The sequence below is a fragment of the Emydura macquarii genome, unplaced genomic scaffold (assembly GCF_026122565.2).
Source record: "Emydura macquarii macquarii isolate MOO-44397 ecotype Brisbane River unplaced genomic scaffold, CSIRO-AGI_Emac_v2 contig_1253, whole genome shotgun sequence".
Taxonomy (NCBI): domain Eukaryota; kingdom Metazoa; phylum Chordata; order Testudines; family Chelidae; genus Emydura; species Emydura macquarii.
The window spans coordinates 3,241,631-3,529,988 of NW_027131390.1; the positions used below are offsets into that span (position 1 = coordinate 3,241,631).

Consider the following 288,358-nt stretch of genomic DNA (forward strand, 5'->3'; position numbering starts at 1 on the left):
CCTCATCTGAAGACATCAAGAGAGGGAGAACCCACCCAACCCCTTGGTAAATTGCTCCTGCAGTTCAATCCCCCTCGCTGTTAAAAAACCGTGCAGGAACCAGTAAAAGAACATTCATTATTTTATATCATCTACTTCCTCGGCAGCAGGCTGGAGCTGCTTGTTGCACTGACATAACGATGCAATAATGGGAGAAACGTTGTCCTTAGTTTGCAAATTTCCTGGCTGATCCAGTGATTTGATTTATCCGCAAGGACAAGCTGCGCCTGGGGCCACAGCAAGGTGTCGGGATGGGTCACCTTTTGCTGGCAATTTCAAAAGCTGAGTTCTGCTTTGTTTTTGATACACAAGGGACAGAGAGCCAGCCTGGTCCAGCCGACTTGTCAGAGGGCTGGAATCCAGGACCTGGCCAATGGACTTAGCAAAGGGCTGGAAACTTCTGAGCGCTAAGCCCGTCTCTGTCACTGACTCATTGGATGGCACTGGGCACGTTCCCTAATCAGCTCTCTGGGTGTTAGCTTCAGTGCCGGTAAAATGGAGTTAATCCTACTCACTCTCAGAACAGAGGAGGATTAGGAGGATTATTTAAGATCACAGAGCGTTTCAAATGTGCAAGAACTGTGTAAGTGCTGAGTATTATCCCAACTTGCGGCTAATCAGAGGGTCAAGTGTCTCAGCGCTGATTTATCCCTTCTCGAATACAGCCCATCATTTGCATATAATAAACACGGAAAGGCAGCAAAACAAGCAGAGGACACCAGACAACGCCGACTCTCCGCCTTGAAATGGGCAGCGGGGAGAGCAATTCAGACAAACACAGAGGGCCCCAGAGCAAGCCCTGCCTTCATGGGCCATCAAGAGCATTTTCAAATCGAGGTGATGTTTGACAGAGAGCCAGCGTGGCTCCCTCCAGACAGGAGGCGGCGTTCAGAAAGGGCTTTGCAGAGAGTTAACATTCTGCAGGCATCACTCTGCACGCAGGGAAGCCAATGCAGCATTTGCTCAACAAGGTCATAAAACAATGCCGTGCACTAGCGTAACCTAGAATCAGACGCAGCACGTCCTCCAGAGCATGAATCAGCAGCCGCCTGTCAGAGCACTGGCTGGGTTCTGGCCACGTTCCCACGAGGAAGTGCTAAGCACGGATCAACCCCCTCCCCCAAACAAGGTACATCCAAGCCCCACCACGGGCTCACGCACTGAACAGCAGGAAGAAATCAGAGCTGCAAAAGCAGAACGTACTGTGAGTGCGTTTGCAGCAAAGAAAGGACAGTCACCGACATTAATGACAATTTGTGCGCTCTCCAGGACTGAGCGTCAGTATCAGGCGAGATAACCGCACCGATATTAGGAAAGGATCCGTTCCATGCTTACAGCAACAAACTCTCCTTGCTGGTCATAGGGTAGTACTTAACTTCTACTAATCTGAAGTCACCGGGTTTACACAGAGACTGATTTAGCACAGAATGGGGCTCAAATATGACAGAAGTTACATGTTTTTCGTTACTATTTGTAAAGAATTCGGGCCGCAACTGAGGAAGGGCCAAAACCCATGGTTGGTGGAACTAGGTCTGTCATGGGAGTCGAAAGACTAGGTACCATCTCTCTAGCGGTGCCACGAAATTACTCTGTGACCTGGTCATTTCACCCCCTCCGTGCCCCTCTTCGCATAGCTGTAAAACAGGGGTCCTGATGCTCACTTTCCTTTGAGAAGTGCAGGGAGATCTCTAAATGAGAAGCGCAACCTTGCTGCAAAGTCTTAGGATTATTACTGAAATTCTGGACTGGCCAATAAGGCGGCTGGTGGGTCTCTTTTTACATCACAGCAAAGGCAGGCAGGCCTCCTGTCACCATTTTTAGTTTGCTATGGGGGAAAAGCAGGAGAGTTAACTATGTGACAGATCAACACAGGGACAGAGACAAGCACTGGCGTCGGTTTTTGAAGCAAATAAAAGGGTTGCAGATTTCAGACTGACAGCTGATCAGAGGAATCTTCGCTTCAGAACAAGGCTTGAACAGGGAAAAAGATAGAGGAATGTTAATCACCCATCCACCGTTTGTGAGAAAAGAAGGGAAACAAGCCAGTATTTCACGTGATCATCTCAGACCTGGAATGCCTTTGAGGATGATGATACCGTCACCTATCACTTGCCGAACTGAATCATTTGTCACTGTTTCAGCACGCAGTCACCTCAGAGAAACTCTCTTATCTGCTTAGAATCTCTCCGACAGTCCGATAAACGGTGCTGGCTGACTACTAAGCACTGGAGCTCAGCCCTTCATCCTCAAGATTCAGGCTCGTTCTGCCCCATCCCTGACAACAGAAGCTGCTTGTCTCTGTTCAAGTGACCTGGCAGGCCCTTGTCCAAGGCAATGTGCCTGGACTCGGTGGTGCAGGATTTACTTGGTCTGCCATGCTTTTAAAGTGAAGACTTTGTTCTCTTCCCTCCCCACTCCCCATCCTGAGTCTCATGCAAATAAGAATCTGTTTTCAGTTTTGTAAAAGTCCTGTTCAAAATATCAGCAAGGCTTCTGTGAAAATCTTCCTTTCGTATCATACTGTGCAGAAATTCAGCTTTTGATTTTGCTGGAGCACTATATAAAGACGAGGAGTCTTTAGTTAATAGCAATGTCTGACACATGTCAGCATGGTCAAGAACGGGTGGATGGTTTCTGCTAAAAAAAAAATGAACTCCTTAAAGGAATAATACCGTTAAGTCAAATTTGGCCTTAAATTCAGGCTATGTCAAACACCAGTAGAAAGCTTTCCGGGCCCTTTTCTCAAACTATTGCTAATGGGATACATTTTTATTTTTTAAAGACAAATAAACCTTCTCTTGGCATGTCTGCAGCTCAAAGACTGGGACACTAAAGTAGCCAGAGGCGTTGCTGGGGCTTTACGCCGCTTCCCCCCCGCCCGAGAGAGCATGATGAGGGCGCCACCAGAATTTTGCTAGGAGGGGCACCGTACCTGACCCACAATCCCCAACCTGAATGGTGGTGTGACCTGGAGCCTGGGAAGGGGCTCTGTCATTACGCCACCCGGCCTCCCGCCTCATTGTGCCCCGGGCGTGTGATCACCATTTATAACAGGTGCACAATACAGGTGCGGGGTTAGGGCAGCGACGGGGTGTCCACAGCCTGCTGCAAAATCCACTCAGGTCAATGGGAGGGTTTGCACTGACTCCAGTGGGCTGTAGCTCCGGCCCCACGGTAGCTATTATGGCCAGGAGCCCTCGTCTCACCTGCACCCAAAGAGTGGGCCCCCTTCTCTCTAGTACAGGGGCCGGTTATCGCCATGCGTCCCTTCGACTGTAGATTGCTGTAAGGGGGCTGCGTCCAGAGATCACCCCGAAACAAATGGCAGAGCCTGCTGACCCCACGGCGTTTCACACCACGAGCGCATTAAACACTGCATCTGCAGTTGCTGCCAGGTGGAATTCCTGGGCTGGTATTTGACCTGCACAGGGCTAAATGGCTTGGGAGCTGGTTACCTGGCAGATGCTCCGGTCCCCGTGCCGTACCTGACACACGCAGAGACACGGGCGCCCCCTCGGTACAAAAGGGACCTCGGCAGCTGCTTCCACTCTCCTCCTCCGGTGACCTTCCGAAAAGCCTGGCTGGGCTCCCAGCTTCGGGAGAGGGGCAGGCGGAGGAGCGTGGGGGATACTCCAGCATCTCCATCTCAGCCGGTGAATATTTATGGACATGCAAAGAGAAGCTGAACAGCCCCGCATCCTGAATCTCACCCTGGGTTATTGCTGAGGTTCCTGGAACAGGGGATGGGACCAATTAAGCCTTTTATATAGCTAAATAACAAAATGAAATCATCTTCCTCCTCTTCTCTCCCCTCAGCAGTACCCAGAATTACACGAGGGCTTCCTGGCATGAACACAGCCTGCTTTCATCTAGCGTCTAAGCCATGCTGGGCAAACAGCGCTCCTGTGGGGCGGCCATCTGATTTCCCCCTCGTTTACCTTAGGATTGAATCGAGTCCCACCAGCCTCTTAGCGTGACAGCGGAAGTGAATAGCCGGCTTCGAAGAGGATGAACCGTCCTTTATAACCGGTTACAATTTACTGATTGAATTTGAGAGCGTTCCCGCCGAGTCAAGGGCCTGCCGGAGATATCGCTGCCGATCCCACGTGACGGAACTCAGCCGTGGCCCGGGAATGTGAACAGAAGGGAAGCAAAAGAGATAACAGAGGTTTACATCTACAGCAGGGCAAGGGGGCGCGACTCCCTCCGCCGTCAGGGAGCATGGATTTGAGGGACGGGGTAAATCTGCCGATTCTCTCCCATACAATTTTTGCCTCAGGAATTGCCTTGGCCATCAGGAGCAAGGTCTGCGCCAGGGTTAACTGTTACCCTGGGACCCTGGGCACGCCGGGGACTTGCTTTGAATTCCCTGTTCCATTCGCCTGAAACCACCGCACGGCACTTTATAAACAGCTGTTCTGAGAGCGGGCATAGCCAGAGCATGGATTGTCCTCTTCCATACAATTCAAACGCAATCGTAATAAAGGTGTTTCTCTAAACACGAACAGGCTTTAAAAAGCTACCTGCCCTCTCCCCTCGCGGTCCAGGTTTGGTGCATTCTGCCCTCCGCGCCCAACTCTTCTTTCTTCGTCACAGCCTGTCCACGCACGGGGAAGGAGCACCTGAGCAGCATCTGAGTGCAGCCCCCACCTGAATATCCACCCCACAAATAACCAGCCCCCTAGCCCGACCCCTGCGAGCCTGCTGGCACGGGCCAGCTGTGGGTATGGCTGTGCAGTGTAGAAATACCCTCAAGGACTCAATTCGTCACTTTTCTGGCCCGCATAGCATCGGCCAGCCCAAAGCCCCAGACCCTGGCTCTGCTTTTTATCTCGGCCTGCCCCGCAGCTACGGTTCTGCCACCACTCTCAGATTACAAGAGCAGCTCCTTGCCAGGCAAACGACAGGCTGTAACTCTGCAAATGCTGCATGGACTTGAATCAGTTCCACCAACGAAGGTGTTTACAAAAGAATGCTCCGCGGAGAGCGGTGCTTACATTAGCCACTTACCTGCACTGCATCACCACTGGGTGACGAGAGAAAACCACGTACCAGCCTTCCACCTGGAATAATCCTCAGCCCTTGGCCTGACTCGGTGCCGAATGTGTGCTTATTGCTTTACACCCTGGTGCTATAGCTCCACCTAGAGCGAGCCAGGGTAGGACTTTATAAAGCGCTGGGCAGCTCCTGCACGGCTGAGGAGTGCAGAGGTCTGTCCCCGATGTTCTCAGGGGAGGATTAGGCCCAGCTTACACACTTGTATTGTATGGTCAAGCAGCGGCCTACAGGGCTTGGCCTTTTACACAGAGAGTAATGTTCCCTCAGAACAGAGGAAGGCACTTTCCTCTGAACGGCAAACTGCATCTATAATATATCATCACCAATGTTAGCTGAAGTCAGTGGGGTCCATGTAGGTACAGGGATCCAGGCGTGTGGTTCTTGGTGGCCCAATAGTACAAGGTTTCCACACAGTGACGTTGGACAGACTTTATTTTCTACATCAGCTGGCACTAAATCCTTGTAATCGGCCTTGTAAAGTGCCCATAGTTTCAAAGTGAAAAACCAGGACACTTCCGTGACTTTGTTTTAGTGCCGTGAAACACGTCTGCAAAATACTGAGTTAACCCATCTGCCAAAACCCACCACACCAATACACAAAATAAGCACAAATAAAAATAAAATCCTGTAACACCAACAAATCAACTAACCGAGAAACACAAACTGCCCCCAGCAGAGCTTTCCCCACCAAAGCGGAAGAGCTAGAGACTCCATGAAGTCCTCTCTTGCTGTTGACTTTAGGTGGAAGGTAGAACCTTTCCGGAGGTAGGAACCTCAGATAACACAGTCAGCACTTAACATGGGCTGAAAAAAGCATGCGTGTGTGCGGGGGGGTCTACGATAATTTGGGAACTGCAGCGTTGGTAAGACAGTGCTTAAAGTGCGACCCTCAACAGCCCAGCTTGATTTATCATTGTTATTTTCTGGGTCTGTGACCAACCCTCCCCCCAGCTGACATCTGCAGAGGGGTTGAGGGTTTTTGATGATTCAGTTTTCAGTGGAAAAAACTCCCGTTTTCCAACCAACTCTGGGGACCACTCAGCTCCCCACAGAGCACGGCATGGCAGCTGCGGTTCGGCAGGATCATGGCCGAGTGGGTGTATGTTAAAAAGGTTTCCAGACCAGCTGGAGGGGCGCTGAGAGGCTTAGGTTGCATGCTGATCTGGGGGAGGATGAGACAAGCCCCTCCACTTCAAAGAGGCTCCATCGGGGCAAGGATAGGCCCGTGGTTTGTGACAGGAAATTCCTATAATAAGGCACTTTTTACAAGAACTCAAGACCAGCCGTGAGTGAGGCAGTGCGACATTATCTCAGCAGCTGATCTACTACGGGGAGCAAGGAAAACACAGGTTGCTCGCTGTGGTAATGACAACGTGTGTGCCTCTTTCTGTCACATACCCCCGTCAAGGTAGATCACGTTGGAATTGCTGAGGCCAGCAAGGAATTCTGATGCAGCGAGTAGAATGTGCGTTTGCCACCCTCTCAGAGGACAGCTTTGCCTTGGGAAAGCCAGGTAATGAGTACAGCAGGTCTGATGTAATGCCCAGTGGGCAGCGTCTCCTCTGACTGGAAGCCGTCCAATAAATGCCACGCCTATTGTCTGGTGAGTACTGCAAGACAAACTCCCTTGGTGTGGCAAACTCTCCAGTCGGATGAGCCTGAGAGGCAGAGATCTAATCTCACTTGCTATCTGCAACCCAAACACTCCACGGACGCCGGCATTAAAAATACATCTGGCCTTTTACAGTGGAAGCTGGAGCCCGGGAGTTTCCACCCACTGAAATCAGCCCATCTCCTTCTCGGAGCTGAAGCTAGTTCTGCCAGCTTTGCATGGAAACAAGGGAAGAGCTGGTCTGTGAGTCATAAAGGAGCACCTGGTGTGAGGAAAATCGCTTCCCTCACACAGCTGATGGATTGGGTAACCTGTTGAGCAAACAAGCCGACTCTCAGGCAGAAGCTCTGGCCCGGGAAAGGACAGCTTTGAGGAAGAGTCACTTCAAGATGTGATGTTTCCAGGGACTCTGCGAGGCAGCAGGTGCCATGAAATGACCAGTCACCATGCTGCTGCGCTGCCTCCACCGGGGCTGGTTCTGCTTAGCGTGGGGCCTGCTACGCTGACTGTCGATGGCACGGGTGGCTGATGTCAATGTGTTTTTCAATGGTGTCCCCGGTAGGTCTGCGTTTTGCAGCACCTCCCATAACAAATGAAAGGCCTGCAGGTCCACGAGGACTGCAACGAAGCGGAGGGAAGTGTCAATGCAGGGCACCAAAGCGCACTACAGTCACTGGAACCTGTGGCTCCCAGGAAAACAATTGCCCTAAATAGGGGAAAAACCAATGACCGGGGCGGGAGGCTGCTACAGGAAGCCTGATCTTGAAGAGGGGCAGAGGGGAATAACCCAGAGGTACTTAGCACAGAAGTTAAGAGTGACTGTTACACGCTTTGAGGCGGAGCGTGGAGAGATAGCGTAACAACATGGACCGTCGACATGGGGGGCGGCACTAGGACACCCCGCAGACCGTGCTTTTTGGTTGGCAAGCCACTAAAACGTAATTGAGTGGGCTGAATGTTCAGTGTGGAAATGCTGATGGAGAAGCTGCCGCCCAGGCTAGACGGAGACCGACAGGATTGTGGGGAATAGGGAAACAACTCCCGGATCCTGGCACGGGGAGCCTGGCCCTATCCCCCTCATGCTGTGGGACTCGGGTCCGCAGAGCTGGGGACCAGACACAGCCGAGGGCAATGGATACGTGACCAACCTTGCCTGCACTCGGCAGCGCCCCGTCTCTGCATCGAACGGCCGCACTGCCACACGGTTACCCGAGTGCACCAGCACTGCCCTCCACGGTCCCGGTCTCAGGCCTGTGCCCCGCACTGGGCATGGGTGGAAGGAGCGGTTGCCTGCACTAAGGCAGCCCCACGCCAAGGTCTCTAGTGGTCTGTGCTTGGGGCATATCAACCTGGCCTGGGACCCAGCCCCTCCGCCCCTCCTGAAACGACGAGGCTGCGTGGGAGGCCAGTATTCCCCGAAGGAGCCGCCCGGTGCTAGTGCCTGGTCAAAGCCGTTACCAGAAGAGGTGCTTAGTAATGCGAGAGAGATGCTGACCACGCAAGCGGGGCAGGAAGCCAGGCCGTGAGAGAGTCATCACTGGACACGCAGAAGAGAGTTATGGCCAAAGGAGCGAGCGACGGCCCCGGGGGGATTTCCGAGCCCCACCAGCTGTGGCAGAACTCTCCTCAGAGCAGCTGGGCAACGAGCATTTCCCGGTCAGCACCACCCCCTTTTCTAACCCGGCTGGAGCAAGGAAAGCATCTCACGGCTCCGCTGCCCCCTCTAACCTGCCTCTGCGGGCAAGACGGGCTGGGTCCGATATAGTTACACTGGCCTTCTCTCTTGGCAACGCAGGAGGCGGTCTCCAGAAAAGACAATCCAACTGGCATTTGGGGATGGCCGCTCCTGCATCCGTGTGGGCCGTGGTAAGGACAATGGATGCCGGCAAGTCTGGCTTTCTCGCCAATAATGCTAACTGCCTAGCATAAGCACGAGCGCCCAGCCCCGAGGGGTCAGCCTGGGATTGCCTAGGGAGAGATGAACCAGGCCAGCCAAAATCATTGCTGCCACTCGTGAGACGGGTTGTCACAAAAAACCCAGCAGCCTCTGAAATCCGAGCTTGGAAAAGGAGTTTTCCCCCAGCCGAGTCAGAGCTACCGATTTACGGATGAATGGGGATGTTGTGGGGTCTTTTCTGGCACTGGCCTGTAGTAAATTAGACCAAGTCAATGGGGGTATTGTTGCTAAATCCAGGATCAGACCCTTGGTTTGCTGCTGCAGAACGCGCCTCGGCAAGAGAGGGTTAGGGGAACACCCTAGCCAGGAACGCAAGCTTCCTAAGCGTACGGGGAACGCCGTCCAGAACGGAAGTGCAAGACAGACTTGGCCTTAAAAACTGCTCATATATTGAAACGTGGCAGGAAAGGTGCAGGGAGGAAATCCCCCCCCCGCTCCGGGTCTGATTGAAATGGATTCTGCTTGTTTCAGCCACGTTTGGGCACGGGTGGATAATTAACAGAGAGGTTCTGCTGTTTTGGTCGTTCAGGCCAAGCACTTCTGATGGTGTACGAAGGAAAACGGCCAACCGAGACCCAGGGCAGAAAGGCTGTTCTCTGTGCAGCTCGCACGCACTTACTTCGGACACAGCTCGGTGTCTGGCGGATCTAGGAGGTGACTGGCAGGCGAGGGTGGTTTCAGCCACAAAAGGGTTTAAACCCAGCGTGCTATGAAGATCCCCATTAACCACACACAGAGCCGCGTGCCCAGCTGCCCCGCGCTCTGTGCTCAACCGAGACCAAAGGGCATGCCGGGCCTAGTGAGGCGACGTGACAATCAGAGCACGACGATATCTAAACAGAGCTTGGCACCCCGCGCGAGGGCGGTTTGAACCAACCTCAAAGGACCAGGGCTCAGCCAGGACCTGGGTCTGTTTGCATGGTGAGTGAGCGATGGCACCCTCTGGTGGCTTGGACACAGACATACTACGTGAGCGGCGGAGGGAGCGCGCCCTTAGCGTAAGCGGTTGAGGCTGGAAGCTGTTAGATCTAAAGGACCAGGGTTCGACCCCTCTGTAACGGAGCTCGCTGCCTGCAGAAAGTGATTCACTACAATGTCCATGTCCTGTAAGAGCCCGGGTTCCTGTCCTGTAAGAGCCTGGGTTCCCATCCACAGAGGATGCATTTTTCTATTGGACCCACAAATGCTTCTCTGGAAGAACTCCAAGGGTGATGTCGGGGTGCACCACCAGCATGCAAGAAAACTGCCTCCCCCCAACCCCAGTGACAGCCTCATAAACCAGTTAGCTCGTTTAACAGGCTCTGCTCCGTTTGAGGAGAAGGGCTGACCGGTCTGTGACGTGACCGGGCAGCCCCAGCCACCAGTCGTTATGGCTAATTAGCACCAGGGATGGCTCTAGGGAGAATGTAAAGCTCTAATTAATGACTGCCAATCTGATCGCTATTCCCAGGGCATCTGATCCTCTGCAAGCAGATCTGGAGTAACTGGAATCTGAAGTCAATGGGGCTACCCCGGTGTAAGAGAGAACAGAAGCTTGCCCATGGGGTTTCTAACACGTTTAATTCTAGGGGTACGTACAGCCAGGCTGCTGCTCACTAAAACCTTTTCCTGTCAGGGAGAAGAGCTTTTAACTTCCCCTATGCTGGGAAGAGCAGATGCTTTAACGTCTAACGTGGGAGCGGAAAGACCCTTATCTCAGCCCAGCTGAAGAGCGAGCAGCATATGAGAAATTGAAGCCTGGTTATCAGCACACCAGAGGGACGAGCAGTTTTTATTAGCTGATTGCTTCTGCCTGCTAACAGGAAACGCTCAGTATTGCCATGTAAGGGCATCCACCTCCTCTAACTTCCACACAGGACGTGATACACGTAGAGCAGAGAGGCAGCCCTGGCTGGGAAAGTGATGTGAGTTATCACATGGAAGGTTGCTTCAGGAGGGAGATAGTTACTTTTCTGCGTTATTTTCCTGGGATCATTTATTATGGTTTAAATTTAATGATCCAAGTGTGCCCTCAAGGGCACATCCCATAATACTACGGAAAAAATGGAGGGGCGGCTGCTGCAGGAAGGACCGTCCAGCAGTCCTAGCAGGGACGGAGCAGACTTGGGGTCTGTTCCCTGCTTTGCTATTGATTCCTTGTGTGACCTCGGGCAAGTCACATTGGGCCTCAGTTTCCCACCTCAGTATCCCCCAATGGGGATAAAAGTCCTGCCCTGCCTCCCAGGGGTGTAGCGAGAATAAATGCATGAAGGATTGTGAGGTACTCTGACTCTACAGATAAGACCAATCTGCCCCTTCCAAAATCCCAAACAAAAAAACCTTCTTCTCAGCAGAGAAAAGTCTTCTCGGCTGGTGGGAAAGACTTCACACGACCTTTGCTGGAAAAGTCGGGGCCAGGAGCCGGGTAAAATCGGAAGCATTGCAGAGGAAATGTAACAAACACAGAGTGGATACCCAACACTCAGTAATGAACGAGAACATCAGGATGCAGCACATTTCCTGAAGAGCCGCAAGGCCCCGTAGGCAGTTTGGGGAGATGCTGAGACAGGACACCAAGCTACTGGATCAGTTCCACAGAGCGAGGGTGCAAAAAATGGAGCTTCCCCCGCCTACAGAGCCGGGCTGGTCGGGTACTTTTTGATCTAGGAAAGGCCTACCTACATCCTCTGTTTTCAAGAGTAGAGCTTGGTCTTCCTGCTACTGCACAGTTCCTCTGAGCGCACCACACCTGCCATGGGCCACAGATTGGGAACCTCGGCAGGGATAAAAAGCACCGTCTCCCCCCACCCCCCAGCTAGCGTATGACAGAACAGCTCAGTCTAGGATACCATCCATCACCTCTTCCACGGGACGTGAGGTCTGCTCCAGAGCCCACGGACGTCACCGAGAGTCCTTCTGTTGACTTCAGTGGCCTTTGGAGCAGGCTCCCAGTGTGGGGGGTAGGTGGGGGAAGGAGGAAACGGGCTGTAGGGGCAGATGTGCTCTATTGTAACAACAGCCAGACCTTCCGGCTGCTTCTCCCTGGTCAGACGCGTGGCTGAGAGTCAAAGAACCCTGTCCAAGAGAACAGCAGAGAGTTTCTGGGAAAGGGCCGATAAGACACTGGAATATCAAACCACGAATGCAGATTTCTGGCATTTCATCCAACCTGTATCCATGTGCCTTGTGGTGACACACTAGGCCATTAGCACGCCAGATGTGTCATATACGAGGCAGATGCTGTGAGAGCGAAGCTTTCGTTTGTTACACTTGGCATGGCTGGCATCTAGCGGTGCTAACGTGCAATTACAGCATCTCTGGAAACCTTTATCCTGCTGCCATCTAAAATCCAACCGGCAGATTTCACTCTGTGTGCGCGTGCTTTAAGTATTCTTTCCTGGTCCGCTGTTCACGCTTGGATAATCAAGTGACAGGATTTAAAAACCCGAAACGGCGTAGCACCAGGATACGGCATGCGTCCTCCCCTCTCATGACCCGGCTCTGCCGCTTGCTTGTTTGAAAAGACCCTTGACTGTGGTGCTGCGTGGTTGCAGTTGTTTAGGATAGTGCTCTGACGAGCACAGCTGTCCGTGTGCAGCGTGGGTCCCTGATCGGAAGAGGATGTCAGCGTACGTGTCTATGAGGTTATAGTCAGTGCTTAATTTTGTAATGAAAGAGGTGCCGGGGCTCAAGCAATTTGGAGCCAGGGCACAAGCAATGTTTTTTACTTTCACAACCGACGTGGCAAGCCCAGGGGTGCCGGGGCGATGAACGGCCAAGCCCAGAGATGCCGGGGCTCAGCCCTGGCACAAATTAAGCACGGGGTGTATCTGACATTCCACATGTGATTCCAGCAGTGAAAACTGGGTGCGCACCTCGCTGCCCTGTGAGAATCTCCCCCGGCATGTCCAATCTAATGGTGACAGCTTCAGCAAGTGACGAGCCCTGGCCGGGGTGAGAAGGACGCAGGGCTGGATTTAGCTGGGGGAGGGCAGGGCTCACCATGGGGTGTAGAGTGAGTTGGTCCAACCGGAGAGCCAGGTGGATCGAGGGAGTGGAGCCGTCGGAGCTGGAGCGCGAGGCAGACCCGGGTGCAGGCTAGAAGCTGCAGCCCTGCTGCTCGCTGCGCCGTGTTGGGTCAAAGAGCAGGAACAAGATGAACAAGGTCAAAGATGAAGGAACAAATGGGACCGGGGAAGGGGGCACGGGGGGACGGGATACTTGCAGCCTCGCTGTTCAGCTGCACGGCGCTCGGAGCCGTGACGAGCGCATCTGTAGCCAAGTGGGACAAACAGAGGCGCATGTTACCAAGAGCCAGCGCAATTCTCTGCCAAGCCGTGGGGACATGGAGGGGTTGGGCCCCTCTGCAGAGCAGGCCCAAGGAGAAGATGAGTACAGGGAGCTGGCTGCGGTTGGTTGGCTGGTTTTCTAACCTGCCGCAAAAATCCCAACCAAATCCCCGGCTGCGGTGGGAACTGTACGGAACGGTCCCCAGGCCAGAGCCACTGGCTAAGAGCAATAACACTGCCAGCATGGCCCTGTCAGAGTTGGGAGGGGAGAGATGGCTGCTGAGAGATCTCAGGCTGGAGAGGGGCAATCACCCGACTTCCTCAGGGAACCATCGGAGCCTACTGAAGGGAAAAACCAACAGAGCGTGGCCGGCTGGCTTTGGTACTGCAATTAGGAAGGAACAATCCTGAGCCCCGGCCCTGAGCAGAGACAGCCAGCAGGCCGTGCAGAGGGAGCTGCCTGGAACACAGCTGTCAAGTTCAAGACCAGCGCTCCCCCCGACAGCCAGGCTCAGCTGTGTGGGAGAAGCACTTAGACCAGCGCTCTGCTAAGGGTCTCTCGCTTTGGGACACGTGTGCAGCGGGGGCCGGGGTGCTGGAACTAAGAGTGCTGGGGGTGTGTGTGTGTGGCAGCACCCCTCGCTTGAAGCAGTTTCCATCATATACAGAGTTGCCAGTTTTGTTCTGTGGCTTTCCGCACCCCCACTATAAAAATTTTCCAACCCCACTGGTTGGAGCCTGGAGATACAGTAGTTATGCTGGTGCAGTCTATACCGTGTGGCCTAACGAACCAGGCGCTACATCTACTCGGGGCAGCAAAGAAAACAACGAACACTTCTAATGCAATTTGCTCCACAACAACAAAGTTTGAAAATCTTGTGAACCAGCACTTGGAATCTCTGACACAGGCCCAGGGCTGGCGCGGCCTTGTCATTTGGTTGGGGTTCTGATCAGCGTGTCATTCATTTCATCCCCCGGCAGAGCAGAGAGTTGTAGGAGTGGCAAACTTTTTTTTTTTTTTTAACCGATACAAAGAAATCTATTGAAATCCACACATCACAAGCCAATAAAAATCCGCATGTTGCTGAGAGACCAGCCTTGCAGTGCAACCAGCGAAGGATTTCCCTTCTCCTTGCCAGGATGGGCGGCACCGAAAGAATTTAAAGAAAACATTCACTCACAGGATTCGGGTGTAACGTAGCCCAGTTCTGCAAGCTTTCCAGGGCCCGCGCTGTTTCCACAGGCTCTGCTCCCTCTAGTGGCTGTTCAAAGGCTGCTTTTGACTCCAGGGAGCACATCCTGAGTCATCTCTTGCCGTCTACATGGTTCTGCTGCAGTCTCTGTTGCAGTCACTGTCTGTCCTGACTGGTGAGGTGAGTGTGACGCACATTAGTCACATGGTGGTGTGTCTTCTCCCGGCCTGGCTGACTGAAACGTTTATAAACAAGATGAGGCCTTGAGTAAGTCTCTTGTTCACACATCCATTTGCAACACCACGAACACCCCTCAGAACACACACTGGCAGTAGTGTTTGTAGCACACCCTGTTCCAAACGAGCACTCACACCATGAACACTAGCCAACTGTGTTACGCTTTCAGGGCAACGGCAGCTGTCTCCCTCCCCCTCCGTGGGTCTCTCCAGCAGCGCCCAGTCAGGTCTCCAGCCGTCACCTGTCTCTGTGCAGGGGCCCTGGTCCCACTCCCTTCTGACCCTTCTTTAAGGCTGCACAGCCCCGTCTTACACTGTGATATCCCCAGCAAGCCATCCTGCCTAACGGCCAGGGTTGCTTTCTCTCCAACGGCGTCGAGGGAGTTACAAGTGCCAAAGCCACCCAGCCCTTTCTAAGCAAGCTCCTGTATTCTGAGGGTACAAGTATTCCAGAGAACACACACAACACCACCAAACGGATTGAAACACAAAACAAACATACCAGGAGTCACCCATCAGTCTTACGGGGCACTAGCAGGCCAGTCTTTCCAATCCTTCTGCAAGGGTCGGGGTCCCCGTTGGACAAGAAGGTCCTGTCCATTTGCCAGAGCAGAACGATGCCCTGACTCAGGTCAAGTTCATCCTTGTATACCAAAAGCCCTTTCTTTGACTCCAAGACTCTGGGAAACCCAGCTTGAACCAGTCAATGCAAACGACGCCTTGGGGTGGTACCTCTCTAGAGCTGTTTAGTCTCAATGACTTACCTTAATCACCGCTCACTGTTTTGAGTTCTTGGTAACCCCTTCCCACACGCGGAGTAGAACAAAATCATACATAAACCATTCATAGATTCAGTACAACAGGGTCCCCGAAGTTATTGCATGCGATTGCAGTATCTGTCACAAACTGAATTCACATTTGTTATGGAAATGAACATTCAGAGCTTGTTAGGAACCCTTTCCTGGCTTTGCATATTTTGCGTCCGCATTTTGTTTTTCCCCCCAATTACAAAGAGCTATATCATTAATGCCTTACCTGTCAGGCATAACATGTGCATGGCTTTCCAAACTTCACAGCCCAACTTCCGAGCGGAGACTGAGTAATCTGATGAATAGATTTCCTTGAAACCTAAAGCCAAATTATGTTTTGGGGCTCAAATTGGCCACTCAGTCTCTAGAGACAACAGAACAGGACAACATTAGCATCACAGTATTGCAGCTGATTCTGAAGACTATCAAGCCACAGACCAAATGAAATTAGTCTCCTCCATGAGGAGTCTGGAGGAACAGGAAGATTGCCTTAGGAAATCCTGATTGAATTTCATACTTAGGAATTCAGATGTTTTGCTTTTCAGTTATTAGGGATTTTAATTATTACTTATCTACCATGTGTTGGTATAAACGGATGGGCTAAACTGACCCCAGGTGTAACTCCACTTCGAGGGCGATAAACCTGTGCTTCACTCGAAAGTAGGTGAGCAGTAGTAGCGTTTTACTATAGAAGGAGAAACATTATCCCCTCCCCAGCCCGGGATTAGTGGCAGGTCATTCTTCACACCCAGCCTCTGGCGAGGCATGACGTGTCCCCGCGTTGTTACCTGAGCTTCCCAGCTCTGCTAATAAAAGAGTCTCATTTCTGTACCTGTGCGTTTATAACTGGAAGCTGCAGCTGGTGGTGAGGATCCCGAAACTGCACTACGAAAAGGAAAAGAAGAGACAACACAGAAGGAAAGTAAACCATAAAAGCAAACAAAAAGAAATCTGCACGAAGCTGGGCCACAATCTGCCTTCTGCCATCACTGCAGCAGACAAACCAAGCCAGCTCCCTCTGAGGAGAAAGACACAGCGTGGGGGAGGCCCCCCCACATCTCCCCGTTGTCTTATACAGCTAAAGTAGAGATGCAGGATGAGGGCCTGAAACTGCAGTGGCCATTTTTGTCAAGGGCAAAAGAAAAAAAAACGCAAACAAGAAACGTGTGGGCAGCCATCTTGTCTGTCAGCATCAATGTTCAGCCTTAATATACTGGAGGCACTTAAGTGGAGACCAGCCCATAAGATCTGTATTAGCAAGGGAGCACAGCACGCACAAAGAAAATGCACCAAGCAGCTCCAGAAAAGTTTGACAGAAAACCTGAAGTCACAACTTCTAATCTTGACCCCAAGTATCAGCCAGAAGCAGAAGAAGGGCTAGCCTGATGGTTCTCATTTGCAGATCAACTTAAAGCAATTCTGGCCTTTCGCTCTAAGTGAACCCTGACGTAATGCCACTGCCTGTTGTCTAGGCCTCGCCATCGGAGACGAACAACTCGGTCCCTTGCTCTCATCTCAGCGTTGGAAGAAGACAATCTAACTGTCCATTGCAAAACTCGCCTCGAGGCCGGGATCCTGTAAACGGTTATTCTGTGGGGCCGGATCCCTCTGCCTGCATGGAGGTCTCAGGTAAGCCCACCCACAAAGTCACGAGCAGGCTCGAGCCCTTAGCATCAGGCTGGCGCATAGAGGCTGTGCCCGCTGCGTCACGGGCACAGTATTTTAAGTCAGACTGGACAATTACTCAGTTTCAGAATGGAAAACAGGCGCCTGCTCTGAGAAGACTGCAGTCATTTGCGGAGCGAGCTGCCATGGCGCTGCTGAGGGCAATAGCAATACATAACATGGAGAGATTCCCAGAAAGAAATAAGCCTGGGGCAGAAGACCAGAACAATTGCAGGACAGCAGAGCAAGGGATGCGGGAAATGCTGGATTCCTGACCAGGGCCTTGGAAAAACTCAAGACAAGAATTCCTCTAGGGGCCCCAGCCCTGGTTTTTCATTCCGGGACAGGACTTGGCAGTTTACTCAGTGAAGACCTGGTCAGCAAAGGTCCTCCTCCGTGTGGATCTCTCCAGTGTGGCTCAGTGCTTTGACCTGAGGGGGGGTCACGGTCACGGTCACTGAGAAAAGCAGCACGTCCGCAAGAAAGGGGGATCAGTGCTCAACTTCTCGTTTTTAATGACGTTTCTCTGGGGGTTTTCACGTGTTCCTGGCCACCGTATCAGACTGCCGGGGTACGAGAGCGGCAGTGCAGACGGGAGGCCCTCAGCGAACGTGCAGCTCTGAGCTGAAGTTTAGAGGGGCTGTTTGCCATCTTGGAGACGAGACGCCAGGTGCGGGGCACCTGGGGTGATACAGCCCCCCCCCCCCACCACCACGCTCCGGTGAACCCGCACAGTGCTGCCTCTGGCCCCAGGTGGGTTGTTTTTTAACTCTGTGTGTGGAACAATCGATGGCTTCGGCTCCGTGAGCGCATCCTCCTCCCCCACGCCCAGGCGGCCTCTCTCCCCCCCCCCCATTTCACTTTTCCTCCGTTTGCTCGCCCACTCGTTCCCTCTCCGCTGAGCCGCTCTCACCGGCAGCCATGTTGGCATTTCGGGGCGTAGCCAGAGCCGAAGAGCAGGTGTGGTGGGTGCTGGGCTGGGGCGAGGGAGGAGCGTGAGAGGTGGGTGGGTGGGTGATGTGACAGATGGTGGACCCCCAGTGCCTCATCGCCTCCCGAGCGTCTAATGCCTCACACGTTCCGTCTGTAGCGCTCCAAGGGCTGTACAAAGGAGGATCCGGATCATTAGCCCCATCGTACAGGTGGGGAAACCGAGGCAAAGAGCGGTGACGTGTCACCCAGCAGGCCAGTGGCTGAGCTGGGAAGGGGGATCCAGGTCCCCCGAGTCCCAGTCTGGTGCTCTGCCCACTGGCACGAGACGCTAATGGAAGGAAGGGTGTGTGCGGCCCAGTTCTGTCCCCACCCCCCCCCATCAGCACCAGCGTGCAGCCTGGGAGGCCATGCCTACGGGTGGGGAGGGGCTGCTCTCATCTTAGCCAAGGAGACTCAGACTTCCAAGGAATGGCCGGGCCGCAGGGAATGCTCACGTACCAGGGCCAACGTGACTCCTCCTCCAAAGCAACTCTGCGCCGGCCTCCTGGGCTGCCTTCGTCGTTGCTGAGCAGGGAGCCCAACGGGCGTGTGACCACGCCCCACGCAGCCCCAGGCGAAGATGGAGCCAGAGCTAGCTTTAAACGAACGTGGGTCCAGAGGAAGGAGCAAGCAGAAGGCAGCTCACGTGGACGGATCCTGCCATCACAACGGAGGGCCCGAGCCTCCTCTCCCACCTGAGGGTAGATCAAGAGCGACTCCGCCGAAGCCCGCTGAGCTACACCGACGTGGGACGGTATGAAAAGCCACGTCAGCCCACTGAGGGGCTAGCCCCAACAGGCCTACCTCGGAGGGCTGATTTATAGACCGTCCCAGCTCCGTTTCGTCATCCTGGCACCAGGGGTATTTTTAAGCTGAACGATTTAATAATGTATAAACAGCTAGGCAGCCTGAGAAATACATTCCCTGTAGAAAGACGGCTCCCTACGGACCTGCTCTCCTTTGGGCTACCCTTCATCATACTTTGGTGCAAGCGCTCAACCTTAATCAACAGCTTGGGTCCATAATTCAGGCTTTATACGCCATCAGCTTGAAGGATTTCCTCAATTGGTTTGTGTGTCTACCAAAATCTAAAAGGAGGGGGATTTGTCAGTTTGTCTTCTCTTTGCCTTGCTAATGCGACTAATGGAAGCACTGATTGCATTGGCATTTATCAGCTCGTAGGCACATTTGTGATCAGTGATTTTTTGTATAGTATTTGAATTTTTAAGAAGTAATTACATGGGCAAGAAAATGGATTAGTTCATTATTATTTAATAATGGCACACAGGAATCAAATATGTATGATGCTGTATTAAAAAGTATCAGTGGAATAAATGGGCTGTGAAGCTCATTAACAGAAATCAATTGAGCAGTTAATCTTCAACAGCCCGTACACATATTAATAGTTTTAATACACACTTTGGTAAATATAAAATATTAGCTGAAAACACAGCACCTTGTAAAAGGCTGTTCAGGTTTTATGGTTCAGAAATTTTCAAACTTTTCTGAGTCTCACAAGATTGCAAACAAATCCTCATTTTTGTAACGAGACAATTTGATGCAACTCAAGCACAGTAAAGCTTGCAGCCAGATCTAGGAAGAAAGGAATTTGGGAGTTTTCCTATGAACTTTTCTTTGGGAAAATACAGTCCCATGAAATTGACTAGTTTCAATCAGACCTAGTTAACACTGTTGGGTACTGTTGAGCATCCAGTTTTCAATCTATTGATACATTACAATTTGGTTGTATACGTGGCAATCATGGTCAAGTGGTTCTGATCCACTTGGGCCTTCGGAAGTCCACACAGAAAATTTTGGGGCCAGATTTTCAAGATTGCACAGCTCCCATTTAGGCACTTAGGTGAAACTGCCAGGTTTTCAGCACAGATTCACACACAAATCCCATATAAATTTCAATCAATTTGCTTGTCAGCGTCACTCATTCTCTTTAACGTTACCCCTCTCAGTCTGAATTCTCAGATTTCTGCATTGACTGTTCCTTGGGCTGGTGTCCTGCCCTGTCATCTTCAGTTTTGCTTGTATCCAAATCTGGCTGAAATTCAAAACACCTCATTAGTTTTCAGAAGATTTCTCGTTACATCTTTCCACATGTCCATTCTTCTTTGAGACGTCAGATGATCTGGGTGTTACGTGCGTCAGAACTCTGGTTTCTAGACTGAAGTTCCTCTATCCACACACACCACACCCTTCTTCCTCCGAGGTATAAGATGGTTTGTTCAACTGTCAAAGTATTTCTCTCTCTCTTTTTTTTTTTTTTTTTTTAAATATATGCCTGCTTTGTTGTTGTTGGGTTGTTTTTTTAGTACAGCATGGAAGCATTTCTCACCCCATTAACAGGTCCACTGGGGCTATTCACCATCCTAATGGGCCTGTGCGTAAAGCCAAAGCAGTCACACATGGATCCATAGGCTACCGCCTGGTTTTTCTCCCTCCAGCATCAGTCTTGACACCAAGAACCCATTTGTTGCCTTCACGTTTAATTGGGAAGAAAGTGACTTTCCCCAAAGGGCCACATCCTGCTTTGATTTACACACCATGCTGGCTTCAAGGAGGTTGCACTGGGTATATACGTCAGAGCAGAATCGGACACCTAGGTGCACTTGGAGAGACCTGGGAGCAGTAGTTTCACCTGCTTTCACTAAAAGTGGCCAGCAGCTGGATTGTGGATTTCTCGGTTTCTGTAAGCACCCCAAGAGACTCTTTGAGAAGCACGTTTTAGGAACATGATAAAACCCCCAACCCAAATAGAAATAGTTTCTCGGGTCAAGCTTGGACCATGTTCCTACTTCCTTCTGCTTGTCACAGTCAGGATCTAGCAGGATTAGCCCCAAAGTAAAAACTGGATATCGTTAAAAAAAAAAAAAAGGGGTGGCCGCCACAGCTGTGTCGGAGTTCATAGAAGCTGCTGGTGACTCAGCTGCTTCTGAAAAGCAGGACAAAGATCTTCACCGTGGTTCAAAACCTCACTGAATATAGGAAGTATTGTGGGCTGGAGTTTGGACTACATTTCAAGGAGGCCATACCTGCCCAACTCCGAACAAGTGTTTCCAGATAAAGAAATAATGAACGAAAACCAAAGACTTAATTAAATTTTATTTATCGGTTCTATTGTTAAATTACACAATCAAAGTCAGTGGATCAGTTTGTAAATCTACACAATAAGACAGCGGTCTACAGTGGAAATCGGTAGAATTTCTATGTTTATGACAAAACGGTATCCGTATATTCATACAACTCCTATATACAATAAACAGTATACACAAAGAAAATTCAACTAGCCTCTGTAATCCATGCACACCACAGCATAAAAACCAAATGCACGTGCTGCAACGGGCCCTGCGACTGGCTCGGGGTTAAGTCCTGTTTGCGGCAGTGCCTTTCAGTTTTAAGAGTGGATTATTTTTCCCCATAAAAACCAAAATACAGCTGAGACACCATATTGGCGAATGGACTTCTCATTCAAAAGAATTCGCTGCACATGAAGTTATTTTCTTTTCCACATTGCTAAGGTAATTCAGTTTATGCCTTTCTAGTTTTCCCAGTCGGCAACACCACCAGAATGTCTGATGTAACAGAACCTTTAAACAACGTAGGCATGGAACCATAGATGTGAGTTTTAAAGCTTTCTAATTTTATGCCTCCTCTCTTACTTGTGCATTTAAGATTACAGATGAAAGGATATAATGAAAATGAGCATTGTAAGCATCATGGAACAAGGAAGGCCATGTTCAGATGGCTTCCATCACCCACCAGTAACAAGGAGTCAGTCGAATGAACACAAGGTATAACAAGCACATAATCTGAAATCTCCAGTTAGTACAATGCTTGAGAGCATGGTGGGCTACATATAACATTTCTGAACTTGCCTCATTTATAACTGGAATCTTTACAGTTGTTTTGCATAGAGATTTGTAGGATCAAATCACATTTCTTATGCTGGCCCCTCACGTTATCACCCTTTTGCTTTCAAGTTAAATTTAAGTGCTGTTGCTAGCAAAAGGCATCCTCTAGGCCTGATCCTGATAAGACTGGAAGACAGGAGTACTGTCAGAATAATCTCGAAATCCAGAGCTTCGGTAATACTCTTGTTCTTGGGTTAGGTACTCATCCCATTTTACCACACAACCGTCTTTTACTGTATGACTATGGCTATAGGCTCATATTTGTTGTAATCGCTTATAATTGTCTACAATCTGTCAGCACTAGAAAGGGCTCTAAAGCATTAGAAAAGAAGCCCGATTTTTACATTCTGCAGTAAAGATTTACCAAAAGCAAAGAACAATTCAAGTGTAAATCTACTTCACCTCCAATTGGTCATGAATAACCAAAGCAACTATTTTAAAAATGTTGTCAGGATTAGAGATGGGTTTTTTTTTGTTGTTTTTTTTTTGTTTTTTGTTTTTTTTAAGACAGACACTATACAAACATTCATAAGATAATTTCTTAGAAAGACTCTCCTGGCTTAAATCACCAAATATTCAGCATTTGGTAAATTCAACAACATGTATTCCAAGGTATAAGAAAGACTGTTAAAACTGGATACTATTACAGGAGTATAATTTTGAGAAGACTTTATGAAACGTGAAGATGTACCATAATTTTTCCAGAATGTTTAAAATTATACTGCCCTGAAAAATTCTGGAAATAGTGTTCTTAACATTGACTTTCAGTTCAGAAAAGTGTAGTGTTGCTTTTTTAACGTGAGATAGACCAAGCTTAAAACTCCTAGAAGTAGGTAGAAAAAGTTTAAAATATTAAATATTTACGTAACTAGACAAATTACTTCTGTTCTTTTTAAAAGCCAATATTATACACAAAACGAGTCAATTTTTTCCTCTAAACCTTTGTCTGTTTCACTGTCTTGTAATTTGGTAAATATTGCAAGGAGCTGGGGGCCTTAGGAATACATAATTCAAATAAAATCAAAGAGGAAAGGCTTTGCACATATGCTTTATTGAGTGTGTGTCTGTGTGTGTTAAATGCTCATGACTAGAAAACCAGTTTGCTTCTGAGGGGTTTTAACAGTGCATCATGTCCGATTTCCAACATCCCATTTCATACTCATAACTAATTTAAGGATTTTTTTTTTTTTTTTAATGTTCAAGCAACAATTTTCGGTGAACCTACCTGGCTTTTGTGTTTCATAAATAATCCAACAAACCCCAAAAGGATAATTTAATGACACAGTAAAGTTAAGTTTTCCACATACAGTACAACATTTAATGCAAAGGCAACTGCAAAGGCAACATTTTAACCTCTTTTGCTTCAAATATTTAAGAAGCATAATTTGTTTGGACTATTTGTTTGTCATCTATGATTGAATGGTTTTTGTTTGTGGTATTCAACTAGTCTAACTTAAAAGATTTCAGTCCCCATTATCGCCACCGCTCCACATTCCCTATGTAATCAGTAGTTGAATTATCATCATTCTGTTCTTTATTGTGAGCTTGTTTTGCCTTCAGGATCTTCCGTTGCTCCTGGCGCTTCCGTCTGGCTTCTTGGTGTTCTTTCTGTCTCATGTACTGATACCTTTGCAAAAAAAGGTCTTTTGCATAATCATACAACTCCATGTCTAAAAAATTGAGGGTCTCGATGTGTTTTTGTGTCTGCTCATCTATTTCCACACTAGAGGCCCTTGTGCTATTATACTGTGTGAATGGCGAGATGAAGTTCATGTTAAAAGTTTTTTCAAACAGATACTGAGTCTTCCTTTGAAACTCTGTAAGGCCGAAGAAAGCCATGCGTTTCAGGTTCTCTTTTGCACTGTCTAGAAGAACCTTGTTTCTTTGCTCCTCTGGCATGACAGACAAGTTGTAACATCCAACCAAGCTCAGGTCAGACAGCATGCGGACCTGCCGATTATTGGCTAGATTGTATGGACAATCCATAAATTCCTTAAGGGAGCAGCCGGACCAGTCGTCCCCTGTGTAACAACTGGGTAACTCTTCAGTAGTTGGAGATCGTCCATCACACACGTGTAAGGAAGCCTTCCATGTTGCCCCTCTTTGGACATGTCTCCATTCACTCAAGTATCGGGAGACCGGGTCACGCAGGATGGTAATGTAGTAGTAGTTTCTGGGAAACGGGGAAAAGAAAAGACAAAAAATGTGTTTAACCAGGTAGATCTCTGGCATATGTTGCTTCAGCATTCATGATCTATGGATGTTCAGATAGCTAGTTAACCAGCTTTGGAAATGCTAGTGAAATAGTGTTTTGCAACATTATCTACCTAAATTCCTGATGGGACTGTAATGGCTGTAGGGCAAATCTTCTCTGCACCTAAACTCCTTGCTTACTGTGAGGTTTGCATTTACAGGCAAAGTATAAACTGAAAATATAATTTATTTGGACTTGGATATAATTTATTTTCACAACGCTTGATAGCCCAGAAACTAAATTCGGTTTCATTATCCACTGAACACATACCAAATGTGCCTCTTCCCTGATCTGGAGGGACACTCTTTACTATGGCTATATCTACCTAGGGAATGTTACCTAAAAATTGCCACTGGTGCGATTGCTGGTGGGAGCCCTAGAGTAGACAAGATTCTGGTGACTCTTGTGTTTTCCACCATCATGTCAATTCAGCCTGCTCCAAGACTGCAGCTCCATGGGCTGTATTCCAGGACAGGGCCTAGCAGCAGATGTACTTCCCTTAGGCAGACCAGTCCCTAACACGGTTATATTGGTGAGTTTCAGAGGCACTGGCGAGCTGATAGGACAAAGTAAGAACTGGTCTGACCTTCAGCCCAAATCACCTTCGTACAATCCTTCCCTCTAAAAGGCTGGATGCTGTCTGTGCTGAACCCCTTCCTGGGGGATTCTATCATTTTCAATGGGGCTTGTGCTGCCTTTGGATCACCCATCCTCAGGTTGGGGCAGGGAAAGCAACGCATTCTGGGGCCTGGACATTGTGAAATTTGATGCCAGGAGCCAGCCAGAGCCTAACAGCACACTGGGAGGTGAATGGAAAAGGAAAGGGTGACTCCAGCATCAGTAGAAAAACAGCCAGAAATGCCTTGGGGCTTATCTGAGCCAATTGTCCAAACCTTCTGAGAGTCCATCACGGAAGATGATGGGTCAAACCCTCCACTGCCCGCTATAGAATCTCACTGATTAACAGGCAGAATCTGGCAGCGTGCATTTTACCAGTAAGATACAATATTTCATGCCTTACTCTGCAATGTTTGCACGAGTGAAAAAGTACTGGGGATCATACCGAAGAGGCAGCGTGGGGAGGATGTTAAATTAAGCTTTAGTTTTTAAGTAGTTTAGTTCTTTCTCTAACAATGAACCTTCACTCTCATTTGCTCCGGCTGAGAGCTGCCCACTCATTCATCTCATACAGTAGAACCTCAGCAGTACGACCACCAGCGTTACGAACTGACCGGTCAACCACACACCTCGTTTGGAACTGGAAGTGTGTAATCAGGCAGCAGCAAAGACACCCTCCTCCCCCCCCCCCCGCAAAAAAAGGCAAATACAGCACAGTCCTGTGTTAACGTAAACTACAAAAAAAAAAAAGAGGAAAGCAGCATTTTTCTTCTGCATAGTGAAGTTTCAAAGTCAATATCCAGTTGTAAACTTTGGACAGAACCCTCATACCGTTTTGTTCAGCGTTACGAACATTTCAGAGTCGCGAACAACCTCCATTCCCGAGGTGCTCATCATTCTGAGGTTCTACTGTAGATCAGTGACAGACTAACACACCGCACCGTTTCCATTCAAATCAACGTGTCGTAATGGTCCTTGTACATCCGAGGTGCAGTGATATCTTCTGCTACTAGACACTGCAGTGGTGCTGGGGTCAGTCCCGGGATATTAGAGAGACAAGGTGCGTGAGGTCATACCTTTCATTGCACTACTTCTGGTGGTGAGAGAGAGCAGCTTTCAGATCACACAGGATTAAAGAAGAGCTCTGTGTGGCTTGAAAGCTTCTCTCTCTCATCAACAGGAGTTGCTCCAATAAAAGGTATGACCGCACGTACCTTGTCTCTCTGATCTTCTGCTCCTGTAAGGGGTAGTCCACAAGATGCTGCCATGGACGACATTTCCCAACAAACCCCGAGAGCTCAGTAGTGTGAATCTTTCATTAAAAGTTCAGGCCTTTAATGAGCACCACCACCACGGCTCCTTTCCTTAGTCAAGACAAACAGGTGTGTTTTTCCCAGCCCTTAATCCAACTGAAGTGAAATGAGCCAACAAGCAGGGCTTCAACAGATGAGTCATTGCATGACCCCAGCTTTATTTTTTTTTTTTATCTGATACCAGGCACAAAAAGCAAACACACAGGAAATGAAAGGATGCATTATAATATTATTTTGTAGCAAAAGGATTTCCGTCTGGAGCACTGGTTTCTGTCCTGAGCAACGTAATAGCGAATATGCATAGGAAAAAAATTGTGCATAAGCACAAGCTCCTGCTTAAACATATATTTTGTTAAGTACTAAAAAGAATGGAATAAATAGCATGAAAGAGCAGTTTTATGTGCTGCGCTGTAACAACAGCAGCAACAAAAATGCTACAGGCTGAATTTACAGGACACTTTATCTACGGTGTGCTTTAAAACAGAGTGGGACTAGAGAGGCTTGTAGTTCACTCATGATGGATGTGTCGCTGCCCTCATGGAAGTGCAAAGAGCTGGATTTAAAATGTGCAGCTTCAGGGACAAGCAACGCACAGCATGAACATATGTATGGAGATGTCAACGGAGAGGAGGAACCAGCTGCGCTTTATCATAGAGACACACAGAGAAACAGCAGGGCTGGGGGCATAGTGACCTGTGTCCAGAGCCCTGCTAGCACTGAGACCAGACCTATTCAGAGAGGAGTGTGGTGTGTGCTGCATAGCACTCCTGACTCCCGTGGCAAGCTCTGATTCAGGACTAGTTTGATTCTAATCTGGGCTGCAGCAAAGGTAAACGTCTTCTTTGACTTAATGGACAGTTTCCTTCCCTTTGAACGTCTATTCTCTTTGCTTTTTATTTGGGCAAGCCAGAGAGACAACGGTGCAAAGGCAGGACACATCCAGGACCCTGGGACTAGGGGTCAAAGGAACGAGCAATTCCCGGGGCTGTTTAACTTGAGAGGTTTTTGGGCCGCAGCACTGCACACAGGAGCGCATCCAGAAGAGTTACTCAGGAGCAGGAATGCTTGTTGGAACATGGATCTTCAGTGGGCCTCAGTATAAAATGGGTAGTGGCAAATTCCTCAACGTTGGGTTCTAGTAGGAAACCAGAGAACCCCAAAGCGATAAAAATACTAATACTCTGTGTGTGTGTGTGTGTGTGTGTGTGTGTGTGTACATACACACACACGCACACACACCTATACTTTTTCCTTTATGCCGCTTTTCCTGGTGAGGGTTATGGCAGCAGCATGGAGCGTAGGGAGGACCAGGCCCCCTTTTCCTCTGCAACAGACTCCTCCTGGGGGATTCCCAGGCGTTCCCAGGCCAGCCGGAAGATATAATCCCTCCAGCGTGTCCTGGGTCGGACTCGGGGCCTCCTCCCAGTGGGACGTGCCAGGTGTAGTTCCAATGGAAGCCTGCCAGGGGGCATCCTTATCAGGTGCCCAAACCACCTCAGCTGACTCCTCTCGATCCGGAGGAGCAGCGGCTCTACGCCGAGGCTCTCCCGAAGAGCCGAGCCCCTCACCCTATCTCGGAGAGTCAGCCCAGACACACTGCGGACAAACCTCATTTCTGCCGCCTGCACCCGCGATTTCGTCCTGTCGGTCATTACCCAAAGATCATGACCATCGGTGAGGAAGGAGATGTAGACTAACCTGTAAACCGAGAGATTCGTCCGAAAACTCATCTCCCACTTCACCACCATGGATCGGTACAGCCCACATGACTGCCACCGCCACATTAATTCACCGGTCAATCTCATGCTCCCACTTACCATCACTCATGAACAAGACCCCTAGAGACTTAAACTCTTCCACTAAGGACAGCTGCTCCCCCTTCACCTGGAGAGAACACTCTACCTTCTTCCAGGAAAGAACCATGACCTTCGATTTGGAGGTGCTGAGTCTCATCACAGCCGCTTCACACTCATCAGCAAAGCGTCTGAGTGCGCATCGGAGTTCACAATCTGAAGCAGCAAGAAGGTCAACATCATCTGCAAACAGCAGAGATGCCAGCTACAAGTCCCCATACTGGATACACTTCCCAACTCAGCTGCGCCTTGATATTCTCTCCAGGAAGAACACAAACGGGAATGGGGACAGGACGCACCATTGGCAGAGTCCAGCGTCCACCTTGAACGAACTTGACTTAATGCCACATACACCTATACGTACATTACTATAAAACGTATTTACTGAAAAATGTTTATATATAAAGTACAATTTTATACATTTTATATATATATAAAATAGCTAAAAATGGGAAAGCTGCAGGAATAGACAATATAACTGCAAAGCTGCTAAAAGCCAGCAAGTATTAGAAAAAAATGCAAGAAGATATGAGGGCACGAGGAGGTACCAGATGACCAGCCCAAGACAATATCTGTACCAATCTTGAAGAAAGGAGATCCCGCTGATCTGAATAATTAGAGGTATAAGCTTCTCAGAAGTACCAGGAAAAATCATGATGAAAGTAATTGTCAACAAATTAAGGCCAGTTTTAGAGGAAGTAGTAAGTGACTTCAGATATAGCCAAAGTTGCATTGATCAGATATTTATGCTCTGATGCTTGAAGGAAAAAACATGAGAATGGGGGGATTAAAGATGTTTGCTGCTTTCATCAGCTTCACAAAGACATTTGATTTGGTTTGGAGGGAAGCATTATGGAAAGTAGCAAAATCATATGGAGTTCCAGATAAAATAACTGCAATTTATAAAAGCTATGTACAAAGACTCCTGCAGTACTGTAAGAATTGGTGGAAAATGAAGCAACTGGTTCAACTCAAAGTTTGGAGTAAGACAAGGGGGCATGGAATCACCACTGCTTTACATCATGTTTTTAAGATGGACATTAAGAATGTTAGATTAGTTGGAGGCCAGGACATTGGATGATCTAAATTTAAGCTCCTTAATTTATGCAGATGACATCATGCAACTGGCAGACACATTGAAATTAATAACAAGAGTTCTGTGGCACCTTAAAGACTAACGAATTTATTTGGGCATAAGCTTTCGTGGGCAGAAACCCACTTCGCCAGATGCAATTGAAATTAATGAAGATACTCTTGGCTACCTTGGAAAATTGGTGTAGTCAACTTGGACTTACAATAAACACCAAGATGAAGTGGTTACATCTTGGAAAAGGGATAATAAAATGTTAAAATGTAGCAGTGGTGAAGCCGTAGAAAAATTAGAAACTTATGTGTATCTAAGAAGCTTGATCAGTGCCAATAGTTCAATCAAGGACAAGTACAAAAGGAGATGTCCCTTAGCTACAAGTGCTTCACAGAAATTGATGAAATTATGATCTGATAAAAACCATTATGTTTAGTGCCAAAGTGAAAATTTATCACACCAGTCTATTAACAGTATTACACTCTGATCTGGAAGCAGCTGCATCAAATGAAACAGACATCAGAAGATTGGAGGCAGTAGAGAAGTCAGTTCTTTGAAAGACGGCAAGTGTAAAGTGGAACGATTTTAAGACAAATGAAAAAGTTTGGAGAATAGGTTGTGAAATCAGAGCTTGGGATTGACTACAGTTGAAAAGATTATGATAGTGAAGACACTGCATAGGACAAACAAATGAAAATAATGCAAGTACGACTGAGGTCAGTCCAACCTAGAAATCAACAACCGACTAGATGGGGAACAGCGTATGCAGGGACATGACTAGGCTGGGCTTAATGGAGGAACAAGCGTAGACATGAATGAATGGCAATGATGCACTGCTCCCCTTTGGTCTGGAAAGGTGCTCCGGGGTATGAAAGAGAGAGAGAGAGAGAGAGAGATTACCTTACCTCGCTAACAGTCTGGGACCTGCAGGCTATAACAACACTGCAAACAACATATTTTATAGTAAAAATATATGGGCATTTCAGCTTTTTTATGTATTGAATCCATATTCTAAATTCAAGTAACTGACAGTGTTAAGAGAACACTCTGGATTGCAAATTGAAATATACTGCACTCAATACTTTCAGCAGTTTATGCCCATAAACGCCCTCCGCCAAAGAAGTGTCGGCACCTTCTTTCAATAGTACTTGGTGGTCAGTAATGACCCCACCGGTACACTTTCAGGATAAGGGTGATCTGTTTAAGAAAATGAAGGCGTTATCTTAGTAAATAAGCTTTAATATCATGGAAATCTGTTCCTTAAGAGCTGGATAAACAGAGTTAATCACTCTGTAACTCTCCAATCCTTGCCTCAGTATCAATGTTCATTTTTTCTATCACCACACCAGTACTGTAATGTTGTCACCTTTCCTACAGTCATCCTTATTGCGATCAGTACGTGGGATATTAATTACTTGTTAGATTCTAACAGAGCCACCTGATAAATAGCAGCTAAGCCCTTATTCCTCGTTGTTTCCTTCCAAAGAAAAACCACTAGATGTCATTGTTTTACAAACAACTGTCTGTTGAGTCTAAGGCAGGCCAGCACATTAGAAGCCCAGAGAAAAAGCACAAGACATGATATCCCTCTTCTCATTTAAACACACATTTAAAAAGAGATGAAAAAATTAAATAAAAATTTACAGAAAAAAAAAAATCGACAAGTAAAGCAAAAGACTAGAGGGAGAACAAAACAGCATCTGATTTCTGGAGCGCAGTGGGAGGAAGATACTAACTATGCAGTTAGTACCAATATTCTTTGGCAGGTTTTCACCTGTTCAAAGGATAGTAAGTTCCGGAAGCCTCAGTCACAACGTCATCTCTGTGAAATAGTTCCCACTCCCAGGAGTTAACCAAAGTCCTCACAACGGCACAGAGGAAAACATTTTTGCTAATTTTTGGTGTCACTGAATACAGTCAGATACATTCAGGAGTTGCAGCAAGAATGAAGTTAGTCTTCAAATCACACACCCAACTTACAGCCAACCAATCACGTTGTCCTTTTCAATCCTGGGAAAACTTTTCTTTAGTAGCCACCTTACTGGCTAGTCGATCTATAGGCTGCTTTATAAGGCTGGTTACTTTGGAGAACTTCCTATTCTTCTCGTAGCTGGCAAAGAACTCTCCCATGTACCACCTCCCTGCCCTCGCCACCCCATCCAAACTGGCCATTTCCATGTGTCTGAGTGATAATTAGGCTTGGAAGAATTCTGTTACAATTTTGATGGATAATATCGATGTTTCATTTTAAGCACTTTTTCCAGTGTTTATCTATTGGAATTTTCACGGTTGCAGGAAGTAACGGACGAGTCAGCTGACAGTTGGAGGAGGTTAGACAATAATTATTTCGATGCTGAGTAGAGTCACAATTGGTGAGTAGAGACAGTAGATGTTGAGATTCAAAACACACATTGTCTGCATCACATGTCAAAATACACAAAGTAAATATCCTTACATCAAAATTGTAATAAGTTCTCAAGCAATGTTTTTCTTTCTTTGCTTATCTGAAAATTTCTATCATCACTGATGGAAATATTTGTTCATCTGTTTGCGTAGATATGGCAAAATTAATGTTTACTGGCACTGACTGATAAAAATCTAATCCTTTCAATCTTAGTCATGATGCATGGGCATGCTTATAAACCCGATAGGATTGGCAAAAAAAAAAAAAAAAAAAAAAAGGTTGAAAAATTTCAAAGTCTTGAAGTTATTTTCATTTTGTAGGCTTTGAAAATGGCTGTGATTCTATTTTATCAAAGCAATGGATAAGATTTACAATTTAAAATGTCACCGATGTTCTTTTGTGTAGTTTTTCTGCCAAATTAAGTCAACAGATTGTTGGTTTTTTTTGCTAACAGTACGCCTTGTTTGAGGAACAACACATGTATTTAAAGTTAACTAATATCATTAGTATGAGTCAAAAAGGCAAAATTAAAAAAACACAGTAAGCATTACATTCATTACGGGAAATATGTCCAAAAATAAGGATTGAAATGTGCAACCCTGAGATGTTCAGAGTTTTATTGAGCAAATGTAGAGTCAGGAAACGTGAGTGCTATCTGTCTACAGAAGGGAACTCCAAATGTTTGTTCAGATAGATTGGTATTTTTCACCTAAGCTGCACTATGCATCTCTCTCGCCAATTTCCTCCTTATCTCTACCTAGTTTTTCTCTTACACATGGTCCTGCTCTTTCCTAAGCCTGGATTTCCCAGAGGCATCATCCACTGAAGATGTGGGCATGGAAGGTCACTTTTTTAAACAGCAACTGGGTCCAATCTCAAATATTTTCCAGATTTTTTTGAAACCCTACTTTGCATATGAAAATTCTACCGCAAAAAGAACATCCATCTGTTACCGGGTTAGCCACAAGCCCTTTTGGTTGAAGTTAAACCTTTTTACTACATCTTCCAGTAATGGGATTATACCAGGGATAGATTTGACCTTGATGTCTTAGAATGAGCTTCTGTGTAGCTAGTAAGATGTTTCAGTGCTTTGTAATTATTTTTAATTCTGTACGCAGCAGCTTGATCCTTCTGCTAGGATCTCGACAGGAGCCCCAAGCCCTTTCCCAAACTTTGAACTGCAATGATGTACGTACTGCAGGCAAAGCACAGATCTGACTCATTATGACATGTCCCTCTAACTCAGGAAGGAAAGCTGTGCTCATTGTAACAATAGGTATTCAGAAGCTTTAGCCTGGATGTTCATGAAGTAAAGAACAAAAGAAGCTCACAGGCAGCCTAGGAAAAAGGCTGACCCTGAAGCCATCAAGTACCAAGAGATGGGTTTGAAATTTGCTCTTGATAACTCCCTGTGCGCAGTTTCTCCCTGGAGTAAAGTGAGGGGCTGAATGGTTTAATACTGTAGACAGAGTAAATTCAGCATCAACCGCTCTGCTTATCACATTATTTCAAGGTTAAGCCAGTTGACTTTCTTGTATCAGTGAATTGTTTACACACTACATCTCACCATAGATGGACCCACCAAAGGCTGGGAGGCTCAACAGTCTGAATGTTTATTCAGGCTGCTGGAGTCTGCAGAACTGGATTGGAAATCACACGATAAACTCTTGCGCAACGTTAGTTTTTGGGGACAGGGTCTGTCTTACTCTCCATTTGTGCAGCACCCATAACACAGCCCTGCTACTTGCCACCTTGTTTTCTTGACATGCTACCACCCTACAAAGAAATAAACAGCCATAATAGTTTAGTGCTGGCTGGAAATATGGCACAACCAACCTCTCTCGGGATGCGGATGCTTCCACTGACAGGCAGAGCCAGGACGCACAGCTAGCTTGTTAAGATGAACAGTAAAGTTGATGGAAAATTTTAGGAGCTCAGCTTTAGTTTTGGGTGAAAATTCAAAGCTGACTCTTATTTCCTCTCAACCTTCACCCTAATCTGTGTCCCCCGCATGCCACCCAGCAATGAGAAGCCAGGTCTCTCTTGCCCGGCAAGGGTCATTGGTGCAACCACTCAAAGATTTCTGAAGCAGGCTGATGAGATGCTAGCCACACCTCAAGCATCTTTGTATGCAGTTTGAGGGGAGGTAATGGACATACTGATCACAGCGGGTCCACTGATACCAGTGTCGAGCCGGAGATGCGCGGCTCTCTTTAAACAAAACAAGAGAAGCTTTACTGGAGTCCTGGGAAAAGATAAAGACAAACAAAGACCCGTTGACCGCATTGTGCACTCAGCTACGTGACTAGAGTCAGAGCCACCCCAGCCTAAGCGCTTGGGCCACATTATACAGCCACTCTCACTTTGCGTTTGTGGAGAAACATCCGGTTTGGTGACTTCATTGTTGGTACCAGCCCAGCGCTGTTCTAAGCCACGGGCCAGAATCCATCGGCACAAAGTGCAAGGGTTGAGAAGCCTTGGCTAGGATGAAGACGACTAGGGAGTTACTTTGGATTTACACCAGTGTGGCTGAGAAAAGAAATGTGGCTCCGAATCGCCGAAGGGCTAGGATCCACTTCGGTCTCCCGTCAGCACTTCAGGGCCTTAGTTTAGGCCAGGGCGTGACAAGGGAAAGCCTGGGAAACTCAACCCCCCTCAAAAGCTCTTAGAAAAAGGCAGCGCACGTGGCCTCAATGGGACCCACGTACCGAGCCAAGCGCCAGCCAGGATTCCCCGTCGATGTTCCGATCCTATTCCAGCACCAGCAATCGAAGCGCTCTCTCCTGGCAGGGAAATCCTGCTTACGATCCCCTCTCTCACTGCTGGGAGCAATCAGAGGCCGCACGAGAAGCCAAAAAGCAGACGTAATGTGTGTGTGTGTGTGTGTGGGGGGGGGTATCACTACCTGAGTTGGGGTGGGGTCACAGGCTGGTAGAGGGTGCGTGCGGTGTGCATTGCAGGAGCCCCGGTCATAGGACAGTCACTCAGACAAGGCAGGACGCGGCCATCGTCTTGTGCCACCCCTCCTGCCCCACGTAGCAGCAGCTACGTGTTTGCTCCCCCACGCGGCCGACGACAAGGCAATGGCGCAGACCCTCAGCTAGTGTAAACTGGTCCGGCTGCCTCGACGTCAATTGGAGTGACACTGATTCACCCCAGCTGGGATCTGGCCCATTCCCTGTAACAACCGGGGAAGGAGGAGTTCCAGATGCACCGCCAGCCGTGGGTGGGTGATTCACAGAGAGGCGCAGGCAGCTGCTCGCCCCGAAGGGAGGAGCAGCATTGCACCGCCACTGTGGTGAAGGAATGGTCTGGGGGCTGAAAAGTCGACCTGTCCCACCGTCACCTCATGAACTCTGGCCACTACTCACTGACTGCCACGGAGATCAAGTGAGAGAAACTCCAGGGAACGGAACTGCTTCCTCAGACACAGGACAAGGGGCCCATGCAGATTAACGGTGAGGATTTGTTTCAGGGGAAACCACCTCACGATTTTACACTGCAAGACCCGACCTCTCTCTCACGTCAAAGGGGCCTAGTCAAGTCAAGCTGCTGCAGTGAACGCTGGCTAAGCGCTATGAGGAAGCTGACTCTGCTACACAGAGGCTGTATCCATGTAGTGGATACACAGAGAACTGTTGATCCAGCCCGGGGTTTAAATGACAATGACTTTTGAAACTCAGGTTGGAGGCCAAAGCGAGGATGTCTGTACCCAGCGTCCAGTGACACGGTTAATGAAAAGGAGACATGGTGCGCAGTCCTCCCTCTCAGCTAGCACAGAATTCAACATCAGCGTTTCAGCCCCGTCACGCGCCGAGCCCCCGGCGCAGATTACTAATAATATTTGAATGAGTTGGACTGGGCTCAGCCATGCAGATCCTATTGCCTGAAAGCATGCAGTTCCCTTCTTGGACACACAGCCCCTGCCTGGTGTCAGTGTATTTGAACGAACGCAGGGCAAGGAGAGGACTCATGCCTTCACGTGAGGACAGGGCAAGCCACGAGCTGACTTCTTTGTCCTGGAAGGAGACAGACAGAAGAATGACAGAGCGCAGACAGTGTGGGCTGCCAGTCCAATGACTGACGGAGCTTCAGCAGTAAAAGAATTGCTGCTTGAATAATGATTATCTCATGGGAAAACTGGAAAAGCCTGACAATCTCCCCAGCACAAAGAGAAAAACTCAGAAGGACACATTTCTCGGAGAGATTTGTTGAGATGAAACCAATCTGCTGCATTTTGAAAGAAGATTCCACAGTCACAGATTCCATCTACATTCCCCTGCTCTGTCTCGCTCCAGAGAGATGGAATTGCAGGGCGAGGAGGGAAAGGGGGGGCAAAGGATGACTCAGATGCCTCTTCATTTACATTTTGAAAAAATGTCTATTTTTGCTAAACGTCAAATAAATACATAAATTAAAAGGAGGTGTGCAAATCTGAAAGACTGGGTGTGTGTTTGTGCGCACGCAATAAACCCTGACGTGATTGTGCCCCGAGCGACAACTAATGATGCAAAGCGGATGGACACAAACCCTGCACAGAAAATGACAAGCTACTACTCGCCATGATCTCCAGGGCCCTGATCCCGTGGTCCAGCCCTCTTCAGAGAAGCACGCTCTTAACTCCTGTTCACTGCAGTGGGATTTTGGCACGGGCTTATGGGCTTTGCTAAATAGAGACAGGCATAAGCATGTTCTGAAATGCTTTGCTGAATTGGGACCGAGCAACTGGTCTCTTTGCTTAAGGGAATCCACCTGAATTCCACAGACATAACACACTGCTCAGCTGTGCCGCTGTTGCTTGATTGTGTGACGTGTGAGTAATAACACCTGGATGCTGGTGAGGAAAGGGTTACAGTCCGACTCTCTGGCATAGCGTCAGGGCAGGGTTTAGTGCTCCTGACACACCAACATGCCAACAGCTTCTCTTCCACTGGAAGGACGAGATCTTACAAGGAGAGCTGGGCAAATTCAGCTCCAGGGTCAGCAGGAACAACTCTCATGGCTTTAACGGAGCAGCATCTGCTCACTTCAGGGTTGGATTTAGCCCTGTGTCTACAGGAGCTGCTCTAAACAAAGCCCCGTGCAGAAACCACTGGCTTGGCTCTGCTGTATGCACGGGTGCGGCTCCCCAGGATGACCCCAGAGCTGAATTCAGCTCTGTGCATTTAAGCCCCAACAGGTCAAAAGTCCTGCTGGTGGCAGCGCAGAAGAGTATTGATCCCTGACGAAGGAGAGAGGGCTGTTGTGTAGCTCAACAGCTCTGTGAGGTCAGAAAGACTAGAGGGGGGGGTAAGATCCTTTTTTAAAGTTCTTCAAAGCAGCCTGGAGGTTTATTTTTTAATACGGAAATGCTCCAGTAACACTTTCAGAAAATGCCCCATCAACCCCCACATTTAAGGCAAAACCTGGTTATCCATAAATTAGAGGCTGTCGTCATAATTTTAGCATTTAAATTAAATTCAGCTGCGGGATCTGTGTCATTCCTCAAATCAAAATGAGGCCGAGCCAGAGGTATGATTGTGGGGAAGTTATTGCAGGAGCAGCTCTTAAAAAGGTAGTCAAAGTCCATGTTTCTGCAGCTCATAATTAATACATTCCTGTATAACACCACTCTTTGTTATTATGCCTAGTGGGAATTCACAGGGTCAGAGCGTCGTTGCTCACCTTTCCTACGATTTGCACAGTCAAGCACAAAGATTCTAGGAAAAAGATGAAACATTGGTATTTATTGTAGCGTTCTGTAAAACCATGCAGTACAGGCACTATATTTCTTTACTTCCACTCCAAGCATGGCACAGGAGATTCACAGCCCAGGGGCAGTTTGGGATGAGGCTCCATTACGAAAGGAGAGAAGTAAATTTCAGAGCCGCAAATGAAAGCCTTCAGCAAACGTAAATTCAAATTCCCTCCACGTAAACATTATTTTTTTCTTCTGTTAGCGTCCAGTCAATCACACTGTTACTGGAGACCACAAATGCGAAGAGTGGGCGCGGCAAGCTACCATCTGACTGTGGCCTGTTTCATCGCTTGGGGAGGGGAGGGGGGGTTGGAATACGCGGGCAAATGTCATAAGAACCCATAAAAAAAAGGAGTGAGATATTTTTTGCCAAAGCAGCCATGACACTAGCTCATCATCTGCAGTCAAATGACTGGACAGGAAAGATTTGCTAACCCCGTGGTACAAGACAACCCAATTTCACTGCACATTTAGATCTTAGTGTCACACGCAATCAGACCAGAGAATTAAACCCCAAGCAATAAAGGAAGCAGGCAGATGAACCTATTCGAATATTGTGCTTCCTTCTTGACATACCAAGAACTGTACTTAGGGTGAGCAGATGTCCCAGTTTTATAGGGACAGTCCTGATATTCGAGGCTTTGCCTACTGCCCCCACCCTCTGTCCTGATTTTTACACTTGCTATCTGGCCACGCTACCTGTAGTGCTGATAATACAGGGTTTTTTTCTGAGTGAGGGACCAAGCCTTAGCTTTTGGAAATCTTTCTTCTGTAGAGAGGAAATTTTCCAGTTGAGAGTATCCCTAGGCAAAGAATGAAGGGCCAAATTGTGTACTTATTACACCTAAACAATCCTGAAGACACTAGTGGGCTGGTATGGGCACAAATGAGGGCAGAATACAGCTTTTGCCCTGCAAGATGCCAGTGATTATTTGTGTTCCTCCAGTGCTGTCAGGTGGACATACCCTCTGCTCCATTGTGCGAGGCACTGTACAAACATACAGTGAGAGAGCATTCCTGCCCCTTGGGCTCCGTGTCCAAGAACACCCTAAAATTCCATGGATTTCAATGGGAGCTGCGTGTGTGCAGCATCTCTCAGGATGAGTACCAAACTCTGGGTAATATCCATACTATACAAAACCCTCCCGTTTACAGATTTATTGAAAAGCACATTACTTCTCCTAAAGCAGAAAGGAAAAGAGCCAGGGAATGGGCACAGACCTGGCTATAAATCAGAGGATATTTACCCCCTCTAAACGCAGTTGCAGGAATTGTTTTCAACTCGTAATGGATAATTGTGCAGCGTACGAGAGGTAGGTTTCCAAAGCCTGCACTCCATAAACAGTGGTTTACAGTGATGGAATTGTGGCAGTTTTTCATCTCCCAGAATCCACTCACCCTTCCAAGAATCCTAATGCCTCATTGATTCATAATGCAGTACATAAAGATTTCATTTTTCCTGCACACAGTGATATATTAGGAAGGCAAGCTGGTTTGCCACTGAAAAGTTTGCTTAGTAGAAAAATTTGGAGTTTTGACATTCAGGAAATTACAGTAATCTGTAAAACACGACTGATATGCCAAGGCCAACATTTTCGTTGTACCTACGGAGCCAGAATAACTATGCTAAAATATATATTATACTCTACACATGGCAGATTCTTTTTGTAAAAAAAATATATATTAAGTTTAAAAAAAAATCTTCATTGTAGTCCTGGGTATTTTAGCTATGTCTAAAATGTGTCATGCAAAGTCTTTTATTATGTAGTGGTCAGAGGAAAATACACTAATAATTTCATATAATCAATGGTTCAACAAACTTGCTGGTTTGCTCCTTAGTTGAGAAGTAGAAGGCACGTGGTTGACTGTAACATCATGCTCAGTGCCATTAAACTGGGATAAAGCAATGTTAGATCGGGCCTTCCTTTCGGCACCTGCATATATTCATATCAAGCTTAAAGTTTTCCTTATGTTGATGAACAGTTAACTAGCTACGGAGATAGTACAGGGTGACTGCACTAGCATCATTTCTAACAAAGTGACTATTATAGCCACAGAATGTACAATATAAAGTTTCTAGGTTTTCTTCCAAGTTTTCTAGTGCATCATAAATTTTGTTAACAATCTGGACTAGAAGCAAGAATATGCAAAGCTCTCTGCTCTCAGTTTGCTACCCAAATCTCTCTTTTTAAAAGGATTGTATGAATATGAATTTATAAACTGTGTACTAACCCATTTCCCTTGCACTTGTAACCGCCTCATATCCATTTACGCAGCTATTTATCAAATATAAAATGGTATGGATATAAACATCCGAAAGATATGTAAAAACCCCGCAACCATTCTCGTAATACTGTAGCTAGATACAAATCATCTACGTTAACCTAAAAATTGTTACACATTGCACTACTGGGAATTTCGTCAAGGTAGATATTTATTAAATCCTTTGTTTCCATTCCAGAACTAAATCAATTCTCTTTAATAATATATGAAAGAAGAAAGTTTGGTTCGAGTTAGAAAGTGTAATATTGATATTAATTTCATTTCAAATCATCTGCATAGAGAACTCCATCTTCCCACACCAACTCACCCAGGAGGCAATAACATTCATCCTTTCTGCTGTCAAAAAATAGACACAAATTGATCTAATTGATTTAAAGAGTGTTTTCAAAAGCCAGATCAAGTATGTGTTGCTGCTGCAGAAAGAATAACAAACAGAGGTGATGTGTATTTTGCGTAACTTAGTTATTGAACGTATGGAAATCTGTAGGAATCGGTTTGCCAGATCTCTAAAATGTCACTGGAAAAAAAACAACTATTAAAAACGTCTTGGCATTAGTAATTACTGCATTAAAGCTACTATATTCTCAGCCTGATGCTGAAAAATGGACTGAGGTATGGACAAAATATTTACAGCAGCAGCCTGATGCAATTTTAATCTAATTCCACTGATTTCATTTAATACAGCAAGATTTTATAATGAAGTCTATCAATTCAAAGAGCCAAGTTCAGTCCTTCCCCATCGAGGCACTTTGGAAGGGTATTCTCATGTAATTGAACTGGAAATGGGACATATATTAGCTCAGTAAACTTAATCAGGGCAATGAAATTAAAATGGGGCACTTAGACAAACTATACGGATTGAGTCACTTGCAATCATTTTTGTAATCAGCACTGAGGGCTGTGGTGCTAGTGATTTAAACTCACTTCTCTCCTCCAGGGACCAAAGTCGAAATTTTAGCACAGAATATTAGAATATTTAAAATAGTTAAGGTAATTTGTAGTGTTCCTGCTGTCAACGCTATGGCCCTGATCCTCCAATGAGATGCTCACGCTGAATGCTTCAATGGGGCTTAGCACAGGAGGAGGGATCTGCCGCTCTTGCATGCATCTCCTTACAAAACACGATCTAAGCCCTAAAACTGTCCAAAACGTGTTTCACTTGCTGGTAATTCTGAAGAATGCACAGCTTTCTCCTTATAACCTCCATCTTTAATCTCGACTGGGTATTGCTATCGCACAGCTATGCACTGTGAAGCCGTGAGCTTTAAACACCTCCTGCTAAACCAGGATTTTAGAAATTTCACCCACCCTCCCACCCACAACGTAATTGGATTTGATTTGCATAGGAAGTTTTATTAGAAATACAGTTTGCCATTCTATATATATTTGCTGTGCAAAGCCTAACCTGTGTGAGCTTTTATTTCAAACAAGGAAACCAGCCTTTACAACCAATCCAAAAGCAAGGACACACCCAGATACCTTCTTTGCCGTGCTGTCACTCATTCATTTTGCAAAGGCATACCATTTTTTCTAGCTGAATTTGATCCATTTACTGTGACGCAGTAGAACTTACCAAAAGAAGAAAATAAAGCCTTTAACTTACACAAAAAGTAAGATTAAACACGGGAGGAGGGATCTGCTTAGAAGAAGGTTTTTTACTTTGCCAAAGTGCAGGAAAAGCTCCAGATCATGCATGTGAAGTACAGATTCGAAAGTAAACAGAATCTTAACCAAATGCTTCCCCGGTATTCTGGGAATGCTAGTAAAGGCACATGCAGCAGAGATACCACCTCTGACACTCTGAGGATTTCAGACTGCTCCTGTATTAGTGACTGATCCTAAGCGTTAAGGTTCAAATCATGATTCAGATCACAAGTGAAAATGAGTTCAGCTGTTGCATCCTTCAAATGCCACAAAACTAACACCAATTCAGCGCTCTCAAGAGTCTCTGCTGCAGGGGCCCATGGGTCAGGACTGGCAGAGGTGATGAGGTTCAGGAATACTAAGACCCCAGGTCATCCCTGCACCAGTTGTAGGGATGGTGACTTGCATCTCCCCTGTGGAGACAGAGGCAGCCCTGCTGTAAATAACTGAACCCACACGGTTTGCCCATGCTCTCCGCTTTCATTGGGATTGAGGTGCCTTGGTTAATATAAACTGCATTTCTAATTCAATTCAATGCCAGCCATTGCAGTGGGGCAGAATTGCCACTCCCCTGCCCACGCCGACACATCCCCTGCCCCCTCCCATAGCGAGGGGCAGAGGCTGAGAACTAGCACAGCTCAGTGCAGCTCCCACAGAGCCCCCATACGCTGGGATAGTCTCTAACTCTAATCCCCCTGTAAGGCTGCACTGCGCTTAGGCCCACCAAAACACCGACCCTTCTCACAAGTAAGGCAGCTCAGTCCACTCCCCACAGCCCCGTGACCCCAGGGGTCAAGACAGGCCCCAGCCCTGCCCTCAGACAGCTACATTCTCCATCCACAGTGCTGGCCTTCAAACAACTTCTTCGGACTGCAGTCGGCCCCTGCCCGGCCCAACTCTTGACCCCTCGTCTGGGATGCTGCCAGCCGGCCCCAGCACCCATGAGGTACAATGCACCCAGTTGGGAGCATCGCACTGTCCTCCAGGCAGGCGGCACGTACCACCCATGCCAGTCGAGCTGCGGTGCCACTGGTTCCAGCCGCGGCCTGGCCGCCTTCCCTCACACTGCCGCAAGCTGCCTGGAAGGGGCTGTTTCCCTTCCACCGCGCACCTTCCATGCCGTCGGCTGGGACGGTCACGCTGGCCCTGCACGGGCCGTGGGGGGTGGGGGTTGTGGGTCAATGAGCCAGCTGCTGGCCTTGGGTCTGATAAACTCACTAACGTTAATGAGGGGCTTTCCACCCACTTCCCTGGGTTTGGAGCAGGCCCCCTAAGCAGCTCTGCATCCATCCATCCAGGGGGTCCTCTCCCACCCTTTGTATAGAGGACCCAGATCTTGAGGATCCTGCTTTCACCCACCCCTGTTGGGCAAATGCACCTGGTTCTGCCGCCAGTCCGCCCCAGGCCCCATCCCCTCCCCTGCTCGGCCAGCTCACCGCCGCGTCCCTCCTCCCCCGCTCGGTCCCCCTCTTCTCTTCCACACCCCACAACTCTCTTCTTCGCCTCCCTGCTGCTGCGTCCCTCCTCCCGGCTCAGCCCCCCCACTATTGCTAGCCACTGGAGGAAGAGGGGTGTGAAAGACAAGAAGGGGACCGAGCAGGGGTGGGGAGGGACGCCGTGGGGAGCGGGAGATGGGCGGAGCTTGGAATGGAGCGGGGGCGGAGTGTGGGCGGGGCCGCAGGTGGAAGAGGTGGGACAGGGAGCTAGCCTCCCCGAGGGGAAGCTTCACCCGTCGACCATGGTCGTAAACCTTAGCCCTCCCTTTCTAGGGGGGCCATTGACTATTCTGCTCTGCTGTTGGTGGGCCTGGCTCCAGCTGGTGCTATTGGTCCCTTGGTGTCATGGGCACCAGGAGCATCTACAAACCACTCTATTATTTACAAAACATGAAGTGCAATGAAGTTAAGAATCCAAAGCTGCCACGGTCTTTAAATAGTCTGAACCACAAGGCCAATGTAGTGGTTTAACGTCTATGTATTCGCAACAGATAAGACCTGAGGTCATGCTAAATTTAAACAAATAATAATACTTTGCACTCGTACAGCACCTTCCGTCCGAGGACTCCTCACTCTTGTGGGGCAGATAGCACGCCTCCCATTTTACCGATGGGAAAACTGAGGCACAAGGGAGGTCATGTCCAAAACTCTCCAAAAACGCTCATCGATTCTCAGACACGGATGGTCTGATTTGCAGAGCTGCTGGCCTCCCACACCTCCAGCTGAAGTCTCTATTTGCGGACTTGCCTTTAAACTAAAGTCCTCTTCTGATCACCTGGGCCTTAAGTGACGAGCCCAGTTAGCCCAGCCAGAGTTAGGGAGTGAATCCAGCTCATCCCTAGGACACAGGACTTGCATTGGTTTCCAATGTGTGATGTTGCAATTCCAAATTCTGTCTTTAGTCTGTCAATAGACAGACTGTAAATAGCATGAAGGTAGGCATATTGTTTAACTGACGCTCTGTGGGCATATGGAAAACGACTGTCTGTTGTACGTGGTATCTGCTCACATAATTTAAACGTGTGTCATCCATGTTGCTCGTAAGAGGTGACCATACTCCTGCGGATTTACCTCCAGGACAACAAGCTCAGAGGTCCAAGTTTCTGTGGGTGCTGGATTAGCAGCACTCATTGAGTTTGAGGTCTCTGTCGGGAGGAGTTTCTATTTCAAAGGGGAACGGCTTTGTAGCGGGTACATGGACATCTTAAAAATGAGCTGATTGCAACTACAAATTTGAACCTAACCTACAACCGGTAAAAGAGAACCATGTGCCCGCAGGTCCCTGGGCAGCACACGCCAGCCTCCTGGCAATTCTAACCATCTGCAGAATTAAGGACACATGGACAAGAAACAAACTCAAAAAAGGCATCATTTCAGCTTTGGTGCTCTGTTAAATTCTGAGGGGTCTATTCTCTGCATGCTACATGCAAATACCTTCTACTGCTGCTAATGGAAAACAGACAGGCATATCTAATGAAGCATAGACCCCTTCTGTTAAAGGGCTTTCTTTACATTTCCTATAATGTCTGGAATGAACAGCAATTGCCTTACACCCAATGAACTGAAAAATGCGTGGGTTAGTGCAATGGAATTTACAGCATCTTCCAGAAGAATTCAGGGTTGCGATTTTTTTTTCCAATAGGAAAGAATCTGTAAATACTCTGCTTGCATGAAGCAGCAGGAAATGCTTCAAAACAACAATGCACTTATCTGTGACCATCTTTAAAATGATTTTAAAAGCCCCACTAAGCGAGACGTGTGCTCTCCTTGCATGGATTATTCTGGCTAAACACGTGTGTGACATTTTAATGATCAAGTACAAATGTTACCGCAAGCAAGCAGTGAAACAGATGGTGTCCTAAATTTTTACAGGGTAGACAGCATCTTCCAGATCAAATTTACAGTTTGCTCATCAGTGAGCTTTAAGTCCTGCCTTGTTCTGTATTCTTCTCAACCACGTTTCAACCACAGCAACCAAAGATCCTGGGACAGCAGCTTTGGAAGTGAAAATAAAATAAAATCCACTCAAGAGAAGGCATTGTGCATTTTGGTGATGAAATGAAACTCAGCCACGCTCTCCACGCTACAAAATCACAAGGAGTGGGAGAACCCAGCTTCCTAGGAAAAAGGATTAAAGCCATGAAAGGTGGCTAAGGAGGCTCTTATCTTACTTAGACAAGAGATGATGGGAAGATGTGATGTCATCTGATGCTTTCATCCCAGTGAAAGGCTTCATTAGTGAGTTTGTTTATTTCACCCTTTTCCTCCAAGGGTCGTCTGTGTACCACTTGCAACCCTTTATTTTCCCTTGCCATTATCCCTCTACTCCCTACCCTGGGAACCCCATGCTGGAGAGGGCTGGATGGGTCTTCTCTGGGGGCCCATCAGTGCAACTCCTCAGTTCACTGGGGGATCCCCATGTAACACTTTTCCACTCCCCCGGAGGCTGAAAGTTCTGCCATTCTGCCAGAAACAGTTCCAGCGGCAGGCAACCGACCTTTTTTACATTTCACCCTCTCCTTTGCCGTGGCAAAATAATTGAGAAACAAAAACGTAGGAGACAACAGAATTACAGGTATTGCACAATCCTCTTCAGCACACACTCTGGGGGCAGAGAGAAACACTGAGCGCCTTGTAATAACTTCTGTTCACATGAGAAAAGAGATTGTAAGACAGGATCTATTCTGAAGCCCTGTTGCTATAAAGCCACTGTTGAAAGTAAGGGAGAAACTCAGGGCTGGTATATTTCAGTCAGAAGAACCAGCAGATATTTGGGATAGACCTTCCTTTCCAATTGGTATATCCACCTCTCCACAGTCAGGAATTCCCCTGAGTAATTTTGTTAGAAAGACAGTAAAAACACGGGATTCTGCGACTGAAAGCCATCTCCCACAGCAACGACTATTGTTTAATATTAGGGTGGTGTAAGGAGAGCAGGAGTTCCCTATGCTTTTAGAAAGACATGAAAAATGCGGTTGCTGCCCTAAGGCACTTAAAAGATTAATTTAGATGGGTAAAAGAAAGCCAACAATAGGAAGGGGCTCAAACAACTACATGAAAGAAAGTCTACTTAGATCGTCTGAAGTGTTAAGAAAACTAAGTGGATGGCTTCCATGCTGTCACTCGAAGTTTCATCTAATGAGGCTATTTCCTATTCCCTTTCAGGCTAAGAAATAACCACTGCCCTAACGGAATGGGCTATTGGAAAATGCAATCTGTGTCAGCTTTCACGATACATTTCTTCATCCATCTTCACCACTGGAAGGGTACACGCAAAGCAGAAATGCTGCCTTGACTTGCGATGTCATTTCTGTAATTACTCCGGGGAACACGTCCCAGCGTATAATACACTGAACATTTTCTCTCACTGCTCTTAGTATAAAGTAGTAATACCTTCCCTCAACGTCAGCACGAGGCCTACATCCAGCTGCCTCTCCTGACAACTCGTACGTTTTTCCTTCGTGCCACGTGACATGCCCCATTTCCCACAATGCAGCCTGGACACCAATGGCTTAGAGTAGGGAATCAAGTTACATCTAACTGCTGAGCGAACTAACCTAGGGAAAGTCAGAACCACTCCATGCCTACAGTTTATCCAGTGAAAAAAAAATAACATGAATAAAAATACTTGATCTGCTCTAGAGTTCTCTATTCCTGACAAATGAGTAGTCACAGGACCACCTAAAACTCTCCAGAATCCAGGAGTAAACAGAATCCAGGAGTAAACTGTGGCTTTATTCTCTCCATCTAAACAATTGCTCTGAAACACTGGTTCTATCAATGAGATTCCTTGTCAAGAGAGTCACCTTCACTGTCCTACATGAAGCCACCGTTTCTGCTAACTAGCATCTTGGCAGTGGACATCTTCCTGCTGACGGGCCCTAGACTTGTAGGTTGGGGAAACCAGCGCTGAAACCCGATTACCATCTTCAGGGGTCACTGTAGGAGCCACGGGCTTACCCGAGCATTTGCTTAATCAGGGTGGCTGAGTAGTTCTTTTCTTTCCCGGTGGGTGGGAGAGAGACACCTTTGTGATGTAGGTTTCCATCACGTATTCGTCCTGGAAGACCTGTGCTAGTCAGTGCATTTGCGCGTAGATTGCGTGTCTAATCCTGAGGCTGTACCATGAGCACATATTTGTAAGTAAATAAATCACTGAGGCTGTTGTAAAGCAACTGCCCTCTGCCCTCTCTGCTGCTCCTTTCGACTGGCCTGTTCTGTGGAGGAGACTTTAATTCCAGGGCCAAGACGATTCTTCCCACTTAGAGTACACAGGCAGAGGGGATCCAGCGTGGGCACAGCTCCCCCGGCTCTCTCCACCCTGGGATTTCTACTGGGAAATAGGGGCAGGAGTTAGGCCTGTTTGATGGAGCAGTAACTCTTGCAGAACCCACCTCCCGCTGTTGCTGCAGTCAACATTGGCACAGCTTCTGTTGGAGCCATGCTCCCCCGGGCAGGGGGACTAGCAGAGCAGGATGCGAACGCTTTGCTGGATCAGGGTGTTCCTCCTCGCTGATTCGCTAAGGACCCGATCCAAAGCCCACTGAAAGCAATGGGAATCTACTGACCTCAACGGTCTTTGGATCAGGCCTGAATCTCCAGGATTAGCAGGCCTCAACCCATGCCTGCTCTGGCCCTTGAAACCACTCCCGCTAGGGGGCTGAATGTCTTGAAAAGTGTAAGGTGCCCTTTGGAGTTTCTGGTCCCCTCTGGCCTCCGCCTCCTGATTTCTTTGGGGCCGTAAGAGATTATTAGTCCTACTTTTTGGATTTAACTTTAAAACCAAAGCTTGGGAGGGATGCGCAGACGGTGCCGGTATCAATTCCATGAAATCACAGCTTGGAGAATACCGCAACAGAGACTGCTGAGTCCTCTTTGTTCTTCACACCTTACACACAATCCTGACTAGTACAAAGCAAAACTGCAAACGCACAGATCTCTGTATCACCGTGTTTCCTGGCACGGAAGTAGTCAGGCTAACAAAGCTATGAAAACGCCGACGTGTAATTAAAATGTATAATCATATCACAAAAAGGCTAGTGAATACAGTACTGACATTCACTATAGGTTTATTAATATACTTAGTAGGTATGTACGTAATTAAATGCAACTCCTGGACATACTCTTGGAGGACACGGTATGGTAAACCTGTATATACTTCAGAAAGTGTTGAGTGAGAATGTAACGTAGGGGGGTTTCACAATGCATATGAAAGAGAGCTGAGGTTCCCAAAAATCAAACGTCTCTTCTGAGTGTGGCTGCGTTTAGTAACGTCCATATCTTTACACAAGTTTCCCAATTTATCGTGCAACTTGCGTGCTTGCATGTACAGGACAGTATAGAAAAAAAAATCAATGCAGAGAACTGAAAAGATTAGCTTGCACTGCTGCCAAATAGCACATATTCCAGTTTGTTGTGGATCAATATTCCTTCATCCTAACACAACGTATGGGTGCTCCAAATGGTGACTGGCTCTGAACAGAACAGCTCAGATTTTACTCTCCGTTACACAGGGCTATGTATTGTTCACATCAATGAACAATGGCTTACCGTTTAGACACTGCATTCTCTTCCTGGGTTTCCATCCCTGGAGGGGCTAATCTACGGCCATCTAATTTCTTCCCAAATTGCATGAATTCCAGTAACCACTGGGTAACAGTGTCTTTTCCCATACAGCAGATTAAGAGGATGTGTTATACTGTATTAGCTAAACAACTAATTAGTGCAAAATTAATTAACACTGGGCTTTGTATATGAAGTTGAAATAGTGTACGGTGCACTGTCCTCTATTGTACAGCAAGAGGCTGGAGTAGTACAAAATCAAGTTAAACGTGCTAATTTCTTTCCTTAGTGCATATAGTCTTCTAACTAATGGCCCAGTCAGAGGATGCTGCAATGCGGTAATGGGCTAAGAAGCAGAAAATGGCTCTAGTACCGAAGAGCAGGAAAAAGCGACAATGTCCCCAACTACAGCTAAGTATGCCTCTTGTTAAGGCAGCAGCAACCAGTAGAACTCAGGTGTGAACATGCAGATACTCCACGTTGTTTTCAGCAATCCGCCTCCTGCCCAACCAGTTCCAGTTCTCCAGGTGCAGGCCAAGGATTCCAAGGAGGCTCTGTTCATGCCCAGAACCTCAGGACACCAGAGAGGGTGGAGACAAGGTCCTTGGCGGCGGAGTGACTGAGGGCAGGTCTATGATGTGGCTGGGAGTGAGCCTCCTGGCCCAGGTAGACAGACTCACGCCAGTTTGCTCAGGCGAGCTCTCCAGAAAGAGCTGTGTGGAAGTCGTGGCACGGGGGCAGCTCGGGCTAGCTGCCTGAGTCCAAGCCCGCCCCATGCCCCCCTGCTGGCTGAGAGCTCAGGTGGTTAGCCCAACCTGCCGCCCAAGCCACATGACTATTTTTAGCACAGCGGCCTGAGAGGAGCAAGAGCAAGACTACCCATCTGGGCTGGGCGAATGCTCTCAGCGGCAGTGTAGACAGACCAGCAGGAGTGTACGTGGACTACGTGGCTTTTAAAATTAAATCTGTGATCAGGGCAGCAGCGGCGCTCAGAGTGTCGCAGACCTACCCAGCCACCATGATCTGTCACTCCTCACAGCACACACACTCCTGGGCAAGAAACACGTCTGGATTGGCCTTTGTGCTGCCCGGCTTCCATCATCCGTGGTGGCTGCTCAGAGGAACGGGGATCTGATTTCCATGAGCAGCTAACCCTTCGAGCCGCTGCATGGCTCCCAGCGCACGGCCGACACGGAGTCCCTCCCCTGCTCCCTCCGGCAGGAGCACGAGGCTGGCATTTTCCTTAGTCCTGCCAACGCGTTGGCCTTGAGAACTTTTACGTCTGGTCTGCAATCTACAAGTGGTGCTGGCTTTGAATCCCTGCACTGTACTTCGCCTACTTCCACAAATCTGTCACCTCTTCCCTCTCGAATACGAGCAGCAGCCCACATTCAATTTCCATATTTTCCAAAAGTCTGAGTGGCAGCTAATGCCCCATTTATCCCAACTGATATCTAAGACACGGCGAAAACCTTCTCCTCATCCGTAACGTCGGATCCGTATCGCCGGCTTTGCCGGTGACTAGCATTACAGTCACAGTCTGGGTTAAAAAGGAGACTTCCCCGCAACAACGGACATTTCCTGTTCACAGAAATGTTAAATCTGTGAGTCAATGTTCAACAAAGATGCTATTTAGATCAATGCTTCCCAAACTGTGGCCCATGGGCCAAAAGTGGCTCATGGGGTCTTTCAAAGTGGCCCATTGCTTCCCTCCCGCCGGTTGCAGAAGGGAGTCGCTGCCTAAGGACCCAGGCGGAGCGCGTTGCTGCGGGGCTACCACCAAGGGGACGGGAGATCAGCGCTGCCCTCCCCCAGCTCCAATGCAGAGCAAAGCGCTCTGCCTGGGTCCCTAGGTGCTCGGGTCTCTGCTGGAGCCAGAGGCAGGGGAGCACGGATCTCCTATCCTCTGCCTACAGAAGAAAGCCACTGCCTTGGGACCCGGGTGGAGCGCACGGGGCTACAGGATGTGTGCAATTTCCCTGCCACAGCCAGGAAGATGGGAGCTCAGCGAGGAGGCAGCTGGCTGGACTCCTTCTGTCTGGCTGCAGTGGAAGGGGTGGGGGGGGGGGGTCCTGTTGGCAGAGACTGGTGGCTCTTCAGGGTTGTAAAAATGGTATCTGTGGCCCTCCAGCCAAAAGGGTTGGGAACCGCTGATTTAGATAGTTATTTAGCAATGGCACCTATCCCACTTCCTCGTAATTTGCAGAGTACAATTTTTATCATGCTTCGTAAAGATTAATAATTTAAAACAAGCTGCAACAGTGCTTGGATTTAGTCTTATGTTTTCAGGGGTGGCCAAACTTACCGACTCCCCGAGACACCCTCCCCCGCTGGGCAGAATCCTCTAGCCCCACCACCCTGCAGCAAGGGAGGAGATCCAAGCCCCCTACCCCAGTCTTGTAGACGGAGAATGGGGAGGGGCGTGTAAAAGGGGGCTCCGCGAGCTGCGCTTTCACTGTAAAAGAGCTGCATGCGGCTCACAAGTCACAGTTTGGCCACCCCGGTTATATTCTCATAAATATCCAACATTCCACTTTAGATGGGAACCTAAAATGGTATTCAGACAACCAAATATTTCTTTCATTTATGGAACTGAACACAAGATCATATTCAAAGTGCAGCATTTACTGTCTAACTTTGAATACATAAAATATAGTCCCATTACAAATTCCCCTTTCATTGCAAAGCTTTTGTTCTTGTAGCAACATAACTTATTGCCAGATTAGAGTCCGGAGTACAGCTAAACCATTTTTCATCTCCTCCATTCCCACAAACATGACCCAGCGAGACCGTTCATGCTCTCATCGTTGTGCTTACCAAACAGTAATATTGCAACACGTCCCATTATAGGTTATGTCTGCAGAGATTGTGAGCCCAGGCTGGCTGCAGGCACCTCCTAATGGAATTACATAATTGGAGGCATGTCATCTAAATCTGAACAAATTGGATTCCTTGGTCATGCACTACTGAATCAAAACGAAAAGAATATTCAATGCTGTTATCTATGGTAAACCAAAGACAGCAAATGCAGCATCACTAATATTTTGCTAATGCAATGTTTATAGAAAACGTTTCATGTAGTACAGACCAAAACCATGGTGCATAGGGAAGATTAGCTAATCACAATAGTATGCCAGGCTAACGGCTGAGGCACTAGCATCAGGAAATTCAAAGTTACAGTTTCACTCACCTTCCACACGCAGCATGTTGCATATTATATGGTGTTAACATTTACACATTATAACCATATTTAATAGTACTTAACAGCCAGAACTCTCAATAATTTGTCTCTTGCTACATAAATGTGCCATGTGTCACATTTACACATACAGTAACACAAGAGGAACCATCAATCGGAATTACTGAAGGAATTGTAACCTAGGAACCATAGCTTTGAGTTTCCTGCCTTCTGCACTTATGGCCCATCTAGACTTCTGATTTTCCATATGTGAAAGAGCGACGACATTAATTCCGCTGCCATTATCACAAATCAGTCTGTTCGATATTTATGGTCTATCGGGTCTGAATGAGGTTAACCCTGGGTGCAAAAGTGGAGGCTTTTTAAAAAAATATATCTGACCCCTAAGGCCTCATCCAAAATGTTTTATTCATGTATATGATTCAATTATCAATAAAAAAATACAAACAAAACACTGATGCCTTTAACACATTGCACTGCCTTTACTTCTAATACCTGCAGACACCACAACAAACAGCTGTCTATGGATGTGTCCCCTCGGGACATGAGAACTGCTACAGCGAAGAGTGCCTACCACTGCCAGAGTGGTACCTTAGCATGTCCATGAGTCCCTGCTCAAAGCACGGGAGAGGGGGTGTCACAGGATATTAGACTTTCAGATGAAGGCATGTGTGTTCGAGACATTCTTATCCCAGAACGAAAATCAAGAGGGCCTGATTCTCTTCTCACACCACTTTTACACTAGCATAGTTCTACCCAGCTCAGTGGGGTTACTCCCGATTTACACGCTGGTAGGTGAGAGGGAGAGACAAGGAGGTTGACCCAGGCTCAGGATGTTTATTGCACTGTGTTTGCACAGATGGGCCCGCACCTCCACCCCTCTGTGCATGGATAAACAGCAGTGAAAATCCCATCCTGCACTTTAAAAGAGGAAAAAGTCTCCATGTGGCTGTCAGGCACTTCACTTCACTTCACTTCACTTCAGTGTGCCCCACCTGCTAGGTTCTGCCACAGTACCAGATTTCTGCCTGAATACAGATAAAGCCACATTGAGGCTACATCCACAGCAAGGCTGACATTTTTAAAAGGAGCCATTTAATGGGCTGAATGCAAGGAGACTCCTTCCGTGTCGGCTCTCTCCTTGACCCCCCGACATCCAGCTTCCCTCCTCTCCACTCCACGGACCTTCCTCTCTCCAAGATCTTCGGTTCGCTTTTCCTTGCTAAGTACAGTGCACATCTTTCATGCTCCTTGACGGTTCCACTTCTTTCCACCTGATGTACCATCCCATCCTCCTGGCCTGTTGCTTGCTTCCTTCCCACACTCACTATTTATTATTTGTAATAGACTAGATCCTAGACACTCCCACTGAGGTACCCGTCCCATTGTGCCAGGCACTGTACACACACATTGCACAAGAAAGCCCGTGTCCTGAGAACTTCCAGGAAGCTGCTGAATAGCCGCTCTGAAAAGGGGGGGATTGTTTCTGAAGATGCTGTGCTAGGGACAGTAACTGGAAACCGGGCATTTAAAGAAAAGAAAGGGAAAGCAGCGCTACATAGGGGAGGAAATCTCCAGGGCCATTATTCAAGGTCATTACCTATGTCTGCAGGACATGTCAGAAAAGGAGCACTGACAGCTGAATGGTAAGGACAAGCTCTTGATATCATTTTATATCATCAGAGCAGGAAACAGAGATCTCTCCGATTCCTCAAGCGTGCAAATGATGGGAAAAACTAAGAACTGGGGGGGCAGAGAACATGGAGTTTAAACAAACCTTTATGGAACCAGTAGTTGCTAGTGAAAAAATACTCCCCAGGCACTAGAAACTGTGTAATAGGGAACAATCTTGCATTGGTAGGGAATTGAACTTAGCTGATCTAATCTCTTGATTCTAACAAAGGGAAACTTCCTAGGGGATATCACTTATACAATGCAGCAGCAGCTGTGTGTGTTCTTATCACAACATTTGAAAGAGCGAACACTTGCAGTACTTGCCTAGGGGACTATATATCTTTGGATGGCCCAAATTCTGCCTTGAGATATGAGAGAGAGACAAGGTGGGTGAGGGAATATCTTCTATTGGACCAACGTCTGTTGAGCTACGCGTGCACACGACTCCCAGCACAGCCAGCAGCTTGTTTGATCAACCCCTTGCTGAAAGTGGAAACCCAGTGTGTAACTCAGCCCCACAAGTACAACTGCACAAATCCAAAGGATCCAACTGTCCCAGGTGCTGGATAGGAACATGGTACATACATAAAGCACTGACCAAGGATCTTGCCTGGCCAAGGCAGCTCAACACACCATGCAATGGGAAAACTGCTTGTGAGAGAAAAGACATAGGGGGCGCTTCACCTTTTTCTTTAAGGAATGGATATTACTGGAAGAATGAAAACCGACTCTACCGTGCTAGCAGGATAGGAGAAAACTCCCTGGACAGTTCTTCCCTAACAGCTTTGTAGGTATTGTTTCAGTCAGAAAATAGAGAGAACACGAAGGGGGACAAATGTGCGTGTCTAACTTGTGCCAGGAAACTGATTGCACCTACTGCGTCTACAGACCGGCACAACTCAGCTAAATATGAGCAACAATGCTGCCGTGGTCATGCAGTTACTGAATGGGCATACACAACTCTGAGATCGGAGAAGACTTTATTGGCGGGTGAAACTTAGCTGCCTGTCTTTGAGTCCAGAGCCATCAGAAAGGGAGCCTGTGCAAGCTATGGCAGTCCCTGCCCAACTCCAAACTTGCTGTAAAGAGTCCAAAAGGCACCCTTTCCTGGGGCCGGGTTAATTAACGAAGGTCATTCTAAAGGATCACCCAATCCCTCAGGAAACTGCCCATTTTTACACCATAGCTTTCTCTCCCCAGAAAGCAACTTTGACCTGGCTGGGGTCCGAGCCACACTTCCCCTAGCACTTCAGCAGGAATGCTCCTCCATCAGCGTGTCAGATCCCAGTACCTGCTAGCAAAGTGGGGCAACAAGAGACTCCTCTTACAGTCCCATATGGAGGGCAAATCTCTGAAGCAGCACAGACCCTGCAAAGCAAGTACACAGCAGAGTTCAAAGTGCACAAACGTGAACCACCTGAACTGTGGGGGCCCACCCAGCCTGTGCGGCTTCAAGTGAGCAAAGGTTATACAGTTGGACCCAGAAAACTAAATTCTCCGCTGACATAACGAACCTGAGCGTCTATTGTAAGCCTGAAGATAGAGGACAACACAAAGACAGGTCAAGTGCGAAGCAGCAATATCGTAGCACAAAACCATGGCAGACATTGCAAGAAACATCTCAGTACAGCATTTCTCAAATGCAGGCCAGATCCTCACTCCCTGCATGTTTAGATCATGGGCAGACCTCTCTGCCTCCAGAGCCTCATTAAAAACAGTCTCTAGCAGTTATCATTGTGAAGAACCCTTCAAAATGTCACCTGAGTGTAAGAGATGCAAGGATGTCTGCCTGACTTTGCAGACAGCCTGAAACCGCCACTGAGATGTGAACTGCCGCATCCATTTCAACGCAGACACCAGTGACGATATGTTAAATGCCAACCATGCTAATTATATGAAAACACGTAGGAGAGGAGATGTGTCAGAATATGAAACGCTATGAAATAAAAGAGCACAGGTGCTGTCCCAGAGCTGGTAAAGTTCCCCCTGCTAGACTCTCAGTAGGCCGTGGTTCTGGGCTCACACAGTGGGCTCACGGGCTTTTAAACGTCCTGAGCCTCTGCTCTCCAGGCCCTTCCCTGCGGTACATGGCTTCTCCCCAGAACAGGGAGCGCCTGCTCACTCCTGCGGTCAGCCTTCTGCTTTTGCTCATTTCTCCCTTTCCCCCAAAATGTCTGGGGAGAGAGAGATTCTTTTTTTTAATAATCTCCAATCTCCTTTGTCAGGTGATCAGTCCCCCACCAGGTGATCTGATGCTTAATTGCCTCCACCCTGGAGTTCTGACTTGTAAAACTGCTCTGCCCTGTACGGTAGCCAACTCCTTGTCCAAGAGGGCTTCCATGTGAATAGAGGGCCACCAAGGGTTAGCGACCCTCTATTGTCAGCCCTCTGTCAACACCTCTCGGAATTTCACTCCAACATGGTGGTAAAAAGACAACAGGGAAGGCAGAAAAGCTCCCACATTCCCAATGGAGTTTGCAGTCTGTCCCAGATAAACAAATATCAAACAATTCAGAAGTCGCGCATGGACAGATTCCCCAAATCATCAGTCACTTTTCAAAATGCAGCTTAGCTTCACGTCATGACACATCTAACATACGGGTAGGCCTTTACCACTTGGCAGGATTTCAGGAGGGCTGGATGAAGAGAGGTGAGGGATGGTTTCGTTTTTCTGGAGTGGGAGTTCAGCTGCCGTAGGCCTGCTCTATACTCGTGGTGAAATTTGGTGGTGCTTGACGGGAGATACGCGAGCTATGTAGAGTAGCTTGCGTATTTTCCGTCGAATTCCTAAATTCTAATGAGCGTGGCGTCTCCATTATGCTGCGCTGGTGGGAAATGCCCTGCCATTGACGCAGCATTCATTTTTTTGCGGGGGTGAATTAACGCGGTCGACTTCTGGATCAATTAAGCGGATCAAGCTCAAGTGATCCCGAAGAGTCGATCCGGCGGCGTGAGTGAAGACATACCCTCAGTGTACCAGTTCAAAACACAGTGTATTGCCAGACCACGCACTAACAGAACACTGAAGTCAGATCTGAACTACTTCTACTGTCATTTGAATGCATATCTGAGGGAGAAAGGGGAAAAAAAAAAAAGAAAAAAAGACAACCCTACAATTTTAAGGAAGAATTATAAATCAAAGGTCTGACAGTAAACAAGTAATTTGTGAAGTCGTACTGTCTACTCAGTACAAACAAGAGATTCATCAAATAATAAAATGCTACTTTAGAAGAAGACAAGCACCATTATTTTATAATTACGACCGCTCTAGTCTTCGAGGGCAAGAAACCATCCTACCTCCATAGAATCATAATCAAGACTCATCGAAGTTCTGTAAAAGCAAATCAATATCTGCTCTTGGCAGGATGAGTTAATTAATACTGGAGAGCTCTGCTGTATGCCTCTGCAGCTGTCAGTCTACATATGTTAAGTATAGTTCTTTCGAAATGCTCAATAAAAGCATCTAGCATCACTGCAGTAAAAGTGAGTCGTAAGTGTTGCAGTGTTTTTACCTACATTGTACTAGGGGGGGTTGTGTGATGTTAAAACTCTGCTTTGTAACTGGAATGGAGTTCTGGGCATTTAAAACCAGGCGAGCGCAATCAAATCTACACGAATCTGGATTCTTATCTCTATCAAACAAAGTGCTTGAGGGAGAATAGCTCAGTGGATCAAGAAATGCTGGGCAGCTAATTTTCTGGTTTATATACCAACACATGTGGAGAGAACACAGAGATCTATTTTTCATTCTGTTGTAACATACCAGTAAGCTCCTGGTAACGTTTGGTGAGTTAACACGCCTAAGTCATCAACAACCGATATGGTTCATAAGGGCTTTTCTTTATAAAATAAAAAATTCAGACTATCTACACCTCCATACAGGCCAGGAGGTTGGCTTGATTCAATACCATCCTAAACTCTGTGGAGACAAGTTCAAATCCTAGCATTTATGATTTAAGGTTTCATTTTTCCAAGGTAGATCGATGGAGTTCCATGCAATTTCCTGGGTGTGTCTATCTTTTTCAACTGAGACCTTTTCTAACCATGTAGAGTAGACAGCACTTCCATTTTTAAAGATCCCATGGCACCTTGGTAAGAATAGGAGCTTGTCCATCAGGGAGGATTATGGCCAAGGACACTAGAGCCGTTAGATGTTTAGAGGTAGATGCTGTGTACAAGAGAGTGAGTTTACAAAGTGCTTTGGGACAAAAAACTCAGTACAAAAGGTAAATTCTTATTATACCTGTTTTTTCAAAATGAAGCGCACACACTGGAGGAAACAGATTCAACCCATTCTAGATGCTTTCCCCTTTCTCTTAAATTCTCTTTCCAGTTCCTAACTTGACTTGGAGCTCAGCGGAAACTTGCTCTGCATTCTAAATTTGGGCCCCACGGTAAAAATTGTTGACTTCTGAAATTGCAACAGAGTCACTTGTGCACACAGACAATGCATGATATTACCGTGAAGAGTGGGTAACAGCACTGTTCTTACAGGACAGGTCTGTAAAACAGTTTTGGCTTGTATGTTCCCATGTTTAATCTCACCAGGCAATTTCCCCTGGAATCTCTCTCCACCCCGCCCCCCAAAACTCTCACTCAATTTTTTTTTTTTTTTTTTTTTTTTTTTTTGGAGTCAACGCAATAATATGTGATCATAAATATTGGCGGATGCCACAGGGATAAAGCGTGAGAAGCACTGTTGCTCAGTGGAATCATAGCAATAATCACCGCTATTTATAGAATGCTGTAAGTGCACATGTTGTGTGCACAAGGATCACCCACAAAGTCCAGGTCCTTACCTAGAGAAGTTTACATTCCACCTCATATGACAACTATCTCAGAGCGTAACAGCAATAGGACTGGATTGACAGTTCTGAAGATCAACACAGGAGGATTTAAAAAGAAAAAAGAGTGGGTTTCATGAAGGAATTTGATGGGAAGGATGAGTAGCTGGGCACCTGGGAACATGATGATTGCTCCAAGCACAAGAGAAGGTAGGAAACCCCACAGAAGACAACTGAAATGAGGCAGGTTAGAAGAGGACACGGGCGCAAAAATACAAGTGTGTAGATGAGTACAAGGAGTCTGATCTCAAAAGCAAGGAAAGACACAGGCGGTGGATGGGGGAGAGAGGATTAATATTATAGCTGATAGATCCTTAGTTCTTCGGAAATTCAGGTGCTAGAATTTGGCTTTGGAAAGTAGCTTTTTCCTAGCGTAGTGAGTGTCTAGGCCTCAACTGTGCCACTATTTTATTACTTGGATGGAGACAGAATGCATGCTATTAACTTTCCAATGGGCTCGATGGTATTAAATTCTATGGCTGGAGTCATCGTAAGTGGCTCGGTGCACACACTGTGCAATTGATCGGTTCTGGTTCCATTAGCAGATTTTACAGTAACAGGAAAGTATCAGGATGATACTCGGGGAGTATTAGACAGATGCCATTGTTTACAAAGCCAGATCCCTGAACAGACTCTCATTACAATGCAATGTTATTTCCAGTGGGACATGTCTCAAAAGCACCCTGCATGTTCCCGGTCTGCAACGTGGTGAATTCATAAACATCCTATTCTGTACAATTTATGTTCAGGGAAGGGCTTCTTAGGAAGCTGCCTTGCCTTTTAAATGCAGCTGGCCCTTTTGTTCAAAGCAGTGAGCTCTTTAGGGAGCATGGAAAGTCAGACCCCGTACAGAGCGGGAGAGAGAGAGAGACAGACAGACTTCTTCCGATTCTGCTTTTTTCCCTGGCCTCCCTACATTTTTTATTCTACTCTTCTAGCCTGTAAATTACTTGTTAAGAAGGAAGTCTATGTAGCTGCGCTGACCCCTGAGAAAACAGGGCAGATACATGGGTCTGTTTTGTCCCCCCGTAAGCAGACTGATAATGTACAAGACAGAAGGGAACTTCCTGCTCCTTTCCGCTGAGAGATTAGAGATGTCACCACTATGCTTTTTAGCATCCTCTACAGGCCTTGTTTCAAACACGGCTTTCACAGCCCTGGGGTTGGAAGCTCCCATTATTTGACCAGCAGGAACCCCGGATGTGTGGAAAGGGCTTTAGATCAGCTATCAACACACCTGTTTCAGAGGCACAAACTGTGCTGCAAGGTAAGTCCCTGTGGAAACCGGCCGACGAGAGGGGCTACATTCAGTTAGAATGGTTATCTGCCTTATTAGGCAGGCACTAACTGCCAGGGCAGCCGAGAGCACCTGTCCATGCAGCAAGAATGAGGATGTCGTAAAACTCTCTCGCAGACCATTGGTTGCTGTTCTCTGGCCTGAATAAACATCTGCACACTCCACTGCACTCGGAGCAGTCTGGAATCCGAGCCACCTAGAGCGCGGGAGGAGATTCCCTCCTAGGAATTCTGCACAGAGTCCCATTAGCAGTCTCCTATTTACACGGGACAGATGGTGCTGCGAGGTTGTCGCTTGCGACTGATGGTAGAACAGACGGCTTTGTGCATGCCACAGCTTCTCAACCCCCAAAGAGCACAACGCAAGAGCAAAGTTGTCCATTAGGCATTACATGATCTTAAGTTAGGTTAGCTTTATGATCCAGAAACGCTCATACATACGTGCATCCAGGTATGCACTCACACAGGCCCATTCAGGGTTCACGAATAACATTTTCATAGGACTTGAGAACACAGGTGACTTTCCAACCTTCGAGAGAGACTGCGAAGCCCATCTTATTTGTCTCTTTTCTCTAGCTGCTAAGGAGGGAGTGGTCTGAGGGACTGTGAATGGCTATATTCATGGGTAGTCCTTTAGCATTTGTGTTACTCTGTGTATCTGTGAAAATGAGGTAGGATATGAGGCTAAAATAGGGGAAGAATGAGTTAAAAATTACTCAGACAAGTTAGATGTCTTCAAGTCACCAGGGCCTGATGAAATACATGCTAGAATACTCAAGGAGCTGCCTGAGGAGACATCTCAAGTCGTTAGTGATTATCTTTGAAAAGTCATGGAAGACGGGAGAGACTCCAGAGGACTGGAAAAGGGCAAATATAGTGCCAATCCATAAAAAGGGGAAATAAGGACAACCCAGGGAATTACAGACTCATCAGCTTAATTTCAGTACCCAGAAAGATAATGGAGCAAATACGTAAGCAATCAATTTGCAAACACCTAGAAGATAATAAGGTGATAAATAACGGCAGCATGGATTTGTCAAGAACAAATGATGTCAAACCAAACTGACTGTGTTCTTTGACAGGGCAGCAAGCCTTGTGGATGGGGGGGAAGTGGTAGATGTGGTATATCTTGACTTTAGTAAGACTTTTGATACTGTCTCACATGACCTTCTCATAAACAAACTAGGGAAATACAACCTAGATGGAGCTACTATAAGGTGGGTGCACAACTGGTTGGCAAACCGTTCCCAGAGAGTAGTTATCAGTGGTTCACAGTCAAGTTGGAAGGGCAGCTTGAGTGGTCCCGTAGGGATCAGTTCTGGGTCTTGTTCTGTTCAATATCTTCATCAATGATAAGAAAGAAGTCTATGTAGCCGCGCTGACCCCTGAGAAAACAGGGCAAACAGATACACGGGTCTGTTTTGTCCCCCTGTAAGCAGACTGATAATGTACAAGACAGAATACACTTAAAATGTTTGTGGAGGATACCAAGTTGGGAGAGGTTACAAGTGCTTTAGAAGATAGAATTAACATTCAAAATGATCTGGACAAACTGGAGAAATGGCATGAAGTAAACAGGAATTCAATAAGGATAAATAAATAAGGACAATATTTCTTCAATAAAGAAATTCAATAAGGACAAATACAAAGCACTCTGCTTAGGAAAAAACAAATCAGTTGCACACATACAAAATGGGAAATGACTGCCTAGGAAGGAGTACTGCAGAAAGGGATCTGTGGGTCATAGCGGATCACAAGTTAAATGAGTCAACAGTGTAACACTGTTGCAAAAAAAGCGAACATCATTCTGGGATGTATTAGCAGGAGCGTTTTAAGCAAGACACGAGAAGTAATTCTTCCGCTCTACTCCGCACTGATTAGGCCTCAACTGGAATATTGTGTCCAGTTCTGGGTGCCACATTTCAGGAAAGATGTGGACAAATTGGAGAAAGTCCAGAGAAGAGCAACAAAAATGATTAAAGGTCTAGAAAACATGACATATGAGGGAAGATTGAAAAAACTGAGTTTGTTTAGTCTGGAGAAGAGAAAACTGAGGGGGGACAGGCTAACAGTTTTCTAGTACATACAAGGTTGTTACTAGGAGGAGGGAGAAAAATTATTCTCCTTAACCTCTGAGGATAGGACAAGAAGCAATGGGCTTAAATTGCAGCAAGGGTGGTTTAGGTTGGACATTAGGAAAAACTTCCTAACTGTCAGGTTAGTTAAGCATTGGAATAAATTGCCTAGGGAAGTTGTGGAATCTCCATCATTGGAGATTTTTAAGAGCAGGTTAGACAAACGTGTCAGGGATGGTGTCGATAATTCTTGGTCCTGCCATAAGTGCAGGGGACTGGACTAGATGACCTCACAAGGTCCCTTCCAGTCCTACGATTCTATGATTTTAACCTGAGGAATAGGTGCCCCGAGCCTGGGATAGGCCCTTGTAGCTGTATTTTATAAATACACAGAAATAAAAATAAATAAAGGTTAACTTTCCCTAATGCACACTTGGTTTTGCTTCAACTATAGAGAATTCCAGCACTGAGTGTCATAAAAGCTGTAATTATATCTGGGAAGCTAGGCGAGGTTTGATTTCTTGGACCAAAAGAGAGGACTTAGGTTTTCCCTACTTTCCAGTAATTCATGCTTTGTGAAAATTAAGAATGCTAGCTGAAAGGAAAGCGCAGGAAGATGGGGAGGCTGGTGGGTTAGATTGGCTGAAGGATGATGGAAGACTGGGTGAGTCTCACTGATTTCAGCTGAGATAACTGTCAGGGCTTTGTACACAAACTATTTTCTGGTCCATAGTTTGCTTTAATCTTCCCAAAAACTTGTCTGGCAAATGACCCCTTTCCTGGTGCATTCCTCTCAGGAACTAAAATACTAAAACAGCCCATATGTATCGGTACAGTAGTTAGCCATGCTTTGTGAATGTGCACGCTGAACAGCACAGATACTACATGCAAGAGAATCCAAGTCTTCCAGCTCTGCTATTAGCAGGTGAGCCAAAAGATAGCCGGCTTCCAGCCAAGAGAGGAGGAGCGGTGTTCAACTGGATGTATAAGCTGGAAACCACTCTCTGTTATACAGGTTACATGAGGTGCAGCATGGAATGAAAGCAGCATGGTGGGTACAACCCAGCACCGCCTTTCCAACTAAAGATAAATGCTCACCTCACAGCTAGTGGAAAATCTCTGGGTAAGAACTGAGGCAGACAGGCAGGGCGCTTGCATTCTGTATGAGAGAACAGATTCTTTTATCGTATAAAAAAGGAGGTGCCTTCATCTTAGTTTGATCAAGTCCGTTCCTATCACGTCAGAGCGGTGGATCTTGTTACCACCAGGGGCGTCGCAGCTTGGAGAGCGCACACGTGTCAGTACTGACAGCATCTATAAAACCAGCGGGAGAACACAACTCTTAGCCGTGTAGGCACTCATCTCTGGTTATTATTATGGATTGCCACGGGTTGCTTTTCCGTCTTCTCTCATTCAGAGCTGGCTTGCACCTGGGCCGCGAGCGAAGGGGTGGAGGCGATAAGGAAATATGTTCCACCCTAGCTCACGGAACTGGCCAGATGCACCGGAAGCAGCACGCTGCACCATCCAAACAGGAAAGATGAAGGGCTGATGTAGGGTTTGTGCCCCTCTGCACACAAGGGAGCTTCTACTTAATTCTACAGGGGGTTGGGTGTGTTGGAGATAGAGTCTCTCCCCCCGTGGGTGATTTCACTTCCAGGGCCATGTGCAATTTGCAGGCTAGCACTCAGAACTTTGGCCCCTCCCTTAAAAATTGTCCCTTGAATGCAACGTAGAGCTAGCGACCCAATCACGCAGCAATACTTGCCTACAGCAAAGTGAAGGAGTGACTTGATCACGGCCTCTACGAGTACCTACATGGGGCAAAGATTTCTGACAGGGGTGGGTTCTTTAATTTAGCAGACAAAGGCATAACGAGGGCCAATGGATGGAAGCTGGCCAGGGAAATTCAAACAAGAAATAAGGTGCAAACTTTTAAAAGTGAGAGGAACCAATCGTCGGAACTCCACCCTCCAGGGGTGTGGCAGATTCGCCATCACTTTGAAGTCTTTAAATCAAGAGCGTGTGACTTTCTCGAAGATATGTGGCAGCTTGACCAGAAGTTACGGTCTTTGTGAGGGAATTGCTGGTGAGGTTTGATGGCTGTGTTACGCAGGAGTTAGACGTTATCATCACAATGGTCCTTCTGAGGACGAATCAACACGACCAAAATCAAAGGATACACAGAACGTACTGCTGGCTCCTGAAAAGGACCCACTCCATGGAGGCTTAAATGAACAAGCCGTTGAATTAAGTAGAAGGTTTCTGTGTATCCCCACCGTCACAAATGGTATTTTTCACGTGAGAAATCAGGGCTGGGGGGCGCTGTACAGGAGAGAGATGTAGCAGGGTGAAGCAACGCTTGCCTTGGGGTTATGGAGTGAGCTCTTGGGTCAGGACTTGTTTTAGGGATCTGGAAGGGGAGATAGGCTGTCTTTTTGAGGGGATCTCTCAGATGGGATGGCCAGAAGAGAGGTCTGGGCCCAATCCTCTTCTCACCCTGCCTACAATTAAAAGGGGTCTTAGTTTAGTCTTAGTGCCTTTATGCCTAACACTTGCAAACTTGCATTCCGATGAAGCAATCAAATTTAAGGCGCAGACTCTGGTTGTGAGCCCTGGAGCCAGGAATGGACAAAGCTACATCTACCGCATGGAGAAATTGTACTTTTGATTAAGATGCAAGTCCATGGGGCTGAGTGAAAACTGTCTTATTATGTAAAAGGAAGAAGCAATTTTTCATTATAATAACTTTAGAGAAAACATTTCTCAACGGATAGATGTTTCTCTCAGCATCTGACTTTCTGCTGGATTAAATGCCTCAATCGCTATGCCAAAAGACAGGATAAGAGAACAGGAAATGCTGCAGACATTCATCTCTTGCAAGTCTCATCTTTCCTATGAATGTCGCAATTACTGCAAACAACATGGGATGAGCTCAATGGCAGGTGAGTGAAAAATTGGATCTGACAGCACTAATTGAGCCCCACGTCCCATTTACTGAAAGCGATCTGGCATAATTAAAAATTCACAACTGGAGACTAGCTGTGGTGAACACTATACATTATGGGCTCTCAGAAATACTCTAGGAAACACATACTCGCTGAACTCTAGACCTGTAGCCAAAACAGCTAGTGCTGTATTGATGGAGTAATTCTGGAAGAACAAACGCAGATTTCAGCAAGGGAAGAAATGAACAAAAATCCAAAAATAATGAAGAATGAGAGTTGTTAATCACTAGAGACACTGGGCTTTTTAGAGGGGGTCAGACTGGTTCACAACTAGTCTAGGATCTTGCTTCTGGTAGTGTCCGTTATATCATGTTTCATAGGAAGACTAGTAAAACCATAATAGCCTGGTTTATGCAGGGCTGTACATATAAGAATGGCCATATTAGGTCAGACCAATGGTCCTTCTAACCCAGTATCCTGTCTTCCGACAGTAGCCAATGCCAGTTGCTTCAGAGGGAATGAACAGAACAGGCAATCATCAAGTGATCCATCCATGTTGTCCATTCCCAGCTTCTGACAAACAGAGGCTAGGGACACTTGAGAGCATGGTTTTACATCCCTGCCCATCCTGGCTAATAGCCATTGATGGACCTAGTTTCCATGAACTCCCTGTTATAGTCTTGGCCTTCACAACATCCTCTGGCAAGGAGTTCCACAGATTAACTGTATATTATGTGAAGAAATGCTTCCTTTTTAAACCTGCTGCCTATTAATTTCATTTGGTGACCCCTAATTCTTGTGTTATGAGAAGGAGTAAATAACGTTTCTTTATTTACTTTCTCCACACCCATCATGATTTTATAGCCCTCTGTCACATCCACTTTTAATCGTCTCTTTTACAAGCTGAAAAGTTCCAATCTTATTAATCTCTCCTCATATGGAAGCTGTTCTATACCCCTAATCATTTTTGTTGCCTTTTTCTGTACCTTTTCCAATTCCAATATATCTTTTTTTTAGCTAGGGGCAACCAGATCTGCAGACAGTATTATAAAGAGGCAATAGGATATTTTCTGTCTTATTATCTATGCCTTTGCTAATGATTCCCAACTTTCTGTTAGCTTTTTTGACTGCCGCTGCACATTGAGTAACCAAATCCTTTATGACACTGGTGATCAAGATCTGGTCCCACACTGAAGACAGAGGTTGGATTCCTTTTACCACAATTTTAATTTGCATAGCTACAATATTAAATGGCCACAAAATAATCCAGTCTGTTAAAAGACAAAATACCGTCCCTATTTTTAGTTTTGCGTCTTTCTGAACTCTTAGGGTGACCTCTTGGCTTTAGTGCGGTAGTTTCTCAAGCTGCTCCATAAAGTCTCCTTCAGAGACAACAGTCCACTGTTAAGGTCACACTCCAATACTTCCAGCGGAACAGGATTCTCTCTCCATCCTCCTTTACGGTAACTTTACCTTCTCCAGACCCTTTGTTTTACCCCAGAAGTGCCCCTTCACCCAAGGTAGCCAAGGTTCCTTTGAAGGCTTGTCTATACTGGTGCTTATGCCGGCAAAACTCATGTCACTCAGCGGGGTGGGTTTTTTTCATACCCCTGAGCAATAAAAGTGTGGCTGGCACAAGCGCCAGTGTAGACCAGCCCACAGCCAATATACAGTTTCATGTAGTATATATGTTGTTTGAAATTGAGGTTTCCATCTATTTGCTCTGCACGCTGTTTCAGCTGGCTTCAGTGTGCACTTCACTTCTCAGCATTTGCATTCCCTCCTGTTGACAAGAGCAGAATGGGGATTTCTACTTTCCACAGAAAGCTTTGGTTCCTGAATTCCTCGTTTCTTCTCCACTCTCCTGCTAGATTCTGTTTCAGCTGCTCAGAAACATGTACATCTTTGATACTTTAAATATGGGGGCAGATCCTCAGCTGGTGTGAAGTGCCACAACCCCTTGGAAATCAGTGGGGACACGCTGATTTACACCCACCAAGGATCTGACCCATGGTGGTTTTTCCCCCTTCCTGCTTCCTTTTTAACTACTTCCTCGTGGTGTCTAAATCTCTTACAAACATCATTGTTGGTGCTTTACTCTTAGAGAAAATGCTCTATTCTGACACAAAATCTCTTCATTCAGGGATCATGGTTACCCAGGGCAGTGCCCACACTCCTGTCCTAACTCCTTTGAATTATACCAAGACGATGTCAGGAGGCTATGCCTTTCTGATAGGCGCCATAAGAGCTGCTCAGAAATGTGACTGCTTCGAGTGCTCCCAACACGGCTGCTATTCAGTGGGTTCAACACTTATTCTCTTAACCAGCGATTTCTCTAGCACACAGCATGTATGTATAATCCGGGATACATTTTTTCCCCTCCTTATCTAAGGCAATTTAGGATCCAGTTTAGGAATTCATCTGTTTGCAAGGGTAATTTAACCCAAGTTAACTCAGCAGACAAGTTCACTGGCAAATGTTTTTGTTGCTGTTTTATTAGCCCCATCTTCAAGATTTTTTCATTAAAAGAAACATTTTAATAAATATGTGCTAATCTTTGATGGAGTAGGCTGTGGAAAGTTGTATGTGACTTCAGTTTGAGGCGTGCTCACTGGGGAATAAAAACCTCGATAAACAAAGGAAACAAAGCACATTTTGTTCCGTACACAAACATACTAATCACTGTTAAATTACCGGCCCCAGATCATTTATAGTAGCACACAACTTCCCATTTATAAGTGTTTTTAATAACAGTGCTCATCAAACAGGAGAGATTTAACTGAGCTGGAGACTGAAGGTATTAATCTAGCACTCCATCAAAGCACCTCACCCCTGACAGGTAGAACGCTTACAGGAGCAAAAGGATAATTATTTAATCATTAGCAGTTTTGAAGGCAAATATATCTCCTGTGGTAAGATTATTTTTTATCTCGATTGCTACACTGAACCCAGCCTCCTATTCCTCAAGACCGGAAAGGATGTGACATGCTGCTCAGTCATTAGTGCTATTCAATTTTGCTTCTTTATGTCCTCTGGTAACAGAAACCACTCACGCCACCAAACCCTGCTCGTCAATTATAAGAGGAGAGATGCATTTCAGCCATTTGCACCAGAGAAACAGCCAGGGTTGTCTTCTCAGCCACAGCATGGAAATCCTCGTAGATGCAATGGCTACATTTGCAAGAAGTGCCACCAGACCTGCCTTCTTATAACCCTCAAGACAGGAGAGCTAATGGCAGTAGCACACTCAACTATTTCCCACATGCAACGCAGAAGGATATAAAACCTATGGTGCACCTAGAGGTGACAGCAAAGGAAATGAGGGCCTGGCTGTTATCTAAGGGTTTGTCTACACTGTGGAGTGAAGGCGATTTATTTTAAATCGACTTTCACCCGTCGAATTTTAGAAGTCGCAGGAACGTGATCACAGCACGGTCATTACATTGGGAGATTGCATTCCCACTAGCCGCGCTTGGGTCGACACTCAAAGCAGTGCACTGTGGGTAGCTATCCCACAGTGCAACTAGCCACAGGTGCTTTTGCAGAACTTTCCTATGCGGAAGGCCACTTTCTTGGAACCCTGTACAGAGCTGTCCCCAGCCCCAAAATGCATGAACACTCACTTGAGACCAGCTCTGACAGTGGAGAAGCAGGTGGCCATTGCTCTGTGGAAGCTAGCAATGCCAGACTGCTACCGGTCAGTTGGAAATCAATTTGGAGTCAGTAAATCCACTGTGGGAACTGCTGTAATACAAGTTTGCCGGGCCAGTAACAGACTTCTGCTAAGAAGGGTAGCTACTTTGGGAAACATGCAGGACATAGTGGACGAGTTTGCCACAATGAGGTTCCTAAACTGTGTGCGTTGGGCGATAGATGGCATGCATATCCCTATCTTAGCACCAGACCACCAAGCCACAGAGTACATTAATCAAAAGGGATACTTCTAATTGGTGTTGCAGGCCCTTGTGGATCACAAGGGATGCTCCGCCAACATCAATGTGGGGTGGTCTAGAAAAGTGCATGATGCACACATCTTTAGGAACTCAGGTCTGTTCAAAAAGATGCAGGCGGGCACTTTCTTTCCTGACCAAAAAATAAATATTGGCGATGTTGAAATGCCAATAGTGATCCTTGGAGACCCTGCGTACCCCTTGCTCCCCTGGCTGATGAAGCTGTACACCGGGCACCGGGACAATGAGTAGAAGCGTTTCAATAATAGGTGCAGAATGGTCGTGGAATGTGCATTTGGACGTTTAAAGGCTCGCTGGCGCAATTTGCTCAGTAGGTTAGACCTCAGTGAAAAAAACATCCCAGCTGTTATTTCTGCCTGCTGTGTGCTCCATAATGTCTGTAAGACAAAAGGGGAGAAGTTCCCGTTGGGTTAGGTCGTGGAGGCAGATTGGCTAGCTGCCAATTTTGAGCAGCCAGACAGCAGTGAAATGCTGAGAGCCAATCACGGAGTGCTGCGCCTCAGGGAAAACTTGAAAAACCGGTTTTGCAGAGAGACCTAATGTTTCTGAAAAATCTGTGTTCTGTCTTCCCTTCCCATCCCCCACCCCGTTCCCAAGCACTACAGCACTGTGCTAGTCCCCACCCCCAAACACACACACACACACATACACACACCCCCATGGTCTCAATAAGGAAAGAGTAATGATCTTTAAAGCAGTAAATTTTTATCGTTGGTCGTTAACAGTGAAGGGAAAGGAAGTTATTTCAACACTTTGCATGCATTGTAATGGGGCTGTGAGGGGACACAGAGCAAAGTTTCAATGTGCAAACAGCAAACAACACTCCCATTTCTTAAAGAGGCTGGTGTCGCTTTCTGCTCCCCTCACCCGGCGTGGTGTTAAGCACGTACTGCACTTTGTTCAACCTCCTCCTAGATCACTTGGGGGTAGGAGCTAGGAAAGAGTGCGTGAGTTGAGAGTTTTGTGAGGGCTGCAGAGGGAGTCTATCCTGCCGCTGCTCTTCTTGAAGCTCAACCAAACACGTCAACATGTCCGATTGATCCCTCATTTTGCCCAGCATCTCATCCTGCGTTGCATGCTCACGTTCTTGGGCCGCCTTCCTGTTCTCCACGTCCATGTTCATTTTCTCCGACAATGAAATCCTCCAGGCTCTTAGCTTTGTGTCAGCAGCCGCAGAGACGTTCATTATCTCAGTAAACATGTCATCCCAAATTTATTTTCGCCTTCTAATCTGCAACAGATGGTCAGCGGGAGTAGTAGATGCTGAGCTGAAGGCTGCGCTGTCCACTGAAATGCAAGCGAAGCACAAGGTATCCATTGTTAGCTGGCCCCATGGACGAAAAGCAGTGTTACAATGTAAAAATAAGTCCCCTTTATATTCCCAAGGGAACGGCAGACCTACATATCAATCTCTACCTATTGCAGGGGTCGTAGTGCTGTTCCAGCCATTGTAAGTAAGGGGCTGGTGCATCCATTTCAGGGAAATCCCCGTAGTGCATGCTGCGTAAGTCCATAGTTCCCCAACCAGCAGGATTGTTGCGCCCCCCCTGACTCTCCCAAAAATTGGTTTTGGAAAAGGCAGTACAGAGGAGGTGTGTGTGGGGGGGTGAAATTACCCCAGGCAAAACCATACGTGGGTACCCGTCTCATGACCCTTAAGATCCATCCCAGTCACATGCTGTCTTGTAACTTGCAGTTTACGTACCCCAAAAAACCTCCCATGGCAGAGGAAAAAACCCCGATTGTATGGCGCGGGGACTGCAAATTTGTGCCATCTTCCCTAGGTGACCATGAGCGATATCAGTCTCCTGAGGGTAACAGACGTGGAAAGGGAGTATTTGCTGCAAGCATTTGGCTACAGGCTTGGCCCTTATATGCTGCTATGCTGTGTTCCGTGATGGTGCCTGCACAATTAATAAGAGAGTGGCGGGGGAAAGTGTCCTATCGTGTGGAAGAAATAATGCTGCTCTCCCCAGAAACCTTCTGCAAAGGATTACAGAGTACCCAAATGAAAGTTTCCTGGAGATATCCATGGAGGATTCTCGAAGCATCCCTGTGCACATAAACATTCTTTTCTGGGGAGAACCCCTTGCTTAGGTGAACTAACAACAAGGAAGCCCATCCCCACCGCCACACATTTATTTTTCTCGCTATGACAAGAAGCTGGACTGGGGAGATAACCACAGAAACGAGATTTGCGGTATGTACTCGCCAGATGTGCCTTCCCCGGCATCTCGGTTGCTCACGGTGTTCTGCGTCCTGCTGGGCTGTTCTGGGATTACAAACAGATCCTGGCTTTCAGGGAAAATGGATTCCCTAGTCACCTGGCCCCTGTTCTCTTCCTCATCCACAGAGTCCTCCTCGTTCATCCTGGATTCCCGGTCACCTGGCCCCTGTTCTCCTCCTCATCCACAGAGTCCTCCTCGTTCATCCTGGATTCCCCTGAGGTATCTATGCCATGTGGTGGCACAGTGATGGGATCACCGCCGAGAATCGCATGCAGCTCCTCATAAAAGCGGCATGTCTTTGGTGACAAGCCAGAATGACTGCTTGCCTCCCGAGTTTTCCGATACGCTTGCCTCAGCTCCTTGATTTAAACGTGGCACTGCTGCGCGTCCCTCCTGTGCCCCTTCTCCAACATGCCGCGCGATGTCTTTTTGTAAATATCTAAATTCCTTTTGCTGGCTCGGAGCTGAGCCAGAACAGACTCTTCACCTCACAGGCTGATGAGATCCAAGACATCAGATCGACTCCAGGCTGGAGTGCGTGTGGGGCGTGCAGTCACCACGATCCGTTCTGCTGGCAAGCGCTCTCCACACTGACAAAACAGGAAGCGGGAATTCAAAATTTCCCGGGGCTTGAGGGGAGGGGCTGTTTCCTGTGTACGTGTTTGCAGTGCAGCAGAGTGTGAACGTGCAGAGCGGTCACAGCAGAGCATTGTGGGATACCTCATGGAGGCCAATTACATCAAATTACGCTGCGCTCCGCCTACACTGCCGCTCATTTGACCCAAACGATTCGATTTCTGCGCTACGCCACTTGCGGAGGTGGTTTTATTACGTCGAATTTTCCCGCGATTTAAGTCAATGGAACTGACTAGCCAGTGACGACGCCCACATTACGTGGTCAACAGAAGCCGCATTCCATTTGCAGTTTAGACCAGGCCTAAGTGTGCAAACCCTAGGGACAGTTTGACAGGTCATCCACAGCTCCCTCTGTGATGCCCACCTTAGCCTCCAGGGGTGAGATGGACATGTAGACACCTAAATGCAGGCTGCTTATATCCCAGCAAGGCGCCGTGTCCGACAGCTGGGCTTGACATGCAAACTGCGCTCCAAACCAGGCCTCCTCCTGCACAGGTCTGTTTGCAGTGGTGATGGCGTGTGGCTACTGCTGATACACAAACTGGGTTTCGCGGGAGGAGGGCAGAGGACTAACTCCCGCGTCGTGCTCCACAAGTGCCAGCGGGCTGGGGTGGGCCTCAGGCCCTCAGGTGGATGGAAAGGAGGCCAGAGATCCCATTGCTGCTGAGGGCTTAAGCTGTGGCTCCCTCCCTGCTGTGGATGGCAGGCAGGGTACATTACGGGGATACGGCACCTTGTGTCTTTGTTGGGGGAGGAAGGAGGGTTCCTGCCTCAAAACCCAGCCCAGCCACTTGCCCCAGCAGCTGGGCTTGTGCCTTCTTTACCCAGAGAAAACGCCAACTGACTTCAGCTCACCTACCGCCACTGCTGGGCAGCTATCTACCCAGCTAGGCAGCACATGGTAAGCCACAGCTATCGCCCGCCATTCATCGCCCAGCCAGGTGGGCCCTGCTACCGCCCACTTTAAGTTCCTGCCGTCAAACAGGAGTCGATCGATGTGCACGGTGGCAGGGTCCCACAAGGTGTGGTGCGAGGGTCCACACAGCCAGTTTGTGTGCGTAGGCTAGCATGCTTGTCTGGCGCTAATTAGCCATGGAGACAACGCCTTAGGCAGTGGATTTCAACGCCGCAGGAGTGATCTGTTATTGAAAAGCTCTTTGTTCCCTGCAGACCGAACTCTGGAGGGGCCCCACGTGATCGTGAACATGACACACGTGCATGCACGCTTTATATTTCGTGTGCATTATTCTGTCCCAACGCAGCCACTAAACCCCACCCACAACTGCAGCAGAACAAAGACAACCACAGCACAAAGGAAGCCGTCGGGAATGCAAAGAAGGACAATCTCCAGAGCGACGGAAATCACTGCGAACACACACCAAACCAACAAAAGCACCTTCAGCCAGGTCCAGCAGGCCACGTTTATCCAGATAACAGGTAACTGCTTCTAGGGGAGAGTGAGCCCAAACTCTCGAAGCCTGAGTAAATATAAAAAGGCTGCCAAATCTCCCTGTATGTAAAGCCTAGTGGTATCATGGGTGCTGGACAGAACCGTAGGCAGCAGTGGCCCAAGCCAATAGTAGGGAAGTCAATGGAAGTTCAATAGCAGGACTGGGCCTTAACTTAGTGCTGACACCCTGATTTGGCAAAGCATTTTGGCACACTCTGAACTTCAAGCATGTACTTGAAGTTAAGCACGTGCGTTAGTGCTTTGCCAAATAGGGATGGACTTAAGCACGTGGCTAAGTGCTTTAAAGAACGAGGACCTGAACTGGGCAGCACGTGTCCCGTCTTCAGCAGCACATTGGGAATTTATCTGGATTCTTAGCATGTGTCCTCAAGCAACGACCCATGGAAGGGACATCAGCAAAGAGGCATCAAGAAGGGAGCCCAACAAGGCAGGAGCCCTAAACTTTCCAACCTTCGGGAGGCAAAAAACCTAAAAATACTCTCACTTTTCTAAATATCCTGGTTTGGTTAAATCTTCTTGTATGTCATTGCTCAGGAAGAATAATGTTCATGGCATTGGTGTAGACGCCGTTGCATGGCTTCTGCGGTTATCACAAACCTCCACTTCAGTTCTCAAAAATCCACAAGCAGTTCATTGTCTCATATCCTTTCCCCATGTACATTATCCCAACAACTCTATAAAGAAAGCAAAACACGCAGCCCTTTCCCGATGCTATCTAGACACTGTCCCATGAGTCTACAGTATAGTTAGCTGGATAATAATACAGCTAATTTTCTATATGCTATTACGGACCAGTTGCACAGTATTCTGGGTTCATTTTCTTGGGATGTCTGGTCTCCTGACCTGGATTGCTATTATTGCCCTTAGTTTAGTGCCCATTGTGTCAGTGGCTGCAGATAGTAGAAAATTCTCACAGGATCCCATACCACCTGTTCTCATAAGTTAATGGCAATACTGTTTCTAAGTTTGCCCAGAAAGCATCTTGCTTCAAACAAATCCATATTTATAAGCTCCAGATATATTTTGCAGCGCAGGCTTATTTATTACAACAAAGGCCGAAAATAAGAAAATATATTTCTTCACATACACTAGATGCAGTGAGTATAGCAGAATTTGCATAACCTTGAAGCATAATCTCCCAAACCAACAACTAATCTGCCAGTGATTACCCTTCTGTTTGCTTTTTGCACTGTATGCTAAAATGGGATGGACGCTATTGCTCTTCTACATTTTCTTAATTACAAAGCCATGTTCCAGCTAAAATAAGCGTAAGTGTAGTTAGCCACGTGTTTAGGGTAACCCTTTCTTTTTATTTAACCTAAAAGAGTTATTCTGACTCGTAAAAACCAGACCTCTCCCAAGTTGCTACTTCCTATACATTTTATAGCTTTGAAATGACACTTCTGAGATTGACTTTCTATTTAATAAACACTCAAAAGTGGTCCGGATCTGGCAAGCTGCCACTTCATGAGCCAATGGAAACACAAGTCAATTTTAAGCCACTTCAAGTTTACTAATTGGTGCACAGAGTTGGTGAAGTAAAGTGGAGAGGGCAAAACCAAAAAAAAAAATATATATATATAAAACTATATTTGCTCTGGATAATACAAGTAAAGACTTCACTAATAGATAGTGCAGATTCATTCTTAGAGAGAGTCTGGCATCATATTTCCATAGTTATGCATCTGAGCTCTTATTTTAACATTTCCATGGTTATGTGGAAAAGAAAATAATTTTTTTTTTTTAATTGAATACGGTGGAATTACCAGCAAGACAATCAGGTGACAGGTACATGACCCAGATGATCATGCATGGCATTGGAAGTTCAGAAGTGTAGAGTACCATCCCAGCTCTGACAGCGACTAGCTAGCTAAGTAACCACTGTGGGTCTAAATTCTCCCCTTCTATAAAATGGGGATGAAAATTATCGAATTACAACACAGGGATGTACTGAAGATTAGTTAACATTTGTACAGGGCTTTGAAAAAAGAGCTCTCCGACTGGTGCCAGTATCCCTTAAAGAATCTGAGGCATACAATGTCCGAGTTACTCAGAACATGACCTTGCTCTGCAAATCACTGGGCCACCTGTCTAAGTCTCTCTCTCCAGCCCCACCCCCACTGTATTGTAAAAAAACAATTGGGCAAATGCTTTTACCAAAGCAAAAATGTAAAGTGAATAAACTCATCAACATTTAATACTGCAAAACTTACACCAAAGGTTAATAGCTCAGATGCTTCCAACGAGGCTCATAGTTGGAACAGAGTTTGGAGGTTAATTGCCGTTTTTCTAATTGGGTTCATCTATTAGAAGGTCTTTAGGATAGCAGCATAGCTCCAGGGACTTCAGTGACATCAGTTAAAGTTCTATTGACACCATCCAAATTATATCAGCTGCCGTTCATTTATTTCCCCTCATATCTTGGCCTTTACAGCACACCATGCTGCCTTAAGGTATGGTAAAGTATCCATCCAGCCATGATTTTGTCATAGCCGAGCATTTTCGTAACATGGAAGCACACTTCTTTCACAATGGGCTAGGTATAAGAAGGACATCAATCTGGGCATGCATATCAGTGCTTTGAAAGACGTTTGCATGTGCTGGAATGACATAGGTACAAGGTAACCTATTTTGCTAATAGGATCTCAAGACCTCCCATTATCTGGGTTAACGTAGGGCTTTATTTTGTTTTTTAAATCTAAGTCGTTGCACAGATTGACTGAGTTAAGCCGCATGGTGAGTCAATGCAACAGTTAGAGGACTTTCTAAACTAGAGGAGTTTATATCGTAAGGAGCAAAGGAGGAAACTAATTGGCACGGTGAGCCTAAAATCCTGTGCTGCTCACACTGCACTCTTGATGGAAAGGAATAATTAGTTCTAATAACAACGGGAATTACTATTGAGATGCAGTGTGTCTATGGGAGACTATATTAAGAGTGAGGCTCATTATACTCCTTTAAAAGAGCATTTAAAGGCTCTTTGTACCTGAAATTTAACCACTAAGCTTCAGTGATCGTGACCCATATTCTTTATTTATAGCCTACCAGATGAAATTAAATTTCAGCCATTTATGTGACGATTTGGAAGTCTGACTTCCACTCAAACTCTGTACTAACTGCGCAAATTGTGGTAATGTCCCAAAGAAGTGCTTTTTGTTTGATGCTGCAGCTTTAGCAATGCATATTGCTTGGACCGGAGAGACAGAGGCATTTATTTGGAAAGATAACTCTACATAAGTGGAGAGTGTGTTTTGGAGAATAGTTTATGGAGTGGGGTCCATCTGTTATTTCGGGACGTATGAAATACTGCTGTTATCTCCGCCAGCATAGGAGCTGTTTACACATGGGAATCAAGTGAGTGCCCTAACAGGATAAACAATGGAAATGGGATGAACATCGAGCCATCATGAGGTCCATTTATTACTGACAGTTCATTGGGCAAAGGACAGCCAATGGATTGTGGTGTCTAATGAATCAATGCTTCTCTGAGTGCATTTCATCCAAAATGACACCGCCTTATGATAACAGGGTAATTGGAAGTCATTCAAGGTTTCCAAACCTAAAGACAGATTCTGCCTATAGAAAGATAATCCTAGTCATATTTAGGAGGTTAAAAGGTTGTAAATCAAAACCACCTGGCCATGGAAATGCACAACTAACATGATTATATAGGCAAGATTGTAGAATTTAAACTTTTTACCCAACAAGCAGCTGCGTGTCAACATTCCACAGCGCTTTTTTCCCTGAACCGAGTTGCCCACTTGCCCAGACAGGCTTAAACCTGCTGCCAAGCAATATAAAATGAGTGATTAAACAGCACGTTCCCAGAAACCTGCCCGCTGCCTCACGTGTAGCAGCTCATTTCTGAAGGGCAAATAATAAAAACAGTTCCCTAATTCCATTCAGAATGATATGCAAGTTTAGTCCCACAGTTCAACCCATTTTAAACATCTGAGCGGCTTATCTGTATCACAGGGACCCGTAAGGGCCCCAACAGAGATCAAAGCCCTACTGTGCTAGGCACCACGCAAACACATATCGGGTCAGCCCCTGCTCCAAAGAGCTTATAAGGCAAATAGGCTAGAGACCAAAGGTGAAGGGGAGCCAGAGGCACAGAGTGGTGAAGTGATTTGTTCCAGGGCACATCACAAGTCAGTGGTAGAGCCAGGAATAAGAACCCAACTCTCCTGCCTCCCCGTCCAGTCCTGTAGCCACGGGCCCATGCTGCATCTCCAACGTACAGCAGAATGTAAGGCCGTATCGTAAGTGATCTGCTCCAGATCTAAGATGCATTTTTATAATTTAGTCACTAAAAATAAACTTTCCTTTGCATAAAGAGTTTTTCTGTGGGCTCCACACCTACCTGAAAAGAAAGGGGAAGAGAAGAGAAAATTGGTTGATGCTAGCGCAAGGAACGTACTCTGTCATTTAACCGAGCATGTCACAACATGCAAAGAAGAGTGCTGTTCCACAATATAAAATCGGAGCAGGGATTCTAACATTACAAATGACAATTAGCAAGGGCAATGCCAAAGAATACTCACCTGGCATCAATAAATACTCACAATGAAACCAACTGTAGCACTGAGTGCAGAAGCTCAACTTTGAGGCCAGATGATCCCAGGAGGCCAATGGAGAATTCACGGCATTCCAGCACTAAAAGGCAGGCATTTTAAGATGTGCTAGAACGAGATATTTGTTTGACAGGCAGCTGCCATGCCGATTATAGACTGCTATTAATAATGGTAATAGTGGGTTTTAGTAAAACCACCCCATGTCAGCTATATTTGGGAAAGGAGCAGGAATGGTTGAAACACTGCCTTTCTGACCAGCAAGAATATTTCACACAGGCCGTCATTACGCCAAACCGACTCCTGCAGAGTTTGCAGCGGCTGCATTTGGAAGGCCTGCACACGGCAAGAGAAGCCATGCAAGTGCTGGAGCAGCAGTCTGGGAGCTCATCTGAACTACAAGCAGCTCAAGTGAAAACACCGGCAGCAGCAGAGCACTGCGAGGCATTCTATAAAGAGCAAGCAAACAAGCAAGGGATGAGGAACATGGGATCCCTAACTACCTCGCTCCAAGGAATCGTGTTAGGTACAAGGTGTAAAGGCCCTTGCAGTTTACATCGCTGTAGATTCTTTGGCAATGTATCTATCTTGGAAAGGAAGAGAGAGACTACATGACAATGTGCTTTGGTATGAAGACACACAAACAATTTGAACTCTACCCTGCAGTGATGCTAAGAGGAGAACAATGGAAGAAACACATCTGTCTTTAGAAATCCGTTTAATCCAATCTAGACTACAAACGCTAAAATATCATAATCATCATGAGTGTATGGTTATTCCGTGAGCTTACTAGAGTGCAGAGTTCAGGTTGCTGGGTGCCTGGACTGTTTTTTTCCATACCTTAAAACGTCTGTATTACTTTTCAGTTTAAAAGTAACATTGATTGTCCTTGGTTTGTAACACTCGGTTTTCGGATAAATATAACAGTCTTGTGATTATTTTCTTTTTTTAATAACTCTTAAACGTTACTTTTACGTGCGTTCAACTAAACTCCAGCTTAATGCAGTTTGGGACCTTCCTTTTATTAAAAAAAGAAGTAAATAATTATGCAAATTATCCTTCCTTGGAGGAAAGGCCTGTGTAAAGAGACAGGTCCTGTAGAGTGGCACAACTTGGGCACCTCAGAGGAGTTTTGAAAGGTGCTCACAGCTGACTTTGTATCTGTTGAAAGATTCAGTTTTAAAAAAAAGCATGCGGCGGGATGGTGGGAGGGGCGTACACAGGTAACGTCTTCATTTGTAAATGTTCTTGCCCAGTGTTTCTGCAAGACTCTGTTATTGAAACACAGGTCCTGACAATTAACTCCTCCTCGCCGCCCCAGATCTGGGGTTACTCGCCCTCTCCTGCCCCCGGGGCTACACAGATGCAAGCGGCTTTATTCAAAGCTACTTGTAACAGCGACCAGAGCAAGATGCACAAGCCTATTGCGGGTTTGTATGATCATCTGCGCTAGCAGGTCTGAATCAACTGTCGTACTCGGTCTGTGTCATAGGCGAGTGCCTTCTCTCCTCTCTACAGCCATCTCCTTCTCACTATGCTGAGCAGCAAATGCAGCCCTACAGATGAGCTCGCAAAGGTCTCCTGAGACACTTGCCTTGGTTCACAAATTCCACATGTAATTCCCACCACTCCAATGACAGCTCACACCAGTCAGTCTCCTGCGGTTACCTGAGTGAGACTGAATGAACTCTTTGGGGGTTACTTAGACACAGCTGAGCAAATGAAATGGATCAAGCCAGGCTCAGCAGTGGCCCAGACATAACGTATTTGAAGAGAGATCTCTAGGACGGCATGCAGAGCACAAGCTGCAAGGTGGGAAGGACGCGAGGACCGCCAGTCACAGGGAGCACCAAGTGTTTGCAACCAGACCCATAATAAACAGTGCACGACAAACGTATCTAGTATTACATCCTTCCCACCCCCAGATAAAAAACCTACATTAAAAGGAGTTTGCCATGTCAAGCAATCAAAAGTCAGCAAATGCAACGAAGGGTGCAACCGGAGATTTAATGGAGTAACTATACATTCATTTGTTTTGCACAAGTGGTACTCTGGGGCTGCCCACTGGAGTTTCTCTAAGTATAGACAAAATTCACCCACCGGCATATGGCTACTGACCATGCCATTACTTCAGATTTTCCTGGCCCTGACGCCAACTACTGTAACACACCAACCTCTGTTTGCCAGAGCAAAATGCACAGCCGCCTCCAAGACAGAAGCAGCAGTCCCTCGGCATTAGCCTAGCTGGCTTTCAGGAGCAACGAAATCACGAAAAAAGGCAGACTCGCTATCCAAGTGTTTCAGAAGCAAGTTTTCTCCTCCACCAAGCCAATCAGTCAATAACATCCCAAATGCCTCAAACAGCATTACATGAAAGTCACACTTAACCAAGGATTATGGAGCAAAATATGCCAGCAGTGAAATATCCAGGTACAGCATGGCTGAGAGGTGGCTACCACTTATCCATTAGACACCTGTGAGGTTTGAGTCACACTCCTCTCCCAGACCGGGTGGAAACCACCTCGAAAGGGCTTGTCAGAAGTTTTCTGCCAGCTGTTTTATTCCAAATTCTGGGGGTTTTTTCCTTTGTATTTTTAATTAAAATCAAAACCAGACGCTCTAAATTGCAATGTAATGAATGGTTTACAAACTGCTGCTCCCTGATGTCAATCTATGTTGTGACAAGCATCAAACAAGCATATTGCTTGGGTATTCCCATGATATCCCACCACAGTTGTAGACGACACAAAGTCATTAGAGCCTTAAATTATTATTTTAATAGGGTCTAAATGCACAGGTGTTAATTTAAAAACAATGAGCAAAGATGAGGCAGATGGGCTGCAGGTGTATTTGTTAAAATGGTTGGTTTCTAATTTCACCCTCCATTTCAGAAACTCTTTTCATCCGGCTCAAAAGGATAGAAATCAATAGACAATGTCTAGAAAGCTTTTAATTCCTCACTGCTGGAGTATATTTCTGCACCCTTTTCAAAACACACTCACAACTCCTCTTTACCACTGCAAATAAGCACGGGTTCTATGTTTGCATACTAATTTTTCTCTGCAAAGGATGCAGGTAATAATCACACACAATACACGTGTGTGAATAATTTCTTGGCATTTTGAAAATCCCTAATTATTTATGGCCATTTGAAATGTCAAGTGTTCGGGTCCTTCGATAGCATTCCTTGAGTTACCCCCCAAATCCTGCAAGCTCAAAGCATCACCTGACATCCGTGAGAGACAGGGCTCAAAGCTCACAGGATGCCTTTAGCATTTGTAGACTGATAAAAGGTTAAAGAATTAATGGATTTCGGGATGGGGGGAGGGAGCAATCCAGGGAGAGCCCTGCTGAGGTGAGACACACGCTTATGAGGCTCATTATGAACCGACTGCAGTAGTGACCTTCAGTGTGCAGTAAAGGAAAGCAGGATTTACTGTTCATGTCAACTGTGTAATGAAACAACTCAGGAGAAGGCCAACTTCATTCGCAACTTCCATCCTGTTAAAGAACTCACCAATGAGAGGGAGTAGCAGAGATGAATAAAAGAAAACTGTAGGCCTGTCTGTTCTGAACTCCCACATCACTTAAGAAGTCATAAATAAGGCAGCAAAACATTTTGTTGGATAAAAGTTGTCGCAGGAAATAATTCTCAGATTTTCGCATTCAGCTCTCTGGTGGTGTCTATGCATCTGAAAAACGTTCCCAGAAAGACAAACGCAGATAAAGTCCTTCTTTGAGGCATGGCTGGAAGAATACACTTTGAATTTGCCGGCTGATGAACTGCTAAACATGATCGAAAGGACCAAACCTCACACAAGTCCACAAGAACTCTCAGATGTTCAGAAGTATCACCCGCTGGCTGGCTTGGGTTTTGAAAATGAGGCAAGCAGCAGCTAATGGGGCGGTTCTTCTAGGCTGGAGTTGTCAACGTGACCGAAGGGATTTAGGCAGCCGTATGACATTGAAAGGCAGCAGGAGAGGAGTGTTTAAATAAGACAAGTGAAAATCCATTTAAAAAGTCCAAGATCAATCACCATGCTGGACCTGATTCTGTTCTCACACCAGGCTTTACTGCACCATGACTAATGACATTATGCTTGACTTTCCCTATGGTAAGGGCTCATCTTCTTGGAAATATACCAAAATAGTTATTCCAGAATAATTATTTTGGATAAACCCCCCAGGTGGACACTCTTATTTTGCGTTTTCTGATTCAGTTTATCCACTTTGGAAGTTAGATCTTTCTTCCAGCACTTTGATGTGACTGCTCCCTGTCTGTCTACTTGTGTGTTTAATGTACAGCTAGCGTACTGGAGAAGTTAGGGGGAAATCTTTCCATTTGGTCTGTCTTCCAAGAGCATGTGGGTAATGTCACTGAAGTGATAGATACACTATACTATTAACAAGGTTAAGATATTGATTAGATGCATCCTAAAGGTTAAATTCATGCACATGGGGGCTTTCTATTTAGGTTTAGGAAGGCTGACTAGAAGGAAAAGAAGGTGTGTGAGAGACATCTTATCTCATTCACCACAGATCTATGACCACATTTTCCCTTCCTTTCTCCTCCCACCCCCAGCTTTTTGGTTTATATATCTTAGAGAGAGAGATACTTACATAGTGACCATTTCCATAGTATCTGAGTACCTTGCAATTTTTCATTTATCTTCACAACATCCTTGTGAGATAGTACCCACAATTTACAGATGAAGAACGGAGACATTTGTGTAGTCACACAGGGACTCTGTGGCAAAGTAGGAAATTACCAGCTCTCCTGAGACCCAGATCAGCACCCCGACTACTGGACCACCTTCCTGGGACTAATTTACACAGATTGTCCCCTCTGTATGAAAGCAGAAGCATTACTTTCATCTCAAAGTTACAGAACGTATGTTATTGATTTCTCTGGATCTTTACAAACTACAGTAAAAAAAACCAAACAAACCCCTCCCATTCAAAGTACTGGGCAGCTCTAGCAATCTTCTAAAATTACACAAAACAAACAGGCCTGTTAATTCCCTCAGATCAAACCAAATAACCCAGTGACAACATAAACACAAATTAATTGGATCCCTCTTCTCCACAGTTCCCAGAATCCCACCCCACCAGCCCTACCCAGTCACATCTCCAAACCGGCAAGGGAACGAAGGTGGTCTTGAGGCATGCTCTGAAGACGGACACGCTCAGGCTGCTATAGACTTGGGGCGTGTGTATGTGGGAATAGAGACCTCATATAAACTTTATACATGTTAGTTTTAAATTGATCGAGAAGTTATTTAAAAACCTACCCAGATGAAGACTCCAGAAAATAAGCTGTTTGACTTACAGCCTAGTCCCAAAATAGAAAGGTTACTGTAAACTGCCTCCTTTGCGAGAAGAATGACACCACTGGTCGCACACTGTTCCCATTTATTTTTAATTTTGCTGATGGATGAATGTTGGGTGACCGGTGGTTGAAAAGAACCCTACCAATCAGCTATTTTATAGGATGTGTGTGTTGAACTTTCCCTAAACCGGTGACCCAATGTTCTCCGCAAGACTTTTCATCTTGATAAGAGCATGCCAGCTTCCTTTGGTCTGGTCTCATGTATCTGGAGCTTTGATTATTTTTTTTAATTTTCTTCTTTTGGGTGGCGGGGGAGGGAGAGGAAGTCCCAGACACCAGTTCTCTCTGGTACAGAAAACACCGAATATTTTTGCATTTCTGATTTAAGTGGGACTTTTCCAAGTTGATGCTTGGTGACCTAATTCAAATCCAACTGGACCAAGGTCAGCCTCACACCTGATGTTCACAAGCCATAAGGATCATAGAATGATAGAAAATTAGAGTTGGAAGGGACCTCAGGAGGTCATCTAGTCCAACCCCCTGCTCAAAGCAGGACTGACCTCAGCTAAATCATCCCAGCCAGGGCTTTGTCAAGCCGCAGCTTAAAAACCTCTAAGGATGGAGATTCCACCACCTCCCTAGGTAACCCATTCCAGTGCTTCACCACCCTCCTAGTGAAAAGCTTTTTCCTAATATCCAACCTAGACCTCCCCCACTGCAACTTGAGACCGTTGCTCCTCGTTCTATCATCTACCACCACTGAGAACAGCCTAGCTCCATCCTCCCTGGAACCCCCTTTCAGGTAGTTAAAGGCTGCTATCAAATCCCCCCTCACTCTTCTCTTTTGCAGACTAAACAAGCCTAGTTCTCTCAGCTTCTCCTCCTAAGTTTTGTGTTCCAGCACCCCAATCATTTTTGTTGCCCTCCACTGGACTTTTGACCAGACTCTGCCTCTGCCCGAAGGAGTCCCAGAGATGGGAGGTGCTCTGCCACCAGAATATCGTCTGCAGTTCCAGCTTTCACTCTATCAGAATACAGAAGAATGTGAGCACTGAAGATTTCACAAAGCCCTTGTTATTTTGAGTGTCTTATTTTTCTTTTTTCCCCATCTTTGTCTTTTGTTATTAGCTGTGAGACATCCCAGCCTATTTGGTCTTTTTATTGTTAGGGTGCGGACGTGAAAGTGTGTCTCTGTGTGTGAGAGCATCCATAAAGTTCACAAGTGGAGGCACAAGAAAGAACAATTCCTCAGGCTTTGAAAGCCCTAAATATTGTCCCATAAAATTAATCAGAGTGTGTTCTGTGTTCTAGCTTTAAAAGTCTGGAGAGATTTGAGATGGTCATCAATAATTTCCGCTAAATAAGTTGTCCAACTTCTGTTTATGAAGAAAAGTCCGCTAATGTCTGTATTAATAAATCGTTGTTCAGGGAGAGGGGAAAGAAAAGGGTTAACCACCATGTAAGAATAGAAATCAAAGCAGCAATCTCTAAAATTGGCTGAGATTGTGGTCCAGACATTAAATAATAATTTGGTTTCAGTATTAGGATATTTAACCAGCCCCAACATATAGCTTTGATTAACTTTGGTTAGAAATCCCACTTAAGGAATTTTACCAAATGGACAGCCTCTGTCTTAGAATGTGTACAAGAACTAATCATTTTTGGTACTAATCTGAAGAATTGACTCTAATCCAATATTGAGATTAACTTGTTGATTTAATAGTTGTATTTGCTTTATTTTTAGTTTAGTTTAACATTATGAACAATAACTTCGCTTTGGTGACGGGTTTTCTTGATTTTTTTTTTAATGTTTTAATAACATTTTTAACCAGATACTAGAGTCACTCTGAAAAAGATTTGGAGATTGTGGTGGATAATCAGTTGAACATGGCCACATGACGCTGTGACATACTACAATCCTGGAATGCATAAATAGGAGAATCTGTAGTAGGAGGAGAGAGGTTATTTTACCTCTGCATTTGCACTTGTGAAACCGCTGCTGGAATCCTGTGTCTAGTTTTGGTGCCCACAGTTCAAGAAGGATGTTGATACAGTGGAGAGGGTTCAGAGGAGAGCCATGAGAATGATTAAAGGAATAGAAAACATGCCTGGGAGTGATAGTCTAGAACTCAACCAATACCTTTAAATCAATGTGAAAACGAAGAGGTAGCCAGTGCAGGTCACAGAGCGCACGTGTAACATGCTCAGACAGACGGCACTTATACCGAACAGGACGTTTGCACCAGCTATAACTTCCACATAGCTTATGGATCTTATGAGAGGCGATTGACTTGAGTGAAGAGTCAAGTCACTAATAGTGGCAAAACCTTGCAGTTCAGAATTAAATACACCTCGAATCGGGATTTTGTCTGAGTAAGGTCTGAGGCAGGACTGCAGGAGCTGGTCCTCTTACCTGTTGGTTGCTAGGAATTCATCGGTGCAAAACAGTATGGCTGGGCTATCCCGGGTTCAGAGTCTATCAGAGGGATACTCACCAGGAGGATTGCCCTTGCCCCAGGGGAAGATAAGAGCTAACCACATCTCACACACAGACTTGGCTGTGTGGGTGGAAGAGGAAACGACGTGTAAGGATGCAAACATTGAGTTTCACTCAGTCTGAATGGGATGTTAATCTTGCATGGAGAGATGAGGTCTTCTATCACTTATGAGCAGGTGCATTTGCTATGTCCTATCGGGAGTAGGATGGTATTTCCAGATGGAGATTTCTGCCTGCTAGCGGCATGCATCTTGAGTTGGTGCAGCATGCATGATGAATGCTTGTTTATTTATATGAAGGTTCTGTCGGGTAAATAAAGCTGGGAGTATTTGTTTTTCCATGAGAGTACAGTTATGAGAAGAAGGGATGGCGGGAGGCTGGTGTGGCATGTGAGCGGGCCTTGGTCCCTTGGCCAAATTTAACAGACACAGAAGATCTTTGATTCCTTGCCAAAGCAACAGGGGTAAAGCTGCAAGAGTGACCGAAGCAGTGTTCTTTAATTATGTAAACACTGCGATCCCGCTCATAAGCAGTTTTAACACTTCTCCTGGCTATTTTCCCTTTTGCATAATGAGAATCTGCCACTGAAATGGCAAATAGTTCGTTACATAGAAAACTAATTGAGCTGTTCAGGATAATTATTCAAGCAAAAGGCTTTCTAGTCACCAAAGAAGGACACTAAACCTTGCAAGCAACGGAGACGTTTCTCTTCAATGCCGTTAGAAATAAAGGCTTACAGGTGATATAAACCAGTTTAAAAATATGCAGTGCATATTTCTGTCTACTTAGGCATTTATGTCTGTATATGCACATAAAATACTGTATTCAGAAACTATTAATGTTCTTTCTTAAATCTGATACACTAGCATGTTTGTGGGTATTCACAAATGGTCATGGTTGTAGTTTTGCCATTTCTACCAGACAACATTTTGTTTCCCAAGGTGACACACAGAAAAAAAAGACATCTGGAAAGAACTTTTTGCCTGGAAAAAGCCTTTATTTTTCTAACAGTGAATAAAACTGGAGGCAAAACATACTAAGTATTTCACTAAGCAATCCTCAAAAAACACACAACAAACCCCAACACCCCAGAGAGGCATTCAGTTTAAAGAGACCCAAACACTCTGGAGCTTCAACTATCGGTTATATTTGGGATTTCTACGTTATGGAAGGTTGCCTGCCAAAGACATGACTACTCACATTGTTGGCCAAATCCTGCCATTGATTTTTACCCACATTTCACCCATGTTTAGTGACTCCACTGTGAGATCTGTGAGTAGAACATCACTAGATATTGGTCCTTCGTCTCAGTATGGATGAAGGGTCAATACATGCCAAAGTTTAAGATTAAAATCAGACTAGCCACGCATAACATTGATCTCTCTGCTGTAACAATGCATGGAACCACACAAGAGCATGAGTATTCTACCGGCAGCTCTTGGTTGTAAGAGTTTACTGCATGTTCCACTGGCGAGAATTAAAGGCTTTCATAGAATCCTAGATGATTAGGGTTGGAAGGGACCTCAGGAGGTCATCTAGTCCCACCCCCTGCTCAAAGCAGGACTAACCCCAACTAAATCATCCAGCCAGGGCTTTGTCAAGCTGGGCCTTAAAAAGCTCTAAGGATGGAGATTCCACCACCTCCCTAGGTAACCCAGTCCAGTGCTTCACCACCCTCCCAGTGAAAAAGTTTTTCCTAATATCCAACCTAGACTTCCCCCACTGCAACTTGAGACCATTGCTCTTCGTTCTCTCATCTGCCACCACTGAGAACAGCCTAGCTCCATCCTCCCTGGAACCCCTTTCAGGTAGTTAAAGGCTGCTATCAAATCCCCCCTCATTCTTCTCTTCTGCAGACTAAACAAGCCTAGTTCCCTCAGCCTCTCCTCATAAGTCTTGTGCTCCAGCCTCCTAATCACTTTCGTTGCCCTCCGCTGGACTCTCTCCAATTCGTCCACATCCTTTTTGTAGTGGGGGGCCCAAAACTGGACACACTACTCGAAATGTGGCCTCACCAATGCTGAATAGAGGGGAATAATCACTTCCTTGGATCTGCTGACAATGCTCCTACTAATGCAGCCCAATATGCCGTAAGTCTTCTGGGCAATAAGGGCAAACTATTGACTCATATCCAGCTTCTTGTCCACTGTAAACCCCAGCTCCTTTTCTGCATAACTGCTGCCTAGCCACTCGGTCCCCAGTCTGTAGCTGTGCATGGGATTCTTCCTTCCTAAGTGCAGGACTTTGCACTTGTCCTTGTTGAACCTCATCAGATTTTTTTGGGCCCAATTCTCCAATTTGTCTAGGCCCCTCTGTCTCCTATCCCTATCCTCCAGCGTATCTAGCACTCCCCCTAGCTTAGTGTCATCTGCAAACTTGCCTGAGATCTTGCCAGGCCTGAGTCTCTGCTGTGGGAGGAAAGGTTACATTCACACATCTCTCTTGTTGTTGTTCTTTCCCATGTTCTACAGAAGTTCAGAGCGCTGGCTCCCCTATGACAAGCAGGCACAAAGCAAGGCTGCTCAGTGCTATTTTTGTCTGGCAAGGTGAACTGCTCTCAGATAGGGCCTGCCCTCTCTCCTTTTATTTAAACTCTTCTCTGAAGCTTCTACACACGGCCGTATCAGTAACCGGGTCAACGCACGGAAAGATTGCTGCCCTATGACAAAGAAACACAAGACTGACAAACATATCACCTGTCTGAAGCTAGATTTCTCCTCACCTTCCTATTCAATCGCTGCCCGCAGGCCTATACTTACCTTTTTGTTAGTTTTGTTGACCCATTCTTCACTGCTTTTCCCTTCTGGATAATCAGATCCCTCCAGGAGGGCATCTTTGCTAACTCTGCACTATACATCTGTAGAGGCAGCTGAACTCCAAGCCCTAGCTGCTCTTCCGTAACGGCTCCCTGGGTCGCTTCCCAGAAATGGCTAATGCACCTTTTATTGCCATATAAAAGACAGCAGGCATTTATTCCCTTCACCTCCGACATCACTATCACCCTGTGTGTGATGGCAGCCAGCGGACTCCACTGAGGCAGGTCCTTACACAGTGACATTGGGACAATTTTTATAGTGGGGGTGCTGAAAGCCATTGAACAAAACTGTAAACTCTGTATATGATGGAAACCACCTCAAGCCCACAGCACCGCTCGTTTCAGCACCTGTGTTCTTACATCAGCGCAATGGTTTAATACAACTCGAAAAACCTGGTGCTAACCTTCGCACACGTAAAATGTCGTGCATACTTTTTAGACAAATGTAGTGACATGGTTTATGTCCCACTTTTAGTCTGATAAATGTGCTCTAATCCAATTCCCAGAGGATCAAAAAAAATAAAAAAAAAATAAAAAAATCACCTGCTCCTAAACCTGCAGAGAAATCTCTGGATCTATATCCACTGGAAAAAGAAACGATTGTTGTAAATGCTCTTTAGGAGTCTACACCAATTGCAATAATGACCGGAAGATTAAATGGTACGTTACTGAATTTTGTGAATGACGCAATAAAAGGACATGGACACTGCATCATATTACTTACGTATATTAAGACACAGAACTAGCTGCACTGCTGCCTCAGTGCCTAAATCGTGGCTGTGAAATAAGGAGAGGCCGTCAGTGATTTTGTGAGTGTTACGGTAAGCGATCAGCTAACCATGAACTGGGCGAGGTTCCGCACGGAGTTGACAAAGCTTGAACAAAGTTTGTCCAGAATTCCCACAATTAAATTCTTCCAGTGCTCATTCTTCCCAAGTAAGTAAAACCAGGGGAGATGAATTCTTTGTCACGTTTGGTGAGCACATGCTCCAGTGCGGAAGTAAATACGGACTGAATTACTCTCATAGCTTCAGATGGGTCACGTCACACCCGAATTAGTGCAACACTGACCCAATTTTACCACAAGTTACATAATAAAGCAGCAAATAACATTGCAATCGCAGGAAAGTCATTTGATTGGATGTTGTTTGGGCAACACCACTAGTTCTTACTACAAGTTACATTATCAGTAGACACCTATCAATCAATAGGGAAAAAATAACAGCAATAGCAGAATTCTTGAATAATATTTGTCAAATACAGCAGCAATGTTATTTGCTCAGTGACTCACTTCAACCCAGTTAGAGGTCATTCAGTATTTCTGCTGAGGGACTGATTTCAGAATTGCTTTTTTTGATAAAATTCAGAAAGGGGAAGTGAAAATGTGTCCCAGGCTGGAGACGCCCCGCTGTGCAGTTATTTTGTGTGTATTGTGAAGACAATGAAGTACAATCACACATCTTCAAAACAGAGGAAAACTTACCAGCAGAACCACCAACCAGCCAGCCAAATAAAACTTGTCCGAGTCCAGCAGAGTTTTGTAAGACTGGACAAACAGCATGCATGTCACGTATGCCGTACTAGGCGGGGGCAGAAATTGGCCAGCAGATCCTCAGCTGCTGTCATTTTTCATGGCTCTACTGACTTCCAGGGCAGCAAAGTGAAGCGAAGGGCGCTAGAACAGTTTACACTGACTGAGGATGGGCCCCAGCTCCACCCACTTTTTTGTTTTTTAAACTGCGAATTCCGTGGTAAGTCGCCACTTCGACGTTACATTTACCCCTTAGCAGCTCAGGCAAAGGAAGACTTGGAAAATAAATACATGAAAAGATCGCTAGAACTTAAATATTCAGCAAGTGGCATGGCAAGTCCATTTTTATTTTTTGGCCAAAGAGCCAAGGTGTCCCTTTAAAGAAAAGAACTAAAGCCAAGTCACAAAGACGACAACGGTGTTACCATCATGCCAGCAAACACTCACCAGTGACATGTTCTATACTGGGAACTGTCCAATTGTTAGCCATGCTATCCACAGCACTATGTATATACTGTAAGTGACATCAGAAAGGTGAATAGCTTCTCCACATCAAGTGTAGCTAATTTGGTAGACACCATCTCTTAACTTTACAGCCAGATAAAAGTGCGAGCGCCTTCTCTTCAGCTTAAAGATTTTTAATCATGCAAATTTCCTTCTGTAATTGAGGCAGGCTGATTTTCTTCTGGCTCAAGTGCTAAATTACTCTCCTATAGATCAGCGTGATATCTACACAGAATGTAGGATTAAAAAAAAAATACATATTTGCAAGTAAATTGAAAAATACCGAAATAAAATTTTACAGATAAAGTTTAAATACATGGGTTCTTTAATTATTTCTATCTATATTTATGATTTCTCAGGCTTCAGATAACAAATTTCTTTAGAATTAAGTGAAATTGATTTAAATCTCATTCAACAGGAAATTGCCCAAGGAAATAGAATGGAAAATGTAAAAGCCAATAAAGTTATAACAGTGTTACTTGGGCTACAAACACAGATATAAGAAAATGTTATCTCTAATCTATCTATCTTATGATATACACACAAATTCCCACACACGGCCAAATTCTCATACATGACCAAATTCTTAGGGGTCTCTTTCACTGATTTGCATAACAAAACAGTATACAATTCTTTTGTACATGCATAACCCCGTTCCCCCCTCAAAGAGCAGAGCTATGCAAGATGCAACTTTATGGATCTTCAGTGAAAGCTGGCCTCCAGTCACGGTGCTTTGAAATCCTGTTTATATAAATATTACAGCACAAAAAGCACATAAAAAGAACGTATTTAGGTTGCAAAGTCAAGCACTCTAAAACCAGAAAATACCATATGTACAGCTGCTCATGCTACTTTAATTCTGCCCCCTCGCAGTCCCATGGATATTTCCTGTGCAATACATGAGGCAGAGGTTCTGTGGAGAAAAATAATATCTGATCATATCCTTAAAGACTGTACCATACATAATGCATGCACACAAGAGCACAGAATTCAGGTTGCACAGGCAAACACAAATGTGGCATTTCCTAACTTCTGAGGGCTTGACTTTACAACCAAAATTAAGCACTTCTAGCACAGTAGTTCTGTAAACAAATTCCCTAGGATTTTCTTTTTTAACAGAAAAAAGGTAAAACCAATTTCTATGATGTAGACCCATAACAACCCTCACCTTACATCTCATTAGTGACATTTGAACTCTAAACCTTCAGTAACGCCACACAGAAAGCTACTACCTGAGCGATAGCACGCCATTAGCCAGCAGCGAAAGAAGGCTGTTACACCAGAGGCAGGGGGGGGGTAGAAGTCGTGGAATGGGCTGCTGATGCTATACGTTAGATCTTAGGGGCTGGTCGTGGGGAGCCCATCCGGCCCGAGCTCTCATTCATTCCCCCCACCTGCTGGGACCATGGGGCCAGTTCCCAGGGTCTGTGGGTAGGGGGAGGAAGGCTCTCCTATCCCCCATCCCGGACACCCAAGCTGCTATGGCAGCTCCCGGCATCCTCAAGGCAGCACATGCTGCTGCGGCTGCTGCATGAGCCCGGCTCCTTAGAATGTTCATGTTCGGTTATTTCGACAGATTGTCAAAGTTTTCCAGGGGAACACGATCAAGAGGAGGAAAACTGTGGTTTTTAACAGGTTAGAGCTCTGCTAAAGCTGGGCAGATTTCATAGGGCAAACAAATACCATGTCTAAAGCCTCAGGATTTTTGCCTTGGCCAAATATCACAGGCCTCTCACAACAACAAAGACATTAGAGCACCTCTAAAAAGGTCACTATAATGGAAAGTTACCACCTCAATAAAGGGGATGGATGCTACCTTGCTGCTCCTAGAATCGAATACAGTCATATCACACAGATGTACACTCAGGTGCAAAATGGCACGATGTGCTTTAAATTACTCAGGCGCAGTGAAGCCACAAGTGAGTTACGCTGATCACCCCAAACGAGTGACAACAAACCATTCATGTGACGAAAGCCATCATGTGTTCTTTATATAGATCACATATTTTACAGGAGAAGCGTAAGAAATGCTCTACAGAGCTTTTAAAACTGCACAATGTGTAAGGAAGTCACAGTTTTAAGATCTGATATGCTGAGGTATTTGAGGGCTGGTGTGTCCTATCGCCAGGCAAGCCCTCTCCAATCTCTGATGATATAAAGCTTCCATTATCGGCCAGGGAATTTCACGATAGACTGAAAAGTAAACTTGCTCATGGTGCAGGATTCATTATTCATCATCCTGCACATTGCACCAGTCTATTCTCTGGGGGAGAAGGGAAGCAGAAGTAGAGCATGCGTATAGAAGAGAAATGTCACATTTTGGGAAGAACAAATATATTATTTCTCTGAAAGTTGCTTTAAAAAATGGGCAGCTATAGGAAAGCATTCTGGGGAGTGATCCCAGGTAGATGGATTAGTGATAATGTAAATAGGAAGGTTAGTGGTTTAGAAAGGTGTGGTTCTGTTTTGCTATTCCACTGTGCAGCTTCACAGTTGCATACATTTTTGGCTGTGTAAAATCTGTGTAGATGTTCAGACATTAATCTACTTTTAAAAATAATAATAAAAACATCCTAGTGAATTTAAACATCACATTCAAATTCCCATTAACGACATGCTGATAAACGTAGTTATTATGACACCTTTAACTTGTCAACATTCCAATCTGGCATACTTTGGATTACTAACTATGGACCGCAGATTCTCTCAGCCTTATTCATGTTGGGTAGCCCCTTTCGCCACAAGTAGTCCCAATGGATTGCAGAGCCTGGCCCTATGTTGTTTAATGCAGCCTAACTCACCATCAACCAATGATCTGCTCCTAACCATTCATTCACTGATGACTCCAATTGCCAGCGTGCCTGGCCGCATTTGAGGGCATTGTAATCGAGACCATATGTGCAATATTGGTGAAGTAAGATTAGGGGTGTCAAAATATTTCCATCAAACCTGTTTGATGGAAATTTGAGCTTTCAACTAAACAAACACATCACAAAAAGTGCCTGCTTACCATGGAAAATTTCAATTGTTCTTCAAAAAAAGCTGCAGTGCTTCAAAACTAAAAAGTGATCAGTGAAAAACATAAAAAACCCGTTGATTTGGAAATACTGCTGCAATATCTCATCGGAGCTGTGGTCCAGGTGACGCTTGGCCTTTCCCACCTCCATGAGCATTGCCCCCCAACTGGACTAAATCTTCCCAAATGCATTGCAGTGGCTCTATAGGAGGGGAGACTGTGGTGCATCATGGGAAACAGTCTATAGCTGGTGCATCATGGGAAACGTAGGGGTCCTGGCCCATGCTGAACAGGGACATGAGGCACTCAAACGACAACTCTCCTGAGGCAAATCAACTTTTAAAAAATTGCAGCCAAAGTATTTCAATTTTTGATTTTTCACCAAAAAGTCGAAATTTGCAGTGGAAAAAAAAAATGTCGTTTTCAGTCAGCTTTAGTTAAGATCAGTATGGGAACATCTGTTTGAACACTTCCTCATTTTGCGGTCATTAAAACTGTATCTCAACATTACAGTAAGCACCACTTACATTTCATTCTCTCTCATTATTAAACGACAGTCCATATATTCTCCCAACAAGCTTTTCCTCTGAAGGAGCCATACTTACAAGAATAATGATTCCAGACAGAGAGTAAAGGATTCCTACTACTAACAGTTATCAGAGGCCTAAGAACTTGCTGTGCAGCCCTTCGAGATATCCTGGATTTTGTCCACCTTGCCTCCAACAATTCCCATACCCTTTTCTTCATTTCTTTCTTTCCTGGCTTCTTTCACCCTTCCTCACATGAACATATGTTACCTGTCCTTCCCTTTTATGCTGAATGACTCAGTGGGGCATAGATGACGCAATGTGATCTGTGAAATGGAAGGGCTAAGCAGCTGCGCGCGTCTCGCTTCTTCCTTTCAGACGTGATCAAGCTAAAATTCTCATGATTTCTTTGTTAAAAGGACAACATCAACCTGTTTAGATCCCACATCTCTCCCATCAAGCTCACGCCTCCATGTTTGGATGCCTTGACATCTAGGCCTTTCTGAATGGTATTGCAGTTGGATGGAGTCAGAGCACTCACTGAGCGCTGAACAGCTGCTAGATAGGTTACTGGAGAGAACTACAGTAGCTCCATTAGGCCAGCTGCGAGAAGGACTCAAATCTTTGGGAGCAGATCTCGTGTCTCCATAAAGGCAGACAGGCCGCCCCCAACAAGCTACACTTTTAAAGCCCCTTCTATGTTAAGGTTCCATTAAAGATATCAGCGAGCGGCAACAATAATTGTTTAGCTTTTTCCTCCAACGGAAGGGGAAATATATTAAACACACACAAATACTACACCCTTTAGTCAAGAAACTGGCATTTGTTTTACATGGCTATTTTAACAAGGCCCAAAATCAGCAGTCCTTCCCCACACCGCAAGTGTGAAAACTGTGTAAGGATTCAGCGCTCTGGAGACTAACACACACAATGTAAATACAACAGTCTCCTCCTCCCCAGTGGTCATACTGGAGAAGAGAGTGGCACTGATGTGTCAGAACTGCCCATTAGCCAGCCACAATGAAAACCCTACTGATTAATTACCCCTAACACATTGCTGATTAAAGTGGCTGATTGGCATCAGAATAAGCTTCATCTTCCACAGTTCATTGTCAACTGAACCTATCTGAAGAAACAGATGATGGACCCATTTACATCGCTTCACACTTCATGCCTCTAGTAAGCTTTATTTATAGACCCCGCATTCACCCTGTAATAAAGGTGGATTGGATTAAAACCCCCTAAGAGTTCATATTTTATTAGCAGTGCAAGAGCAGAGTGGAAGCCACTCATAAAAATAAGTAAATTATGTAGGTGCAGCTCTGTGAGCTCACTCCTTTCAATAAGATTTTGTGTTCACTGAATATTAAAATCACCTGGCTCTTAATTTATGTGCGATTGGCTATTTCCGGCAAGTTCTCAAAGAGAGCCTTTTTCAATCATTCTTGTCCCATGCATTAGGACTCAGTGTAGGAAAGCACGTGAGCACAGGATTATGATGACAAATTCCCATGGCATGTGTTTAAATGCTGTCCTGAGCAGAGATGCTTTCCTCAGATAAGTACCATTGGGGTTCTTTGTGTAATTAACGGAACCAGGAAAACGTCAATGGCTTGCTAGAACAATACTGACACAAGGGGGACTCTAATCACTGGTCAATAGCTGTAAAAAGACCGAGAGATGCTAATCAAGGCAAATGTTTTGAAGGTTGGTCCTTGTCCGGAGCACAGTTATAGTCAGTGAACAGTATGTATGAGCCACATCGGTTCTCTTTGGGCCTGATTTATGGAAGCAGCCTCTGCTTTTTGTGTCAAAACTTTTCAACCCGCAAATAATTCCCAGTGCTCTAAATTTTCCCCCAACATCTAACCAGTGTGTGTTAATACCTGCTTACACGCAGAAACCAGAGGGACGTCTGAATGACAAAAAAGGCACCCACGATTATTTCTCTCTACAAAAACACAGCCAGAGAACTTGAATCACAGCTGAGCACTGTGTCTGAGTAAGCTTTTTTTTTTTTTTTTGACGAAAACAGCGAAGGTGACTGTAACTTCCTAGAAAATGAAATTTCTACTTGAAGGGCAAATGGTGAAAAACTGACTATGCTCAACATTTGTTTTCAGGCCATACAGCTACTTAACCCCTCCTTACACCCAACACCACCTGCAAAACTAAACACAGCTTTAACTAGGCTGTCCAGTGATGTTAACACAATCAATACAAGCAGGAAGTGGTTTATGAAAGGTATCAGGAAACACGACAGCTTGCCTGACCAGAACATCATTTTCCCGCATTTCAAATGTGGTTGTATGTAAGCCTCTAACAATTTATTAAGTATAGTTTTAAGCTCAAATAAAAAACAAAACAAAACATGGCTCGATGTTATGTGTTAAGAGATGCTTCCAGGAAACTACGATTCAGTTTCACCTTTAAAATTTCACCCTTCCAATTTAACAATATAGTTTTAAAAAATAATTTAAATACCTGGCTCAGTTGGAACAAATTTCAGTTTCCAAAATTCACGTCCAAGGCTTCTTGTGCAAAAGATCAGATAAACGTACTTTCCAGAATTAATGCTGACTGCAGAACAGAACTGACGTCCTAGCTGGCAAAGGTTAAAGCAACAAGTAATGTTCTAATTCATGTGACATTTTCAGCAACTGTAAAGCTGGCCTTTCCATCAAGATTTCAAGATAATCTACGCAGATGGGAACAATCACAATACATTTTTCTCCTTTTCCTTTTAATTCCACTTTGCAGTGTTAGGCAGCATGTTGCCGTTAAAAGGGAAAAAAAGATTATTTTTTTTTAATTGCAACTCCCAACAGCCTCTCTCAGCAGCCCACAGCAGATAAGATGTATTTGTTAATTAGGAGACACGACCTGGGTGTATTAAAACCACGCACACAATTAACAATATCACACAGGATGGACTTGTAACCGCATAAAAATTCCGCTCTTCTTAATGAGCACACCCCTCTGAGGGGAAATCCTGAGCGAAGCCAGGTGCCTTCCCCCATGCAAATCGATGACGCAGGCATCTCTCACTAACCATGCCACAATTCCACTCGCATTCGCTCCAGTGCCATGTCATCAGCTTCACTAGAGTTCCTCCTGATTTACACAGGTGTGGGATCAGACTCAGCTTCTGTCTCCACTCGCCCAGACATTCAAACCTAGAGGCTGATCAAAGCACGGCAGCTGAACTCAAGCATCAGGACAGTACAATGGGCAAGAATCACTAACGCAGTGATCCCCGAGTGGCTCTTTAACACGTCTTCTGCGGCTCTTTACAGCACAAGATATTAAAACCCTGGGTGATTTAATTATTAACCAGTCTAAGTTACTAACCAGTTAGGATGCTTGTACTGTTATTAACCAATTAGGTTATCAACTTGTACCAAGCTATTAACTTCTTTGCTGTGAGAATTATATATATATAAACTCAATACTTCCCGTCAGACTGTTTAAACACAAACAGTCCTACAGTAAATGAAACAATGACTTCATGTGACTGGCTCTCTTTGAATAAAGTCGATCGCTAATTTGGCTCCTGATCTGAGGTCTGAGTATCACGGCCCTAATGTATCCGTGTTCATATAAAACTTACGGATGAACACCGTGAATTGCACCCGGATTGGAACAGGAAACTAGTGCAGTCTATGGAAAAAATGTTGTACACATCCCCAACAGCTGACAACATTAAGCAGGCAACCTCCTTGTACACTGAAGCTTAAAAATTCCTCGTCCACACTGGAGAGAAATGGCTGTAATCATCTAGCCAGAAGCAGATGGAAAATTATGAACTACGACGACACCAGAAATTGGTGGGAAACCCCAGCAGCCCCAGAACGAAAACCAGGTGGGCACAGCATTTAACAAGAAGAACACCCTCTCTAGATGATTCCACCTGCTATTAGTACCACCTTTTGTCTATTCTAGACTCAACATCAGCGGGCTCATTGTCAACCAAGTTTCTTTTTCTGCCAGACATCAAGAAAGCGGAGGGACTCACAACAAGAGACACAGAGCTGTGTGACATCTGCTTACTAATGTCACCGTTCAAAGCGCGAACCTAAATGAACCCAAAGTTTAGTTTCTAGGGGCCTTCAAAAATTTCACACTTGGAACCGCAGCATACACTTAACAGAACCTGCAACTTCTTGAGAAAATGGGCAACTTCTTGGATATTTCCTGAGTTAATTGATATAAGCCACTAAAGAACAAATAAAAAAGGTTTTCAAACAAATTTTTTTCATTATCAACAGAAAGATGCTCTTGATCTCACACTCAATTCTTCTTTAGCTAGAAGTTCTTGTAGCTATGAAAACCATTACTGCAACTCCAGTGGTAAGAAAACTCTACATTCCTGGTCATTTCAATAAAAACACCTATTTCAAGCACAATACTTTAAGTGAAAAAACTCAAACAAGCAGTGTTTTCAGGGCCACATCCCGCCAAGTCACTAATAAAGATCCCTCAAATGATCATCTGGACCATGAGTTAGAGTTTTTCAACAAAAAATAGCAAAAAAAAAAAAAGTATGTTTTAAAAAAGTATGAGAACACTTCTGGACTGGATTTGCATTGGTTCACACTGCTTTACTCAAGGTATTTAATGAGTTGGCAAGCTTTCTGTCACCACATTTCTTGGATTTAAACACCTGTATTGATAGTTATTCCAGACTGGCTTAACAATTGCTCTTGTATTGGCTGACATTGTGTTGTATTGCCTTGCATACATGAATACCAATTGTGACAACATGGGTGTCCAGACCAATTCCTGTGTCCCTCCTAGACTATCAGATCTTGTATTTAACTAGCAGGAATTTGTGGCTTTGAAGGTGAAGATTCAGAATTTGAACCTACAGGGTCCACCGTGGGTGAAATCATCGAGGCAGTGGTCATGTTTGCATTACAGCTCATATCTGCACAGCCAGTGTGTCTGTGCAGTGTATGTACAGACATGAGCTGTTAAAACTGAGTAGACTCCATTTAAACAAACAGATATTATTCCATCTCTATGGGGCATTTTTGTTATTCTTCTGCAAGTGCATTGTGGTGTTCCAATCAAAGACCTTTTTTGGTTACCACATACATGACTATGACAGATTGTTGCCAGGGCTATGCTGATATTACATCACTCTTAAATCAGACATTCATGCAGCTGTGTCCACACTGGGAGTCCTTTCTACAGAACAGAAAAGTTTAGAGGCAGAGTAGCTTTCTCCAGATTGCTAAGTGAGCATTTCCCAGACCCAAAGTGAATACCACACAAATATCTGCATGTAACAGCGTTACCACTAGAGAGAGATCCTCATAGCAGCTGATTTACGTAGCAGTTTGCTATACTGTAGAGCTCACAAAGTCCTCATGATTCTCACAAAGTACATATAGACACACGCACGCATATATCTATATCCGCTGTGTCTCCACTTCACTTACTGATGAAGTGTGATTACTGTGACTTAATGTAAGTAAAATGACAAGTTCTCTCGCTGGCTTATTACTGCATGCATGTGGCCATTTTCATTGTGGCAAACAACAAATCTGATGCTAGTTAGTAACTAACTGACTAGCAGGCTAGATGGCCCATACAGTACTTCACAGTTATATATCCAATATTTTATCGGATCAGTGTTTGCGCAACGTACAGAATCATCAATATAAAAGTGTCTAGAGGCAAAATAATGAGGGTGCAAAGTTGGATTTACACTAATCAGAAAAAAACAACAACACGTCTTGGATTTTCAAAGAAACAATCTTATGTTTTAGGAAACATGAAATAAATGCTGCAATAGGTCTGCGTCTATATCACATTACATGCAAAAGCATTGTGAAGGTTAAGAAGTCAGACACTCAGAAGTTGGGAATCCCAAAAATTAAACGTTCTCACTACAACATTGTTAACTCTGCAATGTTGTAAATATCTCTAGAAGAGAAAATTCAACATACATGCAATATGGCTGGATTAATGTTGTGGTACAAATCTTAACTTGTCTCAGAACTGCTAAACTACTGTAGATCACTTCAATCCTGCTAAATGTTTTGAAGCCACTGCCTGGGTTAGCAACATAAACCCTTAACTGAACATGACATTAAGTGAGCCAGTCTGTAAGTGAAGTGGTCCTAGGACCGCTTAAACGTACCCCTATTTCAGGATGAATAAAACTAGGTCGACTTGAGCCAGGCAATCAGAAAATTCTCCATCAATTGCTCCAGTCTAGCACTTGCATACATCAGAAAAATAAAATGAACAGGAAACTAATGCACAGCTACACATTCACAAATTTATCTGATACCTAACCAGTTCTCTTCCAAGTTTGAATTAGTTTTGCATTCTCACCCAAGAGTATATAACTAAGTTGGAGGTTTGGAAATGGGGCTTGACAATGTAGGACATACATTTTCTAGCTTAGACAGAAACTTGGAAAAACTATCACAAGTGATACATAGCAAACAGAAGAAATATAATCTGCTTACAACTCTCTGCAGACCTTACAATACTGCTGGCTGTAGGGGAGAAAAAAAGGAGACAATCATTCAGAATTAATGTTCCTCCAGTCTATAGAGAAACAAATGAGTTTCTGGTGCTGAACAATTAGTATTGCTGTTAATTATGCGTGTGGGTTAGAAATAACACCAGGCATTTGGGACAGCTTCCATTTCAATTGTTTTCTTCCTGCTTTGGATAACAAAAATATATTCAGACAGCTAAATAAATCCTTCATAATGCTGATGGGACTTCTTGTTCATGGCAAACAGTTATGCAAATTGCTAATTACAAGGCAGAGATAATCATAATCTCGCACATTTATGCAACCGCATGTACAACAGGGATAGCTAAAGCAACAGTTACCTTATTGTTTTAGATGCATTTTTTAAAATCATGACGTCGTGATATTTCATTGCATGATAATGCAGCCTGACGCAGTGGACATCATAGCCCAGGAACAACCGTGTCAAGGGTTTTAGACATTCCAAATACAATACCCAAAGGTATTTAAAAGACTGAAAAGATCATAATTATAGGAATAAAATAGCCACTTCACGCACTCTCTTCCTTCTGAGGGAAAGAACTACACGTGCCAAAATAGTTCCACCATAGTTCCATTAAAAAAAAAAAAAAATACAACTAACCCCCTCCCCCAATTTCTGAAATAGCAAATGCTACTAGAACAGCTCTCGGATGAAGTAGTAGTCCAAGATCTGTATCATGGAGTGACAGCACTGGACTGCTCGTCTTCCCTTCCCGTTCATGTTACTGACTTGCCTAAAGAGATGTGGTCCAGCTGTCTGCTCACACGGCTGACTGACAGGAACTCCTGCGTTCTAGCTCTGTTCTGAGCTCCCTGTGTGACCTTGGACAAATCTCAACTTCCAGGTCTCAGTTCCCCCAACCATTATTTGGGGAGAACACCACTCGCCCCCGTGACTGGAGTGCTGTTAAAGATCACCAGCTCCAGCTTAGAGCAACATAGACGGAGTCAGAATGTACTCATTGGCTCCGAGCACCCAGCTGAAGGGGCTGAGTGACGTTTTAACACATGCAGCTGGGTTGGCCCAGATAAAGGGAACGGAGACTCCAGTCTCTGGCTCCTGAGGCTCAGTGAAAAGACAGAGTGACTTGTTCAGAGAAACTCTCTGTCATAAAATACACACAGACATGCATGAGCCCCAAAACCGTTCTTATCGCTCCACGTCGGGCCAGGCCTGGGCCCCAGCTTGCAGCTGAATGAGGAAAGTCAGTGCTCAGAGGGGAAGGCCACGTTTCACCTTTTGTCAGGTGTTGGCCGGGTGTGTGTTCTTCCAGCATGCTGCTCTCACCCTGCGTGATAGGGCACATAGCAAACCTTGATCCAGCTGCCCAATAAATCCACACCGACCCGGGTTCAGTAGCGAAGGCCCCTGGCCAGGTTTATTGCCACGAATCACGGTAATAACACCCAGCACTATCCCACTACAGGGATATTAAGACATGTATGCCCGTGTGTAACAAGGCGCTGCGGCCTTCCTCAGAGCCTGGGCCCAAGGAAGGGTTGCTCTTCCCCCGCGGGACAGAACCAGGCCCTGCAGGCCAAACCACCTGGAAGCAGGGGGGTGGAGCCACGGCCAGGGTAGGAAGTATAAAAGGCAGGCCCAGCAGCTCAGTCAGGGGGAAGCTGCTGCTGGAGGCAGACGTGTCTTTCCAGAGGCTGTGGCTTAGGCCTGACCCAGGCCATGCGGCTGTTTGGCACAGCCACCCTGCCGACCGGAGCCTCCAAAGCCTGCCTGAATTACCGGGCCCGAGTGACTGGAGGGGGCCGCCGAGCCCGAGTGACTATTCCCACGTCTCCCTATTCCCAGTCCAGTTCCCTACCCACTAAGCCTTGGACCCCTGAGTTAGAAGTTCATGGCTGGCTGGCATGTCTGTGACTAGGAAACATGGGAGCTGTTAAGACTGATAGGATGCAGTCCCAGAGTCCATTCTGCTTAGGATGACGATATTTCCCAGAACTGATAATGGGACACAGGGTAAGCGGCGACGCCAGAGCCTGGCCTCCCTGCTCGCCCAAACCAACTTCATGGACATCGCAACTTTTTTGGCAAAACTGGGCATTTGTCCTGTTTGCTCTTGCCCGAACATTCATTCCTCTGCGCCTCCCTAGTGCAAGAGCAAACGGGACAAATGCCCAGTTTTGCCAAAAGAATCAGGACGTCTGGGACAGAGCTTAAAAAGGGGACTGTCCCGACCAAACTGCAACGTATGGTCCTTCTAATTCTGCTTTCACTGGGGTGAAAAAGCTCTGAAATGCCCCCAGACAGGCACCTCCTGGTTCCTAAGGAAGGCGGGGATTTGGGACTGAGGAATTTAAGCTTGGAAATGCTGAGTCCAGGGGACGGTACCTCATAAAGAGCAGAGGAAGGAAAGGAAAAAACCAAATTTGTTTCCCCACTGGAGAGAATAATTACTGATATCTTGTCCATTTAAAACACATGAAATGAACTGGATTGTTCAGCCAAAACGACCCCAAATCCCCATTTCCTATGAATTTCCTCTCTGCATCAGCTGATAGGAGGCCATATTATCCAGTGTCCGCACTGACCCCGAGCAGAAACTGTCCACAGCATCAAAAGCAGATTCCATGGTTTTAACTCACATTTGTTTTGAGCGAGGGAGTCATCTCTGCTTTCTATGAAACACACACACAAAAAAAGGTCCCATCATCTTTTTAAATGCCTACATTCCTTAGCCGAGATGCGGGGCTTCCTTCATTAGCCCCAGACTAATACAGCTGTCAGGCTGGAGGTGTAATATAAGCTCTCACGCCACATACAAGTACAATTTTAGATCTCTCTTTCTAAGGACAGACGACACGGTGTCATTTCTGTGACTCAAAGCCAGAGCCATGTCCCACACCTTTGGCTCTAGGGGTGCTTTGGCCCGGTACTTGAATCACATTTCTTACCTCCTCTATTGTGCTGGCTTATATTTCATGCCTTGTCGTTTTAATAAAAAGCCCCAGTTTTAAAGACCTCACATAGCTTTTTTTATGGTGGCAGAGAGCAAGACAGTCAGCGCTAAGGTCAGAGCTACCCAAAGACAAAAAGAAAGCTGGGAAGATTTGTGCTTAGCCGCAACCTCAGTACAATTTTAGTTTGTTTCTTCTGAGCTGATGCACGCTTGCCTTGCTATTTTTGTCCTGTTTCCAAGGCCCATTATTACAGCTCAGTAAAAGTGGTGTTGCTTCTATCACTTCTATCCAGGGCTCTGAGTTCTGAAGCTTCCACCACCTACTAATGACACAGCCCCACACAAGGGATTTTTACCCTGGGCGCAGGGCCTAATTCCACCCTGAGGCTGGATATCCTAAAACCTGGCAAGGAAATCTCTCTGAGGAAGTCCTCCTCTCGTCCTAACTAGCTATCATTTCAGCATGCTACTGTGTGAGAGATGCAGTGGAAGGGACCCAAACGGGCACTGCGATTCTCTGTACCCACACTGACAGGAAAAGCTCTGAATGGGCTCCGAACTGGAAATGATGGATGCTGCTCACTCGCCCTGTAATTAAATCTCCTTTCACCAAGAACAACAGCAATCTGTGTTCTGACGAAGAAACCTGCCGCATCCTGGAAATAGAAAAGACCGATTGAATGGACTGGAATGGAGGAACTGCCAAGGAATTTTTCAGCCTGTCAGTGCGATATTAAAACACAGACAAAGAGAGAGAAATACAGTTGGCTGAGACCTGGCTGCCTCCGCTAGGCAAGTGACTGGAACTCAAAGCACACAGAAAGAACAAGGAAGAAACAGCCTGCACCAGACAAGATTGGTTGTGCCCTACTCTGTTGTTTGGGCTTTTAGGTAAAGAGAATCATATAATTGCTGCTCCTGTACACGAGTAAGATTTCTAAGCATCCTCCTATCTGCTAGCAATAAGCCTGGGACCATGATGCGTGTATAACATACCCCAGAGACAAGGAAGTCCTCCAAGCGCCAGCTACTGATCTGACAGCAGCTGGCTACTTTACTATGCTGCAAAACAAACAAAAACCAAAACCCGGCAGCAGCAAATCTGAGAGTCCAGGGCAATTCATTCAGGCGCGTGCCATGGGGCACGATGCTCCTGCTCAGGCTAGAGACCTGAACGTCCACACCACAATTAAACAGTCCCTTAGCACGAGTCTGAGTCAGCTGGCACGGGCCAGCTGCAGGTGTCTAATTGCAGTGGCCCCGATCCAACAAGGTACAGAAGCACGTGCCTATCTTTAAGCAATAGTCCTACTCCCGCCAACTGGATTCAAGTGGCTAAGTACACCGTGCTAAATCAAAATTGTTTTTCAGTGGAAAGCTCGGTTTGCAGCAACACAATTTTTCACTACATGCATTTGGTTTCCACCCTAAACTTAAATATTTCAATGTGGATGTTCTGCCAGAGTGCCTCATGGGAGTTGCAGTTCAGTTTCTTCATGTCCCTCCCTCTCTTCTTTAGGCTGGGTTGCCTGGAAGGACTGCATCTCCCATGAGGCACCACGGCCAGGGGCTCCAATGATGCAGCACCTCCCATCTCCATAAAGGAAGACCATGGTGCATTGTGGGAGATGTAGTGTGAAAGGGAGTCTGGCCGACAGAAGAGAAAGGGAGTATGAGGTACCCAAATGACAACTCCCGTGAGACACTGTGGAAACAGCTCCAAATGGAAGTTTTTACAGTTTGGGGCCAAAATCTTCCAGTTTCCAACCTTTCAGAGAAAAGAAATTTGAAACTTTATCAGAAAAAAACCCAACTTATTCTCTGTACCCGTATTTATAAAATGGGAACAATAATTCCTTCCTCCAAAACGCTAGTGATGATTCATCAGTTCACATCTGTGGAGTACAACCCTATCCAGTGCAAGCCTTCCTCAGAATGCACACTGAATCCAGTGCCCTCAGCACTGGCCAGCACATACAGACTCTCACATAAGCTGCCGGGCTCCACTTGTCCTGAAGTTGGAGGCTGGTGATGGCCTGAGGATCCCACTGCGATGCTGGTAGGCCAGGTGCAGTGCTTGCCAAGGCTGCAGGCAGGAGCTAAAATGTGACAACCTCCTAGCTGGAGACCCGACCACTTGTGCGTTAGTGTGGCTCAAAACAGCTAGTCGTCTCACAAGAACGGTTTTCGTGTTTAGACTCTATAGAATGTTTGCAGGTTGCTGCACGCATTCGTCTTCTTCGTAACGTCTGTGTGCCATGCTATGACGAAACGCTTTGTAACCTTGAAAATCTTGGCTCTAAACGCGTGAACTTGGAAGGGAAGGGTCTTTCCCTCCACCTGTCCAGAACTATCAAAATCAGATGCGCCATCCAAGAACACTGCAATACATCGGCCTGACAAATGGCCACATCACACCTTGGAATGCTACGTGCAAACAAGCGCGTCCTATGGACTTGCAGGCCAAATGAAGGAGATAAAACAAAGACATGAAAATTTTCCATCTCTTGGCTGTTTGAACTCTCACAGGGCCAGAGACACTAAACTGAAGCCAGAGACCCCCAGGGGTTACCCCGCCCTCTGCCTTGAAAGACATTTTTAATTGACAGATGACTGAAACGCTGCAACTCATTTGTGTGCGTACGTTTGCTTGCTTTAACCTATAAATAACTCTCATTCCTTTTTCCTAGATAATAAATCTTTTGATAGTTTATTACAGGACTGGCTACAGGCATGGTCTTTGGTATAAGATCTAGGCTACCAGTTGATCTGCCATAAGTAACCGGTCTCTTGGGATTGGAAGCAACCTGAATATTTTGTGATTTTTGGTATAAGTGACCATTTATCCAGCTTGCCCAAGTGGCAAATAAGTCTAAGGGGACTGTGATTCCACGGTAAGACTGTGACAGTGATCCAGGAGTTCATATCTGTCACTGGCTTGGGTGAAATCTAATTAAAGAACACACCACCAGCTTGGGGTGTCTACCCCGTGTTTGACAGTCTACCCCAAGGTTGGCACTCACGGTCACGAGCCACTTCCAACAGCGTGACACCTACCAACCCATTTCTCTTTAAATAAAACAAGTCTCCAGTTTAGGAAAGGGACTGTGCCTTGAAGAAACCCCTCATGACCCCAGGCATGCACATATAGTAGTGGGGTTGGGGCGGGCAGGAAAGGCAAGAATTGTGCCGCAGACCTACCCAAAAGGGCCAAGTCTGCCTAGTGTTAACAAGCTTCTGAAGTGAAATAACCCTTCTACCTAAAAATGCAACTGTGTACCTGCAGCAAAACAGCGATTCTCTCAAGCCCAAGCATTCAAAAATCACGCATCAGACCCTCCCCCTTTACCCCCCGTCATGGGATTTTATATGTTGGGTTAGTTTTATTTGATTTCTCGGGTTAGTGCGTTTAGGGTTCTGTTCTCAAGCGCTTCTCCTCAACTGGATGGTTAGCAACTTTTTTTTTTAAAATGAAGTCTGCATCCTCAGGTAATAACTAGATTAAGAAAAACTCCACATTTCTGAGCGTCACGATAAAATCTTGAGAGTTAGCAACACTTTCTAGGTTCTTAAACGTATCATGCCTAGAATTTAAGCTCTCAGCACCTGAAAGCTCTGAGGTTGGATTTTGAATCTGAACTAAGCTAAGCTATTTGTTTTAATTCTATGGCACTGGCCACTAAATCCAATCGAATACAACTCAATAGATCACGGATTGATCGACTCCAGCTTTCTCCAATGGGAGATTAATAAAGGAGTTCATAGAATAAGAAAAATGTGAGCTGGTCCAAAGATATAGGTCAAAGTACCACTGGCAATAATAGGCTTACCTTCAAGTTGATATTTCCAGAAGATCAGGAGATCATTGTGATAAAAAATGGAAGACACCAGAAGTCCAACAATTCAGGCATGGCCGGTCATCACAAGTGAGCAAGGAGTATAGGGAGAGAAACAAAGAAGATACTGATTGGCAAAATGAATACATTTTTGGAAGAATTTTAATACTCTTAGCTACATTACTCCCAGGGCTATTATTTTTCATTCTAACTTCTTAAATGTATATAGGTTTCACTTTAATATAAAGATATTGATTTATAAAATTTTTCATAAGACCAGGGCCCCATCTTGCAGTCATAACTCAGGTGAAATTACCATTCAAATCAACAGAAACGTGAACAAGTCAATGGGTGTTTTGGCTGCTAGATCAGATCCAATAGCTGAGAATATATTCCAAGAAAGAACCATTAAGATGACAACTGTAATTTATACCCTGTACCAAGCCTGGCTTCCAATTCTGAGTTTGCTTTGCTTTTAATAAGATTTCTGTCTGCAGCTAAAAGGTGCATTTCAAATTCATTCTTTTTCTTGTGGAAATCAAAACAAGGCCATAAGAACTTCATTTCAGCTCTGGTCTGTTTGTTGCCATATAACTTTATGTGCTCGAGCTTCGCATAACTGTAATGAAACAAAACTGTAATAAAAAAACCTCTGTAACGCATTGTTTTATAATACTTGAGTACACATTTTAACAGCCCAGGAGTTTCTCTAACCGAATGGATCACAGTGTTTTCCCATATATTCCTAGAGGCTGAAAATCAGAGACAGCTTTCATGGCCCCTTTGTGACACACATTTTCCCCAGAGGGGAGTTGGGAGCTCTCAGGGCAGTTGATATAAGCAATACCTAGCCAACAAACAAGGAGCAATTGCGCTTGGAGTAGTAAGAGGAATCTTCTTTTGCAATGAATCTAGGTAATTGGTCTTTTGGTTTTTCAAATATCTGCCTGGAATTTTGGGGTTTTTTTTAAATCCCTGATTTTCATTCCTATTTCTCTTTCAAACGCTAAATACACTGCAGTGAAATTAATTATAAATAGAAAAGAATATCACCACCATAAATACACATGCAGTTCCTTACAGCGTTGCCATCTCTCACCGTTTTATTGCAAGTCTCAAGGGATTTGGCATTTTTCTTAAAGCCGTTGCTCCTGAAATCACGTGAGTGAGTCAGACTCTGAGCTGTCACTGACAAAGAAGTACATTCTAGCACTCAGAATTACAAAGAAAAGCTTGTGACTCAAGCCTCAAAAACCAAAGGTAAATAAAAAGAACTCCACGTTTGGATCCAATTGAGCAAAGCACTTAAGCACACGCTTAACTTTAAGAAATCAGTGGAACTAACTAACTGTGATCTTAAGGCTCAGTACGTGCTTCAGCACTTTGCTGAATCAGGGCCTTTCCGAAGCCAATCTAATGATTTTGGGGTTTTGGTTTTTTTTCGAGGTGGGACTCATGATTTTTTAATGTGTGAGGCTGGCAAGATTGTGCTTGGCAAAGAGTATTTAGCTAGTGTGCTCTCTGGGGAGGGGACAGGGTCCTCCCAGGGCCTTTGTTAGAGCACCTGGCTCACCGTGAGTGCTATAAAAGAACACTGGAATACCTAACCACAGTACAGCCTTTGTTGTCACGCAGCGATTGTTGTAGCCAACTTCTGCAACTCGTAACCAGAAAAGTTCATGGTCATACACAGATTTCTAGATTTTCTTCCCCCTCCCCCAGCAATGGGGAAAAATATATAGGATTGAACAGAGAATCTTTCTTCACAAAATAATAAAGAACTGTAGCCTTGCCAGTGTAATCTATGGGATGCTTAAAAAAATAGGGTCATTACCTTTGGTAGCTTTAGACCTTTACAGAACACCTCACTGGTTTCTTGCCTAAAAGCTACACACCTTTCCCATAAGGGCTACTGTGGGTCACATTCGTTCGTGGTGTAATATCCAGGAAGTCAACAGAGTCACACTGTGGGTAAATTTGGTCCCACAAGTGGAAAGATAAGACTCCAAGAGTTGCACTGACACCTAGAGTCACCTCTTCCCCCCCAGGCAGGGCTATAGGAGCGTAACATGGCCCGTAAAACCAGTTACCCTCTGCGTGCCGTGTGAGCGGAACCCTACGAGCTCTGGCCCTCCGTATCTCTGCCAGCAGTACTCCCTTTTGGAGTTGGGAGACAAACGGCTCTGTCATCGATGCCATCCTTCCCCCCCATTTGTGTGCTACAGGTGGCACTCAAAACAGCACAGTGCTGGCTAAATTCCGTTCCCAGGGAAGTCAGCGGTGAAACTCCCACAGACTTTGGTGGGAGCAGAGGTGGGTGAATACTGAGCGCTTCTGAAAATCCCAACCACTTTGCTTATGTTGGTTCCAATCCTGTTCAGTGCTGAAGTCCCTCATCTCCCATTGAAATCCGAGTATGGATGGTGCTCAGCGCTTCGCAGAGTCAGACTCTTTTTGCACAGTCAGACGAGAGCATTTGGTTTCCGTTCCTGCTCAGGCTCCATTTGCTCGGTCTGTCTCCAGAGTAGGTGGATAGGAGTTTCCAACGCTGAGCAGGAAAGTTTAGATATACACCCCACTCCTTGCCAAAAGATGCTGCCACCTTTTTTTGTTTTTTTTTAATTGAAAATCATTTCTGATAACATCCGGCTTTTTAAAAGGCTGAAAAACTAGAAGAGAGCACTAATTTCATACCTGAACTACCTAACAGCAACGTGATTTTATATATGTATGCTTTTGTACTTAATTCCCAAACTATTAGAGCCTCTTACTGTAACCTTTAAAAGAACAATATTGGTAGCAGTCCCTAACATTGCCAAGGAAAATAATTAAAAGGATTTCACTTATAAAAAGACTCCAATGGTCTGCCACGCAGAACGGTAGCACAGGGCCGAGAAACTAAGTAATGAACACACCTAACCTCACTCGTTAGTAAGTATGCAAATAGCATGCAAACGCTTTGGGACCTCGCTAATAAACACAGCTTATTTCTTTGCACAGGTGTTGAACATTACATTCCTCAAACCTGACAGGCTTTTGATGACTGCTCACTGGTTTTTCATCTCCAGAGCGTCATTTCAAGTGGACTACTCACAAAAGAAAAATCAATGACATGCTCAATTTTTTTTTAGAGGACAGCAAGACAGGGAGAAACCTGTCTGATGAAAGCCAAGGGCTGTGGATCATGAGGATACTGCACAAATAAAGACGATCCCCTCCCCTCCCATCCTCAGACCCCACCCTGTTGGGAAAATTACTTTTAAAAAGAATTCAAAGACATGCAGTTCTTACTGGATCAAATGAAAGAGGCTATACTGTAACAAAAATAAAGACACTTATATCACACAGAACTAAAGGAGGGGAGGAAAAAGACTGAACCAAATTGTATCACGAAACCAACCTAAAAATAGGTCTGTGTCAATAACTGAAGTACACTGAACATCTGCTACGGTTTATATATATTTATCCTGGAAGTTGCAATCATAACTGGGACAGAACAGATACTTAAAGGTCCATTAACAAAACTAAAGCATTTAAAATGCTTACTTTTTAGTACCTGTTAAATTATAAACACACATTCTGCTAATGCTCATTTCTCGTGTGTTTTCCTGATGTTGTTTTTACTCTTGATTTCAGTGATCAACATCAGTGGTTTGATCTTCCTTCCATTTACTTTAGGAATGAATGTATATTCACCCAGAAATGTATTCACAAATGTCCCAATCACATTTTTTAAAAACTCAGTGGATTTTTTTTTATGAGAACTGCTGAATAGTATTAGGGAACTGTTGACCACGTCCCAGTGGTTGATGTACGAGTCTGAGAGAGCACTGTTCTCTCTGTATTTATAAATTTAGTTATTCTATTCCCGAGAGTGAATTAGCTCAAGAAAATCTGGCCATTTCAATATTATAATGGCGCCCTCTAGTGCCGTTCTAGTTATGGGCCTAGCAGCATTTGCATTACAGACCCTGATATTCATGGCGGTACGTATATGGGTTATAAAAAAAGCATTCTTATCTGAAGCTTTGAAAAGATTAGAAAGCCTCATCTTATGAGCTTTTTATTTACTTTTTTTTAAAGTAAGAATATCCATTTGGCCATTTCTGAGCTATAAAACTTTAGATAACCTGACATCTAAAGAAGAAATTTCATAACCGATGAATCTGTGATTTCCCCTATCATATTTGGTATTTAAAATACCCAAAGAAGAACTTGGACTTACGTTAGGCAGGGCGGCACTTTTCAAATAGATTTTATTATGCACTAGGTATTATGGCTATAGAAGTTTAATAAAGATTATACGGATAATCCACACACATAATGCACACTCTAATAATGTCCATGAAAGATAGATGTTGTAAGAATATTACATAGGGCTACATCTTCCCTTAATACTACCATGAACTTTCCAAAGTAAAACAAACAGCAAAAACAGAAATATTTGAATCCTGTAAGAACCAGGAAAGTTTAAAGGGACAGAATCAATTTAAACAAATCACATTTGTTTGAAACATTTTTTAAAAAACTCCTGCAATATCACCCGAGGTGACTATAAAGGAGAGAGGTGGGGTTTTTCCCTTCTCCCCGTATTTTTACAGTTTATTTGCACAGCACTCTGTATTCAGTAACTTTCTTCCCATTCCTCTGTGCTGTGGGTCTTTCAAACAACAAGAAAGGAGATAAAGAAAATCTGAAAGTAAACACCAGAAAAATTAGCAGGCAACGTGTGATAACCAAAACTACCTTTTAAAAACTGAACTGATTTCAAGGTAGGTTTCTCTGCAGGAGTTAGAGAAATGGGAGAAATCTCACACAAGGAAACAGTGGGATGAGTGAACAGAGAGGTGAGCCGTATCTTGGACTTGGATTTTGCAACATTCCAGGCAGCTTTTTTCATCAGGCCCATTAATGTTATTCTAGTGTACAATATTGTGTGTTAATAACTCCACATTGTTTCTGAAAGGAGGAAAAGATTCAGCCCCTACGTTCAGTTTGGCAAAGGGCTACCACCAGCTTGCATCTATAATTTTTTATGCTGACACTTTAGACAGCAGATGGCAAACTGCCCATGCCAGATACAACTGCTTCTCTGAAATGCTAACGTTTGGGAGTCGGGGAAGAGACAAAACATGTTTTTAAATGTAGGAGGAGAAAACAGTGTGGATGCTTTGGCCAGGCCTGCAAATAAGAATAAACTACTACTCTAATCCTACGCTTTCCCCCTTTTAAAAACCCATCTTTATTCAACTTGCCAGATCCAGGCTGAGATCATTTGCACAACTAAATCCCAGGTTAGAAGAATGTTAAAGGTTTGACCAAAAGCATTCCCAGTGAACACTCTGCTATCATCCCTTGGCAGATTGGAGAAGAGCCTGAGAGTTGCTAAAAGACGTACTCTGGGACACAGACACTGATCAACTCAGGTATGGTTTTTATCTTCTGTGTTAAAATATGCCAGACACACACGCTCCCTCCCCTGTCCCAAGGAAAAAATGGTATTCAGGTATTTTGGTCAGCGCTGACTTGAAGATAAGCACAAAGCTGATTCGGATGCATTTGTCTGATCTTAGCTTCAAAATGCCTATAGCTCTCAGGAAGGAAGTTTTCAGGGACATAGATTTAACAAGGGCATTATTAATTTGTACTTCTGAAGTGACACGCACATTCGTATGCATTATTGCTTCTAGTAGTCCCTTGGAAGCCAAAGACTCACATTTTAGCTTGTTGCGTCTGTAGCAGGACCCAACTAGAATATCGCTGCTCCTAACACGACTGATGCCCATTTAGTTCCCTGTTTGTGTGCATAAGCTAAGGTGAATTTTAAATCTTCCTCAAGTGAGGATTCAGGGGTGCTGCATTCACTTCAGGCGTAGGCCAAGCCCCACTGAAGTCAATGACCTCACCGAGCACTGAATCAGGACCAAGATGCATGCCCAGCCCTGCAATACTGAAGACATGCAAGCGACTGGTCCCAGGCAGTCCAGCACCGACTTGGCAAACTTACTTCATCTCCCCCCAGCGGCATTGAGGCCTAAGGGGAAGGAAGAACTAACTGCCTGGCTCCGACCTAACCCTCGCTCAGAGCTTGAAGCCAACTTCCCGAGCACCACAAATGCTATGGAGCATCAAATCTCAAGGACTTTGTGCAGAACAAGGATACGCAAATCTCCACTTTCATAGGTTTAAACTCGCAAATTTACTTCTGCGCACGAAGGAAAACCACCTACACAGAATAGCTTTCAAACTCTGGGAAGGCCTAAAATGCTTAGCACGCATGGTTTTAAGCACTGAGCCACCAGACCCATCACCTTCAGCCTTGCTCACAGCGTTCGATTTGCGGCAGGGGCTTTGCATGGAGAATGAGAGCAGACATCACCACTGGCTTTGTTCCCCAATCGCCAGCTCAAAAATTCAGGGGGGCAAAGGGGGATGGGGAAATAGAAACTTCATTCACCAGTCTGCAGTGATTTCAGAGCTGGCTTGAAATCCAAAAGAGAAACAGTTGTGGACAATACAGCAGTGACGGCTGGGGAACTAAGATACTATAAAAGCACTCAGTGCATTTACATCTGAAAGAGGTGCTTTAAAGAGGACTTGGAAGTTTCAGAAGAATAACACTGATTCCCTGCCTCTGAGGGCTAAATATCAAATTGCTCTAAAAGCGCCAGTCACCAAAAACCACCGACCAACGGGAGAAACCCAGAAACAGACGGATACGCTGATATGTGCCAAGTGCAACTCTTAAAGCGCTAGACTGCTGCTAGATAGGGAGAGAAACCAGCACCCAAGAGTGGGGCTACCAAAGCTGACAGATGACGTCTTCCGTCAGTGACGTTCCTAGACAGACAGACAGAAAGCACAGACGTGAGCCAGACACGGCTCACCTCTCCAGCAGGCAATGGGAGCTCAGTGGAGGTCCTCTGACCTCATGATACATCTGACCTTGAGACACCACATACAACACTTCGGATCCATTCAAGCAGTGGCTGCACCTTGGCCCTTGTGACGTCAGGCCTTCCCTTCTGCACTTGTGCACATGCGTAGCTTTGCGATGCACCGCCGTCAGCTGGCTCAGACTGATGTTAACGGGAAAGGGGGTAAGTGCAGAACAGAGATGGGGAACCTACATCAGCTATTCTTCTAATCAGAGGGGACGTAACGCACACCATCCTGAGGCCATCCTGCTCTGAATCAAAGCCACGAGGACCAAATTCTGACTTCTGAGGTTTGTTTGCCAGAACGGTTCCTGGGGCAGGAGCACAGGATAGAAGTTAGCCACGTGGAACAACTGCCTTTCAAAGCCGTAGCAACTGGGCCACGATGGGGCTTGAGTGCTGGGAAGAGAGCCTGGTTCAGCTGGGGCTGGCTAGAAAGAACTACTTAGCAGAAACAGAACATGCAAGTGGGCTGTAATGGCATGAGGGTATGTGCGTAGGGAAGGTCACAGGGTTTCATATTGCTTCTGCAATTCCAAACCCTGCCTGTGTTTGTTGAAAGGCTGCATCAGCCAGGATTTGGCCCTCTTTCACCCCCCAAAGGTAAAAGCATTTTTCTCTCTAGTAAAGACATTAGCAGAGACATGTTTGCACCAAGCATTACACACACACACACACACACACACACACACACCTTAACAGACCATTAATGGCACATGTCCTTATCTCAGTATGTCGTTAATAGAACACACACTTTTATTACCTGTTCTTCGGATGACAGCTTTGTTTCTATTTCTCCAGTGTCTATTCTATTGTTCTTTGGTTTTATGCTGTGTCCAATACCGTGGGGTCTAATGGTGATGTTAGTGGCTGGCCCTCCTCGCTCATGTCAATAAAGGATGCATCAGGTAATATACTTAAGTGAACCCATTGACACCCATTCTCTTTGCTACCGCAAGGGTTCTGGCAGCTCACATTAGTGAGTTAAAAGCCTGCATCCAGATAAGAGGAGGAACTCCCCCCCCCCCACCGAGAACCTGCTTAAGTTTCCCTCTTTGGGAAAAAGGCATCGTGGAAATGCCAATTGCAAACCTATTTTGTTCCCATTACAGTTCTCATGACAAAAACTAAGAATGTCTTGTAAATACTCAAAATTTAAACAAACAACATGTGAGCCAACCTAATCAATCAAAAAAGCAAAACAGTTTAACTTGGCAATCATTCCCCCCCCAAGCCCCTGGACAAAACAATGCAACTGCAAGATCAAACAGACAAGGGCCCTTTTTTTTGTTTTGTTTTGAAAGTGCAAGGAATCAATTAATTGAAACGGATTCCCTTGTAGTGCAAGAAAGTCCAGCAAGGGGAGCAGTGAAGTCAAGAGCAGTACCTCGGCAGCTTGCCATTTTGTAAATGCACATTCATAGACTTGATGTTTATCCCCCTTCTACTTTGTAAAGACTTCGACGAAAGGAGACAGGCTGGAAATACTGTCAGTTTAATCACTGCATGTGCATATCAAACTGCTCTGTAAGCAGCAGGGTACATGGTTCAAAGGAGGGAATAATTGCAGCTCCTGGTTCTTCCCACCCTAAGGGGCAAATCCCGCCAGGGCCATCTGAGTCACAGAACAGCAGCAGCCTCACACAGTATTTGTGCTTCCCATTTGAAAAGCCTGCTGGAAAGACACTGATCTGTATTTCCTGGTCCAGCTACCCGGCACAGGTCAGGGTTCCCAAGGGTTAATACCTTCCTATCACAAAGCAGGGGTCATATGGTCACCAATTTCAGAGGCTACTGTTGGCAGCATCTGTGAATATTTTTGTCATTTCTTTTCAAATCCAAAACTAATGTTGAAAACCCAATAAAGGAGTCTCCTGTTTTGCAAAGATCAGCTCTACCAAACACACAAGCAAAAACCACACCAAAGGGCCAGAGCTTTATTAGAATAAATTCCATCCACAGAAAGGACTTCGCTTTTAATTAAACTGTTTTAAGGTTACAAATTGTTTTCTGGCCCTTATACATAATTAAATATAGAAGTTCTCCAAGCTTAATGTCAGTTTAAATCCCAGTCCACAGAAAGTAATTTGTTTGCATGTTCAATGAACAAACCATTTCTTGTAGGTTTCAAAGAACCAGGCTCATGCATCATGTATAAAGGTTGATTTTATCAAAGCTTAAAAGGTCAAAGAAAGCAGACCCAAGTCTACAGTTCAGCTGGAAGAAAGACAGACAGAAACTTTTGATTTTCCTTCACTTAAAATACACAAGTCCCTGAGTTCCCAAAACGGTCGAATAAAGTTTGAGATATAACACTCCTGGCTTCATTTCTCTTAGTACACGCTGTGGAAAGTGACGTAACAAAGTAAACGCTTCATATGCACGTTTCATGGAGCAATTCATCTAAGGACTTGGAATTGCAATTCCAAGAGGTCATTTAAAGTGACATGGATTGTGATCCAGAGGTTCAGGAGAAACCACTACAACAGCTGCAAAAGAAACAGCCAATCTTTCTAACTTATTTGTGCCATAAATGATTTGCAAACTGCAGCTTATTAAAATCCCCAACTGGTAACTTGTGACCAATTCAGATTGGGGGACTGCACAGTGAGGAGTAATGCCTATCCCTCCCTTCTCTTTTACTCCTCCAACTCATCTAACCTCACCTTTCCCTGAGCAGCTCTCTCCTCTTAAGGCTTCTCCACCAGCAGATGGCACCAGGATCACACACATGATCATGTCTGACAATGGCATGTCTACGGAGTGGATGGCAGCTTGGCAGGACAGACAGACAAGGCTAGCTTGTTATTATGTGGCTACCCCAAGCAGAATCCTTTTGAGCAGTCAGAACCTTCTTTCCCAGTTTGTTTACTGAGAGCTCTCCAACTCTCCTCAGGGGATAACAAGACCATGTGGACATCAATTGGCAATTCCTGGCATGGGCCAGTGAAGTAGTCAGCAAAACATAAGCGCCAGCTTAAACCTCAATCCAAGACCACTCTCTCTTTTTTTTTAAGGTTAAAGAAAAGTGCTGATAATTCCTCCCTCAGAAACCTTAAAGCTCTCATTTATTTACGGGCATTCGATCATTCTGTGAGGCCATGAAGACTTGGCACCTAGGAGATTTGCATAGAAGAGTCAGGTAAGGCGAACAGTTAGTGTCAGACTCCATTGCAACATTCCCTCTCCTAATGGAATATCTCCTAACGTAGGACGACTCTTGGGGGTGGGGAATAGGAATGCAGGTGAACAGGGCTGGTGGAGGAAAAGGCCAGGATTTGGTTAGATTTGGGGAAGACACACCCCAGGAAGGTCACATAAGTGTATTTGAACTCCAAGCTTCTGGGTGATCATTCAGTAGTGACAGCTGCTTACTTCTGCATTAAAAGTACTGCTCTAGTCTTGAGAGTTACTCTGTGAAAAACAGCCTCAGGAGGGTTCTGCTTTATTGCCTGAAAGCGAGTCCCCAGGGAATTTGCTTGGTTGACAAGTAAAAGAGATTTTATTCATTTTAACCGGATGACTCTGCAAACATAGCCCGGACCGGCATTTGTTTATTTATTTAGCACCGTCGCTAATAATAAAAATTCTAGTTTAAATGCTGCATTGAGTTTCACTTGTGCAACTTGATCATACTCCAGATATTGTCCTCACTGGAGTTACAGAGGTCTGATTAAGGGCCTAAATTGAAGACACTGGGCGGGGGGGGAGGGGCCTGAAATTGGACCTTCATTAACAATTATGTTGTTTTGCAAGCCAGCAAAGAATCCATGTCACTCTGTGATTTTGAGGCTTCTGTATGGCTGGTGGTAATAAAAGCAGTAAAATCTTATTAATTTTTACTTAAGTAAACAAACGTGATTGTACACGGGGAACAGATCACCGGTGAAAGGTGCAGGTGTCATTTCTACATGGGCATTCTTCAGATTAGAGCCACATTTCGTGAACTGAACGCTTCGGATTAGTCACCTAACCCGTTCTAGACTAGCGAGCCTACCTAGACTGCCATCTTTGCATTCTCAAGAGGGTGCTCTTTCTACCCAAGCAGGGTGCATCTCTAAGTTCTTGGCTCTGCCAAGTCTCTCACTGTGCAGTTATTAACAGTTTGAGAAACTACTGTAAAACTAGTAGCACACACAAGCAATCTGAGGAATACTACACCACTTTGCATCCTGCCATGTAGTTAGTGCAACTGGGAAGGATCCCAATCTTTCCTTCTTTGATCCTGCAAAATTTTTAGCCACGTGTTAGACCCTGAAAAGTGAGTCTGATTGCCTGAGCAGCAGTGGACTATGCACGGCAAAAACAACCAAATGCTGCCGTACTCAACGTGCATCTTTGAATTTCACCGTTTGCATTTTGAAGCACTAAATGGAAATCCCATTGCTGAAGGTGAGTTAAGAGAGTCGTGGCAGTCGCTACGTTGCATCAACATCTCTTTTCTTGGGAAACGTGGAGAAAGACTGAGAAGAGACGAACTCTTCAGTTTGATTGCTGCAAACACTTTCTGGATCTACACGTATCTGTAGATTTTTCCTTTCGCTGCTTGCGAACAAATTCAGACCCATATATGCATTTCAGCCACAGAGGGGATCTCTCAGTTTGGGCCATGAACAGAGCTGGACATGGCTTTGCGAAAAGTGAACCTTTTACCCCTGCTGCACACTGCATTCAGAGACTTTAAGGCCCCAAGGAACAATTCGATCATCTAGTCTGATCTCCTGTATATCATAGGTCACTAAATTTCACCCAGTTACTGCTGTACTGAGCCCAGTAACTTAAGTTAAAGCATAACCCCCAGAAAGCCAGCCAGCCTGGATCTGAAGACATCAAGAGACGCAGAATCCACCATTCTCCTTGGTCGTGTGTTCTAATGGTTAGTCACCTTCACGGTGAAAAATGTGGGCCTTGCTTCTAATTTGACTTTGTCTGACTTAGGTGACAAAGCCGTTGGTTCACTTATTGTCTTTCTCTTTTAAATTAAAGAAGGCTTTAGTAGGGGGTATCTTCTCCCCGTGAAGGTGTTTATACACCCTAATCAAGTCCCTTCTCAATCTTCTTTTCGATAAGATAAACAGAGTAAGCTCTTTAAGCTCATGTTCTGTTTGTCCACTGTGACCCCTAAATCCTTTTCAGAGTCCCTGCTTTCCAGGATACAGCCTTTCACTCTGCAGGTCCGGCCTGCATGCCTTGCTCCTAGACGTGTAACTTTCCTTTGCATTTGGCAGTATTAAAATGCAGTTTGTTAGAGCAAGTCCAGGTTGCCAAGTGAGCCAGACCTCTCTGTAGGACTGGTCTGTCCTCACCACTATTCACTTTTCTAGCGATCTTTGCGTCACCCACAAGTGTTAGCAGCAGTGATATTGTATTATTATGCTAGAGGCTCACCAATCATGCCACCTCACTGAAGCTGTTGGGTGAGATAGTGGTCTTCCATTCAGGCAACGCAAGGGAACAGTTAAAATGCCCCTTTGTTTAGTGACAGCTGAAACAACGGAAAACCACCACTCGAGAAAACTAGAGCACATGCAAGCATGGGCAGCGGCTGGGCCACGCAGTCAGAGGGGCTTCCCAGGGGTACCAGTCATATTCCTAGATTTTTTCATTCATCAATTGACTCCTGGGTCAGCTTGGCCATTATTTTGCCCAGGATTGATGCACGGCTAACAGGCTACCGTTACCAAGACATCCCACTTGCCCTTTTTGAACACTGGCACATCAGCTCTCTTCTGGAACTGCCCTAGCAGTCCGAGATCCATTATAAATTATCAGAGGACCACGGATCTCCTCAGCCAACCCTCTTAGGGTTCTCGGGTGCAAGTTATCCAGGGCTGGTTTAAACTTTTTGTATCCCTCCGAGATGTTGTATAGCAAGGCATCCCTTGCACTGAAGCACAGAACTGCTCTCTATAGTACTTTTATGCCTGGCTGACAGACCAGTTCCTCTCAGAGAAAATGAGTCCAAATAGCTTATGTTAAATGTTTTTCATTTGCCTGTAAAGCTCCATAATGGTACAGAATGGTGTGGAAATGCATGAAAACAATATGGTAGGCTCAGCCAAATAAGGAAAGCGAACTAACAACACGACTGATTCCAGCAAATCAAACCAAGAGAAATTTGAAAATGTAAAATATGCCACAACATTTTTATATTCCAATGTCAAAAAAAACCCCAACAAAGTTGCGTGGTAAATTGTATCAAAAGCCTCCACATTCCCTGACACTGCTACAAATTTCATGAATGTTTTGCAAGCTTGAAAAAACAGGCACATTTTAATTCAAAAACTGCTTTGCTGCAAATATAGCTTCCAGATTTAATAAATAACTTGGTGATAAATACCTCTGCAAGAACAGAGGCCAGACTGGGTCCGACCAATGGTCTTTGTAATCCAGTATCTGTCTTCCAAAAGCGGCCAGGGACAGATGTTTCAGAGGTAATGAACAGAATAGGGTAATTATCAAGTTACCATCACCTGTCATCCAGCCCCAGTTTCTGGCAGTTGAAAGTTTAGAGACACTCAGAGAGGGGTTGCGTTCCTGACCATCTTGTCTAATAGCCATTGATGGACCTATCTTCTCTGAACTTATCTAACTCTTTTCTGAACCCAGTTATACTTTCCGCCTTCGCAACATCCCAGGAAAACAAGTCCCACAGGCTAACTATGTGAAGAATTACTCCGTCTTTTTAATCTCTCCTCATATGGAATTTGCTCCATATCTCTAATTATTTTGGTTGCTCTTCTCTGTACTTTTTCCAATTCCAATATATCTTTTTTGAGATGGGGCAACCAGAACTGCATGCAGCATTCCAGGTGTGGGCCTACCATAGATTTATATAGTGCCATTATGATATTTTCTAATGTATCTATCCCTTTCTGAATGGATCCTAACATTGTTAGCTTTTTTGACTGCTGCTACACATTGAGAGGATGTTTTCAGAGAACTATCCATGACAACACCAAGATCTTTTTCTTGAGTGGTAACAGCTAATTTAGACCCTGTCATTTTGTATGTAAAGCTGGGATTATGTTTTCCAATATGCATTATTTTCCACTTAACACTGAATTTCATCTGCCATTTTGTTGCCCCGTCATCCAGTTTTGTGAGATCCCTTTGTAACTCTTCGCAGTCAGCTTTGGACTTAAAAAATTACTCAGAATAGCTATCATCTGCAAACTTTGCCACTTCACTGATCACCTCCTTTTCCAGATCATTTATGAATAGGTGTATTTAAAGTAGAAGAGAGAAGAAGTGACTCAGTAATATATAATCCTGAGAGAACAACCACCAGAGTCTCTGGGAATGATATGGCTCACAAATTAACTCCTTCAAATTTGTGAAGTGACTTAAATTATTGCCTACAAACAGCACTGCTGACAACCTCCGTTAATTAATCCCAGTTCTGTGTAAATTACACTGCAGCACCCTATTACGCACATTTTAACATCGCATACAAGCAAATCAGCTTTACAGAATGAATGAGATGCTTTAGAAGAAGCTGTTTAAACCTTCGGTAATGGGGCTCCCCTCTTTTGGATGATTTTGTTACAAATTTATTTGGACAGTAAGTAGCAAATAGCCTCCAATGTATATATTTGTATTTACTACTGATTTTGTGTGTGAATAAGCACAATAGAGTCAAAGTGACAACGTTAGGTTACAAATAATAACAAGGTAACTATTTGATTATAGCTGGACCTAATGGGATGAAACGATTACAAATAAATTTTTAACGAACTTCTCTTTCTTGTTCTCCTGCCCTAGCACAATGCACTGAATGACCCTGGGCTTCCAACGCTGCAAGGGAATGCTAAAACCCAGCGTCGAGTCATGAAGCACATTTCTGTTAGCGGTAGCATCCCTTTGAAAATTCCGGGGTGGAACTAGCCTGAAAGCACGGGCCAAACGCTATACCTGGTCTGGCTCCAAGATCTGCAGAGGCTCTGGCTGAGCGGCAGTTCAGCTGACTGACACAGGGACACAATCTAGCCTGTGACGCAGGCAGACATCTCTCCCAGTCTGAGATCCCAAATGCCAACATGCTGCGGATCCAGCAAAGCTCTGTAAACTGCAGCTTCTGCAATTCTGGGACTCCAGCTGCTTTGTTGAGAATCACAATTAATACAAGGAAGGGCAGCTGTGAGCATTTTGGAGCTTAGCCTTGAAGAAGCTGAAATTCGAGGTGCAACTCCTGGGATGCGGGATGCTGTGTAACAGCACACCTTCACAGGTGGAAAAATCAAACTGACCCAAAGAGACTTCAGCCTTATTTACTCCTTTTCACAGTGAGCGTTTTCCCAATTGTCCGCACCATAAATTATCTGTCATGCTACTAATTATGCACTATTGACTTAATACACGGTAACTTATGTTGACAAGTGCAATATTTTTTGTGCTGAGGTGGTTATACGTGCTGACTAGTCACCAGGAAAACAGCCACCAACACAACAGGTCTGAACAAAATGCTTTCCACGCACGAAGACTTCCAGCTGTTTGCACATTAATTGCGAGGTGATCAGGGAATGAGCATGAAATGTTTGAGTCACATTTTTGTAAAGTTTCTCTTTACTGATGCATTTGAGAATCTATCTTCTCGTAGAGTGGCCTGATTTGCCACTGCCTCATCGTCTGGGGGCTGGGAAGTAAGAAAGAAACAAGGTAACTGACAGCCACATGGGAAATGCTATATTTCGATATCAATAGTTAATCTACTGTGTCACATTTCTTAGAGAGCTAAATGAAATGCAGTAAGTGCTATGAAATTGGAGCTAGGAGTAAAATGATTTTGCAGAGCAAATAACTATCTCATACTGGCTGTTTTATGCCCTATTGAACAACCAGCAGTTTATGAAAACAAAGTTTCATAAATATAGTTCCAGGCTTCCCAGTAGATGTTTTCATCATTTGCAATCACATAAAAATAAAATAAAAAAAATCATTGGGTTGACTAAACTTGTCTCGAATCCTTTTCAGAGGGGGTAACTCACACTATCTCCTGTTGTACTATAGCTATAGGAATGTGACTGAAAGAAATAAAGTTCCATGGCCATATCGAACTGAAGGGGATTCAGAGAGGAGCGACAAGAATGACCGAGGAGGTGAACCACACATTGTGGAATCAAGCCCTGAATGAGGTGTGACCAGGAAGTGCTCTGTAAAGTGCAGGTTGCTTTGCTCCCCTTCTTAGAGATAAGGTTGCGTATAACAATTTGGTTCCTGTGCTAAGCCTGGAAAATCAAATACAGAGGAGGGGCTGGGAATATCTTTTATTGGACAGACACCTAATTTCTGATTTAAAAAAAAAAAGTGAAAAAACCCTCCTTACAGCTGGTGGAGGCAGGATAGCTATAATTCGTAATTAACAAGCACAGACAGAAGTTTGCACTGGAGTTACATTTGATCCATAGCACTACACAGAAGGGTGGCTGTTTTCCAAGGAAGACTTCAAGGGAATCACACACACCTGAGAAAACAGAGATGGAAATGATGCACTGGGCCACCTATTCCATTCCCCTTGGGCCAGTTCAGGGTCGCTCCCTACAAAATACTACTAAATTGATTATCCACTTCAGTTTTCAAAGACAAGCAATGGAGCTGACATCGGTGCTTGTGGGAAAAACGGGGACTCCTTTCAGCCCCCATCTTGCAGTGAGCTCGGTGCAGGTGAATTCCTGTGCCCATGGGAAGGTCATTGCAAAGTGAAGGCCTAAGTCATCAGATGGGAAGGAATCCCTACGGCCTATTTATCTGCACCATGCATTGTTTTAATTCCGTTATGGACAGTTTTACCATTAAAACAAATCCGGTTTTGTTGTAAATAGAAGAAGAGTACTTGTGTTGTTGTCGGGGACTTTCACTCCTACTAGCAAGTACCAAGCTTTTATCCAGAGCTTTGACACTAGCCTCTTTCTTTGCACAAGCCTTTGCATTTCCTTGTTCTTAGGACTATGGCCATGGCACTCCAACCCGCACCAGGCACCTCTTTCAGGACCACAGACGTTGCTGCTTCTTGGGAAGCTGAATGCGACACCAAGTTGTAGCTATCTCACTCCTCTCGAACAGGACATTCATCTACCTCCATGACTCACCTAATCTAGGGTGTGGGAGTCACGATGCCAGGATTCTTGCCAGGCAGCACACAACTTCACTATTGGAAAGGCTATTTTTAACATCCCAATTTCTTTCTTGACATTCTATCACAGTGAATCTGAGTAAATTAGCTCCTGCTAGATCTGAGTCAGGGCCAAATGCTTAATCAAGCAAATATTCCCTCTACACCCCGCTTCCCATAACCACTTTACAGCTCAGCACAAAAACAAACAATACATCATTTAAACAGATATTCTAAGGCATTGCAGGGTATTAAAAAAACCTTTCAATTGGATCTCTATGAAAAAGTGGTTGAAGAAAAAGGTCAGAATTTAGTAAGCAATAATTATTCTGAACCAGTTTGCTCACATTTTAAATAACTTCCGATCAAAAAGGAAATTTGAGATCAACTATTGTAATGTATTAACATTCTGAATACTGTTTTATGGTGATGGAAAGCTTGATCTAAACACCATTGGGATCTGTAGTTATATATAGATTCCTGAGTGACCTTGGAGCTTAAAGAGAAAAATATTTAGGTTTATGAAAGACAACTCCTAGTAACAAAGGACTACCAAACATAAGACATCTAGGAAGAGGATGGATGGCCAGTTGGAAGAACTATGGCTTTTAGCATAGCTAACTAACCAAATTCTGTAGTTCTTTGAGCTACGTCAGAGAACTGAGGCAACTCTGACTGTAGTAATTAAGAAGAATATTGGTAATGCCTTAACTTTCATTTTCAGATATTTCTCTCCTTGCTGCTGTGGATCCCTACACTCATTGCTCTTAGCATCTTGCTTCTGCTCTTTGGGATACACGGGTCCCTCAATCTATCATTAGTGTCATGGAATCTGCCATAGTTTGGCTTGGGAACAAAGTTAGTGTATTAATGTTTGAGTCAGTGTCCATTGAGGTCAATGGAAGGACACTTAAAGGGCATCGAATCAGGTTCTTACAGCTGTTGTGAAGCATCATCTCTATAAAAATAGCCCTGTCCAGTTACATTTCCTTGAATTCCTTGATTTATTTAATCTGACTGGCCGCAGACACAGATGGGTTAAGAACATGAAGGTGACAGATCAAAGGTAGGAACGGTTTCCAAAAAGGAGGAAAAGAAACCCTCCCTTTGATAGAGGATTTTCACGCTTGTCTATCTTGGCAAAAAGTCTTCGTTCAAGATTTTCTCATCTATTTAACGTTTTTAAGGCATCAGCCCAAAGCAGGGATGGTTTTTGCCCTGCAAAGGCAACGTCAGCAGACGGAGTTAGCCGAATCATTTTTACATCTGAGTTAACAGAGCCAAACACTTAGAAGACAAAGGTGAGTTAATATCAAGCTTCATAAATTTCAGCTCTACTCAGAAATGTAGTATGGAATAGCTCTGGCAGATGGCCTGGGGGGGCTTACTCAGTTCTTACTCCCTTTCACACACACACCCTCCATATCCCCACTGACAACAACAGGTGTTGGTCTGAGTAAGGAAGGAGTAAAGTGGAATAACAACTGAGTATGGGCCTAAGGAATTTGGCCATAGGAGGAGATTATTTCAGATTGTGAGCTCTTTAGGTCAGGGAGTGGTGGTGGTACTTTCGTGTACAATTCCAAGTGCAATGGGGTCCTGATCCCTGTGTGGGCTCCTTGAGCACTAGCACACTACGGACAAGTAACTACCACTACCATCCCCAAGACACGAGTCAAGTCTAAATTAAAGGCCAGGCTTGACTTCTGGCTTACTTGTTCCCTTCCAGTTATCCTACCCAACTCAGAACACACACTTACAAGTCCCTAAAGACCTTTGCTTTCTCTTCATGGTAAGACAAGTGCATCTTTGTGCTATTGCAGAACTCTGAATTTCCTGTGACAGCGCAGTGACACAACCTAAATGAAGCTACTGATTAAGACAAATAGTGTTCAAGATGACTGGTGCAACAGCACTAGCCACCAGCCAACGGCACCTGATGAACAAACCCAGACTGTTTTGTTTTACATGTCAGGTTTTATGACAAGCCAGGCTCTGAGCACTTTACCCACAGGACACAACTTGCTTGTTTTTTGATGTAACAGAAGGCGAGGCGAAAATGGGGAGTTTGTCAGTAAATTGACTTTGTCGGCTGACCCTTTGATGTTATTGAGGCAATCTTTTAGGATGTGATAAAGATCTGCACTAAATTATGCAGCATCACTTGAAAAGTCCAGCCCCAACACTTTTTGAAAATTCAATTTTCAAGTTAAATTTGGGTTTGATTCTTTATCTCGGACAAGGCTTTAATGAACAAAGCCTTCTCCCAGAACACTGCCACATTCGCTTCTCCAGAATCATGCCGTGGGTATGTACTGGCATGGGTAGGACTGATGCCAGGATGACCTGTCCCCTCCTAGCCCTGTTTCATCACTGAAATGTCACTGTATTTTTTTCCATATCTATTGTCAGAGCTCAAGCTTAGTTGGGCTGGGCAGAATGCATGCTATGATGTCCTTTATTCTGGTACTTTGCACTGCAGAGAGAAAAAAACAAGGTTACTTACTAGTAACTGATGTTCTTCTAGATGTGTTGCTCATGTCCATTCCACTATAGGTCGCTGAGTGGGAAAGCCTTTCCGCAGGAGGCACACGGCTTAAATCCAGGCGACCGGAGCATGGTCCAGCCGCTCTAAGTCCCTCAGGGACTTCTTATCTAACTACACTTAACACCACTTAACACCTACTTAAAACTAACTAAACTACTTCGAATAACGAAGAGTTCAAAGAAGGGGAATAGTACTTTCAGAGAGCAAGGCTAGTTCCAGCAACCGTCAGGGGCGGAAAGAAGGGACTGAGGGGGCGAAGGGCGGGCAGTGCCTCATATACTGTGGCATGTGCACGGGACTCCAGGGGGCACCAGAGCCGGCCCTACGGGGTCTGCTAAGGGGAAAAAAGTTCCGGGAACCCGTGCACGGTGGCGTGCACACACCTATAGTGGAATGGACATGAGCAAGCATTCGAAGAACTGCATGCCTCTCTTTGAAGACATGCTTCCAATGGAACGAATGCTAATTTGCTTATCTTGTACTGCAGGAAGAAAGCAAGGAGAGGAAAAAGTTCATAAGCAAACAACATGAAGGCTCAGCAAGCTTCAACTATCTGGAGTGGAATCAGATCCATCTCCGTGCCATAAAAGCAATTGCAAAATGAAATAGCTACGTCTCTTCAGTAATGCACTTCTCTCTGCAATGTGCATGTACATTACTTATTAAGAAGCAAAATATCTGATTGCTAAACAGCTTTCATTGTGGAAAGAGAGAGTGCACCATCAATAGCAGCATTAAGAGGGAAAAATACCCATCAATGTCAGCTTATTAATACAAAGCCGCAATTGAAGGCTGCCAATCAAAGAAAAGCAACTCAGAATCCTATAAGCACTAAAAATGTATACCGCATTGCCTTTGAAGGGTTCTGATATTTCCTTTCCTTTCTTTTTTTTTTTTTTTGGTCCTTCTTTCAGTTTCACTGGTTTTTCAAGTTACTTGTAAGCATTTTCACCATGTCTGGAACTCAGCAAATTTCCATCTCACCTGAGCCTAGCATCAAAAGGACTGCAGACAAAGAAAACCAAAATGAAAATCTCAACCCTCCACCCCTCCACACTTCAATGCTACTCTGCGAACTGAAAAGAATTATGTACAGTCATCAAATTTTAAGCAGGAGTCAAAGACAATGGCATAATCCTTCCGATATTAACTAACAGAAACAGAATGGTTGTAATTGGTAAAGGGACAAGTGCTTCGACAAATGTATGGCCAGGACTTAAAATCTCTACTACTGTAGTGGTTCACATTCTGGCTTGCCCTTATTGTTCTCCTTCCTCATCCAATACCTTGGTAAAAACCAGATCAGTGTAAGTTTGACATCTCCCATAGTCAGCAGTGAAAAATGGAAATTTTAAGGGCAAATGCATTCTCCAATCTATGCATGCAAGCATCTATACGTGCAAAAAACATGCACATACAAACAACATGCACACACAAACTTGTACATGTAGACTGGGTAGAGGTGGAACTGCTCAATTTCCATTTGCGAGTGCATATTCTGATATTTGGACGTGCAAAACTGCAAGCATAAATGTGGCAGCTGGGGAGATGTGCTTTGTGAAATGTTGGGCCTAAAACAGATTAACGTGTTTCTAGTTTTACAGGGACTATCTTTTGCTAGCACCTGTTAGAGGGGACATTAAAACATCCATTAGATGCTACAGATACGTGTCAGGCAAGGGTAGCTGGGCTAGGAGATGCAAACAAAGGTGATTCATCATGCGATGGTTGTGCTAACTATTAATGAACATGTATTACAATGGCATTAGAGGCCACAATCAGGGCACCGTTGTGCTAGGTGCTGGACAAACAGAAGTAGTTAGTCTCCGCCCCAAATGAGGTACTTATATCAATGTGAACTCATTCATCCAATTTTGCACCCTCGTTAGTACTTGTTTTGCAGTAGCACTTAGAGGGCCCAGTCAGGGAACAGAGCCTCATTCTGCTAGCCACAGGACATGCACATACATTAATAGCTGGCCCATCCCAAAACCGAACAGTTTAAGTATCAATCTCCTAACAACAAAGAGACACGGGGCACACAGATAACAGCGAAAGCACCAGGATTTGCGCATTAAGCAATGACTCAGCACACCAGCTGCTTAACTCAATCGTTACCGTCTAAAGTTTGCCTAGAACATTATCAGGATCACCTTCCGTTCAGAGAGACCGAAAGAGGACACAGACTGACGGGAACGTGTTTGTGTATAAGTGGGAACACTTGACCCAATCTTAACCACCATACTGCAGAGCTAATGGGAACCACTGCAGCAGCGATCGAAGGCCGTTATGAAGAGCTAATCAGCTGCGTGCTGAGGCTCAGATCAGCCAGTTCCGTTCTGATTTCAGTTACTGCGCCTCACAACTACTGATGCAGCCAAAACAGATGATAAAATGTAATTCATAAAAACATTAGCGGGTAAGGCAAAAGGGCACAGGCCTGTCTATTGAGTATGTCTGAAGCTCCAATTACCAGAATAGGCAGCAAAGAAAACTGTGTCTTAGCCAGGTTTGTGTTCAAAATAAAAACCCAGGGGAAAAAAGAGTGAACAGCATCAAGCTTTACACGTACAGCTTTGGGATCACGGAGGACGCCTGGAGTAAGAATGGAAGAAACAGATCCTAAGAAATCTGAAAATAATTAAAGGGCAGGGGACGAGTGTAAAAGCATCCAAGAAACAACAAACCACAAATCAAGGAAACACTGATAACACAACCCACAGGGGCAACATACGGAATTGGGTTTTTTTGTTTGTTTGTTTGTTTGTTTTTTAAAGGCTCAAATCTTCAGAAGAGCTATACCAGTTTCTACCACTGAAGTCAGTGGAGCTAGGCTAAGAATCTGTCCCAAAACAAGGACAGATAGGCAAATATATTGGTGGCAAGAGAGCAAATTTATTGTCACCGCAATGGCCAAGTTCTCCTCTCCTGCTCTGAAATCAGTGGGGTTGCATTGGCTTGACTTTGGACTGAATTTGACCCACTAGCTATGAGCCACGTGGGAGAAATGCCAGAGCCACCCTCACTCCCTTTGTTGTCTGACCACTTGGGCTCTAGGCCACACATACATTTAACAAGGACAAACACCCTGAAACACCTTCACATTTACAAATGCAAGAATTACTGCATGTTGGGAAGAGTCGGTTGCTATTTTCCTGACACCACCACCACCCGCAGCAAGTTTATGCAGCACAAAAGTCAAGAAGAGCCTTTCCACCAAAATCAATGAGCGGCCCAAAACGCGTTCCACCATGCAAGAGGCCCAACGAGCTCAGCACTTCCCCGAACACCCCACACATTCGGTGGGCCTCTGTACTGGCAGCTGGCAACATTTTTGGGTGCATCGTTCGAGTGCCTGTTTGCAAATGCAATGCCTGTTTGGAATACATGGATGCTTCCTTCAGCCTGCAAAACAACATGGGGATATTTTCCAGGTGAAATTTCCCTTGGAACATTGAGAATTTTGATGCACACTCACTTATGGTCCATATTTCCACCCCAAAAAGTCTTCATTAGTTAAGGCCATTTCAGTGCAACCCTTTCCCACTCGCTTGAACGAGGACGTGTCTGGTTAAGGGATCTTTCTTGAACATTCCCTAGAAAAAGGAACTGGCAAGTTAGCATGCTTCTAGCTTCGCTGTATCCCCTGTGCTGCAAACTGGTGCAGTCCAGGGTTGCCACCTGGCCAGTTTTTAAATATAGTATATTTATACAGTACAGTATAAATAGCAGCATCAAGTACGTAGTGTGATCCAAGAACCTCTCAATTCCAGCCGGCAAGGAGGGTATGAGAATATCCTAATTCTGGTCCCTACATTCTGATTCACCAAAGAATGTCACACAAGGTATCAAAGGAAAGCCGGGATCACACTAGTTATGAATATCATCGAATGTACGGGTGCTATGTAAGGAGTTATGTTCCTGTATAATGGAAATGTGTTCCTACAGTTTGTATCGAGGTGTAAATCCTCAGCAGAAGTGACAAACTGGTTTCTGGCTGGACCAGAAATGTTTATCCATCTAGGTGTTGAAATGAAGGATTGTCTCATTGCCAATCACCAGTCTGTGCTAAGTGCAGATGAAGGACTGTGAGATTTAACAGGAAGAGAAGTACAGCAGGCAGGAAGCGCCTTCTCTGGGGATGCACTTCAAAGGTTGACTGGGCTGCAGCTGGGGGCTAAAGAAAACACCCTGTTCTCCAGCACCTAGGAATCAAATTGACATCCATGAAAACGGGATCACAACCAGTCTCGGAACCGCTGCAGAAGGCTTTGGGTGGGATGAAACTGCTCGATAGAGGAGGTTGGCCTATTGAATCTCTAGAAAGCACGTCTTGATTCTGGTTTCTATGGAACTTTTCTGTTTCCATTATCCTTGCTCATGAGCTCCTGAATCTTGGTGGTAATAAACTTACGGCTGGTTTCACTGTAAGCATATCTCAGGGCTGCAGTGCCGTCCGAGGAGCTGAGCCTGCGTGGAATCGTTCACGTTGGTGTGTACGCTGTTCCCTTTGGACCAGCAGCTCTGATATTACTGGGACTGTCCCGCAGGTAAAGGGCTGTGTGCTACGGGGGAATGCTACAAAGAGGCTCGGGGGCTGGGGTGCACCTATTTGTTAACCTGCAAGGCAAAGTAAGGGCTGACATAGCACAGTGGGTGGCTGACGGGCTGGAGGAGTCAGGGAGCTAGCACTAAGTTCAGCACATGAAAGTCTCCCTCCCGCTAGCGGCAGGGGGTTAAGGTGAGAGAGTCCTGGCTATCCCGAAAACCATCTCACCCCCCCTCCCCCGGCTCAGCTGTGCCTCCGCATGCTGTCCATGCTACCGCGGCTACACTGCTATTTATACCTGCACGAGCTCGCTGAGAGCTAGCCTGAGTATGCGTACGCGAGCCGGGAATCACATCACTACCTCGCAGTGTAGACGTAACCTCACTCTCCCACTTCAGGGTTTGGGGGCTTGGGATTTGGGGGGAGGTTTTTTTTTGCCCTACAGGTTCCAGCAGCACCACACAGAGGAGCAGGAGAGGATGTATAGTTTTGAGTAAACAGAGCAGAGTTTCAGTGAGGTGTTAGGGGATCCGGACGCACAGCTTTCATAGCTAATGTACGCCTCCCGGCGCAGTGTGTACTAGTGAAGCTGCAGGCTACAGGGATTAGAGGGTGTGGGGGAGAACAGGTAACTGATATTTCACTTTTTCAAACAGAAAAATTGATTCTGGATGCAGGATACCAAGAAGATGATCTTAAAAAAATACCAAGACACAAAGATTGATTCCTGAACGGCTCGTAAGCTCACTCATCCCAACAATCACAGGGAGAGAGACATCCAGAGAAGCATTTTCCATAAAATATCAGTTTATAAAAGCCACCTATTTTGAGTCCGTCTCCGTCAACACTCTCACAAGAATAATCATCTACGGTTTCATGGTTATTTTTCAATTTCCCATTCAGCACAGAGGAAGAACGACCACCGAGATCAAAACGTTACTGCAACCGATCTCAAAACTGATTCTTTTCCCTGTGTCCTGCTGACTTCTGAAGGGACCCACCGAGCCATTATTAGTGCTGGTTCCCATCAATGAGCCTTTCATGTGCTAAAGCCTGGTATTGAACACATTTATTTATAGCAATTGTGCTGCGCCATTAATTTAAACACATCAGCATTTGTGAATAAAAGATAAGGTGGACTTTGATGCGTCAGTTTCAGAACATACAAGCCAGAAAAGTGATACAAAGCTTGCTAAGTTAGTGTAATCAGTTATTGTCCCCTAGCCCCCTGGCACTTGACCTACATCCATAGAAAACCTTTAGAAACCCTCTTCTCTCAAACAATCCTATCAGCGGCAGAAACAAGTCCACTATTCCTTGGCTTCAACTCATTTCACCTTTAAAGGAAAAACAACTCGAAACTACTTTTAAATAGTTTTTTTAGCTGAGTAGATTTCAGGTATTCTCCCTGCCCTTGAATTCCCCTGCTAATTTACTGTCAAGTTTTCCCTTTACAAATAATAATAGTTCCTCTCTCTCTGCTGAAAATTCCACACACAAAAAAGGAGGACCGAATAAGTCACTATACAGAAAAAACACCAAACGCAAACAATAAACCAACAGAAAAATAGGGAGAGAAAATATTCTCTCGATTTTTTTTTCCCATGGCAGTAATCTTACATTATTGCAACAAGAGTAGGTTAAAAGAATCCAGACAGAACTGCCAGCAACATCCCATTCCCAGAATTAGAGCCCAAGATACAAAATTTGTATCTGCATCCGATCCGTGATCCGCAAACATGGTCCGCAAAGATAAAGCAGGTATCTGCAGATTTGCAGGGCTCTACCCATCATAAAACTGACGCTAACGCTGATCTTGAGCCTGTAGTCCTTTGAGTACACTTCTAACTCATCTGAAACCTTATGTGCAAATGTAAACCAACACTGATTTTTTACACTGGATGAAACAGACATAGAGGAAGTTCCATTTAACATACTCGGTGGTTGCTCCTGTATTGGAAAGCCCTATGTAGCAATAGTGTGAGATTAATAGGTATGCTCTCATCTTAAAGAAAAATGTTAATGTATAAGATTAGCAATAGTCTATTAAAACAGAACATACAAGGTAGTCCACTTTTAAACCACCTGCACGTATCTATAAACCAGTCAACCTGCATTTCAAATAGTTATCCATCCAAAATGCTCCAATTGTGATGCCATGCTGGTTTTCCATTTAGTTTAGATTAGTTTCCATTGATCTGGAGACAATTTGGATTAAAAAATTGTAAGGCAGAAGAGAATCAAGCCCCATCAGCATGGCTGACAACTCTAAGAAAAACATAAAATATCGCAAAAGTCCCAGTTCCTGGAATCACGTCAAAAGTTTTCTTTTTTTTTTTTTTTTTTTTTTTTAAATTTTCCAGCCCTCATGAGTGCAAAGAAAAGCTTGAAAACGTGACTCAAGTGCACCTTAAAGGTTCAAACACTAGGAGATGAAAGGAACCTTTTAAAAAAACAAAACAAAACCAAACCTCAATTTTTACACCAATCTCATGGCTCTGGGAGATCCGACTCATGATTGTTGAATGTTTGGGTGTGGCAATACCGTGTAAATTTACTATTCAGACCGTTACTGTTGCAATTTCATCCTGAATCCCAAATCATTATAACTAAACCTTCAGGATCTTCCCAGGAGTTCAGCTAAACCAAACCCAGTCTTTCAAATAAACAAAATTAAATGGGCTAAGCCATTAACATAAAATCAACATGACTAGTATAGAGGCATGAATCTGCAACCCTTCCTCACATAGAATAGCGCTTAAAATCATGGGATTTCAGTGGGAGTACTCTCCAGGGTAGATCGCGCTAAGAACAAGAACACGCATTGCAGATACTGTATTATACGGCACAAAAATATTCTGGGAGCATTTTTTTTTTTTTGGACAAATATTGGATCGCTACTACCTGAAGGGTAGAGACGTTCACTCCATAACAAGTCAGCTTACATCTTTCACCTCTGCCTTCTTGTTCGGTTTCCCGAGAGAGCTTGGGAATACAATCAGTGAAACAACAATCAATATGAAAAGCAATGGAGGTTTGATCTCTAGGGAGAATAGAGCCCTGGGCCTTACGCTCTCCCACCAGAAATCACAGGATCAGTACACGTTACATGCAAGGAACACTTGACTGGAATAAATCACTGAACGTAAAATCAGCATAAAGATAACATGCATAACCAGGGCTGTTGATCAAGTATGTCTCAGGTTTATTCTGCAGCCAACACTTCGGGCTGCCTGCTGTCTGCCTCGGTTACATGGACAGGCTGTGTGGGTCGGGAAGCAGGTGGTTCCTCCCCGCCCCCCATAACCTCTTCAGAGGATTCACTTTTCTTTCCAGACACTAATATTTAGTCATAGCCGGACAGCCTACCCCACTTAATAAAACCCCTGTATTTATCTGGTTACATTACAGGACAGGATAGGCTCATTTTGTGCAGCACACGGTAAGTGATAAATTGCTATGCCTCAAAACTGACAGCCCTCACTGGGAACAAATTTTTATCTGCAGCTTCTTTTTAGCCCTAGCTACTTTGTCTCCCCAGTGAGCAACTTTCCGCTGAGCTAAGCCAGGCTTTTCTCCACCTGCTCCCGAAATAAAGGCAGGCCTCTCCCACAGAGCCCCTTGCACACAGCCCATCGAGGAATGAACGAGACCACCTGCAGGCAATAATCTACTGTACTCAGAAATGCGCAGCCCATCTTTTTAAAAAATGCCACGTAGCATCCTTGGCTGACCACGGGCCTTCTTGGCAAAAGCATGGCCGCCCAGCCGCCCAAAAATCGATATTGCTTATCAGTGGGACAAAGATCCAAGCACGTGGAAGGCTTTTGAGTTTATTGTGATGAAGCGGTGCCCTGCTCGGATCTTGTTGGGACCCGCAATGGAAACACGGATGCGGTGGTTTGCTGTTCACAAATAATTCACAAAGAAAACGAGCGTTTGTCCCCATTGTGCGGATGATCCAGGCAAAAGCCAGTATCGCCACCGTCTTCTCAGCGGCGCTTTTGTTATTTGTGCTGCAGTCGCACCGAGAAGCCTCCAGCGAGGCCCGCATGGCGCTGAGCACTGTGCCGACACAGTGAGAGCGCCCTCGTCCTCCAGTGCGTACAGTCTGCAAACAAACAAGACAGGCAACGAGTGGGAGGGGAAACAAGGCCACTCGGAGCTGAAGTGACTTGCCCGAGGTCACCTGGCAGGGCAAGGGAGAAGCTGGGAGCAGAACTCAGGTCTCCTGATTCCCAGTCTAGTGCCGTATCCTGGCCCATGCGGCCACAGGTACTGTACTGGTGGTGCACCAGATTTGCCTCCCAGGTTGCGTGCCCCCAGTGACAAAGCCCACTGGCCTGGGGGGAGATAAGAGGGTGTGGGGCCGGGCTGGGCAGGGCGAGGTCCAGGCAGCCAGCTGCTCCTTCAGCAGGGCATCTCAGGAGCACAGAGTAGATTTTAAAGCAGTGTCCTAGGGGCAGCCTGCAGCCTCTTAGCGGGACAGTGGTGGTAATACCACCACCCCTTCCGCAGCAAATGCCAACGTGCCCGGTGGCAGAGCCTGGCCTGAGAGCCGCAGCCCAGAACCAAAGCACATACCAGGGAGCGGCTCTGCCAAACCACAGGGAGCAAGGGAAAAACCTCGGTGCAGCCTGCAGATCACACCGCCTGCGCCCTTTCTATCTGCCAGCCAGGCTCTGCAAAGCAGCCTGGAGAGGATCAGCTGGAAGGGCTTGTCTTGAGACGGGGAAGAGAGCTGGAGAAGAGGATGCGCGTGCGCGAGGGGAAACCGGTCCCTATTCACACCAAGACATTCTCACACGGCCTCAATCCGCAGCACTAGTTCTGCCTTTGGAGCATCACTGGAAAACAAAGACATGCCTACAGCATCCTCTGCACTCCGCAGCATTCCTCCTGCCACTTCCAGGAACACAAGCATCCCAGCTAGGGTGACGCCCATCCCATATTGGGGGGGACAGCCCTGAAATGTAGATTTCAAGCCCCCGGTCCAGGGCTGAATGACGCCAGCCCTCCACCTGCCCTGGGCAGCACACCCGGGGGACGGGAAGGGAGAGGACATGGGCTGGGCTCCCTGGGTGGCTCTTATCACAGCCCGGCTCCAGCTTCCGGCCGGGCTCGGGGGACGGGGCCTCCAGGGGAAGAGGTGGAGCGGGGGGACACAGAGGGGGCGGGGCTCCTGCCTGTGTCCCGTCTTTGCCGTCTGAAAAGGTGGTCTCCCTAGTCCTGACACCATTCGCCAGGAAGCGCTGGAGAGAAAGGCTACGGTTAAGGCCCTGGAGTGGGATTTAGGAGCCAGGTTCTACCCCAGATCCACCACCACCGCCCTGAGCCATCACGGGCAAGTCATTTATTATTGCTCTTGGGATAACACCCCTCTTCCTCACAGGGGGGTTTTGGGGGTTCAGGAGGCAGAGCTGGTGGTGGAGTCCCCACACAGCTAGAACCTGACTCCAGCTAACTTCTCCGAAGATTCTCCACTGCCTCCCAGCCACAGGCCCAAGTGCCAACCTTTGAAACCATCCTTGATTGTTCCGGGAAAAGGACAGGGCTGGGGAAATGAGACGCCGCTGGTGCAAGTTAAGCAGGGACATTTATTAGACAACACGATTGCTTGCGGAGACAGCCTTAGATCTTCAAAGACAGAAAAATCAAGGCTTAAAGTGGGCGGGTCCCAGAGAGTCAAAGAACTGGGCAGTGAAGTCAGTCCAGGCACATGGCCAGTCACGCAGCGCAGCAGAGCCCTTGGATTAAACAGGGGCCGAAACAGCCACGCGTCCCTGGGCTACCCTGGGATAGGACTGCTGTTTCTTCAAGACACATTATCTCGAGCACAAATGATCGCCGGTGCCCCCTCGAAAATGGCAAGGCTTTCTTTTACAGCTGACTCCTCTGGTCCTCGGCACGGACCTCACACCTGGGCATAAACAAGCTGGGAATGAAAACCACCAGCACTGGTGAGTGAGCTCAGCCCGTGCAGAGAGGCCAGTGCGTTATCTTAGGCATGGCCTATACATGCCAGGCAAAACGTTCAAAGGCACCGAAGGGAGAGTCTTCGCCGCAGCGTTAACTCGGGTGATCGGCACCGGGCTAGCCTAGCCCAGGCGTGAGTGGCCACACCGCGAAGCCCTGCCAGAGCGACCGTGTCCTCACGGGCGTTGCGCTCACCGTGCGGGTCACTAAGGCTGCCGGGGGCACATCCCGGGCGTCTCTGCACTGCAGGAAACTGGGCTGGTCTATAATTCTTGCCCAGTGAATTGTGGGAGACCTCGCCTGGCCTGGGTACAAAGGGGAATTGTGGGGAGGCACTGAAAGATTATCATCCCTCAGTGACACAGCCTGCGTCCTCCCTGGGTCAGCAGGCGGAGCGAACGTGGAACCTGGGATCCGGCCACTCCACCCACCCACCCTTTTCCGAGCCGGATAACTTGGAGCGGTTTGCGTGCGTGGCCGGGTTAGGGACAGGCCCCCAAGGAAGAGACGGAGCAAACGCTGCAGTGAAGACACGCGACTGTTTTTCTCTTCAGCGTTTCCATTTGCAGAGTCCGACATGCCTGGCCACTGACGCAGCGACTCCCCCCCCGGACACTGGGCTAGCAATCCCTCTGCCCCCAATGGGAACACTGCCTGGGGGCTCGCCCGCAGGAGGTGCTGAGAGACGGAAGTTGCCGGCAGCCAGTCTCCTGACATCGAAGCACATGACCTACATCAGCCGCTTTGAAGTTCCCAGCCTTTGGGCGAGAAGAAGCAAACCCATCAGGCTGAGGGAACCGCGGCCTATTAGCAGGCGAGCGAGGCCAGTCGAATTAGAGACACCTGGAAGCATGGCACTCAACTGCCATTGCTTGGCAGCTCATACTTCCCTTTGCTGGGATATCTGGCAGCTGCCTTTCCGTCAGGACGGGCACGTTTCTCCTACACACTTATTTTGAAACCAAGCCGGGGCCCCGCAGCCAGGATACAAATCTCCCATGCCCAGCCCGTTCTACAGCCCAAGGCTCCGTCTTCCCCTTTGTGAGGAAATGTGGAAAACCGTTTCTCTACTTCCACGCCAATTCCCATTTTGCACGGATGGCTTCTGCTCCCGCCCCTGGTTCGTCCCGGCGAGCCTGGAGATCTTGGATGGCGTTGCTATGTCATACAGCCTTATTCTTCCTCCCTGCATAATTCTGGAAGGTTGGGAACAGAACGTCTGTACTAATAGAAGGCACAGGTGGTGTCTGGAGCATGTTTACCTGGGGGGGCTTCATTCTGGGGGGAGGGGGGATCAAAGCTAAACCAGTTATGCTCTGAAGTCAATTTGCATAAATCTGCTACCCTTTGTCTTCCCTGGAGAACTTCTGCACTTCCCAGCCCTACCCACACGCTCTCATCTGCCAGTCAAAGCCAAGCGTTCTGCTCATTAAACAATCTATTTTCAACTTTCCCTGCTGCTGTGACACCTCACGCCCTCTCTCTCTCACTTCGGCTCTCGCTGAGCTAAGACAGCCCTATTACGGGACACAGCAGCCCGCCACAGCTAACAGCTTTGGGACTGGGACTGCAGCCCTGCGCCCCCCGCGTCCCCCTGTCTGGAGATTATGTTACACTGCCAGTTGTCATCCAGCAAAACCCCGAGCAGATCTCACCCGGTGGAGGAGAATCAACAGCACAGGATGCATTTTGCCCCCTGCGGGAGGCGTAATCAGGGTTCACGTCCTATTTGTGCAGGCTCTGCGGCAGCTAAGGACACCTGGATGTTCGCCAGACACTGCTTCCAAAAGACACCATTTCGCCTCCTGTGCTCGTAGGGCAAAAGTCATCCCCAGGCAAACAGCCTAGACTTAAGTAGGGCTTTGGCGGTGCCCACTGAAACACACTGGATGGTTGCCCTGTCCTGGTCAGCAGGAGGCGGGATCACACACCCAAGCAGGGACGGCAGGGAGGAAAAGCACTTCTGTACACCAAGTGTGTGCTAGTAAACTATCAATACACACTCTGCCGTGGCTAATTGCGGCATTAGACATCTGAGCAAACAATGCTAATCACCGCAATAAACAATTACAATGAATGCTGCGCTAACGAATAAAGCACCATATTATATGCGGCAACAGAGCATCTATCTACAGAGCGAGCGTGGTGCAATGGCCCCCAGGGTAGGTCATGAGCGGGGCTTGAACCTGTGACCTTCAGCACAGGACTCAGCCAATAGGAGCCGTAGCAGGTTTTTATCTACTAAAGGAACGGGAAGTGACATACACTGCCAGCACGTTACACTTCCACCGTGTTTCCCAGCATGCACAGCAAACACATGGGAGGAAATCGCTGCTGAGTGGTTTTTTACTTTTAGATTGTGCCTCTCAGAGCTCAGGTGAGAGGAAGGGGGACAGACTTTGGTCATCATTGTTTTCAGGTTCTGGGAAAGGCAAGCTGATGGCGAATAGGCAGTGACACAAACTCTTTCAGCTTGAGCCTGCCCCCTGCTAGGTGGCTGAGAACTTTCAGATGTCTGATGAGCTAGTTTTCCCACCAATGCAGGGCAGGAGCAGAACGCCACGTCTATTTCTGCCAGGCTGGAGGATGCTGCACTCTCAGTAGCTCTGGGCACGGAGTAACTCTGTCCGGTGAGTTCAGAGAGAGGCAGGCTGGTTGGAAAACCCGCAGCCCAGCAGTGAATTGTACCTTGTTTACTTATGAAACTTACTTATGGAGAAGGCGTGGAATTACTTCAAGTCAAAGTTGCAGGAACTATCTGAAACCTGCATCCCAAGGAAGGAGAAAAAATTCATAGGCAACAGATGTAGACCAAGTGGATGAGTAAACATCTCAGATGGGTGATTAAGAGAAAGCAGAAAGCCTACAAGGAGTGGAAGATGGGAGGGATCAGCAAGGAAAGCGACCTCTTGGAGGTCAGAACATGTAGAGATAAAGTGAGAAAGGCCAAAAGCCAAGCAGAGTTGGACCTTGCAAAAGGAATTAAAACCAAAAGTAAAAGGTTCTATAGCCATATAAAATAGGAAGAAAACAAAGCAAGAAGAAGTGGCACCACTAAGCACTGAGGATGGGGTGGAGGTTAAGGATAATCTAGGCATGGCTGAATATCTAAACAAATACTTCGCCTCCGTTTTCAATTAGGCTAATGATGATCTTGGGGATAGTGGTAGGGTGGCTAATGGGAATGAGGATATGTAGGTAGAAATGACCACATTGGAGGTAGAAGCCAAACTCAAACAGCTTAATGGAACTAAATCGAGGTGGGGGAGGGGGCGCAGTGGATAATTTCCATCCAAGAATATTAAAGGAACTAGCACATGAAATTGTTAGCCCATTAACAAGGATTTTTAATGAATCTGTAAACTCAGGGGCTGTACCGTACGACTGGAGAATTGCTAACATAGTTTCTATTTTTAAGAAAGGGAAAAAATTGATCCGTGCTTGTTCATTTGACCTCAGTAGTATGCAAGGTCTTGGAAAACATTTTGAAAGAGAAAGTAATTAAGGACATCGAGGTTAACGGTAATTGGGATAAAATACAACATGGTTTTAACAAAAGGTAGATCATGCCAGACCAACCTGATCGCCTTTTTTTGAGAAGATAACAGATTTTTTAGACAAAGGGAATGCAGTGGATTTAATTTACCTAGATTTCAGTAATCCATTTGATATGGTTCCACATAGGGAATTATTCGTTAAATTGGAAAAGATGGGGATTAATATCAGAATTGAAAGGTGGATAAAGAACTGGTTAAAGGAGAGACTACAACGGGTCATGCTGAAAGGTGGACTGTCAGGCTGGAGAGAGGTTACTAGTAGACTTCCTCAGGGATCGATCTTGGGACCAATCTTATTTAACCTTTTTATTACTGATCTTGCACAAAAAGTGGGACTGTGCTAATAAAGTTTGTGGATGACACAAAGTTGGGAGGTATTGCCAATACAGAGAAGGATCGAGATATCATACAGGAAGATCTGGATGACCTTGTAAACTGACGTGATAGAAATAGGATGAAATTTAATAGTAGAAAGTGCAAGGTCATGCACTTAAGGACTAACAGCAAGAATTTCTTCTATAAGCTGGAGTCGCATCAGTTGGAAGTGACAGAGGAGGAGAAGGACCTGGGAGTATTGGTTGATCACTGGATGATTACGAGCTGCCAGTGGGATGTGTCCGTGAAAAATGCTAATGAGGTCCTAGGATGCATCAGACAAGGTATTTCCAGTAGAGATAGGGAGCTGTTAGCACCGTTATACCAGGCGTTGGTGAGACCTCATCTGGAATACTGTCTGCAGTTCTGGTCCCCCATGTTTAAGAAAGATGAATTCAAACTGGAACAGGTGCAGAGAAGGGCTACTAGGATGATCCGCGGAATGGAAAACCTGCCTTATGACAGGAGACTCAAAAAGCTTGGCTTGTTTAGCCTAACCAAAGGCGGCTGTGGGGAGATATGATTGCTCTCTATAAATACAGCAGAGGGATAAATACCAGGGAGGGAAAGGAGTTATTAAAGTTCAGCGCCAATGTGGACACAAGAACTAATGGCCATAAACTGGCCATCAGGAAGTTTAGACTTGAAATTAGATGCAGGTTCCTGACCATCAGAGGAGTGAGGTTCTGGAATAACCTCCCAAGGGGAGCCTTGGGGACAAAAAACCTAACTGGCTTCAAAACTGAGCTTGATAAATTTATGGAGGGGATGGTATGATGGGACAGCCTAGTTTGGCAATTGACTGATCTTTGACTACTGCTGGTAGATATGCCAATGGCCTGTGAAGGGATGCGAGATGCGGTGGATTCTGAGTTGTTATAGAGAATTCTTTCCAGGCATCTGGCTGGTGAGTCTTGCCCACATGCTCAGGGTTTAACTGATAACCATATTTGGGGTCAGGAAGGAATTTTCCCCCAGGGCAGATTGGCAAAGGCTCTGGGGTTTTTTCGCCTTCTCTGTAGCATGGGGCACGGTTCTCTTGGTGGTGGATTCTCCGTACCTTAAAATCTTTAAGCCATGATTTGAGGACTTCAATAACTCAGTCATAGGTGAGAGGTTTATTACAGGAGTGGGTGGGGGAGGTTCTGTGGCCTGCGTTCTGACCTTAGAGTCTACGAGTCTATGAAAACAGCATTTTTATTACAAGGCCCGGTTAAAAGTGTAAATCAAACCTGTTATGTTGCATTGGATTTTCACACACAGGGAATCAATAGGATTTTGATTCAGTAATAATGAGAATGAGAGCGCTGCTCACTACCTGCCAGCCCAGGACAGTAATAAATCGTTGTCGTTTGCTCTCAGCTCTTACAAGACGACATTCTACATCGATAGTGGCCTGAAACCAGACTGAAATCTGCCATGAGCTGGGGAACAAATTCCAGGGGCACAAGTTGGTGTGGTCTAGTAGGCAGGACACAGAACCAGGAATCTGGACACCTGGTTTCTCTTCTCAACTCTGCCACTGACTTCCTGTGTGATCGTGGGCAAGTCTCTTAAACCCCTCCATGACTCCGTTTCCCCATCTGTGAAATGGCCATAACACGTGGCTTTATACATTGCTTGGAAGTGCTCGGCTGTCAAGCACCACCTACATGCAAAGTGTTCTGGGTACGCTGATCCGTTAGCAAGATCCTCGTCTGTCTGCAATCAGATGATGGGGTCAGGAGACCACGTCTCCTCCCACAGAACAGAGGACAGCGCTGCCAGGCTGCTCATGGGAAGACGGATTGGAGAGGACGGACTATACGCTCCACCCCCAGATGCAACCTCCCCATGACCCACCTCATTTCTGGCCACTCCCTCAGCCCACAAGGGTCTCCGTAGGGTGCAACAAGGACAATACGAGGGAAGAGGGCGACGGAGTGGAGCAACCTAAGCGTGGAGGGTCCCTTTGGTGAGGGAATCTAGAGCTGATCTGACCCACCATCGCCACCACAATTTGTCACTTCTCCCCTTCAGCACAGCTCCCGCGGGAGCCTGTTCTCCGGCTGACAGACAGACAGACAGACGTTCTCAAAGCATTTCTCACGCCAAGAGGCATTACAAACTAGATGTTACTGCCAGCGCAATGCAGCCAACCCTGAAGGGTGAGGCAGCTTACGGGTGGAGAAGGACGCCGCACAACACTCTGGGGGTGAGAAAGGGAGATTTTGGCCAAGGACACTAGGTAAACACGGTAAAATTGTCCTGGATTCTCAGCGTTCACACAAAGCAGGAAGGTCTAGACTGGAAGGGCACTGGATTCAATGCGACCTAAGCACAAGCCAGAGGCTGGTCGGTCGCACGCATGCACCTCTCTTACCAGCTGCTGGCATTTTACTTCTGCAACAAGAGGCGTAAAATTTAAGAAAAGCCGGTAACGAAACCGCAAAGTGATGGCTTCTGCACCGAGATACTCAGCTGGTTCTTGATGAAACCATGTTTGACAGCTTAATACAGGCTGATTGGGGCAAGACAACTCAATAAGGGAGCACCTGGAAGGCACTTCATCGTTAATTAAGCGAGAGCGAAGGTGCTGTAACTTGAACTGCGCTCCAGCCCTTGCCGACGTCATACAGAAGGTTTCTCAGGGAGCACAGGATGGATACAGAGTGTATCAAATCCTGGAAGAGAGTCACGAAGGTTTGGCTTCCAGCTGACTGATGTGAAGCCTTCTCTGTGGGATTGTCTCATTAACAGAGCAAAGAACAAGCCCTGTATGTTAACAAGTCATTCTCCCCTGCTCCTCTATTACCCAGCCGCTGAATCCCAGCTTCTAGCCAGTTCTGGTCACGAGAAGGGAAGAGAGGGATGCATTTATTTGTTAGTTTATTTGCTTATCCATGTGTTAACCTCTCCACATGCAAATCGGCACAATTACCTGGAGGGTCATGAAACCTCCCGGACAGAAAGGTGCTGTGATGGGGTGTACAAACCCCAAACAAGACAGGGAAGGGGAAATGAGCTGCTAGGGACCCAATCAGCCTTTCCCCTCCACCCCCCATGACAGATGAAGCAGGTGTCAGCCTTTGAGAGAGGAGCTAAAAAGGGAGCGCAGACCTTGAGCTCTCACTGCAGGAGAGATGGGCTGGACCAGTAACTGGGGCAAAAGGCTGCCTCTCAGAACCTCCCCGAGGGAAGAGTGTACTTTTCTTCACACTGATTTTGGACTTTGGGTACCCCAGAAGGGTGGAATTGTTCGGCAACCCTCACCAGAGGGCGACCCAGAAGGTGTTGGGGGCTGGGCAGGAGGGAAATTGAGACAGAGCCATTTCTGCACCGATTCACGCCACGAGGAGGTGCATGCCCACAGCTGCACTGGGCTTCGATTTAATTGCATTTCACAGGCAAGATAGACAGATATCCTCAAAACTTTCTTCACCCACTCGAGCCAAAGCAGCAACGATTCAGAAATAGAGCTCACTCCCCGATACCCACAGTGATTTCCAAGCCCAGCCTACTCACATATTCATCATCGGCCTCCCAGTTAATTACTTTCTAATGTTATTAATTTCCTGTCTTGCAGGCATTTTACATCAGGTGCACAATGTTTAATTTTACACACACACACACACACACACACACACACACACACACACACACACACAAAGCAGCGCAGAGCAGAGCAGATTTCCAATACATGAAGGATATTTAAAAAAAAAAAAAAAAAAGATGCATCTTTTGTTTTATGGCACAACACTCGCATTTCTTAGCTAGAAAAATCCCCCATCATATCGTATCACCCAGTGTTCAATTAGCAGCAATAAAAACAAGAATCTCAAGCTGGTGCTTAAGTCAGTCCCTGTGGCACAACGTGGGGGGTTTCTGAGAAAATTAATCTGTTGGGATTCTGATCTTGTTAATACGCTTCCACAAAACATCCTGTGCATATCCACAGTGCAACATCCTACAGGACCACAGGAGGACCCCACTGGACCTTCATGAGTGATATCTGGCTCCTTAATGTCTCTTCACTCTCATTTTACAGGCCCCAAATGGAGCTCTTTATGATTTATTTTGAAAGAGAGAAGGTTGCAGTTTTGGTAAATTCCACAAATGGCACTATTTTTTCTTGGACAGGTCCTGCCTGTTTGTGCTCCACGCTGATTGTGCTGCCAAGGATCGAATGGAGGGAAATAAAGGAAGAGGGTGAAAAATTGTGTTTTAACACTGCGAATGGAACAAGAAAAATTAAAAAACACTGCAGATGTCGAGGGATGAGTCCACAGGAGGAGATTTTATAGCCTTTTCCAGACACCCAGGGAGCTTCCCCAAACCGCTCCGTTCCGCGGGGTTGGATGATAGTGATATAAACGCTCTGTGCCAGAGCCTGTATCAGGGCTAATACATGGTAGCTATTTTCCGAGGGTAGATAAGGCCACAGAGTGGGGCCCTACGAAATTCATGGTCCATTCTAGTCAATTTCACGGCCATAGGATTTGAAAATGAGCCAATTACACAATTTCAGATGTATTCAGCTGAAATGTCACAGTGGAGGTCCGGACCCAAAAGAAGGTTGTGTGTGTGTGGAGGGGGTGGGGGTGGGGGGGCAGGATTGCTACCCTCACTCCCGGAGTCTGATCTACCCTGCTGCTGGGAATGCCCCAGCCCGGCTGGGACTGGCAGCGAGGGGGCCCCGGCTGGGGCACTCCCAGCAACACGGGGCAGATCCGATTTCATGGGGAGGGGCCAATTTCACGGCCATGAAGTTGGTAGGGCCCCTATCGCTGAGCTAAAAGAATCGCCATCGGGGGAGAAATCGGAAAGCTGGTCTTTAAAAAGGCAGCCACTCGGGGGCAACGTTGCTCTCACCTTTGAGAAGACCCCCTATATTCCATCCAGTCCATAGCATGTGGGCATGACATATCATACTAGAACACGTGACAATTATTCCCTGTGTTAATCAGGCTGGCATTACACCAGGGCTTCCAGGGAACTGCAAACCCTCTGGGAATACGCAGTACAAGATGCTCAAGACAGCTGTGTTTCAGTGTCAGCATGCAGGTAATCAGAGATGCTCAGGACAGCCAGACACACAAGTGGCAGCACCAGAAGTGATCCAGTATGATTGACACTGCATGTCACTAAGGTATTTATGTGCCTAATGATGCAGACAGATGCCTGGTGGGATTCTCAAAAGCACCTAAGCCGGTCAGGTGCCTAACTTCCATTGATTTCACACAGACTAAATGCATGACCGTGGCAGAAGTCACCTTTTTGTGAGCCACCTTTACACACCAACCTCACAGGGATGTTGTGAGCCTCAGTTAATTAATTAAGGTGTGTAAAGTGCTTTGAGATCCTCAGATGGAAGGCACAGAGAATAACCACACCGGCACACACTGAAAGAAAACAACAGAGGTGATCATAATGTAATCCTACAGTGGTCTGCGAAGCCCAGATCCTGGCATTCAAAACAATTTAGTCTTAAATCAACTGAGAACAAAAGGCTGAAATCCTTAACTCAAAAACAGCCGGGGAAGGCTCAGAGGCATAAATCATGCAAAGGAAAAAGCATGGATGAAAAATACACTCAAAGCTAACACCAATGTACGCAGCAAATGAAAAGACTGAGCACAGTCATCAGTTAGAAAACAAGCTTCATTAAGCGACAGAGTCAATATTATTGCTGCTTTGCAATACAAGATCTCTCTGCCATCTAGACATACCAGATGAACACCAGACGACACCAGCACCTCGTATTGCCACCACCGGAGACCCGGAGCCTTGGAATTCTCTGCGTGTTAAGGTTTCCTACCAAATCCCGGCTCACAAAGGAATGACCCGTATTGCACTGGCTCACAAAACCTTTAACTCAGCAATATCTAGGCAGCTCTGCATTGTGGGGGGAGACGGGGGCACTTCTGAAAACGTTACCCTACGTGAGAAGGATAACGATGATTTATTTTGTGCATTGCCGTTGAGCCTAGGCACCCTCGTCACGGAGTAGCACCCTGTGGTGCTAGGCGCTGCAGAAACACAGAACAAAAAGACAGTCCCTGCCATGGGGGCTTACCACATATTCTTTCATTGCTGCAGATCTCTGGCTTGAGCAATCCAGCCCTGTAGCTACGAGCTGTGGAGCAGGACAAATGAACTCCATGGCCTACTTCTCACTCCGTGGAAGGAGCCTGTAGCCCCTCTGTGGAGACAGGTAGCCATGTTCCCTAACCTTCCCCAGAGGAGGGGCGAGGAAGGAGCACGTACAACCCGCCAACTCCTCAAGGATTGCTCGGCGCACCCGAATCCCTAGTCGGTCCGACTGCCACCCCCCCATTCTCTCCCATCCGTCTTTTCCATCAGTCCCCTTTCTTTATTCCTCCCCCACCCCTAAGCCCTGGTAATGCCCCTGTTCTTCTGCCCCTGCCTAAAACATCTCCCTGCCCCCGGTGCCAGAGTGAATTAGGAACAGCTCTAACCCCAAAACACCACTCCTTGCACTCACACGCACTGATCTCCGCGTCCCCATCGGACAGCACGTTGTGATGGTAACTGGGTGGGTGGCTCCTTTTTCATTTTGTTTTTAGACAGTTTTTCAAAGAAGAAATGGTGACAGTGACTTGGACCATCCCCCAGACAAGAGATCTTTAACGTTTTCCTGTAACTGACCCAGAAGAATCCCGGATTCTCTGCCCAACCGTACTGATGCATCACACACAGATGGATAGATACAGAGCGGTCATTTCGCTAGGTTTCCAGAGCCCGTAGGCTTTTTGAGGCTAGGGTAGAGTGGGATGTAAATTTTCAGAGTGCAATTTGGGGTCTGAACTGTCTTCACAAACTCCCTGTGCTGTACAGGGGTCTAAAACCCTGGGCTTTGATTTAAAGATTAGCCTCTCAGGGCCAACCGGGCCTAAACAAGCAACCTGCTGATTCTATGATCTGCACTGGAGAGTGTGTGAAAGGACGACGAGCTGAAAATCATGCTAAGTGCAGGAGCACCAGCCTTTCTTCAGCTTGTGAAACCTCTGTTCTCACAACCAGCAACTGGCAAGGTTTAGGGAAAGCCAAGCCATTTGCAATTACCCAGCTCCTTCCCATCTCCCTAGCTGGCTCGCTTTTCCATGTGCTGCCTTTCTCCCACTTGGCAGAAGACAACAGGGATGTTCACCTGGATGAAGAGAGTAAAAAACATGCTACTCTGTATCTGCCCCCAGCAGCTTTCCCCTGAGCTCTGCTCCGCTTCGGGTCAGACAATTGAGGCCCTACTTCTTTAAGAATAAATCTGGGGAAACAGAATAAGCTTGAGTCATTGAGCTAGCTCTCTCAGGGACAGAATTTTAAAGCAGCCATTTGTCCTGGTCAGGACCTCTTCAAAAAGAGGGTGTCTCAGGACGAGCCCCTCCTGTCACAGAGGGGTATCTGGCTCCGGGCAGCCGACGAAGGGTGGCCGGTCTCTGGTGAGGTCTCCTGGGTTCTTGGCTCCTATCGTCCGGGGCTAAAGTGGCTCCTGGCTCAGAGCCTCCTGCACGCCTCCTCCCTCCTCGATGGTCAGCCTCGAATGAGCTGGGCTACTCCTTTTTATGCTAGGGCAGCAGTTGGAGCATGCCCAGCAGGGTCTGAGGGGCGGGACTTCCGCTACCCATAGAGTCAGTTTAACTCTTTCAGTGGGGGGTAAGTCTACCCCGTCACAGAGGGGATATGTTGTGAAACCATGCAATAATGAATGGTATGGAGAAGGTAGATCAGGACCTCCCGTTCTTCCTGTCTCAGAGCCCAAGGACAAGGATGAAATTCAATGAAATTAAAAGATAGGAAATTTAAATTCAATACATGGAAATATTTTTTCATGCAACATATGATTAGACTGTGGAACTCTCCGCCACATGTTGTTAAGGCAGAGAATTTAGCAAGATTCAAAAGGGGGACTGGACATTTATATGGAACAGGAGAATATCCAGAGTTACTATAGTTAATGGAAACAAGTTTTGGAAGCAAGATAAAACTTCGTGTTTCACGTCTTAAAACAATCTATGTGGGATTAGGGTGAGACCTTCACAGGGGCCAGATTATCGTACATTTGCCTATTCAGGGGCCATTTTGTTAATTCCCTAACACGGTGGCTGAAAATGGCACCTCACCGACAAAACTATAAAAACTCTCTTTATAGCATTATTTAAAATCGCCAGGGCTCGTAGTTTGCAACAAGACCCATGGTCAGATCAACATCATCTGTGTTTCCATCAGATAACCTAAACAGTATCAGCCAGGGTGATTCCAGTCAGAGAAGCTACTGTTCACTTCCCCTGTTGTGTTACACTGATGACACAGCAGTTGCCTCATTCCCTCCCACAGATGGTTCCACCGCAGTGGCTGAGGCTGCGTTAGAGTCAATTAACACGTACGTTCACACAAACACACCAATTCAATTGGTGCTGAAATATGACTGAAGTCAAATCCTAATCATGATGCTCCATTTTTTTTTTTTTTTTTAAAGTACAGCTGTGGAAGTGACCTTCACAGCAAGTGTATTCTGCCAACTGTTCTGCAAAAAGCGAGAAATTTACAGACTTTTAATCACGTTTCAATGTTTTTTTTAAAATTACGTGCGAAGGGAGCACTCGCCAAAAATTAAGGGAAATACAAAGCCCCGGGGATAAATTTCTAGAAATGAAGTGAAGCAAAGAACAAATGGAAAGACATTTGTTCATTTTTAGCCTGACTAACTGTGCTTACTTCGTTTTAGAGGTCATGGCCTTTTAGTTAAATCCTTGTAGTCAAGGATATTTTTGTTCCAAGATACTTTTTATACATACGGCAATTTTTTAAAAACAATTACAAACGCGCAAGTTTTTGAGCTATTAAAATAAACTTTATGTGGCCTTTTCCTTCTGAGTAAGCCCTGAAAGCAGAAAGTTTCTGGTTGTTCAATTAGAGCTTAGTTTCAATCTGTTGTAAGGGTCCCACTTTTGACCTGTGGCGTTGAGATGACAGAAGTGGGAAGAACTGCTGAAGCATGAAATTGGTTTAAAGTGGTGAAGGGAAGTTGCGTCTTTTTTTCCCCCCCAAATCAATTCACATCTGAAAATACTGACAGCAGGTTTGTAAAACTCCCTTGAAATCTGATCTGTGCCGTTGTTTCTCATTCTCTTCACTTCCTGTTCAGAAGCAGCCACTGTAGAACGGTATAACGCTACCTGCAAGCCTTTCGCTGGACCCAAAATGTCACTGGCCATCTTGGCAATCCTTGAAATGGAAGGGAAGATATCCGATTATCTCCCATTACATCTCCAGCACTGAAGAATGAAATGCAATGGTTTACGCTTCAGCGACAGTTTGCGACGCTATTGTACAGGGGAGCCCATTCAAAAGAGAGAGGGAAGAACCACCAGTGCGTATTTATGTTGGCACTGAACTTCTATCAGCAGCGATATCTAACTCACTGCAACCACATCTGAATAACTTCTGAGGTCTGAATGCGGTAACTGTGCGGAGGGAGAAACAATGGCAATAAGGGTCAACAATTCTGGGGAAAGCAACGGTAGGACCCACAGTGAGGAGAAAGATGCTCGGTAAACCCATTTCTGGACTGGGCTTTGCTGGGGCAGAACACCTGTGATTGTGGTTGGAGATGGAAGTTCCTTCTTGTCCCTCACTGTTGGCGCCAGAGTCAGATGCTGTGCTGAGGGAGACACTCAGAATACCAGCTGCTTGCACACAGTCGTGTATGTGATCACGATTAGGACAGGCCAGAGAATTTCCCCAAAATAGTTCCTAGAGCAGATCTTTTAGAAGAACATCTGAGCTTGATTGAAAAACGGTCAGTGATGGAGAAGCCAACACGACTCTTGATACATTGTTCCAACGGTTAATTACCCTCACAGTTAAAAATGTGGGTCTTCTTTCCAGCCTGAAATTGTCTAGCTTCAACTTCCAGCCATTGGAACGTGTTAGACCTTCCTCTGCTAGATGAAAAGTGATAGAGCCGGCTCAGCCAGATCACGGGAACTATCACAGTTGCTTTGTGCATTATTAACACACACACACACACAAACTCCTGAAAGCAGGACAGAAAAGTCTACACTGTCATCCAGGACTTTAAGCAGGTCTAACCTGTTTGCAGTGGTCTTCGTTTATAAATAGTTCAAACTCATGAATAACTTAAAGCCAGATGATGTTTCAATTACAGCTGCAGCATTTAATGTATTACCACTCCTTAGCTTGTCTCAACCAAGTTCTGTCTCGTAACTTGATAATATGCATTCCCGTGGGAATAGAAATCTTGCGCTCAACAAGAACAAACTGGGTTTTGCTTAAAATAGAAGAGTTTAATTTAAAAGCTTTGGTGTACATTCGCTCTCTCCATACAGAGTTACTGTGTGAATAAAAAATAACATGGATCTCAGCTCGACATGGTCAGAAAGAGATGCTCTGACCAAATTTCTGATGGGTGTGCTTTGTAGCCAACCCAAGAGGGTCTTTTCCACCCTTATCTGGATTGACACCATCCAATTCTCTGACCAATTGCTAAAACACAATATGTCTGGAATACTGTGAGCTTCTTCACAATATAGATAAACAAACTAGCAGCAAACAACACCTCCATCAAGTTATTTTTAATCACACCATTATGCAGTAATTAAGAGGACCCGTTCCAGTGAAGGTTTCTAATAGTTTAATTATCTTTGCCATATTTAATGCCAGACTAAATGCGCCACAAGAGAGGACATCACCAGGCGCCTATCTGCATCTTTAGGTACCTAAATCCCTTTGAAAATCTGGCTCCACGTCCTTCAAGTTTTTGTATTTAGTTGATCTCTCACCTGGATTTTATTCCTAGATTGAAAGAAGAGAGCTTTGAATGAACTAATCCAAATGAAGAAAATATTCTCTTTGAACCAGTTAGCTAAAGTGAAACCACAGATTATTTAAGTTCAAGAGAAAAGTTTTTGCCAACGACTGAAACTACTGATATTTGGAAAAATGTAAATAGCAGCATTTACTCCCCTGTAAAGATGGACAATCATATAGACACTTAATGCAGGACAGGACATCGTGACGTATTTATAAAGCTTGAGATGACCTCAAAAGTGGAAGATGTTTTCCTCCTCATCCTGTATCTAGTTAAAAAAAGCAGCCGCCTTTAATTCATTAATATTTGAGGAGGGCTCCCCGATGCACTTTTTAAAATTTAAATTAATTTAATAATTATAGTCGTTTAGGCCTTGATAGAGCTTATCCATTTCAAATTTTAAACCGGTTTATTTTTTAAAAGAAAAACGTTTTTAAATAAAAAATGTAATTTAAATAAAAATATCCAATATTTGATCATTATTTTTAAATAAATTTTTATCTACTCTGGATAGAAACAGCCTTTTGATTCTGAATCTTCTGGCTACTGTCACTTTAAACTAGGCCCTTGTTATTTTTAAACTCACAGGTGAATCAATGTTCATGTGCATATTTAAAGGTGAAATCTCAGAAAAGCTAGGTCAGGACAAAAAACTTTAAGGAACCTGTATTTGCAAATTCATCAAATTGTGCCTACCACACAAAGCAGCACCCTGATAAAAATTCCACTATTGTACTCTTCTGTTCATTTGGAGAGACAATGCTATTGTTAGAAAGAAGGAGCTAATTAGGATTTCTGTGCTAGTTGCAGAGTTCCTCTTCAAAACACCGCTTCCTAGCCAATGCTGGATCCATTGCTTTTATAGAACTAAAACGGGTTCTGCTTATGTATTTTTTTCCTCCAGTATACTCTGCCACTCAGGTTTTTTTTTTTTTTTTTTTTTGAATAAGGACTTAGTTTAAAATGAAAAAACTCTTGCCAAGGCTATGTTCCTGTAACATTACAATTTAACGGCATGTTTTAGTATTTCTCCTGCCACCCTTACTTGGAAGTTTATTTGCAAAGGATTTGCCATATTATATTTGCACATAAGGAAAATTATTGGTTTGCACGGATTCTTTGTCTGCAGGGCTTTAGCTACTGTAAGACAACCTGCATATTGAATGCATTTTACAAAACACTTCTATTCACTGCATTATCACCATGGAGGTTTGGACAGTATCCAACGATATCGTAAGTTTAGCTGCAAAACCGGCTCTCAAATTAATTTTCTCGTTATTTTAAAATAACTGATTGCATCATGCCTAAGATGTAGCCTCCAGCATACGCCTGTCATGTTAAGAACTCAGATTCGCATGGCAACTTGAGGTACATGGAGAGAAGCCATGCACTAACCTACAACAGAGGAAGAGGCATTGCACACCTGCCACATCCCTCCCTCCCCATCCTCCCACCCCATGGCGCTCAGGCTGGGACAGGACAGGAAGGGAGCTGCCCCTCTGTACAGCATGCTTAGCTATAGATTTCTAATTGGGGAAATCAGCAATAACTTTCTCTATATCCTATTGCCAAAGGAGGATTGCAAGGCAGGCTCTGGAGGGAACCAGGCTGCCGGGAGGAAGGAAGGGCCTGAAGTGCTGCCTGTTGGGATCCAGATGTCTGTGAGACCGTCCGGGCATGCCTGCAAACTTCAGCAGGAGGTAGGAGGGGCCAGGACTGTGCCTGGAAGCCATGATTCCAAGGAAGTTCTGCAAACAGAAACCCATGGAGTTTCCAAGCCCCTGGGTGGGAAGCACGTGGCCCTCTCTAGCTCTCTTCTCATTCGCTAATTAACTTACTAGCCCCGTCTCCATGGGAGCCTCCTCACTGGCAAGACACGAGGGGTAGAACGGCCAGCCCAGGCACTCTTGGCACCTGTTTACTCTTTGCAGACCTCAGGTCGCCCTTCTCCCCTGGCCGGAGCTCGAAGACCCCTTCTGCTTCTGCCCAGCAAGAGAGGATCGGAACGGTCCCGTCAGCGGGAACTGCCAGCGCTGGGCACGGGCGCTGGGTACAGCTGGATCGTGAGGCCTGGAAATCCTGGCTGTTGTGGGTTTCAGCTCTGAGGTCTCGGTTCTTGTGCTCCACGTAGCTACCCCGTGCAGTCTGTTAGTGTAACAATGGAGGCGACGACACATCAGAGACCGTTTATCCAAGTGTATGCACCTGGACCGTCAGCCGTCATGCTTACACCTCAAGTTTTCCAGGGTTTCCAACGGAGACACCTGCACTGTTCTCACTGGTGTTAATGGAAGCTGTGCCAAGCCTTCACGCACAATGAAACATTTACAGCCTAGTCCCACGAGGATGACTGTCATCTTCCTCAGGCAACTTTGCAACGCACTTCTGAAACTTGGACCAGAATATAAAAAGGAGGGGAAAACGCCACCAAAGTCTTTGTGGCAAATTTTGGAACAAACAGGGCTGGAATTGACCTGGAGAGAGCAACAGACCGTTTGCATCCTGGCACTTCCCTTTCGGGTCGGAAGGGTGGCAGAACATGTTCGATCCGTCGTGGAAGGAAAACCCAGCACACACACCACTCCTGCAGCTCCCGGTGCTCGATGAAATCGCTCGAGAGGGTCACACCGCTGCCTGCATGATTCTGACACAGATTTACTGCTGGCTTACCCCATCACATGACAAACTGGAAAGTAGCAAAAGCTTCCAGGAAAGCCCCTTCCTCTAGCGGTCAGAATACAATTCCCCCAATCATGCTGTCAGACTTCAGGGACACTATTCTCTTGCTGAGATATTTTCCATCCTACTATGTCAATTCAAATAGCCACCAGTTAGCACACAATGAGTTGTGATCAGGGTTTAGGCTTTATTAAGACCTCCCTTATTAAACAGCACTATAGAATTTAACAGGCATTAAACCAATGGGACGCTATAGAAGTTGTTCAATTGCATAGGTTTTACGAGTAACTTCTGTAGGCCCTGCAATGGGGTTGGCACCCCCTTCTGGCTGATACATGCCTGCAGATACCCCACTTTGTAACGGGGCAACCCCCTTCTTGTCGGACGGGAGCCTGCTTTTCTTTCTGTTCTTACAATGGGGTGGCACCCGCCTCTCGCGAGCACCTCCCACCGAGTCTCACACACTGTCCCCCCCCTTCCGGGGTATACAGTCTCTAGTTCTGTCTCACGGCCCTGGTATGGGGCCATAGCACCAAGGCTTCCTTCCAGGAGGCTCTGCCTTCTTTAACAGCCCAACAGAGGCCAATCTCGGTACCCTCAGTTACCGTCCTTTCAGCAGCCCTCTCTGGGCTCAGTCTTCAACCAGACCAGCAGGGCTCATCACGGTATCCTCACCTGGTCTGGCTAGGCTCTGGGCTCAGTCCCCTGGGCTCACCCTGCTCGCACTGACCTGTCCACCGTCTTGCTGCTTTTCCAGCCAGGCAAGCACCGGGTCTTCGGCAGCCTTCCCTAGGCTCCGTCCTGCCTGTAGTGAGCTGTCCCCGGTCCTGCTGCTCTTCCACTGGTCCTCACTCTTCGAGCTCCAGGCAGCAACTGGAGCTGCTTCCTTTTATATGGCCTTTCTGGCTCCTGATTGGCTGCTCCAGCAGCCCCTCTGATTAGCTACACCCCTGCAGCCACTCTAGGCTGCCAGGAGGACTTCTCCTCTGTCCTTTTCTTGGAGGGGGGATGAGGCAGGGCCACAAGGCCTCCAGCAGGGGGCCTCCGGACCTAGTTCATCCCACCACAGACCCCATTTAAAGAATATCTTTTTAAGGAAATTTTTAAAACCAATCTATAAAATTTAATAGAGAATCATTTCCCTGCTATTGAACTCTATAAGTTGGTAAAAAGATACTCCAGAGAGGTTATTATACTACATTAAATCTTATAGGATTTACCATAACAGGTTAATTGGATTGAAAATAAGGTGTATTTTCTAGGATTTATCTGCAGAAAGCATAGCTAAAGTACCGATCTCTGTATTAATTATGCAGTAAGTACTATTCTTATTAAAGATGCCTTATGATTCTTTAATGAAATCAAACTAGTTAAGAAGTGTCAAAGACATCTACTTCTACTGTACCTCGTGTATGCCCCTGTCAAAGGGTCTAGGTAATTCATATCAAGTTCTTCATCCTCTGTTTAGGATCTTCCTCATAGTCCAATTAAATAAAATATCTTGTGTTTATAAGATCCGGGCACTTTGGTACCACTCCACCGAAGCAATTTCTCTACTTTGAAGTAACAGAGCCTGGCTCTGGAAAATTGCATGCATTTCCTTGGACACAGCAAAACATGGCATACAAATGTTGCTTTCCTAGACACTAAACAGAAACATATTTTGTTTGACTGGATGATTTAGAACCACAGCTTATAATATATTTATTAATCTTTTACACAGATCATCCCCTGGAAGCCAAATTGAATCTTACAGCTTTGTAATTTGATTTTTGACCATAAATAGTCTCTCTCTTTATAATAATTATGAGAATGTATTCAATTTGCTACTTTCATCTTATAGCAATTACAACTGTTTACTAGTTACAAAGCACATTCTTTAGGAAGCCATGAGTCACATTTCATGCTAATCACCATTGTTTTGATATTCTCTTCTGGAAAAAAAAGGGATCAGTTCATAAACCCTTAAACAGAAATAAGAAGAAAAATCAAATGAGCTGGCACATCAGACGAAGATAAAAATGAAAATCTTCCACATGCTAAATGCTTTTACAAAGCACCAATTGTAAAAATCTATCCCTAGGACTAATGTCACACTGCTAATAAGAAATTTCAAGGCACTTCTTGAAAGCTACTTAAAAGAAATGAACTAGCCTGGTGGTATTTCAAGGATGGGCTGGTACACGAAAGATTGCATCTTTAAATAGCAATTCTGCATGATGTGGAGGGACGTGACTGTCGGGTTTCAGAGAATTAGGATTTGTTTTTGGCAGAGATCTAACTCTCAGAGAAGGCTTGTTCCTTAGTTTTAGGAGGGGGATAGGATTCTGAGTACATAAAGAAATGGGATTTCAACTAATGAATTCCTTATGAATCTACTCTGTCTCTCTCTAAGGCTACAAAAATAGATTGTCCTGTGTTTGTACAGCACCTAGCACAATGGGATCCTGGTCAAGACTGAGGCTCCTAGTGCTACTCCAGTACAAATAATAAATGATACACATTTCCTTTGTTTCTGACGCACCCTCCCCATTAAACAACTTATAATCTTGCTATGTGCTTGCCATCTGACCTGTCATTTCACCTTTCATCCTTGCTCACTCTTCCTTTATTAACATTTCTTGCATTTTACAAGCACCAAAAATTGACATGGTCCTTATTAAAGCAAGACACATTCATAATCTAAAGCGTTTATAGCCTAAGGCATAAAATATTAAATTCCCTAAGTCAGACAAGGCCCAGGACAAAGGCCTTTAGAGAGTATTGGGGATGAGAATGGAGAGGAAGAATTCCTGGAAGTTGTAAGTCCTGAAGAGATGTGTGGTTAGTCACATCTGACTGCCTGATATTTCTGGGTGCAAATAAGCATTTAAATATCCACTGGTATTTGCATCAATAGCGAACTCCAATTACAAGAACACGGGTACAGTTATATGCAGGTGCAAAATGAGCCCTGTGTATCTGTACTGCCCATCTTTAAAACTACTGGGAGTCAAATTCCAGCTTAATTCAATGTTTTGTGCAAACTTAAACTCAATATTCCTTTGATCAATGCTTGCTTGTTTCACAGTGGGGCTAGAGAACCTGTGGATTTATTTAACTGATCCATACATTTAAACTACCTGAAGCCCTTTGCAAAAAGCCTAGCAAAACCTTTGATAAAAGCCACATCTCTGAAGGCCGACCTGCTGTCATGCGTGCGCTGCCATCCATCTCTGCTAAATGTCCCATTCTTCCCTCTCCGGCCCCCTCTCCTGCGCGGTTCATAGCATGAAAAACAGGACAACTTCTCTCGTTACATAGAAGGTCTCAGGTGGGCTGCAGGCTGACTAATATTTTAACACAACAGATATGCAGCTCCCTTGGAAAGCGCAGTTCTACTCCGGACTCCATGCAATGCAACACACCAGGGTTGCAGAGGGTAAGTGAATATGCCAACACTAGTTCAATTACAATCCCGGAAAGGCCAGGTGGTAGCTTCCTCTCCTCTCAGCTTTCGGAGCTAGACCATGGCATTTATGCCACAGCCCTTCACACGGGTATCATGGAACTACCCTGCACCTACAAAGACCAACAGGGGGACTATGCCTCATGCTGATCTCACACAATCTCAGCTGTGGCCACTCTACCTGTGCACCCGGTACCGGCCACTGGTGTCCCCACCCCCCGGGTACTGGACCAGCTCTGCAGGCCAATTTGCTTCCTGGGGAGCGAGCATGCAGTCCCTAGCTCGCCAGAGCACAGGCGCTGCGGGAAACCCTGGCACGGTTGTGCAAGGCTTTTTGCTCACAGGCTGGGCCCTGGCACATATGTTCCCTCTGAGCCCGGGCACATGAAGCGTTGCTATTATCAGCACGCGAAGGTTTCCAATCTCTGTCTTGTAGGGGCGAAAGGTTGGCCACCTCCTACTTCCTCTGCCGAACGGGTCCTCACAGCATTTAGTCCGGTTTCACTAGGAATGGGTAAAGTGCCCCTGTCCCTTAAAGCAGGGGCTGTCAGTATTACACTGGCCCAGAAACTCTTCCAGAATCAGTCGCTGCCACGCGTGTAATATAGTAACCAATCTGCAGCCAGCGAGGGCTGCACGCCCCCGCCACTCAGCTCTGCAATGCAGGAAGAGTCCTCAAGGTTCTGAAGCATGAGCCAAAGACGACCCTTCATTACAATGCACGCATTACATTACAATGCACGCATTACAATGCACACATGAGGGTCATTACAAGACATTTCAGTACGTTTGCCACACTCATATCTTCTTGGAAGAACAGCGTTGGATAGAAGGGCTGATTCTCCTCTCCGACCTGCCCAGCAGATTCAATAGTTTGCTTTTTTCTGCAAGTATGGAATCCCATTGAGCTATCTGGAAGTGCTGCACATATAGGAGGGAGCAAAACGTCAGTGTAGACAACAAATATGGGGATCAGATACAGCCATGCGTATCCTAGCACGGACAGTTGGCAATCTACCCTCCACCCCAACCCCCAAAAAAGCTCTTCAGCTTAGTAGCAAGATGCATCTCATTTTGGAAATTAAAGACTAAAAGATCGTAAGTGAATTGTTTCCATTAGGGAAGCCACAATGGCTCAGGAGGGGAAACTGAACCAAGAAAAATAAAAATCGGAAAACGCAATAAATGTAACCCATGCACTTGAGTGATTATGTTAAGATAGATAAAACATCCACTGACTATGGTAGTTGCACATGCAGTGAGTGCAGCCAGATGTGCAAATGGGAAATCAAAGGTGAGGACAGCACGCCCACACATGGTGAGCTATACCATAGGGATGGAAGAAATATTGATGTTCAGCTATGTTACCATGGATAAATGAAGAGACTGCCAATCTGAAATCCCCAAAATAAGGATATAGCAATAAAAATGTAAAGCTTTAACATGGGTCCAAGTGCAGCTCACTAGAAGCAAGAATCCACATGGAAAACCATACTCCCATCACCAATTAGTGACCTTGATAACATCTCTCTGGACTTCTGCATCTGAGGCTGTTTATCATCCCAATGCCCTTGCAAGGGAAGGCAGTATTACCCCCGTGTTTCAGACGGGGGACAGCAGCACAGGGTGGACCGAGTGACTGAGGGATGGAATGCCAGCCATACGAGCAAAGGCTGAAGGAACTGGGTACGTTGAGTTTGGAAAAGAGGAGATGAAGGGGGGAGATGATAGCGGTCTTCAAATATTTGAGAGGCTGCCATAAAAAAAGATGGAGAAAAGTTGTTCTCTCTTGCCACAGAGGGCAGGACAAGAGGCAGCGGGCTCAAACTACAGCATAGCCCATTTAGATTAAATCTCAGGAAAAGCTTCCTAACTGTAAGAACAGTAGGAGAACGGAACCAGCGGTCTAAGGAAGTCGTGGAAGCGCCTACACTGTCGGTTTTCAAAAAGAGGCTGAATAGCCCTCTTTCTTGGCTGGTTTAGACACAACAAATCCTGCATCTTGGCAGGGGGTCAGACGAGATGCCCTTGTGGTCCCTCCTAACCCCATGGTTCTATGACTTGCCCAAGATCAGACAGGAAGTCTAGGGCTAAGGCAGGAATTGAACCCATGTCTCCCGACGCCCAGTCTTGTGCTCTAGCCACTAAACCTCCCTTTCCTGCAGGCAATATGTAGTGGAGAGACCAAGGAACGAGCAGGCAAGGAGACAACTATCCATCCACTCCTGCATAGCCGTCCTCCCTAAGCATGATGGAGGCCATTTAACACGGCAGAGGGAAAGCCTGGCATGCCCACAGCCAGTGTTGTGCTTGTTCTCCGGGTACAGAGAGCTCCTCATTCTCAGGGCTGTCAATATGGCAGCATTCACAAGCATCCTATTCACACGAGCATTCAAAAAAACCCAGCTCCCCCAAGCAACAAAAATAAACTCATTGATGGGGACATTTAACAGCGTTTTCCAGACAGAGCGGAAAGGACGGGGGGCGGGGAGGGGCACATCCTTTGAAAGCAGCATTATTCAACCCTCTCGATATCATTTGTTTGTTAGATGATGAAAAACGAGGGAGACAAAGATGTAGAACAGCCCTCCGGATCAAAGCACGAAATCCTTCAGAACACTTGCAACCGCAGGGCCAACACGAGAAGCATGTCTGAAGTGGCAACGCCGCTGTAAAAGAGCTGTACAGAAAGAGTATTTCCAAAAGGCCAACTCCAGACGTAAGTAGCGGCTCTCGTGCTTTGTAACTGGGATTCTCATGATCAAAGAGAACTCCCCGCATTGTTTCTTTTTGAGTCTGCTCCGCTTACATTTTTAAATAAGGAAGATCAGCCAAGCCAGTAGGCAGCTACTCTGCTTAAACGGCACTTACAAATATGGGAGTTTTGCCTGAGTAAGGGTGCCAAGATCAGGCCATTAACTCCCACCCTTCTACAAGCAGTAAAGTCCTAAAGCAATTAGTAAGGCAGCTATAGGGTTGCGTTTACTACACATACTGAAGAAGAGTCCTCAGATGTGTTAGGGAATAACACACAGGGTACCTCCTTTAATGCTACGTGAAATGGTGCAGAGGTTCAGGAGAAGGTGATGAAGTGAGCGAATGTGATCTCCTGCTGATGGATTCTGCCATAACTAGCTCCTTTGAGCCTAGGGATTTTTATTTGGGGAAAGATTCAACACTGCAGCACCCATTGTTTTATTACTTCTGCTGCGTGCTCCATAAAACACGTGCAGATTTTATTCCCATCATCATCGGCATTTTAAGAAAGACAAACAGTTCTGATAACCGGGAACACAAAACAGGCAACCAAAAACAGTCTGTAGTTATTAATCAAACATTAAAAAAACCCCACCTTTCTAACCATTAATAAAAGAAGCAAACAGACAGACTGTTGTGAGAGGCCTAACGGTCACAATGGGGTCTCATAAAATAACTGAGAAAGAGCGCTGGAGAGCTGGGCATCCATCCCTCTCAGAAAATGCTCTGCCCCAAAGACACTGAACCTGCTGTGTGGCCTGTTTTAAAGGGTTTGTACCTCTCCTCCATGTTCCTCAGGACAGAAATCAACTACTTGGGACATTCAAAATTCAAGTTTTTAAATCGCCAATTAAAAAAAACACTCTGCTTAATCCACGACAGATCAGTTACTATTTCTAAAAGTGAATGTGATTTTAAAAAAAAAAGTTTAAGTAAGTCTAAATAAATAAATTTAAAAAAAAAAAATTATACATCCGGAAGTCATGAAGTTCAAAGTAGATAACCTTGGATTTAGCTTCCTACACAGAGTAATGAAACTCCAGAGTATTGGAAATTCATGCTGCTGTAGAGAAAAATAAATTGGGCAGACAAAGTGAGAGCTCTCCCTTAGTACAAATGAACATAAACAAGATGCAAGAATGCAAAGCCAGCGTGTATGGCTGGCAATAATTTTCAGTGATTACAGACTAAAATGAAATGTAAAACAACATCCCAGAGTGTCAAATTAGTGAAAAAGTCATGAGTAACATAAAAAGCCCTCATAACTTCCAATAAAAAATGATTAAAACCAAACATAGATCCATCTCGTAATTTAAATAAGCATGTGGTTTTTGGACAGACACACACACTTAATTGGTCATAGATATAAGAAGTTTGATAAATGTTGGGATAATTGGGTCTACACATTTACCCCAATTGTGAGTTCAACTGTAAAAAGTCCATGTAAGTCTATAAAATGTCATAATAAGCTATAACATACATTGATGAAAAAATGCAAAAAGGAGACAGAAAGATGCAATTAGTCCAAACAAAAGAGGCCTACTGATATAATTCAAGGACAGTCTTAAAATCAGCCTGGTAAACAAGAAATCAATGAGCCAAAATTTGGTGTGTAGGAAATTAGGCCTAATTGGTGGACAAAAGAATTAGGCTATTGCTTCCTCCATTCCCTTCTTGGGTCCTTAAAGAAAGAGACTTCGGGGAGAAAAATTGGCTATTGGAGTGAACTTCACAATAATGGTTCCCCCTTGGGACCCTGGCCTTCGCATGCTGGTCCTGAGAGATGTCCTGAACAGGCCAGGCCTGAGAAAGGAACCCAGATGACACTGTCACCTCTATGACCACCAACTGAATCCCAACCACCCACTGGGGATGGGAGACTTTGTCACTCACATACCCATCAGTGTCCTTTTCCCTCCCAGTCTCACTTCTTCTCTTTCCTTCTGTCTAGGACATTGTCCAAGACTGTATATTTTCCAGCACTGCTATAAGCCTATGAGCAAAAAGAGGCAGATAAAAGTAGGGCCCTAACCCGGCCAAGGCTGACGTCTTGGAGTGGCTGATAATGCTGTGTGCCGGGCCTGTATTTTTCCAGCAGTGAAACATGGGTAGGTTTTCTTTTAAATTCCCCCCTTCAGAAGCAAGGAACAAGGAACATATTGCATGCTGGCAACGGCGAGGCACAGAAAAGAATTAAACTATGAAAGAGGAAACCTTGTTTATCTTCCCTTATCTTAGCCCTGTGATGCAGGCACAAAGACAGGACTTAAAAAGATGCTCAACAAAGCTTTGTGGAAGGAGAGGTCATGCTGCAGTTTCTTCTCCAGGTTGTTTACTATTAAGAATCTTATCTCTTCTGGGCCATAAAACCCACAAACCGTTGTGTGAGAGGAACCGGGTCCAAATCAGACACACAAAACGTCTCCAGGACAGAATGTGATATTGGATTTCCTATTGTTACCTAGGAGCTACTCCACCATTAAGCCTGGCTTGCTCTGACTGGGTGACATTCACTGAAAGGGAAAGGACTGCCCATCTCCCATCCTTGACACTCTTAGAACAGAGCTCAGGAGTAGGGCCTCTGTTTTCAGGGGAATTTCACTCCAAAATGAGGATACCATGGACGCAATCCTGCACCCTCTAAGCCAGGCAGAATTCACGCTGCTTTCGTGGCAGTTTTGCCCAAGGATAGAATGTAGGATTGGGCCCCATCAGTAAAAACCACATGCAATGCAAAACGATGCTGTACAGCTGAGCAAAACCCAGGTCATCAAATCCGGCCCCCTGCTCTGAGATAGAACCAAGTAAACTTAAACCATGCCTGATACGTGTGTGTCCAACCTGCTTTCAACATATCTACCCCTAACTGAAGTACTGATGATATTTTAAGGTTAGAAGTGAAAATAGTTCTGAAAATTAACAGGAGAGTAAGAAATTTACAAGGTAATTTATTTCCCCCCATTTATCCCCAAGAGGAGACTGGAGACAGATACTCCACTTGAATCAGCTCACATTACTCTGGACAACCTCCCAGTTTGTTTGCTTGCGGCTTACTGACTCATTTGTAAAGGGGGAAGAAGAAACGTGGATTATGATGTTATATATAAAAAAAAGTTTAGTAAATGTTTTCTGGTGGGCACATGAGAGTTTTCTAAAGAGGGTTTTACATGACGACTTGGGTTTTATCACGTCCCTCTCTATAGAAAGACTATCGCAAACTAGAGCCCATGTAATTGATAGACTGAGTTCTTCAGACCAAGGACTGCACAACACGCTGGTGTTTGCACATCACGTAGCACAATGGAGCTCTGATCTTAGTTGGGATGTCAAGGCACTACTGTAACAACACAGTCACAACACAATACCTAGTATCCATTATTTTCAAACACTTCACATAGAATCTACAGAAGGGTAAAATATCATCTCAAAGAAATCCTTATGTTGTTTAGTAATTCTAAACCCTTCACAATTTATTCTTATTTCCCTTGTCGCTCCAAGAGGAGGCTTGCCTCAGTCTCCATGAAATTCCCCATCCACAGCAATTACAAGAAAAATGCTTCATGGGCAGAAAGGTGGAATGCTACAAAAGCTTTTATATGTAGCTACTTGGCAAGTTCCAAGTTTTTTTTTTTTAAATAAGCTTTAACTTGACGCTAGAAACATTTATTTTAAGAACCAATTTCATGCATTCCTCTTCTCCAACAATTAGGCTCTGCTAATCTTTAGAAATGAGAAAAAAATAAAAAAGTATTTTGCATTGTAAAATACATTCACTGCTCTAGCAAGAAGCATCAATGAGTAGACAGTGAAATTCTCCAACTAATTAGACTGAAGTAACTGGTTTTTTTAGGACCAAAATCTACACTTGAGCTTCTATCATGTAACAACTCTCTGTACTCCGGTTCTTTCAAGCTGAAGTTTAAATATTTCTGATTAGAATAATAAAAATGGAAGTGACATTTTGAGCACAAAAATAAAGTGTCTGACTTTGGTGGGAGGGCAAGAAAGCAAGAGATGTGTATACACCAACTTTCTAAACTAATTGGGGTCCATCACCACAAGGCGCTATCACACAGCTAATGCAACATGCTAAAAGAAACGCAGGTGTGACCAATTAGCATTTCCCCGTTTCCTCAGAGTGTTGATAATGTTGCCACTTGTTCTGTAAGTCACACAGACAGTGAATGCACTGTCAATCCATCCACACCACACTGAATTGATAGGTCGCTTAATTAAACATGCCCCTGAATAGTGGAAAGAATTCTGTGGGATATTCTGACAGGCAAAAGAGAGAGCACAGTTTTCTGGGTTGCTAGTTCAGATTCACTTTCATTGCATTCTACACAAAAAGTGTCCCTGGTGACATCAATTTTTAAAAATATATATACAAAGAAGCTGCACAGGAAACAACCAAGGTCATAGAAAATAGGATTAAACTCAGGAAGAATTCCATCACCTAGATATCTACAAGAGACATGCAAACTGCCAGGTTATCTGTAATGAATACTTTTATGGGATGCAGGGCTTGAAAAGAGGTCTTGTAATTAAAAGTGAAGCTTGAGACTGCATTAAAGAGGAGCCAATGTATTCAAAGCAGCACGTTCCAGGCTGATTGAAGTGGGAGCAGAATTTTATTTAATTTACACATTCAGTGAGAGGCTCAATTCTTTTTAAACTTAGATCATTTGCTTGTTTAATTCATGGAATTGCATAGGGACCATAGGAACACTCATTCATCAGAACATTTATTTTGAAGTTCAAAATCATTTGAATCATGTATTTTTTCAAAGACACCGTTTTGCAACAAAATCCTTCAACGGAAAGCATTGTACGTTGCCCATGAAAATAACTGTTGACATCTATACATTTACAACACAGGCAGTGCCAGATGAAAGCAACTTAGCTGTCTTATGAAATCAATCATTCAGGCTTTCAAAAATAAAATAGAATAAAGCAGTGGCACATTTGAGAAGAGACACGTCTTGAACCCGATGGAATATAATGCGGGTGATATTTTATCCCATAGCCATTGCTGGCCAATGGAATAGGTATCTCCTCAGATGTAAATTCAATTGACATGTTCCATATCAGCTGCATTAGGAGTAAGGTACTTTAACTGGTGAACAATTCAAGGTACTCAACAGTTCTTCCCATCTCCTGTTGTGGATCTGCTGAGTCGCCAGTAGATGCTAGTTAATACAGGAATTTCAACAAAACATGGTGATGATCCCTATCCCGTAGCTTAGCAACTGTTTTTATTTCTTAAGGCTTTTCTGAGAAAGCGGGGGAGGGACCCAGCCCTGTGGAAGTGACTGTCATATTGTGTTTCTTTCCACTTCACGGACCAGAGGGGCTAATGACAACAATTATGACCAGTGAGTACACTCTACACAAGCACTGAAAAATCAGCAGGCAGCAACGCTTCTCCCGCCCCCATTCTCAAGTTGCTTTTCAAATTCCCTGTCCTTGAAGACACAAAAAAAATCTCTGTGACGCTGGCTGGATTAGGGGGGCCCTTGAGGTGTATTCAGGAGCTCTGATTACTCCTTTCTACACCAATCTCACGTTGGGGGTGTCTCACTGGCTGGACTGGGGGAGGGGGGCATTTATTATATTGTTTGACATCAGTATGTCAAAATCATAGTATTTCATGTGAGATATGCTGTGTCAGGTACTGTTAGAAAGCCTATAACGTGCTAAGTAAGATGATGATGTTCATGTTCATGTGTTACGTGTGTGATGGAAGTTATGGATATGGTTGATATATCTGTATTTCAAATTGTGCTGTGTCTGGGTAACGCCCCAGACAGGATGGCTACAGAACAATAGCCTGCTTAAAGGCCTATTAAGACATTCACAGGTACCAGGGGCCCAGGGGGAGGAGCCAGGGATATACCTGATGAGTCACCAGGAGTTTCTCATGCGACTCTGAACTCCATTTTGGTTCCTGTGAAATTCCACAAGCAGCCTGGCAAGGGCCAGAGGACATAAAAGGCGGGTGCCCGGGATCCATTTTGTCTTCAGTCAGGTTCAGCCTTCAGCCACCTACCTACCTCTGAATCAAGTCATCAGAAAATGAAGCTGTGAAACAAAGGACTGAGACCCATCCAGGTACTGGATGTATGCCAGAGGAACTATACAAGCCTGCAAACTCCACAATTCTTCTAGAAACCTGATATATATGGACTTTAAAATCAATTGTATGTATCTGATTGCTTTAATTCTTTAACACTTCTTTTATAGTTTGTTTCTTTCTTTTTATAATAAACCTTTAGTTTTATTTACTAAAGGATTGGCTGGCAGCGTGGTATTTTGGGTAAGATCCAAACTTACATTGATCTGGTACTGTGGCTGACCCTTTGGGGTCAGGAGAAACCTTTTGGGTGAAGAGCATAGAGTTTTAAATAACTGATCTCTTTACTGGACCTAGTGGCTGATTGGGAGCCGGAGACTGAAATGCACTAAAGAGGGCTGTGTGTATTTGTATATTGGCCTCTTGATAACCAGTGTGGGGAATCAGAAGCACTGTTTGCGGCTGGTTGGGAAGTCTGACTTCAATGTCACCCACCAGCGTTGGGAGAATCTGCTCTCCTTTTGCAGCCTGCCCTGACCTTGGCATTTTCAGGTGGCTATCCTGGGCATGGAAGGGTCACAATCTCACTATGACTTGAAGACATTCAAAGTAGACTGGATGCATTATTTATTACCAGAAGCTTAGAAAACAATGCTTGGAGATCGGTTTCTCCCTGTAGGTCTCCAATTCGTCCACATCAAAATTCTTCCTACTTAATCACTGTTGCCTTCTTCAGAAGGCAAGAGAAAAACCCTCCCACAAAAGCAAATAGCTTATCCAGACCACAGAAATCTTTACTTACGTGGGTGTGTTAGGAGGACAGACGTTCAGCAATGGGCTATACAGTGGGCTAAAAACACTCAATATCACTTCAAAGAAGCACATATTATTACCAGAATACTTCATCCGAACAGACTTAATAAAACATATTTGGATATTAACGAAGCTGTAAAATCCATTAAAAATCTGCTTTATATGAAATATTTACCTGTGAATCAGCAGTTGGGTTAATCCATTATTCAGTAGGCTTGTTATTTACAATGAATTACAACTTTGTGAATTTTTTATATGTGCTTGTCTCTGTTTGTGCAGGATTCTCCCTTAAGAGAAGAAAAATGTTTATCATCTCCCACATAGAGAGGTTGTTTCAGTCAAAGGTAGGATGTTAGAGCATCTGGTGTTATTCTCAAGCTTTCTTCCTTATCTATGTCCTGTTGTGTCTTAGCACTCCGATACCGATTCAAAAAACTACCTGCTATGACATAGCAATCTCACAAGAATCCAACCATGCATCGAAAAGGCTTCTGCTTGGAAACCACAGCCACATTTGACATTTCATGACAGTAACATCTTTTTCCACACACCTCGCACAAGTCTCCATTAGACAATACCAAGCAAGATATTAAAGAAAGGCCACTGCGACAGGAGAGACACATGTCCAGGGTTAGTAAAACCCGGGAGCCCAAGTCAAACCACCAGCTTTTGACAGCAGTATCTTCTTTCGCAGGTTCAGTTCAATGACTAGTTCAATGACTAGTAGTCTACTCACAGCTGAAAAGTCAGCTGGGAGTTGAAAAAGCAGGAAAGCTTGTTTTCCTCTCCCAATCTGCAAATAAAAACTAGATGTGTGAGTGAGAGCTTCAAGTTCATGCCCTTCAGAAACAATCACCTCAACTCACTCCCTCTGGATATTGCTTCCTTTGTTTAATCAATCTGTCAGTTTTACATGCAAAACATGTTTTGATAAACGTATTTTTCCTCTGCATCCAGCACATTTAAGGTACTTTTATTTAACTAATAAAAATATTGAAATGTTATTTTTGTGCATTTTTAACGGACTTCCAGCTTACATCCAAATAGAGCTTGGCACAAATCGAAGTAAAACACTAATCATCTGGTAAAGAAGAAATGCATCATTCACCATTTTCTAACAGAAACATAATAATTAAGAATCTGAATATAGGTACGTTAAGCTATAGAACCGCTGAAACGCATCTGGAGATAGTGTATCCTTCCGGCTAGCAAAAAGAAGTACCCGTCTCATGTAAAGACTCAATTTACTTGCAAATCAACATGTTTTAATGGTTACCAACCAATGAGAAACAACGTTTCTTTAGGAAAATGACTAAAAAGTGCAAATGCAAAATAAGATTAAAATCAATTATTTCAATCAAGATTTACTGCTCGCTGACTTAAACGATGATTAAAACTGATGATTTAAATCAGTCCACCCTCTTACGTGCCCACGTTTAGGTTCAACATTTCAGAGGTGGTAAAAGCAGAAGCCAGCTGGTCCAGGCAGCGGAGGTGCATGCTTACATTTGGTCTTGAGACACGACCACGCTGACAATCAAAACCCCACCTGATTTGGGGAGCTGCCCTAAAGCTTTCCGTTGTCGAGGCCCAATAAAATCCAGTCTCTGTCTGGAATTTAGCTGGGGACTTGAAGGCAGGGGCATTTTGCTGCAGCTCAGTAGAATGTTTGTAGCTGTACTTTGTACCTGTTCCCAGCAGAGCTCGAGGATCAGCAGCAGAGCCAAAGAGTCGTTAATAGTCTCTCTTCATTTATTTGAATTTTTTGCACCCATCTTACACCAAGCAAGATAAACAACAGCTCATGCAGAAACGTAACACTTGTAGCACGCTTAACGGCCTGACCATGGGAACGGCAAAACCTCTCCCCTCCTTTCATGCAGAGTATGGGGGTGGGGGGAGCTGCCACGTCGAGGAAATCCCCCGCAGAAGACAACCTGCCCATAGCCACCTCTCGTTTAAACCAGGACTCCTCCAGCAAAGCCCCTGCCATGATCTCAGCCGCTCTAGCATTGCCACCCCATGACCCTGGGAGTCACTCAGCCAAGTCCCACATTGCCTGGAGCAACACCAGCACCTGGAACACCAGAGGGTGCGGGTGCAGCGAGCTAGTTTTCACTTTTCACTGCAGAAGCAGGAACAAAGTTCTGCTAGTCTGAGGTGGAGCTGGCGTGGACTGGTGGCAGATTCACACACACACACACACCTCACATGCCTATTCATATCAGACGGAATATACCCCCAGGAGCGTGCTGCAAATAAAGGCCCTGTCTACACTTAAAAGTAGAGTCTCTTTCATGATGCCAGCATAGTTAAAGTGGCAACCCCTCTAGTATAGGTGTAGCTACACGGTTGTAAGAGTGCTTACACCACTATAGCTTACTCCTGTCCGGTGGAGCAAACAAACTATGCTGGCATAAAGCATCTTATAGCAGTATAAAGTGCATCTCCCCGAGGGCTTTTAAAATCCCACCTCTGACTGACCAGGTCTGAGATTACAAACAATGGCCAAAACCTGCTGGCACTTGTGCAGCATTTACTCAGCGGCTCACACAAGCCAAGCTACGTCACTGCTCAGGATTACTGCTGTATCTGAAAGGCAGCCCTACATTCTGCTAGAATCTGCTGAAAGCCTGTGTACGTTTCCCCAGCAGGCACAAGACAGTTGGCTGCAGTCTTCTCTTTCACACCTTTACCAGTGTCCAGAAACGCGGCTGCTTTCACTGCATTCCTGCAGAACGAAAATGAAAAGATGCTGGAACTGACGGGAGGTGTCAGACAAACCATTTCTTCCATCCTGCGAGAAATGGCAGCGAAGGATGCTAAAGCGGCTTGCCACGGTCATCCCAACAGGACTTGTATTCACACGTTTTCACAGGGCATATTAGGAACGCGCTCTTCACCGCTACAAGAAGCTTGCTCACCAGTGCCATATTATTTGGCCAGAAATCTCCAAGTAAGATGATAAGAGAGAGATTCACAGATAACATGGTCTAGACAGGAAACGTGCTCAGAAACCCAGGGCGCAAATTCTGCCATACTGCATGTGTATGCTCACTGCGAAACGCACACCTTTAAGGGTTCTGACGGCCAACTCTGCTCCTTCTCATGGCCCTGGAGACAGTTGGCTATTGGCTCTTTCCAGTGCGGGAGGACACGAGGAGGTCGAGTTAGTAATATCCCGACATTACTGATTTTCCAGCCCGGTGACGGCCCAGTCCCAGGTAGGAAATGGGGTGGAGAGACCCATGCCTGCTCTAGCAGAGTGAGTGTTCCAACACTCATGCAAACACCCCCAGACTCCATGCACTGATGCTCATCTCCCTTTCTCCCTGTACAGACAGCGTGGAGATTGCCGTAGCCCCAGGGAGCCTGTTAGCCCTAGGGGAAAGAAGGGGCAGGAACAGGATCTACTCTTCTTTGTTCACCCAGGTTAACGGAGAAGAACGTTTGCTTTGATAGGCCACCATCCCTTCCCTAGCCAACAGTCAGTCTATCAACTAAGACAGACCTTCGGGCCACTCGGTCCATTTTGTCTCTGCCTCTCCTGCTGGGTCATCAAGGAAACGACAGCATCTCTGACATCATCCTGGGTGCACCAGCTACTGTATATGGCAATCAAGGGGTGGAAATAGACTCCACCCACAGATGGGAGGTAAGTACTTGCGTTTTAGTGCGTATTTCCCGCATGCCGTCCAGGTACTGGTTTCAACCTAGATAGACCACACAGGTCCGGCCCGGCTTTGGACAAGGTATGCAGCAGGGCCAGGGTTTGACCCCAGATGCTTTGTAAATCATAGTCACAGCCCAGGAACACTGGAGTTTTACAAAATGGTTTAAGATTGGGGAGCAGTTAGACCACACGGGAAAGGAACAATCCTCACAAAAATAAAGGTTTTGCCCCCATTTCTAGTAGGAAACTGGAGACGTTGTAGCAAAGATGCAGTATGATACTACGTTCATTTTTCTAAGCACAGAGGTGAAGTGAAGCCTATGAAACTGATGTAGCTCTGCAATTCCGGCAGACTCGTTTTACGGGAATTCTCAAATTCTTGATCTAGCTTACCAAGCAATACAGCATGGGAAAGAAGAAGGGCTGACTAAACTTGAGCCCATTTCCACAGGTGTGGCATGATCAAGACTTTAATCAGGTCTCTCACATCTTGGAGCCTGCCATTTATGAAATTAGTTTAGGCAGATTCTTAATAAAATAGATTTGGGAGTGAAAGCAGGTGAAGACAAGGTCTCTTGGGCTGGTTTGTGGATTGCTTCAAAGGAGGTGGCAACTCATTCAGAGAAAACTCATTTAGTTGCTTCAGTTCAGAAACAACTTTCGGCAAGATTGTGTTGAAAGGCGAAGAGCACAGTTGGGGAACAAGAGAATAGAGATTTAAGTATAAGGAATTAAACTTTAATACTTTCCAAATATTGTGGCCAAAACCAATTCAGGATACTCAACCCGGGCAAAAATTATATATATTCAAAAATATTGCCAAGTGTCATAATTTACACAGTACGGAACAGGGGGCCCCGTTATTTTCCTTCTATTGGGTATATCCTGTGTGAAAGAGAGACAAAGCAGCTTACTCAGACTGCTCACTGTGGCCACTACAGAAAGCACAACCCATCATCAAGGGGCTGAGCCTCCCCGTGTACCAAAGCCATGCTTTGTGAAGTGTTTTGCAATCTCTAAAATGGGTGCTTATTGACCAAATTAAGGATTTGTTCAAACTGGCCTACTTAGTCAAATGGGTTTGTCAACACCAGAAAATGGAGAAGAGACCTAAAATTAGAGGAATCAACATCCTTCTGGGCTTTGCAATTGTCTAGCAGCCCAAGCAATAGGCAAAAATATTTATAACTTTATTCTAAAGTCATAAATTAGCATAGTGGATTTTATTGTACAATTATTCTCCTTGAGGGAGACTCCAACAAAAGAGCATCTATAGATAAATAGTTATGGTACTATTGATTATTAGTCAGCGTGAAGAATGGTACGTTTTGAACAGAACAGATTTTATTACACTCTTTTTTACTAATACACAAGAGCTCAGAAGATCGACGTCAATAAGCAAATCACCAAACTGTCTGTCTATAGTAATACCAACATCTATTGCCCTGGTAGATTATTCAGTAACCTTATTGCGCTAGATAGACCACTGATCTTTGTATAAGTCAAAGACTTCTCGGACATTCTGAAGACATATGGTAGATTCCTAGCCTAGGGAAGGGGCAAGGTTTTCTTGTTTGGTTTGTTAAATATCATTTAATCATGAACAGCATTTTTATCTTTTCCTACCGCACTGGACACACTGAAGAGCACTGAACTGCTAATGCTGCACCCAGGTTTACGACACCCGCTACACTCAAAACCAGCTTACGGCACATAGTATTCACCATGTCTCTGCAGAGCTCATCTCAGGTAGGCGTTTGCAATGCACTCACCAGTGTGGTGCTGTCTTCAAATTTTAGGTTAAAATTCACATCAAAGTTGCTTTATCCTGTAACTGCACGTATCAAACCAATTCACTGATTTATAAGAAGTTAGCTAACACACCGCATTGTGCGTATGGCTCTCCCACAGCTAAACAGTGCTCTCATGCAAAGTTAACATGACAATCGCTCAACTCTCACCCCGAAAACACTTACCAAATGTCACTCTGATCTAATAAGATGGGCCCACAACAATACATATTAATTGATCTAAGTCCTGCACAGAGGAATAATTTTCGGCTAACTTTTCAGTGTTCTAACAGGCAGCTGATACCCAAGGTAAGCAATAAAGTGATGCTTCTCTTCACAAGGAACGCTCCCTGCCTATCAACAGATGCTTAAAGCGACATGATGAATGTGAAAACAGCCGACTTGGGCATTAATGTGCAGCAAAGCAGACGCTGCTTGCCTTCCCACCTAAAAAACCACAGCAGTTTATGCCTATATGCATCTGATGGTGAATAAGCATGAACACCTTAAGTATACAAGCTTCCACAGAAATACATCCACTGTGCCACCTCAACGCTTCAGTGCTTTATTCTTCTCAATTAATGTAAATCCCAGTGCCATTTTGTATCATACAGATGAGATTATATTGCAATGTTTCAGGATGTAAAATTCATCCTTATCAGGAAGCATTATAACGTATGAATGTAGCTATAAAAATTATGAGAGTTTTAAATTTAGGAACAAGGATAAGTAATTCTTTATGGGCGGGTGCACATGGATCACACACAAACACACACAGAGCCCATATTTTATTGGTAGTTAGGTGTTTATGTGAGACTAACACCAGAACTTTTGGACATGCTAAGGGCTTTGAAATTTTTAATTCGTTTGAATGCACTCTCAGTTTAGCTCTTGATTATGGGATAGATCAACAGAAATCCAGAGCTCTGTCTGTCTGTCTGTCTTCACCAACAAGTTTCTTGATTTTACTGGTTCCCTACTTTTGAATGTTATCAAGAGAACTTTGAGCTGAATTTACTACTCGGGTTGTTTTTTCCATTTAAATTGTTTTCTTCTCTCATGAGTGAATTAAATAAAACAGATTTTGAACAAAAGAAATCCTATTGCTCAATTTCCACAGCTCCTTGTTAGTATGTTCCCCTTCTCCCCGCCCCCCACCCCCCAATACATTTAGAAAAGTAGATGGTTACAGCTTAAAACAAAATTAAGACAAACGAGTGCACACCCCCATTTTATATCTAATATTAAGATGAGCGTTTTAGTTCTTGGTTTGGAAGTGCTGGAAGCCATCCTGGATGCCCAAGCACACAGTATTCCCATGCTCAAGGGAAGGGACAGAACAAATGCCCTTCTGCTCCAATCCAGATCCCACCACTTGAGAAAAAGGAGCAGCAGCAGCATTAGGGATCATGAGGACACATTCTGGAGCAGGTCTAATCCCATGCACTGGAAGGAGATAGCATAAAACACACCAGGTTACAATACAGAGTCCAGGATCCACAAACCATCTGCGCAGTGCATTATTTACAATGGACAAAACTCCTCCATCAAAATAGCAGTTAACGTTTGGCGCCGGCTTGTGACCAGCGTACCAGTAGGACCGAAGCAGAGCGCAGCTTTTTCACATCAGTGTTGCCCAACAAGAATACTTTGTCTTTTACACTGAAGCAGAACAAAGGGGTGCAAGGGGAGGTTGGGAGCGAGAGAGAACGAAGACCAGGACTCCCATCTGGAACAACTAGCAGATATTTCTGCAACACAGGCAAATAGCTTGGTGCAGCATTAAGACAACACAGTTGGACCTCTTTGATGGTACCACTGTCACTTAACCAAGTGGTCAAATTCACATATATAGCCATTTTCCAAATGATCGCTGAATAGAAAAGGGACTAACGAAAAAAGTCAGGTCTCTTTCAGAAACGAAAAAACCCACTTATGAAGAAGGGGAACGCAGACCTTTTTTGAAACTTGGAAACAAGATCCCCGGTAACATTACATAAATGTTCGGCAGGCATTCGAAGAGACAACATGCAATCAGCGTATCGATTATTAGTTATTGGGTGTACGGGGGGGCGGGTGGAAAATTACTGCAGAAACAAGTTGAAAATAAGCAAGTTATGTTGACAGAGAAGTTATACGATCAGTAAGACGCATCTCAGCCATTCTGTGCAAGCAGCCTTCCTTACTTTAGATTCTCTGCCGCCATTCTGCCTCACTGTATCCTTGTCAGTCAGTGGCTAACCTTGTCAGGGGGAAGAAAAGGCTGGAAAGTGACAGGTTTGACAACCTGTCGGATGCCTGGTGCTCTCCTCTCCTCCTGATCTGATCGCTATCAAACACTAAACTGCTGTTCCTCCACAGAGGAGTGCAACTTGATGCTTACGAGCCTCAGCCAGGAAAGAGAGCAAATCGGTTTTAGTTGCCAAGATACTTGCTTTGTCCCTTCCATACATGTTCTAGATTTCCTTGTCAATGATCTGATATTTGAATCAGTGTTACATAGGGGGAAACGCCTCTAAAAGCTCCAAATTTATTATTTAAATGGGGATTATTTTTCAGGAAAGTGGAAATTGGAGATAGAACTGTCAGATGCAGAAGGGTGAGGGGGCAGAAGAATCCCTTGTTGACAGATAAGCCCTTCCTCAGTAGGGCTCCTGCTGCTTATTTACCAGGAAACTTCTTTTCTTAGTCAGACCACATAACATGGAAGTGCATCATTCCACAACTCAGAAATCCGGATGGACTGGGTTCGAAAATTCACTCAGTCTGGTCACAGGCCGGGGAGGGTCTATTTGGAAGCCCGTTGGAACAATATAAAGAACGGTTACTTACCTCAGAACTGTTGTTCTTCAAGATGCATTGCTCGTGTCCATTCCCAATTTAGGTGCGTGTGCGCTCCACATGCACCGGTGCCGAACAGATTTTTCCCTTAGTGGTACCCGGACAAGCCGACTCCGGTGCCCCCCTGCAGCGGCGCACACATGCACCCGCATGTAGACGCTGCCGCCTCCCCCTCCCTCTCAGTTCCTTCTTGCTGGAACTCCGACGGAGGGGAAGGAGGGTGGGTGTGGAATGCACATGAGATGACGAATGTCTCGGGTGCCTCTTGCAAGCCTTGTTTTTCCTCTTATAGGAGTCTCTGCGGGGGTGGTCCCCAGAGCGCTGTTCATGCTGGGGCTTAAAATGCCTCCTAGAGGAAGAAGGCGTATAGAGGCCTAGTGACCGTAAATGAGCCCTGGAGTCCTTCATGCCATGCAGTCGGGCACCTGTCTGCTCAGCAAAAAGGGCTGTGTCATCAAAGAGACAGTCCTGGATAGATTGCTGGACCTCTGACGGGAGACCCGAGGACTGGAGCCATGATGCCTGCCTCATCGATATAGCCAAGGCCGTGGTTCTGGCTGCAGAGTCCGCTGCATCAGAAGTCGCTTGCAGGGATGCCCTGGCCACCGCTCTCCCCTCTTCTAAGATGGCCTCAAACTCCTGTTTGGAGGAGGGGGACAATGAGTCTGTGAACCTGTCCAGCGACTGCCAGACATCTACCTAGCAGCACCTGCTGGTTGGCCACTCGTAGCTGCAGGCTGGCCGGAGAATAAATTTTTCGACCAAACAAGTCGAGTCTCTTTGCATCCTTATGTTTGGGGGGGTCGAGCTGACTTTCCCCTGACTGTCCCTTTCGTTGGTGGCCATGACAACCAGGGATCCCGGTGCAGGGTGGGTATAAAGGTATTCGAACCCCTTCACTAGCACACAGTATTTTCTTTCTGCCCTCTTGGATGTGGCGGGCAGGGAGGCCGGGATTTGCCACAGGGCCTTGGCTAGTTTAACAACCCCCTCATGGACTGGGAGGGCCACTCTACTAGGAGCTGCTAAAGCCAATATTCCAAACAGCTCGTCTGCCGGCTCATCCGTTCCTCAATCTTGGGGCCCAGGCTGGAGGCGACCCTTTTCAATAAATCTTGGCGCGCCTTAAAATCATCCAACGGCACCACAGAAGAGGGTCCTGCGACCGCCTGGTCCAGTGACGATGAGGAACAGGATGGCACCTGTGCTGGGGGAGGGGCCTCTGTTCTGGGTGGGGTGGAACCCGCGGGGCCTGAGGCGCGCGAACCTTCCTGGTCCACATCCGTGTCCAAGTGCGGTGCCGCGCTCTGAGGGATGGAAGACTGCAGCACCGAGGTTCCTCTCGTGGAGCCGGTTTGCGGGATCCCAGAGGGAAACCCCCACCCCGCTACCTTTGGTGGTACTGTGGGGAAACTGGGCACCGGAGCCAGACAACCTCATCGCAGTCCGAGGTGAGGTGCTGATAGCCAACGGCCGTGGCGGCACTGTCCAGATTTGTCGTTGAGGCACCTGCACCGGTGAGCAGCATGAGAAGCCCGAACGCTGGATGTGCTGGGACCGGGACTTGTCCTTGGGCTTCCTGTATGGGCTAGGCGAGCGGCTTATACGGGTACCACTAAAGGGAAAAAGTTGTCCAGCACCGGTGCATGTGGCGAGCACACACACCTAAACTGGGAATGGACATGAGCAAGCACTCGAAGAAGAATCTAGACAGAATTAGCTGCACTACGCAAGCAAGACAACGGTTACCTTTTGAACCTCCAGTAAGTTATTTCTCTCTCTTCCTTTTCAGGAGCTCTTGGATCTCGGTATGCAAGAGTGTAAAAGTAGGACACAGGCTTTAAATCCCTGCCCTTTAGGTCGTTCAATTCCATCACCCACTGCTAGAACCAAAAGCATGAAGAGTTGGGAGAAACACCCTCTTGTCATCAAGAGTTTAGCTACATGATGGTGAATGCAGAACTAAGGCATATTTGAAAAGGCAATTTGGCAAACAGATGTGAAGGACAGGCTACAAGTAGCCCTTGTAGGGCTCTTTCCCAAAGGATCTTGACTTTCCCATTTAGCAGGGCTTCTTTGTGTGAGCTTCCAAATTCCCTTTGCCCAGTGAATTTAAACCAGATTCTGCACTGCTTTAAAATGAAGAACTTCTCCACCGCCAGAGAAAATACCGTCAGCTGGAAAGTGAAGATGTTGCTTATAACAGGGTTGACGAGTTATTTAATTTCAGTTTTGATTTCTGAGAGACAAACCGGCTTCCCCAGGAGAAACATAAGGAGAAAACTCACTGGGACTAATGGAGTGTGCACTCCCCCCCCCCCCCTTTTCAGTCAAAGGAGAACCTCAAGCTTGCAGCAAGAAAAGAGTCTTGAGCTGAGCCCCAGGAACAAAGAGAAGCAGCCGTGTTTAGACTCTAGACCCCACCTCAGCACATGCTGAAAAGTTAAGCGTGATCTGCTGAAATCCCGCTGAAGTCAGCGTGGTTGAGTTCTTAAGTGTTTTGCTGAAGTGGGGCAACAGCAGGCTTGTTCCTGCTCTCCTGGTGCCCTCAAAACACCTCCCTGAACATCTACGTTGGAGCTGCAAGGAACGCACGCTCAGGCCCACAACATTTGTAGCATTTGTGTGGGAAGACACCACTGGGAAAACTCTGTTTTAGCAAACAAGCGGTGGAGGTGATTTTGAAATATTTGGGTTTGAACGGTGAAGGCTTCAACGCACTCAATCTACAAACACATTTTTAATATTTAGGATCTTCGGACCCAACACAACACTTATTAACAGGCATAGACAGTACTACCTCCGTAGGCCCATTTGCAACCGGACCATTATGATACGCAAGTACTTTGCAGGACCAGATTTTTAAAAGCTTTATTTTCACCAAAAGCTTGGCACGTCACTTTCAGTTCACAGTCCTAGCTGGAGATCACTGCAAAAAGCAGAATTTGGCTGGCTCTAAGTACAAAGAGAAGTGACTGTCTTTAAAACTAAAAAACGACAAATCTTAAGATTAGTGAAAAATTTAGGTAAGAAACCGCAAAGCAATGAACTTAACAACAACAAAAAAAAGATGGCTAGCTTACATCTCTGTTATCACCAAAAGGTTTTCGGTCTTTGGTTATCTTTTTGTAATTGGTTGTTTAGGTGAGTCCTTAATATGCTTTCAGTGGGATCATTTTCTCTTTTTAGGCTCCGAAGAGAGGGTTATTTTTAAGCAAATAAAAAGCCTTTTAAACTGATTTCTCTTTTCTGAACAGTGTGAAGAGATATTCCTTTTAGAATGCTCCACGCTTGAAAAGGTTACTGTGACCTTTCAAAATACCACACACGGTGCATTCTGTAGAACATTAATGACTTTGAGGATACACTGATACTTTCTAGTACGTCTTAACCTTTTAAAAATCGGGCTTCCTTGTTTTACCTTAATAAGCAGTTTGTTCACCTTATGTCATTTATGTCTTGCAAAGGCCAACCTGGTTGAAAACATATATTACATGTAAAAGTGCTTGTCCTGCAAGGTATAGTTTAGGAAACATAATTGTGTAGTAATTACATAAAATACAACGTGCTGACTGCGACCCAAACTCCACCCCGTCCGACCATTATGACAGACTTCTAAATAATAGTGGCTGAGTAGCACACTTACTCTCCAGCATATTTATCAAGGCTTCCTCCAAACTTATTTGTTAAAAAAAAAAAGTCCAACTCAAGCTTCGTTTTTATTCTCTGTACAGAAGTTCACCAGTCAGCACAAGCAGCAAACTGGTTCTTGGGGAAAAAAATCAATAGGAAATCAACTATGATTAATGCTGTTTGACAATTTCCTACATTAATCGTGTTTCCATGCTCTCAAGAATGTGAAGTGGAAGATCTATACTCATAAAAGTGTAATTGGGAACATTCTTCCTACTTACACCGAGACGCAGGGGCCCAGGCCTTACCGAAGGATCATTTCAAACCACCACATTTTTTTTTTAATTTTATTTATTTACTTAAGATATACAAAATAGCTCCTGTTTAGTCAAAGGAAACCTGGAAAGAAGAAAATGACTCCCGGGTGCCCTCCCACACGGTAAGCAATTCTTTGTTGTTCGATAAATGATCTCTCTGGCCTCTATAACAACGAGAGTCCTGGGGTACCTTAAAGACTAACAAATTTCTGTGGGCATAAGCTTTCCTGGGCTGCAACCCACTTCAGCAGATGGGTTGCAGCCCATGAAAGCTTATGCCCGCAGAAATTTGTTAGTCTTTAAGGTGCTACAGGACTCTGGTTGTTTTTGCTGTATCCAGACTAACAGGGCTACCCCTCTGGAACTTCTGGCCTCTCTGGTGATCTCCAAACTCTAGCATTTAGTGCCATTGTAACAAATTAATAAAAACACAATTCAAGTTAAAATATGACCACAGTAGAAAATAAATCGCTCTTCTCCAGGGATCACACAGGAAGCAAAGGTTTCTTCATTAGCTTTTACAGTAAATGTCCCTTGTGGAAACCAAGCCCTTCACCGTTTGAGAAAAACCACCTTTATGATCCACCATGGGCAATAAAAATGTCTTTACAAATTCATGAGACTAATGCTTCAGAGGCCCGGTTTCCTCCACAGCTAGTGAAAAATGGAGGATAACATTGTTCTATAAGGATGTATACCAAAACACAGAGAAAAGGATTTACTATAATAAAAACAGTTTTTCTTGACTTGACATTCTGTAAATGAACACCTAAGCCAAAAGTAGGTACTGGCACCAAGAAGTGTGCTAAGCACTTTCCATACAAGACGGAAGATGGCTTCTGTGCCCCAAAGAGCCTACCAATTAGAGAAGTGTCATAAAATCAAAGTGTCAAATTTTAATATAGGTGGCATTAAACACAGACGCATTCACCCATACCCTGGGATTTCAGAGTGAATTGATTCAAGTCATGACAACCATCTTCCCCCATTTCTCTCCCCATTAAAATTTATGACTCTCTAGACTATTCAAAGATGGTGGAAATAAAAAGCAACTGATACACATTTGAGTTAATTTAAGATCATCCTAACAGTGTAGGGTTTAAATTGGCCAGTACACACCATCTCCAGTAAATTTCTAACAAACCAGTTACCATGCACAAAAGAAATTGTATTTACGGGTCTAATCCTTACATGCCTTACCCAGGTAAAATTCACTGACTTACAGCAAAAACAACAAGAGTCCTGTAGCACTTTAAAGATTAACAAATTTAATTTCTGCAGGCATAAGCTTTCATGGGCTGCAACCCACTTCGTCCGAAATTAAATTTGTTAATCTTTAAAGTGCTACAGAACTCTCGTTGTTTTTGCTGTATACAGACTAACATGGCTACCCCTCTGGAACTTTTCACTGACTTACAAGTAAAGACTCCCATGGGACCACCACAACAAACAGGGAACAGAAATCTTGAGGTGCCCAGATATGTTCTTGTTAAAAAAAAAAAATCAAAGCAGCAAGCAACAAAATGAAAAAGAATTTCACAGTACAAGGGGAAAATAGTTTACTTGTTACTGCTTTAATTTGTTAAATCATTTAGCTTCATATATCAACACTAACTCTAAAATCCAACAACAAATTACCCCACATAACTCATCATTCTGCATGCTACAATCCTTACAGGGGATTCAGCTATTGTTTCTATATTAAGGACTGGAAACGGATGGCAGAAAAGCAAGTCCAAAAGAGCACAAATCTGAGACTTCCGTATGCCAGATTATCTCCAAAATTGAACAGAAACAAGAACTGCTCCAACTAGTCCCATTACAGAGGCTTCCAACTCAAAATATCGATTCAGTGGTACAGTCTGGAACTAAAACGCATTGGCAGCAATGGTCAGCTAATGTCAGAAGTCTCACCATCACATCACTATCAGTCAGTTCCAAGCAGTATTGCCAAGTCAATATTTTTTGAGTAGGGAACCTTTGTTACGGAACGAGTTGGAGCATTCGTTATAGCTCCTGTCCATTAGGGATTCTCGTGAATGGCTCCAGAAACCAGCATACTTCACCCTCAACAAGTGGCGTTTTGAATAAAGCCCAACTCCATCATGCCCTTTTGTGTCACACCTTTCTATGTAGTCATTACAGGGACACGCATCAAGAGACTTTTGGGGTCCCGGTATATCATGTTCACTGGGACCCACCGCCTCCCATTTCAATATTCGGGGGGCTGGGTCCCGATACCATTGTCCCTCCCTTCTCCTCACCAGCCCTGACCACATGAGACCACCTTTTGCTTGAATCTAAAACCTTGCTACATCTTTACATACACTCCCTTATACTCTGCATGCACAGATGAGCCTGCCCTGTTTTGTAAGATCTATTGCTTAATTAATAAATTCATTGTGGGCAATTAAGGTGCGTTTGAAAGGAGATAATATGGTTTTTTTTCACATGAAAGCACCAGTTTCTCTCTAGTAAAACTATATCTAGGCCATAATTAAGTGACTGTTTGGTATAACATGGTATATTCCTGCAGCAATTATGGGTTTTATTGAGGTAAATTGCTGCACTTCACACAAAAACTATTTTTGTGATCATAAATTCCTTTGCTACCAGACTCCTCTGTGCGCAATACGATAAACATCGGAATCTTCTGCATGCAAATATCTTATATTATTTGGAATAGAATAGCAACTATTTTGGAATACAGTAGGAAGTAAAGGCTCCAACCCGGACTGGGGCCCCTCTGCGCTGGTCACGCCACATACACAACAAATCCCTATCACTAACTGTGTGCACAACTCAAATAGACAAGGATGGGAGAAAAGAAAGTTTCTTATCCCCATTTTACAGGTGGGAAACAGAGACACAGAGAGATAAAGTGACTTGCCCATGGTCACACAGGATGTTTGTGGTGTCAGAGCTGGGGATTGAAACTCATATACCAGTCCAGTCACTTGAAAGCCAGGCTGCCCATATCCCCAAGGAAGAGAGGGGGAAAAGAGTGAGTAAAGTGTTTGTAGTAGGGGAATGCGTAGCCCTCCAGTCAGCATAGGTAGCGTCTTCACTGAAGCACCACAACGGAGCCCTAAACGCATCATTCGTTCTTGCTGAACATGGTGGAATTTCTCCTTCCTTCTGGTGTAATAACTGGGCCTACAAATTCACCCTACTTGAGAGCTCAGCCGTGAAAAGTGAGCGAAAGTGCATAAAATGTCACAATACCCTATCCCGACCAACGCTGATGGGAAAAGGTGCAAAAGGGAGAGAGTCCAAAGGACTCCAAACCAAGCGGCCTACTGACAGAATTCAAGGGCTGTGCTGAGATCGTGTCTGGTAAACATGAACGGCATGAGACCGGAAATCAATGAACCAAAATTGGTGTGTCTGAAACCAGTCCTCATTGGTGGACAAAATAATGAGGGGATGGGCTAAGTCCACCCATCCCTCCCTTTCAGAGTCCTTAAAATAAACAATTTGGAGAGGGAAGATTGCCTCCTTTCTGCCTAAAGTGGACAACTGCTGACTGAAAAAAGGACAAGGAGCAAGCTCCACCATCATGGCTGACACCCCCACCATCTCCTGGATCCCTAGGACTCCCCTATAACGCCACTAGGCCTTCTTCATCCTGATGCTGAGAGACACCCTGATCAGGTCAGGCCAAGAGAAGAACCCAGATGACGTCGCCACCTCCACTTGTGAAAAGTGTTCGTTCACCAGTGACAGGGTGTTTTTGTCCTTTCTCACTTCGTTACATGCGTTCATTTGACAGCGCAGTGATTGTCTGCTTTCACCCACACAGCAGTTGTTATTAGGGCATTTAGTACACTGGATGAGGTACCCCGTGTGTTGTGACAGGCCTGAGTAAGACTTATTGATCTTGAAAGATGTGTTGTGGGGGCGGAGGGGGGAGTATTGATCATTGTTGCAGTGGAGAAACATCTGCAGGTTTGGCATGGAATGAACTCACAGAAAAATAACAAAAGACAAAAACACCACATCACCTGTGGGCGAACACTTCACAAAATGATCACTCTGCATCTGACCTCTCAGTCCTTTTCCTCAAAATAAACCTGCAAAGTATGCTCAAAAGATGAGCCCAGGAGCTTAAATTCGTAACTTTGCTGGACACTAAAAATCATGGCCTTAATAGAGGCACTGGATTCATGACTTATTACAACAATCTGCAAACCACTAACCTCACCCCCTCCCCTTTTTTTTTGTCCTGTGACCAAGGACAAAAGTGTTAAAAGAGTCTTTCACTTTGCAAGGTCTCTTACACGGTGGGTGAACAACTTACACTAAACAATCTGTTCCAACTTGTATTGAGCTGTGACACTCTGAAGGTTGGTCTCCACTGGGAACTTACATTGGCGTAGCTGCGTCTCAGAGGTGCGAAAAACCCACACCCTGAGAGAGGAAGCTATACTGTCCTAACCCCTTGTGTAGACAACGCTAGGTCGATGGAAGAATTCTTCTGTCAGCCTAGCTACCAGCTCTCAGGGAGGTGGATTCCCTGCACCGATGGGAGAACCCCTGTACCACTGTAGCATTTGAAGTGTAGACATACTGAGTACCCTTCCCAGACCAGAAGAAGAGCCCTGTGTCGCTTAAAGCTTGTGTCTCTGACCAACAAAACGTGGTCCAGGTCAAGATATTACCTCACCCACCTTGTGTCTCTAACATCCTGGGACTGACACGGCTATCACAACGCTGCATACAACACAGAGCAGGCATTTCCCATGACAGGAAAAATATTTCATATTAAAAAAACATTCAGACACCAGAGGAATAAAGTTACATGGAATGGCAAGTGAAGCATAACTCGCTCTAGGGGTACAGAGGGAGAAAGACGCCGCGGCAGAGACATGACTCCTCTGCCCCCACAAACTGAGCCACTGTCCTGAGAGGAAACAGAACCACGTTGCGTATTTCCCCAGCTTATAGCCAGGGTCCTTCTGCCATTCACAGAACGGGGGGGGAAAGCTACATGATATCCTATGGGGCAAAAATGGTGGCTTCGCCTGTCAGTGGCAACCAGTTCCACATCTGTGGGCCCCCTCCTGAACACAACCCACCTTCCCCAGGAAGTGTGGAGACAGGGTCCCATCAGACATAGAGGGACAGATGAGATCAGGTCTGCTAGCCAGGCCTGAGTCCATTTAAGTCTTTAACACTAAGGACAGGACCTCGAAATGCACCCACTGCTGGGAAGGAAGCTGGCGTAGAACATGAAGTGTGGGTGTAATATGATCAGCTCCACTTAGCAGCCGGACCACTCTCTCTCACACTGGCTGAAGTTTCCAGATGGCCTTCAGGGTCAGCCCAAGGTAGAAGAGCGGCTCAGCCTCGAGTGACAAGAGTGCCGATGGCCGTGGTGAGGTGTGCATCCCAAAAGGGCCAGACACAGTCTCTTAGCAGCTGAGGACAAAAGGGAAGAAGTGTTCCTGGGCAGAGCTGCCGTCGGGGCATCCATCGGTACTGAATGGAGAGGCGTGCTGTCTTGACAAGGCTCGACGGAGGAAGAGGTCCTGGCTGCTGCTCGATTCTCATGTGGTTTCCTTTCTGCCTGTTGGCAGCCCAGGTTTCCCAAGTACCAATTCGCTGCCCTAACCACTAGGTCAACCTTCCTAAGAAGCCTGTCAGACCTAATCTGCCTGCCAACATGACATCAGAGCCACCCACCGCCACAGGGACCAGCTGTGCAGGGGTATTTATTTACGCATTCAATCCTTCACAGCCATTTTGAGTCGGCTCTTCTGACATCACTGACAGAAGTTCCTGCCCTCCGTCTGCCGAGAGAAAACAACCAACCGGTAACAGCAAGACAGCGCTTGGCTCAGATCTGAGCGGCTAAAATTATACCTCAGCTCCAAGGAACTACACACAAATTCACCTAGACAGAGCTCCCCCATAAGCTTTGGAGGAGGAGATAAGAGAAGGTTTAGGAGTCTCATGCCTTAGGCACAGCACCGGACAAATTCCCAGAGGGTATCTGGACCAGCTCCCTCTCTACAATCACCGAGTCCACCTAGGAGTACTGTCTCCTTTTTAATCTGAAGCTCTTAACCCTCTTTCCAAGCACCTGGCCATTTCGTTTGACCCACCTCCAAGACTCAGAAGTCACACTTCACAAAAGGGATTTACTGGGCAAAAAAAAAAAAAAAAGGCGATGTATTCGGTTTTCTAATCTATAAAATAAATACAAGAATGCTAAACTACTAATGCATGGCTGGTTTGTGATGTAAGCCGAGCAGCACACGCACCAGAAGCCCCAACATAAATTTCACAAAGAAATCAGAATCTCGTGTTTTAACTGTACTTTGTCCAACCCTTAATTTAACAGAAAAAACAAGAACATTTGGACTAAGCTAGCGCTTTCCACAGAAAGGTCTCAATGTGTTTTGTATTCGCTCTTTACAGATAAACACAAATGATGCATAGAGAGGTGACTAGACTTACCCGGGTCACACAGCAAGTCAGCGGCAGAGGCAAAAAATGATCTGTCTTATGGGAACCATGTGAGACCTCCACGGCTGCTGAATAAATTAGCTAGATTTATATTAAAAGATCTCCAGAGAACGTGTACTTTCATCTTATTATTCAGTGCTTAAAATATAAAACTAAAGATAACACGTATAATTCTTACCCTAGCTATAGTTAGAACAACTCCACGCTCTTATATCTTTAGGACATCCCATTAACTAGCATTCATTTGTATCAAACTGGGTAAAATGTTGCTCCTTATCAAGAAGACAGATGTAAATAATATCTCCCCTCTGATCCCCCAGTATGGTTTAACTTTCCTAAGAGGTTAGAAAGCTCATAAACATTAGCAAGTTAATATAATGAAGTACAGGATATTGTTGTCAGACACAATCATTACAGCAAACTGTACCAGAAGTGGAAATTAAGTTTAAACTTTTAAAAGTGCTGTTCTGACCTGCTGTCAAAGGCTGAGCTTTTCGTTCATGGGCCTAAAATAGAACTGTGAAATGATCTCTTGACATCTCTGATGATGAGTAATAAACCCATCATGTGATTGCCAAAGGAAATTATACCCTTTTATGATCTAAACCTTTGTAGTCTAGAATGAACAAAAGTGTTGAAGTGCTTGGAAGAGTAAATGAATGTTACGTACATTGCCACGGCCTTTTTACATCCAGTGCACACTGACGCCATGGACAGGATGACTTCTATTCAAATGCTTCTTTGTACTACATATTATGTGCAACTTAACTACACTTCAAACATTTCTTTAAAGTGCATTGGTCCCTAATTAACCAACAGTTTGAGCAACTGTCCTTAAAACGTTAACAGCTGAAATGACAACAACAACAAATGTGTTTACAGCTATAATGGCTTCTCACTACAGTTTCTAATTAAATATTTTCCAAAACTATCTGGGGAAAAACCCGCACGAGCACTCCTATTTATTTATTACCAATTGTAGAAGGAGAATGCCAAAGAAACAGCAAGGAAGTGGTGGCTTTTCCCACTTGAAGTATTTGCTATACTTAGCCATGCTCAGGGCCTCACGCATCTCCCTACGCAGCAGAATTTACCGTCATTAATCTATCCACTCAACAGGAAAAGACTCAGTGGGACTCAGACCTTGGTGAACATGCTCCCTTGTGAGTGTTCTACCACTGAATGAGAAAAGCTTAAACCTCTTAGACGTATTTAGCTGACAATTCTTTATACTGCCTCTCCATCGTGTCCCTCAAACTCCTCTGTAGGACAAAATAATGATTTCATATCCTCCCACAGCTAAGCTAGCAGTGACAAATATGCTCCTCTGAATATACACAGCATAAAATATGCAAAACAAGGGAAGGCGGACTTTTCTTTCATTTCCTTTATAATGAAAGCTTGTGCACACATGTAACGTCCACAAAGATATAGCAGGTGCTCTGTTAGCTTCCCCAGCCCTAACCTGTAACACGTTGGCTAATCCAGACCCAAGTCCCTTGACTATAGATTGCTAAACATACCAAATTTGCATGCTGGCGGTTCTTTTGCATGGTGTACAAATGGGGAGTATGCAGAGCCCATGTAAACTAACTCGATGTTACCTGTACAGATGTCATTGAGACCACTGGCTGGGAAAGACAGACATAGGCTGACACCCTACCAGGCACTGTCCATCACTGAACTATGTTTCTACAGATTATGACATTACACATTTGAATAACTGACATCTTGAAAACAGCCGAGTGTCCTATGTCAGGATGCTGACAATTCCCCCTTCTCAATAGGGGCAGAGCTCTTGTTTCTAACCCTGCCAGGCAAGAGGACATGGACTTGCTTTGCTATATCTGAATGTCACCCATCTCAGCTTCAGGCAGGTTTAGCTTATGTGTTTTGTAGGTTGGTGTTTTATTGCTGAACAAGAAGAGAGGAGGAAATATTTCTCTGGCAAGTCCACTTTAAAAAAAAAAAAAAGTGATAGTGGTCTGAAGCTATTGATGGGTTTAAAATGTTAATGGAAGTCTGACAGGAGATGGATTAATGGGCAGAATGCAGGTGAGGCAGTTAATGTTGTATGATCATTTAACCACATGGCTCTACGACTTAATGACCATTATCCATGTGTGTACAATAACCACACACACAGAGAGTAAACACAATTTGTAAATCAAGCTTATAATGAAGTTCACAGTGAATGTAATTTGATAATGTTCTTTTTACAAAGTAACACTTTTAGAATTGCAACAAACAAATTCGAATTTAGAAAGAAATACAAGAAAACAGAAGAATAAAATTCACAGACGTTCTAGTTGAAGCCATACTGCATAAGTCTGATTTGCTTATTTACATTTTTTCCTTTCTTCTTTTTAAAAAAAGGCAGTGAAACTGTAAATCCAGTGTTACCTGCACTAACTACAGTCAGTAGTTCTGGCACACTATGCCACTGGATGAGCAACACACAAACACTCTCTCTCATCATTTAGAACCAATCATGTTCTTTGTTATCCTGAGAGTGTTCGTTCTTGTCCACACGATGCAGTAACTGAAGTCCCTTCTTTATCATCTCCCAAAATTTATAAGTACTGACATGGTTAGAATGTCCAGAGTTCTCACTGCCTTAAAAAATACTGTTGGCCAGTAAAGCATGCAAAATGTAGCACAATCCCTAAAAAGAGATCTGACACCTTTGCAATCTGACCTGAGACCACTTAAGCTCTTTGGACCAAATTTGTATTTCGTGAAAAATGGGTGCACAACTCTGCTAGGTCAAGAAAACTGTGCTTACCTACACCAGGTCTGAATTTACCCCCTTCTGTTTACACTTCAGAACACTTAGGCCCTGATTCTCCTTTCATCACACCAACTTTACCCGAATGTAACTACAAGGAGTTCGGAATTACTCCTCATTTATACCCGCCCAAGGATCTTGAATAATCTAGATCATGACCTTTGAAAGTCACAGCTCCATTACTTTGGATTCAGGCTTCAAATTAAAGCTGTGCTTTAATACCCGCAAGGTGTCAGAACCTCAGGGTAGTCAGATTTCAAAGTGTTATTCACTCTGAGGATTAAAATGGCTGGCTAGGAACCAACATGAAATGGAGTTCAGCAGCTAAAAAAAGCCAAAGTAGGGGGTCTGCTGATACCAGGAAAGGCTCCGAAGGAAAAGTGCCCTCGCAGCTTCTAAAACTGACAAACATTCCTTACAATTGCCATCTTTCTAAAACACGCTCTGGCAGCAGCCGGCCTAGATAAAGAGTCAGATTTATTTACACTGAAATTCAATTGGATTTGTGATAGTTAATAGAGTCCTTGTGCTTATTGTGCCATACAGAGCAGCTTGCTGGATCAGGACCAAAGTCATTGCTCTAAACTGGGGGGGGGAGGAACTGTGTTAATAAATTGAGAGGTTATGCTTAAAACTCAGACCATCGTAGACAGTGTGTATCAATGAGCTTGCCATGCGAGGCATTGTCTGGTTGAGTTGATTTCTATTTCATACTTACACTGGGCCAGTCACTATCGTACATAGACGCAGAGATTTGAGAAGTAAACATTTCACCACCTTGCGGGTACCCGAACAGGAACTAGAATAGCTCAGACTTTGTCTATGTCCTTAACTATTCTAGGGAGAGGAGGCTGGTTGCCTGGGGCCAAAGCTCAGCACTGGGGTATCAAGACTCCTGGCTCTATTTCAAGCTCACAGAGGTTTCTGGTGTGACCTGTAGAATACTAATCTCTGTGACACAGATGAGAAAAGTAGAAGGGTTTTTTTTTACATTTGGGAAAGCAAAACTGTCACATTAACGCCAGCAGCTTGGAACGGACAGCACGGCACAATGTAATAATAAAGGAAGTCCTGCATCAAATAACTTAGCAAGGCATCAGTGTGGTCAACACTAGGTTGTTTCATCAGGTCTTATGGCCGGATATGACACTGGATGTGACTGTTTTCAGAGCAGAGGAACCTTCCACAATGAGTCAGGGGTAATGGGATCTCTAACCAGATACTTCCCCTCTGTCCAAAGAGAACAATTTGGTATTGCCCCTATTAATTAAGATCCTGCCTCTCAGAGCTACCAAATCCAGAACGTAGAAGCTAAGACAGCAAAAGGCTTCTATATTTCTTCAGCAACTTTTTTATTCTGTACGGATGAGTTTTGCGTAACCCTTTTCTGGGATGAGGCAAAAACAGAAGAAGGAGGCGAGATGTATTTATTGCTACTGCCTGCCAATCCAGTTGACGAGACTCATCAGTTCCAGATTGGTGGAGCAAGCCTGCAGTGTCCACCTTACATGGTTTACCCCAGTCAAACCTGCATTAGAACCACTGCCTACAACAAAAAAGCCTCCCCAAACCGACTCAACCATACACAGGATGCCCAAGGACAAAACACCTAAGAAACAAAGAGCTGTTGGGAAAGGAATTATGTAGAAGAGACGAAAGCCATTGCAACACCTATGAAGAAGCAATTAGCAACCAGACAGCATGAAGAATATTAGCACCTAGACGGTAGCTGATTGGTGTCCATCGACGTGCACAGGAGAACGATCACACCCTCAAATGCTTTCGTTAAACACTCAGCTATTCCAAATCTCCCCAGAGTTCTAGGAAGCGAATTTGAAAAAAAAAACCCGCACAAATAAATAATCAGGCATTGACATTTTTCTTTTCCCCGGCTTCGGTCTGCCAGACATCCTTCAGAACATCTCAGTTACCTAATCAGTTAGAATCCTCTCCATTTTTGGCACAGTATGTTGAATTAGTCTGTACTGCAAGATGTCACTGTGTTACACCATGTATCAGTGCAGTGACAGAAGACAAAGTGAAGTGACTATTTTTATTTATAAAACAAGACTGCATCATTTTTTAGTTAGATGTTGTCCTTTCATACACTGGCTAGGCAATTGAGACAGTAGCAGAGCAATTACATATACAATGCAAAACATATCTATAATACATAATGGAGTCATTTACACAAGCTTAGATCTTAATTTCTTTCCCCTATATTTTTTAATGATTTAGACATTAGCACTTTCGAAAGTGAGTCTGATAATTTATTAATTATCCTTTCTCTTTGCCCACCCAACTCTATTAGTACCATTTGGATTGCTACAATACCCGTAAGTGTTTCATTCCTTCATGTCAACTTGAATGGAGATGTTCTTTGGAAGGGTAAATGTTGGATACCAGCTTTATATTTGACCACCAGACAGTAAAAAGCTGCAAGAGGTTTCGAGGGGAAACAAACCACAAGATTCTCACTCAATGCAAACCCGAGAGCTTCCAGCTGTGATTATCTTTTTCCAGACTATTTCTTTGATGTACTGCAGACATTCAAGTGTCTGTCAAGTGCCTTTTTCATGGACATATGCCACAGGCTAGAGGAGAATGAAAGGGGATGGGTAAACTCCATCACTTCTAAAGTTCAGGTGCAGAATTCAAAATGGGTTATTCAGAGCCTCTAGTCACCGTGAAGAAGTCTCTTAGGTGGCTTTGTCAAAGAAACAGCAAAGGCAAAGAACACCAGGAGGCTTGCCTTAAAACAGCACCGAGCTAGATCTCATCTAGAAGCACCATCCTCTTTAAATAACCAGAGTTCAACCAAATCAGATAAAGTCAAAATGGTAGGAAGAGGATCCAGTTCTGATCTAGGGAACGCCATTCATTGTTGATTTTAAAAGGTGTTATTCGAGGATAAATATTGGGTTTTTTAATGGCTACCCCCCACCCTTGATGCAGCCAGAGCTAATGAAAGAAGAGATTGGTAACTGGATAGCAGTACAACAAATTGACTGTGTAGTCTTATTTTTCCACATTTACCAAGTGGGAAAAATCTCAAGTTTTTTCAGTTTTTATCAAGCTGAAAAAAACCTCAGCAAGTTAGTGGGGCGGAGGGGAGGCGGGAAAGAAAAAAAAAGGTTAAAAAATTGTTTCATCTCCATTGTTTAGTAGACACTTTTTTTTTCCAGTAATAAGTTTCTTGTAATGATTCTTGATTGCAAAAATGGTTTGTGTTTTTATTCCTTCAGGCAACACAGCACATGAATTCCCCAGTTCTCTCATTAGTAATGCAAATGCATTGAAGATCACACAGAATTCCAGTTCAACATCCTGAATGTTTTTTTAGCAGCAAAGCCAAGAGTTGTCCAGAGAAATATCACTCGGTCATAAAATACCGCTTGTATTTTACCAGGCAGTGCTGTGATGACGCTGATGGTGTAGATCACAATTGCTATTTGCAGCTCACAGATTTTGTAAGAATGTACATGCGCTGCAACATGAAAAAAAGAACTGAGGGGGGTGCCAGGACCCAAGGACATCCCGGGGTCCTGGTGACATCCCAAATCACTCAAGTTTTGCAGTTTCATTATGAAACCATCAGAATGCCTTCCTATTAATTCCTGATTACATTAATATAGTGCCTTCACCCCCATGGATCCCGGAGAGCTGTGCAAATTCACCAAACCATCTGTCTATTTCAACCCCTCTTCTCAAGAAGCCCCTCCACTATATTTGCCCCTGCCCGCTTTACTTCCAAATTTAAGATACAAGAAACAGGAAAAAGTTAAATGCTTTCTTTTAAAAAGAGAAAGCCCACACCCCTAATGTCTGACCCCTGAATGTCTAATGAGCCACCTGCTAGATCCTGAATGCCAATGCAAGTTCCTGTTGAAGCACCTACATACATTTGCATTTACCTTATTTGCCCTTATTGGCTTGCAAAATGTAACTACGTGGTAACATAGTATCACCCCGAGCCAGCAGGAGCACCAGATTACAGGCTCCTGGCAATGCAACATTTGAGTGCCTGGAAGCACTATTCTAACCTGTCTTTCTCTTTGCCCCTCTCCTCATACTAATGGGAGTTCTGTAACGCAGGCCTGCTTGGCACAGGTGCAAGAGCTGTGAGCACGCAGTTCACGGCCTGCACGTCAGTGGCCCAGCCACGCTGGCTGCACCTGAGCGTACCCAGCGTTTTGTTTTCCAAGGTCTGACTTCAAGCTCCCGGCTGCAGCTTCTTCTGCTGCCCCAGAGCCACACTCATGTAGCTCTTCAGTTCTGGGGCATGGGACCTCCTGGACCTCCACTGCTCTCCTTCCCGGGTGATCGACGTTGAAAAACAAAGTCACCGAGCAGCACGGCCCTTCCTGAGTCTGATTAGTTAACACGCACCGTCTCTGAACAACTTCACAGGAAACCATGCTCTTCCGAGCTCCCCGTCAGAGGAGTACATTCCAGACCTTCTAAGCTTCTTCTCAGGCTGGAGTCAGCAATCTTTCACTCTTCCCCAGAGGCTTACTCCAGCCTGCCTCTCAGCCTCCTTTGCCTGTCTCTCTCCCAACTGGGAGTCCCAGTCTCAGGCTACGTCTACACTGATGGCAGCAAATTCGCCGCCGTCAGACTGATTTATCCGGTTCCGCTCAATCGATCTGGAAGTCGATTTAGTAAAACCACCTTCGAAAAAAGAGTAACACTGAGTCGACGGGGACGCATTTCCCATCCGCGCAGCACAGCGGAGACGGTGCAGAGAACAGAATTTAGGAAGTCGACGTAAGTTACACAAACTCCTGTCGACTGCCGTTGAATTTGCTGGTAATTGCAGACCAGGCCTCAGTCTCAGCCCTTCACTGGAGAGGTGAAGGTGAAGTGCCCTCTCCAGGTCTTTCTTTACACAGCTTCCTTTCCCAGCACTGCCTGCCAGCCTGATTTAATAAGCAGTGCTACAGCCTGCTTCTCCCACGGCTGAGTCTCACTCATATTTCACAAGAGTGTTTGCACTGCAAAACTCACCGTGTTTAAACAGTTATTTTCTAGTGTATTATTTGAACCTTTGACAACTTTGCTTAGGTACAGCAGCAACTCACCCCTTGTTGTTATTACATTTCAGAATGGAAGTTCATTGTGTCTGGAAATCTGAACTTTACAAAGGTAAGTGTAACTGGGTTCCCATCCACGAAGAATGGCCAGTTAGTTTCCTGTATCAGACTACTAGTAAATTTTAGGAGGTTTTGTGTGTATGGCTTTCAGCTATCCATATTTGTTAAATCACTTACATAGTCTCTGTTCCAAAATGTTTAAAGAGATGGACATTTTCATTCCCTGACTGCATTTAAGTCCTTGGAAATTCATTATTTTTTTAATGCACTTGAAGCGCCCCTTAATTATATGTGGCTTGATAAAAACTTGTAGTTTTAACTTATTGATCTTAATGAGGGAAATACAGAATGCACAATAATTATCTCTGACCTTATGTGCAGTGAGATAAAAAAATGAGCAGGTTAACTGAAGATTGCCTGTGAGAGTGTGTCTTAACTCTAATTTGAATATAGTTTGATGGCACATGATTAAATCTCAGATTCTGTAATTAGGAAGGCTTTACTGGAACAAGATCATGTTAACTTTATAACAGCAGGAATTTTTATGAAATGTCTCTTGGAAAAATCAAGCTTAAAAAAGCACTCATTATGAAAACACTGTTTTGCTATCCTTCTTTATAATTTACTTTTGACTCAGTAACTCACTAAAATTAACAAGATGAAATTATTGTTTTGACAGGTTCCAACACTGATGAACAGATTTTCAAATCACGAATCCAGCCTCACCTCATTTTTCCCCCTACAGCTGACAGTTGAGAAGTGAATCATTCATTCCTTTTGGCTATATATGTTTTAGCAAATGTTACAGGGGACAACTATCTTCCATTTCCCTTAATAACATCATAAAATGCCAAACAATGTTCTTTTACACTTCACTAAAATTAAGTTCTGTAGAAAAGTAAACATCATCAAGCAAAATTCCACCAGTTTTGGCCATCCGTTATCTTCAGACCAACCTATCCATAACCAAAGAGAGCAGACCAACTGTACGTAATTCCATCACGGTGAATGCATACGAATGATAGCATTGGATTGGCACCTCACCGCGCCTTGTCAGGACACAAGGCTGTCTTCTGCAAAACCTCAATTACTATTATGGTTTGGTATTACCACATTGAAACCAGTGGGTTTAACTGCTACCCTTCACTTGGGATAAATGAAAGACACAGTTAAACTCCTTTATGGAATCAAGTAGCTGAAACAACAGCAACTCCATCCAAAACATTGGCACACATCACCATGCAAAACCAATGAACATGCAAGATGCTTGTGGGAAGAGGAGTGTCTCTGCGTACTGTTTTGTGAAGGTTTGTGTGTCTGTGAAAGACAAGCAGAAAGACCAGAGAGGCAGAAAAAGAAGGCAGTAAGGACGCACTAGATATAGCCACAGCAGAACCAGTACTGCGGCCCTAAGAAAAAGCTTAGAGGGTGCTTTTGAGCTGAGTGCTAGCTAGAAAGCAGTTGGAGCTGTGAGCAAAGAAACGGTCTCCAGCTCTTTGATTCCTGCTGTGTCCAGGAAACAGGACTGTGTACATTCTTTGTAACTACACAGGACTGCATCAAAGATACCTGGTTCCATCATCAATTTCTTCTCCTAACTGAAACCACCTTCAAGATCTCGAATTGTGGCCAACCACTTGTGTCACAAGGGGTAACAATACTATTTGCACAGAACCTTTTTTACACACAAGCCTCTGATTTCACCCACTGAGTGTTCTATGGGCTGGCCATGTTTGTTATGGCACAACAGAAATCTGGGGAAATGCAAAAACAGAGATAAATTCTGCTGGCAAATACAGTGCTGGAAGTCTAGTGTAACTCCACTGAAGTCAATGGAGTCTGTAGAAGAAAATATAGTATAATATAGTATTCTAAGTGTAAACACAAAACTAACTCCTTCCTAGGGTTCTCGTATTGTCAAACAGTCAGCATAAACCCTGGCCCTATTAATGTTAAAAAGAGTTTTGCCATTGACTCCAAAGGGAACACAATTTTATTTCAAACTTCAGTTCAGCTGATCCTAAACCATTCTTCAAGGTTAGGTGAGGAGAACCAGTGTGATGAAATAGCTACAGAGGGATTATTCTCCCCTCTGTACATGTATGTGTGTGTACACACACACACACTCTGTGGCTCTCAAACACATTAATACAAGTTGCTTGCAGACATGGGGCAGGGGAACAGACACCCATGTACAGCTCCAGGTGCATTATTTCTTCTAAAAATCTAAACAGCACAGTTTAGCTAGTTGCGTGATCTGAACTGTGAATCGGTGGAATTACATGATTGCCTGCAGTAAGACACTATTGTAACAAATAACTGTAAATAAATAATGAACTAGCTCAACAGGGACGGGGTAACCTGTCTAGACAATGGTGGAGTTGACATAATCTGCACTGGAACATCTGCCGGATTTTAAAAGTACCTTTCATCCAGATTTTTTTTTAAAGAGGTGCAACAGCGTTATGTAGAGTTTAGAAGCCAGTTTTGTGATGTTGCTTATACATAACTATCCACACTAGCTATTCACACCTACCTATGTAACAAAGTGGAAATCATTCACGAGGCTGGTACAGGAGAAAAAACAACTAGAAAAATAGACAGGAACACATTTAAAAAATCTAGGTTTAACAAATGGAGAATAAGACCGACTGGAGAAGAAATACCTTCGAGGATATTACAAATATAACGTGGAAAGTACTGCGGTTAGGTGAATCATTTAATCCCTCTAACTCAGTTTCTCCACCCATAACTAGCAGCTAACATTTAGCTCCCTCATGGGGATACTGGAAGGTGTAACTCGTTAAGTGAATGTAAGGAATTCTGCAACTTTGTTATCAGGATCTTTGGATAGCCACAGGCAGTAGGTGCTTAGAAGTGCGGGGTATTATATTTACTATTAACCTATAATAGGCTCTGCCTTTGTCAGCTGCATTTGGGAAAGGAGAAGCAAATAATTAAATTGTGAAGACGGAACTACAGATCCAGTCAGATCAGCATCAAGAATGCCAGCAGTCTAAGATGCAAGAAGCCCTTTGGAAAGGCAAGGAAACGAACACCTGGCTATAGCAGCCTCCAGCTGGAGAAAGAGAACCCAAGCCAATGGCACTGACATTCACACAAATGCCAGAGTCAGCTCTCCTGACCTCCTCTCCGTTAAAGTCAGAGGATGCGGGGGAAGAGTGACCAAATTTATTTTATGAGGAACTTGGGAAAGCATCTATTTATGAGACCTTTAAGGTGACTCCATCCCCACGGCATGCTTCACTGAACATTTAGCTGAAGGCAAAAGAGTCACGCTATGGCAGAGCCTGTAGTTAGGGCACATATGCAAAACCAATCAAAGATTTCCAGCCATGGAGGCACTCCAAAGCGATGCATAGCGCACTCCCCTGGGATGCCGGGCAACACAAAGTTATTTACAACCAAGGGCAGGTCTTCAATGAGTACAGGGGAAGCAGCCAAAAACGCACATCTTACATTGGTGAACTTGTTATTCACAGCAGATCTGGAGTGAAGGAACTAAAAGGCACTCTTCTGAGAAAGACAGGATTAGTCCCATGCCACAGCAAGCAGAAATCATCCGCCAAAGATGAGGTAGCTGCTCTGTAATGAAGCAAATCTCTGGTGCAGTCGGAAGCTAACGTGAGCCGGAAGAGCACTTTCATTACGTGTGTAAGTCTCCCAGAGACACACAACACCAACGGGCACTTGACAGGGGGTCAAGATCATCTTTGTCACCTTACATGCCATAGTTCTCTGCTCAGTGCGAAGGGCATAGTTCAGAGCATCTGTGTGTGTGTTAGAACCAGCGAGAGGAAATTGTATGGATTCTTTTTCAGAGTGTTCTACAGAATAGAGCAAAAACAGTATTTTCACCACACAGTTAAAAGCCCATCTGTCCTTTACGTAGGCAATCCGGAAAGTCTAATGCTATCGTTACAGGCCCAGGTGAAGGGGGCTCAAAGCTCACTTGTCCTTCTGGCCTAACATATGGCCACCAAGAAAAGCTCTCAGCAAAAAGGGGAAGCAACTGAGCTCATACCGAAAGCTCAGATGAGGTCAGAGTGAACTTTGCATTTGTGACATTCAGCTTCCATGCCAGAATGATTTGATGCTAGCCTGTGACAGCTTGGTAGCCTAAAGGAAGCCTTCGACGGCATGTCTGTTTCAGATCCCCAGTGGGACATCTGGGCCTCCTTGCGATTGTCCCGGTGACAGCCAGCTGATTGTTCAGCACGCTAACTTTTAAGCCGAAGGCACTATCAAGCTCTTCTCTCTCACACACACCCACATGCATGCACACGCCCTTCCCATCCATAACCGAAAGGCATCTGCTTTTTTCCTCTCAAGGCAGAATCCCGCTCCCACGTCTGCTTGCATATGGCTCACCGCAAAACCGAGCAGAAGCCCCACTTTGCAGTCTGACTGACACATCCATCCTCGTTTATAGCGCACGTCCCCGTCTTTAAGGGTGTGCTCTCGGAGGGCCCGATCCCACCCTCAGTGACACCCATTTCTCTCACGCTGAAGCCCACAGAATTGAAGCTGACCGGAGGGTTGGTTTTTTTGTTTTTTAAATCATCTCTCATGGAACGTGGGGATGACAATATTTTCAGTGGAAAATTTTCCATTTTGCAACCAAGGGAGAAAGGGGATTTTTGGTCCATTTTTTGACAACTGAAAAGTCTGTTGTGTTTACAAGTGTAAAGTCTGAGCCATATTAGGAGAGACAGCAGCCATAAGCTAAGTATGTGGTCACATCTTCACCTCCCCACCTAAATTACATCAAACAATGGAATATCGAGCTGGTCAGAAGCTGCTACGGTCCTAACAGTACCTGCTACCCCCACCAAACACAGAAACATCTTCAGATGTTTAAAGAAAACTGTGTGTGGTAGCATTCTGTCTGGCAAGAAATCACTTCTCAACAGTCATGGCTGGAAAATCTACACTTCTTATTGTTTTGTCTTATGATTCCCACTTCTCTTTTGTTTACCTGAATGATTTCTGTCTGGTTCTTCAATTGTTTCTCTCCGTTGCATAACTACTTGTGCAATGTTTAAATCGAGTGAGGTGGTGGGATAGGATTGGTTAAAGGATTGTTTCGTAATGGGCTAGGATTGGTGTTGTGGAGTACTTCCGTTTAAAATGACTGGTTAAGGTATAGTTAAGCAGGATCCAAGTTTTAACCATATAAACTCAGGTCCAAAAGGAAGTTCTTTGGCACCTAACTCCAGGACACAGCCCAAGATCAGAGCTCTCAGACCTCAACACCCGGCCAATTGTATTGACAAAAGCTGGAGTCTTCAGACCATCTAATCCTGATTGACCACCAGGAGACGTTTGTCGGCCTTACTGGGAGTGGTGAGCATGGCGCGCTTAGCATGTGTATTCTGTTTGGGTAATCGTTAATAAATAGAGAATAAGGATATTTCTGTGTACAGCTCCTTCACTGGCAAAAGAACCCGCAAGCCCACAGAAGACTATGTCTGGAGCCCTACGACTTGGGAAAGGATGTGTACTTAAAGTAACCAGGCTACGCCTGGAGCTCTGCGGACTGGGAATGGGTGACCCTGAACCCTAGAGTGTGAATTGGATGCGGGCAGGTGCCTTTCGCCCACAGCCCTGAGGATTGGCAAAGGGTGGGTGGCCTAGTGCATGTGAGTAACCGTAGAAACTTCCAGCCAAAAACCAAACACTTTGAAGGAACGCAGGCACCTTCCACGGCAGTTTTTGTTCGGTCAAAAAACCACAATTTTCAAACAAAATGCATTTTAACCCAGCTAAATGCAAGATCACATGGAGGAACACAGAGTGCAGAATAGAGTTACAGAATGTGGGGACTAGATCATAATGGACAAACACCTCCACATGAGTGCCTAGAGTGATGCAGGACCAAAAAGGGCTAATGTGATCCTTGGATGGATAAACAGGGGAGCAGTAAGTGGGAAGGTGATGCTGATCATGCCAGAGACAACATTACCTGTACCACAGTATCTACACTGACACTACCGCAGTATTACCGGGAGGGCAGTACTGAATATAAGAATTCACCCAGAATGTCAAAGGCCTCCCTGCTTTACATAATCATATACATTATAGTCCTATCAATTATAATTTACCCGGCAACAACGAAACAAGACCCTCTATAACCCAAATTCACATTTTCCCTTCCCAGAATTTGCACAGAATAAAGGGCCAGTAACACACTAGCTAGCCACACTCAGGCCATGAACAATGTGAGATGACGTGAAGAACTTCCACTGAGGATTGTGCACAGAGCGGATTCACTTCTCAACAGATTGCATGAGCCACAAGCCAGCGAATTTCTCAACCCCTGGCCTCTCCACATTCTATCCAATCCAGATCCCTCAGTGCCAGTGTCTTGCTTGTTGAGAAGATGCCAGGTCCCAAATAAACTGCAGCACTCCACCCCTCCCAGCGCCAGGTGCCTTTTCTGGGGTGCTTCATTTGGCACTACTTTTGTGCCACTTCAGATTGCAATCTTAGATCTCCTCAAATTATCTGCAAGTAAGTGTAACTTCCAGAACAGACGATACACACTGAAGCTGCGGCAACCTTCCTCCCCTCATAGAGTTTGGCTTTATTGTTGAAGAGCCATCAAACCAGAGAATTTATAGAGCAACGTTAATCCATTTTTAAAATTAAAAAACCCTTTTTAATTTAACTCAGTTTTTTTTTTTATTTAAATAATCGTACGTTTTCCTTTTAAACTAGACTGTTTACATTGAAATCTGAATTTAATACAAAATATACCAAGGCCTAAACCTATTATAATCACTTAAAATATTTAAATAAAAATAAACATGCTCAATCCATGAGCCTCTATAAAAGGCTGCTTTTCTATCTAAAGAAAGAACCAGGGGGAGGGGAGGACGACGACACACAGTGCATCTAACTTTTGAGGCCAAGCTTTGTAAACAGAGCACAGCAGATCATTAAGGGTTTGCTTTGTTTAATAAAAATAAATTATATATGCTGTTCTGTTCGTTTAATCAAATTCCAGTTACCATCTTAACACAGCTTAACACAAATCAAGAGCAAAACGTTCACTTTCTAACAAACAAACAACAGATCATTCACCATTTCCTAACCTACTAAAAATGTACAAGTAATAAGAATCTGAAAATATGAAGCTATAAAATTGCTTAAATAAATGTGTATAGTTACAGTGCATCCTCCTAGGTAGCAAAAAAGATGTGCCAAAATCTAGTATAAAGACTCTATTGAGTTGTAAATCACCATTTTGTAATAGGGCAACAGTGAGAATACACTTTTCTTCAGAAAATAGCTGAAGTACAAATGGAAAAGTTGATTAAAATTAATGTTTTAAATCAAGGTTTTCCACTTGGTGATTTAAATCAATCCACCTTGCATCAAACATAAAAACCACAGCCTAAACTTTCTTCTCAAACTTGGCTGTTCCCAAGACTTTCCCTCCATGACCTTTCTGCCCCAGGCCCTAGCTCCCTTTGCCAGGGAAATAATTCTTTTATTATGAGCCTTTATATCCTGTCTGGATTTAATGAGATCCACGTCCAGTCTGACCCTATCATTATTACATTGCACCATCATTCAGGGCTCAGCCACTTGACATCTTTATGACTCAGGGTGCTAGAATCTGGGCTCCTGTCACAATATTCATATGGTTAAATGCTTTTAGTGTGTTGCAGCATTGGGGAAAGGTTTGTTATAAAAGGAGGCAGGAAACCTAGCCCTGACCAAAGCTAAGTCAAGGCTCGGTTAAGTTAATCCTTTGTCCTTACTAACATCGTGAAAACCGCCTGCGAGACACGACGGCATCAGAAAAATCAGTATCACTGCACAGTTCCCGCAGGGTCTAACACTGACCTGGATGCATCTTTTTAAAAAATGAAATCCTTGTACTAAAGAGGAAGCATGGCAATGTCTAGAAGCTAGATGAAGGAAAAGGGAGTCAGAACTATGGCATAATATTGCCAGCTCTGCCCCTAGCTCATTGAAACGCCTTCGACAAACCAGTTTGTCTTTTACTGCCTCAGTTTACCCATCTGTGAAAACAGGGATCATAATAAATACCTCATCGGGATGCGGTAACAACTTATTGGCATTTATAACATATTCTGGAAAACTTGGAGAAGTGGCAATTTAAGTGCAACGTACAATAGACAAACAAGAACGTTAACGTTTTCCCGGTCATAGACGTGTAGCTCTTAGACCCTGATGGAATTCCAGGCCATGCTGTGGGCTGCCTCTTGCTGACACATGCCGTAGGATTACATGGTATTTTCACTTGCTTAATACCACAGCATTTCTGACAAACGCTTTACATACAATACACTTCATTGCTCAAAGCACACAGCAAATACCGGAACTCCCTATTTAACTATCCACTTCCTACAAAAGGGACTGCCTTCTACAGCAAGCGTGTTTCCCCACTGACGTTGCAACCTCATGCTCTTCTCTGAAGGATCCTCCCCCAGTTTGTATGTTTAAATGGATGACTGTGTTGATGCTACATAAAGGCTGGCTCTGTTGACAGTTGCTCGAGGATTAGGGCAGATGGTAAAGCGGTGGCCAAGGACTGGCTTTTATCTCCCTATAGTTATAAGCAGCTTATTAGCTGAACGCATTGAAAGGGAGCATGCAACTGTCCAGCTACAGCTTCCTCCATAGCTACAAATGTGCAGAAGGGAATGCACTGAGGGTTCAGAGATTATAGGAGTCAGTTGGACCAGGACACAGATAAAGAGAAGAGAAAAGAATGTATCAGCATGTAGCCAAATCTTTCCCTCTTCGACTTGATTCTCTTCCGTAATCGGGTTCTAGGAGAAAACCCCCCTGAAACAAAGCGAAGGTCAACGGGAGGGGATCCTCATAATGAGGACTGGCAGATGGTCACCTACCACCTATTGTAACAGCACCATCGTTTGTTTTGATTGCATCGGGAAATGTGCCCCTGGGAAGCTGGAGCGGTCTTCTCTCATCTCTGCGCCATGCCCTTTAAATCCAGGAGACCCATAACAAGTGATGGACGGTGAGAAATGAGAACATTCAAAATTGGAGAAACAAAGAGGCTTCCCCGCGCCCCACCGCCGAGCTGGCAGCGACAGAGAAGAGCACTGGGCTGTGCTGTTACAAATGACATACCACAGGGAACAGCCAAACACATGCCGCCTACGCTGTACGTGGATTCCCCCCCAGCCCCACACACACTTCAAAACAGACCTGCGCCTTAGCAAGCATTCAGTGATGAGACTTGATGGGGAGCACAAAAATCTCCCTTCAGCCTTACATCCACGTAAGGCCATCCTCTATCTAGACAGTAAGCGCTAAAACAAAGTCTGCGAGCGGATGGTTTGCTACAGTTTACTACAACACAAGCAAACGGAATAGACCCCATTCAACGCGGTACTTCAGCACATGCGTAATTTGAAGCCCGGGACGGCAGTGGGGCTACTCACACGTTTGGGCAATTTGTGAACCGATGCTTCGATCCTTACTGAAAATTTCATGGTACATCCTTGTGCAAAGAGGCTGACGACACAGCCATGGCCCCTCAGGGTATGCCCCCCCAGCAGCGAGGAGGGGGTAATTCTATCCACATGCCAGCTTTGGTGTAGGCCTACACTCCTTCATGGCAGGTTCTGGAAGTTCAATCACTGGCTTTCCCCCACACGCCCGGTTAGGGAGCTCTGCACCGCTAGCTATCTTGTAGTGCAATAGCAACGTTTCTGCTCCTTTTTCCAAGTAATGTGTTTGCTCCTCTAGCTAAAACGTTAAAACATGCCCAGACACTGTGCCTCCAGAGACGTTCCAGGAGGCTGATCTTTAAGATGACGTGGCTAATGTCCCCAGAGGACTGGAGCACTTCAATTAGACCGTCCTGCAGTTCGGACTTTAATTCTCCCTCTCCAAATGTTTTTTTCCCCCTCTCTTTTCAGTTCTGTAAAGACACACACAGGCCGTACACTGCATTTATAACGTGAATCACATTTTTCCAGGTAGAGGTGGAGTGTGTACATTCACCACAGTAAAATAACCATCAATCCATCGTGGCACAAAAATTCTTGCCTCTGATTAAGCTGAATGCTGAGACCTCTTGGTGTGCATTTCAAGGAGGTAAAATAGTAAATTAGATCACATTTTCCTATATACCATATAATATTTGTGCTTCTCCATGAGCTTAAAGTGACAATGACTAGGCAGATGGCCAGACGAGACTGTGCATTGTGCAGGAGCACACTTCCTTGAATGTTATTTCATCGTCCCAGACTCTTTCCACAGATCTCTCCTATTTATCCCTTTCTTCCTCCGACGACAAGCACCATTTGCATGGAGCCCAACAGACTTGCCCTGGGACCACCCCACAAGGCGTTCATTGCAGGGCAGGGGCTTTAGATCACAAACTCTCTGGGGCAGGAGCTGTCTGATTTGTTCATACAAATGAGACATTTCAACCTTTCAACAGTTTTGGAGTGAAGCGTTTCAAACTTTTTTCCTTTTGGAAAAAAAAAAGTTTGGTTTTGAAATTTCATTTTGTATTCTAATAAAAAGCTGAAACTGAAACAAAACATTCCAATTTAGTGAAAACAACACATGCAGATCCAAAACAATAATTTCTCCAAAGGAAAATTCTGAAAAATCTTCTAAATTTCAGGATTCATTCCAGTTTGAAACAAAGCCAGATTTCAAAATCCTTCGTAAAAAGGAAGAGCTGTGTCCAACTCCTTTGCTAAATCCTGACTTTCCATGGGTTTGTCACTTGGCCACAAAAACGTGCTACTGGGCATGGTTTGCACACACAACCTTTGATCAAGAGCGTGGGAGTCCCCCCCACTTTTTTTTTTAAATAATACTTTTAATTTCTCTAGCAGCTTCCATACAACGACCTCAGAGCAGATTACAAAAGGGCCTGTATGATCAGTGCACGATAGACACGGTCCTTGTTCCTTCCCCTCAAGAAAGAGGAGAAATGGCACATGGGGTGCAACTTCTTCCTCCAGTCCTGCCAGGGTCAGGCAGCACGTATGGCTGGAGATGTACACAGTGGACTACTATACCTAACAGAGGGAGTAGTCTGAAGCTACATCCTATCTCCCAGGGAGCCCCGGAGAATCCCGGGCGGTAGGCGGGAAGAGAGGCAGAGGATCTCCTTGCACATGGATCAGAAGTGAGCTGGGGCAACATGCAAGGTGTGGAGCTGAGTTCTGCAGCTCATTCCACAGGGAAAGGGCCACCGCCCCTATTGACTGAAGAAAGCCATGCAGGGATACTTGGAGATTGCTCTCCCCTGCTTGGAGTCGCAGGGATGGATCTAGACTAATGGGTTCAGACACACAGCTCCTCCAAACAAGGCAGATTTCAGTAGGAGAAGAGGGCACTCAGCAGATCTCGGAAGGCACGAAGCAGCTGCAGAAGTGCATCGTTCTTTGGGAGGCTCCAGTTCAAATTCTGCCCACAGTTCTCCCTGCAGAGTTCCTAGGGGTTGCAGAGGAATCACAGAGCTGGATGCAGCTGCAACACTGAGTCTTTATCAACCAAAATGAGAAACCACAGATGTAAAAAAGGCTGTTTAAATAATGAATTGCGAGAACACAAGATGCAACCCTGTAAAATGACATTAAAACCGAACCTGGTACCTCAGAAACCTGTAAGAAGTGTGTTTGTGTGACGGATGGGCCTAATCGGGCACATTTCCAAAGGCTGGAATGGTTTTTCTAAAAAAGCAGCCCGGCTCTAGAAAGTAATATGATTTTATTCTCTCTCATGCAGCTCCCTTACCCCACCGCAGCACAGAACGCTTCAGAGATCTCAAAGCAGCCTCCCAATGCGGAAACGAAAACCAGCAAATCACTAATGAGAACACCGAAAACGATACGTGGAAACCCAATTTTAAAGATGAAGAATGTCATAAAACGGACTTATTAAATATAGTTCAGTGAGGGCCCTCCTGACAGATTGCTCTGCAGAACCAGTGCAAACCGGGAATTATTAGTGACATGCGTTTAAGCAGGACGCAGCGATATTTAATTATAAGGTTGGACCACTTCGTACTCGTCACCCCAGCCTTTGACCTCTTGTCCCATCGCATAACTCTGATGAGTGTCGTGGTCTCACCTTTAACTGCATGGAGAGCAGCTGTCACTGTAGAACCACCAGCCCTTCCAAAACAGTGCGTATCATTAAAGCTAAACCCATCCCATTCTGTACTGAGCCAATCTGAGGCATAGCTTATTTCTTCCCCAGAAGGAGCTGTCCATGCTGGGACATGCTGTTTTTGTTTGTTTAAGCACTGTAGGACACGTTCTCTCATCCGTCACGGGGGTACAGGTACCAGGGAGAGTTCTGTCTGAGCAAAGCCTGCAGAATTTGGCTCTATCTTAATTTACAGGGGAGAGATTTTAGCCTCTGCAGCGGAGACAAAAAGGGGGTTTTGGTTTGGTTTTCAGTGCACTGGCCTCCCTCCTCCATCCATGTCCATTTCGTTACTCTTCATTGGTTCGAATTTGTTCACCGAACCCAGCCGATCCCACTTCATGCTGGCTTAGTTTAAACTGGGACTAAGCTTTCCAGAGGTGACCAGCGATCCTGAGTGAACAACTGGAGACCCCTTACACGGGCTTGATTCTCGGAGGGTAGGCACTCAGCGCTGCCCTTTAAAAGATGACCCGCTTGGGGCGCTGAACCTCAAGCCCCCCAAAATCATGACATCGCTTTCAAAATTCTCCTTTGCTCAAAAGCACTTTTAGTCTAACCAGGAAGGCATGACCCCCGCCCCGTGGAGCTCACCATCTACCAACGCTGGGATGTGATAAATGAGCAGCGGGCAGCGAAGAGGGAGGCGACAGGATGAGAAGGAAAGAGGGTAACCTGTGAAAATTCAGCCAGAGGCTCAGACAGCTGACCACCCTGGACTCTTTTTCGCCAAAGAGATACTGCGCCAATGGGCTACCTCATTTCCCTGAAGGGAACATGGGGAGGGGACAGGCATTAAAAACCCTTTGCCAGCCACCAAGCACTTGCCCTTCCACCCCTATGGCCAGCCTGAGCTGCACTATTCTCTGCCGACAGACACCCCTCCCATCTGTGGGGTGCTGGAGCTGCATGTCCAGAGCATAGCCTCTGAAACAGAAATGAAATATGGATCCTTTCATACAGCATTAGGGAGTTTTTAAAACTCCCTGGTGCTTTATAAAATATTTATGAGGCTTCCCTGGCCTGTCTCTTCGGTGCATTACAAAGCGCTTTTGTTCCCTGTTTGGGCAATTGTAAGAACCGCTCACCTGTGGTCTGCTGTACTTGAAATCAGACAGTGCTCATGGCAGGACTTCATTATGCACTGAAGAGACAGACAAAGGAGCCATTTAGAGAAGACAGAACCATACAGTGACACCTGGGGCTGTCCTAAGACTTCAAAGCTTGTCAACATCTGTAGTTGAAAGGCATGTAAATAGCATTCGTGATCCAAATACATCTATCTCCTAGAAAACGCAGTTAAAATTCTTACTGTGCCTCACAATATCAGAGGTCCCTCTAATCCAGGTTATTTTTATCATCTAAAAGTAGCGGCATATTTAGCCATCATGTATTATTACAAGAGACGACAAAGTAACTTTCTAAATTAAAAAAGAATGAAACATCAGATGACTTGAGTGTTGAACACAAGTTTTTACGTGGTTAATATTCCTACGTAGCTGGCTAGAAGAGGAAGAGATCTGACCTGAATTAAGCTAAAAATGCGTAGGGAATTTGCACCACTGGCTAGTAACTCAGGTATTGATCAGGGTGCAGATACTTTGAAGTTCGCACAGATCTAGAATCTCCTTCAGTATCATTCAATTCAGTATCTCCTTTTGGAATAGCAATCAAGTAGCCACCAACAAAGAAGTAAGTCTGAGCAACTCTAACAAATTATCTTTGAAAAAACAGGCTATTAAATTATTGCTATTACAATATTGGCAGTAAAGCATATCCAGGTACCTCGGTGTATCTCTAGCACCAATCACTGAAGTCTTTAAACCATGATTTGAGGACCACACTAACTCAGCCAGGGGTTAGGGGTCTATTACAGGAGTGGGTGATTGAGGTGCGGTGGCCTGCAATGTGCAGAACGTCAGACTAGATGATTACGATGGTCCCCTTAAGATCTATGAATCCATGAGACATAACAAACACACCTGAATGACACAGGAGATGGAGAAGCTTGTTGGCTGACTAACTGTGAGACTCACGTACCAATTCCGTACTTTAATCTAGGGTTGCTAAAAAACACAACTGTGATGGGCTCGGATGTATGCCTTTCATTTGACAGACCCTACTCTTCATCTGCACGTTTTCGAATATGCGCGTTGTTACTCCAGGCCATACTCCCTACGGCTAGAACAGAACGAGGGCGGCCCACTCGCTTTCCAAAGTGGGAAGACAAAGGTGAAGGGAACACGCATGCTCTGATGTCCAGAGCTCACACTCCCCACTACCATTTTGGTTAATGAATGAAAGATAGGTGGGCAGAGGTCACTTAATTCAACGACCCCGTGTACCCAATTCCATCCCAGCAGAGGTGAGGGGGAAGCAGGCATGGTAGTGGTCATTTAACCCAGCCAAGGGCAGCGGGGGGCCAAATGGTGCTGCAGCCCGGCCCATGGCAAGTCTGCTCCTGTATGGCAATGCACACGGGAGTTCACGGAGAACTTCGCTCCCAGAGGCACTGCTCATGCACTGAGTGAACAAGAGAGAGGAGAGATTGCCCATCCAAGGGCGTCCTAGGGTCCCTGCAGCTGGAGGGGAGACAGGGACAGGAATTCCCTCCTCAAAAAAAAAAATCTGAATTGACATCCCTACCAGCCACCACAAAGATGTGTTTCCCCGGAGACTGCCAACCCCGTCCAAAGAGCTTCTGTATCTTGTGGCCCGGATCACCGAACGGCAAGGATCGCGTCGTCTGTGAAAGGCTGGAGTGTCACTTGCAGGAAGGATGGCCAGGTTTCAGAGTCAGCGATTTTAAAGGCCGGTGTTAAATTTGACACTGTAGCTCCAAAGTAATTGTGAATAACCCATAAATCACCACATGTAATGGAGTCTTTCAGAACGTTTATAGCTATGCGTGCTAATACAATCTAATCTGGAAAACATCTAAATGATTCTTCCCAAAACTTAGGATGGCACTTAAGTGTCCTGATAAAAGCTAGATTTCTGCGATAGTCTCGTTAACCACAATGACTTTCTGGAGTAGAACGTCTAGTGCAATCACCATTTTGTTACAGCACTGTAATTTGCTATTTGACTTTTAAGACCATGCTTCAAGACATCAATCTGAGCAGCATCGCATGAGATCCACAGCTAAGGTGAAAGACACTCAGTAACGAACCTCCAAGAAGATACTGAAAACCACTTCAGAACTAGCAGCTGGCAAGGGCCAAAAGGTGTGGAACTAGCTTTGTAAGGGTTGCAGGACCACGCTATGGATGGAGGATTACCTTTCTGTGTTTTGCCTTCGTTGTTTCCCCCACCTTGGAATGGTCGGTCACTTAGACGTTGGCCTCATGCTGGATTTTGGATCTTTTCCTAAGCCCCCTTTGTGCCTGGTTCACAATTTGGCCCTTATTTCTGACAAAAGGGGTTGGGTAGTGGAGCGAAGCGAAATTTTAAACCTTCATTTAACCTCCTTCCTTTCTTAAACCCTTCGTTTCAAAATGCTGAATCTTTGGACGATGTACATCCAATACACAAGACAAAAATCAATGGTGTGGGGTTGGATTACAGCAGGCACAGTATGCCTCCCGACTTTTAAAAAGCAACGCTGCACTCTCTGGTCGGGAGAACGGTGTCGCTAGAGAAAGACGGGGAGGTCAGTATTTGGAAGGAGCAAAATGGAAAAACCCTTCGTAAAATTCAAAAGACAGAGCCAATGCTCCAAGCAAATTGTGCAAAAGGCAACACGGAGATTACAAGGAAGAGAAGCGGCCAATTCCATTTTCCTGGAAAATGTAAAGTGCAGTTATACTGAGGGCAAGCTGCACTCTTCCTTCAAAAAAAAAATTGCCTAAAGAATGCCAAGGCATTGCCCTACCATTGCGGTTTGTTTTCACGTACACCTGCAGCAGAGTTCTCCAACAAGCACTCTGTCACGCAGGAATGTCTATTGTTCACCGTTGTCCTTGCAAACCCAAGAGGAGGAGGAGTTTACAGGCAAAAAGTGAAATGAGGTATTCTGTCATGATACTTGGCAAAGGAAGCAGCAGCACGGGGTGTCCTGGTCCATGACGAAGGCTCCTGACAATGATACTTCGTGCACTCGCCGGAGGGGTGGCAGCTGGTTGGCACGGTATTAAACACCCCCTCGCGCACGTGCCATGTGCTTCCTCCAACCCTCTCCCCCTTGCCTGAGATTTCGATGAAGGCCAAACACCAGAAAGCTTGTCGGGAGGGGGCTGCAGGGAGACCCTTGCCATGTGGGGTGCTCGGGATGGACACCGTTCTCACTCCTTCTCAGCTCCACTGGCTGGTCCCATCACCTGCCATTCCCCTCCACTGGCAGAAATGATGGGGAACACTGGGGCTGCGCGGGGTGGGGGGGCACCGTCAGGTGTGGGAGAAGGAAACATCATGAAGTTCCCAACCCCCAGCCGTGTTCCAGCCATTGCGTCAGCACAAAGCAGCCCTGAAGACCGGGTAGATGGCGATGGGCGCATCACCGCAACAAAAGAAGATCCAGTCGGTGCCAAGCATACAAGGCCAAAGTGCAAATATTCCGCTCTCCCATATTCACAAACAGACTGCACCAACCCGCCCACGCCTGCAACGCCCCACATCACAACAGACTGCAGGGCCACCAACAGTAACGTAGGGTGGCTCCCTTTGAGAAGTGAGTGGGTTATTCCCTGCTGATCAATCCTAACTTGACCACACAGCCACAAGAAAGCGCACACACCTCTCAAGTCCTGCAACAGAGCACAGTATGTATTTCTCTGATGAAGAAAGGTGACAATTTCTACAACCACAAAACCTGCAGCTGCTGAGTAGGTATTACATCCCAGATGTCCAGTTTTCCTCTCCATAACTAATTAAGTCAGTCCTCCACTGTAACAAATATAATTAGCCCATTTTACAATAATCAATACTGTACAAACCTCACCAGGTGAGCCATTTGCAGAAGCTTGTGTGACCAATGGTTTCCACCCATCGTGTATTTGGAGGGACATCCCTTATTTGATGCCTAATGTGCCATAACCCACAGCAAATAAGGAGCTATTAAAAAGCACCTGATCACATAAAAAAGTCTGTTTTAAGCAATAATCATGCAAGAGATCATACGCTGTGATACGAATGCGTTGTTTTGTGCACCGAGTAAAATCTGGTGCGATGCAGGCTTAAAAGTGAGCTTTGACCTTTCATTTTTTCATACAAGCGTCCTCAGTTTCCTTGACCTTTAGGTTGGATCTTTACTGTCACCTATCACAACACAGTCACAACTTGTTACAATAATATACACTACTTCATGAGCAAACAGCCAGAACTGTATGCAACTCCAGCTTGCCTTGTTAGTCGTGTCAATGTCCTGCAAAAGGATCCCTTCTGAGGCCAGATTCTGATCTCAGTTATTCCACTGTCTTCAACAGTTACATCTGTGTAACGGAGACTACGACCTAGCCTAGGGTGATAGCATATTACCCAGGAATTAGGGCTGTCAAATGATTAACACCACACCAGCTACAACAGTGCCATGCAAATGCCTGGTCTCCCTTTCAGGTGACGTAAATAAGAAGAGGGCAGCATTATCTCCCATACATGTAAACAAAATTGTTTGTCTTAGCGACTGGCTGAACAAGAAATAGGACTGAGTGGACTTGTAGGCGCTAAAGTTTTACATTGTTTTGGTTTTGAGTGCAGTTATTTAAAAATAATAATAATTCTGCATTTGTAAGTTGCACTTTCATGATAAAGAGATTGCACTACAGTACTTGTATGAGGTGAATGGAAAAATACTATTCTTTTGTTTATCTTTTTTATAGTGCAAATATTTGTAATAAAAAAGGTAATATAAAGTGAGCACTGTACACTTTGTGTTCTGTATTGTAATTGGAATCAAAATATTTAAAAATGTAGAAAAAAATCCGAAAATATTTAAAATGGTATTCTATCATTGTTTAACAGTGCCATTAAAATGGCAATTAATCGTGACTATTTTTTAATCTAGTTAATTTGTTTTGTGTTAATTGCTTGCATTAACTGTGATTGACAGCCCTAATAAGAATACATCTATTCATTAAAGTACCAACCACAGTATTCCACTTACCGTCCCTCACAAATCTTGAGCAAACAGGCTTTTTGCAGGAAGTTTACTCATCCCAGGGGATTATGATTTGAGATGATAGATTAGGAAGAATAGCAGCAAATTGAGTTTAAAGATGCCATTTTCATGGAAATATCCTTAGCATCATAATAGAAGGAAGATGGAAAAAGCAGAGTAATTTATAGCTAATCTAGGAGGAAAACGGCCTCTAAATAGGATACTTTTGCCATGTACAGTTTTCCAATGTACAGTTAGTTAATTTCTAACATTTAATGCTTTAATTTTCAGCACCTCCAAGTCAGCACTAACGGATGAATTAAATGAGCCAGTCTAGAAGGCAGGAACACACCAGGAGGCTATCATGTCAAATCTCCCAGCCAGGCTGCTGGGCTATTAGAGTGGAAGAGTAGAATCTGCTTACATATTTCACAAATAACCGGATCCTTCCATAATCCTCAGTCTTAGAAATTTTATCTCCCTTGGAGCCGGGCTTTTCTCAGCCGCTTCTATTTCCTTTTCAGCCGCACAGAACATGCACTCGTTGACACAAGATTTGGAGTCAAATCCAAAGTTCCAATCACTGATGAGCTGAAGGGAAAGGACAGCTCCTGTGACCCACTGGTGAGCCTGTGTGATGGGACCCCCCTCCGTCCCCAGTGCCTGATCCCCCCAACTACAGAGGCTTTGCTCTTTAGCTGAAGCGACAGCAGCTCAACGCTTTTAGAAGGGAGATCTACAGATATAAGAGAGAGCATTTGGCTTCTCCTTGACTCAGCTCCTTAAGTGACCTCATTGTTACCTCACTGAGAGGGAAACTGAGGCAGGCCACTGCAGAGCCACACTCCACCCCAAGGGGGTGCTCAGGCAGTGACTATGCCCCTTATACACCACCAAATGTAAACTCAAAATGTGTTTCACTACAACATTGGCTGGGGTTTTGCAAGAGTGAAGGATTCATTTTTAGTGTATTTATCAGGAAAGTTACTGAAGAAACCGCTCTAAAGAAGCCCCACGTTTTCTCCCAGAAGAGGTGCCGAGAGGTAAGCTCCCTCCCAGGAGCATGCCAGAGAGAGGAAAGAGCCACTCTGGACCAGAGTTTAAACCTGGCATTTCACATTCAGTTCAGAATCCAAACTGAGCCCCAAGCTGTGAATCTCATCTCGTCTGGGAACAGCCCAGTGTCAGCAACAGGAGAGGCAAGGTCCACCGGAGACGTAGATTTTAAAGGGAGAAACCACCACGATCATCAACTCTGACCTCCTGCATGACATAGGAAAATCTCACTCAGCCATTCCTGTGTCAAACCCATAACTAGGGTGCGAGTTTTGGCATATCATTAGAAAGACATCCAGTCTTGATTTAAAGACTGCAAGAATCCACCTCTTGCAGTAAACAGCTTCTCTGACTTCAGAATGAGTTTCAGCAGCCTGGAGTGCCGATGCCTTCTGTAATCACAGACAAGCAGTTACACAGCAGGGATAAAGAGATCCCGGGACTGAAGGAGGGGTTGCGCGGCATGCAGCCAGGAACAGTCTACACACTGACCATCGCTTCTCGGGGAGACTGCACGTGTATCAGAATACCACAGGAAGTCCAAATGAACAGGGTGGGAGTGATTCTCCGAGGATATAAAGAATATCTGCTTTACAAAGAATTCATTGACAGGACATATTTGATGCTGGATTGTTTGACTGAGCTCCTACACTGTCATTTTCAACTTCCAATAAAGCATGAGTCACGTGAGGTTCAAAAATTATTTTTCCCGTACCAATTTTAGTTGGTTTCACTGCTAAAACTGCACTCTGCCAAAACTAGTTTGCTGACTCAAGTTACAGTATTAATCCTCCACCTCGCTTTAACAGATTCCATGAAATAAAGCCAATCGATTCAATTATTCAGTACTTCACTAAAGCAAATTAACGCAAAGTTTTACCTCCCTGAAAAAGCTCTCTCCTTCCATACAGCATGTAGACAGGCAAGGTGAGTGAGGTAATAGCTTTTATTGGACCTACTTCTGTTGATGAAGGAGACAAGCATTCGAGGTGCACAGAGCTCTTCTTCATGTAGGACAGTCATTAAAAGAGACACTAGGCCAGACCCTCAAATCAGTGCAAATGGGTGCAGCTCCATTGACTTTGACGGAGTCACGATCATTTACGGCCATAGAAGATCTGGTCCTTTAGTCTCTCGCGTTTGTTATCTATTATCCAAATTCATCCTCAGACCTACATGCATGGCAACCACAGAAGAGCATCTGAAGGGGGCTGCTTAACGACAGACGTTCAGGGTAATTTCTATAATTCCATTCCATTGCCAAGGGTTCAAAATTATACGTATCTTAACAAAAAAGCCAGACACTGTGGAAAGCCCTCCTGCAGCAAAAGTTATCGGAAAATGCTGCTGCCGGAGCCATGGCAGCGCCACAACAATGCCTATGTGTAATCAGAAGGAAATACACACAACTAAGTTAATTTCAGACCCCCAAAGAACACAAGGGAAGCAACAAAAACCAACCTCTGCAAAATGCAGCCTGCTTCTAAGAGAGTATTCATAACACACAGCGAAGGACTAACCAAACACAGCGAAACCCAACAGTGGGTGATGTGCTTTCAAATAAGGGACCTGACCCTCCAGTCCCTGTGCACTCAGTACTGCAGTCAGAGCAGGGGCAATCCTGCAGAGCATGGCAAATAGAATCCCAGTCCTGCAACTGACCTCAGGAGTGCTCAGCACCCATCGGCATCTTAGAAAATCAGGCTCACAGCCCCCGATTCAGCAGGCTCTCTCTACTCAGCAAAGCGCTTGAGCAGGTGCTCAGACTATTTAAATATTTTGCTGAAATTTGGGCCACTTTGCATACGCTTTCCAAGACACACAGACCGGGCATCTTAAACCAACCCAACAATCCTCACTCAGGTAAAAACACCCCCACCAGCTTCAGCTTGGACATTTTGCCTAAGAAAAGCCTGCGGAATCCAACCCTTAGTAGAGATGATGGAGAACCAGTGAGAACACAGCTTCTCTCAGCCCTCCCACAGGTAAGGAAACGAGCCAATGATCGGGAGGGTCTTTTTCATCAAGTTGACTCCCTGGTTTAAACATGATCCTAATTTGATTTCAAAGAAAGAAAATATTTCCCAAATAAATGCTTGTGGTGATATAGGTTTGAGCCTGTCTGTCTGTGTCTCTCTCACACACACGGCTTTTAACATAAGGAAACAGCTTTAGGAAAGAAGAGCTTTAAATAGCCTTGAAGACAATATACCAAACCACACCCTTGTAATACGATTGACTAAAGCGGGTGTAGACAGCCTCAGAGAACTACAACCTAGATCATGGTGAGCAATGGCTACTGAACAAATGGGCATGAATCCATCTGATGGAGTTTTTTAAAACGCGGTGCTTGCTGCAGACAGTATCCACAAATATATCCCTCTTCACATCTCCTCCTTTATGCTCCTGTCTCGTGTGAGCTACACCTACGTGGTGTGATAGTTCACACAATCCGTTCCTGTGCTGACCAGTGTTTAAGTGGTAAGTGTTGGGTTGGCAAGGCAAGCTTGCTGCTTAATTTCTTCCATTACCCTCAGGTCCGTCCCATAAGGAGCGCTGCCACAATCAGAGCACAGAGATCCAGAGGGGATGCTTACACCTGAATGATAATCGTCTTGCTGGCAATAATTCAGGCCCAGTTCGGTGTACATACAAATAAGCTGTCCAAACGGATAAAAAAAGATAGCTTAGCGCAGCTTTTAAAAGCTGTATCTGTACCAAAACACAGGTACAATACACTTAGCCAGGCTTGTAGACAGATGGTTACTCATGTACTTTTGTCCCAGCATGCAACAAAAAGCACACAAATCCTATCATTAAGCAATGTTCATGGGTCTCCAGAACACATTTTCTGGTGGCTGGATTTTTGCAAAAAATGTAATTTCTTCTTGCACATAGCAGCAGATTGAATATCTCACAAGCCAGTCGATGACAAGACTCTCTGCACAATTACATTCCCCAGTTAACATTCATCACTGGCTAAAGTCCTGTTCTTCAGATGACCTACATGACCACCAGCAAGCTGCAATCTCTTAAATCCAGCAGGTATTACACACCAGCTGAACTTCACTGCTACCCTATAAATCTAACTCAGCCACAAGTCTAGGCATTACTTGGACTGCTACTAATCCTATCCAGAACGTCTGGAAATACCTCTAAAATCTAAATACCTCTACAAATCTATTAACACAGGACGTTATGCAAGACCATCGAAATTTCATGGCAAGCAAACCTCTGAAGGGGGAAAAAAAATAACCAGAGCTGCCACTCTTTTGTTTGACGTACACCAAGGCTTTCTTCCACCACCCCTCTTTGCTCCCGCTTTGAAAAGGCATTTATAGTACTGAAGGCTGCAACAGAACAGAGGAATGTGGGTCAGATGTACTCAGAGGGTAACGAGTCATTTGTAACAGCTAACATACCTATTCCAGAACCAGCATCAGCTTTAAACTGCAGCCCTCAACCATGTTACAGATTCAGCTTTTCAGTCACTAAAAGGCATACAAGATAGGCCTGAGAAGTCAACCGTGATTGGAATGGGACAATGATGGGAGGCAGTACAGCCTAATGGACAGAGCATGGGACAGAAACACAGGAGACCTGGTTTCAGTTCCCAGGAGGCCAGTACCAGAGCTGGGTGACATCAGCCACATCACGTCCCGCTCTGTGCCTCAGTTTCCCCATCTGTAAAACAGGGCTAATGATACCAACCACCTTTGTAAAGCACTTTGATATTTCTGTCCAGGGAAAATTCTGGCAGAAGCTAGTTACCTCTGCTCTGCTCTGCTAGGTGCCTTTTCACAGATCAGTCCTCTCCACTTTGAACAGATGCAGCAATAAGTCACTCACCCTAAACAGATACAGTGCTAAAGGCACTGGGCAGCAATCTCAGGTTTCTATTTTGTGGCCATGACATCTGGTGACACCTGACCCCTGAAGTCTTCTTACTAGGATCAAACCAACAGACTCTCGGTTAGGGGCGTGAGCAGGTGCCAGTATTTATGGGGGTTTTTCCATTGGCTTCTCATGCCTCAGGAAGTCATTCACAACATCAGCTGTGTCTGGTCTTCTCTCAGTTCCAGGAAGGTGGAAACACCACGTGTTATGTTCCCAGTGTAAGTGGCTGTGAAGCAAAAAAGATCCCATAAGATACGTTATTTGTTACCGGATTCGTTTTTTTTATCCCCAGGTATCTCTGCTAAGAAACCTGCCAGCATAAAAACACTCACTCTAAATACTGGTACAGGATATCGGCATACCATATCCTATGCCAGCTCTGCACCCATCTACCAGTGCAGACTAGTGGGTCAGGAAGAAAAAAAGTGTTTTGTTTTTTTTTACTAAACCTGCTTTTAAGCTAAATCCTTACAAATATTTACACATGTTCTGCGCAGTAGAGTTACTGTTTATTGCAGGAGCATCTTGTAGGCCCTACAGAGATCGGCTCCTCGTTGTGCAAGGCACCGTGAAAACAAACACGAGAGACCTTTCCCGTCCCAACCAGCTTACAAAGTAAATGGGCCAGACGACAATCTGCACTGACCAGCCAGCCCATTGAGGTGAGGAGACACAGACTTACTCAAGGTTACGCAGCAGGTCACGGGCAGAGTTGAGAATAAAGCTCAGACCTGTCGACTCCCTCTGCGCTACACATCCCCCACTAGACCCCCCCGCCTGCCCTCGTTCAGATGCCAGCCTACCCCGTGGAGAGCAGAACAGCTGTACCCTTAATTCAGTCGTCCTTGAACAACCTGAAAAGAAAGAGTCTCTTTAGTTACATCATGGAGTCATTTATGCAATCGCTAAGAGCCTAACTTCCCATCAAATCCACCTTTGTGCTACACAACACTGTGTGGAGCAGACGCTGTGTTTGGATTTCTGTGGCCCGTTGAACAAAGCTGAAGAATCGCCCATAGTTTTCCACTCAAGAACCACTAGTGAAAGGAACAGCAGGAAATGGCTTCCTGTGTAACCAACGATTTATTTCAGGGTGTTAAAGCTGAAAGTGTTTAAATCGCATTCATTTTGCCAGTCGGGCTGCTCATTTTTTGGCTTCTCGCGCAGCCACTGTGGGATAGAAACGTACTGCTGAGTTTCACACTTGCTCGCAGGTACTTTCGCTGGCTGTGTCTGAACCACAGCTGGGAACGCGCTTCCCAGCTCAAGCAGACAGAACCACACTCGCTCGGCTTGAGCGTCCATGCTAAAACAACCACAGAGCCGGCAGGTAACGCAGGCCACAGCTCGGGCTAGCCACCTCCTTGGGCCCCTGGGTACATACTTTGGGCTGCTAGACGGAGCTGCCCCTGGCTACCCCACTGGTTTTAGCACACTAGCTCAAGCAGTTAGCAGGTCTGTCTACTCGTGCTGGAAAGCACGCTCCTGGCTATCGCGCAGACATGTCGTTCCCTTGTTCTCATACACCGTGCAGACTGGACCAGCATCACAGCAGGGAACACACAGCTTTCCTGGGAGCCTGCAAACCATGAAACCATCCCCTTCCCTTACCTTGCAACCGAGCTCACAACAAGTGAACGGTTGTCCTCAGCGTACCATCGCCATGGAGAGGTGGAAAGTTATTTCATGCTGATTTCCAATGAAGTACAAAAAAGCATTCTGAATAACGTATTTGTTCACCCCATACGAAGCGATCAACCCTGCAATGAGCCAAGATTACTTCAGGGAATAGCTTTTCCCAGAAGCCTTTGCAAATAGAGGACAAAAAAGGGAGGTATCAAGAATGCACATATTAAGCTTCTCCACCTAACACTCAGCTTTCGTTGCAGCATTTAAAACTCAAAAATAAACCCTGAGATTTTCTCCTACACCGTTAGTTAACTTCCCCCAGACTGCTGCCAGAATCATTTATTCATGTGCAATGCCACAACAAAAGAGGTGATGTCAAAAACAGATTTCTAACTTATTTGGCTCTGATCAGAAAAAAAACCCCACTTTTTTCAGTAGCATTGTATGCCAGTTATCTTTGTCCCTAACACAAGAGATAGTCTAGGAAGATGAAACAATGCTACAGTATTTCACTTCCAATCTTTAGACTACAGATTTTGTTCAACAAACAGCACTGTACCTGCTGTCTCTTAAAAGAGGAGTATGGTAGCTGTTTAATCTCTATGGGAAGCCTGACAATATTTTATTCACCTCCTACCAAACGGAAGAAAGGAAGGATTGCTCTTCAGGCTACTCAGACTCCCAAGGGCATCAAAACCTAACAATCCTTTTGATTATGGGAAATTAAGACCATTTGCTACCAAGATCTTCTGAAAGACATCTCTTACACAGCACTTCTATTGAGATGTGCAAGACTGTTTAATGCTGCAGTATTATCGGTTAGCTCCATATATTTAGTTCATATCACCTCAAAAGTAGGATGAGCTTCTAGAAATAAAAAAGTATGATTTGAGTCTCATCTTAACAAATCTTATGACATACAGATCTCTAAGCCCCTTGCTAATGACTTTTCAAGGCACTTTCAAATAAATTGAGATTTCACTCAAGGCTGTATACAAGCAAAACAGATCTTTTAAATGAATTCCTCTTTAAAAGCATAAATTCTATGAAGAGTCAAATTAGAAAAAACACTAGTTGTTTTTTAATGGGCATTAATAACTGAAGCAGCATTGTTTTGTGATCCATATGTTCTATACTGTCCAGAGACACAGGTACAAAGGGAGAGAGAGAGAGAAAGAGAGAGTGTGTGTGTGTGTGTGTGTGTGTAAGAAAACATTCTGAGTTAAGGTTTACCAATGATTTTCTGATCACTTCAGGAAACAGCAAACAAAAAATATGAAATGTTAAACAAAGGGAGGCTTTATTGGGGAAGACATGCTGAAGGAATCATGTATACAACACTTGCTCCAGCAATATAAACTTAAATACAAAAAAAAATACTGCTTTGGCTTCATAGTCACACGTTAGTGAGCGTAATTATCTTTCATTAATTTCACAGAGCGTTCATAGTGAAATTAAATCATTTCTTCATGTCTACTTAAGAAGAACTTTACTAGGTTAATCATTCATAAATACCAGAGTGTTACATATTACTCAACACAAATATGATTCATTTCAATAATGCCTGAATAATTGGGTGCTGCCCTATTACTCTCAGAACACACTGTACAATTGCCAGTATCAGCAAATCAATCACAAAAATAATCAGCGCTTAATGCCGGCTTCCTAAAGATTCTTCACCTACCATGGAGGGATCAGAACAAACAGCTCACTTCTTACATAAAGAGAAAGCATTGGGCCCCACATACCTCTCACACTACTTTATCTTTGCCATCCCTTTAAATCCCCGTATCCTACTGAAATAGTCGAAGTGTCTTTTGAAATCATGTGTGTTCTTGGCTTCGATAAGCAGCAGTTCACAATCACATTTTAGAATTACAGAACCAAATCCTTATTCAGGCAGGAATCCCATGGGAATTCCACCCCCCGAAGATTTGGCTTATAATGGAATCAGGCCCATCGTGGCTAAGGCAGTGTCCTAGAATAGTATATATTTTTTGTCTCGCACAGATATGGGAGTCTAATTCTTACTGCCACTTAATGATCATCTTGCTTTTAGTCCTTTCTAGTATTAAAAAACAGTGTTCAAGGATAATTCCAAACAAGGCAAAATAGCTTCAAGGACTAACAGTAATCTCTATTTTACTAAACAAAGCAAAGACGACAACATTTTTGTAGCTAAGTCATTTGATAAGAAACAAGATTTCTGCATTCTGTCTTCCAGTGGGTGTCAGAAAAGGTTCCAGCAGCAGAGTGCAGTAATTGCATGACAGATCAGACATTACAGAAATAAAGAAGTGCAACTGAGGCTTAAATCAGAATGTGTCTGCAGCTGAAAGGGTGTTCTCACACGGACTTTAGCAGCAGATTTTTGTACTGTTACTCAGTTATTTTAAGAAAGATTCCAATAACCTTAAGAGAAGTTAAACCAGATTATAAGAATTTTACTACAAAAGGCCAAAATCTTAGAGATTTTGATTTCTTTTTATTAAGCAATCTGAGCTCATTCAATGAAATTCTTTGACAATATCTGGGGGACGGGGGGAGAGGGGGGAAAGGAAACAACAAAAAAAATCTTCAAATAGAACCAAGGCCCAAATTAAACCCTCTCATTAAAAACTTTGCTAGCACAGACAATTTATAGGACACAACACAAGCCACAAGACACGTATGCATTTAATTATGCTGTATTACACTGGTTAGAACCAATTTAGCTGAATCCAAGGTGCTAAAAGAAAGGTTCCCTTCTTCAGCATAGCACTTTACTGAAAACAGGAAACCAAAACACAGATCTTTGGCAGTATTCAGTGGCCTTTTTAACCTGGCTCAAGGTGGCCTTGTTCTACACCATAAACCAAGTAATTTCAGAAAGATCCATTCCCCTATTTGATGTCCTGCAGTAGGTTATTATTCCACTTTCGCATAAAGCTGCAATGATCTATAGGAGTTCATTTGAGCTGGTACAGTACTGAAGTACTGTCTTTATTATTACAGTTGCTGAAGAAAGTAAATTAATGCAGGGGATTGCACACAGAGGTCTAATCCATTTGATGTAAATCAATGCACTGCGCATTTAAATTGCTCTGCTTTCCTTCAGAAAAGTACATTGAAGTGATTCATTAGGCGTTGAACTGTTCACGAGAAACAAACCAATTCTCTTGGCATCTCAGTAGCATCTCTGCTAGTCAAATTTAAAAAGCAATCAAATCTACTAAGAAGTCCTTTTTTCCAACATTTACATCAGTGGAGAACATGATTTTTGACAATTCAGATTAAATAAATGAGGGACAAATTAATATCAGTTAATATATGTTGGAACTGACGCGTGAGTTGTGATACTTAAAACTGCCCATCTTTTATCATAAAAATGTATCTGTCAGTGATGCTCTTGAGTTCAAAGTACATTTCCTCAACCTATAACACAGGTTGCCAAGTTCAGAACGATGGCAAATTATCAATAAGAATCTGACGCAGAGCCCGCATGTGTCTTGATCCTGTTTATACTATCACTTATAGCTGCATTTTAATATTTAACACCCTAGCAAAGAACAGAATGGTATCTAAAATAGAGAATAAAGCGTTTTAGTGCAACAGTAGTATGAAGCAGCATCTATGTGTTCTCTGTGATCTTGGCAGAAGACCGGCAGAAATAAAAAATGGGATAAAATAAAAGTGCAATTTATAATTTGTGACGTCCCATTTCTAACTCCACTACAAACACTCATGATATATTTCCCAATCAATACTGTTTTACCTGGATCCAGACACAAACAATTCTCAGAAGTTAAAATATCACATGGATGATCGATAATATATTCTGTTAAATCACTAAATTTGATCCACAGTAATTTTGGAGTAAAGTAGAAGCAAAAAAAGACCCAATATGCAAGTTTTTTTTTAAAACCCTTTAAGAAGCCCTTTTTTAAAGTGCACATTTAATCTGCAAAACCAGCAACATTATTTCTGATATTTGACTCATCCAAGAATCTGAAATTACAAAACAAAGTTAAAGTTTATAATCAAGACCACGGAGGTCAGCTCTAAGGATCCTATAATGGGATTAAGTTAACACTAATGAACAACCAAAGAATTTGTGTTTAAGACAAAAATTCCATCCTTAGAAGGCTATTTATGACAAGCCAAGCCAGCCTCATGGTTTCATAAACTCACCGAGGTCAGGCCTGGTCTGTAGTTGGATGGAGACCACCAAGAAAACCTAGATGTTGCAGGAAGTGGTATTAGCAGGTAGCATTCATTACCCCCCCAGCGGGAGCAGCTACTGTTAGAATGAGGCACCAAAACCCTCCTGGTCATGAAGAGATCCCGTGGCTAACTGAATCGGTACTCTTGTATGTCAGACCTTCGCCGCATCCCCTCAAATATTTTGCTGTATTAATTATAATGCAAATAAATACGAAGTAGGCTTCTGAGAGTTTCCCATGATGCTTGTCTCAAGGACAGGCATGTCATGCCTGATGGTCTGGCCAAATTCCAACTTACAGCAGGACACTACATTTGCTTGCTTAAAAATGACCCTGTCATTTCAACTGGAGACTATACTGTTAGTTTCCCTTCCTACAAACCATTTATCCTTGCTAAAAGAACAGCTGCCATGTTCCACCCCAGAAACAGCTGCACTTAGTAGTGACTGGGTGATGCCAATACACTAAGACTCTATCACTGTTGAGTCCTTCTGGTTTAAAGATGCTGTATAAAATAAACACGTTTACCTTAAAGCTGTCTGTGCACAGATGCACGTGTCTTTTCTGGTCTTCTCCATTTTTGCTTCCCTTCCATGTCCCAGTCCCCTTTTCTCTGTCTCCCCCATTCTTTCTCACTTCTGCCTATTGTTTTCTATAGCCAGAGTTCACATAAGATACAAAGGAAAGACAGCTACTAAATCACATTCAATCCAGGGTCCAAAAAACCAAACACCTATTGCCCAGCGGACTAACCCTACCAGCCAGAGGTAGATACAAGACAGAATGGTGAGCAGGCCCCAGAGCAACGCCCCTGTGAGAGAAACACAGTCCTTGGCATGCTAGTAAGCCAGGTGCTGGGATTCCTACTAGCGTTCTGTCGACTTTTCTGCAGTACAATTGGTTCCAAGCCTTCATTCTGGCACAGCTCTTTCATTCCAGCGACTGCCAACTGTCCAAGCTGCAGGGACTTGGGCATCACCACAGAGAAACCCCAAAACGTACCGAACTTCGGGCAGAGAGAGAGAGACTTTTTCCAGACATCATATGGGGGATCTGGTCATTATCGAAAACAATGATGATGCTACCCTAAAATATACACTTAACTTTGAGACAAGATTTTTCTGTTTCTAATGCAATTTCCTGTGTAGTAATGGGAAGTGCTTCCCCTTTGCCCTCCCCCCCCCAAAAAAATCTGGCTGGTTGTAAAGGCAACCAAAACGGAACATCAGAACCTCGGATGGCTTCTACCCAGTGTCATAGAGATAAGGTACCAGCATCGGAGACTTTCTGAAACCCAGCACCTGCTAACGCTGGCAAGTCTGTTTCCAGTCCAAGGAGTTTCCAATTGACAAACACTATAAAATTTCTTCCCATATAAAAATTCATGGGTCCAGGTAGACTATGACAAGCTTATTTCTCTCTCTCCTTTTATTAGCGGTGCTGGAACAGTGCTCTCAACCCGCGGTCTACAGCTGTGGCCCACGTGACATCCTCAGGGCCAGAAAGGTAGCATATACACGGTGTGGATGCAACGCAGAGAGAGCTGCATATGCAGCCCAAAATGGTGAATAGGTTGAGAACTTCGGTTCTGAAAACTAAAGCGACTCGTTTCTCAGTCCCTGCCTCTCTGCTACTGTACGTGATATTGGCTATATCAGAAGCAATGCCTTACACGCCAGCAGCCGTTCTGACGGGAGATAAAACCACATCGCCATCTAACTTTGCAGGGATCGGTGGCTCAAAAGCCCTGTTACATTCCTCAGTCTAAACACAAGCGCTCTGTTTTTAACAACTGTGCCACTGGATTTATTACCACAGACAAGCTGGGTAGATACTTTCCATATTAATTAGCCGGGGCTGCAAAGAATCTCCATTCTGTGACTCTCCCAGTTACTTTGGCCCCTGCTCCAGTTCTCTGTGCCAAAGGCTTTGAGACTTCCCCGATCAATCAAGTGACCTAAGCCTGTCAGTCACGACCAGGAAAAGGTACATTTATTTCTCCCTTTTCCCCGCGGATGCCAGGCAGCTCAGACAATCCACCCGACGAAAGATTGCACCACTCACACCCTGGGATCTCTGACCCTTCGGAGTCTCCGCGTGACTTCCACGCCACCGCCGCTCCGCACCAGGGATGCCACTTGCACCCCTGCCTCTCCCAGCCACAGGCAACTCTAGGGCGAAGGAACAGCAGCCCCCGCTCCCCCCTGCACTGCTGCACCTGCTTCAGCAGCAACTCCACCCCACCGAAGCAGCTACGGGGGAAGCTGTCAGAGGCAGGAGCTTCAGACCCTAGCTCCCCGAGCTGGCGCCACAATCTCGGGGAGACGAGAAAGAGAATTGCTTGGAAAGAAGGGCTCTTGGCCTTCCAGTCACTGAGGCCAGCTGGAGGGGAAAAAGCTAGGGTGGCCAGATGTCCTGATTCTCTAGGGACAGTCCTGATATTTGGGGCTGTGTCTTATATAGGTGCCAACTACCCCCCACTCCCGGTCCTGATTTTTCACACTTGCTGTCTGGTCACCCGAAAGCTACAGAAGATTCCTCACCCTGCTCCAGGAGCTGTAAGATTCCCAAGATAAGGGGGCCATAAGCACAGGTCAGAGGAAGGAAGAAGCACCAGCTAATACAGGGAGGGCAGTCAAGCAGGGAAGGGAGCACAGGAAATCCGGTGCAGAGCACCAGGGACAGAGGGGAGCAAAGAATACAGAAAAGAAAGAACTCCCAGGATGAGAGACAAGCCATCCCTGTCTCACCCCTTCTCTCCCCGCTCCCCCACCCGCCCCCCACACCCACACCAGGAAGCAGAGGGGGAGAGAAAAGGAAAAAAGCCAGACTGCTTTATTTTCAGCTGGGGAGTGTCGCCAAGTTTTTTTTCCTCCCAGTCAGCACCTTGGGAGCCAAAAGTAACTCGCTGCCTCCATTATTCAAACTCCCCCCAGCCCCGCCGCCCTTTCAGCCAACGGCCTCTTAGCTCAGGGCTTCCAGTGCCACGAAGAAGGCTGCCTCTTCCAAGAATGGGCCAGGCCAACGCATCCCTGCTCTGGGCCTTGAAGTCCTCAGAGGCAGGCAAGGCATTTCCCCTTCCGCCCAACTTCACCAGTGCAGCTGGGAAGACAATACCCCCTGCCGGTCCCAGTTAGCCCTCACGGAGAGGGGTGGAGAAGAGGGGAAGCCCCACGGTGTTAAAAAAGGCTTATGCTGCCCACCCCCTCCCCACGCTGCGGTGTTTCTGTGGCAAGACACAAATGCTCGGGGCAACTACTTTAGAATAGCGCTGTTCTTATCTGCGCCAGCGGGGATGTGGGGGGGTCAGCGAGAGCAGGAGGCCAGCCCGGGGTGGGCGGCAGCAGCAACGTGCAAGCCGGGAGGCAGTCTGGTATAGTGACCAGCGGGCAGTGCTAGCGGGGCAGAGGGCTGGTCGGGGAAAGGCACCGCCGAGGAGCCATGGTTTGCAAGGTGGGAGGGTGGAGGGACAATCAGGTGGAATGGAAGCAGGAAGGTCAGAGGCCAGAAGAGAAGGGCCATGAGCTGAGCTGCCGGGAAGAGCCGGGATGGGCCCAGCAGATGAAGGAGAGAGAGGGGTTTCCGGTGGGAGAGTCAGGCCGGGCTGGAGATGCCGCTGGGAGACTCGGCCGCAAGCGGGGGGGTGGGTAACCGAAACTCGCCGGCGCGGGCCCAGAGGTCGAGCAAATGCAACCCCCCCACACTACGGCCGCAGGGCGAAGGCGACCTTTGCTTGACACTGAATTGCTGCCATGGAGCTGCCGGGCTCCAGCCCTCAAACCCTTTCACGCTGCGTGTCTGTGGTGACGCCGGCTGCTAAATGCTCTGCAGTTTCCCTCCCCCCGCTTCTGACTACAGGCAGAGACGCAGCCTTGTGTTTCTCCTTCAGGACTAATTCCCTTATCAAGGAAATAATTTCCTAGATGATCCACATAATCTCTAAAGCGCTCTTCAGTCTCATTCAAATGAAAGTTCTCAGGTACACCACAGCCGGTTTAGTAGAACTTACGGGTTTCTTTCTTAGGGATCTCATTAACTAGGATTCTTCCAGGGACTAATCAAACATCTTGTAGCTGATTTAACTGGATCATACCTTTGTGGCTAAGTACTCGCTGCCGTGTCTTAGATAATCACAGAGCACCCATTTGGATTTTCGATCTGAACAAAATGCTCAACTTTTGAACAAGGGAAAAGATTCCAAAGAGTGACAAACCAGGACAGCAATTTAACCATCTGAGAAGCAAGCACACATTGAGAAGTGTCTCAGCACAGAACCCTCTTCTGACTAACCGAATACAGATGCAGACTAGAATATTAGTTGAAACAATGAGCAGTCATATGGCCCTTCCCAGGCATTTCTCAGAAATAAGAATACAGCCAGATGCACTGGGCAAATTCAGACCAGATGTACACATGTGCAGTACCATTCAAGTCAGAATCTCAGACCTTCTGTAAGTGTATATGTGTCTTGTTAGCCATATTACACTCATCACTATGGTATCTGTGCACTGATCTGGACGGCCAATTCCAGTTTAGCCCATGTGTTTACACTGAGATTATTAACCATTACTACTGCAGTGCATTGAACAAAGCACACACCTAATTATTATTAATACTTTTCTAGCTCCTCTCAAAATAGACCTAGTTAAATTCTGTCCAGCAAGTTTTTATATTCATGTCTGATGCTGGTGCTCAGAATCTTGGCAGAGGTTGGCTAATCACTGATCAGCTGGTCACTGCTATAGCACCAAATAAATGAATACAAGATAATAAAATGGAGGATTTAAAGGGACTATTGCTTATTTAAAAGATTTCTCATGTTCCAGTATTTTTAACCTTTCGAAGTCACACTCCCATGAACTGCTTGTCATTCTCCGACGTTATCTGCGAGAATAACGGGCACTATTAAGCAGGCTGTGTAATGAGGGTTTTTCAATCATACAGCAACATCATTTTAGAGCGCAGGCCTCTGTTAAAGGTAGTAGTATCGGAGCTTTTGGAGGATTTTGCCCCTCTCCCCCAACCACCTCAGCTTTGGCCTACTGGCTTGTGATCAATCGCCTCTCAGAAGTCAGAGGTGACGCTGATGTACTGCACAGTTCTGCTGGACAGAGACTCCATTGTTCTGTTTTGAACTATCTAGTTGTATACACATTCACAAGCCAGCTTGTGTTTCTGTTTTGAGTTGCAGGGTGTTCAGTAATTCAGCAGGAAAGAGACAGGTGAGCCCAACCAAAACCCCATATGTAAACACCCGCCCTATGCTTTATGGAGAGATGGGGGATTAATGTCCAGACTCATATCCAGATTATTAGTTTACAGCTGAGCCCTAGCTCCACAAAGGGCAGGGCCAAAACCCTGTATGTCTCTGTCTCTGGCGGTAGGGGTGAGTCAAGGGCAAGGAATCCATGTCTCAATTAGAATTTTGCAGATTGGACCCATCTCCAGGGGACAATTAAAAGCTATTCAACAAACTGGAGCGCCTCGTTGTTGTGTATTTCCATGTCCATTTCCTCCAATAAGCAACACATATTTTACAAAACAGGTAAACCAAATTCCATAAACAGAGGACCTGGAAGGTTCAGGATCCTACAACTTTGCAGCTAACACAGTGGTAGATCCACAAGGGGAAGGAATTAATTCCTAATGTTAATGAGATAGAATGAAATTTAAAAGCAATAGGGAAAACAAAGAATAAGAATCCTAACAGCTAAGAGTCATAAAAAGCCTCATACAGAAAGATAATGATGCTAACCATTTTTCTACTAGATGGCAGTGTAGTGTCACCCTATATACAAAAGAAATTCTAAAACGAAATTGCATTCTGTTTCAAATGAATTTGTTCTTAGACTTAACTGTTCAGATAATGTGAAATATAACTGTACCCCCTCATTGCAAAGGTACCAGACTTTATTCCAACAGTGACATAAGACACTGATACCTTGGCTTCTAATTTCTCGGGGAATTAAAGAAGAAAGACCATACTTACCATGTGCGTGTTCCACGCTACAAATGTACACGCTCTTTAATAACACAACTGACTACATGTGTTATAATCAGACAGAGTATTTGAAACTGGTCATCGTTGTTCGGAATGAGAACAATTCACCTGATCTCTTTAAAAGGCAATCACTGCATTTAAATATCAACACTGCAATAGCTCAAGTTAGCAACTTCAGTGCAAGGTACATGAATAAAGAACATGTTAGAATTCACCAATATTCGGAATGTAAACCCAAATCCAAAACAAACACAGTTACAGCTGAAGGACAACCCAAATAATAGCAAGGAAAACGTTCAGCAATAGAAGTAGCCTGGCTTTGCATGGCGCAACGTTTATTTATGCTGAACTCAGGGCATATAAAAACCCTGCAGCTGAAAAACATGCCCAAAATAGCATTATTTATGGTCTAGTCAGAGGCAGTGGCACCTTTATAAGACAACAGCTCAGTACACTAGATCAATCTGTAGCAATAAGATCATGGGACAGATTTTAGACAGCCACGGTCCACTTAAAGTCAATGGCAGCAGAGGGACTCAGAGCTTGAAGGGAAGGGAATCGGGTCCCATTTGTGCATTAACAACAGCACGATTCTAATGAGACGAATCAGTAGCTCTGAGACTTCCCATCAGCTATTCAGAGAGATCTTTAGAACTGCCACAGCAAAATCTGCCTGTGGAAGATCGTGTAAAAGATCTAACTCACAGCAGAGCGAGCCGGCAGGTTTTATTCGAGTCAGCAATTCAAGCCAAGCTCAACTTGCTGCAAAATCCCCCCATCAAGTCAGTTTTAAACCGGCCTGCCTCTACCTTAAACACTAGGCTTTATCCCACCCACGCTTTCTCTGCAGTTATTGGGGTGGCCCAGATTCCCACACCGTTTTGTCCTGTTGTGTTTGGTTGTGACTTAGCGCTTGCCTCTTCACAGCCCATCTGTGTACTTTATTTATATCTCGGTGCATGAACACAACACAAAGCAAGACAGGGATGACTCCCGCGGTATCTTGCTGTAGCGATAACACAGGACTGCCCGGTCCTAACTGTAGCGCCCTGCAACGATGACAAATCTTTAATACCCACAACTGTGCTTGGGCTCCAACCAGCAGTGATTTCCAGGGTCGCCCAAAACACCTCGCCCAGATAAATCAAATGAGGTTTAGGGAAAACAAAAACAAAAAAATGGGATGACTCAGAAGCACTTTATTTCTATGGCTCCCTCCCATGTGGGTCAGGCTGCACTAATCATAGCATTTAAACAGCCCAGACAAGCAGCCCTCGCTCCTGTGTGCTAAGCAGCTGCCTGACTGCAGTATCACACCGTGACAAACCCCCAGCACCAGGCCTGGGCGAGAAAAGGCGGGGGGGGGGGGGGGGGGAAATCCCTTTAAACTCCAGAGAGGGAATGAGATGGGGTCTCCTGCTGCACCCAGAGAGCCAGGCAAGGCGGAAGAGAAGACTGGAAGGGCCCAAGCCCAGATAGCGAGGTGCTAAGGGTGCAAGCCCTGGAGTCTCATTTTTAGGGTGGGGGTGGAAATCATTTCAGGTGCCCAGCTGGGAAACAAAAGAGGCCAGGCAGCACGTTTTCCAGGGGTAAGGGGGGTGGGCGACGGGAAGGATTTTCATCCTGGGGGCGCACCAGCAGGGAGCAGCCTGCCCCCCCCCCACACACACACAGGAGGACAAGCGGCCAGGTGAAGAGGCGGGGGAGGCGGGGAGCTCACCTGGCCGGTCTCCGCGCGGCCTCCCGCGTGCTGTCCAGCAGGGCCGGCACGCAGTTGGTCAGCTCGGTCCAGTCGGCGTGCAAGCCGCAGCTCCAGCCGGTGGAGAAGCGGGAGAAGAGCCAGGTCTCGCGCTTGCCCGGCCGGTGGCAGGTGCATTTCTTCTGGCCGGGCCGGCACTCGCAGGGCCGCTCCAGCTGGATGTTGCGCACCAGGTGGCGGCCGAAGGTGGTGCCGCCCGTCTTCTGGATGTGCAGGAAGACGATCAGGTCGTCGCCCCTGATGTCGAAGTCCAGGCGGCGCAGCAGCTCGCGGCCGGAGAAGTTGAAGCGGGCCACGAAGCGGGCCGGGCTCTCGTCCTCCGCCCGGTACGGGTCGGCCCGGCCGGGGCCCCGGCGCAGCGGGCGGCAGGCGGGGCCCGGGCAGACGTACTGCAGCGCGATCAGGCCGAAGAGCAGCAGCAGCAGCAGCGCCAGCAGCAGCTTGTGCGGGGCGCGCTCCTCCATGGCGGCGGCGGGGACCGGGACCCGGACCCGGACCGGGGCATGCCGAGCTCACGGGCCGCCGCGCGGCGGGGACGGGCAGGCAGCCGGGCCCCGCGGCGCCCCGCGACCGGCCCCGGCCGCCGCTTCCATCCGCCCCGGAACCCCGGATCCCTCCGCCTCCTTCTCCTGCACCGGGGACCGACCGCTGCTGCCGCCGCCGCGCCCGGGGCGATGGGGAGCCGGGGAGCCCTGCCTGCCTGCCGCCGCCCGCCCCCGCTCCTGGCTGCCACCGGCCTGGCCCGGCCCTGCCTGCTGCAGTCTCCTCCCCCCGCCGGCTCCGGGCCCCTCCCCGGCTCCGCCCGCCGCCGCCGCTGCTCCTCCCCGCTCCCAGACCGGCTCCGCTCCGGAGTGGCTCCGGATTCCAGGGCCGAGGGGGCGCTGGGCGGCGCGCCGCGGGCGGGTCTGGGCTGATGATTCCCCAGCCCCGCCAGCCGCTCAGCTGCAGGGAGACCCGAGCCAAGCGGCGGGGCCGGGAGCGGGGCCAGCCCCGGGCAGCATGTGGGTGGGGTGGGGGGCTCTTGGCGAGCCGGGGCAGGGCTCCCCCGCAGTGCGAGCTGGAGGAGGGGGCGACGGGGCTGCTAAACGCCCCCGAGACGAGCAGAGACCCGGCCTCACCCCGCAGGGACCCGAGCAGGGCAGGGGGGCAGCAGTGACTTTTGTAACCACCGCCCTGGCTGTAAGTCGACCTACTTGGTTCTTCCCGTGTAGACAAGGCCTGTTCCTGTCTCTTACCCCCTCCTGCCCTGTCTCGGCTGCGCCACCAAAATCACCCCCACCCCCACGACGGCTGCTTCTGGACCTCCCCAGCCCCAGCTCACTTCTGCCACCGCAGAGACCCCCGCACCAGTGCTCCGGGGCAGCCGAAGCAGAGCCGTCCCTCTCGAGGATCCAGCCCAGGTTTGGAGCAGACCTCGGTGCATGCTGCAATGCTGGGATCCGGAACGAAGCGCCCACCTGTGTACGTCTCCATGGTGCCTCAGTGCTCTAAATCAGCCGGGAGCCTTCCCTCCTTCCAAGTCGGATGTACTGTCAGCATACCATCCACTACTTCATAGACCTCCCTCAGGTCCCCCTTTCTCCAAACCGGACAGTCTCCATCGATGTAGTCTTTACCTGCCCCTAATCCTTACTGGCACCCATGTATTCTCACCTCTTTTGCTGCATTAGCCTTTTTGCGCTAGGATGCCCAGGCCTGAACGCTCTATTCAAGGTGGGGGGATCACCCCACCAATTCAAAGTAGGGTGCATCTGGTGCCGTTGTTTTATATAAGGGCATTAGCCACAAAACTCTTGTTCTTTTTGCTGTATACAGACTAACACGGCTACCCCTCTGGAACGGTCCATTCTGTTCATCCCGTGTGCTACCATTTTGCTTCCTTTTCTGAACCCTGCTCGGCCCGGAGCAGAGGTTTTCACTGAATTGTGCACAGTAGAATCCAGTTCTCCCTCCCCCAGTGGTTCCAGTTAATTTAGAACCCAGTAATGTGTATTTTGTCTTTCCGCCTGTTTTGAAAGCACTGTGCACAATTAAAGTGTTCTATAAATAAAAATAATAATAATAGCGACTCTGTGGATTTATCGCTGATTAAAATCTTTTGTATATTTATATGCAAATTATCTTCAGCCCTCAGGCTCCTGGCGCGGTGCCACCGAGGCTTACAGGATGGTATAGTTGTGTTCCACTGCTCAGCGGGCATACGGTTGTGACAAGTAAAAACAAATCATTTACTACGCTATCTTCAGAACCATCTACACTAAGAATAGGAAGTAGCAGGATAAAGGCAAATGCCTTGGCACAGCAAATGCTGCTTTCTTTTTTTTTTTTTCTCTCTCTCAGGAGTGACTGCTCTAGTTGCACTTAATTACCCGGGAAACTTGAGCTGTACGAGTGACCTGCAAAGGAACTTTAAACTTAGGCCTGTGCGTGGAAGGTTTTTTGTTTCCCACAGATTTGTTCGTTTGTTTTGTTTTAACCCGAGAATCATTAGGCCCATCGATTCCAGCCTCCTTTCATTTTGCTGCAGTATTCAAGCCTGTGTATTATTTGCTCTCACAACTGAATGGAAGAGACAGAGGTGATGACTCTCCAAAAAGGCATCTTCCCTCAGTCACTGAAGGTAAGTAGATGATAAAAACAAATAACCACCAGGTTTAAACAGTTTGACTTAGGCCACGTCTGCACTAGCGAGCGTACAGCAGCACTGACGCAGCTACGCCGCTGTAAAATCACCTGTGTAGCCGCTCTATGCCGACGGGAGGGAGCTCTTCCGGTGACATCATAAAACCACCTCCATGAGCGGCGGTAGCCGTGTCAGCAGGAGAAGAGCAGCTCACCCACCGACATAGCACTGTGCACACTACCACTTCTGCCGGCAATACTTACATCATTCCGGGGGGGGGTGTTTTGTTCACACCCTTGAGCGACGTAAGTTTTGCCGACAAGTGGTCATGCAGACATGGTCTAAAACTCTCACTCCCTTTCAGTTGCTCAACTTTCGCTCTCTGGGCGTTTGTGATGTCTTAATTTCACTAGCTGTCCAATCAGCCTAGGGCTGAATTTCTGATATAAACAAGCAGGAAAAATAACTTTTAAAAAAACGTACCAGACCTTTATCCACTATAAAGAGAAAAAGGACACAAACACTTTTTCTGCTGTTCACCTTTAAATAATTTCACTATTTACATGCAGCATTCTGCAAAGATGCCTGTTTTTTATCCTTGAGTGCCCTACCCCATCTTTCCTGACTTTCCAGTTGTCTCTAATATTTTGAAAACATTTACACTCACAAGAATAGGCAATTTTATCACTAAGATTCTCGGCATGAAACTATTGAGTTAATTTGTTTCTGTTTATATCTATCTCGCCAAAATGAATGAGTTGCACCATGTAATGAAAACACTGTGTTCTGAAATGCAAGCTTTAAAATTATAAAGATGTTGCTGTGCTTTATATTCATCACTCTCACACAGTACTCTATAAAAAATACATTTGCTCTCTTATTTATTTTGCTTTATGAAATAACCAAAATGTGTACTGGGTTAAAACTGATCCTGAATGCTAATACAGGAGAATTAAAAGGAGGGAAATAATGTAGGCCTAATGTCTATACTAAATTAATATATACTATAAAAGACATGATGCATACTCGGTTGATGTTCCCAACAGAGCCATTATTTTGGAATGGGTGAAACAAACAATGATCATCCTTTCACTGATGACAGATAGTCTCCATTTCGCTGCCTCCTCACCCACGGTGGAGAGACGTGTCAAGAAAGGCACAGCTTCCCAGGCTACAACCAAGGGGGAGACAGCACTAATTTAGGCATTGGCTCTTGGAGCGAAAGAAATTACATCTACCCGAAACTGGGTGAAAGGGAAATCTGACTCTTGGGTTATACCGTAATGCGGTGGTGTTGGAGATTGGTTGCAGCCTTAAAAAAAGCAGTCCCGAAAACTTAGCAGCCTGAGTAAAAACTGAGCAGCCCCCTCAATGCACGCAAAACACCAACGTATAATATAATGCACTTCCCCCTTGCACACCCTTTTAAACACCTTCACACATTCTGTCCCCCTTTCACACTCATCCACACTGCATTAATTCTCTTCCCTGCCCACCAAAGCTGATCGCCTTTAGCAGCATCTCTTCACAGGTCCCCTCTTGTCACATCAAGCCCTCTCTCCTGCAACTGCCACCCTAGCACCTCATCCTCTCAGCTACTCCAGGCTCAGCTCCTTCCTCAGTTCCCAGAGGCTCTGTTCTGTCCCATCCTCGGCTTACACAGGGGGCCCCCAGAGCAGCTGGAGTCAGCACCCTCTCTCTGGCTGGGGATGTTCTGGGCAGGGATTGCTGGAGCTGAGCAGGGGAAGGCGGCTGGGCAGGCTGCCGGTTATCAGAGCAGGAAAGAAACAGAGAATAGGCCCAGGGCAGCAGAGGGATAAGACAGATTCACTCTCTTGCTTCCCCTTGGGCCCACGGTTGGTGGGACAAGCCCACAGGATTCAGCAGGGTCTGCTGAACAGCTCAGTCTAGGGCTGCAGTCAGATAAAGCGGGGCTCCCGTAAGGCCCCATGTGTCACCCTCGTACCTGCTCTCGCAGCTGCCATCTGCCTCCATGGTTACACTTGGCTTATGGTTTGTTTTTTTTTGCAGGTTCAGGGCTTGACACTCTTTGAGAGATGGTAGATTGTGCAGATTCGAATAATGGAGTAGGTCAGCCTCTCCTGGGGTAACACCAGACCTGCCCTAGGAAAGGGGGATTTTGCCAGGCAGCATTCTTTGCTTTTTGTGCCCTGATATGGACCCATAGAAAAGCTCATGCGTCAAGCCTTCACCTGATCTTGGTAACTACTAGGGAATACGAGGACCCCCTCATCTGGGTCAGATTATCCCGTATCAGCCCGCTCTGGGGTTCCTTGCAACTTCCTTTACATCAGTTGGGGCGATCAGCAAGGGCATATTGGACTTCATGGGTCACTGTTCTGATCCAGTCTGGCAATTCCTATGCTCTTATAGCGCACAAAGGCAGTGCTAAGCATTATTAGCTATTTACTTACTATCAGCACTGGGCTGGCTGCTTTACTGGTTTATACAGTTAAAGTACAAAGCCTCTGCCCAGAATTCTTAAAGTCCAAGCTGCTAAACTCCCGCCAGAGACTGGGGTGTAGCAAAAAGCAATGTGATTGACCAGGGAAGCAGGGCACACATTGCGTTAATCCCCTAACTTGTATTTAGACCTCTCTCTTCCATTTATTTCAGTGACTTATTTTTCTCTTTTGGGGACCACTAGATGCCTTGGAAGAAGGGAATTTTAAGGACAGACTCAGAAGGGGAAGGAGGTGCAGGTGTGGCAATGAGGTGGGATCTGAGAGCCACATGGAAACAGGTCTGAGGAGAAGAATGAGCGGGAGGCATAAAGGGAGAGTGAATAGTGAGGTGGTTGTTCGGAGGAGAAATGCGGAAAGGAGACGGCAGTAGAAAGATTGACACGAGAGATGTTGTGCAAATTCCTGAAGGCCAGAACCAGGTTTTTATTACAACTAATAACTTATCAACATAGCATCTCTCAGCATGAAGATTCACAATTCTTTATAAACTCTTCATAAAAAATCACCCCCTTACACACACACACACACACACACACACACACACACACTTGAATTGCAACCATGGCTGGGGTGGGAAGTGGCAACTGTTTGACAGGACACAACAAAACCCATTGAAAGTACAGGCTGAATTTGAGACAGGCAGGATGTCATTACACAAACTGGAACTTGGGCAGGACAGCAGAGTTAAAAACCCAACTCCTACCCAAACAAACAAGTTATGGCTGCACGTAGTCAAGACATTAGTTCGGGGTTAGCGCAGTGGGGTCCTTAGCCATGGCTGGGGTGCCTAGGTGCTTTGATAGCACAAAGAATAAACAATAAATATTTTACGTCGCATCTAAAAGCTTCCATCTTCCATCCCCACAATATCCCATGATTCAGAATAGCTTAGTTCACACATCACATTGGATAGTAAATTAGTAGGTGAGACTCGCTCTCGTAGGACTAGTTCACCCTTTCCTACAAAAACCCCATGGAAGGGAGAGGAAAGGTTCCCCCAAGTTCCCCATGCAGAGTCTGCCCCAGATTGTGCCGTTCCTTGGGGCAGGGTTCGCCCCCTCACCGCATGATATTGACATCAGAAATGTTAATAAGGCAAAGGGCTGGAACACTAGAACGACGAATCCAATTAGATTATTCATGTACTTGCAGCCAGTCAAGGGACTGGTATAAATCAGCAGACTCTGCAATATGGGCGCCCAAGACCTTATGCCTACTAACGCACATCCTTCTCTATGGCATGTCTATGCTGAAAACACCCCCACACAGCAGCAGGTTTCAGAGTGCAGGTCTACAGACTCCACCTTGCGCTGTGGCACTAGTAATAGCCAGGGAACCATTCTACCTTGGGCTGGAGTTTGGTGTCTGCATCCTGGGGCGGGGAATGTCTACATGGCTATTTTTAGCACCGTAGCATGAGCCCCACTAGCCTGTCTGTAGCGCAGGGCTCAGACGCCTCGTGGTGGGTGGAGGGGTTTGGCTGTGTAGACATACCCTATGTCTAGCTCCTTGTTTTTATTATGACAGTGCTTGTGCACAAACCTAAGACCAACCAGAGACTGTATTTACCTGAGGATTGTCTCTTTGATGGGCTTAAGAATGGCTTCCTGAACAGACACACTGGCCAAGGCTCTTCATCAACGTGGACACCAAAAATCTGTGACCCTGGAAGAAGTCATCAGGACCCATCAGCGGGGTAACTGCTAATGCGGGGGTAATCCCTTCTGGTGTGAATCTACAGTTGAATAGCCGTCACATGCCACTTTGCCATAAAAAATTAGTTTGATTCACGGCACAGGATGCGTTGGGCACTGGAGCCTTCCAGTGATACCTGAAACATCAGCAATCCTCCATTAACTGGCCTTTCATCAGAATCAACGTTTGGCCGCCCCCATGCATTCTGAGCCAGAGAAAGGCCAGGCTAATTTCAAGTGCTGTGATATGAGCAACATTGCCATCTCACTCATAGATCTCCACGCTGGGAGTATCGGGGCCCGATGAGGAGCTGGCGTTGGGATGTGTACCAAGCTTCCGGCCAACAGTCAAATATTGAATAAATGACGCTATCTCATCACTAGCCATTCTTACACCAGCTAGAAACTGCTGAAACACCAGATTCCCCCTTTGATGAGGGCAGCCTGAGACAACTCCAGGAAAGAGGATCCAGGGGGATGAAAGAGGCTTGTCAGGTATGCCTTTTATTCACTGGAAAAAGGGAGAAGTTGAAACAGCGTCAACTGGTCCTGCGGCCATTCGCTTGTCTGAATAATTACAATGATGTATATGTTAGTAGCACCTGGCACTAGAGCCCGACAGACATCGGGCACTGGAAGGGGTGCATGAGAGACCTTCTTTGGAGGTATTCATGAGCAGATGAAGAGGTGTTATATAGGGTACGGGTGTTGGCCATACGATCTGAGTGGCACGCTCCACGCCTAGTAGCAATTAATGTATAGTTATTTTTCTCTCATTATGGGGTGTCATATTTACTTGCTGTCCTTCCAAATCTTTCTCTCTTCCTTTTACTTTCTTTGCACTTCTGTGTTCCCTGCACTGTTTTAAGGTCTTGTGCTGAGCGTCCCGCTCACAACCCTCATGTTTCTTGTTACCTCCTGTATAATGGAAGCTCTGCTCCAGCCGACCTACTTTGAAATAAAACTGCAGTATTAGCAAAGTTACAGGGGATAAGAGCCTGCCTCATGTAACTTAGAGCTGTGTTCAGCAGTAATTTCTCATCAGGGAAGCAAGCTATAAAACACTCATAAAAGTATCAGTTGCTTCCATTTAGGTTGCATCTTTCCAAAGCCATGGGGAAAACAATTTGATGAGGGCATGAGGTAAGCAACAAGGAACCAGGATAAAATTACCAGTATGTAATTCAGTCCTCGTGTCCTGGCTGAAATCGGATTGATGGGATGTGGCCTCCAAGGCATTCAGGCACTTGTGAGAAGCCCTCTCTTCACATAGAAATTGCATCCATGTAACTAAATTGGCTTACAAGTGTAGACACGCTCTCAATCGATTTAGTTAAATCCATGAAACCTCTTCGTGTGGGCGCTCTTATCAATTGAAGAGTTGCTAATACTGATCTAGCTTAATCTGATGCAATTTCTGTGGCAAACGGTGCCTAAGACAATGTATAAATAGTTGTGTATTGAAATTGGCACCGGATCCTGGCGACACTGACTCAGAATTCGTCTGACAGGATTGCTGGGGTGAGTAAGGACTTCTTGCCCGAGTAAAGTTTACAGGACCAGGCTCTACCTTTGCACAAATCAGTTCCAGCAAGTTACCTGCTGTGTATAAAAAGAAACAACTGCAAAGTATAAAAATATATAAAGCAAAGGGAGCTTGGAGGTTAGCTTCCTCTACAGACGCTCAGCAGAGTTCAATGGGTGATTCAGTTGATATCCAATCTTCACATAGCAACCTGTCAGTCTAATGAAAAAATACAGTTTTGTTTCACAGCCCGATTTCCCAAAAGCGGATTTTCCAGGGAGAACAAAAAGAAATATAAGAGACAGAGGCAAAACCGAACTGTTCTTTCCCTCTTTCTGAAGAACCTGAGTCTGCAAGGTTCTGCGATGCCTGCAGCAAGATTCCAGCTGTAATAAAACCAAAAAAGCAATACCAGATTTTCAATCTTCCGACTTAATCATTAAATAAATATAAGGCATTTCCAAAGCCAGCTTCTTTTATAGCTAAGTCAGGTACGCGTCTGTAAGAGAGCAGAATATTCATGTCACTTCATATTATAGGCGCAGAAATAAGAATATAAAATAATTCAATCAAGTCGTAAATTCTAACTCCTGCTCCCACTGAAGTCAATGGCAGAACTCCCATTGGGCTGCGTATTAATAAATAGCAGAATGCTGAGAGGAGCAATTTCTTGCTGTTTCCTAGGAACATTTAGGATTCATGTTATTGTTAAACCCTCAGCAGCAAGTAAAAGAAAAAGAGGGAGGGAGGAGTTTGCCTCTTCTAAACTTAATTCTATCAGGTCAGGTCAACTGCCCGCGGGGGAGGGGGGCTGATCTTTTGGCAAGAGGGCTGCATTTGCATGATCAAAGCTCTTTGAATCCACTCCTTTGTGTTGGCTGCATTTGCTGTCAATCCTGGAGGTGAGCCAGCTGCCTCTATTTCAATCTAGGAAGGTTGCAGAAATGCCCCACAATTCATTGTCTGGAGCGTTCTTGTGTCGGTCCCTCCCAGGATAACAAGACAGAGTTTTCTTGGTCTCCCTGGGCATGTCTACACTGCAACAAAAGATCTGGGGCTATAACATTGCAATGTGGACATTGGTGCTGGAGCCCGGGCTCTGAGACCCTGCCCACTCGGGTCTCAGATCCTGGGCCCGAATGGCTGCACTGCAATTTTATAGTCCTGCAGCCCGAGGCCAAGTCAGCTGACCTGGACTCTTTATGGCGGCGTACGCACAGCCTCTAGGACAATCCAGCGGTCTTCAGCGCTTACACAAAATGCTCTTCAGAAAGAGCATGCAGTGCTGGCCCAGAAAAGTAGGTCTTGAGCTGGCTTTGTGCAGGGAGGTTGCATTAGGAAAGCCGCTGGAGAGGTGCCGGGGAGCGGGCCACTCAGCTCAGTGCAGCAGGAATCACCATTCTCACAGGTCAGTGGGTTAGCAGCTTGGAGGGAGTCGTGCTTCAGCTCCTAGCGAGAGCAGTGGTCGTCCTGCTCCGGGACTGCCAAACGCCTTGTTGCGATCCTGGAGAGGATCGTTCAGCACCTTTGCACCCGGAACACCCAGCCCCCACTTCCCCAAGGCATACCCCCTGGGGACAGGGGCACAAGGTGCTGTGTCACCCCCTTGAGCGCTATGGATTTTCTTTGGCGGTGTGGCTGTGGTCTGCACATCTGGTCAGAAGTCAGCACACATCTCCCATTTCCAACCACTTCCGAGGGATGCGAGACGGAGCCTTTAATGTTGATGATTGAGGAGGGTGGGGCATGCTCTCCCATTTTTTTCTTTTGCAAGAACACGTAATTGTGCAATTGTCGAGGGGGCCTGGGCTTGGGAGAGGGGCCTTTTCTTTTGTCTGCTAGAAACCAAAATCAATAAATTAACTCCAGGGGGTTCGTTCACAAACCATTCCCTTCAGTTACCGGCTGGCTGGTGCGGGGGTTGATTGGTTACCTACGTTCACGTGATATTTTTTCTACTCTCTGACTGAAGGAGGGTGGGGAACCAGAGATTTTAAAAGGGCCATTTCCCCCATTAGCCTCTGTGCTAGCACTCATTCACTCAAGTCTTCACAAGCACTCAACTTTCTGCACACTCCTTCTCGTGTCTAGAGACATCAGTCACATGAATCTCTGCAGAAATTGAGCCAACAGGGCCATGAATATCAGCCAAGCAAATCCACAGCTTTTATTTAGGTGAACAAGTGCAAGTCCTCTTCTTGCAGCATTCGCCTGGCTCTACCCATGAGGATCCAAGGCAGGATTTAGTCCCAAAGCATTAAACAAAGCCTTTAGTCTCGTCTAGGATCATTTATCCAGAGCTGTCACATGGTGGGTATCCATGTGACAGAATAGCCCAGCAGAGGAAATCTAGTCCAAGATTTAGATAAAAGCATCTAGCCAACGACCTGTCCTTGCTTTACACCTCCGTTAATTGAGCGCCACAGAAATTAGAAGGTGGAAGGTTAATGGTTTTTCCTCTGGTTGAATCAGGTGGATGGAGCTGTCAGTTTAAATTACTATAATAACAATGGTGTCCGAGTGGTGGTGTAGAGATAGCCGTTGCTTTATTACAACAGACTCTACTCGCATCTATTTTACTGGGTCTAATAAACAACATGGGCCTAAAAACTAGCATCTCTGAGCACAGAAATTCAGCAGGCCGGCTACAAAGAAAGGACATTCTCCAAGTTTGTAGAACAACATTTGGTAACCCGGATAGATGGGGCGATACCTTTTAATTTAGCAGTGGTCAAGTTTTGCAGACGTTTATGTCTGAAAATATCCAGTGACAAATTGATAAGTTTCTACAGATTCTTCCAGCCAACCTGATTAATGCCCCTTACTGTACTTTTACGGCCTGACCAGGAGCACTTTAACCCCCATAGCCTTCAGCGGATGGACTCCAGAGTAAGAACTGGATTCACTGCGGAGCGCAGGGGGCCATGTCCATACTTCGGTCCCCGGTGTCCAGTGATTAACTGCGGGAGAAGGCCACCTCGACAACCTTCCCCCTGCTCTGACACTGTCTGAATGCAGATGCCTCAAAGAACCTGATCTGATCCAGAAGAGAGCAGAGCTGCCCAGATGCGCCCTTTCCCGAAGAGGGCAATTTAGAGACCATATGCAAGTTCTCCAGCATCGTTTTGTTCTATCCAGAACCACGCTGCTGCACTCGTAAACAGAAGAGGGACCCAGCCACCTCCAGCAACAGCAGCTTGAAAACCTTCCCCTTGCTAGCTGCTACGGTAGAGCTGTAACTAACAGACACCTGTGCACATCCATCCATGCTTCAGTTTCCCTGCGAGCGAAGATGTTGCAATCAGGGCTTGAGTTTTAAAAAGAAAGGGGTCAGTAGGGCCAGGTCTACACTGCCCCTTACTTCGGCGCCCCTTACATCGCGCAGGGGTTGTGAATTAGCCGCCCCCCCTGAGCGACACACATTGCACGGACCTAAGCACCGGTGTGGACAGAAGCTCTCCCGCTGACATAGCTATCGGCTCTCGGGGAGGTGGATTTGTTTTGCCAACGGGAGAGCTCTCTCCCGTCGGCAGAGAGCGTCTTCACAAGACGCGCTGCACCGATGTAGCGCGTCCAGTGTAGACTAGCCCTGACCTCGAGACTGTAAACTGTGAGGCAGCCTCTCAGTATGAATGAGGGCATAATGGGGGCTCTGATCTCAGTGGTGGCTTCTAGGAGCTAATGCAGTGGGAACGAGCTCACACCACTGCCATCAACAACTTGCCACAGGGTTACAACATTTAAACGCCCCCAACAGTAACCAAATGTTAAAAGCTATTGCAAAGAATTTCCCCAAAAAAGACCACTGCAGCCCCATAGTCAACCCCTTGCCGTCCCCCATCGCAGGGGGTCCCCATATTTAGATCTATCAACCAGAGGGAAAGCAGAGCACTAGCTAGTGATCTATGGAGCGCCAGCTGAACTCACAGGGAACACTTCCCTCCTCCTTTCTGGCTGCTGAAAATTTGATCCTGCCCCCGTTGAGGTCAACGACAATTCTTCCATTGACTCCAATAGGACGATTCACACACTTGACGTTAGACATGTGCTTAAGAATTCTTGCTGATTCAGGCCCAGGTTATAATCTCTGCTATTTCTTTTGGTTGTTTCCCGCATCCTATCAGCATTCTATCTGAGCGGCGTGTCAGCCAGTTAGCCCCTCACCATTCCCCAATATCTGTTAGACCCAGGGGGCCAAATTCTCAGATGGTGTGTCCCCATTGACTCCCTCGAGGATCAGCCCAGGATAAATTATTCCTCCAAACCGCCGGGGTTGGGAGATGTGAGAATGTGACACTGCAGCAGAATGTAACAAAGGGAAGAAAAATAACTCATCAAAAATATTTTCTGGCATGCAATGAAACAAACTGTAAATGATCCCATCTGTCACTTTCATCTGCACCCTGTTCCATTGGCTGAATTTTGCTCATTAAGATAAATTTCAAGACGGAATATCATTTTTACCTTCAGGCCTGGGGATGTGTGTTGTTTGGGCTTCTTTGACAGCTGTGACAGAAGAAGAAGAGAATTTGTCTTATGCTGCTTTGCAATTGTATGGAATTGCTTTGACCTTCCAAAGAGGAAAACATTAAATTTAATTCCCTCCTAACCTTTTCCCCCTTGGGATTATGGAACCGGCTATGCATTCTCCTATAAAAGAGTCTACCATATGACCTTCCATCATAAAACCTCTTCTTTTTATTGCTCACAGTCTTAAAGATCTCCCAAGCAAAGTCTAACCCTTTAAAGTTTTGCATTGTAAAGTTTCTATGTTGTGCAAATGGTCCAAATCTCTGCTCCTTTCCTGAAAAGACATACAAGAGATTGGTTGGATTCTTTAGCTCATAACCAAACGTGACTATATACCGCACATTTTCCGTGTCAGATTTCCCATTCACAAAAAGAAATCTTACGTTTTCAGCCTGAATGACGTATTTTACAGTTTTAACTGGGAGTGTAATTAACCATTGGAGCCGTTTACCAAGGGGGGTCATGAATTCTCCATCACTTGAAGATTTTAAATCAAGACTGGACGTTTTCAGTGGGATCCTCCCTATCCATGACTGGGGCTCTGACACGACAAATAACAACCTGTCTAGTTCAACACATATGTTATTGTGCTATTGCAGGTCTCACTGGGTGAGGTTCTCTGGCTTGCGTTGTGCAGGAGGTCAGACTAGACAATCATAACTGATAATCTGGCCTTTGAATCTACAAATAGAGGAAGGGCAACAAAAAAACAAGACCTTTTGAGCATGCTTGTCTCTTCTGAAACAGGTTGAAACTCATAACAATGGCAGTTGCCTCTACGCGCACTAAACAGAAAAGAAGGGCAGACCAGTTACACAGCTTAAGAAACATTACAGTTGCCATGTAAACCCACAAAAGCACTTACATTCAGCGTTAACGCATCCAGTCCAAGCTTTGGCCCTGATCCTACAAACATTTCTTCATGTGCAGAACTTTCCTTGCATGACTATTTCCATTAAGCACAGACTTTACTCACCTGAGCAAAGTTCCACATGTGCGGAAGTGTTTGCAAGACTGGGTCTTTATTCAGAAAGTTGCCCAGTGAACCGGATCTTCAAGTGGTGTAAATCTTTACTGAAGTCAATACAGCTACACCAATTTACAGATTGATCTTAAGCCTCTAGGCAAAATGGTCAAATTCGTCCCCTGCGTAAATTCCATTGATTTCTCTTGGGTTGCACCAAGTATAAGTCTGGCCCAGTTGGACTAGTGAAGGATGGAGTGGAAACCTTTATTCTAAATTTTTGTGCATTAATTAAGCTTTTTGAGCAGATGTTAGCAGCAATAAGTGCTATTAAAAAAACCCAGGATAATTTTTTTTTAAGAAAAGGAACCATCTTTAAAAACGTCAGTTGCTCCCCCAGATAAATTCAAGAGTGCAGGAATGATTTTCATGTACACCACATTTTACAATGACGAGCCAGATTATTTTTTTAGTCTTTACCACATATTGTTTAGCTACAAATAGTGCGGAAGATCAGGAACTCCTTTTTGTGCATCAAAACCCTCTCCAATCAGCACCTTTCAGCTTTGTTTTTTTCCACGCGGAGCAGGTATTCGCCATTGACAGGTTCGTTCACGTTCCTGTAAATATTTCTAATTATGGAGCAATTCGTACTCCCAGCCTCAGTAACTGTGCTATGAGCTGGCAAGTTCACTTGGGACAAAAGGAAAGGAAACCTCAAGAGGTGCAAAATAGCCCCCACAACGCTTGTCCCACTCTCACTATGGGGTAATAGCTGAAGGAACCATGTAACTATGATCCCAGCCACACTCTTCCCCAGCCTTGGCTTGCCTGCCAGAAACTCTGCTGCAGGAAGGGACAGAGATCCCGTGGTGTGATTCTGGCTCCTGCCTTTCCTCCTTCCATAGCAAGGCCAAACAGACAGGCCCTCGGGATTTGACTCTTTGGGAATTGTTGAACAGTGGAGCATTCCCAGTCCGGCACACAATGACTCACCTGTCTCACCTCACTCATCTGAGCAGTTCTGTTGAATTTAACGGGCATATTTAGCTGAGGTTAGTCCAGCTCTGAGCAGGGGGTTGGACTAGACGACCTCCTGAGGTCCCTTCCAGCTCCATGATTCTATGATTCTATATTCACAAGAGCAAAGTTACTCAAGCGTGCAACTTGTTTGCAAGATCAGCCCCGGGGGGCCTGATTCAGCAAAGTATTTAAATACATGCCTGGCTGTGAGCACATGGGCAGCTGAGCAATGCAGCCAAACACTTAAGCAGCTGTTTAATTTTAAGCACGTGCTTAAATTCACTCCATTCAGCAGAGCAGTTAAGCAGGTTGTTAAGTCTTATTGAAGTCAACGGGACTTAAGCATGTGCTCAAGTGCTTTGCCAAATCAGGGCTTGTCTTTCTGATATTTTCTGTTTGGAATTTTGGAAATTCAGCATAATGTAAATCTAACTATATATTTTTCTGGCTGAAGAAATCAATTATAATTTCTAAATCCAGCTAATTAATTTAATTTGGCAGCTATATGGGCTCATTGGGTTTTTATGGAAGGCTATATTGTGAAGCGGCTTGCTTGTTACAGTCCTTTGTATTGCGTTTTTAATGATTGTGTAGACAGAGCTTAGAGAGGCACTTATAATACTAAGTATTGTTAATCACGAAACACAACTTTCAGGAGCAATTGTGTGGTTCCCTTGTGGCCCTTGCTACTTCACATTCTATTATTTTTAATCTAGTGAAGCATATACAATTACATTTGTGGTCAACATGTGTTACATTCAAAGGGAAGATCCAACCCTTGTCTACGCTAGTACAAATCTAATGCTGTGAAAGAGCTACAGAAGGATTAAATACTGCGCAGACATCTTCTGAAAAATGGCAAGTGCAAATCCTATCCTCTGATTGGCCGATAATATCTTCTTAGCCATGTGTTATTGCATAATTAATTACTCATGGTATTTTATTAGGTCCCGCAGAATCTTCTATAGACTAGACTGATAATACTGGCATACATTTTAAAGAGATTACTGTTAATTAATGTAACTTGTCTGCATACACAACACTCAGCTAAACCCTCTTTCGTGCCATCTGCTGTCATTTCAGACATGCAAGGCTTTCAAACTGCCGTATAAATAGAAACAGATTAAAGCTATCTACTGAGAAATAAAATCATTAAAAAATTAGATCTTTTGTTAAACTTCTCATGAACTGCGTTACGAGGCTGGAATAGATCAAATGTTTAAATGGGAAGAACTATCTGCTGGCTCCCCTATTTAAGGCATCTTTTTTAAAAAGGTTACGCCTTTTCTAGCTAGAGCACTGACTCCACCTCACAGCCTCCCCTGCTTGGACTGCATGAAGCTGACGGAGAGGGCACGCCTGCCTCCTGCTCCGCTACCTGTCCCCACCCTGGCATCCAGGGAAGGAGTGAGCTGGCAAGGCATTCCAGGGACAAGGCAGGGGGTGTGGTGCAGCATAGCGGTGCTATGCGTAGTTATCAACGACATAAGGTCAGTTAAGGACCTTGCACCCGTGGCATGAGTTACTGGTGCTAAGTGGTACATGACTGCAGCTCCCTGACCGCCGTGCCCCTCTCCTGCACTGAGCAGAGCTCTGGTACAAGGGAACATTCACCCCTGCTGGAACAATTTAGGGGAGTGTGCGTTGCAAAGCAGTTACCCGTGGCGTACTTGTTCTGCAGATAACAAACTTCGCCTGGCCTACTAACCTGGCCCTGTTCAACAAGCACTAAATTGCCTTAACGCTTAAATAAAACGTTAAATCACAATTTATCTACTTCTTTGGCTAAGGAATCTGTACCTCTGAACATAAATCACTCAGCACCTTTACGATTCTGCTGACAGATTCCTCTCTTAAACTGGGATCTTAGCATGCACCATGAGCATGTACATTCTCCTGCAGAGAGCTGAATGGAGGGGGGAGAGAGTGTTTTCTACAAAGCTACTCAAATGTTTGGACTGTAATAAACCTGCCTCCCTCACTTCACAGTGCAAGTGATTTTCCAAGGGCCATTAGCAGGAGGTAGGTCCCTGCCCTCTGTGCCTTAGAAAATCTCCTCCAACTCTTTGGGGCAGTGAACGTGTCTTCCCATGAGTTTGTACCGCACCTATGGAAATGGAACCATCATACACGTTGGGATCTTTGACTGCTACCACCAAATAAATCAGCATATCAATAGTGGGCTGCACTCCCCAGAGCTCGCTGGCATTTTTTTCTGTGAGTAATTTGATAGAAGAACACTTTTGGTCCAAAATGAACCGCTTCACGGAAAAAAAAAAAAAAAAAAAAAAAAACTTTTTCAAAAAATTTGCCAGTTTTTCATTTAAAAAAACCCCCAAAACTCCACCCCTGGAAATCAACAACCAGACGTTTTTCATTAAAACTTTGTTTAAAACAAAAATCAATGTTTGAAAAGCTGAAAAAAAATTCTGCAGGAAATGGATGAAACTGAAAAAAAAGAGAGAGCATTTTTCAAAATGTTTCACAGAAATTAACTGGCATTTTTTCAAGTTCACGTAGCAGGTTAAAATGAACTTAAACTACCTGGATACCCCAACAGGAGAACTCTCCCCTTGTGCCAGGGGAATTTCCACCAGCGTACACCAGTGAGCATATCAGAGATGAGCTGGGCCAGGGATTTGACAGAGCTGAGCAGCACTACACCAGCCTCCCCACTCACGTAAACTCCATCGTGCAGCGGGCGCCAGTAGTGGACATTAGAAAGCTGTTCAATTTTCAGCCAGGGCCGAGTGGCGGGGGACCAGAGAGCCACAATCCATCTCTGTGCCATTGCCAATTGTGTCTATGCCATTGCCAATACTAGTAGGGAACCCGGGCCGATAATAAGATCATCTCTTGAGCACATGCAGAATTCCTAGTGGTGCTAACAGAGGCCACGTGTATTTATCACGTCTTTAGCAGCAGAGAAGTTCTAGATTGTGAGAAATGCAAAGCCTTCATTTTTAAACCAAGTTTTGTTTCCGTGTCCAAATATTGTTAAAGAGAATTGAATCGAAAGCTCTGTGAACAACAATCACAGGTGGCCGGCTCCAGATCTGAAGATACGCCTTTGTGCATCATAAAAACAAACCCTTTTATGGCTATAGTGACCCTGCCACCAATCCTCAGCAGATAAGCATAGCTCTACTGAAAACAATAGAGCCATGGGGTTTTTGTACCAGCTGTGGGCCTTATAGTTTCTTAATGTTATTAATTGCCAGCTTATGCAAACGTTTGTTAATATGTAAGCAATACTGCTGGTGTGCATGGTGCTGTACATACACGTCAAGGACAAAGAGCCTGCCCCAAGAATCTCATAATAATCATAAACACAGCACATGAGAGAACACAAACACATCGCTGGTAGGGACTTAATGACCACATCTGTGTCTTCATGGGTAACAATAATGTGTCGGCGTCCTACAGCGGCGTGGAGGAGATGCTTACCTGACTGCCATGCCTCGTTCCCAGGTAGCTCTGCCCACTTCTGTGGCTGAGGTGTGGTCCTGCCATGGATCAAGGACTGCAGCAGTACCTTAGTCATAGCCACGACTCCTCTCCAAGCAGCCGTTCTGCTGTCCAGGGCCCAGGGAGATATGCTGCCAGAAGCCAAGCACGGATCAAGAAGCTGACATTCCAGGGGGATGAACCGGGTCACTAACTTGCTTCTCTGATCTTTGTTGGAAGGTGGCAAAAAGGCCTCCCATAGCCCCGAAACAAATGACACTCACTAACGTCAGCGTCCCAGCCAATCATTCGCTTTCGGAACAGGCAGTAACCGCACGAGGTGAGTCCCAGCAGCATGCCCTCGGTTTAATTTGCACGCTCCTTTGCTCAGGATTCAGTACCCGCAGTGCCACATATCGAGTAGTGGCATTTTCCAGGCTGCCAGCCAAGTGAAGGCGTAGCCAGATATTCATGCAGACAGAGAGCTAAATCTGCTTGGCATTACATTTCGCACAAGAAGGGCAAGTTGAGCAGTAGTGGTTTGTGTCTAGACCAGGAGTCCGTGCCACCACGTCCCTGCGACGCCGACAGTCTGTTTGGACTCTGTGGCAAACGTGACTTTTCATTGTCAGCAATGTCTCCGTGTGCATTTATGGCAGCAATGGTGGCTGATGTTAGAAGCTACAATTTCCTATCGGTACCATCTGTGTGGGCGTTTCATTTCCATTACCATTCGTCAGAAAGCTGCTAATGATGGTTACGAATTATTATTTGCAATATCGTAGTACCACGGGGTTGCCAGTTTCGGTTGAACATATTCCTGGAGGTTTCATCACATGACATAATCTTTAATTAGTGATAAATCTTTCATTCCTGGAGTTTCCGGGACGATCTTGGCGGGCTGGCAACCCTACGCCCTGGTCATGCACCACGACCCCTGTGATTAGGGACAAATCCTTTCCTAGAGTTTAAAAAGTAAATGACATTTGCTTGGGAACGGTTTCAAAGGGGTGGAAATCACACCTGACTCACATGACCAATCTTAGCCCAGAATGAAACACAACCACCTTCCACCTGCTTGACAGCCCGGCAGGCAGGGAACAGCCAAAAGGGAGACAGACAAATAACACATCGGGGGTTCTTTTTATTTCCCTTCCGGTTTTCAGCCTCTGGCACACACCCACGCCTTATTTTCAGCCTTTTTTGCTGCAACCATGAGAGAGAGAAACTTGCTTTGTTACCGGAAAGCTGAGATTCTGATCTAACCCCTGCCTCCCGGGAGTGAGGCATCAAGAAAAACTACGGTGAGCGCTGTCACTCCTGTTCCCCATCAGAAAGGTGAATGCCATCGGAAGGGTGGGAGGAAGCAGACTGCTGAGACTCAGGGTGTGTCTGGGCTTTGGTCAGGGCTTTGGTTTGGTTCCCTGTCTAGCACTAGCTGATGCGGCTCGAGTAGTTCATTTACAAAATCCTGCTTCTGCACATCTTGCTCTCTGACAACTGCTCCGAGGCGCCCGTGCTAAGCATGCAGAAAATAGCAACCACTAGGTTCTGATTTATCCAGTTCACTTCGCTGCCTGAAATCTGGAGCTTGGATAGGAATTGAAGCAGCCCTGTTATCGGTGACTGTGTAGATGCCCAACATTGGGAGTTGGCTAAAGCAGGGGTGTCAAACATCCGGCTCATGGGCCGCATACGGCCCGCCAACCTTTTTGGTCCGGCAGAGGGTACAACGCTGCGAGATGTCGTGGTGTCGCACGACACTGCCAGAGAGTACAACGCCCCGAGATGTCACAGCGTTGCGCACTGCCACGGGATCTGTGTACTCCGGCGGCAGCGCGTGGAGCTCTGGATGCACGAGATGTAGCGCTCCAGAAGGTGGAAGAGGGACGGTGCGGTGGTCTTGGGGCATCGTGCAGTCCTATAATTCTTAATCATTGATCGGTTCTTTTGATCGTAAACTAGCAGTAGTTGTAGAAGTGAATTTACTGCAGTTTTTATATCGCGGATATCTAGCAAAATATAATGCTACATAAAAATGGCTGTGCCAGTATTTCGATCTATGGTATGTATGGCCCACTTGAAGTATGCTTAATTCAAATCTGGCCCGCCATAGCAAATGAGTTTGACACCCCTGGGCTAAAGTGTTTGCAGAACCAAGCCTCCTTTCCAGTGTATTTGCGGTTCTTCCCTTGCTGCATGCATCAGTCAGCTGCATGCAGAGTCAGACTTCCCTACAAAATATTTTGAGGGAGCATCAAACAAACAAAATCCTGCTCTCAGCTCTCAGCTCTCAGTTTGATTGTGAGCAGGGTGTCAGCCGTCAGAAGCGGGCTATTAAAATAACTGCCCTGATGAACAACCTCAAATAAATGCAGATAAAACTGTATTATGCTGGGTCATTTACTTTTAAGTGCAACAGCGTCTGTATTCTTTGCCATTTATTCTTTATGCAGCATAAACCAGCACAAATAAATACAGATGCAGGGAACGTTAGATACACTGTGTAAAGGCAAATCATGCACATTCACATTGCCTTCTAGTTAGATCAAAATTAGACGTTTGTCCTCCATTATCTGAGTGGATACACTAAATGCCAGTGATTTATGAAAGAAGCCAGAGTGAGTGCTGGTATAATTGATTAACCTAAGAGACTGGTGACCTACTTACAAGTATATAAATATGATTATAATTGGGTGGTAAGTAATTTAATGTTCTGCAGGACTTCTCTGTAATGCAATAACAATGCGTAAAAAACAAGACAACGACCGAAGCTTTGATCCTGTGCAAAGTGCTGAGTGCCATCAGCTCCCATTGAGGACAATGAGCACTGAGCGTGCTCAGTGCCTTGCAGAATCAAATGCCTGCTGAACAATAGACCATCAGCTGGACTAAAGGAGCCATTGCACGTCGTCGTGACAACATACAACCTTCAGAGCATGGAGCATTTACCATAGGCAGACAGATATAGAATCATAGAAGATGAGGGTTGGAAGGGACCTCAGGAGGTCATCTAGTCCTACCCCCTGCTCAAAGCAGGGCCAACCTCAGCTAAAACATCCCAGCCAGGGCTTTGTCAAGCCGGCCTTAAATACCTCTAAGGATGGAGATTCCATCACCTCTCTAGGTAACCCATTCCAGTGCTTCACCACCCTCCTAGGGAAAAACTTTTTCCTAATATCCAACCTAGACCTCCCCCACTGCAACTTGAGACCATTGCTCCTTGTTCTGTCATCTGCCTCCACTGAGAACAGCCTAGCTCCATCCTCCCTGGAACCCCATGTCGGGTAGTTAAAGGCTGCTATCAAATCCCCCCTCATTCTTCTCTTCTGCAGACTAAACAAGCTGGTTACAGCCCACGAAAGCTTATGCCTGCAGAAATGTGTTAGTCTTTAAAGTGCTACAGGACTCTCATTGTTTTTGCAGATTATCTAGGTATCCTTTGCTGCTGGCAACATCTTCCCACTTCGTTCAGACAGAACTCAGCTTCGTGGTCCAAAGCTGCCTGGCTAACCTCTCACAATTACTCACACTAACTCTCTGTGGGACTACACTGCAAATTAATAACGTAAGTGTTGAAATGCAGTTGTGAATCATTTACATTCTATGCAAGTTCTAAAGCTATGCAGAGAACTGGAAAATCTTCAGACACGCATCTACAATACAAGATATGTGAAAAGGATGCCTCCGATTAAAGGTACTGAGTCAGATTTCGACCACTTGCAACTCCATAGGTTTGAAACTCTGGAGAGGATTTCGTCCCACTGGATTTATAGCCATGACCATGGGAGATGGGAACCAGTTGATTACCAACAATGATAAGTGCTAGAAAACAAATAAGATCAAAGCATTTGAAAATGAAACACTTTTATAAAAGCGGAAAGTCCAGTGACGGAATCCTCGCTGCACTGAAATCAACAGCAACTTTGCCACAGAACCCAGCGGGGCTGGAATTTCATCTTTCTACGGGGGAAAGTCATTCACAGCAGTGCTTTACTCACACAGTGTTCCTGCTCCCAGAGACCGAGATCTGTCAGCCTCAAACTACCAGCCAAGGATCATATCAGCCCTGCTTACAGTATGAACCTGCACACCAGATGCACTCCCCCGTCCCTACCAAATCAATGGGAATTTTGCATGTGGAAGGGGGACATTGATTTCCAAGCCACATGGTCCTTCTGGCCTGATCCTCTATCAGAGACTCCCATTGGCTTCAGTGATACATCCATAACCCCTGGCTCATCATGCTGCCCCAGGCCTCCTCTCAAACAGGCAGTGGCATTTATCTCGGTAGGATCAAGCAGCATTTCTCATCCAGTCTTATGGGAGGAGGCAAGCACAGATCGTTGCAGAGGCACAAGCAAGTTACAAGGCATTCTGGAGAAGTCCATGCCACTCACTCTGCCTGGGAATGAGCACAGCCGCCTGCAGACAAGCGTAAGACTTGGCATGCCAAGAAGTGAGTGCACATGATTGAGTTTGGCTTTTGTATCCATCCTTCCGGACATTGGCAGTTGCCTGGAGATGACTGACAGATTTCTGGGTTTTATGCATGTTTTAGTTGCATCCTTTTCCATATTAATATAGCTAACACGTATACTGCGGGCCTCAGTGACACCCACTTTGAAATAGGCGCTGACTCAGAGAGCAAATTGGTCTAAGATACTTTCCCGGTCACTGTAAAAGTAGTATCCAGTATTGTGCCTGGTGCCACGAAGGAATGCTTAAGAAAAAAACCAACCCTAGTTAAACCCACACTTCATGGTACTGGATCGCTTCTGTTTTTGTTTCTTAAACCTCTGTAATTTTAACTGCTCTCAAAATATCAGAAACAAGTCAAATAGAATTTGTATGCGGTGTTGTAGCTGTGTGGACCTGAAGAAGAGCTCTGTGTAGTTCCAAAGCCTGACTCTCCCGCCTACTGAAGCTGGTCCCATAAAAGATATGACCTCCCCCCACCTTGTCTCAAATGGAAGGTGCAGGTATTCCAGAGCAGAGAGAGGTTCCCAGCACATGAGCCGAGCCAATTATTTTGACTGCCTAATTTGCCATATGTCAAGATAGAGGAGACGGTGGTTCTGGGAATTGTCCCAGTAAGCGGCTCTGCTTTGGAGAAATGAAGTCTGGGGAGAGAGCTGAACAGAGAGCATCTCTTTCAATAACCTTGGGCACCCGAGCGAATCCTGAACGCCAAAGAGGCTACCAGTGCAGAGGACCATGTGCAGTCTTACGCACATCACGTGACTGGGAGCTACACCCACGGACCGTGTGCGCTCATGAAGCCTGGCTCCCTTTCGGGAATATGATGCGCCTGCCCACTAGGCGCCTGCCGCCTAGCCTCTGTTAGCTAGCGAAAAGACTCCTGGAGCTTAAATGTAGACAACAGGAGAAGCAAAATTAAACAGACTGGTCAGCACGCTGCTCCATGCTGTGTGATAGCGGCAGATCTCTGTCATCTCAGTGGGAGTGAGAAGTGTAAGTCTGGAGCCTGGCGACTCTCCGTCACCTCTCAAGGCTGATGTCAATGGGGTTCTGCCAAAGATGCACTAAACAGATGGCGCCTTAGCTGGAGTCTCTAGTTTGTTGGCAGGCGGTCAATGGAACTGTGGCGACCACGTGGCTGGGATCTTTTAATACAGGCCATCGGTAGCCCAGCTCCTATGCACCAAAACCAACCTAAGTTCACTCCACAGCCACGTCCTTGTCACCTTCCGTCACACACGTGTCATCCACTTCCACAGATGCCCCAGCCACTTCTGTCAGCTGATCCTCCTCTTTCTAGCCACCTATTCTTCCCCCATCTCCCCCACCCCCCCACTCCAGGACCATTCACTAAAGGCCTGGGCTAACTTCCACTGGAATCAGTAACAAGTCTTCTGTGGAGTTCGAGGGGTTTTGAATCAGGCATTAAGTCCTCAGCTCCTACCTTCAGTTCTCCATCTTGAGTTCCAATATGTCCTTCTCTCTGGTCTTAGTTCTGAAAATTAGCTTGGAAGAACAAGCCCTGGAGTACCTACTATGGAACAGGACAGACTGAATCTCTCTGGGTAACACCTGTCAGCTGTTTCAGTTTCTCCACAGTGACTTTGCTTCTTTTGTGTTTTGTTTGGAGTGAAGCTGTGTCTGCAGTGAAATAATCATAATTTCAGACGGGTTGCAGAAATTAAGAATGACTTCCTTCGAGCTGGGTCTGAAGCTTACCAATTATCCACCAACATTCAGATAGTAAGTTTGCCACATGAATTATTACAGTGCCCCAAAAAAGGGCTCCCGTGGCAGGGTTATTAGCAGGAAAACAGGAATTGAGTTGGAAAGCATTAATAAACCTTGAAGACATCAGCTATTATGGTGATGGATCTGCTATTCAAGTGTATGTGACTCGTGCAGAATGAAGGAACAAAAAATACAGTGAAGGAAGAATTCGGAAGGAAGGCAGGGCTGTTGTAAAGTTCAGAGGAAAGAAGTGATGCTGTTTAAAATCTTTTTTTGGCAACAACCTTCCTATAGCTGACTGGTTAAGGGGCCCGATTACCACCCTGAAGGGCAGAGCAGCGCTTTGAGTCTTGTTTGATCTCAGATTGAAAGGCCACCTCCATTCACACAGCAAAATGGGTACCCGGCCAGAGGTGTTCAGATGTGATGGCCACATCACTCCCTTACATACCTCAACTGTGTCAGCCCAATGAGCCGCTGGCAGGGGGATCTTTGACTTTCTAGTATTACCTGTTAGTCCATAGTGGATTCCAGGTTAAATAATCTGGTGAGTTTAAAAGTACTCACCATTTATGCTGTTGGCTTGCCTTTTCCATGTCACTTAGCTGTGACAATGAAGATAGGTCAGTTTCACTTGTGTTTCTAGTTCGTTCCACTGTCCTTCTCAAGCCATGGCAAATGCTCCAGTGCGAAGGTTTCAAATGCTGCAGGGGAACACACCCAAACACACACACAACACCTGTTTGCATCTTACAATGGTTTTAAATGACTAAAAACAGATTCAAGAAGGGACCTCACCTACACATTGCAAAAGCAGTATTTTATTCCTAAGCTCCCTGACAATGACATAGCTTCTGCTTCTTCTCCTTTTCCTTTATGCCGCTTTTCCTGGTGAGGGTCATGGCGGCAGCATGGAGAGTAGTGAGGATCAGACCTCCCTTTCTTCCGGAAGAGATTCCAGCTCCTCCAGAGGGATTCCCAGGCGTTCCCAGGCCAGCCGGAAGATATAATCCCTCCAGCGTGTCCTGGGTCGGACTCGGAGCCTCCTCCCAGTGGGACGTGCCAGGTGTAGCTCCAATGGAAGCCTGCCAGGGGGCATCCTTATCAGGTGCCCAAACCACCTCAGCTGACTCCTCTCGATCCGGAGGAGCAGCGGCTCTACGCCGAGACTCTCCCGAAGAGCCGAGCCCCTCACCCTATCTCGGAGAGTCAGCCCAGCCATCCTGCGGACAAACCTCATTTCTGCCGCCTGCACCCGCGATCTCATCCTGTCGGTCATTACCCAAAGATCATGACCATAGGTGAGGAAGGAGATGTAGACTGACCTGTAAACCGAGAGATTTGTCCAAAACTCAGCTCCAGCTTCACCACCACAGATTGGTGTGTGCTCACCTCACCACTGCCGTCGCACTAATCCACCGGTCCATCTCACACTCCTGATTACCATCGCTCGTGAACAAAACTCCTAGAGACTTAAATTCTTCCACTAAGGGCAGCTGCTCCCCCTTCACCTGGGGGGAACACTCCACTTTCTTCCGGGAAAGAGCCACGACCCCTGATTTGGAGATGCTGAGTCTCATCCTAGCTGCTTCACGCTCGGCAGCGAAGTGTTCGAGTGCGAGTCAGAGATCACCGTCTGAAGAAGCAAGAAGGACATCATCATCTGCAAACAGCAGAGATGCCACCTCCGAGTCCCCGTACCGGATACACTCCCTAACACGGCTGTGCTTTGTTATCCTGTCCATGAACGCCACCAACGTTCCAAGGACACACCCTTGGCGGAGTCCAGCGCCCACCTGGAATGAACTTGACTTAATGCCAAGAATACGGACTCTGACTCTCGGAATAGAGGGACCAGCACCTGCAGCACTTCCCCAGCACTTCCCACAGGACATCTGGGGGGACTGCGGTCATAAGCCGTCTCCAGGTCTACAAACCAAAGGTAGACTGGGTTAGCAAAGTCCCACGCCCCCTCGAATACCTGTGGCCTAACGGGCAGTATTTTCATGTGCTCATTGCACATTCCTTTCCAAAGAGAGGGAGCCTCTCATTTTTGTTCTTTGGTTCCTCAGATGGGCCTCCGGAGAACAAAAGACTCCCGAGAGAGCTGCAGAGAACCTTCCTCCTATAAAGACCAAGGCTACCCTGCTGCTCCTTCCCACTGAGAATGAGTGAGCAGGGAGAGAGGTAGCAAGTACACAGAGCCATGGCTTCCCCCCCCGCCCTGCATGGACCATGGGAGCTGGCTGGGTGCAAGGAATTTCCGAAGCTGCAGTAAATTACTGTCCTCTGGCATAAGAAGAGGAAATGGGGCTCTCTGAGTCACACTTCTTCCTGGCTCTCCTCCTGGGCTGTTATCCTGCCTGTAATCAACAGCAAACATTTGCTGTGTCCAGTGACACGTGACACGATAGGATGCCAAGTTCATTGCAGCATGTTTTCTCTCTAAAGGAAACAAAAGCAAACTCTTGCCAGTTTATTATTTCTGCTAATTATGTCATCCAGCCATATTTCATCCAGACCATTTTTGGACAATAATTGGAGAAAGTTTGCAAACCCCAAGCACCCATTTCTCTCTGTCCGGTGAGGCAGATGCAAACATAAAGCATAATGTGTCCATACATCTCCAACCTCGGCTTCTTATGAAACAAAATCAAAGCAATCTGGTTGTGAACTGATCCAAAGCAAATTCGATCTTTCAGAACACTCCATATTCAGTTGGCAGAGCTGATTTATATTATGCAATTGAAATGTGGAGGACGGGGTGAATATTTCCCCTGCACAGTTTCCCAGTTAGCAGACATTTATTTTTGCACCACATACAAGTAAGAAACCTCTGACCTGCAAAGCTGCAGCCTTTGCAAGATACAATATAAACTTCTCCAGAGTTTATTTCTAAACGGGTTGTTTTACAAGGCAAAGATTCAATTGATCATATTAATAACGCTTTGCTATTTGATAGCACTTTCCATTGGGTGATATCAACAGTCTCGAACAGTAGCAAATTAAACTTCACAAACTTACTGGGACAAACCTATATATGAGCTGTTATCAGACTCATTTTACAGATGGCAAAAAGTAGTGCACAGAGGATGCCATTTTCTACTGTGCAAGGGAGGTTAATGCCATTTACCTTACATCATCTAGCAAGTCTCGCAGACCTGAGTCCAGAACCCAGAATTTCCAACACCTAGTTCTGTGGTCTTACCACATCACCATCCTTAAGAAAAGTGAATTGAGATGTCGTTATTTCAAAGCCAAAAGCAATTCTCTCTCTGTCTCTCTCTTTTTTTTTGGAATAGTGTTGCTACAGTTGACATCTCTGGCACAGCTAAGTCCAAAGTTCTGTTATTAGATTTTGTGGTTACTTTCCTAGCATTAGCAGCTTTTCAGCATGCGGAATAACATCGCTGATTCCTGGCACTACCGTCATACTTAGAGATAACTGCTACAGTACATCAGAAAAGAGGGGCAGGGAACCCAAGAAAATCCTAAAACCAGACGCTTAAAATTGAAAAATCCAAAAATGAATGCACAAAATTGTCATTTTCAGGAAAGGGGCCATTAAATGATTTATAAAAACATGTCATTCCAGATTCCCAATTTGCTCTGATAAAACTTGACTCAGCATCTCAAACTTGTTCTCAGTGTGAATCCTTCAGCGACCAGCAAACCTTCATAATAAAGTTCTGACACCTTTGTCTCAGACTGTGCTTCTGCATGGTGCTGAGTGCCTCTTAGGAGGTGCTGGACAACTGCAACCCCCAATGATTTCAACAAGAGTCGAGAGCCAGCGTTGAGCATTTCCCAGGGGGCACTTGATACCTTGATGGATGGGGTCTTGAGGGCACCACTGTAAAACCAGTCGCTAATGTGTGCCTTCTGTAATTTTCCTTGGAGTAGTTGCACCTGACTTCTGTAAAAACACTCCATTCACAGACAAAAGTTACACGTTTTTATACAGTGATGTTATGTAGGCAGGGAAAATACACATCTTAAAACCTACTTCTGCTGTGGGAAAACACAGAAGGTTCTTTTTATTGCTGTTATTTTTTTTAATCCAAAGTGGAGGGGCAGCTCATGTGATGCTATCTTGGCTATATGCAACCAAGTGGGTTACACACTGGGGGTGAAACGCTGGCCCTGTTTGAAGTCAATAGCCAAAATTCCATTGACCGCCGTGGGATGAGGATTTCACACCTCATGGCTGCTTGGACAAGCTGCGAGCCCGACTCTCCACCCTGGTACACCACTTAAAAGCCAGTGTCATTCCACTGAGCTGAATGGCGTCATGCTGCGGTGTAACTGGGTGAAGCAAAGCAAAGAATCGGTCCCAGGAATTTAGCAAAGTTGCATTGTTTGCACAATAGCACCAGAGAAAAGGCTCCTTGGTCTCCCTGGCCTCGCTCTCCATCACCTATGGGTCACTCTTCTTGTTCATAGCACACAGGATGTCACGCTCGGGACTTGTTTCACGAAGGCTTTGTCTACACTACCACGCATGTCGGTATAAATTATGTCACTCGGGGGGGGGGGGTGAAAACACACCCCTGCGCGACATAAGTTACATCGCCATAAGCGCCGGTGTGGACAGCACCATGTCAGCAGGAGAGCTTCTCCCATGGACATAGCTACCGCCGCTCACTGGGGGTGGCTCTCTCCCGTCAGCATGGAGCGGCCACAAGGGAGATCTGACAGCTGTGCCGCTCTGAGCTCTCTAGTGTAGACACGGGCGAAATGTGGACGTGAAAGAAAACCCCAGCTCCCTTTCCCACCAGCGGCTCCTTTGGCCTCAGCTCTGCCCAGTCGCTGAACTGGGCCATGCCCCAGTGCTTTGGGAAGTGCTCGCCGTCAGGAGCACGGTGGAGAGGTTCCTCAGACAGGCAAAGCGAGGAATGAGCTTTTTCTAGATTGCCAGGGTCAAACTCGGGTAAAGGCAGGTCAAAGGCGCTGGGCGGAACATCTGCAGAGCCGTTCTGTTCTGTTCGGACTCCGTTCATCCCCAGGAGTATGCACTGCAACGCTTCTGAGACAGGAGCTGTGGAAGGGCATTATAGGCTGGCCTGCAGTGCCCTCGTACAGGTCTCCTGCCCATGCATAGCCTTCCTCCCCTCCTGCCATGTATGTTATTCCTGCTATCTATGAGGTTGCTGAAGTCCAGCCCTACTCTCCTTGCATGACACGTACCCCGTTGACAGGGGCTTACATCCTTGTCCCAGCACTGGCCAGGCTCTGGCTCCTGAGATGCAGCGCTAACTCACCAAAACGTTTTGCCCAGCCATTCCCCTGAGTATACCCCTTGTGCTAATGATTCCAAGCTCAGAACAAAGCTGGGTAATGTATGGCCCTGGGACATGCAACAAAACCCGTGGAACTGACAGCAAGGTTGAAATGTTTACTATAACAATATCAGGCAATTCAGAGTCACGGTCCTTGGAACCACCTTGCTGCTACCGCCTGGAATAGATGTGTTACGACTGGATCCTTGCACTACACAGTCCCATCTATCACATACACAAAGTAATGTCTATCTCCGGGCCCTGCTCCAGCTGGTTTGTGCCACTCTGGTGATGCAAAGTAGCTGGGAATTTAGCTGAACTACGCTACCTGGGGCTTCCCCTTTGCGGAGGTTAGGGGAATCCCTAGGTAGAGTAGAGCTGATGTAGCCGCTCTAGGCCACTCTCTCTTCTGGCTACCAGCAGGAGGTATTCCTGGGGGAGAAAAGGTATTTCTTTGGCCTGATGATCCCTGGAGCCTGTCACAGCTTTTTCTGGGTCATGGACAGCTGATGGTAAGTTAGGGCAGCCTTTGGGCTTCTCTAATTTCCCCCAGGAACCAGGAGCCACAAAGGCGACGTGACGCCAGCTGCTCCTATTTCTGTGCCTAGGGCAGAGCACTTGGCGGCATCTGTATAGTCAGTGATATGAGAGGGTCTCCTGAGTGAGGACTGCTGGACTGGGCCGAAAGCTTGAGAGTCACCGGTGGTCACTTCTTGGTTATTTCACATTTCCTCTGCCTACATGAGGGCGGGGGAACCTCATCTGGCTCATCCCTCAAGGTCAATTACTGTTAACTCTTGTTTCCCAAGTACACACTAAGGTAGTAGATTTGTCCTTGTGCTTTTACCTTGCACGACCTTGGCGCTGTTCTTTGCATCCGTGTCCTGGCCTTCCACCTCCTTTTCTAAAGCCCTGCTGTTGCACCTCGCACAACAGCTCCCTGATCCCGTCTGTAACAAAAGAGGGTTTGGGTCCTCAGCAAAATGGGGTTTGTGGGTGGCTTGTACCACGGTGACTCCGCTCCAGGAGAACTTATCATTGCTGGAGTCCAGCTAGCGCAATCCATGGACTAGGATCGGCCACGTGTACGGGGGCACATTAGAACATTCCCCAGGAGTGCAGGAAAGCAGCGCTTTATTTCCGACAATACATTCTGACTGCAGAGGTAAGTGCATTCCAAGCCCTGGAATCTCTTCCCTCTCAGAGAATTTTAATCTTAATGATCATCCTTTAAAAATAACAGCGATGCCCCTCAATAATAAATAATTTTTGGCCAGGTCTAGGCCGCAGAGCTATTATACTCTAATATGATATGCTGAGGCTCAGTCTGCATTTATTTCCCATACCGTATTCAAGTCCTCTTATGTCATTGAGATAAGCAGTCATGAGAGATGTGTTTTCCAAAGTGATGTCCCCATTCATCATTTCTTCCTCACTGCGCAGCCTGATTACATTTAATTCAAGTAGCGAGAAGTCTGGCTGGGCCCACTGAGCATATAAGGTTAAAAAAGCAATGCAAATGAAGCGGCGGCTTCCTAGAGAAATGGCTGCAGAACACAAACTAACAGCATTCCTTATCAGCACCTGCACCAGCCTACTCTCCTACTAATTTCCAGTGAAAACTTGAGCAGCAGACACCACCTTCTCATTGAACAAGGAAAAGCTTTGAACAGCAATCTCATCTGATATTAATGCAGGGCGTAATTACAAATAGAGAGAGGGGAGTAAAGCTTATCGCACCACGAGCCTTTTCCAGCAATGCTCAGCGTAGAGAGAAGTCGCTTTGTTTTTACCCGTTCTTTTAGGTGACAGGCTGGGTGCTTTTAGCTGCTCCAGTATCCGGCAACAGGAATACCAACAAATGTGGCTTCGAAGCACAGCCACCGTTGGGGAGGTGTGTGCAGAGGAGCACAACTCTTCTAGAGCACTGGCTGGAGTGTGCCAAGAGGAGGACCTTACACCTCCCTTTGGAGACGTGGCAGTTCCTCGCACGCCAGCTGCACTGTGCCAACCATGGCATGGCCAATAGCACCAGACTGGAATGCCGCTGGCTGAACATTCAGGCAGCACAAACACTGGGATGGTGGGTGCTCCCGGTGAAGATCTGCAAGGTGACGAGAAGCTTCGTTATGACTCTCCCTCCTTTGCACACAGCAGAGTAGGCCAGAGCCCTGGCCCTAAAGGAGCCCCAGTCCCCAGACAGGGAGAATTGGCTTTATGCAAGGGGGCTATGCAGGGAATCCACTCCCCAGACCGCTGGCAGGGCGTGGAGCAGCTCTGGACCTCCTCCCTGGCCACTGCTCCAGGCCTGGGTCTGGAATGGAGGCTGCAGCCCAGGGGACAACCTACCCAGGGTATGTGGCAATTGGGCCTACATGAGTGTGGACCCAACGGCCCCATTCCCTGCACTGATCTGCGTGGAGCTGGCTCAGAGGCTGACACTGTCACACACCGTGTCTACAAAGTCCCCTGCACACCTCGCTTGCCACTGCCCATCCCCCCTCATATAGCTGAACCACAGGGAAGTCATTGTTTTGGTGACCAACTACCAGGACAGGTACGTTTCGCCCAGAGGTCTCAATCCAAAGCCCCCGGAGGTCAACAAGAGTCTTTCAGTGGTGTGTGGATCAGGGCCACAGCGCACAAGTACTAGCCGGTTCCACAGCGCAGAGTGGGAGAAATATCTCCTCAGCATATGCCGAATCGTGCTGCTCCCTCTACTACCCCGTCGGCATTCTTGGCTCCTGGTGCAAACACACTCGGGCTGGACTAGCCTTGTCTGAAGCGTGCAGCTGCATGGAGACTTGTGCAATTTGGATCGCCTATTCAAGCCAATGGGAAACTCTCCATCTTTGGTGGGGCGTCATGCCAGATGCTTTGACTGCCCTCCACAGCACTTGTCTAGGTCTTCTTCCTCCACTACCCAGGCACCCTTCGAAAGACGACCCAGTTCTCTGTCCGGATGCCTCAACTCACCCCTCTCCCTTCAAGCAGCTAGAACCCTAACTCTTTCCTTGGCCAAGGCCAGACCTTCCTTCCCCAGTTGTCGAACACCCCTTTATCCCCGCACCCTCCAGTGACGTACAAATGTACAGGGCGCTCATTGTGCAAGGGAGATGGAGGGTTATTAGTTTCTAGACACACCGGCACCCAGCATGTTTACAGAAGGAATTTCCAGCTAGGAAAGGTGATTTGCATATTTACTCTAATCAGGCTTCAAAGGAACACAAAGGAAATGAGGAAATTAAACAGACTGAGCTGGCCAAACAGGCAAATAAACAGGCAAAAATGAGAGCTGACTAGCTCGTAATGTGCTGGGTTTTTAAAAAAATGGATAAAAGCCATATTGATCTATCTGCCGAGGGCTTTAGTCTGGCTGTGGAGAGAGGCAAATCTGCCACTCCGAATGGTGTAAGAGGCAACGCCACCTGAGTTGAGCACTGCCAGGGAGGGCATATCTGCGCTCAGCGGGTGATTAAGGCCTGTGTGTGGCACATTGCACTTCAGCTGACGTATGTTTTAGGTAGGGCGGATCAGGCATTTTCCATCAGAACTGCTTTTGGGTGGAAAATGGGGGGAGGGGGGTTGATTAAATGACCTTTTCTTTTTTTTTTTTTTTTTGCAAAAAGCATCTGCTTTCCACAGAGAATGTTGCCTTTTTGTCAAAATACCTGAACAGCCCAAACCCAGAAAGCTGTAGGCTGAAAACCCAAAATTGCAATTTGGAAATGCAACTGAAGGGCCTCATGGAAGTTGGAGTTCAGTGGCCTCATGCCCCCTCTCTCCTCTATGAGCCAGGCTCCCCATCTGACATTACGCACTGCAGCCCTGGAACTCACAATGCACGGCAGCAGCTCAGCTAGAGAGGAGACTGTGGTGCATCATGGGAGATGCAGTCCAGCCAGGGAGTTTGCCTCAGGGGCAGATGGGAGTTTAAGGCACCTGGACACTACAACTCCCATGAAGCACCACAGCAGCATTTCTGAATCAACATTTTCAGGTTTTTATTAATTTATTATTATTATTATTTTGCTGAAAAGTCAAAATTTTCAATGGAAAACTTTGAGAAAACCTTTGTTTTCGTAGAACTTTTGAGTGTGGGAAAACCCAATTTTCAGCCCGCTCTAGTTTTAGCTACTGTAACGTAACTGAGTGTTACGGGGTCCACTCACCTCTGGGGCGCCTCCTCCTGCCTGCTCTGGGGATTAGCTCCTTTCAGGTCCAACAGCCCCTTCTGCCATTCCTTCACGCACTCTGCCACCTCTTTCTCTCTGTGACTCGGCGTGTTCTCTCTTCGTGCCTTGGCCCTCTGGCCAGTTTATTATAGTCCTCCCCTTCCAGGATAGAAAAGTCCCTGTTGGATGACTGTCCCAAGCTGTCTTTTGCTCCACTGCCCAGTCTGTGCCACCTCTCCAGTGGCTGGTAGGGGAACCAGGGCCAGCTCCCTACACTAAGTTCCAGTCCAGGGACCTTATGTCTAGCAACTGTGGTCTGCTTCTCCCGGGCCTTGCTCTTTCCTTTGACTCCTTCCTATATCTTCTGGTTCTCCCCTCTCTGGAGTTTACCAGCCCAAACTCCCTCCTTCCGGGGAGTTGCTGCAGACTACTTAACATCATAGCCCCATACACACCTCCCTTTTCCGAGGGAGTGACTGCAGACTACTTCCCCTGCAGCTCCTTTCTGCTGCCAGTTTCCTGGCTTTATACCAGTCCCACCTGTTCCTTCTCAGCTGGGCTCCTTCATCAAGCAGACTTTCAATTCCTGGCTCTCCCCCAGGTATGGTCTGCCTGGTTAATTAATTTAACTGAACCTGCTCTGCCTTGTGTGGGGTGTGTTACAAGCCAGTACTTAAAAACAGTTCTTAGCCCCACTTTGCTGGTTATGTGTGCGTATCGGTAAGTATTAAGGCTAAGATTTTCAAAGCTGCCTGAGGCTCCCCCTTGAGCTACAAATCAGCAAAGATGGCTCCAGGTGTGTTCGCCTGCTTTTCAGTGACGTAACGCTAATTCCCTGGAGCTTGTGATTGTAAAGCTCCCCCTTTCTGCCTTTCAAGGCATGCCCTGAGGAATGTGGACACCCGGTTCCACCCATTAAGGTGGCTTTGAAAAAAAACTCAACCCAAGCTCTTATGTCTCACTCTGTCTGCATTAAATTCAGGCCAGGCTAATTGTAGACACAGGGCTTGATTCAATAACCATTGAACTCGATGGGACTCTTTCCACTGACTTCCGTGGGCATTCATAGAATCATAGAGTTGGAAGGGACCTCAGGAGGTATCTAGTCCAACCCCCTGCTCAAAGCAGGGCTAACCTCAGTTAAATAATCCCAGTGAGGGTTTTGTCAATCCACATCTTAAAAACCTCTGAAGATGGAGATTCCACCACCTCCCTAGGTAACCCATTCCAGTGCTTCACCACCCGCCTAGTGAAAAACTTGGATCAGGTCGATAGCTTGTAGGTAGAAGCACAAAACACTGTGATCATAGAACCTGAACTTTGCTTCTTCACGCAAAGGTTGCTGGGGTAATTCAAAGCATGGCAGCTGGGCAAGCACGATCTAGCCACAAGCACATGAGAAGGGATTTGGAAAAGGTTGCGAGTCGGATAAATAATGACTGTGTGGGCCATGCAATTTAGATCTATTAAGCTATTGCAAAACCCCAACAAACAAAAAGCCCGAAGCACCAGCTTGCCAAAGCAATATGGCTCATACAATATTTGTATAATCAAAATACTAATTTGGGCTGAATTAGCTACAGAGGCTGTAGATCAGAAGGTTTTTACAATGCTGGCTATAACCAAGAGCAATAAACAATGGTATGATACAAATAATTTATCCAGTATGTGTTTCATACAGCTAGACTGCACTGTCCAGGTAGAGCAGTTGAATTGAGCTAGGGTAAAACTGTACAGTGGTCAGTCTTTTCCAACAGTTCCCTGTGCCCGAGATCCTGCGGTTATTTCCATCTCAAAGCACTTTACAAATGTATCTATACATTGCCCCAGAAGAATCACTTCTTATGCCAGTGAAAAGCAGCCATCCTCGGGACGGCACCCAGCCGCTGATTAACTGCACACCGCTGCACTGTAGACAACAGTCGAGAACAGGAAGTGAAGCAGAATACATTGTCCATTTGAAATTAAAAGGTAGGCAGAATGTAATTGTAATGACCTGGAATTTTGCCAGGACATCAGGGCTAATGGCCTTGCTCTTTCAAAAAGTGCCATGGGATTTTTAATGATCACAAGTGGTCAGGACCTTGGTTTTATGTCTCACTGGGAAGATAATAAAGTAGTGTCCATTTATTTTTGGTCTCAAGGGATACATGGGTCACTTGTGTGTGTCAAATGGCACCAGGGCTTAGAAATGGAGATCCCTTTGTCAGAGATTTGGCAGAGAGCTGAGACAACTGGAAGCGACGTTACAAAGAAAACAAAAAGCGAAGAGGAGACGCGGCTGATTTTCTGAGACTCCTGTTAGCACTTCAACTTTTTCTGAATCTCCTGTGACTTTAGTGACATTGCTCACAGGAAGGTGAATCTTTTTTTTCGTATGAGTTATTCCTGCTGTAATCTATATTTGGAGGTGATGAGTTTATAAGGCTGTACCTGAGATAATTGGCAAGGATGAACCAGTCTCCCATGAAGGTTACAGAGTGGGTTACAAGAGGGTCTTCCCTTTAAAAATAAATAATGAGAAATTAATAGATCTTGCAGTCTCGGTCCCAAGGCAGATGGTCATGATAACCTGGAAATGGCCACGCAGAGGCTTGCTTTAAGCTACAGACGGGGGAAGAGAGATGCATCAGACTTATGGGGCTTTTGTGAGTGCAAACAGAACATTAGCACTGAACACAGCTCCTATGATAGCCATTAAAAAGTCAGTAGGATCTGGGATACCAGCGACTACCTTCTACTTAGCAAAGGAAGTGGCTTCAGAATTTCAAGTGCCACTGCACGTTTATGTCTTATGCTAAGTACACGGAAATATCTGTGGGATGCCACTATGTGGCCATTTTTAGTAGCCACGGACTCTTTAAATGGTAACCACCGTGCATGTTTATAATTATGTAATTCTTTCCTAAGGTTGACCTCTTCCATATTTCAACTCCCTGTAAGGTTTGCATCATTCCTTGTTTCAGTCAAACAGGAAAGCATTATAAAGGAAAAGCAATCATGCCTTATAAAACTTTAGAGAAGTTTTTAGACAAGAAAAAGAATTGGCAAGGTCTGGTTTGTAGGGTCATTAAATGCACATTGGCTCATGTATGCATGGAGCTGCTAGAATGAATAGAGATCTGGCTGGGATATTGATGAGAAAGTATGGTTTTCAGTTAAAGCAGTTTGGGTTGCAAAGTATAGACTGCCACAAGGATCAATATTGGAATCAGTTTAATTAATTTGTATAATCAGTAACCCAGAGGAATGAAGGCACGGCCCAGTGATGCAATTTGCTTATGGCACAAACCAATGCAAAGGACTGTCAATGCAGAATGTAATAATACATGGCACGGCCTTGGATAGAAGAGGAATATGGGGATGTGGAGTTGGGAGAAATATGAAATAATGAGGGTGGGACAGAGAGTAAAATCAGGGGGCCTAATCCCAGTGGTCACAGGCAATAAAACAGAGATTAGTAGTGGGTTGAATGCAGACCTTCAGCACAAAGATCCATCAGCGGATAGTTGGGAAATGGGTACAGTCCATGTAGGGAGCCGGTGAATATTGGGAAGTTCTGGGCACCCTGAACAAGAAAGGACATGACGGAAATGGTGAAGGCAAAGCAGAGGTGAAGGATATAGGTGGGATATTGTCACATTGAACAGATATCATGTGGAATACCATAGGCTATTAAAGGCTTACACAAGACACCAGCCAGGATAAGCTGTTTTAAGAACTTCAGTAAATAATTGGGGGGGGGGAAATATTGTGAGGCCCACCTGCTAAAACTCAGATGAGAAAACGGACATAAGTAGGTTTCTTGCCCTTCCTTCCATCCGCATAATTCAGTGTCTCAATCTTATATTGACTGGGAACTGGTTTGAACCAAAATAAGAGGGTCCACACTGGTTTTAGCACTGGTTCTAATTGAACTGGAGCAAGCTGTGTGTAGACAAGACCTAAGAGAGCTCTTCCCCTGAGGATTCCCCCTTTCCATAGGGTAAGTCCATTTCCCAGGGAGTCTGGGAATGCTTTTTATGAGGCAAGCTCTCCTCTCATTTGCACGCTTGCATTTTTGCTGGTTTCACCAAGAGCCGTTTGCAGAGAGCCGAGGTGGGGTTGGCCTCCAAATCCCCTGGGAATTGATGAAAGAGCCTTTGCGAGTTCTGCAGTGTGCTCGTTGTCTCCAGCTGGAGCAGGAGACACCCGCACCGTACAGTTAGCGCCTCACGGTTCAGAGGTGTGAAGGGGGGTGATGTTGTGAATCGGTAAAGATAAAAGCAATGGGGGCAGGGAGGGGAAATGTCTCTGGGAAAAACACTAAAACAATATCTATGTCTGAGGCTAAAAGGAAGTTGAATATTGTGAGGTTAAGAACACAAATGTTCAACCTTAGGGGGAAAGTCTCTTGTGCTTTCTGATTTGTAAACTTTCTCAGGGCTTTCGATTCCCTCTGAAAAGAAGGAAGGAACAAGACAGATGCAGAGATAATTATTATCCTGGCAAAGAAGCTGTTCTTGTATCCAGAAGGAGAGTTATAGCTACACAGCTGTCTTCAGGATAGAGTGAAAGCATTTTTTCCATGTTGCAGTTGAAACGGCAATTAATTTTCTTGATAAGCTTAAACTAACCTTTATTTTAAAGAGCAAAATAACTTGCACAAAATATCTTCTAACTTGGCATTTGCCAAGTAGAGCAGGATATTCATTTTGGAAGCAATTAAAGGTATTTCTCTGAATCTTCTCACTGTGTCACTTGATTTTTTTTTCAAAGACCTGCTAGGCATATTACCCCCTATAGTTAAGGATGGCTAAACATTTCCATTACAAAGGTTCATTTTCAGATATTCCTAACTTTTTCAAAGTTTGACCTTTGTGGCTGAAATTTAGCACACTTTTTCTAAGTCACAGGGAAATTTTCTGCTGAAAATTTCATTACAAACAATTGAACCATTTTAAAGCATAGAAGATTGGGGGGGAGGGGGAATGCAGGTTTTCTTCTAAGCAACTTTTGTTGCTATCATTTTTTGAACAGCTCCAGCCGCTCCGGGGAAGGCAAGGAAAACTTTACATTCTGAGTGCGTTATTTTGTAACCTTAATGTTCTTTTAAAGTTTGGATGGGTTTTTTTAATAGAAGGGTTTTCCGAGATTAATTAACATTTCTAAAGTACTTGGAAAAGGAAAACTGCTCTATGAGTCCTGAGTACCATTATGATACTAAATGATCTCTTTATCTTAATGGAAAGTTATTTGGGCCATTTTAAATAATGCATTCTGCCTTCTTAATCAACAAAGCCTTTATAATAGCATACATATAGTGATTGCAAAGAATACTAGAACTTTTTATTTTAAATTATACAAGTCAATCCAGCAAAGACCCAACGATATAGACCATGGGAACACTGTCTATATGGGTATGTTTGTTATTTTCTCACGAAGCCTTTCATCCTTGGATTAGTGTGTATGTTTGACTCATTCAGAAACAAAATTAGATCTCTATATAAGGATACCAGCTGGAGTGTTTGGGGATCAACCATTCACCCAGACATTAAATAAATATAGATTTATAGGTTATAGGGCCAGAAAAAGACCATTGTGATAATCTAGTCTGACCTCCTGTATAACACAGACCATGGACCTTCCCTGAACTATGTTCCTTTTTGATCTAGAGAAGATCTTTTAGAAAAAAACATCAAACCTTGATTTAACATTGCCTGTCATGGAGAATCCACCTCAACTCTTGGAAAGTTGTTAGCTACCCTCACTCTGGGGACAGCCTCTCTGGTCCTAATTAATACCCTTAATAAATTTCTGATCTGAAAGCAGCCATTGTCAGCACTAGGAACAGGACTTTCCAGCTTTACTCTCACAGAAGGAACTAGCGACCTGACATATCAGACCGGTCTGTTTCCATCTATCCAGATACGCACGTGTTCCATATCATCACACTATCTGTTGCTCCTGCATGCAGGATTGTCCAGTGCCTTGCAGTGCATCATCTTTTACACCAGTGCGAAGTGGGGGTAAAAGATTGCTACCGAGGCAGATAAAATACTGCCTATTTGCACAGGTGTAAAAGGACCACATGAGGAACAAGACAATGGAGAATCAGGCCACAGCTTGAATTAATATTCAGGAAAAGCAAAATATCAAAAGAGTGTGAGCAAGGTCGAGGCAAATTCAGTTACAAATCCAGTTGAATATTTCAGGAAAATCATTTGCCAAATTCTCCTGGCTCTAAATGTCACGAGCCTTTGGTCCAATCACTGTTGCTGAAACTAAATGGACTTTTCTAATTCATTTTTCCATGGCAAAAAGAAGCCAAATAAAATCTGAAGGGTGAGAACCTGAGCTGATGTAAATCAGCCTAGGTTCACTGCAATAAATAGAGCTAAACCAGTTTACACCATCTGAAAATCTGGACTTGAAAGATAGAATTCATTTTAAAGTATTCCTGCCTGTATCTCACATGCTGTGCACACAGCAGCATGATCAAATATATCTAATCCTGCCTAATTGTTTTGCGGGATGACCTGTCAAAATATAATTAGATTGTTCATGTGTTGTTGTTATGGTGAAGCTTTGTGATCCTTGAATGTCAAGCTATCACAGAGATAACCTAAGCCTTGGGATAACATTGTGTTAAACATCTTGGGTTCTTTATTATAGGTGACGCTATTTACTTGCTTATAGTGCAAAAACCTACGCATGAAGCCATCCATGATGGGGAAGCAAAACAAAAAACACCACACCAAAAAATCTGATCTGATAATTGAGTCTCCAAAAACCAGCATCAGAAAGGGTAGCATCAGAAACACTTCTTGGTCAAAGCATTCTGCCATGATTCATTTATTTTAATAGTTGATCGTCTGAAATGGTTGCAACAGTTCTAGCTTGATATCTTATGGCTTCAGACCTCTCAGAAACGTATCAGTGTACGTCAGGCTAACACAGACGGGCCAGATGCGATTGCAGAGCAGAGGGAATTAGATTATTTGAGAAGGGGCAGAAGGTGACCTATGGGAAAACAAAGTGCTTTATGTAAATAACTTCAGGAGGCTCACGAAAGCAGAAGTGTGGGCTGGAATAAGTTGATAAGACAAAACAAATTTCATGCAAACAGATGTTTTAACAGACAAAACATCACTAAATAAATTCATTTATCCGTGTCTGAATATTAGTGACATCAAAACATTCAACAGTCAAATCAGCAGGTGAAGTACAAGTCATGCTATCAAGATTGCTACCCATGCTACCCATGATTCGAAGCTGGACATGCAGACAGTCACCTAAATAATGAACATGGATGTACAGAAAGTAAGCATTGAAACTACTCTATCTGCTGCACTGCAAACCACACAACCAGTGCACAGCCATTAACGGAGTGAACACAAAACCTTCATGGGTAAAAAGCAAACACACTGCCTTGAAACTTAATGGAGATATGTGCCATCACCCATTACCTTGAATAAAACCTGGGCTAATTTACGTGCTTTCTTTACTTGGATTGTATTAGCCTGTTGTCATTCCCTAGTGTGTGTGGCCATATGATAGCAGTGACCCCGGTATTTGAAAATCTGGCTTTCCTATAACCATAGATTCATAGATTTTTAGAGCATCTAGTCTGACCTCCTGCATAACACTGGCCATGGGACTTCCTTGCATTAATTCCTGCTTCGTACTCAATAGCTGTGCTTGAACTAGAGCACATCTTAGAAAAATATCTCATCTTTTTGCCTCAGCGGGATACCCTGATTATCTACTGGAATCCCCAAATCTTTTTCCGAATCACCACTTCCAGGATCGAGTCCCCCACCCTGAAAGGATGGCCTGCATTCTTTGTTCCTAGACCTATGACCTTTCATTGTTTGCTTGTGTCCAGGGCTTGTTTTGTATCAATGACCCTTAATCTGTGTGTCACCTGCAAACTTTATCAGTGATGATTTGATATTTGATTTGATTTGATATTTTCTTGCAGGTCTTTAATAAAAAATGAAATAGCATAAGGCCAAGAACCAGTCCCTGTGGGACGCCACTAGAAACACACCTGCTCAGAGCACCATGTTATTTTGCATTGTTCTAGTTTTCTGAATTCAAATGTCGTGCCGTACCAAATCAAGTGCTTACCATTGTCGATGTATAGATAGCAACACTTTTATCAACCAAACTTGTAATCACATCAAAAAAGATATCAAGTTAGTTTGACTTGACCTCATTTCCATAAACTCACACTGATTGGCATTAATTATATCAACCTCCTTTAATTAGTTTATTAATTTATTTATGTATCGGTTGTTCCATGATTTAATGCCTTCCTGACTACTCTGGCCAGCCTGTCCCCGAAGAGATTGGTTCCTCTTCTACTGAGAGAGATGCCATCCAAACTACAGAGCTCCTTCGCCCTACAGAAGTTGCACCTATGTTACACAAAACCCAAACTCTCTACCACTTACCTTAGCCAGTCATTCACTTCCAGAATCTTCTGCCTTCTTTCACTTGGGGGACAGGTTGATTTCTGGGAAGATCCCTTGCACACTCCTTTCCTTCAGCACCATTCCAAGTTCTCTGAAGTCAGCTATAATCTGTGAGGTGCCACATGAAGCAATATCATTAGCGCAAACATGCACCAGCCCCAGTGACACCTGGCTCACCCCTTCAAATGCCTACACAATCTTACAGACGCCTCTTGTATGTTGGCTTTGGGAGACAGAACTTCATCCAGTGTCCCCCGTCCCTTGCCAAATGTTCTTTTCAATCTTCTTAGCACAGAAGACCTCAATAATCTTATTACCCATCTATTATTTCTAAGGACCTCATGACAGTAGTTACTCAGTACTAGTCAGATACTTAGAGTCAGCAAAGGATTCTGCGAACAGCAAATCTATTTCCAGCCTGCAGAATGATAATAAAGTCCCTCACAGTTAACATTATAACGAAACTATATATATCTCCCTATACTACATGGTGTTCTGGAAATGTCCAGAAACAGGGAGGGTTGCTTATTATCTAGAATACCTAGTGAAACAAAGTATTCTCAGCCAAATTTTTAACCGGACAGGTAATTAACCATTAGAACAGCTTGCCTGTGGGTTTGTGGTGGATTCTCCATCACTTGACCAGAGATCTGTGAAAGGCTTACACTCTAGTTCAACCATAAGTAATTTGTCTTGATGCAGGATTCATTAGGTGATGTCTGTGTGATGCGGGAGGTCAGACTAGAAGACCAGCTATCTGAACTTAAAATCCAGGAACCTATGAACCTTGTCCAGGTATTTGAGTAGTGTTTCCAAGCGATTTATTTCAAGTTACATTCATGAGGTATACGGGTAAGCCACTTTCCATCATTAGCATATGGTCTGTGGTTTCCTTTCATCATTCTGATACACGAGGCTGCACGTTGTCTTCTCAAATTCAGCACTGCTCTTCCCCATGGAACTGACCCGTCTCCTGTATTTGACTAGGTCCTTCAAGCTGGGTGTGGCTATTTCATCTTCAGCCCAGGCTCTTACTCTCCTAAGGTCTACCAGAGTGACAGAACCTGACACATGTAGAGCATCATTTTCTCTGTCCCTTAGCATTCTCATCTTGCACATAAAGGACCAGGGGTCTTTCACAACAGGCAATGGAGAGGAAAAACACAATCATAATGGTCTGAGCCGCACGTAACATTAGACCTGAGGGAGGAGAGAATGCGTGTGATGATTTGAAATGAGATAAACAGTAGCTGATGTTGGTTCTTGCCCTTTAAACACATAACAGCAGCAATTCAAATTTCAGCACATTTTTAAGTGGCATTTATTTGATATTTATAGCAGCAATATAACAGATCGTTTGAACGTGTAAAAGAGACAGGTAATCAATTAGTATTGATACATGTCCCCATTTTATTCATGTGCTCCTACAAAATAAAATGACCATCTCTCATAATGCCCTGTAGTGTTCAGGAAAAGAGAACCGGACCTGACCTAGTCAGCCTTCCTCCTCAGAAAATAATAGAAATGGGAACAACTGAAAGACAATAAATAATCATTTGCTCATATAAACTGTGGAAGAGAGAAATCCGGCCAGACACTAGATTGCATTGACGTAGGCCCAATAGAAGAAAATCCCCACAAAAAATTGAAAACCGTGCAATAAAGAGACATTGCCAGCTCAGATTTGGCCCACGTTTATAATAATCCTTCCTTTCTCCCACCTTTGTCTGCCTTATCTATTTCACATGTAAGCTTTTCAGGGCCGGAGCTGTCTTTTACCATGTGTATGCACACAGGTAGGCCAAACAACCCTGATCTCATGTGGGTTTTCTAGGCACTCTGAGAGCAGACGTGTCAGTCTGTAGTCACTTTCATTTCCTGTGTCTCATGCTCTAGCATAATCTGTTAAGGTTTGGCTGGGAAATTTACAACAGCCTTTCATAAAAATGATTTCCATCGAGGGGGAATCTTTCTTGTTGGTAATTACAAACTGATTATTTAATAATTTGTTCCACTATCTTTCCTGGTATCAAAGTTAGGCTGACTGGTCGATAAGTCCTCAGAACCTCTTTGCTCCCCTTTTTAAAGGAAGGCACTGTGTTGGCCCTTTTCCAGATGGCTGGGACCTCACCCATCCTCCTGGAGTTCTCAGAGCTTCCTCCACCACCTGAAACAAGAAGTTGTCTGCAACACGTTCCAAGAACTTACTGATCATCATGTGTCTTGCTGGATTACTTGTCCAACAGATGTCTGGGTTCTTAAAATCCCCCTCTACTACCAGCTCTTGAGTTTTGGATATTTTTGTTATTTGTTCTAGAAATGTCTCATCCCCCTCCTCCTCCTGATGGGGTGGTCTATAGTAGACTCCAATCATGGCATTACCCTGGTCTTTTTTCCCTTTTTATTTTCACCCAGAGACTTTCAACCAGTCCATCTCTCACCTCCTTCTGAATCTCAGAGCAAGTTCATCTATTCTGTATACATATGCAATACCTCCCACAATCTTAGAATCAGAGAACCATAAAGTTAGAAGGGACGCCAGGGTCCTCTAGTATTACCCCTTGCCAAGATGCAGGATTTGCTGTGTCTAAACCATCGAAGACAGGTGTCTACCCAGCCTCTTTTTGAAAACCTCCACCGAAGGCAGCTCCCATGACCTCCCTAGGCAGTTTGTTTCATTGTCTTACAGTTTGGAAGCTTTTTCGGAGTGACAATAACAGTTCAACATGGGCAGTACACGGCTGTCACGGAGGCATACTCTGTTCACTAGCTCACTCTGAAGTCTGTGCTGCACTGTTTTCACTGCTATTTTTACCCACGCCATCTACATTCAAGCTAGCTGGGGTGGGCTTTTGCTGCGTAGCCATCTCCTAACACTTACCTTGTCAGATCTGCTTTTCAAACAGCAGCAATTGGCTATGGCCAATGTTTAGCACACAAGTGACCTCGGATCTGAGGTGTGTCAGCTGAGATATCCAGGGCCTGATCCAAGGGAAGTCAATGGGAGCTACAGTGGAAAGCTCCTCTGAAAATCAGGCACAAGGTGTCTAAGGCTGGGTGCCTAGAAAAGGGGATGCGCGGCACCCAGAAAGAGAAGCAGCTTCTTGAAAAAGTTGTCAGCAAGTCTTTGAATGGACAGTGAGACCTGGTGGGTGGAATCCTCCTGACTTGCTCTGCAGCATCTGGCCGTCTGTGTGCTGCTGCTAAGTTAATTAGAGTGCCAGTTGTTTGAAACACTGGGGCCAGCAGTACATCGAAACATCCCAGTTACCTGTTGATTCACTTGCCTGAATACGTGCTGGGTAACTCTGCAGACGCCTGCCGTGCCTCTCAATCTGTCTGTATGTGAGTAGACAGCAGGGGCGTATGCAAGGGGGAGCACAGAACTCCGGGGCTGGGGCTGCAGGGGGAGACCCAGCTCCTCCAACCGCGGGCCCACAGGGTGGGGACAGCTTCTCCCGGCTGCGGGGGGGGCCGCTCTTCAAAAGCGGCCAAATGTTTCTTCCTGTGCAGGCCCCTGGTAGACCGAGGGAGGGAGATCAAGTCTCTGTGACAGTGGGCGAATGAATAATACATTTATTTTCTCAGTTCATCATGAGGAAGAGCAAGATCCATAATTCAAGAGCCTCCCTGAGAGTTTTGCAAATTCTTCATTCCGGGAGGCAGGATGTGGAATGACGCTTTCCCGCTGCAGCCCCGAACGTCATTTCCACCCGTATTTCAATGTCACATTTTGCAGGGATACAGAAGAACCAGGTGTGCTGTAAAAAAACTAAAGACATACTGGGCACAGTGTTTCAAAAGTGCTCTGGGGCTGTGAATCCGCGTGCACCCAGCCGTCTCCGTGCAGGAACGAAAGCTACTCAGCAGCCTCAAAGCGCACATCTCCGGGCAAGGCCAAAAACAGCTTGGACCTGGAACTCATCACTAGGGGGACGTTAAAGTGACAGGGCAATACGATGGAGCTTGGCAAGAGATGGGACTGGTATGGGCCGTCTGAGTGCTGGGCCCTATAAAATACCTCACTGCAGCCCCCTGCTGGCTGTCGAGTTTGCTGGGTGTCATGCAGAGGGCGACCTTCCCGAGAGATTTAATTTTCACTCTTGACGGTTCCTTGGCTCTTAAAAATAACAGAAACGTGTTGATTGAATTGAGCAATCACGCCAGGCACTGAGCCAACCAGCTCAGGGACGTGGGCCTCAAGCCGGCCCACGCGGAGGCCTTGTCTCCACTTCCCGTGCTGCAGTTCCACTAGAGCTGGGGTTGCGCTTAGCGAGGACATTACCTACGCTGACGGGAGAGGTACTAGCGATGTCGACAGGAGACGCCCTCCCGCCGACAGAGCGCTGTCTACACCTGGGTTCAGGTCCGTATAACTAGGCGGTGCAGACCAGCCTTAGACTGGTGCTCACCTACGCATAGGAGTGTAGTTCCAGGGAATTTAATGTACAATGAAATGCATGCATAAGCATCTGCAGGATCAGGGCCGTACTGCATTGCTCTCCTCGCTGGGCCATTCAAAAGCCGTTGCCCTCTATTACTATATTCAGAATTCGGAGAAGTAAATGTTTAGGAGGTTAGCTTTTTGCTCTATTTAAAGAAACATTCAGTCCTACACAGTCGAGCCTGGCATCCTTTTCAATGGCTTCATTTCATCGCTTCAGCAGGACCGGATGCCTGGCTGTTCTATTGTAGTTGTAGTGCCCTCTGCTGCTTTTTCTCATACACGAAAAACAATGTGAGCCTATTTCCCCCTTTCCCCCTTTCTCATTTTCTCTCTTTCAAGTTGGACTTCCACTTCCCGAGGGCTTCTTCCTCCTTTTTGTTACATTTCCCAAATTGCTGGAAGAAGAAAAAAAACAATGCACCATGTTTCTCGTCAGCTAAAATGGGAGTATTCCGATTGGAGACGGGGAGCTGGGAAGCCATGGATCCTTCTCTAGCTGTATTTTTGTATCTAGCTTGAATTTTCTCCTACTTGCAAGATAAAGAACAAGCAGAGTTCATTTTCTGACCTCAGGGCGATTCCTTCTAGGTGTGCTCAGATCAGGAAAGTAGGTACCAAAAAAATGGTGATCCTGAGTGCGTGTTAGTGGCGTGTTACTTGGAAACAGCCACAAAAAAGGAAGGCGCTGGCTCAGATCAACCATTTACGGGTATTTGGCTCTTCACGGTTATATGAAAATTGAAGGATAACTTGGGAGCCTAAGAGCTTGTCTCCACTGCCCCGCAGTGTGGACTCTGGGGATGAGAACAGCACCAGAGCGCTGCACCGGAGTGGGAGCCTAAGAGCTTGTCTCCACTGCCCCGCAGTGTGGACTCTGGGGATGAGAACAGCACCAGAGCGCTGCACCGGAGTGGGAGCCTAAGAGCTTGTCTCCACTGCCCCGCAGTGTGGACTCTGGGGATGAGAACAGCACCAGAGCGCTGCACCGGAGCTCCCCAGGATGGGCACAGGAGGTGCAAAGGAAAAGGTTCCTAGTGCCTGTTACCATGGTCCTCTTCAAACAGGGCTACATCCGTGCAAACCAGGAACCTTTCAGATCACGCCTGCAGCACCCACCCAGGGGAGCTGTAGTGCAGCTCTCTAGTGCACCCTGCTAGTCACACCCCCAGACTCCAAACTACGGAGCAGTGGAGACATAGTCTTAGGAAAGGCTCCTGTTAGCTGATTGCCATTCACATAGCAGAGCTGTGCAGGCCCCCCTCGCTTTGACAGCATTCTGGGGGGGTGAGGGGGGGGGAAGAGGGTCATAATTTCAAATGGATGAGCTGGTCCAAGATACTGGAGCAAAAACCAGAATAAGATATGCAAACTGATTTCTAGATGAGAAAAGCTAAGCTCTGCTTCTTCTGGCTTGCCCGCAGGGCCCTTCAGCTAACCTGGCATAGCTACCATCCTCAGACCACCAGCGTTTTCATTTGAGACTCTGGGCAGGGGCACACAGCAAAACCAGCCCTAGATGCTTAGGTTCCAGTTTCTGGTTAGTGACTAGTTCCAGACACACCATGCGATCACAGCTTCTCTTCAGCAAATCAGACATGGAACCTGGCTCTTACTTTAGTTTCTTCAGAAAACATGTAGTGCGGCATTGCACTGGGCAATGCTACTTTTAATAGTAGCTGATTTCCTCTACGTTTCGCACGTGTGATCTGTGACAGTAACGTACCTGTTGTAGCTCGTGGAACAGGAGATCTTGTGGACTAGTCTGAGACCTTAGTAATAAAGTATGGAAAATACACGCAGTGGGGCAGAATGAAGAGTGCCGCTCTTAATTCTCCACCTTTCCAGGTTTTCAGTAGCTTTCAATCAAAATCTTACTGAGTGTGACATAGCGTTTTGTGGCTTTCTATAGCCGTATGCGAACTACTGTTAAGCCATCATTTGGAGCATGGTAGTTACAGTTCCATCAGTGTTTCAATTATAAAACCCCTTTGCAGGGATTTATAACACAGTTCGCGCTTTAAGCCAAGATTTTCTTTTTCCCTTTAAAATTTCATTAACATCTGATGATGGAGTGAAAACCAAAGTGATTGTTTGTGGTTTCACATGTTACTTCCCCATACCCTCACTACAGAAAAATTATGTTGCAGGCAATTAGTCTTTAATGGGGGCTAGTCATCACTGACCTTTGATATTTCAAAAAAAACCCAAAAAACCAGGAATCCTATCTATCGAAACTAGCATTTCACAAGTTCCTTATGTGCAGAGGCAATAATCCCCCCCTCCCCCCCCCCCACTATAACAACATTTTAAAAAGGCAAATTAAGGGCAGCACATTCTGTTCTCAAACGCTTATGGCGTGTCTAATCTCCAGCATAACACTCTGCTCACGTGCATGTGATTCCCAGCAAACAATGTGAAGGCCCTGATTCTGTAAACACAGATGTGTTTAACTTTACGCATGTGAGTAGCACGCTGAGTTCAATGGGCTTTGGATCAGGCCCCTTGGTGAGCAGATTATTAGATCTGACATTCAGCAGATTTTCCTCCCCATCAATGGAATGGCTGCATTACCCGTTAGCACAATGCATAGTTAGACCATCTTAAATCACTAGGTAGTTGCAAGGCAAATGTTGCTGTGGTTTACCATTAATGATACCTTTAAAAGACTGGGAAGAAGAGATAAATGAGAGGAATATTCTTTTTTAAGAGCTGCAGTGAACGCTACAGTAGAGATCCAATCTCTCAAATAATCTCTTCCAAGCTCTTCCACTCACTATGCATCACCCATTCTGAAGAGTCTGCCTCTCTTGCCCTTTAAGCCGGGATGGAGGGTACCTAATAGCTTAAGCCTGCTGTGACAGAACGGATGATGGCAGCATCGCTGAGCATGCTGGTCCGCGGCAATCCCACAAGGAAGCAGTTGGTCAAAATCACTAAGAAGGAAACAGTTGTGCTTGTAAGAAGCTCTGGGATTTGTTGGTTACCTCATCCTAGTGGTCCTTGAATTCTGACCGCCTTTTTGCAGCCTTTTCTACCGCAGCCTAGAAACTGCCCATCCTCCTGGCAAGCGAGAAGACTAGCTAAAGCCATTCCGTGAACTGGCCAGCAAGAGGTGCAAGTCTAGTAAACAGTTTCACGTACCGCCTTCCTCAGACCCACGCTTACCAGCTACGTAGCAACAACTCCCTGCTGTTTTGCTGGGCCCGCTAGAAATGTCAAGTACCTTGACAGAGACACAAACGACTGGCGTAGGGCAGAAGACACCTGATAGCATCCCCAAACTCTGATCTTCTATGACCCAGTGATGCTGTCTCACTGGCAGGCTGGCCCCCTAGCGTCTTGCCTCTGTGCCTCTTTACCAAACCCAGCTCATCAGGTGGGTTTTCAACGTTCTCACAGCCATCAACGTCCTCCCCAGCACTCACAGCATCTCTTTCTTGATTTTAATGATACAAACAGCAATATTGCAGAAGCAATCATCTCCCTTACCTGAAGTGAAATTGATTCACTTAACGTTATAGGTTTTCCATCAGCGAACATTCAATTCACAATTCCAGCATGTTTTGTCTTGCTTTCCCTTAATGGCCAATAGAAAGACTCCTAGAGACCTTTAAAGAATAACAGAGAACTTGTTAACATAATAATAGCATCTTAAGAATTCATTGTAATGCATATGGACAAAGTTATTTATGGGCTTCTGTTCCTTTCCAAGTTTCCTTTATGTTTTAGTCCTTAATCTTCTGACAATGCATTTCATTCTCCTAATACAATCCTGTAGTCTGGTACTAGAGTCACCTATAACTTAAAGATCCAAATTATTTGGCCCAACAATGCCTGAACATGCAAAAAATACTCTTGTTAACAACTGGGACAAGTGTATTTAAACTATAAAGTATAAGGAGACAGAGATGCCCTTTACAATGCCATCACTGCATGTGTGTGCGTCAGTTCCATTCTATATGAACTAGGTTCTTAAACTACCCTCTTCGCTGTAGTGTCCGCACACCTCCCAGGCATGTCTCAAGCAACGTGACTAACATCCGTCACGTGTGGTTTGTTCTCTGTCTTGTCCTATCCCCAGTGCGAGAACCGTGTGCAGGGTTTTGTTTTGGTAGGATTTTTTCTTTTGTTTTCAAGTGTACATGCTGTGTTCTGGGCTTATGCTGAAGAGGGCAGGTCAAAGAAATTACTTTTGCACTTGGAGCCAAAGGTGGCGAGGTTTGTGATGGACCATATTTCCTGGGGGAGTTCATTCTATAGTCTGGGACGAGCTTCTGAGGGTATGTCTACACAGCTATTTTTAGCACCGTGCATGAGCCCAAGTCTGGAGCCCCAGAATCTGACTTGCTTTCGCAGGATCCTGCTTGCTAGTGTAGACGTATCCTGAAAAAGTTGTCTCCTGCGCAGATGACCTTTACCCTGATGGGAGAGTCCCACGGTGCCCGAGGAACGCAGTTGTCAACCCAAGTTCTCGTCCTGGGGCTTTAAATTCTTTTAGATCTCCTGGGCCCAGGCCATTGAATGCCTTGACTATAAGGAACGTGACTGTATGTTCGATGGGAAGCCAGTGTAGAGCGTGCAGCATAGATGGGATGCGCTCACGGCAGCCCACGTTGCGGAGGTGGTGTGCTGCACTTCAACCCTTTGGAAGCCGACACAGCACCTGTTTTCAGATATTGTTTTAGAACTGAAATGTAGCCAGCAACAGATCTGGTGCTATTCATCAGCTAATGAAGTTTGTTGCATTTTTTTTATTATAGAAAACGGTGAGAATATAGCTGCTACTGTATTATTAAATCATAGCCTGACTGTACTTTAAAAAGTATTGTAGTTAGTTGCTCAACTAATTACACCATTAAATTATTCTAGAAAATAAACATTTGGAAGTTTCAAGCGAGAGAAACTCATGAATACTAAAAACTCACAAACTTAGCATGATTGATTATATAAACAAATGCTGTATTTATTGGAGAAGTGTTATGGAAAAAATATTGCTTTCATCAAGTTTTAAAAGAACAGTTGTAGAGCAGTGGCGGGGGGGAAAGAAATGTAATTAATTACACCCTGAAACATTTTACTGATTGAATCCATGACCCTAACACTCATAAGGTCATCAAATGATAGATTAGCGCTGCATAGAATATCACGAATGGCGTTTCTGCCAGGAAGCTCATTATATGAGATGTCAGGTCATGTAAATCACAGGAAACAAATACAAACATCCATCAGAAAAATGCAGAGAGTCATTAAAGGCAGCAGAGTGGAGTTGAATCATTATGCAAAATTTATTTCAACTATTAAAATACAAAGAGATGACACAAAATTGTCCTTTAAACAAACATGAACTATGGGCATAGCGACAGGGACGTTTTGTTTATAAATGTTTCATATCTGCAATATGCGATAGCTGTAAACTCAACCTGCAAAGTGGAAAGAAAGAAAGGGATTAAAAATGGTGATGATCCAATATTTGGGTCTTTAGATATTTTTCTTTTGTTCAGGAGAGAGCGATTCTTCTTACATCTGAATAATCAATGTGAGATAAGTCAAAATAGAGTGTAATTACTGCATGCTAGGCATTTGTTATGGATCCTCGAACAGAACAGAAATTACTTCTGCTACCTGACAAGCAATTTGTTCTTAAAAGATGCACCAAGTGGTCTGGCAGAAATATAAGCATGCCCAGGAAGGGGCTAACCACCAGCAAGGAGAGAAAAAAGTAGCACAATTACAACCTTCCAAATATTTGGATAGAAAGCCATTCACCTGTTGCTACCACCAGTTCATCCATGTATCATCGAAGTAAACTGGTCCCTACTAATGGTACTTTCCTTTGCTTAGGAAATATTGCAATGCAAGAAATACTGTGGTATCACTCTCATTTGCTTCTTTTGGATCCAATTCATCCCTGTTAACAGAGTCGGTGAGTATGTGCTTGATATGGATGTTTTGGGGAAGTTGCTTTTTCCCCCATTGGCCTCCAGCTACAGTGGTTGAGTCCTTACAACACAGATAACGTTGGAAAGCCCTGGAAATTACAAACAGGCTGAATTTCGCCATGTTGAATGAAAATAAAACTATCTAGTTTATTTTATAAATATCCAGTTGGAAAATGCTTAAAAGGACATTTGGTTCATAGCAATACTGTAAAGAAGAATGACAGATTGAAATGAGGGTTTTAGATCTTTCAGACTAGATCTCTGTCTTAACTGTTAATAACCTGAGATTTATTAAAGAGAAAAGCAAGAAACAATGGTTGAGATTTTCAAAGCTATATAGGGAATTTCGACGCTTCTTCACTGAAATGAATGGAACTGTGTGTCTAAATCCCCTAGACAGCTTTGGAAATCACAACCAGTATTTTGGAACAGTATAGGCTGATTGGCTGAACAGTCACAAGATATCTCCTAATGATTTGATCTTTTAGTTGCTTTATTCCATGTTTTACTTCTGGAACTCTCTCGAATGTCACTTTAGAAATACCATATAAAAGGGCAGGAAATGAACATTAAAAATAGAAAATTGTGCTTTGTGAATTGTGATGGCAGTACCCATTCTGCTGCTTGGAAGTTGTTTGTATCATTGAAAGAAGAATCATTGGCCCTTAAAATGGAAAAAAATAAAACAACGTCACTGGATCTGTCACCTTCTGGAAAATGTTTATACTGTGCTAATGTAAGGATAAGAGAAACAAACCAAATATTTCTTCTATAGTCCTTCCGCTGCTGGAGAAATTTGTACGCACCCAACTTTGCTGTGAGAGCAAGCTGTGAAGTTCTCACCAATGTCAATTTCAGTGTATCGACTGCGGACAACACGAAATGCCTATTCCTGCCGCAAACGGCTAAATGAAGTGCTATTCCCTCACCAAACACAATTCCAGCAACGAAGAAGTGAGAGGTCTCCTCACTAGGAGGGAGAAAAATAACATTGTTGGGAAATGTTTTCTACATTTTGTCTTGGCTCACTTTGCAGTCTGGTAGAGCAGCTTGTTAGCAAGGGGTAAAATAAGAAACGATAGAGTTCTCTTCCTGCCACCCACAATTTCCAATGAGAGATGTGGAGGTGGCATCTAGTACCGTAGAGCTGTGGCTGAGCTGTAATCAGAACGACCATTTCCCAACACTCCCGAGCATACATTCATACAATAGTGCTGAGAATGGAAAGCAAGAACAGGTCAGTAGGAGGTGCTGGGGGGGTGGTCAGCTGCTGCGCCTTTCTGTCACGGCAAAGGGCCCCAACACTGTCAAAGATGGTGACCTTGAAAAACAAACCTATTCTGATCGGTCCGTTTTGCAGGTTTCGGTTGTGAACACCGGAGAGGAAAGCTGGCCTGGAGGAAGCATTTCCAGTCTCAAAGCACGGTTGGATGTTTCAGCTGGCTGACCTGGTCTGTAGCACTCCCACTATGTAGTCTCTTGACTGTGAATGGTGGCTGGGTATTTGGTTCTAGAGAAACTCCCACGGCTCCGTTTGTTTCTTGAAAGCAGTGGTGGCTGGTGTCCCAAATACGGTCCGCAGGGTTGCCAACAGCGTCACTTCTCCCCCACGTCACGCTGATGCCACTGCCCTGACAGGTTCCCATCAAAATGGACACCAGCAATGCTGATGGAGAGCGGGATGGGGATGGGCTGCGGTGATGATGAGGCAATAAAGGAGGCTGCTGGTCCCTTCCCTCCCCCTTTGAAAACACAGAATGGGCCGCATTGCAGAAAGGGCCGAGGTAGGCGAAAACCCTCTGTCTCGCTGTCACCTCTTCGTGGTATTGTCTGCCATGCCAAGCACACTGGCACTCCTCCCAGTTTGCATGGCCTGTGATTGTTCCGGTGCTAATCGGGGCAGCAGTGAGCATGACGTGAGATATACGGTCATTGCTAAGGGGCACATTACTAGCGCTCCTGCGTTTCTCAGAGTCCCGTTAGCAATGAATTATTAACATTGTTTATTATAACAGAAGGTCCTATTCAACTCTGCTGAAGAGAGGGCCTGAATGCCAAACGTGGCTTTCTACTAACAAGACATTGGCCTGTCTGTTTGTGAGATGTGGCATAGAACCTGTGAGCAGGTAAGCCCTGTGAGAACAGCTTAACTGGAGTAAGTGCAATGTGGTGGGGTGTGGTTTGTTGAAACTGGAGGGAGTCTGGTTTGGTTGAATGGCAGCCATGCATGAGTCCATAACCTAGCAGTGTTCCCGGCTCTGATTTACTGAGACCGCTTACCTTTACAATAAAGTTTTTAATAGTCGCCCCGTTTCCTGCTCTTCTCTGCTAAATGTTATTTTCTGAATAATTCCAGTCCTGCTGCATTGGTTTATTGAAAGGAAAATTAAAATGAATCTCTCTGTGGTATTATTCATTCCTATTTGACCGCTGTGTTTCTGCAGCCATTTTAGAAATGTACAATGGTATATTAGTTTCCTTCCCACATCATCACTTCAACAAACTAGGGGGCAATCATGTTTAAAGCCTGCAAGCTGATAAGAAAATTAGGAAATTAGCTAATGTCAACATGTTCCTATTCCTTCCAGTGCTGTTGGGGAGGGGGAGAGTGGAAGGCATAATAAATAAAACTAAATATCCCATGTTGTTCTTTCATGTATCGGCATTTCCTTACATCCTCAGCGCACCTTTGCATGACAACCTCTGCATGCTGCACCAACATGCACTGGGAAGCAGAGAGACACGGTCATTTCAGAAGCTTCCTGTAGTGCCTGCCAGAGGCAGCCATGATCCAAACGCTAGATTCTCAGGCTAATTGTTTATCTAATTTTATTTGCCAGCAGATGCCTGTGGCGTCGCTGTGTCCTGTGTTAAGTTATCTGTTGAGTTTGCAACATTATTGAAAATAATTGTGTAGAAAAACGGGATGGGGGTTCTAGCAACCTTTGAAGTATTTGTGCCTGATGCATGCTGGGGGTTGTGTGCATTTTAACACGCACGCTTTCAAAAACATCTCCCCTCCTTTTTCTTCCCCTGATAAATTTCACTTGGATTAGGAGTTTAGTGTAACAGTATGAAGAGCTGAACATACTCCCGTTACTTTGTCAGGGCCCAACATGCGCAAAGTCGGAGACATGGCTAGAGAGGGTCCTGTATACATTTACGCCTCTCTTAGCGATGAAAGTCATTGTAATCGACCAAGATATTATAGCTTTGTGCTGAGGATACAAGGCAAGGCTTTTCATGATGAAGTTTAGCTAAAATCAGAGATGGCATAAATGTAAGAAATGGCAAGCAGGGACAAGCCTGGGCCTTTTGAAATCAAAGGAACGTAATAAGTTGTGATTCGATTAGGTGTGTGGGGGGGATTATTTTGAAGGTGATTTACTTCACGTAGAAGAGTAATTGCATTAACTCAATAGCATTATTCCAGATTTACCACCGGGTTAGCCAAAAGTATGAATCTGGCCACTGAACAATTTCTTAATATTTCAAATCATTAACATTAAAATACGGATCAAGTTTAAACTTTACAAATAAATGCCACGTAAAAAAAAGTTGTAATGACATAAATGCCTCCTTTACTCATCTGCCAGGACCCAGGTTGAGTGTTTTGAGGGGTGGGGGTCCCCTGCAGCCACTAATGACCTAACAACCGCAGCAGTCCAGTGGATGCAGGTTCCTCCCGCCTTTTAGCTATCAGTGATGTCAGACTGCTGCGGGAAATGAAAGATGACTGAACTCTGGTCCTAGCGGGTCACAATGCCTCGCTACTTATTTAGATTTCTTCCTGAGTGAGTGGGTCATGTGACTATTTGATCAATGATATACTTGGGGAGAGTTCTTGGTTAACAACTCCAGAAGATTTCCCTGCTGCCTCTGATGTTCACCCCCCTCTAGGTGACACACGTTGCCTCTTCTCTTGAGTAGGATTAGAATGAGCATTTTCATTTAGTGGGAAGATACTTCAATGCTTCCATCCCTCCAATCTGCGAGAACATGCCCTAACTGGAACACAAGAGATTTCCCACGGAATGAAAGTCTGAAAGTTTGTTTTGGAAAAATCTAAATGAACTTTTGTTTTGACCGGTAAGGTAAAAATAATTTCATTTCAGCAAGGTTGGTAAGTATCACTTCAACTTTATCCACTCAACTTATAGTAAATAATATAATAAAAGTCAATGTTACAATGTAATATGACAAGTCAAGTCATGTCATGTCATGTGACATGCTATAGTCTAGTAGTCAAAACATTCCAACTTTTATTATATTACGTTATAAATTCTGTACAACATCTAACTTTTGTTTGATATTATATTTATATTGTTTTCTATTTTATTTTATTTTATTTTATTTTATGGGTTTATTTTCTACATTTATATTAAAATTAAAATTTAATAATTTGTAATGATAAAAATAATATAATTATTGGTGATTCAGGTAGATAGGGACAACATTTCAAATTGTGCCACCATTTCCCACAGGGAGGGGCCATAGAAGCCGATATCTCACTCCTGCGAGTTATCAGGGATGCTAGGGTGCATCCCCTCCATGCGAGTGGCTTCAAACCGGGTCCCTATGCCGCTCGCCTGTGTGCTGCTTTGGTCCCTGCACAAGTGATTGCCGATTGGCACAGGAAAGTTTCCTACAAGGGGGAAGATACAAAGCAGCTCTGCTGAGGAATCTCCGGCAGAGGATTGGCGAGTACCTCCAGGAAAGTTTCCTAGAGATCTCTCTGGAGGATTCCTGTGAAATCTCCGTGTGCATTAACACACTTTTCCACCGCACTGCCTAGCTGAACAGGGAAATGGGAAGCACATGCAAATGCAGCTACTCTTGTGCATTTCAACCCGCTGTATAATGCAACCAAGCAAAGGGCAGCTGTACCTCATGTAACCGAGCAGCATCAGCTCAAAAAATCACTCACCCGTGCTCCCCTCTCCTGCATCCTGCACGCCAGAGCTGGAGGGCTGGGACTGCCTCGAACCCTCCTGGGTAGAGAAGAGGTCCTGGCTCCCTGTGTCAGCAAATGTCCTCATTCCCTGCTCCGCAT

General features: G+C 45.4%; 1 protein-coding gene across 1 annotated transcript; it reads right to left on the reverse strand.

Annotated features, from left to right (window-relative positions):
* Positions 1-20,908: 20,908 nt before the first annotated feature.
* On the reverse strand, positions 20,909-230,997 carry HS6ST2 (heparan sulfate 6-O-sulfotransferase 2). The gene is made up of 2 exons (XM_067548019.1): positions 230,463-230,997; positions 20,909-23,905 (listed from the first exon to the last, which is right to left on the reverse strand). The coding sequence occupies exons 1-2, from the start codon at positions 230,963-230,965 to the stop codon at positions 23,206-23,208; spliced, it is 1,203 nt and encodes a 400-aa protein (XP_067404120.1). The 5' UTR covers positions 230,966-230,997; the 3' UTR covers positions 20,909-23,205.
* Between the last annotated feature and the right edge of the window lie 57,361 nt (positions 230,998-288,358).

Coding starts and splice junctions, on each gene's coding strand:
- HS6ST2 (XM_067548019.1), bottom strand. CDS start 230,965: ATGGAGGAGCGCGCCCCGCACAAGCTGCTGCTGGCGCTGCTGCTGCTG. Junction 23,906..230,462: donor GCCGCGCGGAGACCGGCCAG/GTGAGCTCCCCG, acceptor CCCGTTTCCCAG/AAACTACTACTACATTACCA.